The sequence below is a fragment of the Anopheles merus genome, chromosome 3R, assembly GCF_017562075.2.
Source record: "Anopheles merus strain MAF chromosome 3R, AmerM5.1, whole genome shotgun sequence".
Taxonomy (NCBI): Eukaryota; Metazoa; Arthropoda; class Insecta; order Diptera; family Culicidae; genus Anopheles; species Anopheles merus.
In genome coordinates, this window is record NC_054084.1 from 36,765,510 (window position 1) to 36,971,752 (window position 206,243).

Below are 206,243 nucleotides of genomic sequence, written 5' to 3' on the forward strand. Positions count from 1 at the left end.
CATGTTGCACACAGGGCATGCGTTGACAGCAGATTTGATTCGATCATGCATCTTTGGGAAAAAGTATGACCTCTTCATCTGATTTTCAATTTCGTGTATACCTCGGTGAGCTCTCTCGTGTTCTCTTGTTATTAGCTGGTTTTGCTCTTCAACGGATACCACATCTTTGACTTGGGAGTGTGTCATAACGATGTAACCGCTGCAGCTAAAATGATTTTTATAAGAGTTTTGTATTATTTGTATTAGGTTTTGTGAAGCAAGAATGGCCGTTTGTTTCCCGTTATGGAATTTACGTAATATGTCTGTTATCTTTGATTCATCGTAGTCGGTTCTACGTATAATGGTTCTTTTGTAATTTGGAAATGGTATTTCTATTAAATCTTCATGTTCAGCAGCTAATTCAAAAACTATTTGATTGCGGTAGTAATTTAATGGCCTTTCGCTAGATTTAATATAAAAGTCGTCTGACGTACTTCCTGAATGATTTGTAGCTAAAATTGTTGTATTGGTTGAATTAATTTCGTTAGTATTTTCAGTTTTTCTGCTAAGGGCATCTGCTACAACATTAGCTCTTCCCTCTTTGTATTCTACAGAATATTGATAGTTTTCTAATTCTAGTCTCCAATTTAAGATTCTATTATTTTTGATAGAGGTTTTAATAAACGTTAGAGGTTTATGATCAGTGAAAAGTTTGAACTCATTTCCATAAAGATAAGCTTTGTATTTGCGGATTGCCCAAATTATTGCTAGTGCCTCCTTTTCTATAGTAGAGTAATTAATTTCTGCCTTATTTAATGTCCTACTGGCAAAGGCAATGGGCCTTTCAACTTTGTTTTGTATTTGCGAAAGTACCGCACCAACAGCAAAATCACTTGCGTCGGTGGTAAGAACGAAAGGTAAATTGAAATCCGGATATGCCAGTATTTGGTCTGATGCTATTGTTTCTTTTAATTTAGAAAATGAATCGATATACTCCGGGTCATTGATATTAATAGTCTGATCTTTTTTTAAGTATTTAGTTAAATGCTTAGTAATTTTTGAATAATCTTTGATGAAACGACGATAATATCCTGATAATCCAAGAAATTGTCGGATTTGTTTTTCATTGGAAGGTATAGGCCAGTCCAATATTTTTTTCACTTTTTCGGGGTTTGGTCTTATACCATCAGGAGATATTATATGACCAAGAAATTCGGTCTCCCTTTTTAGGAATTCGCATTTGTCTAGCTGTATTTTTAAATTAAATTGTGCTAATCTTCCGAGTACTGTTGAGACGTTTTTCAAGTGATCTTCTAAATTTGTTCCTACAATTACGATATCGTCCAAGTAAACATAACAGATTTTGCCAATAAGCTCAGCTAAAATGTTATTCATGGCACGTTGAAATGTAGCTGGCGCATTTTTCAGCCCAAATGGCATTCTAGTAAATTCAAAATGGCCATGGCTTGTCGAGAAAGCAGTTTTTTCTTGATACTCAGGGTGCATCTCAATCTGGTGAAACCCAGATTTCAGATCTAATATCGTGAAGTATTGTGATTTACCTAAGCTATCAAGAATATCTTCAATTTCTGGCATTGGAAACTTATCGTTTATCGTTTTGTCATTTAATTTCCTGTAGTCTATGACAACCCGTACTTTCTTTTTCCCAGATGCATCCATTTTCTTTTGCACCACCCAAATTGGCGATGAATAAGGACTTGTCGAAGGTTGAATAATGCCAGAGTCGAGCATATCCCTGATTTGGGTTTCAACATCTTGCTTATAGACATGTGGGTAGCGGTATGTTTTAGTATAAACAGGCAAGTCATCGGTAGTGTTTATTTTATGTTTAATTATTGTAGTACTAGTTAGTTTTTCATTTAATTTCAAAAGGACGTTATGGTTTTTGATGACAGTTTCGAACAATTTCGATTTCTCGTAAAATGATAGATGATCTGTTCTTATTAATGTTTCGATTATTTTTTTAGTTGGAATGTCATTACAAGCCGATGGAATAGGTGTTAATGTTTCGAAATTATTTACAGTCAAGTTCAATTTAGGTATGTGGGGAGTTGTTTTACTGGTAGATAATACTTTAACGAAAGTTTTATTATCTATAGAAGAATATAACCCAGGTTCTATAATTATATTTTCTGATAAATTTTCAAAAGTTGGAACACACCAATCACCATTTTGATCGGTTTCAATTGATATTGTGTGGTGGTAAAATTTTTTTGAGGAAAATAATTTTTCGAACCAAATTTTTGTTTCGTTGATAACTACGACATTGTTTTTGAAATCTATGACGGTGTTTGTTTGACTCAAAAATTCAGTACCTATTATGCCGTCAAAAAAATCGTGAAATTCCATAATGTAATAAGTTTGTGCTGGTATGTTTGGGCCTAAAAGCTTACAAATAGCTTTTTCTTGAATAATTTTAGTACCAAAAATATTTTTAATACTCACTTGTTCTGTTTTAATTGTTTTTTTGATAATACCAGGTCTTATAATATTTTTATTTGCTCCTGTATCTATGAGCATACGGATTTGCCTGTTGGTTTTGCTGTCCTTCACTTTTATGTAAGGTAAAAAATTAGAACAGTATTTTATGTTATGCTGGTTGATGGCGAATCCAAGTGAAAATTTTGTTCACAATTTGCAGAGTTATCATCTTGTGAAGCAACCTCAAAATTATTAATCGTTCTTTTATTCAATGTGAGTCTGCTTCGCATTGAATTATCCACTTCCATAGGTTGTGGATAAGGTTCCCTATTGATGTTTTGATTTTGAGCAAAATGGCTTTTTTGAGTGGTAGCTGTTCTATTATTTTGAAAGAAACTATTTTTTTGTTGGTTGGGTGGTTTCTGGATCATGCAGTCTGCTGTTATTTCGTGTGATTTAAATTTACAAAGAAAAGCATAAGCCTCTTCAATGTCTTTGGGGCGGGCTGCCTGTATATGGCCAAAATACATTCCTTTCAATCCTGAGATAAAAGCAGCTAATCCATCTTCGTCAATAAATTGATTAATTACAGCCCAGTTATCTTTATAAGCTTGGGTCTGCTTAGCAATAGTTTTAATGCATTGAATTATTTCTTTTGTTTTTTGGTAGTACTTATGTATTGTCATTCCGTCGACCATTTTGTTTTGCCACAATTTACATTTATAAGTCGACAATTCCTGCCGATCCCCAAATGCATCAAAAAGAATTTCTTTTAATGATTCAAAATCGTTGATACTTCCGGCTAAACAAAGAATATCCCTAGCTTTACCTTCGATTTTATTTATTACTGCCGTTAAGTACATCTTAAAAACCTCACCAGTAACCCTACCATTGAAAAGGTTAAGTGTTTCTTCTGTAGTGGTGAGCCATGTGGATAATTGTTTGCGATTCCCGTCAAATGATGGCAATGATTTTATAGGGTCGGGGATGCGAAAAAAACTGGCTACATCGATAGATGGTTGGCTTTGCTGGATTGTCAAAACTGCAATTTTTTCTTGCAAATCTGCTATCGTTTGGTTCATAATTTTAAGCTGCTCTGTTGGTTCCATTTCTATAGTGTTAATATTTAGTTGGTCTAAATTAGGAAGTGAACTGTCTTGTAAAGGTATATTCGAATATTCTCCGGATAATTCCGAATCTGAACTCTCTTCTGAAGCCGATAGATTTTTGAACAAAACGCTAAGCTCGATTCGAGGCTTTACGTTAGCTGAACTGTTCACATGCATGCGTGTCGATACAATTGTTATAAGCAGCGGCAACCGATGCCTCGTGTTCTTGCTATTCGCACAATACACACAACGCACACTACTAACAATAAGTTCACTCGCGGACAACACGAGGATGATTCTTCTTCGATAATCTGTTGACCTATCTGGTAGTATCAATACAGATAGTTTACGACGATAAATAAAAAATCGATCGCAAACTCACATGGACACAAATACACTGTAGTTATTTCAAGCCTATCTGGTAGTGCTTGAAACTAACCGAATACACATTCACTATGAAAAGATGAAACGTACTCACGTGCTTTGGATATAAAAAAAAATCCGATGGTCCGGTACCAGGTGTGTGCCGGGGGGCCCTCAAATCGAACAGCGGATGTAATCCTATAGCTGTTGATGCTGAATGCGGGAACCACTTACGTAACGAGGATTAATTCGTTATTTGCCACTATTTTTGCACTCTGGATTGTCTACAGCGCCAATTAAGTTTTTATTTACAAAAAAAATAAACTAACTTATTCTAACATAACCTAAATCCTAACTCCTAACTATAAAAAAATAAGAAAAAAACCTATCTCGTCCTAGACGTCTGTACTGCTCGGGAGATAACGGAAAAAGAGAGTTATCAGATCGTCTCTCGATCGAATGTCACCGTCACAAAGCTGCCACTACAGCCACGCGTATCACCGTTATACCAGTACCAAGGTTAATAATGGTTATACCACATAATTATATATCTCACACCTAATCCCTAAATTAATCCTTGCAACAGCTGCCTTGATATGATTGATAGATTATAATCAAAGTAATTATACCTCATATAATACACCTAAAATAAAACTCACTACTATTACTTATTTCGCAACAATCGAACAATAAAAGGTGAAAGAAAAAAGACAATAACTGCCACTTACTAAAAAATATAAATTCAAAAGGAGGAGTGTTGAAGTTGGGAGTTATAAATACAGAGTTTTTCAGTGGTTCTCATAGTTGTGGATCACTTTATTGACTCTTTCGTACGGAAATGAATTATTATGAGAAGAGAATTGTCCTATTTTGGACAAATCTAATAGTAATATCCATAAAGTTTGTTAAAAAAGTATGTTATTTAGTCCGATTCCCATATTATAAAGGTAACTTTAAATCAAAAACATCGTCAAAAAGATTCCCCAATGAAGTGTTCCCTCAACTCTGAGGACCCATGAAAACCCCTGTCAAAGAATCAGTGCATTTAGATTTAAATTTAAATTCAAGATTTCACTAAATGGTTCGATTTCAACAGTGACTATTATTTATTAACATTATTATACCATGATTCATTTAACCACAACGGGTTGCGATCAACGCACTTCGAATTAGTAATATTCTTTATCATATTGCTACTAAACCTGCTAAACCTACTACTAAACCAAATTAAATCGATAATATGTGATAGAACATCGTACGTTTAATTATTGTAGCTAGATTGGTTCTAATTCCATGGTAAAGAAAGCAACTTCGATGGCATTTTCCTGCAACCTCTCAACCACCTCTTCACCATGCCGTTTAATTTGAAGAAGAATGCGCTCTCAACCCCCATCACACCCATTTTCCTGAAATGAAAGTATAACTTTCCCGTAAGAGCATTTTGCGCAATACACACGCATTCGTTCGGTCCGGGGGGAACCCAACTATGGCCACCGTGTAGTTTAGAAACGCGTTCTAAAATATACTGGCCAACGAACAAAACCCCATTTTAGGGGATTTGTTCCCAAAAAAGGGGGTTTGTTGTACGAGAGACGCAGCACACCATTCTGTATGCCACTGGGCCAGTCGTTCTGATGCTTGAAACCATCCAAGTCACTCAGCCCCCCCCCCCCCTCCACATCCACTCTTCCCACACCACCTAAAAGATCCACCTCCATCCCCAACGTGCGCAGAGGAATGCTTGACACGTGTTCTGCACCACAACCGAAAGCGAAAAGGCCAATGACCCTCGACGCGCGCGATGATACCGTACCGGATACCGAACCTCCTCAAGACAGCACGAAACACGATGGGTTGAGGCCCCAGCGAATCAATCGCCAGTTATGCTGGGCTAGCTCGGGATCTTTCGGTCGGTCGGTCCCCAACATAAAACTCGGTATAATGCGCACGGATCCACGGATTTGCGGCGGACGGAGTGGTGTGGACCCGGAACAACAGCTAGAACAACATCCCGAAACGCACTCAAATGGACTCGAGTTGTGGTGGTGGCGAGCAGTGGATGTGTGAAGGGGACACTGTTTTTTGTGCTATGTTGCTTTGCCCACTCTTTCCACCCGCCTTCTCCACCCAGGAGTCGGTTATTTACCACCTCACCGGACGACAATGCATCTCGCTTCGGTTATATGCGTACCACACCACGACGCACACAGTTGCCTTTCCCGACCCACCGGGGGGAGTTTATGTTTTCGGGCGTTGGTTTCAGTTTCGGTTCGGCTTTTCCGGAATTGGGTCAATTGAAAACAACGAAACCCTCCCCCCGGGTACAGCATAAGGCACTGCAAGGGAGAAGAGGGAAACCCCGCCAACAGCGATGATGATGATGATGTTGATGGTTCTAGTGTGCCGAAGACATCGCAAATAAAACATCGAACCGAGCGGTCGGGTCTGTTGGGCCTGACATGGAAGGTGCTGCTGCGGAGGGGTTTGTTCGACGACGACGGGCACTCGGTTTTATTGGTCGACGCTGGGACGCGTGGGAAATCAAAACTGCTTCTGCGCATGTTCGTGGACTTTTCCTGACTACCAGGTGGAAATCACGTAGCAAATTTTCTTCGTCCGGATGTTGTGTCCGTTTTTGCTTGAGTTTTACACCACAACCGGGTCAACCGGGACATTCCTTGGGAAGCATGCAAATCTTTCAAATTAGCAAACGGCATCGTTTCATGTTAAGGCATTTTAGGAGTGTGTAATGGAATTCAAACCAGATTTGATTTAGCTGTGGAATCGATGACTATATAAGCTGACAGTCCCTTTTTTAACGAAAAGTTAATGTTCCGTCGTTTATGTTAAAAACTGTTTTGTCCCGGTTTTTGATGTACTAATCTATTGTATTGGTTGGCCCATTGGTTGGCATCTATTGGTTGGCCCATAAGTAGGACTAAATATCCTCCAATAAGTATTCAATAAGTTACTAGAAGTCAAACTAATCCCAAATTACTGTTATCGAGGATAGAAATCAAGGTTTTTGTTTCAGTTGCAGTTACAGTTGGGTTGACACGGGTTTTAGGAAAACGAAAGCAAGTCAGTAGTGAACTACCGTTATGCTTCAAATTCCGGACATTCGGCATGTTTTTATTGAATATCTTCATATTCAGTCACTGGCCATACCGCTTTTTATTTTTTAATATTTGCCATGACTTACTAGAATCTATTAACAACGTGTCTGACTCCTAGTAGGCCCTGATGCCACAGTAAAAAAACATTTTTTGTCGGTCAGTTCACCACCAAGGGCATTCTTAGCAGTTTTGTGCCAGTGTCATTTATTCGATAATTCCTATTAGTTGCGTCTAAATTGAATTGAAATTCAATTGCATTGAAATACTTCGGAATCCAATGTAGAAGAAGTTATCAACGCGATAACAACAGTGTTTTAACATATTGTGCACTGAATTTCATTACAACACGTATTTAATTCTGTCGGGAAAACGAAGCAACATTGTTTATCCTGTTTTAATTCCGGACAGCTGAAGCAAATTGTGATTTATTGCATAAAAATATATTTTTTACATTTTTTCAATTCTATGCTTCTACGATTACAAGAGAAAAACATTCATTGTTGTATAAGCCATTGTTATTCATTGTTTGCTGATGAGTTTCAGTGTATAAGCGATACAACGTTCCTATGGTACAATCGTCCACTCGTACGACTTAACAACATGCACGTTGTTAGTTCAACCGTCTTCTCGTATCAAAAACTGAATATCCGGCAGCGTGGTACTAAATAAGTCTCTAAAGCTTTTATAGGCATGTCCACGTTGGGATGTTGCGCTAAAACGAGATTTTTTATTAAATTTTTTTTTTTAATATTTTTGGTTTGCTTTTGTTTATTCTTAAGATTGAATTAACAAAAGAACAGAAAATAGTTATCAATATTGATGATTTAGCCTTGTAATAATTTTTTAAATGATTCGTTAAATACTCTATAACACAGATCTCGTTCTAAAAATCAGTTTTATTAAACAATTGAATTCAGTTTTACTGGATTTTTCTCAAATTTCATTAACTAAAATAAACATAAGGTATTTTATATGCATGGCTCTTGCCCTGATTGCATGTGTATTTGTGTTATTTTTTATTTGTTGAATAAAACATACAATTTCTAATCTATGTCTCACACCTAACAAATCACATCCTGCCCTGGTAAGCGTTTAATTAATCAAACCAAACCCGTACCACTGTCACTCAAATGCGGCTGATAGAGAAGATGACTACAATCCAAAATATGTCAATCATAAAACTCTACCCGTGTTGACCTCGCGGTAATCTCACTACTAACCCTACCGGCTGTGCCTCGATAGTTCGAAAAGGCGCGTTTCTCCATTGAGCACAAGCATGGAAAACCCATTTTCAGAACCATTTCAAACACGTCCCGCCTAGCGTAGAAGACGTATATACTTTTTTTTTGTCACCGTTTATCAACCGATTGATAATGTCGGCATACGCTGTGACGAGTAAATCAAAGTTCTAAATTACCGATTAGAAACACTTATAGCGATGAAAACATATCACGTCAGTCACTGGGAGTTTTTGTTTAACTGGGGTTTTTTTTGTTTCAATTCGTATAAAAATAGGCTTACGTCGCTATGGCATGTCGTAAGCTTAGCAGAACCAATGGAATTGGTTTTAGATAGATAAGAAATAGTAGACCGCAACATAATGTATACAAACATAAATAGACAGTTCAAGGCAGTGGGAAGGGAAGGGACCAAAGGTTGGTGAGGAATATAATGGTTCAATCGCTGTAATGATCCACTAGAAACCCGTAAGTGAACCGTTTATGTGATGAAACGAACAAATGATTAACAAGAAATGTTTACATAATAATAACAACATAATAATCTTATCAACATCACAGCAAGGCAATACCTGGCGCCCTAAAGTTGTCAACTGTATTCGCATAGTTTTAATAAAACTGAACCATTCTGAGCCCAAAGCTTGAAGATAGATAGCCTTAGTCCATTAGAATGGCTCAGGAAGGTCAAGAATTAGTCACGATTATTATTGTAATTAGAAAGAAGAGAAATAACAAATCTGTCAACCATCGATCATTTGAGATTGTCCATAAAGGACAAAATAATTCAAAACATAGAGTCCCTCCCCACTCTTAGGCCCTGTGTTTGTCCAAGACTGCCAGGCCACAACGAAATTAAAGATAATTCTGTAAAGAAAAATCTACCAAAGACTAACTCTTCACCATGTGGCAGATCTTGGCAGAGAAGATGGCAGAAAACAGGCATATCCTGATAAGACTAGTTCGAATGATTATGACCAACGTCACTTGCCAGGGTAAGGATAATGGATATACTCTCAGAACATTTTGCTACCACCAAGAGTCTGCGCCAGGGGAACGGGATTGCGTGCCTGTTTCCAACTTGGTGCTAGAGAGGGTCATCCGAGAAGGGTACCAAGGGATCGAGCAGGCGGCAGGGAACCTTAGATTGTAGATTAACGAGGCAAATACCAAACTGATGTTGGCATCAACAGCAGCCCTAGTAACGAATGCAAAATTACGCAGAGGTGACGTACAGATAGGTGAATGCACTTTTGAAGTCCAGAATTCACCCATCTCGGGTCAAACTTCTGAACTGAGTTATGGGCAAGGATGCTGACTGCCAAACGGTGAGTCCTTATCCTGAGAAAACAGTTCACCTCAAAATAACTTTCAGTAGTATTTTTATTTTCTCTTGGTTCAGTTCTTAAGCATTACAGGGCTATCCTAGGGTTCTTAGTTTTTTCCCGAAAATGTTTGATTGCTTCCCCCTGATGTGCTCCCACGAGTTTTTGGGCGCTTTCCATAATTGTTTGGTTCGATTGTATTGATGCCCAATCGAAGAACACCAATAAATCGTGGAAGCAAGCCAACAATCTTTGGGATACAGTTAATTAATCGACCCAACCAATCAACCCAGTCATGCTTAGCCATTGAAATGAGCTCCGAAAGATTCCAATGAAACAGCAAATTAAAGCTCATATGTCTAATAAACACCCATTTCCACTTAATTAACGATCTCAAATTCGCCGTTTTATGCACACAAGAAACGTTCACCGCAATCGAGCAGACACACGCGTCCGAAATTTGTTATAATTACACTTTAGTTAACTGTCCCATGCCGTCTAGTAATAGTAGCGAATAAAAAATGAATACAATTATCACTGATGCTAATGTGCAAAAAGACCAAAGCCTCGAATCGAATCCTGCCGCAATGGCTCATTAAGGGGCCCATTGCGGTCGTTAAATGTTTCATAATATTTCCATTAGTACTACTACGGATGGATTGAATTCGTAAACAAACATTGGCTGGCCAACAATGCAGCTCCCCAGGCTCCTTAAAAGAGCCGCTGATAACGAACGATTGATTGGCCATCACGGCGGCCGTTGAAAAGATGTACGAGCGCCACTGTGCCGCATGGGCCCGGGTTGTGAAGTTTTTCCTTTTTGGGTTGAGCGGTTTGAATTTTTGGTGTTTGCGTTGATCAGACCACTTCTCAGAAATGATACGCTCATTAAGGAAGGTTGTTGTGTCTATGCAATTTATTTGCAGAAAAAAAACAGGATCAATGGAATGATAAGCCTCTGTCACTGCGCGTGTTTTGCGATAATGAAAGTATACTTTGTAGTCATGTTAGTGCTACAGCTTAATAAATCAATCAGCAGGATGATAGAGAACAGGATTGTTCTTGTTGTTGCTTTAGCTGCACGTGTGATCCGGAAGCAATGGGATCAGTTAGTTTTGTTTTACTTTTGCAGCATGTTTAACAAATGTAATGTTTTTGATTTTTGCCCCGTTCGCACCATTCAGCTCGTATTTGAATAAATTGTGAATAGTATTACGCGATCAGTAGAAAATAAGACCATGACATCATCTGTAAATGAAGTCAGATTACGAAGGAATTGTTTTGGCTTTAGATGGTGTGAATGAAACGCATCATTATTTAATTCGTTAAGGTTTTTATTTTGATTGTAAAAATTTTATTTTTCTCTTTAATGGGAAAGGTTGTTATTTATTTTCATAGAGAATAGGAGCCTTCAAGCCGAGCTGATAGCATGTTAATTTATTGTGTCGTATATTCGGCTAGTTTATTTGCTATTTCATTTTTGCGAATACACGTGTGTCCAGGAAGCAGAAGGTTGTTGTACATTTCACGCTCGGTAATCCGCACGCTCGATAATTCGCACCTCGAAAATCAGCACTCTGGACAACCAATTTCATGATATTAAACAGAGTTCGGTCAAAAGAAGTGAAATTTTATTCAAAAGATAATTTCCTTTCTATTTTTTTTAATATCGGTTTTCTTTGTACAACATGACAATGTATGGCATCTAATAAATAATTCATGGACAGAGACAAAAATAAGAAGTGTATTACAAAAAAACAGATCAAAACGTCATTCGATAATCCGCACTCGATCAAGTGTACTGTACTGTACTTGCGTTCAATAAACTACGGTGTACAGCTCACGCTCGGTCAAGGGATACACTGTTAAGGTGCTTTCATCTAGCTTCGTAGCAAGTTCTGTGCTGAAGCTAAACTAATTTGAAGCAAACAGCACGTAAAAATGACTGGATGACGTATTGAGAAAAGATCAGGCAGTAGATTCCTTTGTTGGAGTGGTATTGTAATATTCACAGAATATTAAAAAAAAAGATTATGAATGGGCTTGGTTTTTAGCAACGTATTGATTACTCATAATGGATTATATTGATTATTATATTGACTACCTATATTGATTAAGTCTAATAAGTTGATGACTATACCACGAGAAAACCAATTTAATGAACCTCAATTTAATGAAATACCCAATATTCACCTGTATATTTTGGCTGAAAAGCGTGAAATAAACCTACTTGGATGTCTGAGGAACGCTGCGGATATGTGGAATTAATTGCAAAGTAATTTATTAGATAAATTCACACAACAGCATTCACATTTTTTAAGCCAACGAACGAAAAATACATTGACAAATAATAAAAATACCCATAATAAATAGACCCATAGTATAGACCGTGCTCCCAATCGTAGGACTGACTATCCTGCTATGATAACAATACTGTAGGGTTTTCCAAGCCACTTTCGAATGTAAACATTGTTATTCATCGCGTGCAACATGTTAATCCACATCAATCTGATATTTCATTTCTTCTTCTTCTTTTGGCTCAACAACCGTTGCCGATCAAGGCCTGCCTGTACCACACTGCTTGTGGGTTTGGCTTTCAGTGACTTATTGATCCCCCCATAGCAGGATAGTCAGTCCTACGTATGGCGGCACGGTCCATTTGGGACTTGAACCCATGACGGGCATGTTGTTAAGTCGTACGAGTTGACGACTGTACTACGAGACCGATATTTCATTTACATCATAATAATTTTTAATTTCTTCAGCATGATTTTCAACACGACTCAAGCTAGATTGATGTGTTAAAAATCATGTGTTGAAACTGAAATTTCATTTTACAGCAAATACACCATTTGACGGCTGTTGAAAAACATCTTAGAGGTGGTGAATAATGATGTGCACATGGCTTGGAAAACACTGTAAGGCACTGACAATTTACAGTGGATACAGGCAGTCCGACAACAACAACGGTTGTTGTTGCAAAAGAAGAAGAATAACGATTGACAGAAGGATTTTGAATATCTATAAATAGGGATCCTTGCAGTAACTCTGTCTGTGGCAGTTTTGTTTCAGTTGTCATATTGTTCCAAAAAGATATGCCACGCACTTTTTTGTGTTGTCTGTAGCAGTATACTTGGGGATGTTTTTTTTTAAAGCCATTGCATAATCCTCCAGAGAGCCATTGCAATCTCGTAAAACCTTTCATCGGGGTGGTGTTTTTATGGTGAAAGGATTAACTGTGGACAGGACCGGATACAGACGGAAACACTTTAAAAAAAATGTAAAGAAAGTTGTAAATCCGTGAGTTTTGTGTTATCGAATACTTAGTAAACAGATTAACAGTTGAGGTGATCGGTCCTTTTCAGATTGGCTCGCTAATGAGCCAAAGAAACTTCTATAAATAATAGTGATTAAATACTTTTACAGATTGATTGTGATGCTCAATGATTAATACCAATGCAATCGAAGAATAATAAATGGAATCAAAAAGAAAAAAAAATCAATACATGAAAAACAAAAAAATGAGCAATTGATTAATTAACTAATTATTAAAAATATTCATAATGTATAACTGAACAAGCATCTAACAGCTACATGCATTTGTTATTGGAACTGTCAGAAGCTTAAATCATATACAAAAACATTCTACTGAAACAAATGTGTTTGGAATTACACAAAAAACTTATTTATGCCTGCTTTATCTTATTTCGAGAGTTTTGAAAAATTATGTTATGTTTATGTTTAGTATCATCTAATTGTCCGCTCAACAATCTAAACAAGTTGTTCTTAAAGCCTATATCTATATCATCCTATCCTATCCTAACCTAACTTAATGCAAAGTCCACCCATTAATACGATTACGGGAAATAACATTCTAAAGACAATTTCACTATAAGGATAACAGACGCAAGGATTATTACTGATTAAAGGTGTTAAGACATTTACAAAACTTAACAGAGGAACAGAGGAACGAAATCGAACATGGGGGGAATCTACATTCAAATCGCTGATTGCTCTTACAAGCGGATCATTCTGCCCGTATCGATTACTAAGAATTGGAACATACAAGGGAGGGCGAATACGTTATCAGTGATAGAACATAAGCATTTAGACTTTTCAACAAATAACGAGAATCAAACAGCCAAGAATCTTAGCAATGAATAAAGTGTGATTCCAGCATTTCCAATTGCAAGATCTGACCGCGTGTATATTCTTATATTCTGGAACAGGTGAATTTGATGCACTGAATACTTTGTTGAGTGCAATTAGAATTAATCCTTTGTGTACTTTTTTATATACTCTCCATGTCTGTGACACCAGCAGGGGCCCATATTATGCAAGCGCACCCAATAATCTGTAAAACCTAACAGCAGTACAGAGCCCTTAAACATCCAGGATCATCAAAATCAGGGGATAAACGAAACGCTATACCAATTTTGATGTAGTTTTGATATACCTCGTAAGCGTTAAATAATGCTGTTAAAACTGAAATAGGATAGCAGTGGAATAATAAACAATTAAATACATCAAATGGAAGACATACATGTGTTGAACATTACACAATAAGATTTCGAGTAAGTTTTGGGAGGATTATTAGTTTATGAATACTTATTTTGATTGCATTGGTCTCATACAAATGATCATACAATTGATCATAAAAAAGGTTCAAGTCTGCACGTGAGCTGCAATGAACATGATCACTGTATGATCACAGCTTTTTTTTGTACAAGGCGTCGCCTGCCCCGTAGCATTCTTTGATCCTTTTCTCTGTAAATTCAGTTTAGTTCAGTGAACTCTCGCATTGTGTGACCCGTTCCCTCAACCTACGCGATGAATGGGATTAGATAGCGGTACTTTAGTGAGATACTGAAGGTAAGATTCGAATTAGAAAGGATGCACTTTCTTTCTTTCTTTTGTTTGAAATAGCATCGTTTTGTTCTCATAGGTCCTAAAACATAGGCTCTTTACGCGCTTCGGCCATTCACCCCGTCTCCGTTTTGATTATACGGCCGCTTTCATAACAATGTGGTAAGTGGGATATTATTATCCTTTTGCCAGCCTGCATATGATTGATCTGCCGCAGCCAGGTAGCCGCCAGAAACGGGAAGACCTTGTCCCGCCGTTAGCCCGATCTGATCGTAGGCGATCAGCGGTGTTTACGAATGGGAAAGTTGTCTCACTTGCAATGAGACGGGATGCAGCAAGTTCCATCTAGTCCTCCTCCAAGTTTAACGACCTCAGCTGCATTCACTCTGTTCGGCATCAGCTGCACCCAATAAAACTCCCTCCCGCTTTTGGTGAAATGCTGATGCAATTGCATAACCCGCATGCTCATTCCGTCGGGCCATCATTTTGATCGGTTGTGATTTTGGCTTTGGGACACAGCACCCACTCGACTTGCAATGAGCAAATCTCGTGCCGAGAATATGCACCGGTGCAGCAAGTGAGTGTCGTACAGTGCAGGGGGCAAACGGGCGTCATTCTGCGTTTCCTTTCGGTGGTACGCAGAGTATTACCTCACCGGAGGGCAGTGGAATGGATCGTAAAATGCGCAACACTTTTACCGAAATGACAACAATTCTCAAACCCCCGTTCGGGCGTCTTTCCCGGCAGATCGATGCCGGAGGACGGATGGATTTCTTGTCTTTGTTTTTTTATATTATTATTATCTTGCTCCCACAGACGCAACCTTTCATTTCTTGCGTTCGATTGGCATAGGTTTGGTTTGGGGTTCCCCTGAGGCGTTCGATCTGCCCTTCACTTGCCGTTTTGGCGATCGGGTTCGGATTTGCGAATCCCGTCCCGGCGGATCCACATTGCCGGGGTATTCTCGTACGTGTAATGCAAGTTTGGCCATAACGCAACGGGCCACATATATTCGAGCGCGTACGACGGTGGTGGTGCTGCACTGATGTTGTTTGAGGTCAGTCACAAAATTTCGAACCTTTCTACTTTGGATTTTACGCGACACGGGCGAAAGCATTTTGATCGAAGCGTAGTTGTAATGTAGTATAAGATAAGGTGTTTAACTCTGCGTGTATTGTTTCGTTGGTACAATTTGTTTTGATGGGTTGAATTGTACAATTTAGCTACTTGTTTTCATTGCCAAACGTTTAGCTTGCCACGAAAGGTATCATGTAGACAATGTTAAATTTCTTAATTATTTTACCTTCTATTGAAGGTGTCTTAAAGTTTTTTTTTTTTAATAATATTTAAAGCCAATGATTTTTAAGGTATGGCGATATTTTAAAAAAATGCTTTATGTTAATCGAACTGTATGTTTGTCAGGAAAATTATATTAACGATATTTGATCCGCCTTAGTATTTAGCTTGCTTTAAGTTGAATTATTTTTTTTATATTCAGGAGTAACGGTCCAAAAAGGCCGTATTTTTAAGTTGAATTATACAGCCATTACATTTTTGGACAATGACAAAATTACAAATTTTAACAATATATTATCGGTTGGAGTTATACGATCGATGAAAACTTTACTCCTCTTCAATCGATCCAGCAAAATGTTGCATGTGTTATCTTGTCTAAAGTTTATAGTCTGGAACTCGTACTAACCATACATTTGTGTGAAACCTTTACATTATTATTTTAATGTAAAAACACATAGTATATTGGCGCGCATTTGTTTGTTTGTTTGTTTGTTTGTTTTTTTCCTTGTCTTGAATTATATACTCCGGAAATAGTATTAAAATGATAAGCCACAATTTAACGTGAATTTTGGAAATTATTTTGGTGTATGTACTTACAAACTTTGATTTCTTTTGCGTGAGAATGCACGAACAATGAGTAATACCATACAAAATGATTAAAGCATCCATTAATTCTATTTATTTTACCAGAGAAGAATAACTGATTCTAGATTAAAGTAAAAAACAAATTAGAAACTTGAATCCGATCGTGTTAAAGTCGTGATAGTCTTTTGCTCGATTTTAGTTCTAAACTGTAATGATAGGTTAAACATAGTATAGCCACCTACGTCCTGGACTTCTATTTCACTAGGAAGCTTTAACTCAGAATCAAATAAACTCACACTTTACAAAAGATCCGAATTATTTTTAATTCAACACTTTTACATGAAAAATGAAAATGAAAGTATAACTTGCCAAAATTTCTTAGGAATAACATTTTGACAAACAAAATTCATCGAAAATTGTTGTTAATTTAGGTGACAGCAATATGTATGTCAACCGCTCTGGTGGTACAGTCGTCAACTCGTACCACTTAACAACGGTGTCCCCATACGTAGGACTGTGACTATCCTGCTATGTGTAATAAATAAGTCACTGAAAGCCAAGTCCACTAGTGGTGTACAGACAGGCCTTGTTGTGCCAAAGAAGAGGAAGAAGAAGAAGAATATGTATGTAAATCCTTTGTTAGGCTTAGTTAAACAACTTTAAAGGTATCTACAAAATCGAGCTATCCTTAGGTAGACTGATTGGGTTATTACAATAAGAATTTACCACAAATCTGGCAGGGCAAAATTATCGAACCGTTAATAGTTCAATGGCATAGGCTGCCAGTCGATTATCCTGGAAGGATACTGGACGTCTAATAATATTTTGCTGAACTAAGAAGAGTTAATAGCATGTGAAAAGTTGTACTATAGTCGAATTGGTTCATTCTTCTTGTATTGGTGCAGTCTCTTTCTTAGTTAAACTATTATTGAGACCCTTTCCGTTTTAAGGTCATAGACTGAAATGACTTCAGCCTGTCAGCTGTTTGCATTGTATAGCAGTTTTCGAGCAGCAGAAATTCAAACTCTCACTCTCACTCTTTTGTCATCAAATTCCATTTAATATGAAAAATATGCGGACATCTTTTGAATGAATGGAAGATAACATATAAGCCCATATCAGGCGGATGCAAAATGTCTCACAGCAAGCCAGACGAAACGGAATTAGCTAAGCGAAAAAAACATCTGCTTAGCTCAGCTTGCTGTTTGTTGTCTGGGGTTGTTTGCAATATGCTGATAAGGCTGGTAAATTTGACTTCAACACAGCAAAGTAGATGTTATTGACCCGGTCTATACTATGTAAAAACTACGGGTAATCCCAAATGGTAATCCATAACGTTTACTAAGAATTTTGTAATGCTTTTGATTCGGATTAATCGAACGTGCTGTGGTGGATTTAATGAATTTCTTGGAACAGTCATGAGTTAACTTGAAATTATTGTCATTTGTACGTATTAAATGATTGCAACGCGAATTTTATCTTCTGAATTGTTGGCAATCGTATTTGTACATGAAATAGATCCTGTACTCAATGGAATGTCTCAGCTAGTATTAAATACAATACATTTTTGTAAAATAAATCTTCGTAATCTACACTTAAACTATCTACAAAGACTACATGTATATCTATGTTCAATATTATATATCTATCACATCATCTTTAATATGATCTATCATGAATATATGTAGATTGTAATGATCGTACCCAAAGTCTATAATAATACAGTTCCATACATAGCAATTATGTTGCATGCTCCGATTACCGCCATACACCAACAGTGAAGCTCGTTGGGCGGTCAGTTTCATTTGGCTACACATACTGTTCGGTTGTTGTGCTGACCTTTTTAATGCCATCAGTGACACAAAAAAGGAAGATGAAGACAATGATTAATTTGCTGTTATTGCGTTATCAGAAGCGCACTGCAGGCCAAAAGGGACGGAAACACTTCAACACTATCACACGCACGCCATGTACAATTTAAACAAAAATAATATTATAATTTAGCAAATGATAAGCGAGCTCAGTGTTGCCTAATCTTGTTGTGTTTTGTGCTTTTTATTTTGCTTCAACTACAAATAGTATTTAGGATGTCCCCATCAATTGTACATGACCATTTGCTTATGTACCAGGATGCTATTGTTATATTTGTTGTACAAATAAAAACCAGCAGTCATTCATTTATATGGCATTTTTGTATTATGAATTGGTTATGATTAAGAAGTATTTAAAAAGTAATAGTTGTTTTTTTTATATTTGTTTGATTTTCGATAAATGGATTTGAAAAAAATATTAAAAGTTAAAAAAAATGATAGAAATGTAATCTGTTACAAGCATTAAAACTAAACTTATCTTAACATTACGCTTAAGCGTGCAAGAGTGAATCATTTCAAATAACTGTAATAATTGTTACTATGTTCCCAGTTCGCATGTCAACTGCTTTATGAAATCTTTAAATTTAATATAAAATAAATTTGAAATAATTAGAAGATCATTGTATTTACACGGGATTACTCGAACTCGTACGGTTTTAATGTCTATCTTACAGGATAGAAATTTAATCAAATCCGCGTTCCCCGAGATTTATGATTATGATATGAATCCTTTTGTCTAAATCATTTCATGCAATAAGAAATGAATGCAGTGACGAAATCTAAAATTCTGACCGAACAGAATGGCCAAAAACAGATTAAGGGAGTCGTTATACACGGGTGGTAACTTTTCGTTTACAGTTGGCACATTGTATTCGATTGCATACACATATAACCTGGTGTATGAGTATCTACAAATATGATGCTAGAAAAAACAAGAAGTTGTCAAGAAATAAGGAAAAAGAAATAAGTTTATAACAAAAAATTGGTCTCACTGGTTCTTTAAATAGGTTGTTCCAATTCATAAAAAGGATACACTTAAGCTCAAAAACTCGAAAACTGAATTTGCGCACAAAAAAAACCTAAGGAAAATGAAGGTAAACTGATGGCCTTTCATTTGCTTGTTCTAAAAGCAAAAAAAGTAAAAAAAAGTTAATACTACCAATTCAATTAAGATTAAGAATTTAGATTAAGATAAAGAAAATATTTATGTTTTTTTTTTAAATTTTGTAATTTTTCTATAATATTTGTATTTGTATAAAGCAGCCCCTGTTACGCTTACTGGACCATTCAAAACGGATCGAACCTGCAATATCGATATTTTGAATACTCCAAGACTATCCGACTGCTACGAAATATTAGACCATTCGAGAACGACTAGGATTAGATAATATCGGCACTGTACGAGTACATCCGGGATAAGGTGTCCCTTCATGATTGCGATAAGGAAATGTCTCGCAACCATTTGAATTTTATTATTATACTCTATGTTTAAGTGGTACGGTCGAAACCGTTCCCACTGAATAAAAAAAGCGCTCATACACACTAAAATACCGTACACATGAAACAAAGAAACAGTAGATGGTTAAAAACACAAGGTGGACGAAAACTGTAACAACCTCCGCTGTTTATTTATGTATAAAAAAATGCAAAAAAAGGAAAAGATATTGAAATAGGGTAACCGTACCTATAGTGGTGCTAGTACCAATAGTGGTGGTATTTCACTAAAATGGGTCTCATACGATAAATTAACAGTAGTTAAGTTATCTACGATAGTGTGAAATGTTCTTAGCCTTTTACAAAGGTTTTAAAAATGAAATGGGGCCATTCTGTTTCTTAGTGACCGAAAAATCCATTATTTTATAAAAGGTATCAACATTTTTCCAAAATCCTTAGGATTTCATAACGATACTCATATTTTTGTTAACGTTCTAAATGACCACATAACAACGCAGTTATTAGTTTTTTAACATAATTGTTATCAAATGATATTGTTTTATTCTAATTCTTTGGCTTTTGACCATATTTACGTATTTCTAATTGTTTTTTACGATAGTGCCATTATAGGTACACCAAACAGACATGTTCCTATAGTGGTCCTAGTTCTAAAATCAATAAAAACAGGTAATTTTAGATTTTTTTCGACGACATTTTTGATATGTCGTACTGTTTTCATTACAATAAGCAATAAAAATGAGTTTTATGTAGGTAATTTACCAAACAAAGGCCAAAATTCGCTTATTTGGCTGAGTGAAAAATCGACTTCAAATCAAGCAAACTCTTCTGGGTATGGGTTGACGACAGGTGTTATTCAGTACTTTAGTCAATATTGTCATCAACCAAATTCATACATTTTTTACGATCAAATCACGAAAGATATCATTATTATCGCAGTAATCCTTGCTATTCACACGAAAACAGCTTCAAAACTAAGTTATATTGATATTATACACTGTTTTTAAGGCATCTTTGTTTACCACCACTATAGGAACACAATACGACGACTATAGGAACCATACCACCATTATAGGTACAACGAAGCAGTCATAAAAATACGTATTTTTTCGTAAAATGTATGTGTTTCATGGTTAAAATGGTTGTGATTGCGAAGATAAAACATATTCCACCTGTTAGGTGTTAAAATATTCAGAAATTGTCCTTCCTGACACTTTAAATCCATTAAAATACATCTGTACCACCACAAATTGCACCACTATTGGTACATTTACCCTAAGTAATCCAAAAGATTACCTATCCGATTATTGTTATTGTTTAGACATATTTAGATTAAAAAATCTAGTAACTGAAAGCTTATTTTTATTTTCAGCTAGCATTTTCATCCCCCAACCGTCAATGCATTGTGGTCCCCCAGTTCGTTCACATATTTGTCTGCATTCAACTGCTAGTAGCATATAGTGCACGATGCACTCGATCGTCCCAGTTGCAGCGCCGAGTGCAGCGTGATCAGTGCACGGTGGACACGAGCTCTGTGCTGGGTGGGGCTCGGTCTCTCGGACCATTTCGGATGCATTTCGTGGCCACTTTCGCTCGTGCCCGCGCGTTCGGGCTTCGGAGAGTGCAATGGCGGAGAAAAATGCTCCCCGAAGCACGAACCCGAATTCGACACTGGAGTGTGTGGCGTTTGTAGACAACGCTGGCGACAACGATGCATGTTGCCGTGTGCATCGGCACGGCTTGCATGCACGGTCCCTTTTCACCCTAGGAATGCTGTCCCTTCCCATCACCCAATGGGAGGTACGGCACAACACGCCCGTCCACGATGACCGGCACGTGCAAGCGGTTTCGAACGTCGAGCCAGCGCGGAATGGGTTCACTGACACACTCTTTTATTATACTCTCGTTAATCTCCCTCGTCGCTAGCAGATAGTGGGCGGGTAGGCAAAGAGCGCATGGAAGATGCGGCAGGGGATGGCCATACAAATAGAACGCGGTTGGTTTGGTAGCGAGTCATCACGGGTCTCGGGACGGGGGTCTGGGGACTGCTATCGTTGGGGTGGGCGTTCATCGGTGCATCAAGACCTACCCTTTCGTTCTTGGTTTGTCCGAACGACGGGCACGGTCGATGCTGTACAGACTCGGTCATCTTCTTTTTGTGTGCTGCTCCTGCACGGCGCGGTTACAGTTTGTGTCGCCGGTTTGTTTTGCTTGCTTTGTTGTGCAGCGGCGCTGAATGTTTGAATGTTTTGAGACAACCGGCACTGTAGGTTACAGCGAGTCGTTTGCGTGTTTGGAAATACGTAACAAAAGGAGATTGTTCACTCAATTTAATATTGCAGTTTAAATTTGACTTCATTTGTGTGTTTTTTTTTTTGTTTGGTTTTTAATTAACATTTTGATTGAGTATGATTTTCTAGACAGTCTCTACTGTTTATAAAGGGAAATCCACAGCAATAGTAGGGAATAAAGCTCGTTCTATATTTGTTGATTGCCGTACCAAAAAGATTCTTACTTGTGAAACGAAAATATTGTAATCCGAAGCATGTCACGATGATGTGTACTTCAAATTTAAATATTAAAGGGTTTCCCAAGTCAGCTTCTATCGTAAACGGTGTTATTCACCGCGTGCAAGATGGTGAATTCACATCAATCTGATGTTTCATTTTCATCACAATAATTTTAATTTCTTCAGTATGATTTTCATCACTTCAACGGCATATTTCAATCTTTTGTTCCGCCAGGGTATTGAAGCTGCGTCCCAATAAGATTTGTACAATATTTTCAAACCTAATATTTAATTATTATTTATCATGTCAGCAACATTTTCATTGCTTGCGAGATGTTGTTCAACAGATGTCAAATGTTGTAGTTGCATCATACACATTTTTTAGTCCTTTCGCATGATTTTCAACATGTCACAAGCTGGACTGAGTTTTACAGTTCTTTGTGATGTGTTTAAAAGCATGTGCAAGAATTAAAATTTTATTGTGATGCAATTAAAACACGTGACAGCTGTTGAAAAACATTTTGCAAGCAGTAAATAATGCTGTGCGCGAGTTTCAAGAGTTTCAACACATCACAAAGAATTGTAAAACTCAATCAAGCTTGAGACGCGCTGAAAATCATGTGGAGGAACTGATTATTTATTGTAAAGCAAATACAACATATGACAGCTGTAGGAAAACTTCTCGAAAGCAATGAAAAATGTTGTTGACATTTTAAATTGACTCAAATTGACTCCTGTGTTTACAATAGTATTTTTTTTTATAATATTGTACAAATCTTGATGGAATGCGAATTTCAAACCAATGTGAAAAAAAACGATGGCAATAGACCATTGAAGTGATGAATGGACCATATAACATATAGATCATACCGAAGGAATTAAAATCATAATGATGGAAATGAAATATCATAATGATTAGGATTGACCTGTATTCACGCAGTGAATAATAATATTTACATTGTTTACGAAAGTTTACTTCGAAAACCCTGTCTTAAGATGGAATTTAGTTCACTATTTTCTTTGCCCAAAAAAAATCAACCATGTATTTTATGGGTTTTTAAAGACATTGCCCGTAAATTACGAGAACAGACAAAAACAAATTGTAGTGAAGCTCACTTATCGCTTGAACCTTCCCCACATGATTAAACATTAGAAGGAAGCGAGCAACGAAAAACAGGACTGTGTTAACCCCACAACCGAGAACAGCGCGAATCGGGTCATGACTGTATACATTTCTACTTCGTTCTAAAGAATCGGCTGATAACAATGGGCTGAAGAATGAATACAAAAAAGTATTTTTTTCTTACCAGCTGGGGTGTAACATGTTTCTAATTACCCGAGATTATGAAGAGTGTGAATATTTAAATTGAACATCGAATAGTTCTTGCTGGAGTAAAATAAGTAAACTACTGATAGTGAGAAATTATCATTTTCTTAGCTTTGAATGTAATCGTATGTTTGTAAAGAATTCTTTAAGAATTTTTCTTTTTTTGTGCAATCCTAGTTTCGATCTTTTTTCCCTGTTCCATTATCAAAACAACCGACTCAAGCTAGTTTTATCGACTCGTAAATCGTGTGTCAATCTCTTTATCTCGGATCGAATTGGAGCGTTGTCAACACTATCAATTCTTTTAATTATAAGCGTCCAGGGAGAACGATCAAAGCCACAGGCACATTATATGTTGGTCAAAGTGGACAAAGTTGACGGGAATCAAGGATTAGAAGAACGGTACATGTATGAGCACGATCACATGGGGACACACGGTTTGTTGCTGACGCCGCGCAGAGGTACGGTTGACAGATCAACACCCATCAGGCGGTCCCCATGGCGGTTTGAGCTTAGAACCGGTCTAAGCTCGGCTAACATGACATGTATGGGAATATTTGTTCTTTTTTTTCTATTGCAAACTTTACGCTATCTACAATGTTGCGAAGCGGAACTGCATGTGAGGGGCAAAACCGATTCCATATCGATCGTTGTCGATCAGTGTCATTCTGTTAATTGTTGCCCAGCCAAGCGTCGCATTTTCATTGGGAAGATTTAATTCAACAGCCAAATTAATCGAATATTCTGTTTGAAAGTCCTAACTTGTTTTTAACATTATGCAAAGCTCAGCAGATGGTTCTTTTTGATTTTTTATCTCCCCTATCCGTGTATAAGAAAAAGAAATTATAAAAAGCAAAAAAGACAGCTACACGCAATAAACATCATTATTAAATAACACAACATCATTTTATTTTTTTCCGCTTCTATTTTATTGCATAAATGTTGACAATGTTTTTGTGGATACGGTTTACTATCTACATAGGGGATTGTCATAATGTAACCCACGAGTTCATTTGGTCGATTTTTTTTTTCATTAAAATCCGCGAAACACACAAATTGTAGAATGTGAGGAGAACTTTTTTTTTCCCAGACCAATTAAACTCAAGCTCCTTAAAGAAGTGGATTATATCGTTGATCGTCGTTTGTTTTTTCTTCTTCTTGGCATAATGACCTAAAACGGTCACGTTGGTCAATAAAAGCTTCCTAGATGTATTAGCATCACCCCAGCTGGGTGATCAGTCAGTAATGTGGGGGAATGGAACCACGCCAGGTTTTGCTTGCCGATGCCGAAGAAAGAGACCAATTTTGGGTTTATATTTATTTATGTTAAATAGCATCATACCATAAATTACTGAATTAGATTGCTAAAGAATAACTGGAAAAGGGATGACCATAATTATAAGATCAGCTCATGCACTCTATGCGATTTATTTTTGCCGAACTTTACTTTGGGAACAAACAATGTGGATTAGGACATTAATTGTCATCGGCTGGGTTTCACATACGATCTTCTTTTATTATAGTATTGACTAGTGTTCAAAAACTAATGCTCACAAACAAGCAATAACATTACCAAAATTAAACAGTTTATTTGCAAAACAAGTGCAAAAAACGGTCAGAACAAAGTTCTCAGGTTCCAGGTGTATATTTCCAAACCGTCCCTATTTTTGGAAAGTTTTCCGATCGTACACAACGCATCCCGCATACCCGGTAGCATTGTTAACAATAAAAACAACAGTAAGACAAATACAAATCGGTAACTATCGGTGCTATCGTTTCATCTACTGTGGCATGTACATTTGCCATATTATTGCAATGTTGCGATAAATGACCTTACTTTGGTGTAAGCCTGTACCTGTAGCAATTTATGAATGTTTACTGAAGTCGAAAAGTGGCTAGAAAATCTGGATGAAATGCGAAATGTCTTTTATAGTTGTTTATAGTCTTCATACAATTCCTCTCATCAAATGAGTTAAGTAGCACATTTCTAAAATCAAATCGTTTTTATTTGATTTTTTGAAATACCAAACAATTTCATCCCCAAAAATGATTTTTGTTGATTTTTTGTTAGAATATTTTTGCGCCCATTTTTTTTGTACTAACGATCGCTACTCAATCAAACCAATCAAAAACGAGCCACCTTCACAAATATGTTTGTACATATCCCCACGGAGGGGGGGAATAGCCACAAAAAGTGACCGTCATTTTGTGGTTGATTTTGTTAGTTTTTGACATTTCGTCTACAAATCGGGTACAATCCGCACAAACCTCCCAAGGCCGTACAATTCACACATTTTATTTTTGCCGCTCCATATGCGTAGCCCAAAAGGGGCGCACGCTCCCGTGCCTCGGCTTCTAAGCCGTAGCCGACCAATCTGCAGGCCGAAGGAGGAAAGGCTAACGCAAAACAACGCGCCGGCTGCCCGCCAGCAGCCCAGATAGATACACGCGTCCACGGTGCGCCCGAAGGCAGTGTGAGCGTGTAACCTTCGCGATCGGCCACGCGCTTCGATCGTTCGCCGACCAATCCATCACCGAATGGGCCGCGCGCCGTCCGCAGCTAACGCCACGTGCCGTGCTTGCGATTAATTGACATCCGTTGGCCCATCGTATCTAACCTCTTGCAGGTGGAGGAGGAGGGCTTGCTTGGGCGGTGGGGGACAGCGTCTCGACAGGCCTAACCGGTTTCAGCTGGTCAAAGGGAGAGCACAGCTTGCGCAGCTCGGCCGACCTCGGCGGGAATGGTCGGTAGCGGTGGCGAATGGCCGCCTCCCTCTACTATGCTTCGATGAAGTGTTTTGCGATCGCTATCAATTAGCCTACTTAGGCAAGTGCTAAGTGCCAAGAACACAGGGGCGGGGCGACGTAGTGCAAGATCCTGCTGTGGATAAAATCTCGGACAACTTTCGATTGTACCCGGGTTTGCATGCAAGGATATATACAATACATACAGAGGCGGAACAATGGCGGAACAATGGACGGTGCATTCGATCGCAGCATGAGTTGTTTTGATGTTTTGTGTGATGGCAAATTCGTTCTGTGTTCTGTGGCAAATGTTTTTGCTGGAGGGCAATCAATATAGCCATTTTGATTAGACATATTTTATGAGTTCAAAAACATATGCTTCTGTATCTTTGAAAAATAATAATATTGGAATTATAGAATAGAATAAAACTGATCAAATCATTAAACAAGTGTACGAATATCTTTAACAAATCACACATATGCTGATACTAAATACTAAGTTTTTTTTAATAGCATACCTGTATCAAGTTCAAGTGATATAAGCTTAAGGTAAGGTTTACATTTAGAGCTCGCATTTTATTCGACAGCACTGCCGTATGAATAATTTCTTAAACATACCGGCCTATTCAATTCTAGCAATCGAGATGTCTCGACACCAAGTTGATTATTTCTAAGGAAATCAGGTCTACTATGCAACTAAACTAGCTGCTTTCAATAGCGGATTCGAGGTTTAGCGAGCTTAAACCATCAAGGCTCCTACGTGTTTTTCGTTTCGAGAGTCAATTCAAGCCAGTAGTTCTCGATATCAAAAACCTTGCGGGAAAATGGATCGAAAACGATGTTTTGCCAGTTTTGAAGTATTCCTGTTCCCTACTATGAAAATTTAAGTACGGATATGTGTTAGAGTTGATTAAAGAAAATTATTTAAACGCCATTGATATGAATTGTAATGCACCAAAAGGCACAAAAAGGGAAAGTTCATTGGAATTACACAAAAAAAGATGATTTCTTTTGATTATCTATTAGGAAATTCCTTAGTTTTTAGCTTACATTCAAATTCTGTTCACGTATTTTAAATGCATCTCCGAGAGTTCGTCTGACGATGCCACGCCTATTACGATGTCACGCGATTTCGGATGCCCGTCTCGATGGATGGTCCCTAACAAACTCCTATAACAAGCATGCAAGCATGCAAAAAGCAATCGAAAGAAGTTCAAATCAAGAAAAAGTCTCATAGATATCGCTGTCGACCATATCCTGTCTGTCCTGATAGTAGGTGTAATTATTATACGTTAACCTGAAGAGTTTTGGATATTGATTGTCGAATTAGATGTAAAAAGAATAAATTAAAACTCATATAATAAATATGATATGTTTAACTGGCCAATATAGGGCTCAGAAAAGGATTTCTATTTGCAAGTGATCGAACAACTGGATAGTTAATCCGAGAAGGAAGGATGAGGTAGAGGAGTCAGGATTGAGCCAACATTAGAATTTCTGGCATGATTTCTGCTGTGCTAGGATTTCCGTTCAGTTTTTCATTTTTGGTCTTATTTGTGTTATAAGTTGTATTAAAAACACTGAAACAAAGTGCAGGATCATTCAAGATTTTTTTAGCAAGGGTAGTTCTCAATCGGTAGAAATAATTTAGAATCAATTTTAAATCTCTTCAGAATTTTGTTTATAGTTTCTCGATTATTCCACACAAAACAAAAATAGGAAAACATGAAGAAAACAGATACAATATATTAAAAGAGTTTAATTTTAACTTCGAAATCTTAATTAGCCATTGAGAATCAATAAGATTTCTAATCGTTAAATCTATCGTTACACAGAATATAACGCATCATCTTCTATTTGTCGTAATGACCTAAGTGGTCCCATAGAGCCTTTCGAGACTAATTTATAATTGGCCACGCAGTCGGCTCTGAGGCTCCATTCCACGGCGGCCATGTTGACCACTGTACGATGGGACCGCTTAACAGTTTAACGCATCAAATGTTATATTTTTGCTTGTTTCTATTAAGATGTATTAAAGATCAAATCATTCAATACATATTTGAAGAGATAGTTCCATTGTTGAAATAGCCTAAATTGTAGGTATGTCTTTATTAATAAATATATAACATGTAATAAAAACAAACATACATAAAATTAAAAAAAAATGTTCTACCTGCTCGACGTTTTAGAGCACTTGAAGATATACAAAATGCAATAAATTTTAAGCATACAACACAATTATATCAATTATTTATTAAGTAATTATCAACATATTATGATTAAAATAAACAAAACCATTTCAAATATTATTTTTGCGAGTTCTAAGACAATTTGTTCCATTCCATAAAAATCGTCAAACATCGCTCAAACTCGGCCTCCATGTTTAACGATCGTTTCGGCTCGAATGGTTTAATTAAACAAGAGCTGGAAGAAAAAAAAGGAGCAACTGACCCCCCCCCCCCTCCTACTCAACGCTGTTCAGTTTTTGGTTACTTTCTTTCTCTTTTCAAATACTTATCTCCCCGCTTCCCGGGGCAGACCTTGCCGGGCAGTAGCCGTGGCAGTAGGATCGCGATCGTGCCACCTCGGCCAAAAGGTTTATCAGCCACGCGCCATGCAGAGAACAAAACACAAAAAAAACGAAACAGCCAGAGAGCTACTGTGTCTGGCTGGTCATTCAGATTGGCACTAGGCAAAAAGCTGTTCCAATATTGAAAAGGAACAAAACAAATTAAGACCACACGAACGCATTCGCCCCACTGCTCGAAGCCGTTTGTGCACCTGATGCCTTGAATCGGATTGCACCGAGGATTGCTTGTGGATTGTGCAAAAAAAAAAACCGGTCGGATTATCTGCATGTACCCGTACAGGACGCCCCTTCATGTCGCTGGTGTCGTTTTTTGGAAGGGATTATGATGAATGGTGTGGAGAGTGGGTAAAGATTGGCCACTTACGGTGCCGGCCGTACACATCAACTTGGCAGGTTTTGTGTTTGGCACACTCTCTCTGTGATTTGTTCGATCGCTTTTGTGGTTTAGAATGGGGAGCTGGAATTGCTTAGGAAAGGGGTTTGTTCGCAAACATTGCCATTGCGTCCAACAGAGTAGAAAACGGTCGGCCGTTTCTATATGCGCCGCTCGAAATCAAGTGCAATGCGTCTTGACACGCTGCTTCCAAAACCGTTGCCGTATCAGACAGGAAACCCGTGCCTTCAAATGAGCCACCGAAGGGAGTGAAAACAAACGCGCACTATCTGCAGGCGTAACTCGACCGTTCAGATACGCTCCCCGTGCCCCTACGGCTGCGTTGTGCGATTGCGGAAGTTCCGGGCTAACGATGGTGCGTGTGTGTGTTGGGGCCGCCAAGGCGAACGGACTAATCACCGTCTCCGGCGGCAATGTCTGTTTTTTTTCTTCTCATAATAACGGCGTCGTTTTGCTGGCGACGATCGGCGATGCTACAGGGTCCGAGACGCCGCGGACTTCTTGAGAGGGGGGTGCTTAAGGTTACCAAAATGAAGTAATTTGGCGATTAGGTCGTGCCCGTGCGCTAGCCGAAGGCTTCGGGGCACCGGAATTCTCGCCACGCGCGAGCCATCCTCGACACTTGGCGATCTTTTATTTTGTTTCACTTTTTATTTTTTTGTTTCTACTATTTCGTTTTCTTCGCTCCGCGAGCATTGTTGCGCTGGGTTTTGTGTGGTTTGCCCGTGCGTCTGCCCGCGGATGCCCAAAGGCACATCATTGACCCATCACCCCAGACATGCTAATTTTGCCAAAACTGCACAAAAGTTTAAAAGTTGTCGTTGTCGTTTTGTGCGATATAGGTGTACTGTGGGGCTTTCTGGGAGGTAATCGCTTGACCCGAGGCTTTCCTATTTGTTTTACTTTATTTTATTGTTGATTGTATAAACTTCTAGAGCTATTATCATCTTATTTTCGCCTTAAGCAATACGGCCTTTTTGGACCGTTCCTCCTGAATTAAAAAAAAAAACACCTTATTTTCGCAAGTTACGGTCGGGCTGAATTGCTATTGATTGTGAAGAAATAACCCAAACAATTACTTAAGTACAAAACCTATAAATCATTCGCGTCCTATGACCCAACGCTCAGCAGCAGCCATTAAATTATCAAATTTATTTTATTTTCACCACGTTGCCAGGTAACCAAGTGTGTTCTTGGAATCGGCAATAGGATGTAAAACGTACCTAACCGGTACGCTTGTTACCTACCCAAACCACACTGTAGGTGCTAGAGAGCTCGCAAGATCAATGAATATACTAGATCAGTCGTCGGCAAAGTCCGGCCCGCGAAAAGATTAGCCTGATTTTGAAAAATGTGAAGAATCTATTCGTATACAAATTACTGAAGATATTTTAGTATGTAATTTTATACCATTGTATTAAACTATAATTATAGTAATATGGAATGACGGACCAATCAGTATGTTCGAACTCTAAGTCAGTATCCCCATGTGTAATATAATCGGACGACCCAGCCCGTACAGTCTTTTTAGGCCGTCCACAAGGACAGAGGAGGCGTGGTAGGCCTGAGGCAACTAAGGTGGCAAGATGGCGTGGAGGCGTCCACCATTAAGGCCAGGATAACGGACTAGCAGACAAAGGCGCGAGAACGTGAGCGGCTTTGGACATTCCTGAGGCAGGCCAAGACCGCAATGCGGCTGTAGTGACGGATAAGTAAGTAAGTAAGTAAGTAATATAATCATTGTTTCAACAAGACAATAAGTCTTTCGGAATGGAGGAAGTTGCATACGAAATTATTTATAGAGAAGATACACTAAAGTCTGGTTGCAGTAACTGTATTATGTATCATTAAGGTTATGCATGCACGAGAGAGATTTCTAGTTCCCCTTCCGCCAATGCAATACATTCGATACAAAGTTTTAATTTCATTTATTTTTTGTTCAGTAGGGACGGCCAGATCTTACAGCTAGATACGATAGTATGTTTTAGATGTACTGAAAGAGTGGCATGAATCTTTCTCGCGATAATATTTTTTCCTGCTATTACTTCGTCGTAATTTCACAAAAATTAGTTGGTTTCATTAAAAAAACAAAAACGATATCCTGTTATTTTTACGAGTACGACGATTCCACCCGGTTGCAATTTACGAGAACAACGATTATCAAAGTGTTTTTTTTTTCATAAGGAATCAGTTATCAATTGATCTGACATGGTACTACTTGTTCCTATAGCATTGTGATACTTACTTAAAACACGTTTGTCTCAATATTTTTTTATCCGTAAAGGCTCTTATATTATTCCCAGAATATCCTAAATAATTATTGTAGCGTGGGAGGATGGATCATCAAGAATAGATATTGCTCTTCCTTTGTTATTTTTGACTGATAATGATTTGTCTCTCTGTTGCCGATGCTTAAATGATTAAACGTTACAAATAGTTTTTAAAATAGGTATCAACAATATTGAACCATGATCGGATAGAAATACAACAATATCACTAATAGCATTGCTTGATATCATTAACCAATAATTTTGTTTCTAAAATTTTATAATGTAACAATTGAATCCGAAAAAAGCCCGAATTCTACTAGCCCTCGATCATTTATTGAATTTTGCCCTTTACCTCAAAAGTTTGCCGACCGCTGTACTAGATGGTGTTAGGTGACGGTAATAGATAAGACAATTTTCAAAAGAAAAATAACTTTTCAAATATTTTAATGTTGTATTGTTGCAGTCCACTGTATTTGTGGATGCTTTAAACTACTGTCCATTTTTTGTTGAAGCTACAATCCAGCGGCAACTCCGGAGATTGTGCTGTAAAGTTGGGTAATTTTTAGACTTAAGAGCGTTTCCCCTATGCGACCAAATGTTTAGTGAATAGAACACGTTAAACCCATCCAGCTTTATGCCTGCGTAGTCTTGAAGGTTACGGCACACATAATCTTTTACACTTTTGTATGAATTATGAGTCTGGAAACTCCTTGTTATGCACCCAGTAGCTGAATTGAAGAACTCTTCAAACATTTTATAAAAAAATTCCATTTTGCAAATCAAATGAAATGAAAGTGCATATGATCGCATGATTGTTGATCATGACGATTCAAAGCAGGATGTCCGCAACAAGGATCATACATTGACTAAAAAGGATTAGTTTTGAAATAATATTATTTCAGGTATATAAGATGCCCTTTGATGGTTTCGTGAAGGAATGTTTCCAGGCAATATGGATTTGATAATCATACCAATCCAGTATTAATGTACAATCATTTAAATCTAAGCCTAAACTAGAGTGTGAATGATTAATCTATTAACGATTGCATACAAAATGACATCATATAACATAATAATTAGATAGTAGATAATAATAGATTAGATAGATTTGCGAATCTGGCCTAAACACCGACGTATGTTATGAAATGCATCTAATATCTATGCTAGATGACTCACTTGGAAGCATGAACTCTCGCTCCATTCCATTTTCAGTACACAAGCATCTATTTTACAGTAATTTATACCATTTGCCTTGATCTTTTGTACCGTACTTAGCTCAGATTTATTACTAGCTGATAAGGCGCATCTTCAATGGCCTAATTTTATGGCATTGATTCTGTTTTGCTTACGCCATCTCAATTAATAGCTGCACCGAACATAAAACCTAGTGCTAAGAGCTTCGTCATACTGGGAAGGCTACATAACAACAAAGAAATGCTACGACAATCATTAAACTGCTGTTGTTTTCAAGGTTTCATCTTTGCCGAGAGCACAAATGTTATTAGGTCCAGTGTCTGAGGGTTTAAAAACGAGGATGAGTAGTAGTAGAGTACGAAAAAATGTATAACTTTGTAGATCGATAGACATTTGCTCAAAAGTACTCTGTGCCGATCTACAGTGTAATATAGTTTAATGGTTAATATCATATTGGTGTAGGGTTTTCTTTGCCCATGTATAGTGCCCTAAAAAACTTATGTAGCAGTAACAAGGCGTGCTGTCTGGAGTTTGACGAGCAAGTGATTGTATGATTGTTTGTATGGTTCATACTGCTCCTTCATATGCCCTTACACCTATACAGGGCCAAACGTTATTTCAAGTGTCATTGGTCAAGGGTCGGTAACTCAGTGTCCCACATGAATACTGGAACTACTTCGAAACAGTTCTACAGTTCGACTGTCACGAAGACTTTATTGAGTGTTTCCTCAGGTTATATAGTGACCTTTCGTTGTTGTCAGTGCTGACTTCTACGATCACTTTGCCGAACAAAATCCCTACGTACTCTGGGTTTTTTTTTCAAGGTTGCTGATTATGTCTACAGCTGTTTCATATTTGTACCTCTTTTATGCGTAATTGAATGTTTTTTGCCTCACAAATCCAACTTCCTTCGTAAGCTTCCACAACATGATGTATACATCATCTGCAGGTCAATCATGCCCATGTGATCATTCGAGTCTTTCAATAACTTTTTTGATATCCTTTCAGATCTTTATCCTTTGATAGATTGTAGTATCTATTAATGTTGTGCTCTATGGAGCACACCCACGAGTCCGATCTGACTCCGACTATTGTTAGTCTGATTTCGACTCCGACAAAATGGGAATCACTAGCTCCGCCCGAAGTTGTAGTCGTCCGAGTCGTTCGGAGTCGCCCGGAGTCGGAGACTCCGAATAATGCTGGACGGACGTATCAACCAGGGTCGGTTCCAAAATTATTGGAGTCGGTTCCGAGTCGACATTCTTTATGTTATTTTTTATATGATATTTATTGTAATCTTTGCAATGGAATTCTTTGTTTAACACTAGGTTTACGGAGTCCGTCAATGCGATGAATTTAAACTTTGAAGTGAAATGCTAAAAATACATTTTTTTAAATCTTGATTATTACTTTTCGTAAATTTGTAACAACATACTTTGAATTTGTAGCATAAGTATTATTTTTATAACTTTCATCGATTTTCAGATACATATGTGGTATACCTATCCCTACGGAACCCAGCAAATTGACGGGTGGATTGATTACATTTCGTTTTATTTGTTAAGTTTTAAGTTTTAACATTTTTCATAAAAATTAATTATAGGAATGAAATTGCACTATAAATCACTTATTATCATAAAACAAATCTTGATACATCATTTAAATAAAGTGGCCTCAAACGGAATTGCTGATCAACTTATTCCTTGCGTTTTTTCGAAACTCCCGCGGACTCCGATCAAAATGTGCCATCGAAAAGATATCGGATATCAAAACACGTTAAACGATTTGTATCAAAATTGTATTAAAAATAGGTTTTTTTTCATGATTTCAACCAATATTCGTATTTTTATTAACCCGTAATGGTAAATGGTAAATGTGAACTGCATTTTCAAAATAACCCTGTCGGAGTCTACTTTGTGGTCAATTGATAAAGACAGAATTTAAACCGATCTTAACAGGTGACGATCAATTAGCAACCTTTTTTCCCAGACATGGGATTTTCATGTTTTGCCGCTGATGCTGTTGCTGTGGTCGGCATGCCAAAAAACCCGAACCTACCCCTCTCGAACGAACAGCGCCCGATTGGCTTTGGTTCGGGTTCGACGAATTCTCCCCACCCGCGGCAGCAAACCGAACGACCGACCGACCGAACGAACGAACGAACGAACGAACCATCCCCGAAGCATAACATTCCTCGCCCCTAGAGCGCCCGCGTGACGTCAGAGCCCGCGCGCTTCTCGGTACGGCTTTCCTTTGCGCTACCCTACCCGCCCGTCACCGCCCGCTCACCCCCCCCCCGGCAACCCTACGAGCCGCGCGCAACACGATCCGGCCGAAATGTTGTGCCGTACCTCCACGTGCCCTAGAAATTGGTGCGGTTGCCAGCACTTGGCCTGCGTGTATGTGTGTGTGCGCATGTTTCTGTGAGTATGCAGGCATCGTTCGCGCCGGGCATCGTTCGCTTCCCGCGGCCTTTCCTGCTCGCCCTTTTTTGGCAGGCGTTTTTTCCCTCCTGCTGCTGCTGCTGCACACAAGCATAAGCACCGTGTCAGTTTGTATGGGCGAGCACAAACACACGGCCACACATGATGGGCCTGCATGGTGGTGTAATGGGGAAATCTGATGGCAAAAGGGGTTTGATGATGAAGCGATGGCTGGGCAGTGGGGTCGCCTTTACTTGCACTGTATGAAGGGTTTCAGTGTTCCGCACCACCATCACCACCACCACCACCACCACCAACCGTTCAACCTGTGACGGGGCAGGTTTCGTTCCGTTTCATGGCAGAAAATACGTCTCATATCACGACTACACGGGCACGGGCAAAGACTACAACTACAACGACGACAACGAACGACATTATAACGGCCCGATCAATGTTTGGGGCACAATCTTAGAGCATGTGCAGAGGGAGCAAAGCCCCCCTTACACCCTGTTTTGCCTTTTTTGTTTGTCTGTGATTTTCAGAAACTCATCTCTATCCCCCCAATTGCGTGTGTCGCCACCCGCGCAGCAGCTTCTCCTTCTAAACATCTATCGCCAAGGTTTGTTCGCTCTCTCGCTCTCTATCTCTCTCTCTCTCTCGCTCTCTCTCAGAGCTTGCACGACCGTGTGGGGCGTTCGTAGAGTAGGCACAGGGCGTCGCTTACAACAAAGCCAACTTGGCCCCGCTGCTAACTCGCGCGATATTTCCGTAAATGACGTGCCTCGGTGCGGTAGGCAGGAAGTAGGCCTCGGACAAAATGGTTCGGTGTGCGTAAGGTTGTCGAAAAAGGTTTCGATCGAAAAAAAAAGAAAGAAAAAAACAGTTGTTGGGAAGGAAAGGAAACGCAGAAGCTGCTCGAACCGGAACAGTACGCCATGCTTTCGTGTTTGTGTCCGTGTGTGTGTGCGTCGTGATGAGGATGCCTTTACCTGTGCCCGTGCATCCCTCTCGCAGTGTGTGCAAAGAATAATTTGCAACCCCATTCAAAAGCGCGTTTCTAACACACAGCAGTGAGTAAGCCGTTCCGCGCAACACATTCGCAGCAGGGTGGAGTAGAACGCGTGAGCAAACGGGCGGCACAGCCGTGTATTGTACCGCACAGTTGGTGCCAGGCCAGGGCAGTTTCGATTCAGTTTTTTGGACGAACGGATGCGGCACACAACAGGCACGGGTTCAGTCAGGCCGCTTCAGTTTCATCTCGTCCCTTTGCTCGGTCCCACCGATTGAAGGCGAAACGCCGCGTACCAGTGTGCTCCAAAATTGCGCAGGCAGACGAGCAAGCAAGCAAGCGAACCAGAGAGAGAGAGAGAGAGTGAGAGAGCGACGGCTCAAAATTCGCGCATTCTTCCGAAAACCAGCAACACTAGCAGCACGCCGTCGTTCACAAGCGCCGTGTTGTGATACGTACCGCAGAGATTCGTCGGGGTAGAAAGCAGCAAGTCCAGTGACCAGTGTAGGGCAGAAGAATGAAGTGATCCAAGTGAGCCGAGTGCGTGTCAATCCAGTGCAGAACCGCCAGTGAAGTGATTCATAGTGGTGAATAGAGCGCTTTTTCTCGAAAACTCAACCCCAAAACCGGGTGCCGGTTAATATTTTCTCGCCCACAAGTGATAACCCCCCCCTGATCGGTGACGGCAGCGGTGGTGGTGGTGGTGGTGAAGTAATATCTGCGCCTATAAACACTGCCCGCTAATCTGACCGTTAGGAAAAAGCCTAGGTCAATAGCGAATCTAGTGTGGATGTGCGGCGGCAACGACGACGACGACGGTTAGTGTGGTTGGGCAGTTTTTTTACGCCGTTGGCTCGATTTAATCACGTTACGATGGCCAGTGGCATGTGTGCGTGTGTGCGAGATCTTTATTGGTGACGATTCACAAACCCCCCCCCCCTCGCCCCATACTTGTAACATCATCACACACTTATACACACTCGAGCGGGTGAGAAGCTGCTAATCAATCGTGCACCGGCCTATTGCGATTCGTGTGTGTGTGTGTGTGTGTGTGTGTATGCGTGTTGATTAGGTGTTGTCGTCGCGTCGTGCGGCACTCGTCCGAGCAGCACTCGTTTGTGATGCATTCGGCATGCACCGTCACACAAGCGCTTGAGCAGCATCACGGCAGCGTGCAGAGCAGGTGAATTGTGAAGGTTGTGTGTGGCAAACGGTGTAGTGCAGTTCAAATTTGTGACCGCTAAGCCAACTAATCAAAGAACCCAACACAGAACCCCTTAGCTGTGTAGTTAAATTGTTAAAAAGTGAATGTGTGAGTGTGTCTGTGTTCTGTCACCGGAACAATTGAAGGAAGCAAAGCACAAGGACGCTAGGTGAAATGTGGCACGTTACGGAAGCGTTACCGTGGTAGCGTTACAGTTTGGTAGCGTTTGCTTGTGTTGCCAGTGATGCAAAACGGGCCCCAAACAGCAATCAAAGTGAAGCAAATGAATGGGCACTCTGTGTTGGCACAGTGTTGGAGGTAAAACTATCGTTTTCCATCGTTGAAACAATGTGCTGGCTGGCGGCCGTTTAAATAGGGAGAAAAGGAGGTGGTGAAAGACCAGGCGCCATCCATTTACCTTATACCAAAGTGAAGAAAGTAAATACCGAAAACATCACACACACCAATTCGCCATCACCATCCAAGGAGCGCGTCGGACGCATAAGGTGAGTTTCGAATAAATTTGTTTAAAAAAAGTGAATTAAATCGCCATTTTCGGTTCGAGCCTGCAAGAGCGATTCTAACGTTTTGATGAAGAAAGATATAATTGAACATTCAAGTGATATAGAAAAAAAAAGCACTTCTCAACAAAGATAGTCCGAGAAAACTCTCTCTCTCTCTCTCTCTCTCTCTCTCTCTCTCTCTCTCTCTCTCTCTCTCTCTCTCTCTTTATCGTTCTCTCTCCCTCAATTTTTCTCTTCGCCACCCTTCCCCAACCCCCCCCCCCCTTCATCATCTTTCCTTTTATCGTTCCATCTCTGTCTGGCCCTTGGTGGCCCTGTTTGCATCTCTTTCGCCGTTTGCAATTTTCGGCCTCGTTTTCCCTGCAGTCGGTGTCTTCTTCGCTTTAACCTTGAAAATGGTTATGCGTACACGGCCGCACAGCACACACACACACATGTACACACATACACACAGGGTGGCTCAGAGCGTCTCGATGGCCGCACTGTCAACATGCGACGTACGGCGTTAGAAAATCATTCGTGCTCGTGGCGATGTTACGTTAGGTTCAGGAAGCTTTTGCACAGTCCCCATTTTGTCAATGTAAAGTTGTTGGAAAGTTTTGAGGAACGATTCTGTGTGCACTCAGTTTGTGTGTGTAGTATGCATTTGTAGCCCGCAAGCCTTTTTGGGTGAGTATTTATGGCGATTTTCAAGGCAGTTTGTTTGCCAAAGTATGAATTGCAAGTGATACAACGTGTTCTGCTGGATTTGCAGTGCATTTTTTGTAATTTTTGTGTTTATCATCCTAAAATAAATAAAAAAAAGAACTATACATTCTCTAAATTTGTTTAAAAAATGCGCAAATAAATAGTTTTTCAGTCGCACTGTTCGAAATAATTGCGCTTTCGCTCTCGTTCATCATTCTAATGCGTTGTGTGATGCGATAACTCCTTACTGAGTGTGTATGTGAGTCAGAGAGAAAGAGAACGAGTGCGAGAGCGAGCGAGAAAGAGATGCAGTGAGAGTGTGTGCACAAGAGATAGCAAATGGCCACCACAGAATCACAGAGTTAGCATAAACTCCATCATCATCATCAGCAGCAGCAGCATCATCTACCATCTCCTCCGCCCGGCTTGCGCAAATCATTTTTTGTTGTTGCTATTGCCTTTGTTGTTCTATCTCACTTTTCTCCTCCTGATTCTCTAGGCTCCGATTTGTGCACGGCCTACCGTGACCTATCCTCTAGGGGTGAACGGAAAGATGGGAACCGCCGGAGAGAAAGCTTTCATCGAGATTGCAGTTTTTGTTGTTGTTACTTTACCGTTAAATTGCACTTGTCATGCTCGTAATTATGCATTGAAAAAATTGCTTTAAAAAAACAAGACAAACTGATTTGTTTTGTATGATTTTAGCACTCATGAAACCGTTAAACGACTTCCTTTTTCCCGGCGCAGTTGCATTGAAATCACTTGTGCTTGTGTACGGTTTGCATAAAAAAGTTGCATTCGTTGCAGGACTGCAAGGTGCAACGAGGGGGTTGGTAGTGGTGGTGGTGCTGCTGCTGCTTTATGCTGCGCAGTCGCTTCTCGCCAGTTGCATCCCTATGCAACATCGTGTTCGGCGAATGAAAGGAGCCGACCCGAATGGGCGAATTAGCGAGCGAGCCAATGCCTGTACCCGTCTGTATGTGCATGTGTGTGCATGTGTGTGTGAAGCTGGGGGTGGGGACGGGGTTCTTGGTGCATTCTTATCCAGTAGTAGTGCAGCTGCAACGGCAAAATCCATCACTACAGAGGCCGTGCCAACAGCGGCACTAAGATGGTGCGGCGAGTCGGTGCCGCTTTTGTGAGTCGTGCCATTGCACACCTTTGATGCAGCCACTGCACATGCACATTTGAATGCGCCTGCTCAAGAAATGGGGATGGGAGGGTTTTTAGTGTACATCGTGTTTTTTGCTTTCTTTTTGCTGCCAACCCTGGTTCTTCATTGGCTAGCTCAGTGTCCTTTGTTAGAAAGCCCTGCGCCCTGGGCTTCTTTGCTATCGATTCTTGGCAACTGAAGTATTTTCCAAACATTTTATCGATATGTTTAGACAAAACTTTAAAATTGCGAAGAAAGAATGGTCCTTCAAAACTAACAATCTCTTTATGCTAATGCAAGTTTGACATAATTGCATCAGAAAAATTAACTTCAACGTTAGAATGAAACTGGTACGCTGGAAACGACAGCAGCCGCCTCTCACTGGGGCTCAATTTTCATGGTCAACGCATTGGGAGAGACGGTGAAAAGACGGCACAAGATTGAAGCTCATCGATCGATAAGGAGCCGCGTGTCTCTTTCGCCCCCATCTAACGCACGTTACTGTGTTACATGCTCCTTTGTGTTGCCATAACAAGTCCTATCAAACTTCTTCACCGTTGCCGTTCTTTCACTCCATTGATGTGGGTATCGACCAGACTCCAGCACGCTTTCTCTCTCCTGCTCTCTCTCTGGGTCTTGCACTGAATGCAAGAGCAACTTTTTGCACACCATTACTTCCCATCCTAATGCCATCTCCCTAGGCGGCATCCTTTCTTTCGGGTGCTGGAGCAGCCGCACACGTACGCAGCCCGAAAACGCCTGACTCGGCTGCGTACTGCCTTTAGGCCTCTCGGAGGCCCATCAGGAGATCGTTTCCTTTTACAACGCGTTCGCTGTTGTGTGTGGTTGTGGTTTATCGCACACACCGGAGGGCAGACGGGGCCCGTTGTGTCCGTGGCTCTGCTCTTTTCTCCTTATCCCTCATTTCCCTTTGGATTCGCTCGAGCAGCGCCCGTGTGTATGTGTGTGTACGTTTTTGCGCTTTGCCTTCCGGGAGGTCATTTGGCAAAGGGCAGTAAATGTGTGTATGTGTGTGTGTAAGCGTTGTGTGTCCACCACCCTCTTGGGTCCCCCCTTGGGTGGTTCATTTCTGAACATTTTCTCTCCAATGCGTGTTGGAAAGTTCGTTACAGCGAAAGAGAGAAAAAGGGAAAAACAACAACGGTGCGTGCATGAGTGAGACAGAAGAAATTTGAAGCCAAAAAACGTGGGTCCATGTGGAGGGGGGTACTTTCTGGGTGGCGGCAGTTTGGCAGTTTTCGGCTGAATTCCGACCTGCCGTTCCTGACCTGCCCTTTCCGCGATGGGTAAAGCCGTGGCATTTACATCGCTTGTGAGTGTGTGCGTATTTTTGTTACTTCAAATTTTTGGGGAGGCCTTCACACACAGAATGCTCCAACATGTTTTTCATGCGATGTTTGGGACAGGGTCGAGAGAGACAGGGTCGGGTGGAAGTTGTTGGGTTGTGTTTCTTTCTTTCTTTCTTTTTTGCGATATCTTTTCTGTGTGGCAAAATACATGGTGGGGCAACATGGAACAAAAAACCCTTTGCCCGCCCCATTCCGTATCGTTCCCTGCTATTCTCGCCCTATCTCTCTTTCTTACACGTAGCGCAGCAGTAGGCCGTCAACACCGCGATGGTTGTTTGTAGCGCACAACGAGTTTCGGCAAGCGTTTGCACGCCTAAGTCACCCGCCCTAAGCATGGTAGGCTTAGGAAAGGTTGTGTATTTTTGGCAACCGTTCGTTTGCGTATGTGTGTGTGTGTGCGTTTGTACGCGATGAGTACCATCTTTACCACGACGTCTGGTTCACTTTTTGCATGTGTTTTATCGCTTCCGCCATACTTTTTTCCTCTTCTTTTTTTTCGTGCAAACTGCGTTCATGTATGCGTGTCTTTGCCGTTTAACGATGGCAGGCGTTTTGGCTGGCGAGAATATCAAAATTTGTTTGCTTTAGAGAGAATCAGGGGGATGTGTTTGGTGGAAGGGGTGATACTTTCCGCCATGTTGGATGCTCGTCTTGGAGCATTTCAGCAGAGGCGTAAGAGGATGGACCGCTCCGACGACCACTCGCGCTTGGCCCCACACGCAAACATTGATGGTTGGGAGTTTTTTCTTTGGTTTAAAGTAGCTGTTAGTGGTCTCTCACACGTTGGAGTGGTCAGTGTTTGGATGATGTATTGTTATTATGTGGCTGTATATGTTTGACGTTTGACAAGTTTATTATTGTTGATCCGCGTTGGTGTTTTATATTTAATGTCCAGCAATTATGTTAATTATAACATTGTTCTATAATTTTTGGTAATTCTAGAACATAGAATTTGATAAAACCGATGTTATTAAAGTTTTTACAATGTTTAAAAAAATCATAAACTTTTTAAGATTAGAACTCTGGACTTGTATTGCAACAGACCTACAGTATTGTCAATGGACCATTCGACTGCCAATCAGAATGCTTAAATTTTAACAAGATACATTTCCAATTCAGAATCTTGTCACACTACACTGAAACTGGAAGGTAAGATTATGTTTATACAGTCAAATTGATAGGCGGTTCGTAACAGAACGATGTTTCATGTTTCTCCTTCCCCGACTGTTCGCCTGCTGTCGTGTCACGATTGCTGCGAGCGGCACAGGGCATTATGCGTCGCCGTTGGAAATGGTTCAGTTTCCAAATGAGTTCGATAACCTTTCCGATTAACCTACCGCTGGTTTGGTATGGTTAATTTTCTTGCCCACTTGCCTTCTTGCTCTCGGTGTTGAGTAGTTTTGTCAAACTCTCTGTCCGATTGCCCGTGGCTGTGTGGTGCTTTCGTTCGGGCCTGACATTGTTCTCGAACGGACTGCTGGCGCCTACTGTGGTGCCCTCGTGGCATAATGTCATGGGTTACGAGATTTTGATTGTTTCCCTATGGGGCCACTTGGACAGTAGGCATACCCCGTAATGGAAAACATTGGAAGAGAAAGAAAAACAAAACAAAAAATGCTATTAGAACCTTAGCTTGATGAGAAGCCAATTGGAATTATGATAAGCCATTTTTCAGGGCCAGCCCGCGTCTGCTGCTGTCCCAAAAACGTTAACATGCGTTAATCGAGGAAGGCCTAAAGGAAGGCTAAAATAATGTGCTATTCATTCGCTTTGCTCTGTGTAATAGTGGACGAGTGCTTGATGGGAAATGATGGTGCACACAAAATGGATGCAAAATTTCTTCCCCGAGCCTGCATTAAACCTGTAAATGCAAGTGCTGCTGCAGTTAACAAAAGCAAAAAAAAGACAAGAAACGCAAATTATGCCCCGTCAACATCAGCAAAACATCATCAGCAGCAGCAAAAACCGGTGTATCATCATCTTGCTGCCCTCCTGCCAGGGTTAATAAAAACACAAAAAAAACATCAGATGGACCCATACACAGACACACAGTGAGCCGAACAAATATATTGCGGTAGTAGGCCGTGTAAAAAGACATCCACACCGCGAGTTAACTTGACGAGGTCGAGGTATTTTCGGCTGAAGCCGGCCGCCGCCTGCCCGTCATTGCCTGCGCCTATCGCGCGGTCCGCGTTTTTTTCTCTCCTCTGTTGCTCTAAACGCGCGCGCGAGCATATTATTCCTGTTTTTTGTACAGGGGACGCATTTGAAGAAGGGAACGAGAAAGAGAGTGAGAGAGGGAAGGAGGAGAAGAGCGATTGAAAAAAGAGATGTAAGGGGTGTGTGCGCGCGCTGACGAAGGGAGTGGAGTGGAGTGTGGAGCGTCGTCATCGGAAACACACGCATACTGCTTGCTCTCGCTCTCGCACTCGCTCACACGCTCGCTCGATTCTGCTCGTTTCGGTTCGGTTCACAAAACTTCGCACCGTCCATTCCACCCCATCCGCAACCCCTGCCTCCCGCCCCCGGGCGCTCTCTGTCCACTGAGGGGTGTCTCACCCTCTCAGCAGAATGGTGGGGGATGGGTGGGTTGGTTGGGTGGAAGTGCGCGCGCGTTTGCTTCGAAACAGAGTTTCATTCGCACGTGGAGGTACGGCACAACATTGCTCGAACGCGCGCGCGAGAGTCTTCTTTCGTCCGCAGCCGCTGCCGCCCGGGGCCCGCTGCGTGTGCATCTTCGTCGCGCGCAAGCCATTTTCTGTCCAGGCGGGCCGGCGGCGGTGCGGCACAACATTTCGGCAGCATTTGGTGGCGCGTGAATATTCTTTTTTATTCTGTTTTTTTTTTTTTGTTACTTTTCTGTTGTTGTTGCTGTGTGTGGAAACGAAGTGTTTTTTTTTTTTTGGGTTGCTCGTATCTTTGCACACTTTTTTGCCTTGTTTTTCTGACCTCTCTCTCTCTTTCTCTCTGTCTGTGTTGGTAGAATTCCTTTTACCAATCCGTTTAACGTTTTTCCTGTACTTGTTCGCTTCTTTTTCCTGTTGTTCTACACTGGATCTGCACCACCGAATTCACCTTGCAAGCGAAAAGAGGGATTTTGGGGTGGTTTTCGTACTGTTGGCTTTTTGTTTGCACATTTTCCTCTATTTTATGTGTTGCACTTTTTGACGGTACAAATTAAAACACAATCATATCGCTGGCCGGGACCGGACCTGCTCGCTGCCTCTACCTTTCCGATCTGAAATATCCGCCCGTCGACATGAAGGTTACGCAAAACCATTTATTGCACACTTCCTTGCCTTCTTCCTGCTGGTGCTGTTGGGTGTACAATTTGCACCACTAATAAGACGAAGCTTTGATAGTTTTAAGAACTTTGTACTGCAGCTCCCGGACACACTACACAGCATGGCGGTACAAGACCGGGTGTCTGGCGGTGCAATGGCGGCGATCTTGAGGTGTTTTTTCTTGTTCATTCTCCTTCCCAAATGGGGCCCGGTTTCGAGAGTGCTTTGGGCACGAAATGAAAGGTGTTTCGCACTCGCAATGCGCTATGCTTTGACTTCCTTTTTCGGGTGGAAGAAGTTTTGCTTGTTTGATTAGCAAAAAAAAAAACAAAAAAAATAGATCGAAACAGAAACACAGCAAGAAAGGAGGAGGGGGCTCTTTGTGCAATGTTCGTTTGATCCCTAGTCAAGAAGAAAGAAAAGGTGATAACGTGGCCATTTTCAAAGCAGCACTAACTCTCTGCTTCGGCTGCCAGATAATGCTAATTGGAGCAAAAAAAAAAAAAAAATTCCAAGCAGAAGCAGAAAACAAACGACCCACGAGCAGCGACGACCCGCCCGCCCAAATAAGCGAACAAAGAAGCAGTAGCAGAAAACATTCCAGAACAGTGGTGGGAAGTACTTTAAGCTTTAACCCAGGCCCAGAGGAGGACAGTGGTCGATTCGATAGTTGTCGCCCCGCGTGTGTGTCTGTCGCTTTGGTTTTCGAATGGAGCCGTTTGTCCAATTTGGTCCAAAAAGCGTTGGGAGTAGGAAACCCCCCAAAAAAACCGGCTGAATTTATGAATCTATAAGCAATGATAATGTCATATCGCAATGAGCGATTAGTCAGCGAATAACAACTGGCACAATAAGCGTCACAAAACCGCGCACATCTTTCGCACGTGGCGCAGGTCTTATTAATATTTATGTAACACGGATCGTGATGGTTCGCGATGTTTGCAGTCATCGAGGGAGAGAGGGAGAGAGAGATAGAGCATCGGATGGTTTGGGTGGACGCCGGTACACCTTTTCAACCCTATAAGGACACGATAAGGGAACGGAAATAGCATTAGGACAAATTGTGTTGTTAAGTAATCCAGGGGCTGATGATGACTTGTGGCCTTTTTCCCTCCCTGAAAGGCTTATCAATCGGCAAAGGCTGCCAAAATCAGCTGGTGCGGACACCGCAGCGAGTGATAACAAATCGAGTATTTCCCCCCGTCCTCCTTGGTACACCTTTCCCCCTTGCTCCAAAGTATTTATTGCGTATCGGGCAGCACCGGCGCGTGTGTCCATGACCAACGCATTGTACTACCGGTTGGGTGGCTGTTTTTTTTTGTTTTATTATATTTCGCGGCCTCTCCCTCTCTCTCTCTCTCTCTCTCTCTAACACGCCTTCGGTAACCTTGTTATCACTTGCCGGCAATCACCAACCTCGACACGCTTTGCTGCGACTCTTCCTTTATTGGCGCGGCGCGTGTGCGTTGCAGTGTTATAAATAACAAAAAAATGATGGACGCCAAATTGGAGCCAAATTTTAAGAACTCCAACGCTAGGAAAGTCCCACCGGCCGCTGGCTTCGCGGTATCAGTGACGGCCTTCCACATACTCCACACCCCAGGACAGTACACGCTCAATCTGAAGTGGATCAGCGGGCTGTTTTTTATGCTTCAACCATCCGGATAAAATGGACAAAACCGTTGAGCCAAAATTCGCCCAAATTTGCACGGATTGGCCTCGACGATTCGGTTCCCTGCCCGTCCCAATCCCAGAACCGGTTCGTCGATGTAAGGTGTCCACTATCGCCACACGTATCCTGGCCAACACGCGTTTGGGGCTTTGCGACATCTCCGCGACACCGTAACAAGCGAAAGAGAAGGCGCGGTGGGACTGCCAATCGTTTGCAAACAATCTAGCAGGACCGGGGAGAAGGACCGTTTGGCTGTTTGACTTAAGCGCAAACTGGTCGTGAAAAAGGGAGGGAGCGGTTTAAAAAAGAAGGCGGAGAGTTTATGGCCCAACGGTGTGTGGGCAAAAGGAGCAAGCAGTGAAGAAAAAGTACACGCGTTGTGTTCGCTTGTTTTTGCACTTCATTTGTATTTTATGGCTTTTGCATTGAGTTGTTCTGGTGTGATTTTCGCCAAGCGACGAACCGCCCAAACGGTCGGGATTTTGGGAGAACTCTTCTTTTACAACTCTGATCCAGCCTGCGAACACTTCCTGTGGTAGGCCCCATTGAAGGCGATCGTCTTTCGAGCTTTGTGCGCACTAACTGTGCCTGTGTGCTAGGAAGATTGCCTTTCATCTTTAGCCGCTTGGGCACTTCTTCCTCACAATTTTTTTTTGCAGTTTTCAATGCCACACACACGCGCGCCTCTGATTGTGAACGCTGGCCGCAAGGGTGAACGTTTGGAGTGTTGCGTCCGTCCGCTAGATAGCCGTTGGGTCCTGATCTTGACGCCGCCTGTGAACGATGGTGTGAAAATCTCAAATTGGGCGCGAGATAAGTAAGTGTGTTGTGCCACGTTCCCTCCAAATGGACCGACACATTTTGGGGTGATTTATTAGTCGCAGTTTAATTAGTCGCAGCCACAAGGCACTTCTAACATTCTAACGGCTTCGCGAGACTCGTCAATCAGGCAGGGGTGAAGTGTTTGGCGTTCATCATTCGAACTAACGACCCTTCGGCGTGTGCGCAGTTCCGATAAGAATGATCCTCGATCTGGCCTCCGGGGATGAGCTTGTTGGGTGTTGGCTAGGTGGTGATCGCGATCTTCTTCTTTGGTGGTCGCGGAACAAACAGCGAATCCGGCACTGTACTGTGTTGATTGTGGCGCTAATTAGAGCTTGGTCGTAAGACAAACAACTCATAAACTAATTTGGTCGTGAGACGCGGATCTTGGGAATTGCTTGGATTCTGGGTGTCTTCATTGGAATAGGGGGAAAATGGGCGGGATTCTAAGAAGAGTCTAAGCTACTATTAAACCTCGACTTCGTTGGAATATTTCATTTTTATGTCGTTGGGCTTTTGGAGAAATTGTTAAATATTTACTCGGATCAGCAATAATTTTCCTATGGAAATTGATCATTCCTATAGAAACACAACATTGTTGGTGCAATATTCCGCCTCACCTGTCCGACATGACCTATGGTAAAGAGGGAAAAAATTGAGGCACCCGATGAGGATTGATGCTGCGGCCTCCTAAAAAAGCCTACAAGATACTCTAATCAAACAGCTATAAATCCCCTTTACGGACAAGTTGCACCCCTCTGTCGTAAAATTTAAGGGGAATTCAAGCCGTAGCAGGGGTGAAAAAAGGTAAAAATCCCGAACCACCAAAAAATCGCCCGAAAAGCATGCGGCACGAAAACAGCCGAAACGCCCGAACGAACGAAACGTCCCGAACTCGACACGAACGCGACCGAGCCGACGATGCGATGTTTTCCGAACCAATGTATGTATGTACGCCGAAGCTGCAGGCCGCGGGCGACCTGCTGCAACAACTGGCCAAGACGACCAGGAGGGGAACTCGCGTCGAGCCGAAGCCGTTGCTGTTCGGGCGGTTTTTGTCTCTGTTCTGCTGCCCGTCCGGTAAAGGCAAGAAAAGCGATCCCGAACCGATGCAATGGGGGGGAGGGGTAAGAAAACATGTTCGAAGTGCAGAGACCGAGTGGCAAGTGCGGTACAGGCAGCCTGGTGGAAACTCGGGCTCGCTGGTCGCGTTCATTCAAAGAAGAAATCTTCGCGGTCACACTTCGGCTCGGGAACGTGCGCGCGTGTCGACCACAAACGAGCTGGCACAAGAAACAGAGCAAAAAAAAAAAGGAAAACGCAACGGTTTAACAGCGTAGCAGCATGCAGATTGTGGCTGTTTGCTTGCAAGAAGGACTTCAATCGCCTGCAAGCAACGAACGCGCACCGGGATTCGTAACGGTTTGCGTGTGGGGATGAAATGGATGGGAAAGTAGAAAGAATTCTTTCTACTGCAGTGGTAAATGCAAGTGTTGGTATTGTCCCTAGTGCATAAGCAGAGCAACTAAGAGGGCGAAGAAGATGGTGGTATACCAGTGCTCGGAACAGTGAAATTTCAAACTTAACCGGTGAAGAAAAGTTACTACCTTCCTGCTACATTGTGCCTGATTGGTTGGTTGATGATAAATGCTATAATAAATGCGTAGCTAGGTATTTTTCAAGTGATTTCTGCCAGTACAAACGGGTAAATAGTGTGTCAAATCCAGCCAGAAGAAATAGTTCCATATACAAAGTGTGCAAAGTGTGCCGATCGTATCGATCGAGTAAATTGTTCGGTTGCATTTAAACGGCCACCATGAAGAAAGGTGTGGAAACAGCAGCAACGAAAGCGGTGGCTGCAGCAGCCGCCGCCGCAGCCGCAGCCAGTTTGGCGGAGAACGTCGATCTCTGGGCGCAGCAGGATTGGATCAAAACGATTCTATCCAAATCTGGGACGGAGATGAAGGAAGTGCCGGCAGAAGGTAATTGGTTCGGATTGGAGCGAAGCGGATGTGGGAACAGAACTCCAAGAACTGGGTGAAAATGTATACAAATCCAAATACGGCCAGTGCAGTTATGGAGCATTTTTGTTCTTTAGAAAATCTTTGCCTCAGTGGTGCCGTTTTATGTTTCAAAAAGTAGCTCACTTTTTTGTAAGGAGCAAAACATGTGTAACAGTGCACCTAAAATCCATGCGGCGCAAAAGATATGCCAACAGTCTGAGTGGGAATCGTTCCTCGACCGGTTTAGTGGGAGCTGGCGCGTTGAACAATTTGACCAAACATGATTTGTGTAAAGATGCGCTTTGTATCAAATTTTTGGAGCAACTGGGTTACATGTTGTTCTTAAGTAACGTTGTTGAGGGCCTTTTACCACGTTATTTTTAGCAAACGGGTGAATGTTGAAATCTTGTTTTAATGCAAAAATAAAAGCTGAACATGTCAAATTTTTTCTGATATTGTAAAGACTATTAATATTTGACAAAAATATCCAACATTATATAGGGTGTTAAAGACGGAATCAAATGTTAACATACCAGGTTCAGTAGCTCAAGATTTATTATAACTGTCAAACATAAAGTTAATAGTTTACTTGTGTACCATATCATTAAATTTTTATATAATACAGTGAAATCTCTCTAAGGCGAATCTTCAAGGGACCGTCAATTTAGAGAGATATTCATGTTGAGGAAAACTAATGAAGTTGTTGCTATGAAGTGTCGAAAAAACCTGGCATCCTTGGCAAAGAAAAAACCCAACAATCTGAGTTCCTTCTTCTAAGGACTCTTTTTGATTCAAATAGTAGTTCATAATTATGTTTTTTCGTTAGGTGAAGCTAGATCAAATAAAAAAACGGCAACAGCCCTACATTGTTAAAACCTAAATGAAAAAAGTTAAACTGTCTCTTGATAAATTTGAACTTGGCGATGACAAGCGATGACGCTAAATCTCGCAATCTCTTATTTTTTAATTATAGAAAATATTCAAAATAAACAAATTTAATAATAACCTGACATTTTTGGACCAATATTTTTGTGAACTGTCGTTAAAAAATTTATCTCAGAGAATTTCTGCTGCCAAATCGCATATGCATCTTATAGAATATTCACCTTCATCTTCATCTTTAAGAGACATAAAATGAATGGAATATGAAGGGACCGTCAAAATATTCATCTTAAAGGAACAATTCATCTTGAAGAGGCTACATCTTAGAGAGATTGCAGTGTAATTATTTTTAGTGAATATAATTCTAAGGTGCATTGTTTCAATTCAACTCTCCCAAAAAGCATAATTTGAATATGCTAACAAAAAAACGATACATATGAGACAATGAGACTGCAAGACAATTATGAGCGTCTGAAAAATCATATTCAAGTCGTGAAATACTGTTGGTGCAGTGAAGCTACAGCGTTAAGCTTAACAATATTGAGATACGGAAAATGGTTTGTTAGCACATCATATTGACTTGTACAACTATGTACATGATTAATTTTAATCCTTAAAAAGTAATTCGTCCTGGAGGGCCTAAGTTTGTAGTTCGCTGCTTCAAAATGAAAGATCTCTTTAGTAGCTTTGTCAGATACTCGATGATTAATTTGTGTAAATATTTTGACATGTTCTAGGTTTCACATAAATGTCAAAACACCTCATACTCAGTGCTTATTTCACACAATGTGGAACTGTTCATGTTTTGTGGTAGTTTTTTGCTTCTTCTAATGCTACCCAAACATCTAACCATAGAACCACAATAATTGGCTTAGCTCGGTCTATCTCTTTAATTGGCAGGCTAATAACCGTAACCTACTACTTCATACGTAAAAAAACCTAAAGCAGTATTCGACACCAACACCCCGTTACAACAAGCAAGTTTTGAGGTTTTCCATACCTCTGTGCTAATCCTTTGACAAACCTTTGTAAATCTCAAACAACAACGAGAAACATCGCTTTGTATGCTTCGCTACGTAAATGTTACACTTTACCTCAGTTGATTGGTTTCCGCGTGATACGACAAATAAAAAAAATAAAAAAAAAACAGTTCCACCTTCTTGGTATCGCGACTCGCAAACGTACGATCGCTGACCTAGCCAAACTAGTCCAGCATGTTCCCAATTGTTGGGCAGAGTGTCATGTTACGTAGCTGTGTAATGGTCAAGCGCATGCAGATGTTGGCTTTGTGCGGGCGGGTAGGGGAGGGTGGAGCAAGTGAACGAACACCCCAAAACAATGATTTTATCTCAACGATCGTATTAGATTTCACGGTGTGCCAAGGGTAATCAAACGCGCTTGACATCAGCCATCACCTTTGGTGCGTGTGCGTGCGTGGTTTCGATTGTTTGTGGAAAATTGGCATTAGTGTGTTGGTCGGTTGTTGTTTGCTGTTGACGATTAAGTGGTTTGACGTGTACGCATACGCATGAGATTGAATCGCCCATTTGCTGGATATAAGACGCGTCCACTCGCTTAGCTTATCCTTCGTCTGGCAAGTGAGCTTGTTGTCGCACGCTCTGGTGTGTCGTGTGCCGCCTTAGATAGCGCCGGCAAGGTTAGATGTCTGAGCAGACAAAGCGAATCCACACCGCAGAAAGGGGAGGGATTAAGCTATAACGATCACGGTGTTTGGAGACCCACTTTTGTCAACCAATGCGTATGCGCTGGGGTGCACCTTGCAAAGGCTGCCAGCGACGGTGATAACATATTGTAATGCGATACTTTGTTACTTCCGGATCGAGAACAAGCAGCTCTTTACAGGAATAGAATGGTGCTGGTTTTGTTTTTTTTTGGCCCAAATCTCTAAATTTCATTTTTTTTGTTGAATGTTTAAATTGAACCGTTGTGACCTATACAACGAATCTCAGTGTCATTTCCTCTTTGTCATTTGACATGCACGAACTGAAGCCAGATTTCCGATCGGGGACAGCATTTTATATAGGTCTCATCATCATCGTCAAAATTCTTGATTGCAAGTATGATTAATAACCCAAAAAAAAAAAGAAAGAAACCAATAAAGGAAGACTCGTCACCACGATGGCCGATAAGCAGTTGCGAAGTCACTTTAAGTCCGATGACATGTTACACAAATGTTACGCGGGGTCAAAAAGAAAACAGAGATGATTAGAAATTACCGATTATGACCTTATAAAAGCGTAATTTAAACAACAGAAGAAGAAAAGTAATTAAAAAAAAAACAGAACACCACACAGAGATTACCAAACACTAACCTTACCTCCGGGATTGGCGAGAACTTTGCCAGTGTTCGGGGAGCTTGGGCTGCTTTTGAGGCTGCAGAGTGGACGATCCAGAGCAGATGATTGACAGCGGATGAGACAACGGACACAGAGTGGAGAAGAGTCTTGCGAAAGGCGCGAATCACCGCGCACACGCGCTTCTGCTGCTTGATAATGTGGATGTGGTGTTTGTGCTTTCATTTTTCGCTGCCAGTCCCAGATTGTGTTAAGTATGCAGGCAAGAACAGAGCAGAGCAAAAGCAAAAAAAAAAAAAACAGAATAACAAATATATCAATATTAATTCGTAACCGTCCGTGTTCGGATCCACGTGCCGCTAACGATGCACGATCGCGGCTGGATGTCGATCAGCTTCTTCCCCAACTGCGCCCACCGCTTAATCGCTTACAAGCGGGGCGACGGGGCCGGTCGTTCGAATGATCGTCGTTCGGGGGTCTTCTTTTCCGGGGGATGAGGCGATTGCGCCCGAGCGGAACGACCTTTGTTAGAGTGTGCTGGTGCTGCTGTGTTGAAGCTAAAAAACCCGTGCCCTCACCCGAAGACCATGCCCACGCTCGGCCGTCTTTGAATTGTGCCATAACGCAGAGAGCACGCGCGCGCGTGTTGATATTCTGTCGCCGGGAATTTATGTATTATGGCTAGACGTTAGTGTTTTCCTGCTTTTTTTGTTTGGTGATAAGATATTCTCTTCATGATAGCCAAACTTGACGGCCCATCCGAGGGGAAAAAAAGCAAACTACAAAACATGGGTGGAAGTGAAGTTTTTGTACAATTTTGCGATATTTTTGCACATTCCACGGAAGCGACATTACTGGAGCAGGACGGCGGCGCAGTGGAGCTGCTTGTTGCGTGTGCGGAACTCGTGCTTGATAATTGATTGGAGGAGATTGATGCTAGTTGTGCGGCGATGATGGTGGTAGGTCTGGGCAGTTTCTGGGCGAATTTCGTACATGTCAAAGAAACATATGTTTTGTACAATGAGCGGAGGCTACACACACACACACACACACACACACACACACACACACCCACGATAAGGCAATCGCAACGTTCGAGACGATCGTGTGAGTCCGTGTTTCGTTGCAAAAAGTTTCGACTGTCTGAGGCACGCTGCGAGACGACGACAGACGACAATAATTAATTGGAGCAGTTACAGCACAGTTAAATAAACAAAAATACTTTCTTGTTCCGTTTTTTCCCAGTTCAGAATAATCAAAATCTTTATTGCTAATTAATAATAATTATTATTTATTAATCATAATAAAACAAATGATAAAGCGGCAAGTGATTTGAGCGGTGTCGAGTTGACAAATGTGGAACTTGTCACTTGCACTTTCTTTTATTTAATGAGAGGTAGACAATCAAAGCTGTCAATAAATATAATTGTTTATTATTGCTTGCTAATGAACTGCTGCAATATAATACAATTAACAGTTCTGCTGTCGTAAGATTACTGTAGCGAGTGTCGTCACGTCAAAAGCTTAGCCTTTTCTGTAGGATATTCTTAGGAGGTTTTTTTAAACATATTTTCTCTTTTATTTCCACTTTCACGTGATAGAATAAAGGTTCCAAGCACTGTTAAGTATTGCGAAAGAGTTATTATGCTATCTCGTTGAATGTAAAAACACTTACGAACGGTTGATGTGTTTATGGAAATGTACACAGTATGAAATGTTGCTCAACCAAATCAACAATTCGCAATAAATGATTCATGTAATCTGTGGAGTATCTAATCTAAGGTCAACAAATAGAGAGTGAAATATTTTAAGGATCTTCATTAGAGATCTAACAGGGTTTTCCAAATCACATGTGCACATCATTATTCACCACCATTAAGTTGTTTTTCAACAGCTGTCAAATGGTGCATTTGCATCATAAAGTTCGGGATACATTGTTCGTACTCGCTAGTGTAATTTTGATTTTTACTAGCGCATCTGGTGGCGGCTGGTGAATGTTTTGAGTTTTACAATCGAGGGAATGGTCGTGCTGTATCTCAAATTTAAGTAGGTATTTCACCGTTTTTTAATGCAAAAAAGGGCTTGAATAATTACACAACATATTTATCTATCAATCACACAGCTTTTGCCAGTCCAGTTTAAGTAAAAAACATGGAAAAAGAACATATTTTCTGAAGCGGCTCCAAATTGTGTGACAAAATGCTTTGGCCAGCCGCCGCCAGATGCGCTAGTGAAAATCGAAATTAGACTAGCGAGTACGGACAATGTACCCCGGCCTTAAAATTTTAGTTGATGCATTGTAATGATGAAAAAAAAATACACTTTGTCTGATGTTTCAAATTTAAATCATTTATCAATATAGAAGACAAACGCGACTTTTAGTATAACAATGAAAACAACTATGTTAAAGAAATATGTTACTTATCATTGGTTTTCGTCTACTTTCCTTTCAGATTTATGCAAAATGGTGTATTATTCTGGCCTTCCGTTGCTTATGACGCAACAACAGCAGCAGCAACAACAACACGGTCCAGACGGGACGATACTACAGTTAAGCTACAACGATGCAAACAGTACCGAACAGTACGTGGTGGCAGGGCAACCGTCTCGCCTCGGTGTCTCCCACCCTTATCAGCAGCAGCAGCAGCAGCCCCAACATCACACGATCAGCCTCACGAACGGGCTTACGATCAGCAATGGACCGCAGAGCTGTAGCAGCAGCAGCAGCAGTAGTAGCGGCAGTAGTTCCAGCAATGGCCAGCTGACGATTGTGTTAAATCCACCGGCGGCGGGTCAGCTCGTGAGCTTGGGCGGCTCCGCACTGTCCGGCACCTACACCGGTCCGATCTCACCGGCGGGAGACAGGGGCGCTTCTTCCTCACCGGAACAGTCCACGTACCATCCGGTGCAGAGTGGCGGTGGTAGCGCCAGTGCTACGCCAGTCGGTTCCAAATTTCGCTGCGACCAGTGCAACATTAGCTTCGGTAGCAAGAGCGCCCACACCAGCCATATGAAATCTCATGCCAAACAGCAGCAGGCGAGCGAAAAGCTCACCACCGCTGCCAAGCTGGGAGAAACCACCATCACTGCGAGTGGGGGCAGTGGTGGTGGTGGTACCGGCTCGCCGGCCGGCCCACAGCCCGACCCGTACCAGTGCGACGTGTGCAAGAAGACGTTCGCGGTGCCGGCACGGTTGGTGCGGCACTACCGCACGCACACCGGCGAGCGACCGTTCGAGTGCGAGTTCTGCCATAAGATGTTCAGCGTGAAGGAGAATCTGCAGGTGCACCGGCGGATCCACACGAAGGAGCGCCCGTACAAGTGTGAGATCTGTGGCCGAGCGTTCGAGCACAGCGGCAAGCTGCACCGGCACATGCGCATCCATACGGGCGAGCGGCCCCACAAGTGCAACGTGTGCGGGAAAACGTTCATCCAGTCCGGCCAGCTCGTCATACACATGCGAACACATACCGGTAAGTGGTCGTGATGTTAAAAAAGATGAGATTTTTTTTATTTAATTTAAATGTAGTAAACCCCTAAAGCAAATATCGATGGAGACGCCTGGTCGTTTTCAATTGCGATGGAGACGCCTAGTAGCTCGCCGGTCGCTATGGAGACGCTTGGTGCTTTGTGTGTAGCTAGTTGGCTGCGTACTGCGCTGCATACCAGCAAGGTAAAAAATGGCTGCGTGTACTGATCGTGTTCGCTTTTCTCGCTCCTCCGCATGCTTACAGGTGAGAAGCCATACAAATGCCCGGTGGAGGGTTGCGGCAAGGGTTTTACGTGCAGCAAGCAGCTGAAGGTGCACTCCCGGACGCACACGGGCGAAAAGCCATACCATTGTGATATCTGCTTCCGGGACTTCGGCTACAACCACGTGCTGAAGCTGCACCGCGTGCAGCACTACGGGGCCAAGTGCTACAAGTGCACGATCTGCGACGAAACGTTCAAGAGCAAGAAGGAGATGGAGGCCCACATCAAGGGGCACGCGAACGAGCTGCCAGACGATGAGGAGGCAGCGGCGGCGGCGGTGGCGGCATCGGAGGCTGGAGGCGCCTGCAAGCTGGAGGACGTGTCCACCTCGGGCACGGAAGGTTCGATCAAGTTGTCGTCGCCAGCGCTGGAGGGTGGTGGTAGCGGTAGCAATAGCAACAGCAGTAGCTCCTTCGACTATTCGTCCAGCATGAGCCACACCGAGGGAACGGAGCAGAGCGGCGGTCCGTCAAGCGACGAACCTTCGGGTCACTTTGCGATTAGGAAATCGGGTTCGTCTTCTCCATCCTTCGCTGTGGGATCGAACGAAGCAGTTCAACAGGCGGGTGCTGACGAGGAGGAGGAAGAGGAGGAAGAGAACGATGAAGAAGAAGACGAAACGACAGACGATGGTGATCGCAAACAAATGCCACGCTATGAGAGTATGGCACCGTCGTCGTTCGATCAATCGTTACAGCGCGCCTATGGTGGCGGTGTCGCACCGGCACTGCTTGCGGCGGCCTCCATTGCGGCAGCGGTGGAGAATGGCTGCACGGAGGTGAAGTACTGTCCGGAGCTGAAGCAGCAGCGCTCGATCTCCCCTGTGCAACCGTCGGCCCTGTCGATCACGCGCAACACTCCACCACCGTCCTCGGGTTCGTCGTCATCCTCATCGTCCTCTTCAACGTCCTCCGTTCTGTCGATGGCACCGTCCAGGGGTACTTCCTCCACGCTGCACGAACAGACCGGGTCCAGTGCACCATCCGAGCCCAGTGCGGGACAGTTTGTGTACGAGCCGATGGCGATCATGAAGCACCACGGATACTTTGCACCGGCATCGCAGATTACCGAGTTCCGGTAAGTGGTTTTCACAGGGGATTGATGTATTGCCCCCGAATAAAGTGAAATTCTAATTAAACTTTCCTACCATTCCAGCTCATCCAGTGACATTGTCCGGCAGGTGGAGGCGGCCATTGCGGGCACGGAGAACCTTCTCACACCGCCCCGCTCCTCGCCGGAGTCGCCCGATCGTTCCTCCTCGCCGGAATCCGATTCAGTATTAATGGCCGATCGGGACAACAACACGCTGCCGCCGCGCAAGCGGAAGCTCTACTTCAAGGACAGCCAGCATACGGTGTCCACCGGTCCAAAGATGGCGTCGCTGGAAGTTACTGCACCCCAGCATTATGGTGTTACGGTAGTGCAGCAGCAGCCGACGCCGCAGCACCATCAGCAACAACAACCTCCTCTCGATGCTCATTCCGGTCATCAACAGCTGTTCCATCCCCATCAGCAGCAGCAGCAGGCACGGCAGCTGCACTATCAGCAGCAGCAACGACCAGAGGATGAACGCTCCATGAAGCTGGAAGTCCTGCAGCACGTGTCCCCATGCCAGCGGCAACCATCGCCAACACTGCAAGCACCAGCACTACCACAACAACCGCAACAAACGTCAGCACCGTCCGTCATACGGATGAGCTCCGTCATTCAGTACGCAAACAAGTCCTCGTAGTGCGGCACTCATTGAGATGGTTAGCAGTAGTAGTTCGAGTGGTAGTAGTAGTAGTAGTAGTAGTAGTAGTAGTAGTACTATTTATATTGTAGTTTGTCGCAAAATCGCCAACCGACCCGGATCGGTGTGAGAGCCGTAGTTATAGGTCAGCAACCAATAACCTCACGCGAATAGGCTAAGAAGAAACTGTGAATTCACATACACAACCTATATACACTTACACACACATATACATCCATAAATCCAGTGTTTGAACTGCAAACTCATCTTTAGTCGTACCGTACATATATATACAAACGTATGTAAGGGGATACTTTCGTTGTATGGCCCCCGCTCGCCGCACCCATCAATGACATGGGAAGGTGGCAGCAAGAAGAAGAAGAAAAAGAAAAAAAAGAAAACATAACAAGACTGTCTCAGGTTTAGAATGGGGTGGGAGGGAGGGAGGTGGGAATGGGGAGGGTCCCAAAAAACCCTCCCAACTGGGGAAGGTTAATTTATAACAGCGGTTACAAAATAATGCATCATTTTATGTGTAGTAATTTCATCATTCACTGTAATCACTAATCACCAGGCAATAACAGCACAGTATCAGGAGTTGGTTGGGAGTTATTTTTTATTTTTATCTAGAGGGCGGAGAGTAAGCGTATCCAATTGGAAAAATGAAACCCAGTGAAGATAGATAGTCCCATTGGAAAAAGACGGCAAGAACAGTGGGCAAAGGAAGTTTGAAGGAATCGTTAAAGACTGTTGATCATTGTCAAATGTGTGTGTGTGTGTGTGTGTGTGTGAGAGAGTTTTTGTTTTGGAAAGGAAATTAGCGAGCGATCTTGTAGTTTTTTGGTTGTTGTAAAGACTGGGCGTGTAATAACGCTGTGTGTTGGTGTGTGTAATAAGCGAAAGACTAACGATGCGAATCATCAGCCTGACTAAAAGAAAAAAAAAGAAAATAGAACAACAACCCAACAACGCCGTTCTTGTGCGGTTTAGATAAATATACTACCACCACCACCACCACCATCAGCAGCATCATCAGCATACACAATTATACAATTCCTTCTCCCTACAAGTGTAAGCACATCCTTCCTACGCTATGGTAAATGTTACGCGTATATGTATATTCCGCTTCGAAAACGGTGGCCATTTCTGAGACGAAAGACGAAAAGACTAGCCAGCAGAGAGAGAGGGAGAGAGAGAGAGAGCGAAGGAGAGAGGTAGTAATAGTAAGGTGCAGCGCTTAGTTACGAACGGTTCGAGTGCGTGTGCGTGTTTGTATGTACGAGTTACGAGTGTGTTTGGGATGGGATTGAGTGAAGTGCGCGCGCGTACTGAGGGGGGTAGCATACACTAGGATAGGAATTAATGAAAGTAAAACCCGTAAACAGAATAGACTGGATGATTTCCCAAATTTGAAGCAACCGTTAAATCTTTTAGAACTCGTAAGAAGGGGCAAAGAGTAAGGGGGGGGCGGGGGGGGGAGGTTGTAAACGAATACGCAGAAGGAGAGAGAGAGAGAGCGTGTGAAACGGAACTGAAAATGGAAGGAACCAATGCTTGGAGGAAGAAAAAGGAAAACAGCAAAAAAAAAAAAACGATCACTCTAAAATTAAGCGCCGATGGGAGAATGGAGTGTTGCATTTACTTTTGAGCCAAAACCCCTCGCCAGTGATGAGAAACAAAAGGGGAGGAGCGGGGGGGAGGAGCTTCATTGCCTTTTTGTTTGAGGGATCTCTCTAGCCAAGCACTGTGCTTCTTCTTCCTCAAAAGTTATCTTTAAGCTTACGCCAATCTTTAAGTACGCCAAACGTTCTTGAGCAGTAGTAGAAGGAAAGCAAACAACATCACGATATCTTTGGAGTTGATACAATATACAATACAAAACCACAACAAATACCTCGAATTCCTTTTTTGTTTGTTTTTGTTTTGTTTTTTTTTTAGCTGTTCCTTGTTTAATGTCCCCACTTTTCTACTATTAAAGCTTGCTGCTCCTGCACACTCTTCCCATGATTTTGTCAGTGTAGTAATAGAGCGTTGTTATTTGTTTGGCTGCTTTTTATTACCACCTCTCGCCACTGATCCGTTGCAGTACTTGGTTTTGGCTTTATTAAAAACAAACGAAATGTTCATCAATCAGTTCCTTAGCATGCAAAAAAAAAACACATAAAAGAACGAGTTGTTAATAATGATGCATGCATGCTTGTTTTTAGGTTGGTTTTTGTTGCTGTACATGTTTTGCGCTCCACTGCTCGCCCCCTTCGTCACTGTTTAGTCATGTGTTTTTTTTTTAATATTACAGGGTTTCCCACGATTTATTGGTCGGTTCCCATCAATTTTTGGTGGGTTCCCATATTTTGTTGATGCGTTCCCACGATTTTTTGGTCGTTTCCCAGAATTTTTTGGTCCAATTGTATTGATATCCAATCGGAAAATACCAATAAATTATGGGAACGAACCAAAAATCTATGGGATACGACCAAAAAATCGTGGGAACGCACCAAAAAATCATGGGAACTGACCAATAAATCGTGGGAAACCCTGTATCGTTGTTCCGGCCATTCCGGCTGCGAAACACTTCCCTGTGACCAAAATTATGTTTTTTATTTGCATTTTATGAAATAATTTTAATAAATAAAAACAATCTAAACATACAAAACGAACAACAGAAACGACTCCTCCAATGTACTGAACTCGTGAAAAAAAAAAAACTGAGAGGACACACGCATACATAGGCATACACACCTGCCTATGCAAACACAAAACACATTCTCAATTACGTTAAATGATTTGGGGAGGGGTGATAGATGCTTCTTCATATGTTCATATATGCTTCGATTGTTCGGGAAGAAATGAGTGCTTAATGATGAAAATGAAAACGTTCACTGTGTTTGGAAAAATGATTGAAAAAAAGAAGCATACAGCGCATGATGTTGAATTATTTAATTATTTGTGCTTTTAATGAAACTATCTAGCTAAATTGAAGAAAACAAAACAAACAATTGCGTTACTCTATAAGCCACACAGAATAGGAGAAAACAGTGAAGATATGACAAAGCTAGCTCACCTCAGTGTGACAGTTAGGTGGAGTGTGAACAGCAAAGAGCAAAAACATGAAACGAAATAGTTGATATTCCCTGTAGCACAGAATAGCCAGAACATTCTCAAGTACGCACGCACACATGCACACAGACATATGCACACAAGCGTATGAAAGAAATAGAAAGGAAGAAAAAACAACAATTCCTCTTCTGCGGCGTGTGACACACGCACGAACGCTAGCGCAATAGGAACACCACACTCAGGAAATGCAAATAGGAGCGAATCTTGGCTTTAACAAAATAAGAAATTCTACCTACACTGCAGTGTGTGCTTTGTGTGCGTGAGTATGCTTGTGAGTATGAATGTTGCTTGAATTTCGTCCTGGAGGCGGCCCCCGTTTTTTCATGTCCTAGAATAAAATGCTTAATCGCAAAGAGCGTATGCCATTTGGAACGTTTTGTCACCAGTGCATTAAAATAACTCCCTTGTGTGTATGTGTAATTTTATTTTTTTGTTTCGTTCAATATTGGTGGTAAGTATGGCGAAAGAAATAATAAAAAATAAAAAATGAATAAAAATTAGTCCTGCGCCGACTAATATTCATTTGAAGGTGCGAAACGAAAGTCCTTTTTATCTGCGCATGGTAAACGCAGCGTAGTTTAGTAAGCTGGGGTTGGTACATCAGACCACCCCCAATTGGAAAACAAAGCAGTCTGTTTCTAATAGCCGGCCTCAGCACAATTTTTCGATCGAAAAAATTCGATCGATCCGACTGTCATTTTGGTGTCATTTGACACTCATTTCGCCGCCAAGGTGTTCATTTTACTGGTCTTTTTGAAAACTGGTATACCATGACACTCACGAGCAAAATGAACTATGCTACAAAAATTCGATCGTTCTGCTTTGTATGGCGAAAAATCCGCAACTCATTGAGCTGCGGAAATTTTCGAATATCAGAAAAATGCCATAAATCAAGGTTAATGGTTTTGAAAAACGTTATGTAAAAGCAAGTTGGTAATTGTTTTGATTCTTTTTCAATATTTTGGGTGATAAAAATTATTTGTTGAATATTTTTAAAAATGGTTAGCCTACACTAAATACTGAACTCGACGGGAATCGACTTCATGTAGGAGTATGAAAGAAATAGTTATACTGTCAGTTTTACGTGAGCGCCTATCGATTTTTTTCGATCGAAAAATGGTGCTGTGGCCGAGCGTGTCACATAAAATACTCATCAGGCAAAAGTGCAACTGGAATTGAATGGTTGATCGCTTTCTAGGTTGGATTGTTTATGAGAATATGTCACTGTATGCATTTCGGCTGTATTTCGTCAAAGGAAGACGATAGCGGAGTAGACAATTCAGTTGATCGGTTAGCAAAATTCTAATGTAGTCCAATGCTGTATGCCCAGTTCGTAACTGAACTAGAACAAAAAAATAACATCAAATAAAAATAAACGTTTTATCGCTGTTTGAATTATTTGAGATGTTTTATCACTCGATTAAGCCGAAACATTCACGATTAGAAAATAAAAATTGATCTGTTTTTATAAAGAATGAAAAAAGGAATTTTGAGTTTATAAAACGTTATTTAGAATTTCAAGATGGTTCAAGCTAAGACATGAGAAACCAACAAAAGGAGTCGTTTTCTGGTTATCCTTATCATTTCGACAATCCAGCGCATGGTTATGCAGCGATCGGCAAAGTGCGGCACATGCGAGTCTTAGCTACCTAGATGGCGGCTCTTTGCCGTTCGTATGTTTTATAAAACTTTAAAAAGAAAAAAAAATACCATTCAGTTATCTAATTGGCTCTTGACGTCGAACTTTACGAACATTTTTGTAGAGTTTGGCTCTTCTGGTCCAAAAGTTTGCCGGCCCCTGGTCTACCCTTATGTTGAGCACGTTCTGTTGGCATAACCAGGAGAGCATTTTCAAGAAAATTCCAAAGCTACAACAGCAACGAAGATTGAGCGAAGCGACTCCTTCCCGTTGGAGCGGTGAGTTCGGATCAGGATGGTTTATGTTTTTACACCTATCGGAGATGCTGCATTGAGTCACTTACGTTTATATGTTTAATATGTCGAGGTACATCGCGCGTACAGCTTGTCGGTATATCGGCTCATCCATTGTTCTTTCACGCATATGGGGCCAAAAATCCTTAGGATCAACTGCTTCTTGAACGAAGCCAAGAGGGTTTCGTAAGGTTTGATAATTATAAAAATTTAATGTGTTTTTTTTTATATCCTACTCCTCAAATTCTATCCACTTTGCTAAGATATCTGTTTCCACATCACTGCAAAACCGATAGCAAAGATTCTTGTTAAGAAAATGCAGCTAGATCCGATTAGAATTTTGTAAACGTAAAATACTCTTCCGACTAAGCACAGCTAGAATTGAATGGTAGATCGCTTTCTAGTTTGATTGTATAATATGTATACAGTGACCTACTAAATGTATGGTACACAGGACCTTTTCATAGTTACATTTTTTCACGGATTTTTAGGTGCTTCTTGAAATTTTGAGAAACAACTCTCAATTTAGCGATTTTTTTCGTATTATTTGTTAAAAAAATGCTGTGACGACGACTTAAATAAAGCGAATTACAAATCTGTGAAATACGATTGATACATTTGGCCCGGCCACGAACGAAACTTGCCAACAGATTGAAGCTAGCAAATATATTCTAGTATACAGTGGAACCCCTCATAACGAATTTAATCCGTTCCAATGACTCACTCGTTATACGGAAGACTCTTTTGTATGAAAAGTGAAACCATTGGTCAAAAAAAGTGCATTTATATAGGGATTATATGCATACACCACCAAGTGACAACAGTAATGCAATGATGAATGCTCATTATCGAGATGTTCGCCTTCACGAGCAAGTAGATCAAGCATGCATAAAATACACCAAACACTTCTGAAACACACGCTTACTAGTGAGAACAATAAAAAACTAAAATGCACATTATGCCACAAAATGCAAGCCAAACTCTCGAAATGATAACGAGTTCTTTACTGTACAGTAGTGTTGGAAGAATCAGGATTCGGAAGATTCGAAGATTCAATCCCCAGAAAGATTCGATCGGATCCCGTTTGTAGGATTTAAATCCCTAAAATATTCCATTGCGATTGGGATTTGATTTAGTGATGGGAAAAATGAATCTCAGACAGGATTCGAATCTTCAAGTCCCAATCCTGATTGGGATTCGAGTCTTTGAATCCCAATCCCATTGTGGTGTTGCGTTTTTTTGTAGTTTGCAGCGGAGGGGTTGTATAGGGGGATTAGTTGAAGCTGGAATAAGAGGTTATTCAGTTTTACTCTTAATTATTTAATATTTAAGTACTTACATCATAACATTACACAGACATTTGCTATATTTTGACTGAAAACTGCGTGATTCGACTTGGGAAATTAGAGATACGTGATGACCCCCAATACAGGGTTTCCCACGATTTATTGGTCAGTTTCCATGATTTTTTGGCGCGTTCCCACGATTTATTGATCGTATCCCATAGATTTTTTGTTCGTTTCCATAATTTATTGGTATTTTCCGATTGGATATCAATACAATTGCACCAAAAAGTTCTGGGAAACGACCAAAAAATCGTGGGAACGCACCAAACAAATATGGGAACCCACCGAAAATTGATGAGAACCGACCAATAAATCGTGGGAAACCCTGTAATAGCGTATCTCGGGGACAGCCTCTTATTACAATCGCAATCCCAATCGCAATTGCAATCTGAATCCCAATCTCAATCCCAATCAGATTCCCAATTGCAATCTGAATCTGAATCGAATCCCAAACGAGTCCCGATCCCAATCCAAATCAGAATTCCAATCGAATCCCAAACAAATCCCAATCCCAATCGAATTGCAGACGAATCCCAATCCCAATCGAATCGCAATGTAATTCCAATCGTAAAGGAATCTTTTAGGGATTCAAATCCTACAAACGGGATCCGATCCGATCGTGTCTTTCTAGGGATTGAATCTTCCAATCATCTGATTCTGGGATTCTGAATGCAATTTCGATTGGCATTGGGATTGCGATTCGAACTGGGATTCTGATTCTGATTCTGATTGCGATTGCTATTGGGATTGAGATTGAGACTGGGATTGAAACTAGTACAGCCTGTCCCCGAGATACGCAATATACGCTGGGGGTCGAGAGAAATCGCGTACCTAATTTCCCAAGTCGAATCACACAGTTTTCAGTCAAAATATAGCAAATGTTCGTTTAATGTAGCATTTAATGTGAAGTTATAGTCACTAACTTAATCATTTGATTTGATATTGAATAAAGGTCCGCGTTTCTCGGGGACCACCTGTGCTAATTATGATGTAAGTACTGAAATGTAAAATAATTAGGAGTAAAACAGAATGACCTCTTATTCCAGCTTTAACTATTACCCCCCTCCCCCCCTCCGCAACAAACTAGAATAAAACGCTTTACCACATTGGGATTGGCATTGGTATTCAAAGATTCGAATCCCCACAAGGATTGGGATTTGAAGATTCGAATCTCTTCAGAGATTCATGTTTTCCCATCACTACTGTACAGTAGCGGTGGGACATACTATTCATTTCACGACCCGACCCGGAGTCGGGTGCGAACCAGTCGGAATCGATTCCGATTCGTGGGTGCAGCGGGTGCGCTAGGTTAGAGTCGAAATCAAATTCGACACGCGGGTGCAACGAGTTCGGGTTGACCCGAATGATGAGTAGGTGCAAGAAAGTATAAGCGACTCCGATCCGTCGATATAGCAAGTCGTTGTACGTACTGAACCAACTTGTATCTTTCGGGTCGACCCGAACAACTCCGGGTCGCTTACGGAAGGTTTCGGGTACGACCCGCCGATAGGTTCGGGTCGACCCGCCCATCACTACTGTACAGTGGAGTATCACAGTAGTGGTGGGAGCTCGGAATCGAATCTACCCAATTCCGATTCCGTGTTCGAAATCAATTCCGGAGCCGATTCCGATGCTGGAATCGTTTCGGATGCCGGAGTCGATTCCGAAACCGATTCAGGAGTTGGTTTCGGAGCCGATTCCGGAGTTGAATCCGGAGCCGATTCCGGAGCCGACACCGGAATCGATTCCGAAGTCGACTCCGGAATCGATTCCAGGATCGGAATCGGCTCCGGAGTTGACCCCGGAATCTATTCCAGGATCGGAATCGGCTCCGGAATCAGAAATTGACTCCAGAAAAAGAATGGTTTGAATTGAAATAAGAAGTGTGGGAAGCGAAATAAGTCCGCGAATCTCCATGTGAATAGATCATTTACAAGTAAATTTTGATTCTTTGTCGCTATCAACACATAGCATCATTGGACCCAAACGCCTATTCCTATGAAGATGCCCAAACCGACTCCGTTTCGAAGCCGATTCTGATTTCGGAGTCAATTCCGAAGTCGGAATCGATTTTGATTCCGGAGCCAATTCCGGAGTCGATTCCGGAACTGATTCCGGAGCCGATTCCGGAACTAGTTCCGGAGCCGATTCCGGAGTTGGTTCCGGAGACGATTCCGAAATTGGTTCCGGAGCCGATTCCAAACTTGGTTCCGGAATTGATTCTGGAAAATGATTCCGGACCTACTATCCGGACTCGATTCCAGAAGCTTTCGGAGCTAGCCGGAATCGATTCCGACGAAATCTTCATTTTCCATATCACTATATCACAGCAATTTGGTTAAAACTTCAAACAGTAGATTTGAATATTTATTTATGTAAAGAGTTTGAGCCTAATGGTTTCATTCTCCTCAAAAATGGTGGGATATGATGTCAAGAACCAAAATTAGCTTAATTTTCCGCTGCTAAAACTATTGTAGATAATTTATCAACCAATTTAGTTTTTTCATGGTGTTTTAGTTTCTGCGCAAGAATTTTTAGTTGCTTCTAACTATTTTTAAATCGTCTCACGATATTTTGTTTTCTGTATTTTATAAATTCTAGCGTTTGCCTCTCCTTGCACTGCATGTAATTGTGGGTTTCCCGTTACACATTTATTTACCGTGTAAGTTACGTTCTTTTATCAATTAAGTGAGCTACTCTGTAATGTAAAAATGTACATTCAGAATACCAACAGGCACGAGGTGCGATACTTTTCTTAATAAAACCATGCAAAAAATGAAACAAAGCCATGCTATTTTACAGCATTCTTTTTTATTATTCAACCCAACCTATACTCTTTCTCTCGCAGGAATTTTTATCGATTTACTAGGTGTTGGAAGAGACAGGAGCAGAGTAAAAAAGAACTGTTAGAATATAGCAGAACGTAGTTTCGATCTACGGACCTCTGGGTTATGGGCCCAGCACGCTTCCACTGCGCCACTCTGCTTGGTTGGGGAAGGGTGGTACAGTTATGTACAGGTAAGATATCGCAGTGATTCCAAATCTAACACCACCTGGAAGAAGTTACGTCATGCGTGACGCTATACTTCCTTTCATTTTTTCTCTCCAAAAGCTTAGTGAATAAGATAAATCGCTTAACTAAAGAAAAGAAGGTAAAATAAGCTTTTCATGGACACGTTTCAACAATGCTAATATAGCATTTATTTGTTGTGAATATCATTCGCTACTTTTCGAGGAAGAGGTGTTTTGCTTTGATTATTTATGCTGAAAGTTATCGAGTCGAGTCGCTTCTCTTCGGAGGTTGCTTACAGACTGAGTTTATTCTACCAAAAATATCCATTACATATGTGTTTCACGCATACTTCTAATTAGATCTAACACTATCAACGCAATACTACTTAACGCTATATCTAATAACCTATACAAATACTAATAAGATATTTACAACGTGGTAACTGCCCCATCCTTCTAGTGTTGATTCTCCTGAATCAACTTTAGAGCCAAAAAAAAAATCGGTATATAGTTATTTGGAGATGATTAAGTTTTTGACATTTGTTTTGTGTATTTTAAAGTTATTTTCATTTTGAACAGTGACACGTTTGTCATCTTGCACGAAATTCCTCTTAAATATGGGCTTTTCTTTCCCCTTGAAGACTTTATCTTTTACAAAGATTTCTTGCCCTACTTCTAACTGCGGAGGTACTTGCCTTAGTTTATTATGAGTTTTTTGTTGCTTGCTTTGAGCTTGTTTCAATTGTACAATTACCTCATCATAAATCCTATTTCTAACTTCGTCAATTTCTTCAACGGATGCTGGATTTTGAGAAATACCTAAAAGGATTTCTTTTGGAGTTTTCTTAGTTACACTATGTATAGTGTCGTTGTATTTTCCTACTACTATCGCCATACGCCTTTTAGTTGAGTAGTTAGGTTGCAGACGTTTTTGTATGCGATACATTTCGGTAATCGTAGAATGGAAGCGTTCTACTTGACCATTAACCTCAGATTTATTGCTTGGTGTGATGTAAGCTGTTATATTAAGGTCTAGCATTATCCCTCGAATTTCTGCTGATAGAAAAGATTTCTCGTTATCCGTTACTACAATAGATGGAATTATATATGATGTAATTGTTTGTTCGAAAGCTTTTCTAATATGAATCGTTTGTTTTGATTTAATGGGGATCATTCTTCCAAATTTCGAAAATTTATCAACACTTGAAAGAAAGCTTTCCCCGTCTATCTGGTATATGTCCAAGTGCAAAATCTCAAAAGGATGGTTTGGTATAGGTGTTTCCTGCAATTGTACTTTCAATGGTCGCCTATCATATTTGCATGTATTGCACGCATCGCAAACTTTAATGAAATTTCTAATTTTTTGTGTCATTTTGGGAAAATAAAATTTCCTCAAAATTTTACGTTTGTTTTCCTCTATGCCTCGATGGGCCCTTTCGTGTTCAACTTGTATAATGTTTTCTTGTTCTTCTGTGTTCGTAATATCCTTCAAAATATTTTGCGTGAAACGTATCTTATACATTCTTGTGCTTGAATATTCTTTGAAGATATTTTGAAATTTTCCTAGGATTTCTTCTGAACAATTCAAACCGGTTAATTTATTAGGAATGAAGTATTTCTTAATAATATCCGTAAGAGACTGTTCTGTAAAATTGTGCATTCTAATTATTACTTTTTTGAACCCGGGAAAAGGATAGGAAACTAGAATATCCTCATTAGCATCCTTCTCTAACACTATTTGAAGCTTGAAAGCGTTAAGAGGAGCTTCTGTACATTCAATCATGTCTGAGCTGTCTTCTTCAGCAGAATGCTGAGTTGACGTTAGGCTAAATATCTGAACGCGACTGAGCGCGTCGGCAACCACGTTATTTTTACCAGGTGTATACACCATTTCGTAGTCGTGTTCCTCTAAGTAAGATTTCCAGCGCTTTAGTTTGGTATTGACGTTTTTTGACGATAGTGAAAATGTTAGAGGCTGATGGTCTGTTATGATTTTAAACTTTTGACCGTAGATGTAGTTTCGAAAAACTTTCAGCGACCAATAAATTGCTAACATCTCTTTTTCAGTCGCTGAAAAATTTTCTTCTCTTTTGTTAAGCGTTCGCGAGGCAAAATGTATTGGTTTATCCTTCCCCACTTCACCTTGACTGAGCACGGCGCCTATGGCGTAGTTAGAGGCATCAGTTGTTATCAGAAAGGGTTTGTCGAAGTCTGGGTACGTAAGAATATCGTTTCCCGATATTACCTGTTTCATACTTTCGAAACATTTTAACTCTTCTGATGTAAGTTCGATTGGTGAAGAATCAGAATTATTTTTTCCTCGTAAATGGTTAGACAAGGGTTTAGTTAGATCAGCATACCCTTTGATAAACCGTCGATAGTAGCCGACCATGCCTAAAAAACTTCTTAATTCCTTTGTGTTAGTTGGTTTTGGCCAGTTTTTTATGGTCAATATCTTAGCTTGGTTAGGTCTTATTCCATCCAACGTAATTATATAACCGAGATATTCCACACTTTGACAAAGAAATTTCGATTTTTGTAGCTGAACTTTAAGATTCGCTTCTTCCAAAGTGGACAAAATTACTTTTAAGTTGTGGATATGTTCGGTTAAATTGCGTCCAAAAACCACAAGATCGTCTATGTAGACATAGCAAATTTTTCCTATGTGTTCACGAAACACATCGTCTATTGCACGTTGGAAAATGGCTGGCGCATTTTTCAAGCCAAATGGCATTCGTAAAAACTCATACTTTCCGCTATTAACAGAGAATGCTGTTTTTTCTATGTCGAGATCATTGACCTTAATTTGATGGAAACTAGAAGCAAGGTCGAGTGTAGTGAAATATTTATTCCCACCTAACTGGTCAAGAATATTTTGTATGTCTGGGATAGGGTATTTTTCAGAGATGGTTTTCTGATTAAGACGCCTATAATCGATCACTAATCGTAACTTTTTCTCTCCGTCAGAACATTCACTGTTTCCCTTTTTTTGAACGACCCAAAGTGGCGAGTTCCAGGCGGATCGTGAAGGACGAATAATACCGTCCGCTAACATCTTTGAAATTTGCTGTTCCACTTCGTTTTTATAAGCGACGGGGTAGGGATAGCTTTTTTGGTACACCGGTGCATCATCTGTGGTTCTTATTCGACATTCGACATTAGTGGTACACGTCAGCTTTGAGTCTGTATCGTGAAAAGCATGACTGTGTTGGTTAAGAACTGTAACGAGAGATTCTCGCTCTTCTCTTGTTAGGTGTGCGATGTGTGTGTTAGATTCTACGTCAAGTATCTGATCGATTGTCACACTACTATACTCACGACACATTTTTTTCGGATAATAGAAATGCAGTGGTATTTTATACTTGCTATTGTCCGGCTTTGTGAGTTCGATCTCTCGGGCACGTGTAATTAAATTGATATTGTGTGCAAATACTATTTCAGTCCCAATTATGCCATCAAAAAAGTCGTGAAAGTTGTACACCACAAATTTATATTTTGTTTCTAGCACTGGAGAGAAAATATCAAGAAAAACTACTTGCGAAGCACTTCCTATCCCGGCAACACTTTTAAACTGTTTTGTTTCACTTCTAACTGTTTCACTCCCTATCACATTTGCCCACTTCTCCGAAATAATGTTTATATTTGCACCACTATCGACTAGGAGTTTAATAAAACCATGTTCTGTAGGCACTTTAATAAACGGCAACACTAACCCAGTGTTTTTTACCTTGACAGGCTGTTGGTATTGGAGCCTGTCCCAAAAAAAGTTGGGCTACACTGAGCTGCCGTGCTATCATTCTCTTGGTGAGCGTAAGCTTGAGCCGGCCGGTTTTGATAATGCAAATGTGTACGCATGGTACGATCTACTTCCATCGGCTCTTGACGCGTGTGCGTTTCGCTCGGTATTGGTGCGTGCGGTTTTTGTTTCGGAGGGAACTTTTGTGTTGGTAGGAAACCTTGTGCCGATGTACCTTTTCGTAATTTTTCGAGCTCTACACAAAGTTCATATGCCTTATTCAAGCTGTCTGGCGCAGCTGTTTTAACTAATATTCCTAAGTCACTATTTAATCCCCTTATAAAACTATCTACGGCTTTATCTTTAAAATAATCTAAAAACGCATGGTTAGGAGAATTATACTTAACATTATTTTGAATGTGGTTTGTAATAAATGTAAGAAGTTCGTTCACTCTACCGAAGTATAATTCGATATTTTCATAGTTCTTACGCTTAATTGTAGTAAGTTCGTAATCTAAACTCATCAAATCACGACGATCACTGAACTTCTTCACCAACACTTCTTTGATTGCTGACCAATCAAATCCTACATTACTGGCATGTAAAGCGTCCGATGCCGCACCAATTATTTTTCTACGCACTGTACGTTCTATTATTCCAAATTGCGTCGGGCAATTTGCAAATGCGGAATAGTAGTTGTATATTCCGTCGACATCCTCAACCCAGGTGTTGAGATGTTTCGGGTTACCGTCAAATTCCGGCAACATTTTAAGGATGTCAGGGACCTGTCCCATTTGTATGAAGAATTTCATTTCTTCTTGGCGTTGTTCCATTTTTTTTTCTAACTAGATTCTAACTAGGTAGACGTAGATTACAAAAAAAAATGATCGAACGGTCTTTCACGATGAATAAATTAGTGCACCTATTCGCGCTACAACACCGCAAATCACCAGTTGGAAGGCAATAGCTCTAAGGCTGGGTGTCGTATTCTCTGGTTGAACAAAGACAGCTATAGGTAGCTTCACTCCAGTACTAGGAGCTTATACGTTTACTAATTTTTTTTCTTTTAATTCGGGCGCCAGTTATCGAGTCGAGTCGCTTCTCTTCGGAGGTTGCTTACAGACTGAGTTTATTCTACCAAAAATATCCATTACATATGTGTTTCACGCATACTTCTAATTAGATCTAACACTATCAACGCAATACTACTTAACGCTATATCTAATAACCTATACAAATACTAATAAGATATTTACAACGTGGTAACTTGAATAAGTATAAATAAATAGCAAATGCAAAATGTTTGTATGTTACTTGCAGTATTTAAGCCGTTGATAGTAAGCATAGTAAGGGAATCTTCAAAAAACACACCTTCGTCGCTGATTCATTACAATATTAATGTTTATATCTGATTGGTCTTCATAGAACTCGAATCAAAAGAACAGCTATAGCAATACATAATCCACACAGCCCAAAAACAATTTAAAATGATTGTGTCATTTAATTAATTGCTGAATAAAATGTAGCCCAACAGGCAAATAAGAATGATTCATTACCGATTAGACATCAACGCAAACAGGACACGAACCTTCCAACATTTTCTTTCTTTGAATATGAAGTTAGTTTATTTGTCAGACAAATTCATAGATTAAAGCGACAACAGCACTGCATTGTAATGTTTTGTAGTTCTTCAATGTTATTTAATTTTTTTAGCATAAGAAAAACTAAAATCACTGGCATTTATGACAAAAAAGTACATATACGACATCGAAACATGACCTGACAATTATTGACTTTGATGTGAATAAACGTGTCACACTAAAAACTCAAACAACTGGATATTTAATATGCTTCATGAGCCTCGTGCTGTAGCGGATGTAAAGATTATTATGAAAACAGTTTTCTGCATGTGTGTATGAGAGAGAGAGAGAGAGAGAGAGAGAGAGAGAGAGAGAGAGAGAGAGAGAGAGACAGACAGAGACAGAGAGCTGGGTGAAATCATCATTGAAAGCGGATGTAAAGGAACTATCAGCCAACTATCGAGTATGATCTAATGAGGGAAAAAGTTCAATATTCTTGGGAAACCATGTCATAATAAATTTTATCATCATTGATTCTCTAGACCACGGAAAATCGTTTTTGAAGTATTTATGATAAAAATATTTCTCCCCGATAAGGTACAGATGATGAATAATTTTAAAAATTATTTTTCAAACAATTCGCAATTGTGCATAATTACAGGGTTTGCCAGCGATTCTGATAAGCGATTAAAGTACTTTTTGAACTCTTTTCTGACAGAGAGCGACAATTTTGGTGCAATGCTAATCAATGTTATGGTTATGTGAATGTCATCAAATAACACCTGTATCGTTAAACACGCGAATGAGGCCAATCGGCTCAAAGTCTCTATAAACAATTAACATAAAAAATCACCAATCAAAATGCAAATGAATGAAAGTGAAAAATCAACGTAAATCATGTAACAGAATTGCATTGTTTTTAAATTTAAGTGATTTGAGATATATGAAAATTTATTTCGATTGACAGTCTAGACGTTCCATCAATCGTTTTGGTACGATGGATTTTGTTCTCTCTTTTTTTTGTACTTCGCTTCGGCATGACCAGGAGAAAAATATACACTTAAAATAATTACATGTGCTGATGTGATCAGCATGCATAATTGCTTCTACGGTTCAAGTGACCAAAGAAAAGCATTGGAAATGCTCAGCATGTGGCATGAGGTTTATGCAGGCTTTAAAGAGTGTCATAAGGTACTCAGGCGACTTTGAAAGCATAAGATGATCTTGTGAAAAAAGATCCATACATCGCAGCGGACGGCAAATATTTGAGCATGGCCTTAAAAATTATGAAAAAATTATTCGACAATCATTGTAACAAAGGGGTTTTCAAGTCAGTTTCGAATGTAAATACAGGCAGTCCCCAAGATACACCGGCCGCAAAATAATGCAAAATAATGTCCCCAAAACGGCCGCAAAATAATGCGTGAAATGGATTTTAACACTCGATCGAAAGGGACATTATTTGGCATTTTACAATTGATTTGTCAAATTAGTACAATTTGCTCAAAGAACTGTCAAATTTAGAAAACCCCGTGTCTCCACCGTGTTTCTCTGGGACTATCTGTATTGTGTTATTCATCGTGCAAAAACCGTGTGTAAAATGTTTTCCCACATCGATCGGACATTTCATACCCATCACAATAATGTTTAATTTCTTCAGCATAATTTTCAACACATAAACTGCTTGAGACGTGTTAAACATAATTCTGAAGAAATGAAACATTTTGATGATGGAAATTAAATATCAGAATTGATGAAAGATCAGATCTTGTACGCGGTCCATAACAACATTTACATTTGAAACTGCCTTGGAAAACCCTTTAATAATTTTTAATTTCTTCAGCACGATTTTCAACACTCATCACCCGTCGATAGGTGAAATGTTGAAAATCATGCTGAAGAAATTAAACAAAATATAAAGATGAAAATGAAAAATCTGAGTGATGCGGAATAACTTCTTGCACGACTTGGAAAAGCCTGTACAATGAAGCAAAAATGATTTCACAAAAAAATAAAAATAAATGAATAAAAAACACTGCATATGACAATATCAACTTCGATTTATCTTTATTTGGTGAGTCTTCAAATGAAATGTATATATATATGTATATATATAGATTTTTGTTTTTCATATATACACTATGTCCGGTCAAAGCTAGTTACAAGTTTTGTTTCTAGATTTTGTTTTTCATGTCTCTTAATATTCAGTTTGTTCTACTCTCTATCACCTGTGGTAATAATCTTCTTCACAGCTTTACACACCTCTCTTAATGTAGTTGCACTTTTCATTGTGATCACTGCTGCTGCTGCTGCTGCTGCTGCTGCTTTGCACTTATGCACTTTGTTGTTTTGCATTTTGTATCATTTTCCCCCCTTTTCTTTCTTCAATCCATTCCGTTTACAGCGAAATGTATCCTACTGACACACAGTCACACAGAACGAGCTTGCAATTTGCAAATTTCGATCAGATGATTTTTGTTTTTTTTTTAGAATAAATGTATCATTTTATGCGCTTTTGTGCCTGGATGTTTGTATATAATAATCTATTTGGTTTCTTGTTGGGGGCATTCTACACTTACACAGCATTCATATTAAACGCGTTACACCGTCAGTTGAATAAGTGTTTCTCGCACGTTCAAATTTCGATTCGTTTTTTTTTGTTTGTTATAGAACAACTTCCTTTCGCTTCTTTTCCTTTGGAATGTGACTTTACACGGTTTATAATGCCATTCTCGTATTGTTTAAATATAGTGTTTCATTTGTTAACATCAACATCATCTGCAGCCCAGCGTTTAAGAGGGAGTTTCTTTCCCTTTACTCATTTTTATTTGTAGCATTTAGTAATTTGTCCCAACGTCAGTGATCCTTTGTTTTTTGTTTTAGTTTTGTACACAATTGTAGTGGGAACAGCAAAAGGAGGAAAAATTACTTCATTCATGTTTGCACAAAACAAAGGCAAAACTGTTAAATAAGACACACCTGTTGTTGTTGTTGTTTGCTGCTGCAGTACCACCATCACCGGCTTAGCTTTCGCCTGTGTTTTATCTTTCTTTCTCTCTCATTCGCTGTTTTAAAGTGAGGTGTTGAAGGAAAGGGGGTCCTCCTTTGCCTACATTTTGTCACACCTTGCACAGGGTGTGGTGTATGATTTTACATGCTTTCGTATACTCTGATTACGGTTATATCTCATGTTTTACAGCTTGAAAGTACTAGTCCAGTAGTAGTTGTAAGAGTAGCTCGATTTAAGTACTATTTACACACATACATACACATCCAAACAAGCCAAACAACTGTCAAAAAACGCTCCCCAGCGAGCTTGTACACCCCGTAGGGTTTTCAGCAATTTCGATGTCCCACTTCTCTCACACTACTTGCCCCCGCGCGCTGCCAGTACCGGTAGTGGCATCTATTTACAATTTTTTTTAGAAATTAAATAAATTTAAAACATAATTTAAAAACCGTTTTACTGTTTATCGTACGCATGCTAACTTTCTGCTGATGTAAATTTCAACTAACACCCCGGTTTTTTTTTTGTTCCATTTGCTCTACAAATATTACTTAATACGAAATACGTACATACACACACACTCGTATCATCTTTATCGACCACAAAACTGTTACAGTTTTAAATGTCTTTCTTCCGAATTTTCCAATAAATTGCTACATTTTTTTTTCAATGCACCGCAAACGCGTACACACAAACACTAGCGCTTGCATCAGTCCCAGGGTAATGATCTACGAATGTTTCGAGCGCTACACCAAAGTGTTGCTTAATTTTGCTACTACACCAAACGTTCATCGTCGGTCGAATTTTATCTAATACTTTCCTACATTTCGCTTTCTGTTTTTTTTGTGTTATGTTTTGTGAATTGCACTTGATTCGTTTTTGTTGTTCTCGTTCGGTATGGTTTTTTGTTGTTGTTTATATAAATGTTTCCCTCCGTTCAGTCAAAAATGGTTCACCATCACACACCATATCACCCCATACAAACATAGCGCCGGGGGCGTTTTGGGTACAAAACGATCGTTTCGGGTTTGGAGTCTTTGTTCGTATGTTTTTGTTGCTGTTGTTGCAGTCTATTGAACCCTTTTGTTGATCAACTAACTGTGAGCAAAGCAAAAACCCGGCAAATGTGCCTATTTTTCAATGAACAGTGTCGCAGTTTTAGAATAATAATTCGTTTTATGTTTTCCTTTCGAGTAGATAACATCGTACAAAATATGCTGCACCAAAGAAGTTTTGATTTTGAAACGGTGTTTTTTGAATTCTTTTCACCTTTTCTCTACAATTTCGGTTCAGTCGCTGCGTAACAAACAAGGACACTTTCCTTAACAAGGAGTGAAAATAAAAGTGTCAACAAAAACCTTGCCAATTGAAAATCAAAAATCAAATTTAAAAAAAAATGCCATCGCTTTTCAATCTGTACAAAAATCGTATTGTTGGTCCATTGGAAGTGTTTTTGCTGCCTTTTAAATATGATTCTATAATAATGGTTTGCATAGGATTCCATTTCGAGATTGTTTCGTGGCTATCGTCGCAAATCTGTTGTAGGACTGCTTCAAAAATATAATTGAAGTTTATTCTCTATAGTTTTCTTGACAACTCAAAAAGTCAAATATAATAAGTTGAAGCATTTTAGCAAGTGCCAAACAAATATTTGTAACAAAAAACGAGCAAAAAAAAAAATTGTCCCAGCTTGTTCATACAATGTCATTATGATCGTCAGATCATAACAATGTCAATACAATGTGAAGATATATCATCAAGTGATTAATTAAATGTTGAATGATTACATCAACTAATCAGCATGTATTTGATATTTCTTTTAAAAAACAGGACATTAAAATATCAGTTAACACTCAACATATTTGATTCAAGCCAGCACGATTATGTTGAAAATTTTGTTTACAGCTTAATGGAGTGATTTTAAAGTGTGTTTATGTAAGATTGCTATTGAAACTTGTAATTAATCTGATACGAATAACCTTATGTTCCAGTATTATGTTTAATAAAGCATGTATCAAAAAGTAAAATCATATTACCTATAATTCAGAATTTAAAATATAATAAAAATATAACCGAATCCCGAAGGAAACCCGAAATTATTAATAGAATGCAATAAATTAAATGACATCAAATTTTAAATTTCAAGAAAAATGAAATAAATTTAAAAAAATATTAAAACCTAAATAAAGGCAACAAAATCTGAAAATTGCCAAGAAAAAATGACAATACATTGTAAAATTATAGAAACTTTTGAAGAAATAATGGGAAAATTTCAACAAAATAAGCAAGTAAAATAGAAAGAAAAAAATAAAACAATGAAGAGACGATAATTAAAAAAAGGAGACAAAATTAGATCGAAAGTAGTTGTTAGAGCAATGAAATCTATGTAAATAGTGAAAAAGAAAAGACGGGCGAAAATCCCTGTATTAAATTGTGCTTTCTACACAGTTCAAGCGATGATGGGGTTTGTACTTCGCGAAAGGACTTGCTTTCTTTCAATGTACACTAATCAAAATGTACTGTCTCGTTGGTATAAACCATTACGCAACAAATCATATAAAAACAGAAACATATTTTTAAAAAATAACCCGAACCCTTCACTACAAGCTTTGCTCTGTATCAGGTATTGGTGGTACAGCATTATAACAATGGGCTATAGTAGTAATTATATATTAGCAAGTTTTACAACTCTTTGCATCTTTCTCGCTTTGTTCTTTTTTGCATAGATCCTGCTAGATACTTGCTATTCACTTAGCCAGAATGGTATAAATAGGTTGAGTTGTTTTAATTTTCGCTGTGCTTGTGCCGTCACACAAATGTAGAAGAGGAAACATTGAATATACATACATACATCTTTGCTTTTTTATACACTGATTTGGTAACTAGAGTAAATAGATGTATATATATGCTTGTATAGAGTTTTGTTAGTTTTGTAGTGTTTTGTCCATCTTCTTTGTTCATTTTTTTCCTTCATTTTGTCTGTTAGTTGTTTGTCTGTTGTTGTTTGTTATTTTGTTTCTTTCTGTTTCTTCTCTTTTTTGTATTTGTTCGATATTTTTATCTATTGTATCTTCTGTTTTATCATTTTCTGTTCTTTTCTGCCCAGCTGGTTGTGTGTGTGCGCGTCGAGAGAGAAAAAAGGTGATTTGCAGTCACTGTTTTCCATCTTAACTTTTGATCTGTTTTTACATTTAACAATAAGCGTGTTTGTATATTTCTTTTTTGACAGCGAGGAAAATAACAATTGTGACAGTAATGCCGATTTGCACATTGTTTGTACATTGTTTTATTTGTAGTTTTTTTGTCTTCTCTGTGTTGGAAAAGTTTACACTTTGCCGCTTCGTTAAGCATGTATTCCGCGGAGACATTTTAGATTTTGAAGCCACGTTCTGTTCCTTTTTCTGTCAAGAATTTCTATTGAATGTTACACTTGTAACTTTGAAATAATCAAAATCAACTACAAAATAAGTCCGATTGATGGACAATGCAATTCTGCATTGGTGTGGGATCGTTTTGCAATTAAACAAAATCGTAACAGCAATAAAAGTTTTTTTTCATTTATTTTATTTTGCCATGTTTCGCATGTTGATTACTTTACTTTTAGCTCCGGCTAAGGAACGACGGGCAGTGTTTTGTATTGTATTACGTTTTATTTCTTACGATCCCTGCCTGTTCGGAGGTAATCGGACACTATTTCATCTTCATTTACTGCTATGGTGAGGTGTTTTTTTTTCTCCTCGTTATGCGCGGATGAATGCTTTATTTGTTTACAAAGTGCTATGAGAATGTATGCTGGTTTGGCGTAGAAGAAACCAGCGAGATACCTAGTTAATATTTGGTTCCCTCTACCTTTAAACGCTATTTCCTAACGGTACTGTTACGAGTGAAGTAGTTGTTTAGTTATGTTGCCGTTGTGTTGCACGTGACACGAGCTTCGAAACCACCATCATTACAAACCACCACCACCAAATGTACTGGTACTGCACTGCTATCATAAGCTTACGTATTTGTATGTTTTTGTTTGGTTCGTTTTTTGTTCCAGCTATTGCTACTTGTTTTTGCTGCAAATTCGTACTACAATGATTAGTCATTAATTAATGCGCTTCGCAGGGGCTTTTGCGGAAAACGATCCGAGTGTCGGAGTTTTGTCTCCAGAAGGCAGAAAGAGAAAAAGCAAACGACGATGCTGGATGTAGTGTTCAGCGCTCCTGTGCAAATCAGCCGACTCTGAGGTTACCGTCGGGGAAGAGTCGGATTAGCCAAGGTTAACACTAATACCATTAGAACGTGTACGCGTTCAGTTCAAATTACAGTAATGCACTTTGTTCATGTACTATGGGTTTTGTGTTGCTGATATTTTACGTCGCATTGTTACTTTGCTTTCCATTTTCTTACTTCACTTTTATGTCATACTGTGTTTGTGTGTGAGTGCAGCGCAGAAATGAATTGATTAATCAATGTGAGTTAAAGTTAATGTTAAAGAAAAAAAACAAATACCATACAATTTTCATTGTAAAATATTTGCAATCATAACGAACCAAAGCTATAATACAATAAGACGAAAAGAAATTAAAGATGAATTGTTACAGGACGTAAAAAAATCGATAAACAGTCCCACTCATTCCATCACCAAATGTGATAAAAACAAAAGAAAAAAGAAAGAAAAAAGTACAATGTTTTTTTGATTTTATTTTTCAATAATTAATAACAAATAATATATTCTCCTTCGACATTTCTCTGTTTTCTCCGGGCGCGTTATTGTTTCTTGAGTTTTGTGTTCATGTCGTGTTTAGCTTGGTTTTGTTTTACTTTCCACTTTAATTTAGCATGTTTGATATATCATTGTTCTGATGAAATTTCCGAATGCTATTAACTTCTTTTTGTTTGTTTGTTTCACAACTTGCTAAATTTATTTGCCGTATATTTGTTTTTGTTTTTTTTTCTGCGATCCTTTCCCTGCTTTTCAATAACTTATCGCTTCAGAACGCACAACAACTGAACTTCCCTCTCTCTGTTTTCGTTCCATCATTCTTGGACAAAACGTTCATTCCCGTTCATCCTTTTCATAAAACACAAATAATAGTAAAACTAAACCTCAACGTGTGAATCGTATAATTGAATAGCAATAATAATAATAATAATATTAATAATAATAATAATAATAATCATAATTATTACAGTTTATTTCAATAGAAAATAATATTATTAATAGTAATAAAGACAATAATAATAATAATAATAATAATAATAATAATTACAGCTCTAGTGACAATAGTAAACGTAATTGTGTAATAATCCAGATTGGCTTTTTAATCGATCTCTCTGCGCACTTCTTTCGGTATATAGGGCGTGTCTTTGCGAAAACATAAACTGTAAGAGTGTGTGTGTGTGTTATGATGAAGCTATTCAGCAACAAGGAATGAAGAATATTGAACAGAATGAAACTGAATTAAAACTTTGGACTTGCTAATCGTTGTACACGCCCGGGGGCTACTAGCAATTAATGTGGAATCACAAATAAAAACAAAAGAAAACAATATTTACAACATAAAAACAGTGAAAACAAAAAGAAACAGAACACATAAACACAAAGCACATTTACCGGTATTATCACGAAGTGTAAGAGATGCAGACTGTTTGTAAGGGACTTGTTGTTGTTAAAATATCAATACCTGGATTGGATTTGTATGGACCACCGAAACAAGAAACGTGAACCGTGTCAACACAAACAAATTAGTATAAAATAACAAAATATAAAATGGAACAGGTTCAGCATACACACACAGACATACAGACTTTAGTAAGAACAAGAATATACATTGAGCTTAGAAATGTGTGTATCTTGCATAAGCGTGTTGCTGCTGTAAGTGGTTTTGTTTTCTTTGTTGTTGATTTAACTTTCCTAACCCTATAGCATGTTAAGCTTTGCCAATTCCAAACCCGAGCTATATAACGAACAAAAAGGAGCCATCAGGAAGAGGATTCCCTAGTTTTGTCCTGATGATCATTAACCTTAAACAATAAAAAAAAAACTGACGGAGTAAAAACTTGTACAACTTTTACACAACTCATCTCTGTACGCTCTTGTATTTACACCTAACGGATCACTTTGCGCAAACTTTGCTCCCTCTTTCAGCGAAGTTACGTTCTTTGCAAGCTTTTCTGATGCTTTTGCAAATTGTGACTTATGCCCCAAAACAATCCATATGACATTTCAACGGGAACAAGCAATGAACATGATGCCCTCTTGGGAAACAAGCAAAACAATTTCGCAAATATCCATAATCCTCCGTAGCGATCGACACAGACACACACACTAATGCCGAACGCGAGTGGAGGCGTAAAAGGCTTTAAAAATGGCAAACAATCTATTGTTTAGCATATTTAATCCTGTTTGGTGTGATTGTATTCGTTTTACAACCAATTCCACACAACATAAAAACAAAGCAACAGCACGGTGAAGCATACTTATAGAAGCACAACACATACCGGGGCGCGCCCGCGGGATAGTGTGGCCCAGCTAACACCAACAAATGCCAAACACAGGGAAGGGGATGAAGTTACTTTCGTAAAAAAGGGTATACACACACACACAGCCTCGCGTAATTGGTTGGTATAGAATTAAAAACAAACAATAATGCATGCATGTATTACTTGCTCTGTTTCTTATCGCAGCACACCACACCACGGTACCGGGAAGGGTTCGTGGTATCGAAAAAATAGTAGAAATTATCACAGTTCACGAACGTTTGTTTCTTCACCGACCGGGCTAGGCGGTGTGTGTGTGTGTGTTTGCCTGGGGGGCTAAAGTGTGTATTTTCAGAGGATGTTTTGTTGCTGCATTATATCATCCTTCCTTTCAATTGCCTCCTTTTTTACAATATTTGGTCATCTTCTTCCTCTCTTTCTGTGTGTTGGTGTGTTTTTTGTATCTGTTTTCCGAGGTCCGATGATCACTATTGCCAGCTCATCCCTCGTCGTTCCATCCCGAAACCGATTAATGGGTATGCCGCGGAGAAATGGATTCTCTATGTATGTCTTTGTATCTGTGCTAGAGGTTTTGCGCTTTGTTAATTGTAATCTTCATGCTTTTGCCTTCCTGTTGCTCTAATAACACTGCAAACTGTGGTTTACTTCAATGTTTTGGTTTCGATTATGTTCTGCTCCTGTTTCCGCGGCGCACTGCTGAGAGGTTTATTTGCCCGTAGGTTTCTATCGTTTAGTGACACCCACCATGCGCGTTAGTGCTGTGTTGTTTGTTGTTTGCAAAACATTTTCCTAATCCTTTTTGTTTGTTTTTTTTTTACATGTAGGGGTGTTACATTAAGTTCAAGGGTGTTTACTGTTTTTTTTTTGTATGCACGTTGCTTTCCATGCTGTAGTAAGCTTCTTTATGTGTTGCAACTTTTACTTTGAACTAAAGTTAGAGGTATTTCTATTTCCATTCATTATTTTTTGTTTTCCGTCCTTCCCCTCGGGCGCGCGATCTTCTTCGCTGTGTTTCCCCGGTTTAGCCGAGCGGTTTAGCTTAGAGCACGGTCCACATTCGGCCAATGTTATGCGCTCTGGTATGCTATATGTTGTACGCCAATACGCAACACACGCATCTGTGCTACAAAACAATAACCTTTTTTTATCTTTCCTTTTTTACATGTGACTTAGCTTACTGTTTGTTTGTGTAACATACATATGTGTATATATAATAGATACGGGTTATTATGTACACTTTAACGCTAGAATACGATAGCAATTACTCGTAACGTGTTCTTTTCTTCTGCGCTTTTTCGCGCAACTGCGCCTACCGACTATCCCTTTTCCCATTGTTTCCATGTTATTTTGTTACTACTTTGTATGCTTTTATTTTTTACATGCACATATATCACCTGCATGTTGTTTTTTCGTGTTTCGCTAACGTTCTCAATTTTATACACGAGGTGTGTGAGGGCGCACACACGCACACTCTCTATAAGTTTAATTTTATTTTTGTTTTCAACATCAAATCACAAATCGGTTGTATCATTTGTTGCTTATGCTCGTCCGGTGTTGCGCCCGCGGCAAATGCGCCTCACATGCGCGTAATCGCCAACTTCTGTGCCTCATCACCGTCATTACAGCACACAGAATCCACCACCGGAGAGGAGCCGTTTTTTTTCAGTACACTTGCAAGGTAAGTTTTCTATGGAGCACATACGCTGGAGGAGGTTGGAGGGTTTTTTTTAACTGCCCGCTACCAACTCCACCAATGCACGATTCTCGGTGAAGGGGAGCAGAACGCGAGAGGACGACCTAGTCGCCCCGGTCGGCGGTGTTCGCACAACAAGAGCTTTGTCTTTTTGTTTCGCTCCTGCAACTTTACAGCATAAAACACTTTTATGCACCCTTTTGCCTCCGCTAGCTTATAGCTAGGTCGCCGTGTTTTGCTATGCCGCAACAATGAGCGGAAGGAGGTGATCGCTGTTTTTGCTGCTAGAGTTCGGTGCCACCGCCGTCGCCGCTACCACCGCCGTCAGCTCACTTTAGTCCGATAGAAGCTTTTGCAGAAGAAGGGATGAATTTCTCGGGTCACCGACTCGTGTTTCCTCCGAAAAACTCTGCACCGACCATACACCGAGGGGAGACGCGTCGTGGACAAGAAGTAGTGAGAAAAATCGAAGAGAAAGAGAGAGAGAAAAAAATGCAAATAAAATACGAACAATTAGTAACGAGATTTGTTTGACTGGTAGAATTTACAATTTTTTTGTACATATTGATGAAAGGTTTTCGTATTTATTTAATTCTTGTTGGACGGTGATGAAGGTTGCAAAAGATGAACATGAGAGCATGATGTTAGCGGTGTATCGGTATGTCGTTGCTGAAATAGCGGCTAACTATGGTTGCCATTTAACACACAAAAAGCAATATTCACTGTTGAGCGGCTGGTATGAAGAACAGGGTCGAAGGGGCTACAGCAAAAAACAAATGAAGCAAAAATGGCGATCCTTCACGATCCTCCAATTCCCCTTTCGATCGTAAGGACCGGTGCATTATATGGGGGAAGTGATTGCTCAAACCATGCCATTCAATAAGCGCGCTGAAGTCTACATTCCTATTAGGTGCTCGTGGTGTACTTGTTGCTGGTTGCACGTGTACTTGTGCATCATCGGGTGATCGACGAGTGAGCTCATCATCGAAAGTAAAAAAAAAAATGCGAAGAAAGATTTCTTCGCGGTGCTCGCAACGCTACACAGATGTGTTTTGTAAGGTACAAAATGGGCTTGTCACTGCTTACCACCGCCACCATCGTACAGGATGATGATGATTGGTCAGTACCATCCTCGGTCGACAGTAGCTTCTCGTTCCGTTCAACGGACGCTAGCAGACTAGCAATGGAGGAATCGTCAGTCTCCTCACGATCGAGAACGGATCCGTCGGTCGAATCGGTGGAAGTTTGGTCAGCGGTAAGTGTGCTACACTTTACCCGACATTTAGGCACTTCGTTTGGCAACAAATTGGAAGCCGCGGACCGAAAGCATTTACCATCCGATGGAGGAAAAAGATAAAAAGGGACACACACAATTAACGCGACAATGGTTGCAGCGTCCACCGGAACGGACTTCCCGCTTCCCTTCTGTACAACACACACATACATACACACTGTACATGTATACACAGCCCGAAGCAAACGACGACGATGTGCTCCCGCGGGACCTGTCACACTAACCTTTCTGGGTGAGATGGAAATTGTACAGCATCGATGAATCGAGCCCCGCGGTCGAGCCACCGCTGTGAAGCATCGCCCCGGACGTGCCAGCGTCCGTCATGGATGTTCGTGCGGTTCCTCCACCCCCATTACTACCGCCGCCACCGCCAACACCACCACCACCGATACCGCCGAGCATAGCCGAGGACGCGTTGGAAAGCGAACCACCGCAAGTGCCGTTGCTGCTGCCGACGGTGCTGGTGGCGTTGGAGCCGGTAAGGTTTGCACCATTACTACTACCACCGCCCTCACCGGGGCCACAGCCGTGCAGGGACATGGCACCGAGGGGCGACAGGCCCATGTGCGGGCTGTGCGACGGTGGCCGGTGCGCCCGGCCACTCACAATGGCCCGCAGCTCCTGCCGCACCAGTTCCGAATGGTTTAGGCCGGTGTTGGGTGCGTTCGTACCATTGCTAAGACCGGGTCCGTTTCCTCCTCCTCCTCCGCCTCCGCCGTTGCCGCCGCCGCCGCCTCCTCCACCAATACTATTGCCACCACCACCACCGATATTATGACCACCGTTGAGACCTGGGGAATAGAATGTGCGCGTTTATTATAGCGACGAGTGGTCTCGATTTAATCTCTCCCTCTCTATCTCTCCACATACAAACACACATACGGGAAAGAGTTCCCCATTCTGCACACGATTGGCGTGACCCGGGGACAGGAAAAGCAGTGGAATGGAAGGAGAGGTACGTTCCAAACATATACATTGCGCGAGCGTGAACCACTCGTGCAGCGGAAAATAGTATGGACATATACACGGCAAATGGACGACGTACGAGTGACGCATGTGACATGAACGGAACAGCGATGGAACACGTTCGGGTGGTGTTAAGACGAAATCGGGTGCAAATTTATATACATTCACGAACAAACATGATGGTGGTCCTGACGGGTGGGTACAGTAGGTTGGTGGTGGTATAACAGGTGGTTTTAATGACAACAGGATGATCTTTCATAAAAATCAATACACCATTTCATATGTACATCGGACAGAATCACACGTAGTGTAATTAAAAAAGAACATAATTGCTGAATAGGTAATATGTACAACAATGTCATGATTTAACGCTGTGAAGCGACCGTCTGTTTTAATAATTGTGAAATGTAGACTTCAGTCATGGCACACGAATCATATGATTTGGTAGCACGACACACACACACACTTCCCCGTCTGTTAATAACATTTTCTTGTTCCGTTCCTTATCCTTTTCTACAGTATTAGTCACGTGGTACGGCACATCAACATGTAGCTTACACCCCCCGCGACCCAGTGAAGAGAACATGAAGCGAAGAGAGCATGAAGAGGATCCGACGGGTAAAGTATGAGGTGATTAAACACATGGTTAGTGTGGATAGATGAGAGAAAAAGGTGTGTTTTTCCGTAACGCTTTTTGTACACCGCATTTACGCGCCAATTTCCCACAACAAGCACACCAAAGTAAATACACCGGAAACAAATACACATATACACCAAACACAGCAGTGAAGGGCCCAACGTAGCGTTTCGGAAATTACAATACACACAAACACTTTCCCCTTAGCAGTTCGGTATGAATGAAAATATGGCAAAGCGGATATTACCAACGGGGCCGGCTAATCGATAGATGAGACACAAACAGAGAACAGAGAACAGGAAACATTTAGAAACACAACAGAGAACACAACAGAGCGGAGATGAGAAGGATGATGAGAGCACGCGGGACGCGATAGGAATATGAGGTGAGGGAGAGGTACACACATGCACACATCCACCAAACGCAGCAAACACACGCACTCGCACTGCGCGCGTTAAACAAGAAGTAGGACGAGGTTGCTGGAACAGAATCTTCCTTTGGTTTTGAGGTTTTTATAATGCTAGCGAGTATGTTACCATACAGATGCGATGATGAATCGGGTGTGAGGAAGGGTAGCGTGCACAACACACAGTGATCCCTGTAATGGGTGATGGATATGCTCACAATAGGCTTGCGCATGATCTATGATCCTCCAGGCGCATCATCGGCCCGAGTAAGAGAGAGGAAGGTGAGAGCGCGAGCGAGTTGTATGACAGTTGCATGTGGTGGATGATGTGTGCGGCGTGCGTGTGGACATGTTGGTGCGGTTGATGGGAAGGTAGGGAATGGGTGCGGTAGGGGAGAGTGGGTGGTGTTGTGGGTACAATTGCGTCTCTTACCAGTTTGACTGCGATTGAAGAAATCGCCTGGTGAGGTCGCCGCGTGCTGCTGCATTGCTGCCGCATTGCCGAACATCATACCGTAACCGGTGGCGTCCGGACCGGGCCCATGTCCACCGTACGCGGAACGGGGCGATCCTGCGAAAACAGCTAATCTTTAGCATGGTTGTTGTGGTGCTCTGGGCGGTTGCTCCGTTTCATTTGCATGCATCGAAAAACGATAAACACACTTGTGCGCTTTCGACGCCTGAACCGGGCGCTGTCAGTTTTACGAAGTTAACGGCCAATTTAAATGGTTAAATGTTGCACACTGAGCGCTTTGCAATTGCAAGACCCCCCCAATTTGGGGGAAAACCCGTGTTCCCCCCGAACGGAACCCGCGCGTGTGAAAGATTTGGAAAAGTAAGAAGCCTTATAGGTCAAACGCGCGCGGAAACGCGCCATACGAACGCACGCGATTGACGGTCCGCTTACCTGGCAAGTGCTGGGTGGACTGCGGTGGCACGCTGCCCTGCCGCTGGAGCCTCATCTGCTGGTTGGCATAGACGGGATTGGCAAAGTTCGGTGCGGACACGCCGACTGGCGAGGGACTCGGTGGCCCGGGGAATCCACCCCCGTCGACCATGGTTCCGCCGAACGCGTTCTGCTGCTGCCGGGGCGTGCCGGGACTGTTGAGCGTACCGCGCTGCCGCTGGGGCGGACCGACGAACTGTCGGTTCGCGGCAGGGTTGAATCCGCCCACGGACTGCAAAAAAAAACGAGCACAATTGAACGTTATTCAGAAAGAATTCTAGTGATGAATGCCCGCGAAGGAGTCAAACACTTACCGAAAGCTGAGCATTCAGCATCGGATTTTGCTGCTGGATAGAGAGCCTTGCGTTCGCATTCTGTTGCCACTGCTGTTGCTGCTGCTGTTGTTGTTGCTGTTGTTGTTGCTGCTGCTGTTGCTGTTGTGGCGATTGTCCCGGAACGACGACATTCGGTTGGTTGACCGCTGGGCCACCGACTCCGCCACCGAACGGTGGCTGGCGCGGTGATAGCTGCTGGTTGACGTTGCCACCTGCGTTGCCAAACCCGGACACCATCTGTTGCAGCTGGGGAGATAACCGATGGCCTGGGTTGTTGTTGAACGGGTTGCCTTGGAATCCTGCGACATGCAGAAAGGTACAAAATGATTGTCATATGCATTGGCAGAGAAGAAAATGGCTTCGCGTTTCGTTCGATCGCTGACGCACACCAACGCACCTGCTTGTTGCGGACTAAGTTGCGTCCTTTGACTTGGACTGAGCTGTTGCTGCATCAGGCTCGGTGAGAAGCCGGGACTGAGCTGCGAATCCGGCACGTTATTTGCGCGGGTCAGTGTAACGTTCGGAGCTGCAAACGTTCAGAAAGATAAGGTAAGTGGACCGTTTTTCCCCTCCCACCCAGACAATGCCACACACACAGCACGCAAAAACTTACGTCCAAGGTCTGAGTTCGCGGCCGAGTTGACCGTAACGACCATCTGCTGCTTTTGCTGCTGCTGCAGTAACCGCGTTCGCTGCTGCTCCTGCAAAATCCGATCACGGCTCTGATGCTGCAGCTTCTGCATTGCAAGCAAATTTTGCGGCACACCCGGATTGTTGCCCCCGCCCAGCTGCCCCTGCGGTATTCGCATCCGCTGCGTGTACACTGGTGGAGGGGTAAAGTTTTGATTTGGCCCCGCCTGTGACGATTGCATGCCGCTGCTGCCAGAGTTCAAGCCCGGACCGCCCGTACTGCCGGAGCTGCCGGGACCGCTGCCGGTAGGACCTACGCTGCTCATACCACCACCACCACCGCCACTGCCGCCACCGCCACCGCCACTGCTACCAGCACTGGCGCCGCTGCTGTTCGCTCCGCCCGCCATCGAGTGCATCGGGTACGCCGGTGGGCTGCCGCTGAACTGGGGCTGGGGCTGCGGTTGCAATGGTGAGCTAACGTTTTCATACTGCATCAACGACTTCTGGATCGCGTTGATCGCCAGCTTTTCGTGTATGTCTGGTTGGGTGGACGACTGTGACGGTACAACCGACGATGTGGATGATTCAATTGGACTTAAGCCTAAAACAACGAAAAACACAAAAATTAGCAACCATCTTCACCCGCGCTCTTGCACCACGGCAAAACCTTACCTAAGATACTGTTGAGTTCACTTTCGGCAAAGTCGCCTTCCGGTGCAATCTCGATCACGTGATTAAGTATTTCGTTGAGCTCCGGGTCCCACTCGGAGACGAGCTGTGTGGAGGTAGCGGGTGTCGTCGTGGCAAACGAACCGCCCCCGGCCGATCCAATGCCGGCGTCCTGGATGGCGGGCGAGAAGTTCTGCTGCCGCTGGGCGGCCAACATCTGCTGCTGCTGCAGCATCGACGCTTGCGCATGATGCTGCTGCGGATGCTGTTGCGCATGATGCTGCTGCAGGTGTTGCGGGTGCGTCTGGGGGTGTTGCTGATGATGGTGCTGCTGCTGCTGCTGCTGCTGCTGCTGATGGTTGAGGTAGATATCGGAGGATGTTGGAGGCTGCTGTGATTGAGAAGGCATAGCTGATTTGCGCATCTGTTGCTGCTGTTGTTGCTGCTGCTGCTGTAGGCGCATTTGGTTCAGCTGTTGTACTTGTTTTAGATTATTGTTGCTAGTTGTAAGATTGTTGTTGTTCAGCGTCTGATTCGGCGCCGTCGAGCTCGACACGTTCGCGAGCTGGCGGGCTAGCCCCGAGTTCGGTATGTCCGGGATGATGCGATTGAACGGCATTGCGGTTTGCATCGGCATTGGCGCTTTGGCCGGGTTGGCCAGTAGCGAGGCCAGCATCTTGTTGCGCTCGCGCAACTTCGACGGCCTGTTGTCCGTGCGCTTGACCGCAGCGCCCTCGTCCGGCTCGGTCGATGGCCGTTTGCGATCGTTGCTTTGTACCCGTAGCATCTGGATGAGTTCTTCGTTGTTCAATGGCGGCGGATTGTGCTCCTTCGGCTCATCCTAGGTGGGTGGGTAGAGAACGGAATGGGGTGCGTGTTAAAAAAAAATTCGTACACAACATTTGCGCATTGGATCTGTAGAAGCAGCAGTAACCGAATCCTATAGATTTAAACATACTTATTTATGAAGGAAATACTTAAACGTTTCCTCGTGCTTAAATATATAATACAAAAACAAAACGGCTTGACTCGTACACTAGCAATAAGGAGTGTGTTCCTAACGTATCTTGGATAACTTAAAAACGAACGCATAGCTGCATCCATCTATGGGATGAAGGATCGTGAAGTGCGGTTGATGCTTGCCATTCAGCGGTATGCAAACGCTTGCGCGAAAAAAACGTCGACAGAGTCGGAACCCACAAGTGGAGCTGTGGGCGTTAGTGCCAACCAGGGCTTTACACTTACTTTAACCTTTTGCAGCTGCTTTAGAAGTTCGCTCGGACCTTGTCGGTTGCGGGCGTCACTTTCGTCATCATCACTTTTGTCGTTGAGCAGCTGGAATATTATGGTTGGAGTGTGGAGAAGGTTCAACATGAGTATCATGTTTATCGCTTTGGAATTTCTAGTGACTAAAAACCATCGTGCCAATTCAATTGTTAGAAGAGAGGGGGTGTATCTGCGTGTGAGTGTGTATGGATGTGTATTAGAACGGTTAGCAGCAAACAATAATTCAAAATTAAGGTATGTTAGTAACCAAAGCATCTCATCATACGTATAATAGGACACCTGTTAGCAAACTATTCGATTTAAAAACGATAACGAGTGGCAGTTGTTAGGTGCGTTAAAATGAGTCTATCATACGGTGTGTGTTTGTGTGTGTGTGGGGTGGGCATTCGCGCACAACCCATAAGAATAATATTTTAAACGGGCAAACAAGTTTAAACGTCATACAGTGAACAAAAACACACATTTATTTCGCAAAACGATGCTATAAACGTTGCTCTCTAAGTGATGCGAGTTTTATAAAACAGCTCATCTAACGTGCTCATCCAAAGTGTAGGTGAACTTTGTGAAACAAAACAAAGCATAGAGAGAGAGAGAGAGAGAAAGGGATCTTACAAATAAGCAAACGGTTGTGCAAAGTCATTCAAATCACAATTATTTGCAACTAGTAAAACGATCGTAACGAGCAGGAAAACGTAACAATGCTGATGAAGTAATAGACGTAGCAATGGGACGGGGAAGGATTCGTACCTGCAATAGCATATTATTGCTACCGGATTTATTGGTTTCATTTCCTGCGCGGGTTGCTAATCCCAGCCCACTAACACCACCACCACCACCACCGTTATTACTACCCTGCGTTGAAGCTCTAACTGACTGAGGTATACGTTGTGAAAGAGATGCGGTACTTAATTTATTGCCATTAGTATCCTTATCTTCTTCCGAATTTAGCAAGCCCTACGAAAAGTGAAACCACAAAAATTATACGGAGAGAGAAATAGATAAGAGAAGAGGAAGAGAGAAGAAGAGAAAGGCATACAGTAAGAGTGAAACGGATGATCGGCATCATGAAGAGGAGAGAGCGATGAGTCTTGCGTGTATGTAAGGAGTGAAGGGTCCGTACTGGAATGGGACTCTAACAACCATTTAAAGGAAATTCAAAGATTAAAAGGAACTGAAAATGTACTAGTTAGGAAGTACAAGACAATTAAAAATAAACTTAACAGAAAAATAATCATAACTATTTTTAGATGGAGGAACAGTTTTAACGAAAACTGACGAAATTGATTTAAGAGGATGAGATCGACATATAACAAACTATTCAAAATCGTTTAGATCAAAAGAACATAGTTTCGTCTCGTGTAATAAACCAGAACAACATAAGAGAGAAAATAAGAAAATGTGAAACAGTAGCTACATGGGAAGTTCAGAACGTAGAGATGATATAAAATCTAATTATCAAACATAGAAAAATATGTTTTTTCTTGTAAACAATTTTATATGATACACACACTTTGCGCAATCAACAGCGAAGGAGTTAGGTTTACTATACGGATAATTGCTCATACCCATGCACATATTGAAGGGATTAGATCACAAACCACAAAATAGGAAGGTCATTCCCATTCGAAGCACTATAGCTCAATGTTATACGGTGAACGGTGAAAGATTAGAGCTCTACTATGAATGTATTTTTTTTTTCTCAAAAACTTAACTTAATCGTATAGAATTAATCACTACCTGTACTTAGAGCTACTTGTTAGCGCTACCAAACACCGACAGTAGTCAACAGATGTAAGAATATAACAATACAGCCTAATGGCAATTGAAATGTTCGCGAATGGCATCATACATACCTTTAGAATTCGATTCGGATTCCGATGGTCATGGTCCATATCCAAACCGGATGAGGATGAGGCATTTGAGTGAGGTCGTTTGGTTGTAAGCAGATTCCGCAACCGCTCCGAATCGTGCGTATTCGACGGTGGCTGACTTTGCTGCTGCAGATGTTGCTGTAGGTGCTGCTGCTGCTGCTGCTGCTGCTGTTGCTGCTGTTGGTGATGTTGCTGTCGTTGTACCATCTGCTGCTGCTGCGCCGACATCGCTGACTGATGCTGTTGCATTGGCGACATATGGGGATGGTGGTGTTGCTGCTGTTGTTGCTGCTGTTGTTGCTGCTGTTGCTGTTGCAAATCCTGCAGCTTTTCCTTGCTGTCCTCAAACGGGAACTGAAACGCGTTCGTTCCGAACGGCGTCCCCGTATTGTTATTATTCGTGTTGTTATTGTTGTTGTTTAAGGAAAGGCTTGGATTCATGAGCCCACCGCCACTGCTGCCACTGCTGCCACCACCGCCACTCCCCGGCACACCGTTGTTGTTGTTCGAGGGCGAGGGCATTCCGCCCATCGTGCTGCCGGAATAGTACGGCGTCATCGGTGACGCACACATCGGGGCAGCGGCCGGGCTGTACGCACTAACCGACGGCGGCCGCGGAGTGCTGACCGGCGTGACGCTGGTGCGCGAGTCGGGCCGAGAGTCCCACCCGACCCCGACCGCCTCCATGTCGAACGTGGAATGTGGAAAGTCGAGCTCGAACTCCGTATTGAAGAAGTTGCTGCTGTCGGAGTTGGGGCCGCACAGCAGCGAGGACGAGTTGGGATTGCTGCGCGGCGATACGATCGAGCCCATCGAGCCGGCGGACGGGCCCATGCCGCCAGCCCCTGCACCCATACCACCGCCAGCACCCAGTCCGGAGCCACCCGCCGACCCGGGTGTGGTACCGCCCGGGCCGGCCATACCGCCACCGGCCACACTCATGCTGCCACCGGTCATGCCGCCACCGCCGAGCATGCCGGACGCGTTCGATCCCGTACCAACAGTACCGCCGCCGCCCCCGTTCAGCACACTCGACATCAGCGGACCGCCCATGTTGCTGACGCCCTGCGTGATTTGGGCCATATGGCGGGCGACGACATCGTTCGAACCGTTCAGGCCACCGCCCGTCACAGCGCCGCTCGTGCTAGGCATCAGCAGACCGAGGGATGAGGAGGATGAGGTAGGATTGCTGCTACTGCTGCTGTTGCCATTGTTATTGTTAATGTTACTGCCGCTCATTGCCGCACTAAGGCCACCACTGCTGCTACCGCTGCCGCCGACACCCATCACCATCGCGCCACTGTCCGCCGAGAGCATGGCGACCTCGTTCTCCGTCAGCACGGTACAGATGGCCATGATGAAGTCCGTCTCGTTTGGTTTGGTGCAGCGGAACAGCTTGGACTGCGTTTTCACGTGCACGTACACGTCCGGGCCGCCGAGGCGCAACCGGTAGGTCAGCTCGTGCGGCGTACCGTTCGACGACCGGACATTGCCCAGGTGCTCGTTCAGCCGCGGTCGGTCCTGATAGTGGCAGAGGTCGTAGATGGACCGTATGCTTTCTTTGGTAAGATTTCCTGCAAACTGTTTTCTTAGCGTCGATGAGTTATAATCTAAAAGGAAAGTCACATACACAGTTAGTACACAGTAGCGAAAACGGGTTTGGGAAGGGGCTAGCGCGTCATCGTACCTATAATGTTACCGCTAGTGTCCAGCTTCAGTGTTAGCTGCTCGTCTAGCGTTTGTGGCATGGTGGTGGTTTCTATGGTTGCCTGGTCGTCCTCGGGTAGTGTAATTAGACAGAGCACCGAGGACGATTCCTCCGTATCATCCTTTACAGGAGCAGAGATGATTAGCAGATCCTTGTACTTTTCCAAGCGCTGCTGCTTTTGCTCGATCGTTTCGTTTGCTCCTTCGGGCGCCCTCAGTAACCAACGGATTTTAGTACGAATGGTACGCTTTGGCGTCTGATAGAACATCTGGTAACGAGGGGGGAGATATGATGAAGGAAACAGTTATAGAGGCGGTACCGTACAACTAGAGCAGGATGGCTGCTAATGGATACTCACTTCATTTTGATCCCAGTTTAGCTCAAACGAATTCTTATTTAAAATAGGACTCAGCTTTGAATGATCACCAGTATGCAGGTACGAATATATAGACTGTCCGTGGAGCTCCGTGCGCGAGTAGTGCAGTACGTCGCGGACGTTCTCCGTGGCACATTCGATCACACCCTCCGAGTTGATCTCGAGCAGGGCCCAGCCGACGTTCGAGATGTAGTGTTGCACCGCCTCGAAGTAGGCCGACTTTTCCGGCGAGTGGCCGTTTACCGACGGTTCCGGTAGTGGCGGTTCAGTGGATGACACCTCGCCCTGTTGCACCGGGTGCAGTTTGCAGGAGGCGGAGCAATCCGGCGAGCATTTGGAACACCGCGAACCAGTGAGATTCGGGTTTCCTTGCTCTAGCATATGACGAAACTGCAAAGAGATGGAGCCCATGATAAGTTGTGTGAATGCATGTGTGTGTGTGTGTGTGTGTGTGTGTGTGTGTGGGGGGGGGGGGGGTTGAGTTGATAATTAGAAATGGAAACGAACGCAAGAACAGACTGTCTGCTTGGCGCAGCTCACATAACGTATGATTAATATAGCGAACAACAAACAAAATCGCTTATCAAGCGAATATTCGATAATGTTTTATTTTTACGTTCGTTTAAAGTGCCTAAGATGAATCGAAATAAAAACAAATTCCAATAGAGCGTAAAATGTAGCAAAACAAAGGCTAAAAATAAACTCCAACACTAAGCAGCAGGGGGATAAGCTTTTGATTTGATTATGTTGGCGCCACATCATGAATGCAGCGAGTTTTGTTTTGTTTGCACGCGTTTCGTAGCATTCAAAACAAACCAATAATAGGATTACATGACACAAACATTGCAAAATTATCATTCATATTCTTTTTCGTGAGGGAAACTGAGTTACTGACGACGGGATGGACTGAAAACTTACCGTTCGTACAACTTCACTTAGTATTGCCGCTTTGTCTGGTTTGCAGGCGGTCATATCCCGCTTGATCTGCAGGAACTCGCCAAGTTGTTCAATATATTCATTTTCAAGCTCTCGGCGACGTTTCTCGTTGTTGCACTTGTTGATCTGTGACTGTGGCTGCTGCACACGTGAAAACAAAGCCGGAAAAGAGCAGAAAAGGAAAGTGTTGATAGTGTATCCGCACATAGAAGGAATATTCGAACTATTCATCGGTTCTTCCCCTCGCGTCCTTACCTTCGCGTCTGGTTTGCGGCGAATCTTTTTCGATGCGGTAGGCGGACAGGCCACGGATGGTACGACGACATTCATTATTTTTGACTGACTCTGCAGTTGTGATGCTGGAGCTGCTCCCGGTGTAACTGCGCCGGCAGTGATTTGGTTTTGCAACTGAGATGGCAGCGACGGGGGCTGCTGCTGCTGTTGGTGATTCTGCTGGTGCTGCTGGTTACTGCTACTGGAGGAATGTTGCTGTATCGGCAGTGTTGCGGCTGTTGACAGTCCACCGAGTCCACCCAAACTTTGGCCACCGGATTGCGACGCGGCGTAGAACGATGCTTGAGACGATTGCGTTGACTGCGACAGTTGTGTATGCACAAGCCACTGGTCCGGCAGTGGTAGTTCACATGGGCCAAGCCTGGGCAAGACATGAGAAGAAAAATAAACGAACAAAAACATACAATTAAATATAATATTAAAATGTGTGTTAAAGCATTGAGAAGTTTCAAAGTTTCAGGAAAACATTTCATGATTTCGCTGGACACGCCACGGGCCGGCTTCGTATTTCCGACACCGCCAGCAGGAGCTATCGGAGAGTCAACTTCGACGTCGGTCACCGCCGTATCTCGCCGTATAATCGTAACTTGCGCAATCAGCAGTTATCAGCAGAGTGGTCCACCGAGACTCAACCACCACAACCACCTTCCCGAGCGCGTTTAAGATTATGGGCTCTGTTTCTTTTCTCTGCCCCTGTGAGCGTGTTCCAGTGTCGTGTGAATTAGATGATTTCTTTGTCAAACAGCACCAACCACACATCAACTTGGGGGGTTTAGATGCACACTAGCACACGCTTTGTAGATGTCCGACAATCAATTTGCACACCACATCCAGGTTTGGTAGTAAAAAATGGATGAATGGTGTATTTTGTTAAGTCTCTACTACCACCGCTACCGTGTTATCTGCAGTCTGCGGGTGTAACACGGGGCTGTTACAAACTTTTGCCATCAGAGTGTCCGATCACTATTATCGGTTGGGGTTCGGAGAGCAGTATAGAATCAAAGCCCGAACACCTGGCAGATTGCGGTGTGATGTAGATTGTCCTCGGTAGGGGAGCAGGTAACCAGTACCGCGCACCTGCGACGTGACTGGTGCAAAAATTGAATTTCTCTAATTATGTCTGCTTGGAGCTGATTGGAGAAAGCCGTTACGCATGGGTTCAAGCTCTAGATTCATGCCACAAAATTAGCCAATGTCAGCTAAAATACTCTCTAACAAATTCACAAACCTATATTTCACCGGAACCGTCGCCACACTGGCGATCCTGCACGGACGACTCATCTTTTCAGGGTTGAATGTTTTTTTTTTGTTTTGGTTTATTATACTTCTGGGAGGTGTTCAAAGTGTGTATCGTCCCACATCACCATTAAAACACTTTGTTTGCACACACAAAATTGAATCAATTCATCAACCACATCACACAAAACAAATCCCTGCACGGGAAAAAACGCGGACGCGGATCTTGAGCCTGATACTGCCACAACGGGCACAACATACAGCGGACAGCGTGGACACACACGGGTCCACCCACGGCAAACAACTGAGCTCGTGGACCGTGCGGTTTATTCGATTTATTTATTACACCCTAAGGTATGTTATCAGTTTACGGCGGTTCAAGTTTCCACCTTGCGTCTCCGCTTCTCAGCTTGACCGACCGCTCGCATGCTCTTGCCACAATGTAGGCCCACGGCAGTAGAGTAGGAGGAAAGAGCATTTCGCTCCCGAACACTGTCGGTGAATGGTGCTGTCCGCTCCTCACTGGAGCTAATGATACGGGGATTACCTATGTCAAGAATAGGTGTAAAAGCAGCAGCATGGACCGTGGCAAATGAGGAATGAAATGAAGTATCGTTTTCGGCAGAGCTGTCTAATTTTGGTTTTGCTGAGTTTGTCGAATTATCGTTTGACTGTAGAATGAAATAAACGTTGTTGTGTGTTGTGTATACGTATGAATATGTGGGTAATTGAATTATTTGTCAACAAAGATGAAAAAACACAGCATTTTCTGTAGTTTCACAGAGCTATTAAAAACAAAACAGCGCAGTAGGATCAGCAAATAGTTTACAAGACACGATCTTCACGACAATTCACTATTCTACAACGTGTGTGGTCATAACATTCCTTCCCTCGTATCTCATCTTCCGAACATCATTTGCGCAGAGAGTGCTCTTTGTCTACAGGAAGTTAAACACTACACGGTCGAAGCTGCCTTAAAGTGTACACAATTATTCTTGTGAGGCATCATACCACAAAATGCACAACAATTGTCCAATTGTCCCCACAAGCAACTTGCATCACTTGGCGGGGTGCAGCCTCCACAGGACTTATTACAATGGCTGCGAGAAAACAGCACAACACAACAACAAAGCATCTGCACTGAGGCACGAACGAAATGCCCCAAACATGGAGTTGATCGTTGATCGTCAAGGGAACCAACTGTGAGATCTAGGAAAGGAATGACGCTTAAGCTCGCCGAGTCATCGCCGAGAACCCTAACCTTGTGCTTGCTTGGCTTAGCCGGTCGTGTGTGATTCATCGCGGAAATTTGAGATCAGGTAGGAGGATGTAACGCCACATGTGCTGTCCGGGCAAAAAGTATGCAACAGGAAGTTTTTTTTTTTTAATTTAAGTGGAAATAGGACTTTGAACTAAATAATAATGACGATGCAACAATTGGTACGATATTTCAGATTCTAGATCTGTTTTTGGAAAAAAGAAATATAATTTTTAACAATGTAAACAATAAATTCCTAGGCTTAAGTAATTCCCGTTTGCTGTTGCTTGCCACAGACATTACTATTGTGATTACTTTCAAATAATTATTCTACTTCAAACAAAATAATACTAATTTCTTCAACTCACCACTTAACCATGTCTATTTGTTTCGATTGATATTACATCAACTAAATTAACTCGACTCGCTCTTGCACAGGGTGTAACAAACACAAAAATAAACTACAAATCCTCTCCACACCGATATCCGATCGTTACTGCGCGCGAACTAGTGGTTCGTAGTCATTATAAAGCAAGCAACGTATGCCTCCTGCATGATGCATTATGCGACACACAGCATGATGATGTAGCATTACTCATCATGGTGAAATTCGGATGTAACTCCAATTGGAGATGATAAAAAGTAAAAAGATCACTTTTTTAAGTTTGTCAAAATGGAAAAAAGGAAACAATCCAGAGAAAACTTGTCACAGGAAGAACCCCTGAATAGGACGGGAACTCATCGAGGAACTCAGTCGTAGTAACTGCGATCCCCAAATGTGGTGCAGGATAACCTTCGTAAAACATTGCTACACGAAATATACATGGCATTGCAGTAACAGAAAGCGAACAGCGCAAAAAAAACGTCGAATTCAACAATTATGCCTCCACGCAAAGGAAGTGGGTCAAGTTCGGGCCGCGAATTCCAACTCCAACGGCACAGATACCTATACGAACATACACACACACAGCGCGGTCGTCGCTGCAGATTGGCGTGCAAAAGACATTCGCTTACGTCACTATATTATTGTTGGGGGTCTTTTCGATGGCAGCTTACCAATACACAAGTCGATGTGCATTGTTGGTGGTGTGGTGTGTAGCAGCAGTTACTAAATGCGTTTCCATCTAGGCTCGAGTTAGGCAGATCGAGTTAGCAGGTGTGTGCGCAACAACGAGCGATTGGGCATGTTCCGTGTCGACTCTCCGAATGAATGGTTGGCGATTATTTTAAGAGGGTTTTAAGCGTTATAAAAGCTTTGACAATGAGCGTGAGAGATACAGATGCTTCAGTTATTACATCATATCATTTTGCTAGCTACTTTAGACAATGGAGAGGTTTCTTATAGAGCAATTTTAGCGACATGAATCACGACGGCTCTTGGACTGTAACTTCACTGTTCTAGGATGCAAAACTAGCCATTTGTCTGACTAGCATCGTTTGTCAGAAGCAAAGCAAAACGTTCACTAAATCATTCCGTGTTTCTGTTCTGCCCCTTTGTGGTGCTCTTCTAGGTCATCACAACCGCCGTCAGCAAGCAAAGATAGCGCATTATTTGTGTCGGCGATTCTTCAAGACAATTGTTTACCCTGAGCAGCGCACCGACAACAGCTACCTGTAACTGCAAGACGATACTTTGTCTTGTCGGTGCTCTTGAATGTGTGGCTGCTTTGGTTGTACATTTGTAATGACACACAGAAGGGGGGGGGGCACACAGAAACGACCATTGATCGTCATCGCGATGGTCGCTGACGTCATCGTTAGATTCTACATCTTCGCCTGCATCTTGTCAGTGGTCGTCAATTGATCACATCTCTCTCTCTCTCTTTCTCTTTCCGATCGTTTCGATTGATCAAAGGACAGTTGTCTTGAGCGACCGCTACCCTCTTTGCCAGACCGTTTGCAACCCCACAACCCTATTTCGCGATCTCTTGCCAATTCTCGCATCACTCTCAACACTCTCCTCTCGGTGTTAGTATACGGGCGCAAAGACTTTACCAGTCTCTCGCCCTCTCTCCATAGTGCGTTTATGGTTTACTCGGTGGGCCCCAATACGGAGGAGGAGCGGTGGCGGTTCTTCTTGTGGGGATGCACAAAATCGGTGTCAGTGGGTCACAGTCAAATCGTGTGACCGTCGACGTAGTAGCAGCAGCCGCCCGCGGCCGTCCCACAAGCTTGCCTGGGTCCAAAAACAGACCGGTGAGAGTCGCGATGGTGTGTTGGTGAGTTCGGTTCGGTTGGTGTAATGGTTTCAAAGGTTTTGGGTGAGGGTACTACAATACCAATGCAATCAGTGGCTGTCGATATATGCACAGGCTATTGCAGGAATCTGTCGATCATTTTATGACGTATGTAATAGGCACATTAAAGAATTCGCAAGAAAAGAATATGACTTTAAGCTGCCCCATTTCGCCGAAGATAAAGGAGACCGAGAAGAGAGCAGTGTAAGGATTGAAAAAGTACAATTTGCAATATTTTGTCATCGCTTAGGCGTACATTTGTGTACACCAACCGATAGCTTTTACAGTGGTTTCTACACTCAATCCGAGAGCTTTTTTTCCAATTTACCCCTTTTAGCGTAACTGGCGCGGCGACGGGTTTTTTTGTGGTAGTGCAGCATTCCCAGCACAAAGCATCGATTAAATGCTGGTACAAAACCGTGTGCCCCGTGGGTTTGTTATGCAAATCCGGTGGCGATGGCAACCTCCGAAGCGGAAGCGACCTCTACCGGTTTTTCGTGTTTCGGCAGTGGAACGAAGCGAGCAAGGTGGATGTTTCGTTTTTACTAAAACGCTAGCTCATACGAAAGGGGGGGGGGAAAGAAATGGTATACCCAATTATGATGATGATTGGGGTGTTTGTGTGTAGGCGAACGTGTGAATGTGTGAAATGTGGTGGTGTTTTATCTAGGTCCATTATTCCCTGCCACTGGATACACCAGTAAGAGAAAACTGCTAACTACTCCATGTATTGCTTTGGTGTAGTGTAAAAGCTTGTTTTTTTTTATTCGACAAAAATGGTGCTTAACACCAACACAACATTTATTGCTCTTTGTGTGACACACTGTGTCTGTTCAAATAGTTCATGTAATGTCATTTATTGTAATAGTCGTGGTAATGATTCCGAATGAGGTGAGGTTCAAATGGGCCGTTTAACACTAAGCTCTGTTTCAGTTAAAGTTCCCTTTTCAATGCTGGGAAATACAACACCATGGCATAAGCAATTAAGCCTGTTTGCGATGAATAAGAAAGCATTGCATAATAAACTGTGATTTCCACACGTTAGACACAGCAATCAGTGTCTGATTCATACCTTTAATTATACCTTGAAAAATGAAGGATTCAATTCAACAGGATTCGAGGAAGATATACATAAGAAAGGTAAAAAGAAACCAAAAAGTAACATTTGTAAAACGAGCAAAATTTGATTTGTACCAAGCAGTGTATTATTTCAAATTACACGAAGACAGATCAACAGAGCGTGAACATTTGTGTAACCCATTGCCGGGCCCGGGACTTGTTTGTTTGTGAGTGTGTCAATAAATTAAAGAGAGGGAAATAAAACGCCCCAAACTTACCCCACCACTCCACAGGTTCTGGTGGCGAAACACTTAAACGGAATAATTCATCTGAACCTTCAGCGGGGGCTGAGTAGTGCTGGTTGATGCGTTTGCTCAAAATGGTGTAGTACAATAAAATGTTAGCATGAAGAGGTTTGTGGTAGCTGAATCGATCATAAATCTCTAACTCTTGAACAAGAAATTTGGTGAGAAAAAAAGGGAAGCAAAGCGCGATCTTGCACTTCTCAGGCTAGTACAACAGCAGGCTCAAAGGAACAAACTATCTGTTTGTGTGTGTATCAAGTGGTTTATGAACAAAACACTACTTCAAATGAAAACTTAATGAAGCAATACCGGCGACGGTGCTCTGTTATTGCCCCGTCCAAATTGCGGATTAACGCAACTAATGTTTTGTCAATTTGAAAGTTCCGCTCACACAGCAGCAGGGCAGGCAAGCAACGGGGGTTGGTATGGTGAAATACCATCGCTCTGTAAATCTGTAAACTGAATTGTTACTAAGTCACCAGTCTCTAAGCCGGAGAGATCGGTGGTAGCGGATGCCGTAATCGTGACACAGGCTATTACACAGGCACCGATGAGGAGATGGGATGGGTCTTTCCGCTTCGGAACGGGAAAAAGTGAAAACACAAAAAAAAAACTTCGCCGAAAGGTAAAGCGAATCAACGGAGTTATGCTTCTATTTTTTTATATCGCACCGCGTGATGCGCATCGAGTGATTACAACTCCTCACACACCGGCAGTTTTGCGTTGCGTAAGACCCGGAATTTGAAAGTTTTCACCTCCGGGAAATGGTAATGAGACAAAAATGGATGGAGCGACCGGTGGGGTGATGTTTGCTACAAAAAGAATAGCTGCTTCCATAATCATCCCCCTACCTCCCCTAAAGCCACACAAATTCTGCAAACGTGTTTCGGAAGCGTAAGCGCGATAAAACAAAAACGCGCCGAGATTTATTGTAAATTTAAATTTAAAGCTTTTTTTCTGCACCCCAAACAGCTGTGAGAGGGCTGCGGGAAGGGGAGTGGGTACATGCGGTAACGAAAGCGAGTTTTTCTTTGGTAAAGTGTTGTACCACTCCAAAGAAGCGAAAGCGAACTAGTAGAGCAGTTAGCTGGGGCTGTTGAGTGTCGCTGTGATGTAGTATTTCGGCTACCGTTCGGCCTAGCCCAGGGAAGGGCACAGCAGCACAATGAAAGGGCTGCTTGGCGATGATTGGTAAACAAGTGCGTCAGATGTCTTCGTAACTAGCTCATTGCCATTGTTACGGCGTCAAGATCATCCATTCCCAAAGCGTTTCGCCGCTGCCACCAATACTACCAGTCGCAATTTACGCGTTCCGTGTCGGTCGGTACGGTATGCGCAGTCGCGTACAGATACAGCACACGCTACCCCCCATTTGCACACTATCGACAAAAATTGTAAATGGTTTCTCTCGCTCTCTCCTTCTCTCTCTCTCTCTCTGTCGAGCGCTTTGTTTCTCGCTGAGTTTCTCTCAATTCCATTTTTTTGTTTTGTTTGTAAAGCTGTGTGTACTTCCCAAAAGAGTGGCCGGAACCAAAACTTTGAATCGACGCAAAAATTAACTCCCTCCATTTTTTCTCCTCCCGCTAGGCGGTGGGGGGGATGGATGGTAGTTGTGTTTCGCAGACCGTACTCTCACACGGAACGACATTTTAGAGGCCATCAACGGATTCGGATTTGTCACCCGATCTTCCCGTGCGCGCTAGCGGGCGTCCTTTCCTCTTTCCATTTTCCATTACCTTCCACCAAGTAACACTTTCTCCTCCTCGCGCGTTGGTGATGCGTTCGTCCCTCCCTCTTACTCTCTCTTTGCCCAATGCGGGGGAGGGGGGGGGGAGGTTATAATGGTACATTCCCGAAAGACACAGACGCGAGATCAGGGCCTATATAAATAGGATCGTTTTCTCGGGCGACTGAAACGGAAAGTGAAACTCGATCATTACGTGGCTTCCTCACCCGCTCACACAAACACACATACACCTTGTGATTGTCTGGTACAAGCACGACGAGAGAGAGATAGCGAGAGAACAGCAGTGATGATCGCGATTCGCGCAGCACGGCGCGATATTATTCGATCTGGTTTGACACAGAGAGCTGTTGCTGCGGATTGTCAAACGCTTTCACTCACCACCAGGTGTAGAGCTCATGAAACTTTTCCACAAACCCTCTAACACACACAGGGGAGTGAAATTATTTGAACTGTTACGGAAGATGAGAAAGCGAATAAAGATTTCAGCATATTATGTTGATGCAACGAGCTTTAAATAGTATTGAAGATACAAAACACAAAATGTCTCCAAATATTCGGGGCCAATTGCCATATCCGTTCCTTACCTAACCCATCCCTCTCTCCTCTTCATTCAGCACACCCCGTTCACCGTGTAGTTTCTTTCTTTTCTCTTTCATTTTGCGTGATTTCATCGAGCTTCACACGCACAGATGATGATGACCCACTTTGGGTTGCCTTCATCATTGACCCGATTATATTCATACGTATACAGCACAACCCGTCGTGTTGTGGTTTTGTTTTTGTTGCTGATCATTTTTCTACTTGCAGCTCATTTCACCGGTAATGTGTGTTGTTCCTCAGTGCGCTGTTGCTGCTACTACTACTGCTGGTGGTGCTCATGTAAACGTGAACAATGTGAATATTCAGCCATACTTGCGATGTATGATGATGCATCGCAGCAGCGTGCAAAGGGATGTAGAGGTTTTAACAACACAATACGCATTGTAGCTTAATATTGGAGCGTTGTAAACGTGTTGTTGTCCTAGGGCATGGTTGCAAACGACTTGGTATTACGGTTTATTTTATTTTTTTTTATTTTGTAATCAATTGTGAGGTGACGAGATATAAATGTTACAATATTCCTACGGATTCTACACAAAAGCAAGCTACATGGATATCTCATAAATACATTGAAAAAATAAAGTAATTACTAATTGATTTTAATTTATAACTTGGAATAGCAGGAGCATTCAGTAGAAGTCATTGAAGAGAACAAAATGACTCAATAGTTGGCTACAATCTTGATGATAGCATAATGTTTGCTATAATCATGATGATAATGAAGATTGTGAAGTAACAAGTTTCGCATCGTCACATATTACGATGTACGTGTGCAGCTAAAAAGAGCCGCAGAAAAACGAATCTGAACACATATAATGCATACTTTTCCCCATATTATTTAGAAATGAAATTGTAACATTATTATTCAATCAAAAGGGACTGAATCCGTATAACCTAACAATAGCGGTCCACATCCTAAAATTTCAGCTACATTTTTGGGTGTGTGTATTACCCCAATTGCGTAAAAATCACATGTTGTTTCACGGTCAATCGTTTGTACCTTCACCTTCGCCTATAGAGCAGTGTGTTGTCTACTGCTAGAGTAATCGAGGGTTCGTGCGCAAAGCTTCCCAAAATAGGCCTCTAGAAAAGCTCTCATTTGCTTTAGTCATGCTTCGATGTATGAGGGCTGTAAGCATTTTCTGGCTGCCGTACTGCTGATCTAAGTTTTGGGGAAATTAATTAAATACAAGGTTGGGGAAAACCACATCTTTCCTGCCCTTTGCTCTAAGCCCCCCCCCCCTCCCCCAAGGTGACAACACAGCAAAGAGGTCTGCTCTGTAAAATTATTTACAACACCACGCGCAATTGTCATAAACCATCGGTAAGCTATTCGGTAAAGGGTTTCTACGTTTGAAAAATACTGGGGGGAATCTATTATACAACTTTTAACCAACCACACGAACATAACTATTTGCATTTTTTATTGTTTCCAGCGCTATTATTTCCTTGTTACCCCCGGCAGATGGTGGTTGTTGAATATGAAAAAGGGTTTCCTCCACAAGCTCTGTAATATTATAGAAAACACAGTGCGAGTTAGTTTTACATAACTACTTTTACGCATTTCAAACGCGAGAATAATAGTGTTGAAGCTTGGGAGCGATTGTTGCAGAGTATTTTGAAACAAAATTTGCAAACATGCTATTCACCGCAAATTTCAATCATCTTACGGCATACTGTAGAATTTATACGAATTATTTACTTTATCCGTCAAATCAAATAGTCGCTCTTAAATGAAATGATTCGACAAAACGCTATTGTTTCGACAGTTGTCGCCTTACCGCACAGAGTTTAGCACGTAACTGCCCGCCGCACGGCAACGACCTTGACCACTGTTTTGAAATGCGCGCCTTTCGCGCACAGATTCCAATCAAAATCACCAACTACATTGTATCCTCTCACCTTCAGCACGATTCGGGTAGGAACACTACAACCACCAGGTAAAGTCCCGCTCTCCACCCGGGCAGATAGTTACCCCTTGTCCACACTATGCTTCGTCACGAAATTATGCTTCTCTCGTTGATTGCCAAGGCCTTGGTTCCAACAGGTTCACGCACGAAACAAGCGTCCCCCAGCCTTAGCAGATTTATGATTAATTTATCTTTTCAATCGATTTGAATGTTCAAGCCGGAATTAACCATGCTGTGTGTGTGTGCGTGTGATGGTGGCAGGGAGTACAAACCTGACAGCACGGCATTTTAGAATGTACTTGTTTATCTCATCGTAAAACATGACTTTAAACTCATTACGAATAGCATATATTTTATCAACAAATGGTAAAGCCACGTGTGCCAATGATTGTTCGCTAGAAAAGAATAGCAGCAAAAGAGGCACCACAAATCCAACCAAAACCACAGTGGCATAGAGCGAGCGTACGAATTGAAAATACGTCGTATAGCAAAGCCATTTAAGTGGCCGCTAATTAAGTTGTTAAACTATGGCCGACGGGGCCGACAACGGGGGCGGCAACATGCTTCAAGTTCAGGTTCAAACTAGGTTCGTAGCGGCTAGAGCCGCCGGCTATTAGCCGACGGGGGAAGACTAGATATGGCAGAGATCGCTATCTTCGCAGGCAAACACAATCGCACCGAACTTCAACCGACACATTCACACACACACACTGACCCGCACCAATCCCTTTTTTAATACCACCGGCTCGTCCTCGGCTATGCGCTTGTATGTGTTCGAAATTGAAACACAAAAAAGGTAGATTGAAAATTGTTTTTAAAAAATTACAACCCATTTGCTTCAGCAAAAACATCGCCTCGGACGATGGAGTTTCGGTTCTGTGACATACCTAACAAGCGTGTATGATTTATGCACATTCCACCTATTCTGTAAAACTCTGATTTTGGAGTCACGGTTCGGTAGACGGGCTCGACGGGAATGAGCTAAAAGTGGGGGGGGGGGGACCAAAACAAGCCAAACAACCAAATCCGCTCTGTACGGCTCTAGTACATTATAGTTGGACCGATTAGCACTATAGGACAGCCATCTACCGGAGTTACTGCGCGGCTTGAAACCTTTGGATCGTTCGTTAAAAATAGGTAGCCACAGAGAAGGCGGGGGGAAACAACACGTGTAGTTCGCACTACCGAACATGAACAAGGAGAATCAAAAAGAAGAGCTATAATGAATCATTTTATTGGCATAGTGCCAAAGATATCATGGTCTTTTGCTGGAAATGTACCATTGAAAATACATAGTTAATAGTTGGTCTTATTTAATTAAAAAAGTTGTTGATTTTTATAATTCAGGAATCGAAAATACAGTCTGTGTAGCTTTGAAAACCAAGTATTTGTATCTTATACAGCTAATTATACAGTTGATATTATACAGTTTCAAGAACTTCAATCAAAATCAGGGGTGAAAATCGAGGATAGTTTAACAAAAGCAACCAACTTGAAGTAGTCTGTATGGAATCGAAACCCTAATATTATATCACATTGAAAGTCAACTTGTCCCATCTTTAAGCCCCCTAACAACTCTCAATTTGTCCAACTTTACCACTAAAATGTAATGTATTCCAAATTAATGAACAATTAAAAAGAAGCGTGATGGAATTACGGGGCAAATAGTTTTTGTTCCAGGGATTTCTGGGCTACGTCTAGACGGGACACAGGGTAACATGCAAAAGGCAAGGTCTTTTAGTAAGGAGATTGCGTCTTCTGGCAGGCAAAACGTGTTCGGAAGCTCGTCTGAATTACATTACGGTGTACAATGTCGTTGCCGGCACGGTAAGCCAACGATGTTAATCCCATATTGGAGTATCAGAAAACTTCTTCGTACTGCGGCCATTGCTCAGATGTTAACATACGAGGGTTATAGAGGCAACACTGTTGCATATTTTATTGTTGAATTGCTAAAGTTTGGCACATTGGTTTAGTCCTTTCAGTTGAGAAATAACGAATTAGCATTTAACTGGATATAGACACGGATAGCTTTATGAAGCTTTTTAGAATGAATTTTGCTAATCTCCAACTCCAAAAATTTCAAACATTCTTAAACGTCTATGTACCAAAAGTAAAAACAGTTAATTTGTCCCATTATTTTGCTATTAAATTATTATTTATATTTAATACACAATCTCACAGAGCGCGATTAAAGTAAAGCCTTTGAACAAACTCCCACAACCCACCCAACATTGGCCATGAAGTACCTCTGTTAAATTAATTTATCCAACGGTGCTGAAAAGTACGCCACACGAACATTGAAATTGTTGAAACCCAAAAATGCTGTGCGTGTTAACGTGCCTACGAAGCAATTACATTAATGAAGTGTAGTTGAAGATCAAAGAACGGCTCCGAACGGCTGCAAAATATATTCCAAGCACAGCGCAAGCGGAGAGAAAATACTTTGCCCTGCCGGTATTGGAAACACGAGGCCCATCTTCAGAGCTTGACGGGGTTGTGTTCTGTGCGCGGCTAATAGAGAAAGTCGAATTTAACTTTCAGTGTAACTAAAGGGAATTATTTTTGTTTTGCTGCTCAAGAAGAATTTCTACAACGTGTTATAGTGATTAAGCATAAATTGAAGTTTTACCTCAGTTTAAGAGTTTCATAGAGGTTAGTTGAAATAATTAACCAAAGAGGCTATAGGCTACATTTTAAGACATACGAAACTTTCTATTATTAATTTTATACACCAATATCATCAATAACTCCACATTCCTCGGTCGCGTCGCTAATTCCCTCACACACTTTGCATCGATTTCATGTTGTACCGGTAACACACCAGTAGTAGGCACCAGCAGCCAGCCAGTGTAGTGTGGTGCTGCTGGTGATGACATTGATTGGAGGTAATTTCCAATCACATTATTTCGTCTAGGGCTGTAAGGCCAACACAGCAACATCATCATCATGCCAACCCGATGACAGGACATTAGAATTCCAAGCAGCTAATTCAAGCCTCGCGAAGAAACAACCGTTTCTTTTTATGTACATCCGTCTAGCGGGGACGGGATGGTGTGTGCCGTCGCCTGCCACCACCGCGAAGACCCAATTTGCGTCCGGGCGATGACGGGCGCACTCAAAGCGTAGTACCACCCTCACACCGAGCAGTCACACAAACGGTGCGTAAAGATTGAACAGTTTCTGTCGTAAAGAATAATTGTGTACAGACCGGCGGGTACTGCGAACGAAGCCGAACGATTTGGACGGACTTCATCGGGAAATAAATAAGAATAATAAGAATCCAATTAACGACCAGTTGTCGAGCAGGGATGGAATGTGAAGTTTGTTGAAGTAGCATTAGGAAAGTTTGCTACCGTGGCAAGGTTTTTAGAGTTTGGGCGCAAATGTAAGCCATTTTATGTTACACTGTAGTGTATTAGATTTGGGTTTAGAGGCTTTTTCAGCTTCTTCAGTTTTTTTTACCAATCTTCTTACTTATGACTGAAATAACCAAAAACTTTTGAAAACTTTTGAAAACTAAGTACAGCTAGATATTGTAAAAAATGCGTGAGTAAGAGCAACAAACTTGAACGAACGTGGGTAGAGGTAGGTGCATGATTCACAATTCTTTCCATCGTTAAGTAATTTTTAACAAAATGTACCTCGTACATCATCCTTCAACCACCATCCACCCGCTTGGCACACATGGTAATGAACACGAACAATCGAGTAAGGTGTAACAATTCGAGTGTGGGTGTGGTATTGCTGCACTAAGGGGACAGGAAAAAAACAGTAAAACCAACTTGAATACAATTACTTTAAAGCCATCTGTTCCTAGGGGTAGAAACAGCACGCCACCCGCCAGCACAAAAGACACACATACACACTCACACACATGCTGAAAACTAATAATTATGCTATTGCGCAGTTTGTCAGATCAGAATTCCAATGTACCTATGGCCAAGAAACAAACGCAGACCCACACCTCTTGAATCGCATTTCGTTGAACCGTGCTCAAAAGGCGAAACTCTTATCAAAGTCGGTCTAAGACAGCCTGTAACATGAGTTGTTTTGTATGTGAGTGTGTGTGTGTGCAGGAAGAGAACATAGGAAAGACACATGAATATGTGTTTAAGAATGCATAATTTAGCATAGACACTGAATCGTTTAGCGACACCTAGCGTACGTGGTACGGAAAACGGTTTTAATTCTAAATTTGATACATTTTGGGTGGCCACATTTGAAAGAGTAACGTCCAAATGCTTAATTGAAATGAGATTGTTCGTGAATTTTAATGATAAATATTAGATGAAAAGTAATTTTAAAGTAGCTCGTTTGGTTCCGCAATACTGTTTTCTTTCATTTATGATTTCTGTTCTCAGTAATTTACCACACAATCTTCTATTGAGTTGTTCCTTTAAACTTATATTAAACTACTAGTTATCCGCTCACAACATTTGACAAAAGCTTGCACGATAATGAACACAACATTCTAACTCTGACTCATCGTGCTTTAAAGAATTCGTCACCAAACACACACACGATTCAACGAGAATGCTTGTGTTTCCGCTGATAAATTCATTTGCCATACTTATCGCCTGTGTCACCTTTTTTGTTAAAGTTAGGGTAAAAGCGCATCACATTTTGCTGAACTGAACGTTGCTTGCTCAACCCGAGATGCGGACCAGATTTACATACGAATTTGTCTTGGGTCGTTCGAAATTGCGGCACTGTCAGTATGCGAGTGAACGAATTCCAAACATTTTTTGCTAAAATGTGTCCCATTTGAATCCCCTTCACTAACTTTGAATTGGTGGCTGTAAAAACTGAGTTAAAATTTGAGTCGAACAAAACTGCACCCTGATCATACTATTCCTGATCATACTGACACACGCGATTCACTTTCACCAGTATGATGCAGCGATGCAACGGGGGACAAAGAGAACTGATTGCAAACAAAGCAAAAAAAGGAAGCTAAATCTAGTTTCACACTTTTACTATTGTTTTATTGCCGTTTTATACAAATGTTCTAACATCTCGCATGCACTTGCCCATGCACACACGCAGAATAAGAAAAGCTGCCCGCCGCAACGCAATAGAGCTTAGGAGCACCGAGAGCGTATTAAAGTTGGGACGACACTTTGTTCCGGGTGTGGTGGTTATGCGCAGAAGAACATCCGAACTGGATTCTCCTTGGCATAGGTCACGGGGAGCAACCGAAGGGTACCGCCACCAAGCAGGATCCAATCTAAGCGAACTAAACGAGTCTTTGTCTGCTGGTACGTGCATACCATCAATCAGATTCTCCTGCAGTTTAGTAGCGCAAAACCGTCGCGTTTCGAAGGGGAAAAACGGTCGTTAAAAACAAAGCGTAACATCGATAACCATCTCTGCATGAAATCACAGTGTGGGGATAGTAATTTATAGATGTTTTAAAATTGCATGATAGATGGTGATATATTTTCTCACGAACAATAAACCAGTGAGTGGGAGCTGATCGAAATCGTGGTGGGTTTATTCTAAACATTATTCTTTTGCTTCCATTTTTGATGACGTGAAATGATCAAGTTTAGATTACGTTACGAAATAATTTGTTACATTCCAAACTACGTGTCTTACAAATCCCATAACATAGATTGGAGGACGGACAGATTCATTCAAATAGTCGATCTCCCCAAAAGTTTGTGGTCCCTTTCCGTGGGTGAACAAAGAACACGATGCAGACATACGAGCCTTGCACCACCGACTAGAACGTCAACTTTATTTGTGAAACGATTATAAATTAACTTGATAGTTTTCACCACCAGTATAACCCGGGAATTGAATGTGTTCCATTGACGACAGCCCGGGAGTGTGTGTGGAAACTTTTGTGATTGCAAACGAACGCACCTCCCCGAATGCCCGACGCACTCGAACGTCGCGTCACCCCGCAGAGCTCGTTTCGCGTCCAGAACATGCAAAGAAAACATGCGACAGCATAATGGAGGTGAAACTTCATTTAGAAAAGCTGCCGCTTCATCCGTCGAGGTGACTAACTTCGAAGATGAATGGTGTTTTGAAGCAACGACATATATTCCGTGCGATAGGATAAGAACCAGGCCACCGTGCTACACGATCGCTCGCACACGGTAAGGACACACACAAAGCTGCTGTTGCTGGTCCTTCGTTTCGGGCTTCGGTTACGCCAAGTGAGTCCTTTTAACCACAACCTTTTCCACCCCCCCTTTCTTCTCGCTAGCAACGGTAGTGCGCGGCAACAAACAATCCTGGGAAGATTTATTTGCAAGATTTATTGGAACTTAAAAACATTGGCAATAAATTAAACACCACGAGGAAAGGACGACGCGCGCTCGGTTCCAAAATGAGGGCACGACGCCACCAAACCTTTGGGGTGCAACCTTTGGGTTTGGGGTGGTTGGGGGACACGCACGCAAACACAGTGCTGCTCACGCACACTGCTAGGGGCGCACAGGGGTAGTTAGTGTGTGTATGTGTGTGTTAGTTGGACCAGTTTCCAATTAGATGTGAAGCAGATAATGAGTAATTGGACAAGTAGCTATTGATTGAGCATTGATATTTACTATTGCTTGTGTTGCTCGCTCTACACCAACGGAAGCAGAGTACAATAGGGAGGAACATGCTTTGATTAAAGTGATATAATGTTTGTTTCTTACTTAAGCTTGTGCAATATTAGTGTCCTCTGCGAAAACCTTCCTCTTTATGATGCAAACCAGCTCCTCTCTCAGCGTTCTTATTTCAATTTTCCACCATTGTCACTATGGCCCAGCGTGGTAGTAGTGGTAAGCAATAGTACCGCGCCCAACAGTGTCGATACAAAGCGAATCAATTTCGAAACATCCTTGTGCTTTCTCGAGGTGTGTGTTTGTGTGTGTGTGTGTGTGTGTGCGTGTTTGTACGTGGCCCTCCAGGGAACAAGGACATAATCACATAAAGAAGCATTACCGGTACTCCCTGCCCACCCCCCCATCCCCCCTAGCTTCCTGTGTGAAGGGGCAAATGCTTGGCAGCTGTTTTTCTTTCCCTCCTTGTTGTACGCGCGATATCGAATGACATAAAATGCCACCGTAATACTATTGTTGTGCAGCCACCACCACCACAAAGGGGCGGCGGGGGCATGGTGTTTCGTTTTTACAAAAGAATTAAGATTTGCTTTACCCTCTCTACCCTCCTCTTGGGACTGCGGGGCTTTCTCTCGGCGCTGCAAATGGAAAAAGCATGATTCTATGCTCCTGCTGCTGCTGCTGCACATGCTTCACCATTTTCTCGGTCCTCGTCTTTTGTGCATATACGTCACACTGTTTGTCCCCGAAGCACTCGGCACACTGCGCGAGGGGATCAAATTTCCTCCGTGGAAGCATTCATAACGACCATCGCTACGAGATCGTTCCGCCTCCAAGACGATGGGCGATGATAATGAAGGATTCTGTTTGGCTTTATGCGTGTGTGTGTGTGTGTGTAGCAAAAAAACGCTGAATAAACCTTGTCCTGCTGTTGTGTTGATGGTTTCATTTTTATATCTTCTCATAGATACGATACAATTTATGGCGAACAAAAACCGAACCGAGGAAATCGAGCGCGCGGCGTTCCAAGACGCGCTCACATTATACCGGAAGCCAACGGCGCAGATTGATATGAAATTCTAGTCTTTCGAGGCTTCTACCATTCGGGTGCGCATTTGCTTTGGCTGCAATGCAAAAAGTTAGCCGTAAAGCGGCTACGAGATAGCAAAATCTGATTGTGCGAAAATCGACAGAGAAACTAACAGCCGGGGAGAAACTGCTGCTCGCTAAAACTGAAGAACAATAAAATTTATTGGTCTACCCCCTTCTTGCTGTGCCGGACAGCTCAGCTCGAGCGCAGCATCGTTTCGTGCTAATGATGGAAAAATAACATTACACACCCAGCTCCTAGAGACCCCCCGTTCATATAGGCAACCTCCGGAATGTGCCATTAGAAGGCAATTTGAACAATACTTTGGAACAAAAGCAACACAGATACACATACAAAAAAGAGAAGCGAATGCTTTTTAGAAGAAGCAAAACGAAAAATAAACCTCACAAGCTCTGCTACACCGTTCTCTGCAGCGACGATATAGGGTGGGGGGGAGGGGGGGGGGGTCTATGGGAGCAGTATTTATGGCCGAACGAGAAGAATTAAAACTCCAATCGCACTAATAATAACAGTACTGTATCAAAACTGCACTCTCTACTGGAGAGGGCTCCGCACGGCCAATCCGCTCGTCGACAGTTGAAGGTTACCGGAATAAAAAAAATGGATGGCCAGCGGCCAAATTGCTTGTCCGGTTTTATGGCCTTTCGAAACGCATCCGCAAGCAACGCAAGACACATTTGGTCGAGCGTACGAGACAGATGCAAAAGGGTGGCTAAATCTACTTCGATTTAGTTGTTTAGTGCTTTTAAGCTCACAGACAAGTTAAGTATTCTATTGAGTTAAGATTAGTCTATCTCTTAAAAAAGAGATTTACTACACACAAATTTTGTTCGAACATTTTGTTCAACAACATTTCAAACATCAGCATTACAAAACGAAAAAAGACGTGTTTACTTGCTACTGATGCTACTGCTGCCTAGATTTCTTCGCTGTTTGTAATCAATCACACAAAAGGAGGCTTACAAACACAGTCGTCGCTGTCACTCAGACCTGCTGCCATACCATAATTCGAGACGAGCAAAACGGGCAGAAATGAATGAGCTGCGAGATGAACTAGTGACAAACCAACTCTATCGCAAATTCTGACAGTTATGGATGGTAAATCCGGCACCGGGTCATTGTGCAACCTCATCTCGGGTTTGCTCTTCCTACGACGGACTCCGGGCATGGTTTCATACCTCCATCCCTGAAACCCCTTTACAAACTATGTCAGTAACCGCAAAGTGATGAGCATGAAAGCGTCATTCACCACATTTCAGTGCATTCTCGTCGGAGGGAAGCAACAATAGGGTTGTATTATGTGATAGAGTGGAGAGTTATTCTTGGTGATAATGTTGGGTCTTGCTTTAAAGATTCCCTTTTTTTACTGATTTTTATAATCATTCGATATTGATTTTTTGCTGCTGAAGAATGTATAATCTAAAGGAACTATCAAAACGGTTGTCGAAAACGATACTCAAAAATTGTATTATTCAATGGAAGAATTATCGTTCCATGGGTAGAAAACAAAACATCCCTGGCCTACACTTGAAGACAACGAATTGTGCGTTTTTGTCTTCTTAAATTAATTTTCATGCTTCCTTCATTACCGAAAGTGGGTCGTGTGTTGATTTTTGGGTGAGTAATTTCCTTCATTTGCCCAGTATCGGCCTGGGGCAGTACACCTGAAGTCGTAAATCGATAAGTCCCTTTACTTAACGACGCTCTCTACCTACACTGTCAAGCACCGGCCAAACGACAGCAGCACCATGATAAGCAGGAAAAAACGCCCTCTAAAATGCCGCCTGCTCTAGGATATAAACGTATCCCCTCCTCGACGCGAGTCGCCCAAACGCATACCGCCGTTCCCCGAAATAAGTCATATTCAAGTGGCTATAAAGCTGATAAATATCAATTTTATTGGTGTTCGTACTGTTGCCTTCTAGGCCGCATACCGAGCTACGTGGCTAAATGCCCTTTGGAGGCCCTGGCCCCCTACACCAATGTATTCATCGCGAAGTAGATCAATGTTGGCATTCGTTTTCGGCATAGAATTGTGTAAAAAGCCAATAACAAATGCGTGTAGATTATGAAGGTATGCACTTACGTATGGGGGATAATCGATAGCTGTTCAATTCAATCTTGAAATGATTCTTTTGCCCATCACCAGTCTTGGATGCTTACCTAAAATGAAAGAAAATGAGGAAGAAAATAATGAATATGTTACGAGCTGTTATTTTTTTCATGAAATGGATGCTATGGTTTACAAAATAATACAAAGGTCAACAATGTATCAAAGTAATATACTGAAAAAATACAATCCGTAAAAATGAGCAACATTAATTATTCGATTCAGTTCAATGTGGTAAATTCCTTTTAGTTATTCAACAATCATGGTATTTGATAATTGGTAAACAATATTTTTGGTTTTGACTATTTGACGGTTCAAAGATAGCTTCACGTCCGTTTTACACAAAAAAATCGTAAAATGTATGTATATCAATAAAACATATATGACACATTTATACTGCTCATTAATTATTCGAAGTCAATGAACTGAAATCGAAGGAACCATAAGTAAAAGTAATAGAAATATGCTTCATCTTGCAGTACTTTACTTTAAAATTACATATAAAAGCATATTATGAAGCTAACTTGCCGATACATCTCGTAAATAAAGCATTATGTGCTACCTGTTTTAGCAATTAAAATTCGCTTCCTTTTGAACAAAACGGTGGTAAATAGCACCAAAGCAAAACAATAAACAATCGCCCTAAGCATCACAAAAGGATGTTGCAGGGTTGAAACTAGGAGCCAGAAGCAAGACACACAGTCTTCCAGGGAGGGTTTAGATAGCGAAGAAACGAATAAAAAAAAAACTCCACCAAAACACAAATTCGCCGCAAAACCCATCGACCGAGCGACCGACAGAGTGGCTACGGAAGAACGAGTTCATTGCTCCTACTCTCGGTTCTTATGTACGTGCACGCCTGCTTGCCTCGCTGGTACCAATACATAACAAAACCGGGCAAAATGTTCGCACACTGGGACAGACAGCGTTACGTGGATGCACACACTGTTCCAGCAGAGGAGGGCAGAGACAAGATGCGAAACAACAATCCGGCTGAGAAGGTGAACCTGTCCTTCGTTGGAGTAGAGGGCCAGAGGGAGCGAAGACGGGAAGGACGCGGAGGAACATGGAGCACATGTTTTGTGCCAAGATGCCGACACAACACCGAGAACGGGAGAGAGCAACCTTTAGCAAGAAGGGAAGAAAATATAGAACCACGCGCACAAAAGGAAGATGCAGACACAAAAGGCAATTGGAAATCACTTTAAAACTTACAAGTTTTAGAGAATAATATAAGATTTTTTTTTACAAGAAGTTTAGCTAAAGAGGTTTAAGCGATCAAATATTACATTGAAATAAGAAGGTTGAAGTAGGAATGAAATTTGCCTTTAGAATTATTAAAATATGTCTAAAAAACGTTTAAAATAAGCGTCTAAAAATAAAAAACTAAAGGAAAACAATAAAAAAACGCACGTTTAAACCATAAATTCGGATGAATTTAAAATTTCAGACAATTACTAAAAATCCACAAAATAAATCAACACTGTTTAATTCTTTCCAAAACACATTCTAAAACGAACGATGAGTTCGCGAAACACGAACTCACTGTTGGGCGAGTGCATTGGCATGTGCCACTCACGGCAGCAGTTTGGCGACGACTTCCTGCTGCACCCGTCTCCTCCTCCTCCCCCCCCCCCCTTCTTGACGGTGTTTAAAATAGAGAGCGAAAGGGAGGGCACGATTGATCCACGCTCGGAAGGCAAACACTGTTACATGATTCAAGTGGATGAGGGAGCCATGTGGGGATCTTGTAAGGGCACACAGCATCACAGCGAAGGGCCAGGAGGCCAGCAAGCGAACTTTCGCTCTCGACGAAGGAAAACAGTGTTTATGTGTATGTGCATGTGTGTGTGTGTGTGTGCTTGTGTTCTTCCTTGCTCCTTTGATTTGGGAAATTACGCCGCAAGCATCCCGTTGGCTCCGGGGAATGATGACTGTGGCAAGGAAATAAGATGGATGGCACCTCATATTCGGACCGCTTTGCTCCAGAGAGTGACAGCAGCACGGTGTCATTCGCTTTTTCGTTTAATTTCAATTTTCCTTTCGCTGCCCGGGGAAATCCAAAAATGCATCCCACTGGCTCGTGCGATCACGCACACCACAGACGGTTTTTGATATGATTAATTCCCTCAAATGTAAGGGATTAGTTTTCGCGATACATCTTCTTTCCCGAATGGCATGGATGGGGGAGACCGAAGAGAGTAAATAAGAAAAAAAAACTAGAATGACAATTATATGCTCCTTGGAAAGCATAATGGCAACGGCACACGATTCGTGACAATTCTATTGTGCGCGACAGCTGTCCTGCGTGGTTTGCGTTAGCGTCAGGCGCGGAAGGACACGTACCAAGCGTGCTCCAACCAAAAGAGACATATACACGCTCGCTGCTGTTCCTAATCGCGTTTTCATATCGTTAAGATGATGGATCGCATCCCGGCATTCCCGGTAATCCCTTTGTGGCATGATAGCGAATGGGAAACACTTATATTATAACGAAATCATGATAACAAAAATACTGGTAACGCTTGTCGCGCTTTATCCCGGCACGCCAGGAAGCAGCGCAAGCGAGGCGAGGGCTAGAATTCACGATGAGACATCCTATCGGGCTGGATAATGTTGTATTGTCCACAGATGAATTGAATTTTCACATCCAGTTGACGGTAATAATCCCAATCCCATCGTAAGGATGATTTATATCTTCGTTTGCAAATAGCGAGTCAGGCGTGAGGATTGCAAACGGTGTATGGGGCACGTTTTATTACGCAAAATGTGCGTAAGTGAACGAAAAAGCATTTTATGATAGTACAAGCAAAAAAAAAGGATTTAAATTCAAACATTTTTTTCTTCATCACGCACATATGTACATGTGCGAATCTAATGAAATGATTCAACATTCACTTTAGCTTGCATAATCTTCATGCATGCTTGCAACCCAAAATAAAGCCGATTAACTAACAAGCGTATATAACGAGTACAAGTCTTTAAAAACCGCGATGACGACCAAAAAAAAACAGCACTTGCGTTTGTGATAACATGCGGCTAAAATTGGTTGGGTTTTTATTTGTGATAAGCCACACCACGACCGTGCAAACATAGAAGAGTTGGCGCGCGCGTGTAAGGAGTTTTTCTTCTATGCAAGTTACAGAAAGGAGGAAAAAGAAACCCCGCTCTAACATCAAAAACCATGCACGGGTACCGCGGTTCACTTGGCAAACCCGAGATAACCGTTCAACACAAGAAGCAACAACACAACAACAAAAAAACCGCACGCCGCAACACAGTGTGTGTGAGTGTGTGTTTGTGTACACGAAGGGCACAAACAAAACACAAACTTCCTTCACCGACCAACGACAACAAAACGCGCTATGTTTTGCGTGACTACGTGCCCGCCGCGACCACCGCACCCGGCCGAATGTGCCACCCCACGACGACGACAACTGTGGTTCTTATGGAAACGCGCCTGGCGTCGATAACGCTGCCATCGCGGGCATTGAGTGATTTGGCGCTCCCTTGATCCAGCGAGTAACGAGACGGTGAGAAGCGGTGGTCTAAACACATCACAAGTACTGCTAACCTCACCGGAACAAAGTGAAAACATACAATAAGTGAGGAATAATGTTACAACACTTTTAGTGAACGCGTTCTTCGTCTCTCTCCCATCAAAACTCTCATCGTGTCTCAGATTCGTAGCTCGCCGCCAGCAAGGACTGAGTGCGCGAGTCGGTTCCATGTTCTTGTGCAATAGAGAAAATGCGTTTTCGCGAACCCACCACCGAGTGAGAGTGAGAGAGAATGGCGCGAGTGAGCACATCTACATGGTGCAAAAAAGCAAAACCTCGCGGAGCGTCCCCGTTCACTCGGGTAAGGTTAAAGTTGATTGACCGTCACACATATTTTCTTCCCCGTTTGCCAACGCACACACAACACAACAACAACCGGCCGCCTTAAACACACAGCGAGACGCGAGTGACGCGCAACGCAGAAACCGCAGCCCAATGGGAATGGGATGGAACGAAAACCGGACGTACGGAGGGAAGAGATCCGAAGGGAAGACAGAACGGCCAAAGTCAACGCATACAAATATTTTTGCAACGGGCCGTAGAATTACAAACCCCCCCGCAACCCAAGCACTCATACACAGACAGACGCGCGAAGCAAACCCTGGCAAAAAAGCCAACAGGCGCAACAACACCAACACATACGTCCCAACACAGCGGGAAGAATGCGTCGATCGCTAGAACCTACCCAGCCAGACACAGACAAGGGCCACCATCACGGTCAAACTGTTTGCCGGGTGATGCGATTCTACTGTATAACTTTACTGCCGGCAGAGTTGCAACGCGCAATAGAACGTAATACAGTGTTGAGTGTGTGTGTGTGTACGTGATAGGCGAACCTTGCCGATCCGAAATCTTGATCGAGAAGGGAATGCACAGGGAATCTGTCAAGCGTGGGGTAGTTTCGAACGAAAATAAAAACACCACACACACATGAGTGGCACAAGAAACAGCAAATGCAGCAAAACGCAACCTTCCCCCTTGTGAGCGCAGCAGCGAGCGAAAAGTGAGAGAGTTTTATTTTCGCTCCTGTACAACAACCCCTTTTTTCTTGTTGTTTGCAGCCGCATCAGAACGCACGAAACACACATACCCCCGCCGTGGTTGTGTGTACGTTGCCGCCTATGTGGGGAGAATGTGGGAGCTCGTGCGCCTCTGTGTATGTGTGTTATGCCGGCCGGCTTCGATAGAAGCTGATGGCGGATGTGGCCCCGAAACGGGAAGATGGAGGTGCAGGAGGAGGAGGGTTGGTTTTCGGTTTCTCTGCGGACGCCGCACTCCCATGGGAGCGATGATGTTGGGAGCGCCAGCCGCAGGACTTAGTTCGCCCGTGAGTTCCCGTGAGTTCCTGTGTCCGACGGAAGTCGCCAACGGGGTGAGACTACCAAGGGGTGGAACCGATTACAGCAGCTCGTTTCGATCTTCGTCGACGATGAGATGCTGTGCGCATCATGTAGCGACAGGACGGAATACGAACACCAACACACAAACAAGACTCCGCGAGTAACATGTGTTCTTGCTCGGGGGATGAAGATGCAAATATCTGTGGTTGCAAGGGGCAGTTGTCTTGTTGTCTGATCTTCAATAGACACAGACGATGCTATTGCAACGAGTGTAAGTAACGAGCATGGGTATGAGGGTGAAATGCGGTATTTCCCAGTGGAAGATCACGTAATTCATATAAAATAACATGGTCTTAGCGTGATTACTGATTATTTATCTTTTGAATCCATGAAAAACATAATAAATAATTAGTAACCGCGAAGATATCCACAAGGTCCAATAGTACACGAACTTACGAACTTACGAAGCATTAGTGGTGGAGTTTAGGATACTGCCTCGACTAGTGTTCTGCTTGATGAGTTTTTTTGTAAAGATTCATTTATAACAATGATTGAAAGTTTTATGTTTCCCCAAACACCGATGAATTTCTCACAATGCTTGAATATGTGACCTTCACGAGTGTATAAATATTCTTCAATCTTTCAATAGTTATGATTATGTTTAATATCAAAATAATTTGATAGGGTTATAATATTTGCATTAACTATCGCCCGTGTAGATGTGATCCTCGAATGATTAAAAGATTTCAAGCTCTTGAAGTACAGTGATGAGGCAAAAAGGAAGCAAAATCTTAAACGAGTTCCATTCCTTAGAAATTATCCTCCATAAATTAACAAGAATCTTAATTCTTTACTTTTTTTTAAATTTATTAACAAATTCAAAAATCTTTGATATATTAGGCTAATTTGATAATTAAAAATCTTTCCACTCATAAATCTTTCGATATGGAAATTGAATAACAAATTAAGTAGAATAAAAAACACTGTCAACTAGAAGTTGATGATAAAAGAGCTCAGAACAGTATCACGAACAAACTGAACTATGGACAGGATAATCCACCGACCTAATTTAACAACAACACAAGTTCCAAAATTATTATCCATATCCATTTTAACATTCTATAGATACAAGAAATGACTAGACAAACTTTACAAACCCGACGAAGCAATAAATTCTACAAAAAGATGCAAACGATCCGGCTGCCAGTGCGCAGAGGACGCATAGAATGCCTATCCTCTCGATTCCGACCGGCGTTCTCCTAACGACGTGCACCTCCTAAAACGTAACCCTTCCCACCCTCTAAAATGGTTTCTTCTTAAACTTTTCGCGGTTTCATGTCGAATGTGTTTTCAATTTCCTGTCAAAAAAAAAGGAAAGCTCCATCGCGATGGGAATCAATAAATAGCTTGCGCTTGTGCACGGGACGAACGCAACAAAGCGCACGCGGAGCTCGATCTACGATCTTTGGCAGAATTATTGCAGAAGGTTCGATGAGCGGAAGTCTAAATTTTCGAACAAATGTGTGCGCGAGTGTTCTGCTACTGTGCCCTGTTGCTGCTGCTGTTGCGTGGCTCTAACTCCACTGGCTGGTTTCGGTTAACGAAATGTGCTGTTGTTAAAAGCGCGCCGGCACAGTGCCCCACGCCATTGCTGCCTCTTCTTAGGCCATATTCTTTGGCAGGCAGGAACCGGGACTGGCACAAGAAGTTCCGAGAAATTGCCCCAGCAAGAAGAAAAAAAGTAAGGAATGGCTCCATGCGTGGTGGCGTGGTGGTTGGTTGGTTAAGGATTGATTCGCATTCGCTCAAACTCAACTCATCACTGTGCTCGACGTAATATTATCTTCTGCTATCTCTTTAATGGGATCCCCTGTCTGAATTTTGATGATCGTTTCGGCGGATTAGCATTAGATTTTTTTTTGCTAGTTGCTGTCGTCGCTGCGGCGAGCGGAAACCCATGGCCCGCAGTCCTGAGGGACGCATTAGATGAGCGTAAAATCAGACCAAACAGAAAGAAAGGAAAATCAAAATGTCTTGCAGGTTCGAGGGTCAACACTGGGGTGTGCATGCATCTTAGGCGGGAGGGTCGCGAAGACCGACGTTAGCCGACAACGGAATGCAGAGGGAACACACGCCCGAAAGAAAGATACGATATATTTTGCAATGTTTCCTACACACACGCGATTACGTCCGGTGGAATAGAGAATTTCGAAAACGAACGCACGTCGTCAGCTGACGAATGGATCAGAAGAGTAAATTAGGTAGAAATAATCGGGAAATAACAAAAAAAAAACAAGTTCTTCTGTTTCGCAGTCACGTATTTCATCTAACTCAAATCCACAAGCTGCACAGCGTTTTTGCAAAGTAGCTTGATCGTAAGAGGGTTGGCAAGACAAACGGAAAGGAAAGAGAGGAGCGATTTTGACGATTCAACTCCTCCTTTTACGGATCGGATCACATATGGCAGGCTGCAGTTTGTTTATTGCAATGCATACATGTTTCAATCTTCGTTTTAGACCCTCTACCGCCGGTTAGAGAGCTTGCCGCACAAGAAAAGCACGTCAACTGTCACACAAAACGTTAGGCATAGCCAAACGTTCAACCGGCGATTACACGCGTACGTGTAACTTGATGTAAAAGTTTCCAATCGCTACAGCCCTGCACGCTAGTGGAAGCACAACTCGATCAAAGATCAGATTACATCAAATGATTTGTTATGTAAATGAAATACTGTTACAACGAACGAACGGGTTTTTTTACTTGCCTTCTTACGTGGCCGTGCGCGCGCGCGCTCGGTTGTGTGTTTCCACTATTGCTTTCATTTTGCCGCCGCGTATTAAAATCAGAACATACCGAAAGTTCGAAGAGCGTGAGCCAGAGCAGAGCCTCAATATTGCTAAAGCGTGCATTCCCTCAGACGCCGCGCACTTCGAGATCCTATAAACCTGAGATCATCGTGCGCCTTGGATCGCTTGCCCAATAACTTCCTTCCTTCGGGGGTTTTCGGGGGTAAGAAGCTTCTGCTGCTGCTGGCGGTACAACAGTTTAATCCCTCTCACGTTGATTTACAGCCGGGGACGGGAAACAGCACAGCAACGAATCGGTAGCCCTTATTTCCAATTCCGGTCACGTTCCGGAGCCGGTTGAACGTTTGGTTTGTTTTTCTGCCCGGGGGCCTTTTGTTGAAAACATCTCCGGGCGGGCAGTAGGAGGGCCGCAGACGCACGTACACATAAGAACACGCATAACTCAAACATGTTTCAACGCGCCATTCACCGGCACAGGTAGTCCTTCTACATGGAGGAGCGCGGCGTAATGGGCACGCATTGGGACGCATTTGTATGGACGCGTTTAATTGATCGTTTTCTATCGCTTGTGACCGGATTAGGATTAGCTATTTTGGAGGGTATTTAGTTGCACTGTTTCTGGGTTACATTTTGTGGGAAAGAAACAACCTGCACCAAGAATGACAGCTCTTCAATTTCTGAGGTGAATTCAAGAACTTGATCAATTTATCACTTGAAAATCATTACAAGTTGGCTAGAAAACCAAACAAACATATTTACTGCAGTAATGAAGGGCCCATTATAACTTCCAAATCAAATTATTATACTTCAATACACAAACCGAAGCATGCATTCTTCACCCCGAGCATACAGATTGAGGAAAAACTTCAATAACAAGATTGAGTTCTTCACTGTCCCGTGCTTAGAGTACACGGAAGCGTCAATGTCGAGTGGAATTAGGTGCATAAGGGCAGCAGGGTATACGTATTGTCAAGTTGCCTAGGTCAGGGACAACTCGGTGAACTCCGCTGAAGTTCATCATCTTCATCGTCATCGTCACCACCATCGTTGGGGATCCCCGGGAGCCCCAGCACCAGCAGCATTTGGTTGATGCTGCACCGATGTTGATTGTAATGGACTTGTGATTGGAAAACGGTAGATCTGACCGAGCCAGAGCGGATGCACAATATTTGCGTGGTTTTAACGAGCCCAGCGTCCAGCCCCGGGAGTGCGTTGGCCGTGGTGGTACTCTCGTGGGGGCCACCTCCGGGAGCTTTGTTGCGTGCAATTGAGCGCATACTTTGTTGCAGAATGTACACGCTCTGCAGGGGGTGGTATCAAGTTTGATCCTCTCGGAACGTGACAATCCGCCGGGGGTCGGTACACTCTTGCCCGCGCACTAACTCTGATGAGAATAATCGTGCAATCGAATGTCTCCCCTGTCCTTGTTGCTAGTGACGGACGAACGTTGCATAAATGATGCCGGAATGATGGTGCATATCTCGTTATGCAACAGACAGGAGCAATAACACCTTTACGTTCTGGAAGTGATTTTATTGCATTGCTGTCATACATATTTGTGTATGCAGTGAATAATGAGGGATATATTTTATCGGTAAAACTGTTTTAAGGTTGGTACATAATAATAGGTACTAATGTTTTCTTGGGTTTTAAAGAAACCCTTTCAACATTAGGAAATATAAAGCTGTCCATAATATTAGACAATTGATAGAACTAAGAGACAAACCATCTGAAACATGCCATTGTCGTAAAGATTATCGTAATGGATTGCTGCAAACAAACTCGACCGATTCATACTAGTAGCATGCAAGTAATGACTAACAGTTCCTTTGTATTTATGTTGCACTTCAAATATTTATCAATGAATAGCAGTTACGTTAGAGGCATTCTGTGATATTCTAATTATGTTCTGACACATAACAAATACTTTTCTAATTGAACCATAAAAAAACTCTTATCGGTTGTTGGGCTTCCAAGGCAAGTCTGTTGTCCTTATCTACCAAAACGTTCAGCACACAATAGGAAAAAAGAAAATAAAGCAAATGCCATTTTGCTGAACCAATATCTTACACCAAACAGCGACCACACCTGTGGGTTGCGCGTTTAAGTGTAGGAGTGCGTGCATGTGTGTTAGCAAATTGCCTTAAGAAGACCGTTCAAACAGTAATATATCTTATCACTGGCGTTCAGCTCAGCAAGTATGTTTTCATCATGACAATGCGCACTCCGCTTTTAATGTGTGTACGCCTTCAAGTGGGGATTTTGATGGACCTTGACAAGGGTCAATGAAACGCACAACCGCACACGGTTCGCCTTTGCCTCTCCCAGAGGAGAGCACATAAAAATATAACACACAAGTAGCACACTTGCGTAAATGCGACTACGTTACAGCATCAGTTGGGTGAATGGTGAATAACAGTGAAATCTCCGCTGGCCAAATTGTTACGTACATTACATTGGTACGTATCCTCAAACACATCTAACACACTCACGCGCTCCCAGTAACTATTATTTTTACTACCCACATTATGAGCCGGCAGAAGAAACTTTTAATGTTATCGGGTGAGCAGCTGAGGTACCACAAAAATTCTTGCCAGCACACTACTCCCAACGCAGCACGGCGCAAAAAGGTCGCTGACTTACGCGCGACTTCGGCCCAGTTCGGTGTTTAGTGTGTGCCTTCCTGTGCCGTCGCTGTGAGCCTCCTGTGTAATTGGTCCATGCCGTCTCCTCGTATATCAAATCGCTCGTATCGATTATGGATGCGTCAGCAGCCAATCCAACCAAGAAGGGCATTGATCGGGGCATTGCGAGTTCAAGGCTGGACGGCCTAACGCGTCCAAGTATCGGGAGAAGAGATCCTACTACTTCTTCCCAGGCCCCTTGCCAGACGGGGGCTGGTTAAGGAGCGAAAATGCAAATGTTTCGGCCCACCTTACAGGACACACCGGGAGGTTTGTGGTAAGCGTTTTTATCAGTCTGCCCCCGTTGCTGTTGGTGCAAATTATTCATTCCCAACAACACCAACCTTCCAACGGGACAAAACAGTTTGCACATTCAAGTGAGCCAGCTTTAGTAGAATTTGCAGGAATTAGGGATTAGGTAGAATATCACAACATAAGGGCACAATGAAACAAACAGATATTTTGAAAAGGTTGATATATTCAGAATTTCATACAGAATAAGAAGCGCCAGGTAACGAAAGAACTTACGCTGATCAAACTTTGTTTTTCTAAATTCCAAATTTAATTTTTTATCTTATCCGTTACACCAACCCACGATTAAATAGCTTTTCTTTACTTTCAATATAGATAAACGATCCTATTCATAGTACAATTTCAATAAAGGTCCGACATTCATTTGCATTCTCATACACGTTAGGCGAGAAATACCAATGATATCACATGACATAAACGAAAGGCAATGGGTTACGCGTGACTTTGGGAAACCCCGACGAACAAAGCCTATCATCAGAGTGCACAAGGAAGTAATGTTGCTGTCACTTTTAAAATTTGTAGACAAAAAGATTCTCAATTGAAAAAAAAACCCTCAAGCAATAGTGTGAAAAGGTAAAGCCATATTAACAACAAAAATATGAGCGCTACCTTCGATTGCTCCTGCTGATTGAGTAACAATCTTTTCGATGTGAAATTTAATTCACTCTCTTATATTGGCACGCTTCTGCAGGGTGGTAAAACTTTGTTCGCTTGAATTTCTCACTTCTGCTTTGGTAAACTCATGTTTATGTATGCCAGCCAATTTGTAATTTATAGGCCTCGTCGCGTAGTTTGTCGCAGCGCGCTTGTTTACGTGCCACCCGTTGAGGTTTGCCACACAATTTAAGGATGACGCGAAGACGGATACACCTCAGCGCCGGGGATGGCAGACAGTGCGTTACACTACACAACACACAACAGGCACGCCTTCTCGTGCTGTGTGGCTGTTACCGTGCGGATAGAAAATGGTACTAGACGCGATACTTCTTCTAGTGCCGGCGCAATCAGTATGCATGAATTTCTTTTAGAAGGAGAGTTCGGTCCGGTTCGCTACCGGGCTTTTGCATTTCATTCTTTTCCATCGATCACAAGAAGACGGTCGAGAATGTCTGTTTCGCATCAGAATGAAGCGCAGGTAGAGCAACCTTTTTTTTGCAGCATGTGGGCCGTTTTCTACTGCTTGCATGGCCGACGGTAAATCCACAGCTGATGTGTTCATGTTTTCCATTAAAACTTTTCATATCAGAATCCAGAGAACTGCTTAAAAGTAATCCATATTAAAGTGAAGTAAGCATGAATTTAAAAAAGAGATCAAAGTTTGAAATGTAACGAGCGGGTTTCATAAAAAAACCAGACTTATTTCTGAGTATTTTGACATTTACAACATCCATTTAAAAAATATTAAGCAATGAAGTAGCGGGCACGTTGGTAAGAAAAAAAATTAAAAAGATCACATCCAACGAATTCAAATGCCAATACAATTCAGTTTTGACTACAGCACAATATAAAGAGAAGAAAACCACTGGCTTGTTCATTTGGGCCGTTTGTGTTTGTCTCTCACGCTTAAATTGCTCAATTTCCGCTCGTTAATTAATTTCAGATTTTGTTCTCGTACTATATATCGAGACATAACACACAGCTGACTATTGGATTTCAAATGAAATAGTACTTGCTGATTGGGCATTTCCTTATTTTATGTTATGGCAGGTTTCATTCGTGTTAACAAGCATTTTATTAAATGTGTGAACTCTTATAAGTATTCAGGGATGGATATTAATAATGAAATTGTCGTAAGTAAACTTCACCTGCTTTATTCAAATGGAACTATTCAAATACAACCCTTTTCATTCGCGGTCAGCAACGAACCATCATTCCGTTTCAATCACGTGCAAAGCACCGTAAGATGAAATCAATAATGACAGCTAAGGGGATACTTTCCTGCCTCTTTTTCCCCACAGCCGGCATACGATTATGCTCGGACGATGATAAGATGGAAATGCCATAAAATCCTAAGACTGTCTTTATTTTCTGCAATGGCTTTGTGCCGCACAAACAGACAATGAGCATGCACAGGGGCAAAGAGGGTAGCGGCGAATTCAAGGAGAATTGATGGAGCAATTTATTGTTGTCAGTTCGGTTGTACCCGGGCCGAGGCGAAAGAGCCTCCCAGTGTATGGCTACACAAATACGCTGTGAATAAATCCATGTGCCCATAACCGTTTGTTTCATGCTTTGCTCCCGGATTAATCTTAAACGCTAGACAATAGCCGGCTATTAGCAGACGGTCCCGGTACGTTCCCCGGTCGAGAGCGATCAGCGTGCGATGAAGTAACTAAGCGGAACGATAATCGTATGTAGATTGGTTTTCACACAGTTTTATTGACTACACACTACACACCAGCGGCGGCATGCATGGACTGGTACTTCAAGAGCATCGGGCTAATCCGGTTTTTTATAGCACTTGTCAGCGGTTGAATTGGTTGTGTTCAATGGACTTCATAGTTCTCCCTGGCGTGCATTGGTACACCCTCCTTCCATTTCAGCTTATGGTGAAATTAAAAATTGAATTCATAAACTGCTTTCCTTCCCTTCCATATTCGCATACAGCGCAACAAATCTAGCAACAACAACAAAAAGCATAGAAACAGAATGTCTCCCAAAGCGTGATTTAGGTAGGAAAAATTTAACTCCTTTCTTTGTGGATTTATTCAGTTTTAATGAGATGCTTAACGGCATTTTAATCATTTTACGTCACAATTGAGAACTAATGATGTTGAGCTATGCTTTCTTATCAAATCCATCGTAATTCATGGAAAGGAAAGTTAATTCATACACTAAAAATGGTGCTTTAGAGAGATATTTGGTACAATTGCAAGGGATAACTCTATTAATTTAATAGAAAATGAAAAAAAAAAAATTACGCTATTAAACTATTATACCAAGAACGTTTAAAAAATGGATATAGGATGTCACAGAGTTACAGCTTTATTCTCAGAGATTGAAATGTAAAGCACGCGAATAGAGTTCTCCACCATCTTTCTCCATTCGCATATCCCATTGCTTACATCATTTGACCGCGTCTTTTCACTCTCATGTCTGCACCGTACTATAAAGCGAACCCATCGTGTGTCAATGTGTCGCTGTGCTATGTGTTGTGTCATCTATCGATCTGTACACGAAACGGAACGCACGGAACGAAGAAAAAGCATGTCTCTCAACTGTCTGGCATTTGTTTTCTCGCTTGCACACCGTCCAACAGTTGCTTTTTGTTTCCTTGCATTGTTACAGCACCGGATTAAAATGCTTAGGTTTACATCCGACGCTTCCAACACGCTCGACAAACGGATGTCCGTACTTTTATCAGCTTTAAGGTCGATGATTCAATTCAATCCAGAGCTTCAAAGAGACTGTTCTGTTCAACATACGTCATCGATAAACAACCAGTTTTTAGACAACCATTCCGATTGAGAAGAGAGAGAGAGAGATCGGGAAAGTGCACAAGAAGAGAGACTGGGGAGCCAAAGAGATAAAGAGAATATTAAAGTTATAACACAACTGTCACATTGACAGGGACGAAACTTCAATAAATTATGCTTCTGAAGCTTTATCAGCAAACTTCCATTCGGGGGGAAGTTCAACAACCTCAGCGATACTACTCTCAGCATTGAGAGATGTGCAAAATGTCCCCTCTTTTTTTGAGAGATTTATTGGCACTGTGCAGTATTCAAGAAAATAGGAAAATTTAAAATACTCGTCATTAAATAAAATGCGCAGCCACATGTACATAAATACACTCTTCATAGGAAAAGAAAGAAAAGCAGGATGTCTGTCAAAATAGACACTGTGCTGGCAAACGCTTATCAGTGAGGTTTGGCTGTTTTTAGCTGCAAATGCGATCAATAAAAAACTACAACAGACGCGGTGCTTATTTCGTGCGCTCTTGCTCGTATCCTAGCGCGTCGAAAAATGCTTCGACAGTATTTCATGCCGTCTAGAATGTTCAGTCTCTCTCTCTCCACAGCCACGCGACAACCAGGCGTCTCCATGAGCAGCGTGCTTCGTGCTGTGTTTCCTTCTCTTTCGTACACTATTTCTGCTAGCCACAGGATTTCACCCATTCTACAGAACACCCAAATATCTCACTTTTCTGTTTGCATGTTGAAGCTCTCTCTGTATCCGTGTGAGTGTGTGTCTCTCTCTCCCTTTCTTCTTTGTATCACTCGATAGCACGTTCTTTTTTCCCTGTTTTGTGTTAAATCTAAAATATGTCCCATACTTTTCCATTTCTCCCACATCCACCCACAGACGACTGACTCTGCCTCTCCAACCGCCGCTTCCTTGCTATCGTGGCGCAGATTGTTGCGGCAAAAGTTTAATGAAACAGGAAAATGGTGTTTGTGTGATGCTTCGTGCTCTTACCGACGGCAGCCTGTGCTCGCCTTATTACATATATTGATCCTTGCGTGTTGGTGCATGATCATGACCTAGGTCAACACCACATCGGCGTTGGCAACATTGATTTCGTTCGCGGTTGTCGACAACGCAAATCATTTATTTTTGGCAGACGCGTGTTTTGTCCATTGAATGAACAGCCGCAAATATAAGTTTTTTTTTCGTTTTTAGTACAAATGGAAAGTTGCTGTAGGAATAGGTTCGAGCAAAACCACATTTATATGTGGCAGATTCAATACTTGCAAAAAATAGTCAACAAATAACAATAAGATTGTTTACACTTACTTGTTACTAACAGATAGAAGTAGTTATGAAATTACATACCTGTAAAGAGAAATAAGTAAACAATCAATGAATGGTGATAGAAGAGTGAATATTTTATTTATTTATTTTAATTATTTACTATGATCTTAACCATAAACCAATAAGTTGTTGTGATAGGCAATGAATAATTTGAACATGTTTTTTAGGTACAGTCAATTGTGAATGATTCGTAGCGCTCAAGGAAACTACAGCGTTCAAGAATGAAATAATAACAAACTAGACCAAAAATTTCAGTAGTACATAATGTCACTCACACTGCTACACGCTAACCATGCAGGAGAGAGCGTGAGCGACGAGAGAAGTTCCTTATTGATTTTTTAATGTTTCTCCTCTTCATTCCATTCCAACCCCAAAAAAAAACCCCGCTTTTTTTCACACTTTGAAGGAAACGTCAAGGTTTGCCTTGTTGCATGTCTTGCTTCATAGTTTGGATCCCGAGCAACCGGCCAACCGACCGACCCAGCAACCGACCGACCGACTGGCTGGCTAGGCGAGTTGGTTCACTCCGGTTTTGTTGGTCGCCGCCGGAAAGTGATGTAGCTTTTACCCGACTCCTCGCCGTCTACTTCGCCACCCACGCTTCGCCTCAGAAAGTGTGTTCTATGCAGCAAAAGATTGTGAATACACAGCTGAAATATGATAAAGTTTCTCTGTGAAACTTTATGTTATGTTTTGCCTGCTCGGAGTGGTTTATTATTTGACGTTTTATGTGTTCTGTGAAATGTGCGCAATACCTTCATGAGCACTTTTTTCTATTATTTAAGCAGATAAATAATTCAAAACAGCCAACTATGTGCAATACATAGATTTATAGTCTGTTCTTAATTATATTCGTAATTGATGGGGTTTGAATGATTACAATTTGACTTTCATAATGAAATGTGTTTATAAAAAATGGTTCAATGGTTGAAATTACAGTGGGTGTACAACCAACTCCGGCTATTTTTACCATGTAAGGCAGGCAAAAAAGCACGACAAGCAATCTCTGCAAACCTCGTGCTGTAGCTTTTATCGGAGTACGTAGTAGATTGGATATCACTTCTGCCGGAATGGACAGCAAATAAATCCCACAACGGGGCGAAACAGGAAAGGAAGTTGTCGCTATTTACGGTTCATATTTGTAGTGACGTACGATCGTGTACAGTCAAACCTACGTGCTGGATGGCTTTGCAGTTCACCTGCACAGCAGCAAAGAGAGTACAGCTATCGGTACAAAATGAGACACACACACATACACTACACAACCGAGATAAGCTGTTCGAGAGGGCTCTGGCTTGAGTGGGAAGCATACAAAAGATCAATAGAAACAGAAACCCTCCGTACGAAAAACCTTACCGGTGTTAGGCGAGTCTATAATTAAAAGTTAATCATCAGCTTTTTGATGTTGAATTTTGCTGTTGCTTTTAGTGTTGCGCACCTACGGTACATCTTGCGGAGTGGTGGTGCTGATGGCGGCACAGAGGAAACGACAAAGCGGAATGGATGATTAGAGATAGAAAAGGATCGATATAGATATGAAAAGCAACAGCGCAAAGAAGACAAAGCAGCGTTGGTGATGGGATGGCCGCCGATGCGTTAGCCACCGCTTCATGCATTTCAATTCAAAATCGAACAACATTCTTCATCACCCGCCACCCGTGAAACAATGGCAAACCGGCCATATAGGCAAACAGTTTCCCCGGGCCATCTTGACACAACGCACCAAGCGCGAATCACTGCCCAACGTGTGCCTTCGCACTCATACACTGATAAAACTCACGGGGCGAGCCAAGTCGCCACTTCACGGTGGCGTTGATGACGTTGTTGTCGACGGTGGTGCTTTGCTTGTGGTGGTCGTAGTGGGGATGTGGTCAGCACAAATAATGTTGGAAACAGAAAGTGCAAATCATCCGCAGCAATTAGACGTTCGGAAGAGAACATAATGTTGCCTTTTTTCCCTACCTTTTACACGGTATTCATTCTTCCTTAAGCCCACTCCCCCCGACGGGTTTCATCGCACTGTTTGCCACCAAGCGCAGCCAAACCTTCAATTGTTCCAATCGCGGGCCCGCTGTAGGATTCGGCCACAAGGTCTCTCTCTCTCTCTCGCTCTCTCTCTCTCTCGCTCTCTCTCTCTCTCTCTCTCTCTCTCTCTCTCTCTCTTTCTCTTTCTCTCTTTTGTTCCATCTTCGCAGCGCGCTCCCGTTACACTGTCTCGTTTCTTCCCTCTTGCTTATCGATCTTGGCGCCACAAGCACACAGAAGGTACTCTTCTACCTCCCTCCCAATCGCCCACCTTCCCTCCAATCTGTTCGGAAGTTGGTGGATTTCGGTCAGCGCGGAGTATACGCGGCTTCGAATTCGGTCGATCGGCCGTCGGACCGAGCCGACCGAACGCACCGCACACAGCCACAGCCAGCATTGCGGACACGTTCCAATCTTCGATAATCCATTCGGGTAGCACAAGCAACAACTACACCTTTCAACAATCAGCAATCAAAAACAAAACATCAAGCTTTGGTGTAGGCTTTACTGTGAAGAGTGCCTTTGCTGGATGGATGGGTATATTGATGTTGATGGTGGGTTGGGCAGGGCGACAAAATCAAACTCACCGCGTAGTGTTAAATGAGACCACAGTAAGTTATTCCATAATCTCTTGATGGGAGGGACAAGGGCTTTTGTTCGCAAACTTAATGCAACTTGTGAATTTTTCTTGGACCATGGGCCATTGTAGCAGCTTTAGATATCTACAAAAGGAGTAATTTTGTGCAACTGGATTGGATTCCATTTTAAATTAATCTTCATTTGAATGTTCTCTAAATTGCATATCAAAACCAAGGTTAGGATGGATTTAATGTTGTATGTTTTACATCAGCGATCAAATATGATCTGTATAAGTCTTGTTAGTCTTTGGTACTGTTAATTATTGTTTCCAACGCGCCAATTTATTCAGGACTTTGTCTTAAGTGGGCAAATTTAGGCTCTAGTAGCAATCATTACTCTGTCAACAGATACGGTGAAGTAACATCAAAGGTAACGATAGAGAGCAAATATCATTTTCCTTAGAAAGTAACCCATTTATTCTATTGGCTTGTTATAGTAATACACACAGGAAACTATTACGCTACAAGAACAGGAAACAGCTCTTCTTTCATTTCAAAAACCCTTTGCTCGTGGTTGTTTAACACTAAATCAAATATGCCCTTAATATTTCGGGTTGCCATTCTACAAGTATGTCTCAGTTTTAAAATATTGGTAAATTATAAAGATGAATATTCTTCCCATAAAATGCATTTAAGAATACAACCATACACCGGTTATTATTTACATTAATGTAACAACACACATCAACAACAGAATGGAAATGTTATGTCAACTATTAAGCGTACGATTGAACAGTGAAAAGTGTCTCACGAAACAGTGCATGACTAGTAAACAATCCATTTATTGTCGCCGAAAATGAACTAACTGCTAGTTTGTAGCTGCTCCGCACATCGTTACCGACAAACGTGACAAACGACATCGTGTGGATGTAGCAGGAATGGGACACGTCGAAAACCCACCATCCTATAGCAGCAAGCAGCAGCAGCAGCAGCAGCAGCAACAGCAAAGCCAGAAGGGTACATTAAAAATTCGTCCAATGGAAATTAAATGTCTTCCCCCTGCAGACCTGTGTCGCGTCAAACAAGCACACATAAATTCTTGCTGGACGCAATTATTTATGTTTAATGGCCCATTCAACAGTTCCCGTCGAAATATGGCGACGCTGGAGGGTGGGAGACCACCACCCCATCCATCGTTGCCCGCCAATCTCTCCCACAAGTGCCGTTAGCTTAGGATAGTTGGGTTCGGGTTACATTTCTAATTAATTGCGAAATTGGCATCGCTTCGCTTCGGGTGCGGGTGTGCTTTTGTGGCTCGAGTGCACTTTCGCTCAGCTGATGATGGGCTGATGGGATGGTAGTTACTACAGAAAGGATCATGCATAAGCAAAATAAATCACACCAGCAAAGAAAGCTTTTGTATTTCATCATCGACCGTGCGCTATTACATTATAGAGGAGGTTTTGCACGATTTAGTGAGATTAATTTATTTTATTTTATTTTTTCATTTTCTAAACCACGATTTGCATTCCAGTGGTGGTTGAATGGTGCACTCGAAACGTGAGCAAATTAAATGGATAATAAATTATGGTACAGCAAGTACAGGTTTAATTTCATAAAAACGAAACCCCAACAAACTGTTCCCAAATACCACAGCAGTACAAACGAACCATTTGCTTCTTTGCCCTCTATTGAAAGATGTAACATAGTAACCGCAATAGGACCAAGAGCCAACAAGACCGTATGCCAACCAACTGTGGTGAACAAAAATGCATAGCTCTTAGCACACGGTGCCCATAAATCAAACAGTCGTTTAGTTGAGAAGCAATTAATTACGATAAAATCTTAACCAAAATTGATTATGCGCGTAACCAATAAAGATACATCATGCAAGTATAAGCAACGATACACATTTTACAAACTCATTGTTCAACATAATTTAACTTATTGTATATTTATCAAGTTTATCAAGGCTGGTGGACCAATCCCATCGAACAGTGAAAAACACCGTCTGCTTTATTTCCCATAATGCAACACCCAATAGCAATGATTGATGGAGGAAACAAAACAAAGAAGAATACACTTTAATAATAAAAAAAATGGCGCTTCAAGAACCGTCCACATCAAGCAGCAGCAGCACCAACCCGAACGATGAGCAGTGCGCGGCAAAGGCTGGCGCTGCGCACATAAATTTCGTTTTCGTTCAATGTTACAACATTGACCTGATTAACCAATCGCTCGAATCGGATCCATGGCTCGAATGCTGCTGGTCGTGCGAGAGCTGGCTCAAAGAGGAGGGGAAAAAGCAAAATAAACCTTTCGCGTACAATGCGCACGCGGCGCGCGGTGAGTCCGAGTGCGCGCCGCCGCCAATGCAGCTTCTTCTGCGCTGCTGCACCGGTGATGCATGCTGGGGCGAAACCTTTGGTGGACACCACCACACGCGCACCGGTAGCGATGTTGTGTTGGGCGCTGCTGCTGTAAGTAGTAGTAAGTTTAAGCATTCCTCCATGCCATATTATGATTTTATGGTTCAAAATGCATTATTTGCTGAGCTGCGGGAGCATTCATTGTACAGATTGCTGCTGAAGTGAGAAGCATCAGAATAGAAACGTTTTATTTGCCATTAGTTCCTCTCTTCGCGATCTTCATCGAGGTTCGACACTTTTCAACGCAACACACACACACTCGGTAAATGCTACGTAAATTACCAACGCCACCCAAACGTAACAATTACGCTGCCGCACACACAACTACACCGACCAGTCTCATCTTATAATGCTGCCGCTCAACAACATCTCACCACACCAAAGCGATGCTCCGCTGGTTCTCTCGCATAAGAATCGTGAAGGTACGCGTGCGCGCGCGGATCGTGGTGCTCGCAATTCGCGGGCGCAAACGCGTGTGTTGGTGAACGAACCAGTGTGCCACTCATCTAACGCGACAGCGCAGGTACACACAGCATACAGCAGCGCTATTTCAGTGCGATGGATGAGAGATGAGTGTGGATTGATTGCTCGCGACGGCAACGCACAGTTTGCGCGATTGCGCGTATCGTATCGCGCGCGTTGTTGGCCCTCAGAGTACGGGAGAAGGCCAGCGCAATTCAGCGCACACCAAAAGCGGTACCACACGATCGCGCACGTCGCTGTTCACGTGATGCTGCTCTAAGTGGTGCGCGTACTTAGTGCGATTTGCCACACTATCTATTATCCAGAGCGCATTGGTTTCGGCCGCATGCTGACGGTCAGAATTGTGTGGTGTGTTTTGTAATACAGCAGGAACCAGCAGCTTCTATTCTTAGCAGCCCGTCGTCTACACACGTGTAAAGGGCGCGATCGGTTCCGCGAGCGGTACACTGCAAGGTATTATAACCGCATAATGCGACTGTTTGCGTGTTGAATGTAAGGGCCCAGTGTGGAGCGTGCAAGTGCAAAGGCGGCATTGTTAAATAAGCTTAGAACTGCACAAGGATTTGAGCCATCGCGATAACTTATCAGTTCGCTTTCTTCTAGTAGCCTTCGGGAGAAGAGAGAACGCAACCGGAAAGAAACGACGTCTAATCAAAACCACAGGAGGGAAATTGATAATAGTCACAATCATTTATGGTTAGTGTCGTACACGAGCTCGATAGGCAACGTGGTACAAATTGGTAGGAAATAAAATTAATGCAAAATTCGCACAACCTCAGAATACATCAAATACGTAACTAAATGAAACTAGGAGCAAGTCATGTTTTTTTTTTATTGGACGTATTGGACGGACCATTCCTACGATAACAACAATTAAACAAAATTAATTGAAATTAATTATTAATTATTAAAATATATTTTAAAAAAATCAATTCCTCAATCAATTAACACGTCACATCCTGGATTGAGTTTGACAGCGTTGTTACTAGCGTTGGGTTGCATTAATCTTTCGTTGAGATTCATTCATATGAATCTTCAGCGATGAGTGATTCGAATTGCGAATCGAATCTCTAAACAATTATGAACCTCTAAAGATATTTTGAATCTCTAAAAATTCGTGAATCTAAAATCGTCAAGGATTCATGAATCTCTAAAGATTCACGATTCTCTCCAAGGTTTCTCCCCATAGGAAAGCAAACTATCCGGCTACGTCCTACTTGCCAAGAAGTCTCCTCAGAAGGACTGTAGAAGAATAATAATAAGAATCTTTGGAGATTTAGGAATCCCTTTAGATTCGTGAATCTTTCGAGACTCGTGAATTTATCGAGGTTCATCAATCTTTTGAGATTCATGGATCTTTGAAATTGATGTATCTTTCCTACCGAGATTCAGATTGATTGATTAAATTCAAATATTCGTTTAGATTCATAAATCTGAATCAGATTTACCCAACACTAGTTGTTACACGACAGCATTCGTGTTTGGTAAAATGACAAAGATCTATGTATTTAAAAGGCGATTATTTTAGTTTATTTACGCGCTAAATATAATCATGTTCCACAAACAAAAGTAGCTTAACACAAATGTTCAAATTTCAATCGAGTGTAAACAAAATTGATCACTGCTTACTAGATCATCCTGTCACTTTTGTATTGGGATTAAAATTAAGTTCCAGTTTACACCTTTCACATATTTTTCAACACATCACAACAAAGAACTGTCAGAATCCAACTTGAGACATGCCGAAAGTCATTTGGAAGAACTGAAAAACCACTCACAATTCATTATGCAAAATGCTGTGCCCTGCAACGTAAAATGAAGTTATGTATTCTCCGTGACGCAAATTAAAAGTTATAACAAAAATTAAAACTTATGAGCAAAGTCGTCGCGTCCCTCTCGCTCACTAAAATTAGACGCACGCGTGCGCAAAACGCAAAAAACCAATCATTTACAATTTTGATTTTAATGAAACTGTGGTTAGCCTAGTACTGCGAAAGCCCTATCCCTCTCCCGGGGGCTCAACCAATGGCCGTGTCGAATATAATGCCAACATTCCAGACATTACTGCTTCCTCGTTTGACAAGATAAGCCACACGAGTTGTTTTTTCTTTATTAGTTGTCATTGTCGTTATGCATTGCAACCCGGAAGTTGGCGACAGTGGCGCCATACAGGCATGTTGCTATGTCATCTTCCCGTAGTGGGGGACCACCATAAACAAGGGGGAGGGGAAGCATTAAAAAGCCAACAGCAAGACGTTTTGAGGAGATGGACTGTGCAGCATTACCACGCGCATACGACGAATACACACGCATACGCACTAGAACGCATTGACGTGGATACACATAGCCACACATAAGAGCACATACACACACAAACACAAAATGTGCCTATCCGCGCGCCCTTGGCCAGATGGCAGGGAAAATAAACACATCCCTCCAGCGCTGGAACGTTTAAAAGCACATAAAAATGTCAGCATACCACATCATAAAACACAATTATAATTAGTTAAAGTCAGTCATTCGTTTCAATTTTCGTTTCATGTTTCACGGCCTCATCCTGCGCCGGGTATAGCACACAGCCCACACTCGGTTTGCTGCGCCTCTACCAACCAACAAACTCGCTACATTTCGCTACTCGTGCTGCAACGACGGTGCGGCGCTGCGTATGCTCGCGGTGCGGTGTGTGTCTGTGCGTTTTGAGACGTTATTCTTCTCCGGATCCGGTAAAGTTTATGCGCTGCTTTCGCAAAGGCACCTACAACGGACCGACGCCCCAACAAGACAAGGTTTTTATTTTATGTTTTACCACAAGCTTTGCGGTGGCGTTCGTTGCTTGTTGCCGGCTGTCTTCGAGCTGTTTTATCACTTTCATCACTTGCTTGGCATTTACCGCTCGCTCGGTCGAGTTCTGAGACCCTTCACAGTCACACGGGCGTGGATTTTTTCGTCTGCGTGCGAACGATAACGTACGAGGGATGGTGGTGGTGATGCTTTTTATTGTACCAAGCATAATAAATCAATACAAAATGCATACAAATCGCAAACCATGCCTCATCAATTTATTGCGCTTTTTAATTGCCTGAAGCAATGCACTTGGGAGGTGCTGGCTAATTTTATGATTCCCTTTTCTTCCTTTTACGGCTGGCACTGTTTGACACGCCTTAATGCTTAAAAGAAGGATAATTGAGCTACAGTTACAGCTGATGGGAATGGCAGAAATAAGAAATATCCTCATCGAATTTGACGGAAAAGGTTTAACTTCTGCATTGATCAATATTCGGAAAGCCAGGAATTTGCATCATAGCTTGGGTGTGTATTTACTGTGATCCGGAGACAAACCACCCCTGATGGAAAGCTCTAGAAAGCGCTAACGGCGAAATGAGAGAACCGAAACGCCTTGGGTTTCGAATGGGATGCGCGCGTGTACGTGTACGTGGGTAGGGGGAAGGGACGAGAAATTTCATTAAATGCAACAGAAGGCAAAAAAACGAACCAACACACACGTCTTTCCCGTAGTGAAAGCGAAATCAATTTGCCTGAGAAGACCCTTCAAAACCAGCCCGACCAACTGTCATCTATTGAAGTCATTTTCCCTTCCAGTTTTCGCAGACTTTTTTTTTCTCGTTCTCTCTACTTCACTCTCTATTTCTTATCACATGCGTGTGAGTGTGTGTGCATGAAAATTCATGTAGGAAAATTCATTCCAGTGTCGGGAAAAGTGCTTCAGCTCAATCACGTACACGCACCCACCTGCCGTACACCTTACAGTAAATCGGAAGCGGGCAGAACAGGTTGTTACCGCTGTTGTCATATTTCACATTTCAATCACTCAAACAAGATTTCAGCCGTTTGTTGGTGGAGGTGAACGGAGCGAAACAGTTCGAGCAGGAAAGGTGAAAAACGTCCACTATTCATGGAGGGAGAAAAACCCCATCCATACCAGCGAAGATGAAGCTGTACGAATGTTTCGTTACATTATTCAATTAGGAGAATTTACACTGGGGCAGGTGAAATGTATTTGCGCGAATGTTTGTGAGCTTTATATCTGCAACATAGTACCCGAGTTGAATCTGATGGTTGGGGTAGTTTTGGTTCAATTTGCAAAAGCATTATCTGGAAAGCTTTGATAATCTGACAGTTTGTAGCAATCTGACCTTTTCTCAATCATATCATTGATGTGTTCACACCCAGTTAATGCTGCTTTTCTAACAAACGACGACGCTCTGAATCACTATCGCAGTTTAAATTAAGTTTAGAATGAATGCGAACCCCAGAGCTTGTCGCTGCCCGTGTGCCCTTAAAGGAGGGGATGGCCCCCAAAAAGCCCATTAATATACAGGGACATAAATTTTAATTACTGATAATTGACGCCCAGCTAATGATGCGTATTAACACGTGGCTTATTTACGACCATCTGGTGAGCACCTTTTTTTCTCTCTCTCTCCGTCTTCTCCCTTCTCTCGACTAAAAGAGAAAGCACACCAACAATGGTTGGCACATTCTCAGGCCCTTCAGCCGCTACTAAGCGCCGCTCGATCGGGCGAAAATCGGGGAAATTGAATGGAAAATGTGTGTGTGTGTGTGTGTGTGTGTGTGTGTGTGTGTGTGTGTGTGTGTGTGTGTGTGTGTGTGTGTGTGTGTGTGTGTGTGTGTGTGTGGCACCAAAGCCCGGTCACCCTGGTGAACACGCATCCTACACGGCACAGTGTGTACGGCCTATGGAAACCTAGCAGCAACAGAGGAGAGCTAACGGTACACCACATCCACCGCCACACGTTCCATGGCGCACGCTGTAGCCAGCAGAAGGGTAATTTTTACTGCACATGAGCAGCATTATCGCCTCGGGGAGTCCTCCAACTTGGAGCCAGTAGATTGGGGCGCTTGACGCAGTTGACGTACACAACAGCAGCAGCAGCAGCCGCCATGTCTTCATTACATTTTCGGCACAAAAACCTCGAAGATGACTAACGAGCAACTGGCTGCTGGCATGCTTGCTGGATTTGTTCTCGCATCTTCTTCGTGGCTCTGCGCCGTCTTGCCAAATAATGAGGAACGGGTGTATGTGTGATGGTGAAATTTTGATACCTTCTCCAGGGTGAGAGACGAGAAAAGCAAAAAGAAAAACAAGATCAAACTCAAACACTAGACGGCGTAAGGCAGTTTGTGATTAGAAACAGTAACAACAACAACAACCCTTAGAAAAAGTTGGCAGCAAAGCGGAGCGGAAAGCAAACTGCGCACGATTAAAAGCGCTAACAATAATTTCATAATTAGCGATGGGGTTTGAAAAAGTCAATACCGCAAAAGCGAAGGCAAACAAACGCACAGCACAACGAGGCAAATTATCATCCTGACAGCTGTGCGGGGTGCGATGTTTGTGCGTATGAGTAAAGACAGTGGTCGGGGAGTATGGGACTCTGCCGATTGCACAAAACCAGAATGGTCATATACTGTCATGTTCAATTGTACATTAATTTAAAGTTAGCCTGCTTATGTTTTCTCCCTCCCATACATTTTTGTATGACTGGCATGAAAGAAACGAACCTGAAAAGTTTTACCTTCAAGCAGATATCGAAAGTTTGACAAGACTGGTAGGAGAAGGCACGACCGAAAGTACACGTTTCAAATGAGGGGATATTGTGCCATCTCACTTAAACCGTTCTGCCAAGCGTGCAAGACAGTGTAGTGAGGTATGCGTGAGTATGTACCGAGCCGTCTTCCGAACAGCCTTAGACACGGCACGGACGAGCGGGAGAGGAAAGCAAATGCTGCCGAGTGGCTGTTGCTGGGGAATTCAAGCATACACAGCCAACCAGATCAATTAGCGATGATGATCGCAAGCTGGTAAACACAAATAACAGTAATCTGTAAAACGAAACAATCCGCAACAAACACTCACCATCATCACCACCAAAGCGAAAAAAGCAAACAATAACAGAGCCAGTAACGGTAAGTGGTAACATGACGCGAATCATAAGAGAAGGTGGAGAAATTCAAAAACCAGCATGTTATGCGAATCGATAAACGTTGCAAATTGTGCCAATATATGAAAAGGGAATATAGATGGTAGCCATTTTTGTACAACATGTAATATAACCCAAAAGCTGCAATAGCTATATTGTTTGCAGGCAATCAAATCACATGCTCAATAATGACGATGACTGAATCGGAAGAAAGAAACACAATTATCAAGGTAATATTTCAATCAACACGACAAAATGCGCCGAGGGAGTTTTCGTTCCCAAAACATAGCTAGACGTTCCACGCCAACCGGCTAAAATCAATAACCCAAAGCAGCTTAAATGAGTCTCTGGCAGACTGCGACACACCGCGACCGGGGAGAATTGGATTTGAAGAGCGGGAAAGGTTTTGTTGAAATTGCATCGATCCAATGCATTAGTAAACGCGAGCCGGTTGCTTTTATAATGCTACCACGCATACCATCACCATCATCATCAGCTTTACGCGGTAGTTGTAGTGCGCTCTCGCCCATCAGCTTGCCATCCTCTCCGTGCCATTTTTTTAAACGTTTGCCATTTTCAGCTGATGAAAGTCGAAATTGCTCGAGTGCTAGAGCGAAATTCACTGTAAAATCAATACCATTAGCTCCTATCAACCAACCATCAGTTTCATTGGAATGCGAGCCTCACATTCTAGTGATTATTTTTGTTTAATTTAATAGCACATTAAACACAAAACACAGTTGCAGGGAGGAGTGAAATGTTAATTTCTTCCCTTTCTTGGCTGTTTGGATTCAGAAAGAAAAGTGAATGGTTTTCACAGCGTTTGCAGAATAAACACACTAGCAGTGCATTGCATTAAAAACTTTGGATTGTTTTCCGCCGCTGGCCAAGGATTTCCGTTGCCAACGTGCGCTTCTTCTTCGAGTAAACTTGCATTCGTCATCGAAACGGTGAAATTCCGAAACAACGGCATCGGGTGCAAAGAAGAGCCAGAGGCAACACGTCGCTGATGTTAGGCATTTTTTCATTTGTTTTTCAAACACAACCCCCTACTACTTCCCTGTAGTCTGTTGCATGCAATAGTTCTTCTGACGTATCCGTTTTGTTAGTGGGAACTGGTCTCACAAAACGCGCCCAGAAAAGCTGACGAAAATAATAATACTTTTCTGCTATCGCTGCAATGGTAACAGCGGTTCCCCCACTTGCCACTCGCTAGTGGTCACGTGTTTGCGTTCGTGCTTAGCCGGAGCTTATGATTCACTTTTTAGGAATTTACTTACAGAAAAGTTTGTTCAGTGTTAAGCCGGTGCTTCGTTCATGGTTTCTTAGTTGTAATGAAACTCAAAAATGAGCATGTGATTTTTTAATTAATCTTCCTTTCATTTAAATATCTTTCTCATTTGTACTATAAATCTACTATGATAGGAATTCTGAAATCGGATTTACATTGTAACATAAGCAAGAATCAGAAATTAATTGCTTAATGATTTGCCAACTTTGAAGACTGCTGCTCAAACAACTAAGCCACCCGTAGCATAATGTGATATAGGTGGCATTCGTAACGCATACGATGGACATGACAAATCATCACACATCAAAGCATCGCATGTCGTGGTCGACGACGTTAATCGCGATGAACTTTGGTACGAACCTGTCTGCGGTTTAATCAAGCCCAATGACAGAATAATTGCTTCACTTGCCACACCACGGCAGACACCTTCTCCAGCCCGACAGCTAGAGATTGTGCTGTGACGTGTAACGTATCATTCGAGCAGTTCTTTCGACAGATATTGCTGGTATCTTGCACCTTTTTTTGCTTTCCTTTCATTACAATAAAATGTTCAAGTACGCGCCTCAGCGGAATGGAAAGAACACGGTGTGCCTTCTTAATACCTTAGAATGATAATGATTGTGTGTGCATGCGTGTGTGGTGTGCCATCGTCGTACAGGGACACACGAGAGACGCGCCAGAACACACGCACAGCACACCACCATATCTTCATCGGTCATTTACGACATGATTGCATGTAATTAAACATTAATCCTCATTCAGTCTGTGCAGGCCATTTCCAGATCGACACACGACGCGCTGCAAGATGTAGATTAAATTGTGCTCAACCTTAAGCACAACGCAGTGTCAAAGATCATCTTTGTTCTCGCTCGCAGGGAAGGACGTGTACGTGTTTACGAGGTTATGAAATTGTGGAAAGCAAACGAAACCAAAACGAAAAAAAAAATCCTTCATTTTCTATGTTTCGCAGTGCTGGATTGATATTGATGCGATCTTAATCTCAACTATCTGAATCTGATTATTCTATTTCCTATCGTGAGGAATTTCATTTCCGTTGCTCATGAATAGCAGAGCCTTTAGTAACTCAATACAACGCACTGTGAGATGGCGTGTTGGTGTAGGAATTTATAAGCCTATTAAATGCTGAAACATTAATTCAGATAAAAACGATGCTTGTGAGCTTTATCGATGAGACGAGAGCGTGACCCCACGCAATCCAAAGCATAAAGAGAGGCGCAGAAAAACTATCGCATCACTCCAGTCGTGATTGGAGATAGGCTTCATTTCCGGGCGACAAAACCGATACGCTCGTTACTTGATATCGCCTCTTCTCTTCTGCCTCTAGTATGGCGACATCTCTCGAAGTAAGACACAAATTAAGAACTGCGATAGTTCCGCGTAGCAAAGTCTGTTGTGTGACAAGCGAGATATGAAATAAAGAACTCTTTATTTGCTTTCCTCCAACCTGCTTCATATCGCACTGGAATAGATCTTTAGGCATAAAACCAAGAGATACTTTACAAAAATCAATTTATTGCATCGAGTTAAACCCGCACACTCTATGTTATCTTGAATATGAAAATGGCCCACGTGCCACATGGATGAAATGAAGCACACTTGCGCCAACAGATTCAGTAAAGGGAGACACACAACACCACCTTGGAAGTTTCTTTTTTTGGGGAAACGTAATTTAGTCCAACAGTTGGGAAAACACGCGATCTTATTTGTGTCCCGCACAGGTTACCATCGTGCGCCACGTACTAGCGACGATTTGTTCCCGAAACAGAACAGCAAACACCGCTTGTGGGCGCGCTAGGCAGAAGATTTGGAGAGCTCAATTCCAGCTGTGTGTACTTTGCCTGCTGGATGAAAAGTTTCGTACGACAGGTTAGACGTAAACGCCACAAACTTTGTCGTAAATAAGAGCGGACAAGTTTGTTCCAAATACGAATGTTGGGAGTTGCTTGAATCATGGCGAGAGATGCTACAAATTTCATGTTTCATACTAAACAGTATTTACCAAAAGCTATTATAGGATGCAACAACTATCTCGGTTATGTAGGATCTTATTAGCTTACATTGCATAGAAACGTTTACGTTAGGAAGTGATTAATCTTTCAAAACTCGTACCAATGTCTTATAGCCCATCTTAGAGATATTCTAACCACCGCAACCAGGCAAACTCTCTCTCTCTCTCTCTCTCTAAAGACTCTAACGATTTGCTGGACCAATTCAATATCGCAATCCGTAGCAGCATTGTATGATCATGTAACCAAACGCTACCCTACGATACCTTGTGCTTGTGAGGGCATCTATATGTATGGGTCCTTGCTAACAATAAATGCTAACAAATCAATTTATTTTGAGGATGACCTGCCTCAACTCAATTATCGTTCGCCTGGAGCGCTCTGCACAACTGCAAGGCACAAAATGGAATCAAAACGCTTTGCACATGCCCGTGAGTGTGTGTGTATCTTCTTTGCACCGTCACCATTATCGTCCGATGCAAACGATGCACAATGCACTGGACTGCTGGACACACACACGGCATGCAAGGGCTGGTGGGCTCGGACCCGGTGGATGACTAAAGCAACGATAATGAACGACGAGCTTATGGCGGGAGATTCGTCCGTTTCATTGATCGTGCGATGATTATTGTGACTGTGTGCGAGATGCTGCACAACCCCGTCCGAAAGACGCTAAATTTGTGTCAACAATCGATGTGCAGGTCTGCGCACAAATGTCTTTTCATCTGCCGGAGACAAATGGATCCACATCACATCAGGAGCTTCGTTGGGCCTCGCCAGCACAGAAGCTCTTAATGGTGTGCTCACATGTTGGCAATTGTCGATTGGCATATGTCGATCGGAGAGCATTCGGAAGGAGTGCAGCAAATGAGATGTGCATTATTGGAGCAATTCAATTGGTTTCATTGGGAAATAGAATCATCATCTCGCTGCTGTTCGATCACGACACGAGAAAACGACGCTCGGGTTGGAAATTAAACCATCTGCCCCCTCCCGAACCAGTGTTGATGGTAAAAGACATGACAGAAACATTTACAAATCGTTCCTTTGGCTTAAACAACGGCTCTTCGCTGCACGTTTGCTCACTCACGGCCGCTGGCGATATGCACAACCACACACACACACCACCACTTCGATAAACATTCATTTTCAGATTGTCCATAGAGTCACAAAGGGCGGACAGTGAATGCGAATAGTAAACGTTAATAGCTGGCTCGCCGTACTTCTGTGTGTCAGCCTTTGCATGTGCAAGCAATTCTTCTCGACTATCACTGCAACAGAAACTGCAGCGTCGCGTTTGCTATGAAAAGCTGATGCCCCAAGCAGGGAAGGATGTCCGGAACCCAGATTTGATGGTGCTTCTCTATTCGTTCTCTCCCTCTCTCTCGCTTCTCTGTGAGTCTTAAACTCGACAATTTGCAACTCACTCGGTTCGAAAGCCTCGCGCTACGGCAAACTGATTTAGTTTACATAGCACCAGCAATGCCCCGCGTTTCACAACGACCCGCCGCCGACTGTGCACAATTTCGTACATAAATCGATATACGCTCGGCCCCATTTCCTCATCCTCCTCCCCCTTCTGGTGTGCATGCCCGTGCGTCCATATGCAGCGGAGAGACGCGTTCTCGCGCCAAAACGATTTAATCTAATCGGTTCGCTTGGAATCTAATCCGCGAAAACAAAACACTGGCGCGTCTTGGCGTTTGCGATGAAGCTGGAATTGAATACAACCGCTGGGAGAGGGGTGTTAAGGAGAATGGAGCGGCAATGCAGTGTCATGCACCCGTCGATGCATCTCTTCTTGGCATCAGGAGCGCATGGTTTTGGTATCCTTTGTAGCACCACGAACAACACACCATACCCACACACACATTGTGTTGCGTCGTTCCCATCGATGGAGTGTTTATGCGGAAGAAGAAGAGGAAAAAAACATGGATACAGGACGGAACGAACGTTTCTAGCTGAAAACAGCTACACGATGATGCAATCCCCGGCCGCTGTATCAATGCCCCGGGAGGATTGGGTTTATCTGACGATGCCCATTCACTGTATCTCACCTACAATACCCTGCCCAACGGTGCCGTTTGATCAATAGAGTGCCACCGAGTGCACGAGGAGTGCAATTTCAATTTCAAATCAAACGATCAAAAGCAATCAAACGTCCAACCAACAAACCAGCCAACCAAAGGCCGTGAGGGAAGACTTGGTTTGCTACACTGTTGTTAGTAGTGTCGAGTAATGTTCACAAAACAGCACCACAAACACAAGTAGCATGAACAGCTAATGCCCCAAAGGAGGGGGGAGGGGGTCGTAGAGAAAATTAGAGAGCAAAAACGCATGGTTCAATGCGTTGTGTATTGTTTTTTTTTCTCTCTCTATTATCATCAAAACAGCTTTACAAATAAAAACCGTCACTTACCCTGCATTTTCAGCCGCAGCAATTGACATGTGAGACTCATCTAAGAGCTGAAGGGGCGAAGGGCCCTGTGGAGGCGCGGGGGGAGCTGTAAGTCGCTCCGTGGTCGCTGATACGCCAGCCACCTGGAAGGAGTGTTGGAAAAATAGTGACAGTGAGAACACACGGTTGCAATTACAAAGCACAGCAACATGGCGGACGACCCCGCGCCAACAGTAGGGAAGCGGCAAGACAATTCACACAAACACAAGCACCCAACGGGACCAAGAAAAAGAAGGAAGCAATTTTCACATTCGATCAAGAGCAAACATGTGAGAGGATACGACGATACGGAGGAGAAATGGGCGAGTCGCTGCTGCTTCCGTTTGCCTCGTCTGCTCTCCAATGCTCGCCCTATTCCCCGAGAGCTAGCTGCATTTGCAACCGTTATTGGATCAGCAAAGGCAAAGCGCGAGAGCAGCAAGAGCCGAAAAGGGTTGTTGCTTCCCAGCGCTAGAAGACAAACTCTCCTCTGACGGTGAGTGCTAAGCGCGCGCGCAACTAAGACTCCGGCGCTTGTGTTTTGCTGCTACCGGGAAGAAAAGAGGTGTGAAAAAGATACCCCCCATCGCGATTGCTGCTACTGCTGCTGCAGTCAGCATATTAATTCCGGCGTGCCGGCAGGCAATGCGCACACAATTGTTAGGTTAGCTACGCTACTGTGCTAGAAGGTTGGAAATAGTATGACTGGTTTTCTCTCCGCAGTTTCCCTAGATCTCTATGCACGTTAGCAGTATGACATCGAGAGATTAATTGTGACAAGGACCCAGTTTCCCCTTTGCCAACCAAGGAAGGGAGAGAGAAATAGATGAATTGTACACTGTTTGAAGGGAACGCTAAAACGTGCATCTCCCGCATGGGTGCATAATTGCACACGGCGATGCAACTAGTTGCGGGATTAGGGCTGCGAGGGTTCACAGTGTGCAAATTCCAAGTTCCACACACGTGATTGGGTCACATTCGTAGCTTTTTCTGTGGTCCTAAGACACACATACATACCCCCGTCTCTTGTGCTAATTTGTGCGCTAACGGGTTGCACAAAGAGAAAAGCAAATGCTCACACACCACACGATGGAATTGCAGGAAAGCATCGTACGCAAAACGGTTAAATTATGTAAAGGGTAAACAAGACCTGGACAAACATGATTTCAGCCACACTTGACTTCTATACCTTTGGCATGGGTAATATATTGTATAATCACTCGTTCGGTAACTGCACATGAAATGAGGAAAGTGTTCCAATACTTCAAGGGGAATGAAGCGAAACTCGAAGATAAATATTATTCAAATACCAGAACCTTTTGATAATGAAAATCACAACAACAAAATACATGCAAAATTGCATAAGATAATAGTACAACTGTCAAGGAAGTTTTTTGTAGTTGTTGAGAATGTTCAACAAAACATTAATAAGGTGTTAAAACATTAAAAAGTTAAAACATGTTTGCTAATAAATTCCACATCGATATAATCGAAGCATGATGTAGGTTCTAAATCAATTTTTGAAACCAATTCATTCATTTCGTTTGACACTAAAATGTACAAACCTTTTAATCAGGAAAATATTGAAACCTAATCCATGAATGAATGAATCTTCTGATTTTATAAAATCATATTTTTTCGACAATATTTCGTTCCCCTACGACATCTACACAGGCAGCATTATTTAATGGAATCTCTATAGTTCTCGAGAGGCCCTTCTCGTTCTGTGCCGGATTTCGCACAACTAACCTACTATGCCAATCTTTGGAAGAAAATTAAGTTAAGATGCAACAGCAAAAATGCTCCTCCAACAGAGAGCACAACGCAGCAAATATTTTGCGCATGATTCAATCCGGGATGTACTCTCCCATTTCCCATTTGTGCCGATGTTTGGGCTGCGCAAAAATAAACAAATCATCTCGGATCTCGTTTTCTATTTCGATGCCACGCAGAACACTAATTGTGTATTCGCCGGCTCTCTTCATCCACAGAGATGTTGGTTGTGCACAGCACTAGTTCGTACGTCAGCTGGGAGATGATTTCGAGAAAGTTTTCCCCCTTCTAATGGTGTTAGTTAAAACATCTAGCTCAGCGAAACCGTCACACTCCCACGAATTAGCGTAGAAAACAACACCAGGAAAAAAAATACCGGCCAAAGTAAATAAATCGACTTTGCCACTACACACACACACCCTTGTACACATGGTGGAGGAGTTCGAGGTGTGCAAAATGATCAGAAAAATCACGCTTCACTGTTCAAGGTAACCTTTGCCTTCGAAATGGCGAGCGAAAAAGTGAAACAAGCGAGCACGAGACCACCACCATCCCCACCAAGCCTCCCAACATTCGCACCATCAAAAGACGCATACACACACGAGCACGAACAAAGGTGTAGTGTGCGCTCCATGTGGCATGAAGCTTAATTTGCTCGCCCTCACCCGCACTCCCTTTGGGAGCGAATGTGGGGTTGGTTGGTGGGGCTCTGCTACGACAGAGCCTGGCACACGCCATTTGCCGGTTGCGATGGAGTCGGAGCATCATAACCGAACCTGGCCCGCGCCTTCAGGCTGGAAGCGATCGTGAGATCAAGAAAATCCAAAACCTTCCAAACCAATCATGTGCACAGCGAACTGGAACAGCGAGCAATTATAAGAAGAAAAAACCACTCTGCTGTTGTATGGAGGTTTCTGTCTTATTTGTGTTTTTTACTCTTTTCTTTGATAGGTTTTAGGCTGTCGTTTGCACACACAAACACACATGTATAAAGTTTGCAAAAATTGAAGAACAACACACCAAAAAGCTACCGATGCACTCGTGTGTGACGTGTTTGGAGGTGAATAATTGACGAAACACTTAATAGCCTTTTAATGGCAACGAAATTAATCCCAGCCCAGCTCCAGTAGAAACAGGCAAGGAACATTGCTATTTGCTATTTTAATAGGTTAATTATCGCACTTAGGAATCTTCAAGAAACGGTGAACATTAGATTTGGCAATAGAATGTAAGAACTTTGATTGAGATGCGTATTCATATTCCAAGTTTCAATGAATTCAAAACCAAAATACATAAATATGATTAAATTATTATTATGACTCATTTCAAACAGAAAAATGCAAAACAAAACGATTTTGACATGCATCTCTCCCAGGTGACATTTGTTCGAAATTGTGTTTTTCTTCCATTTCTGCTCGACTAGAATTGGATACGCCTGAAATTGTGAATTTACATGTGATTAACTGTTCTGAAAGCGCCTAGATGTTGTTTATTCGTAAATAGGACTTTCGTCTATCGATGGCGTTTAGCCCATTTAACAATCATAGCTTAAATTATAGATGAATAACGCAAGCAAAATGAATGCGACGTTATTTTGTGAACATTGGGCATTTTAAAAGTATAAAATGGCTACATCACCAATTATATCGATAGGAAAAGTTATATGCCGGCAAAACCAGAAGAAAGAAATAAAAAAAATCGCATCACAGTTGATTTCAAGAGGCTTTTTGTAAAAACCCTTATACTGGTGCAGTTCAAGGGAAGTTGCTCAAATTCTCGAAAATCTATGGTCGAAAACGTCGATTGGGCTGTTTAACACAATTGTCAAGATTCAATATTCAAATACAACTGTCACTTGGGTATGAAAAATGGAAATTGCGCAACCCGGATAATGCAACGTGTTCCACTGACAAACTCAAATTTCTACTTTGCAACCTAAATCATAGAAGAGTGACCATCACATAAGTATGAAGATCAGTTTTCCGTAGAAAGATATGATGATCCGTTACATTAATTGTAATCCAAATTGATTGTTTATTGTACATGCGTGATTTATGGGCATCCAAAACCCTAAATTCTGAACTGGATCACCATTTGCTTATGGTCTATGCTCTTCTGGTTTCCAGACATCCAATGCTACACTCGAAACGAGGATGCATTTCGTGTTTTGTACATTTTACCCTTCCAAAAAACGATCTCCACCTATGAGAAACATTGTAAATCCTCACAAACAAGGAAAAGGAAAGGACAAACGTAAGAAACGACACAGATAATTGGGCTCGTCGCTTGCATGGCAAAGGAAGGATATCGAGCTTTATTCCTTCGAGCGAACAAACACAAACATTGCGCTCGCGTAAACACTCGCTTACAGAGAGAGATAAACAAATCCAAACACGATAGGCCCAGGAACGTCGTCAAATGCACAGAAAGGATGAGGAGAAGAAAAAAAAGAACGGAACACAAAGATTGTCGCCTGATAGACGATTACATGATGTGGTGCATGCTGTGTGTGCGTGTGTGCATTGCTATCCCATTTCCCATCCCACCTTCGGGCTAAAAAGCCTAACCCAAAAAAAACCCGTCAGCAAACTCGACAGAGAAAGGGACAGAAATCGAAAGTTAGATTTAATAATAACACACAAGGACAGGGCGGTGTGCACACGGGCACAGGCATTCATATATACCCACCAGGTCTAACGAGTAATCCCAAATTTTGAAGCACTAAAATAAACAATTCACCAGCGAAGAATTTTCCCGCACACACGCTGGGTTGTAGCGCGCGCTCGGCGTTGTCGTCGGCTTGCAGCACACTTGGGTTAGAAAACCAAACAATTTTAACAACAACAACAACAACAAATGCGACACACCGACGCACCAAATCTCACGACGCGAAAGGACACGACCGGAAGGGAAGGAAGAAATGCAACACACGGACAAACGCGGCAAGAACGGCGTTGCACACACACACAGGATCGCGCGATCGTTGTGCTGTTACACCCTCCACTCTGCCCTGCGTCTACCGGATAAGGGGAAACACACCGTATGTGCGTGCGTGTGTATGTGTGGGGGGGGGGTTAATTATTTAATCACTCGCTTCTTCCTCGTCGCACTGCACTTCTAGAAATAGACACTGAGACGGATCGCCTCCTCAGGCGAGCAGGACGCGCTTGCGCACTCGCCAAGGATCACATACGCGTGCACAGACACACAAACACATACGTATACCAGCCCACAAACACATTGGCGCACACAAGCACTCACCTACGGACACACACACACACAAACACTCTTTATTTCTCGCACCAGTAAATGATAAAGTAAACGATTACGCGGTGTAAACGTGACGATCCTCCGATAACGACCCTTTCGCCGCTAGAGCGCTAGGCTCAAGGATACCGGGCATCGGGCATGCGAGAACTCGCACTAATGCCACACATTTACAAACACACACGCACACACACACCTACACAAATCACACTCACTGTAATATATATATTTTTTATCTTTCAATTTCCATTAGAAATCACGCGCTTACTCGCGCTTGCTAAGCATCATTTCATCACACAAACTTTGGAGACACCTTTCCTTTTCGCACACACTTATTTACCACACACAAGTAGCACACGGAGTCAAGCACACGAGATACAACGCCGCCCTTGGCTGTGGGAAAAAAAGGACAACAAAATACAGTAATCACCCCACTCGAAATAGCGCCTCCCGCATAGGCACGATGCGGTAGAGTTTAAAAATAATGCAAACACAACAAGCAGGGCCCATACCATGCTCCGCTAGACCAGGTTTAGATGCTTGCTGTGGTGAAGATCACCCGAGTGAATCACACCTGCACCACACATCACCTCATCGCTTTTTGTCTATCAATCTCACTAGATTGCATCGTTCAAAACCTAATCAAAATATTGTTAATTTTGCTGCACAGATTGTCAATTAAGATATGGATGTGTGCTGGTCGGCGCGAATGGGCGAAGAATGTGTTTGCGTTTGCCGTGCGGCCATTTTCAACAGTTTCTACCCCAACTGGTCCATCATATTATTAGCGAACCGAGCAGCATCAGCACAATTTAGCGACAGGTTAGAAGATGCTCGTCATAGTCTACCGTAAACTATAATGCTGCCCTCGATCGGCACAAAACACAACACACAGAACAACTAACCCAGCGGAAGCCTCTGTACGCGAAGAAAAACAACATACCATATAGGAACAATAGCTCGCGAGAAGGGTGGAGGGAAGCGAAGGATCAAGCGAAAAGGGGCAGTTTTGCGAAGAATCTCCACCCAGCACTGATCAATGCGGGGAGAGAATTGCAGAGGCAGGGGGACAGGGACAAGAAGAAACAACAAAACACAAACGCCACGAAGACACGGCGCGGATCGCGATCGTCGTCGTTGCGATCGAAAAGCGGGTCTACTCCACTCTGCCACTCCAACCCAATTCCCCCTGTCAGCACAACAAAATTCCTTCAACCCCCTGAAGAGTTTCGATCGAGAACCAACCCCCTTCGTTTGCGTTTTTAGCCTTTGCAAGTGTGTGTTGCACATCTCTCACTAAATCGCGCGCTCTCTCTCTCCCTCTCTGTCACTTGCTTTTCTAGATTCTGATTTCATCTTGGCCCTTTTTTTTTGCTCCCGCTCGGCGTATTTGTGCTGCCTCTTCCGTTCGCGATTGCGTTGAAAAAGCTCCGCGCGCACGCAGCGTTGCGCGGCGCTGAGAGTCTTGATATCCCTCTCTTTCGCTCGCTCTACTTAAACCTTAAACGCTGCTTTTCTTTTCCATCTTCCGCTATTTTTGCCTTGGCACGCATACAAACAAACACACACACACACCACCCTGTGCCGGAGGGGCGCTGCTTTGCGTAGTTTATAACGCACTGCGAAGGTTTTTGTCTGTTTTGAGAGATGTTGATCTGGTTGATTTTCTTTGGGCTGCTGCTACTGGCAGCTCTGCTGCAGTTTCTTGCAGAAGAGGCGTTCTCCGGGTTCGCCTAGCGCTACTACCTGGTTGTGCAACACAGGCCAGGAAGTGATGATGTGTGGTGCTGCATCGCGCGATCTGGCGTTTTGAATCAGAAAACAACATTTTTGTATGTTATTATTTGTATTATTATGACGAAATTATATTCCGTCTTGGTGGCACAGGACCATTTGTTGCGTATTTAAAAAAGGAGCAGTTTACCGTTCAACAGCAATGAGCTAACAAAGGAGGGAAATGGTCACTATCTTCCTCTTTCTTACCTATTTCTTCCACTTTCTATCTCTTGGGGGTCTGTTTGTTTGTTTGTTTTTATATAATTTTAATGAGTTATGACACACACGGCGGCGTTTTCCTTTTTCTTTAATTTTCATTCCACCTGCTACAGCATAGCATGTGCCCACAGGTTGAAGCTTAAATTGCAAAACATTCAGCTTAATGTTTTCCCGAAAAAGCATGTGTGTGCACTTGATTGTTTTTAAAAGTGGAGAAAACCACAGTTAAGCTAACGGTGGCAGTAACACGTTTCGTGTTTCTTGATTTGTTGTTGTTGTTGCTGTTACTCTCGGCGCTGCATCATCGTATATGCACGCCACACACCACGATAACACACATGTGTTGGAAGCATATTCGCTTCGCCTAAGTAAGGGGTTGCCGTTTTATCGTGGTCTGATGAGAGAGGCAGAGAGACCAATTCACTCATGCACGAACACATACGAACACTGTAGCCTTACCGAAAACGACAGTAAAGCACGCAACACGAAGGGGGTTGGTTTGCCAGCTCTTGCTCGGTGGTTTCTTTATCAACTTTCCTCCACAATCTGTTTGACGTGCGCTCGAGCAAAGTAGTTGAAAGGGTAAAGAAAAAAAATGAATACAAAATTTATACACCGATGTGTCACACGCCCACATATCTTTGGCGACACCTGTGTGCAAAACCAACACTTACACAAACATGTTAGACTTTTTTTTTAACTATAATAAGTAGGGGACACTAGAGAGTAAGTGAGGGTAACAATGATGTCAATCTCTCACAATCCCGCACTAAAACACAACGATTAACACACCGTGCACTATTGATCGATTTAAACAGGAATCGATATCGTTCGGACTTGTAAGAGACGGCATGCTTCTCGATTCGACTATCCGAACGCTCCAGTAAAACCGGTTTCTAATGCACTATATCAAGCTACACATTTCAAACTGAGCTGTACAGCAGTTTTCATGTTCCCAACAATCTTACTGAGTATCTGTGCGTGTTTTTCTTTTACAGCGTATTCTTTGTTCCGACTTTTTATTTTATCACTAACGTGTGTATCTTCTTATCTTGAAGCTGAGTGTTGGGGAAGTATTTTAACGATCCACTGACTCGCGACACAGCACCACGACCAACCAAAATCTATACTACTTACAACGAGAAAAGTGATTTTTTTTTATTCAATTTCATTTCATTAGGAACCATTTTCACAAATTTAGAGACCAGTGAAATGCGGCTCATTTGGTTCGATTGTAGGTGACAATTAATTATTTCATTTTCATCCACATAAAACCCTCCTCATCACACCACCACATCCCTAACCAGTAGTAGTAGGTATTATTTGTACGAACTCGTAACTGATAGTCTTTGCTGCCTTTTTTGCTCGATCATTAATCACATCACAAATGTTTCACATTCTAGCAAACCCGATCTCGCCTAATCATAATCGCAGCACAAGCAAGACGACAAATGAAGAAACATAGACACACAAAGAGCCGAAGGAGAGAATGGACAGAGATATGAAGAGCTTCATGTTATCAGTTAGCACCGACCGGATGGACACAGACACGCACACACACACGACCCAGCCGCTAGTGCAATAAGGGTGGAACAGGCAACGTTTGTCAATCGGAAACCGCTTGGACGGTTAGGTTTTCGCACAGAGTTTTGCCCAATGTCTGCAGTTAGCAGTGGTCAGGCGAACCCCCTTCTCAAGCACTGTTTCACTTGAATTACGCAATAAATATGGGAAACTGTAAGCGATCGATGCGTTCCGTCATCAAGCAGCACCAATCCCGATTTTGCTGGTGGCCTAGCTGGCTCAGGCTAGCTCACACACCAAAAACGACCAACAACACAAATCTTCAACATTTCTGCCTGTTTCTGACTTCCCCCGGTCCGATTGTTGATGGTGTGTGTATGTGCGCGCTGCGCAATACTGTTATATTTATGCACGACGGGTGCATTTTTGCATGTACTAACTTTCACAGCAGCGTGAAGAAACGGAAGTTTTACGTTTGCAAACAACACCGGGACCATTCGGGCAAACGGGAACAGCCCGTATAAACTGTTGAGGTTTCGCTATGACGCACAGCAGCAACACAACATCACACACAGACGCACCAGACAAGCACACACAAATACGTATATCGACACTATGTAGAATATAATGACAACAGGCTGGAAATTGGCCGTCGAAACTCTACCCCTCTTGGAGGTCACACGACGCAGTGGTTTTACAACAAAATGCGTGTGGTTTTTGTGTGTAGCTGGGTACACACCAATCCACTGATGGTAGTAAAAGCAGATCGATAGTTGCATGCCGTTCCTTATAATACTACACTTCTTCCACGCCGTCAGCAGAACGGATCTAACACAGCTAGGAAGTACGGAAAATCATCTCAACACCACAATTCCAAGAATAAAACCGTCACTAGTCGATGCCTTACATTTCTTACACCACCGAAGCTTTTACTCTTGATTCAACTCTGACTCTGTACGTTGCATTTAAGGAGCACGTAGTAGTGGAAGTTTCGCGAAACGCACGCACGTACGGAAATTGTGACCGCCCCTCACGAAATGCGAACTCAAAATGAGCGTTAATTTCCGACTGAGCGGCCGACTTCCTGTACGTCCGCGAAAGGCACTCACTCGCCGCTCGTACACTCATCAGTGCACTGCCAGCTCACGCGCGTAGCGGTATGTGTGTGAGTGTGTCACTCATAAAAGCTGCTGAGTTCTTGGAATTGCTCTCCGAAAAAGCTCTCCAAGCTTTCCACCAGCCCACCCCAAACCCACATTCGAGTGTGCGAGCGTCCTCGCAATCCACTCGCAACAGGACGGAGCGCAACTTGCTCAGGGTGGAGAGCTTTTTGCTGTGTTGCGTACTGACCCTGTGCCCGTTTCCGACGCTGCTGCTGTAGTCTTTTCTATTCGGAGTCTTGCGGATGACTTGCATACACATACACCCGATTCTCGTCCGATTAGGAGGAGCCCGCACGGGGGTAGTGGGACACCGAAACATATGCGGGGCGGCGGCTCCCAAACGGAAACTTGCCGAGCCGAAAAACCATTAGAACTCCGAAGGTAACCAGTTTTGGTTTCGGGGAGTGATACATTAACTACACACAACTATGTTGGTTTGCGTCAGGCGCGATGGGATTCGGTGCGGCTGTGTGTGTGAGATAGCTGTGGCGCTGGAAACCTCTCTGGGTTGGAGGTTTGCCCCTGAAGTGACTTGGGTTGCTCGGCTACGCGGAACAGAGGGCCACGTTCCGAACGAAAAACCACTGGAGGGGGAGGGGTAGAGGTTGGTGGTGCTTCCGCGGAAACATGTTTTTTTTTTGGGAGAATGAGAGTTTGAAGTAATTGGCATTAGATGTTTCCATTAGATTACACGATTAAACGATGTTTATAGCAATGTGAAGAGCATATGGCGTTTTTGCGATGTTTTTTTTAAATAATATTTATAACTGCAACGCTGATGTAAATGTGTTGTTGGCAAATCGGTTTTTTTTTGTTGTGTGTTAAATACACAATTCTATAAGCTTAAAAGGGTAGTTCGAGTTCGACGAAAGATTAGCATCTTCAACACTATGACCATCGAAGGGATCATATTATGTTTTTTATGAGCAAAAAACTTGGCGCTTGTAAAACATATTCTCCCTTAAACACTCTTTGGGATAAATTGTTATAATTAGTCGTAAAATATCAATTAATCTGTGTCCGAACCTGGCGATATCAGAACATATTCCAAAACATAGATTTTCTCGCTGGTTCAAAAGTTGCAAAAAAGTCATATCTTCAAAATCAAATCGTTCAGTTGCTGAAAGATGCTTCAAAAACAATGCCGTGATAAAAGTAAATAAAAGCCACATTTAAAAATGATTGTAATGAGCATGACTTACGCAAGTTCCTTTGATCACGTGTTTGGAAAATGATGTAGAATGATGACATACCTAAAAGAGAACAAACAAAATAATTCTGTTAGTACATTAGATGATTAATGTTATTCCAGCTGAAAAAGAAACACTTTCATTGCGGTTCCCATCGACTGTATTGCATCAGTGTGTGCGTTAACCCATACTGCACAGCGGTCATTAGCCGGGATGAATTATCAAATATAAAAATCCTTGTTTTGTCAAATTTATTTCATGTTAACCCCAAGTTAATTTGAAAAAAATCCAATATTTACCTAATCTATCTAAGGTTATAGACAATAAGGGTGGGCCGTAATAATTGAACAAATAAATAAATAAAACATCTAAGATAACAGAATTCCACCAGCGCCAGCTTTCAAAATTACAATAATACCAATCAAAAAGATTTTTTTTATTCACAAAGAACAGCTTCGGTTTCGGCATTGCTTATAAACAAATTGATTGAACTTTGACAAAACTGGCGCGTTTACGCCATTTCATATTTCTTATGTCTAGGAGTATTATGCCAGCAATTGTTCCCAACTGCCCACTGTGCATTGGCGACATGATGGATTACACTTATTCTATTAGCAATTACCAAGAACACTAGCTTGCAAAAAGGTCATTTACGCGCGGTTCATGATAATTTACGGCATAATTTTCCATCCGATTGGGCGACGACGGATGAGGCCGCTCGAGACGGAATCGAGAACTGCACACATCATGCAGCAGGCGCTCAACACAATACGCACTTCTGTTGCCATTGCAGCACTAAGTGTCACTTTTCTACGAAACCAATGATTTCTCGTCTCGTACACTGAGTGGCGCCTCCATCACAAAGCCAAAGCGCGAACGAGAGAGTTGCTATGTGTATGTGTGTGTGTGTGTATGACGCGGATCGGATTGCATCATTTCACTGGCCTGAGTGGCCATCACCACTCTCGCCGTCCGATGGCGAGTTTCTATTGCTCCTCTCGCGTCGTCCAATTGGCCAAAGCGAGTGTACAGCAAACGCGACCAGAATGGATCTTCGGATGGAGTTGATGGAGGCCTGGTAAAACAGCAAAAAAAATAAAAAATCCTCCCAAACTCCTGATCTCACACACCGGGTAGGCTGTCGTCCCCCCTCGTGTGCAAGGTACATCTTGACAGCCCAAACAACGGCCCAAACCATACGCCAAAGCTAGCGAGAGAGTGCTCCAACCGACGAAACTGGTTTCTTCTACGCCATTGGCAAACGGTACAACGCGGGTAGCGGTGGCAACTCTCGCAACGGTCCCACCACACAACAGAGTGTGTGGGACCTGAAATATGAGCAATCGTTTTGACTGTGGCAGGAGCCGTACTGTGCTGCGGGCCGCGCGAGTGATGATCACGCTGGTTCCCAGTGTGCGGTTGTCTATGCAGGGAGTGCGCGCGCGTCGTGTCCGTGCCGTTTGCTAATGATAATGAAGATCACATCAGTGATAATGGTAATGGCCCGGTAGCGGCCGACATGCCACGGGCCATCCCTACCACCATTATCTCCTCCTGCTGCTACACGGTCGGAGAGGATCTCTTCCTCGAGCGGGCTGCTGCTGCCATCGTGGACATCTTTCGCGTGGCATTGCAGGCTTCGTTTATGCACCACGGGATGCAGCGACGGAGGAGGCGGCGAATGAAGCGCATCATCGTCACATTACAATCACCAGCAGTACGCCGGACATGCACATCGGACGCAAAACACGAAATGCAAATTGCTTCGACAAACGGCGACAATAACCTCTCTTTCACTCTGTTCAGATTGCGAGCTGTGCCAGAAAGATGGGGATGGGGAAAAATAAGGAATGAGAAAAAAAAGACAGTGTAATGTAGTACTGCATCCGCACGCGTCGGTATGCACACTTTTGTCCGAGAATTCGATTTCCTACGGAGTGAAACAGGGTGAAATCATGTGAATTTAAAAACCATAAAGATTATCACTATACAATAACATGTCTTTACGAAAACATTGTACTTCAGCTGCTTTTTAACATTGTTCAACTATCAGTAACCATTTGACGTCTAACTGAAATACTGGTGCCTTTCTGAACATTTTTTAATCCCAACTAAACATTTTCTTTCCCCAATATTAACGATTGTTTATATTACCCGGGTTCGCTTGTGCTATGATCATTTTGTAGCAATTAAATTTTTGGAGCTTTATTTTATTTGATTTTGTACTAATTTAATAGTCAATTATTAGTTTTGATGATATCGGGATAGCCGGTCTCATGGTACAGTCCATGAGGACTCGTACGACTTAACAACATGCCCGTCATGGGTTCAAGCCCCAAATAGACCGTGCCGCCATACGTAGGACTGACTATCCTGCTATGGGGGAAATCAATAAGTCACTGAAAGCCAACCCCACAAGTGTGTTGGCAGGCCTTGACCGGCATCGGTTGTTGAGCCAAAGAAGAAGAAGATATCGGGATCAATCATTGAAAAATAAATACAAACTATTTTTGCAAATAAAAAGTCGCGAACAAAAGTCTAAACTCCATACAGAAAACGGATAAAGGGGTCCTTTCAGTTTTAAGTTGATAGGCTGAAATTTCAGCCTGTCAGGTGTTGGCATTGTATAGCAGTTTTCGAGCAGCTATCTAACTCGATATAATATACAGGTGGGATTATCCCAAGCTGTATGAATTTAGAAGGATGGTTTTTATCGCTTCTGTTTCTGAATGAAGATTTTAAGAGTGTTTTGTGTATTCTTCAAGCTTCCAGAAAGCTTGTTTGAACAAAAATTTCCATCCTGTAAAAAAGTGATATTTAAATTTGGTTCTTAAACAAACGCTATGAGGCCACCTGGACTACATAGACTTTGAATCTGGTTTCCATCACCTGATCTCTTTAATGCACCTTGGGATAAACACCACCTTGATTTGCCATTTTTTTAACAGGTACACGAATTTAATTCTAGCTTTGAGGCTAAAATAATCTAGACTGAAAATTGCAGGCAAGTTTTGTGCGTGCTTTTGTATGGAGTGTTTACATGATTTCAGCCTCCAGCTGTCAAACTCCATACAAAAAACTGACTAGGATCGTGAAGGGCCCCAATGTTAGGGGTATCGATTGGACGAAGTTCAGATAGGCATCAGTATTTCAGTTAGACGTCCAATGTTTACTTATAGTTGAACAATGTTAAAAAGTAGCTGTAATATGATGCATCTAATGATAGGTAATTTAATTATCCAATGGTAAAACATGATTCCAAGTCCAAGATTATACTTTTGCAGGACACTTCGTTATTACATATTGTCATGTAAATTATTGGGAAATTACAAAAAAAAACAAAGTTTAATAAAAAAGTTAAATTAGATTGGGTATTAAATCTATTCTATGAAATAATCTATAAAATTATCTTTCATTTGGTTTTAAATTCATAATGTGTATTTAAAAAAAAATACAATCTTTTTTCATACCTTAAAACAACAACATTTTAACAAAAAAAAGAGAGAAAAAACAACATTTTAACCTAGAAAGAAAGCGGTAACGACTGCAAGAGGAACATCACCTGTAGATCAAACGCCTTTCGTACCTAACTTGCGCGGAAAGTCAGGGCAAGTTGACCGTACAACACAAGTCCTCCTACCCGATGCGTTGTGTGCCTGGTGTGCGGGCTGGTGCGCTTAGCTCGCCTGTTACACCTTTGCCAATTCCTTTAATTAATTGGTTTTAATATATGCGCATTATTAAATCGCTCCAAGAGCGGCGTGCACGAGGGCACGCGCGTACACAGCAAAGAACACAGATAATCCAATCATCATTGCTCCCCTCTCTCTCCCACACACGCAAAAGAACGCACAACAATCGTCGCTGTGCACACTGCAACGATCGTCGCTTTTCCGTCCCACTTGCTGCTCCCCGCTCCAAGGGAATGATGCTGTTGCATCGTGCTGCTGGCGCACAATAATAATATTCACACCCAATCGAACCCGCGCACTGTAATGCACTTGCCGCAGCGCCCACAAAGGTGGATTGATGAAAATTAAAACATAACCGTTCGGGGCGTGTTTGTTGTATTTTTTCTCGTTACGTTTCTTTTTACTTCCTTTGGAAGAGAATACGCACTATTCTCAGCACTCTCGCTCTATGTGTGTGAGCGATTTTCTTTATCTTTCTTGCTCCCCCTCCTTCCCCATGAATTATGTTTCTATTTTAATTCATTCCTTTCTTCCATTAATGCAAACATACGCGCATCATCATCATCATGTGTGGATGAGGCTTTCCGATGCGCCCATTATTTAAAATGCCGACGGAACGTGTGTGTGTGGTTGCTTGCACACGACGATGTGGTATTTTGCTGCAGCATCAAGGCTAACGGTACACACATCGCAGCCGGAGAATATGCATTAAGGATTATTATTTTGGGGGAGAAGAAATTAAACAACATTAGCTTCACGAAACGATAATGGGATGCAAATCATACGCAATTTGCTTCCGAGAACAGTTGAACCGATGCGATGAAGGAATGGAACAAATCTTACGAACTATTTATAAGAAACTGTTGCAGGTAAAGAACGTATACAAACCACGTTCGAGCGAAAGGAAGAAATGCACTTTCGTGTTTCCAGGAATTTGTTTTGGATGTAGGTAGCACACAGCAGTATAAGATGCCCATGATTTACCAAAAAATATATTTGAGTGTATCACACAAAAGTGAAGCAAGTTCTAAACAAATTCATAAACATCATATCATAAAAGATGAAACAGACGGATGAGAATATTAAATAAATAAGGTAAATCTGCAGTAAATCATCGTCAACAAACAAACGCTAATAAATTCGATACTTGTTTGTCTCAAGTGAAAAGAGGAAAATCACAGAAGAAGGAAAAAGTTCCAACCTAATGCAAAACACATGCAACAGCAGTAGTTAGCAATTGTCTGAAAAGTACACACACACACACATTCGTTACGTTTGTATATGAAGTAGACGGAAGATGCAAGAAAGGTTTCGCTGGTTTTATTAGCATTTTTCTCATGGCGCACACGTACACGGGGATGCGGCAGAGGTTCTGCCGGTTCGGCCATATAAAATAACGGATTCCTGTGCTTCTCCCATCCTTTTCTCTTGCGGCACTCCCGCACCAACACCGTCTGCCGTACACACCAGAACATTAACATATTTCCTCCGATGGCTTACTTCTCTCCGCGGTGGCGCACTTGCTGCTGGTTGGTGGCGCGGTGCGGTGCGCGCGATTGTTGGCAAATTAAAAAATTTTAATTCACAGCATGCTCACCACGCTTGCTCGTACGACAAGACGGCAGAAGCGCGCGACGATGCATAGTATGCTTTTTTATTATTATTTGAGCACATCATCACCCCACAGCCCTCCCCCTTCGATTTGATCGCACGTGTGCGTAAATCTCTCTAGTTGACTGGAGAAACGACGGCCAACCAACACACGCCATCGCGACGCGAATATGGGCCAACCAGCCAAGTGAAGCAGCAGTGGGAAAACGAGCGAAAGATTTGTCTTCCCGTACTTGTTGAGGGAGAGTAAGCAAGGTGTACGGGGTTTCTCCAATAAGGGAGCGAAAAGAGCAGTCGATTCAAGAGATTAGACTGTAAAAAACATAGTTATTCATATCTCGTATTGCAGTTACGCGAATTGATGCCGAAACTTGTCAGACGAACAAATAAACGACCGTATCCGCGGGCTGGACCGTTCGGCGTACAGGTTAGGTTTTCATTGCGCATTCAACACGAAAGATGGTGCGCGACGGTCACAGCTACGGCCAGTCGCCGGCAAGAAATCATCCGAATGCAATGAAATCTTAATTAAATGAAGTCTTGACCAGTGGCGGGATGCTTGGAATGGGAAAACATCCTCCTACGGGATTAAAAATATTAGTTGGCGCTCATTTAAGCGCTAACAGCTTTCAACCAGCAGGAATGAGGAGTTCTCATATACTATTAGGGCGCACTTTGGGTGTGGGCTACACGTGTCAGAGAAATGTACGAGGTCGTACCAATGCTCAATTATCTCTTGTTTTAGCATTATACGTGTGTGTTGGGGCGTCCAGTTCCTTATCGCCAGAGGAAAAACGCTTGCCTTAGTTGTAACGGTTTCCCAAAACCGAGTGCGACAGTTTATCAACAACCGTGTGACCACAGCTGTGGAGCTTACGAATGGAAAACAAAACATTGCTACCATAATAATGGCAGAGCAACATCGTTGTAGAAATAGTCGTTTCAGCATGTTTGCAATCTTGCGTTAACTTTTTTTTGTATAACTTAACGTAAAATGTCGCGTATCGTCTTTGGTCAAAGAAACACTGTGTACCGTAAAACCAAGCAACCAATAGAATTATAGCTCACAAAAAAGTATAGTTTTTTTAGGAGATCTTTTACGGAAGTTAGGCGATTTTGAGGATATGATTATATGCCCTATTCGTAACAACGTTCATGGTAGCTAAAGAGTTTACCGTTGTGAAGCGTTTGTCTGGAAATTGAAAAACTGTAGCAACACGTGCATGATAATTTGATATCACTGGATAGGGTTCGAAGAAAATTACCCAATGCCCTCTTTTCTGTGCTCGAAGGCTGATTTTAAAAACGAACTAAGATGTTGGTCCTTTTTTAACATAAGGATTAGTTACGTCGTACCAGTATATCGATTATAAATAATATCACAGCAGAGAAATTAAGCCAAATTTTGAGGCCATCATGCTTTGAATGTTCAGAATGTTCTTTTTTTCACTCCCCTACTTATAGCTTTTATAGTCTTTGAACTTACTACGTTAACTATTCTATAGGAAATAAATAAAATTGCAATAAAGTAAATGTCCGCAATGCCCACCACTATCGCATCCTACTGGTTTACAGACACAGTAAAAACCATGGCCACGGACTTGACGTTGAAGAGCTACCTCACCTCCTCGAAATAGGATCAAAAGTGAAAACAAATAAAAACGGAATACTTGATCAGCAAAGTGTGTGATCACTTCCGACAGGAATGGCTGCGACTCTTGCGCGCGGAATGCAAGCGGAATGCAACCAAAGAAAGAGGGTGTGCGTTTTGGAGATAAAGTGCTATTTTTACAAACATCCCCCACTAGCACTAGGCACGGCCGACTATCGGTGTCTCGTTTAGCCTCTCGGATGTCCCGCGATTCTTTGCTAAAAAGTAAGACGAAACGACACTGCTAATGCAAGACAGCAGACAGTGCCGACCCGACAACTAGAGCTGAGAGAATGTGGGAAGTTGAGTGTAAAAAAGCAAACCAAGAAGGTACCACGATCGCTCGTAATCGTTAGTTGCACGTTAAGTATTTCCTTAATGAAATAAAGTATTTCCTGTGTCATTCCAATGGCGATACATACGGCGGATTCTACTTAATAAAGAGAAAAAAATATACACCAACATTATAAGAGGCGAAAGAACTACGCAAGAGCCAAAGCCTCTCTAAACAATACTAACAACAACAACACCAACATTATAACCAATCAATTTGTAAGACAGCTCAATAAAGAGTAAAATCTTACAACCCAACAAACACCCAAGTGTAGAAAAATACAAAAATATTTATATTATTAATCAAACCAGACGAAAATTGAAACTGTTATCATACTGTAGACATCTTTTACACAACACTGGGACCGGGACGGCTCATCTCTAACGACATTTGGTCTGTCGATCGGTGTGAGATAGGCTCACGATTCGTCCATTTTCCCTTAATTTCCTCAGCCACCGGGGCTGGGCTGCGAGACACAACAGAGACCGATCGATAAATGGCGATGCCTTGGGAAGACAGTCCGAAGGGCAGGCAGGATTCGCACAGAAACATGCACGAAACATGGTGCAGCAACAATGTCTGCAACCGAATTGAATCTCAGCGAGACGGAATTGGCTGTATGCGTTCGTCTGAGGCGGATCATCATCTTTCTTATTCGTTTTTTGTTTTATTCTGCGCAATCTTTTCCACTGCTCCCCGTTAGGAAATGTCTGTTGAGAAGAGGGGAGCACTATCGAACGAATTTGGTGCATTCTTTCGCCAACCATCTGTCGTTTGGCAAAGGGACAACAAGACAGTGGTAAGAGACAGAGCAAGAGAGAGAGATAGAAAGAGGAGAACTATGCTACTGTTGAGTCTCTGAAGTGTTGATAGGCTGCCAGAATTTGAGGCCCAACTAGACGAGGCTCAATACGTCACCGATGAGAAATTCGATAACACGGGCACACACCCAGTACCTTCAACGAGGACAGGAAACACAAAACCCAGACAAAACCGGAAGGAAAGTGGATTTGATAACGTAAAACAAGAAATATCGATTAGATGCCGCGCACCGTTCCAAGACAAATAGAAAGGTAGACTAATAGAAAATTGAAACACTTTTTTTAGAGCCGTACTTGTGTTTCTAATACATGTAAGTGCTTAAGCTCAAAATTGCACTTTAGTTATATTGCAATTTACTGAGCGAATATGCAGCAGATTGCCATAAAGATATCCTCCACCCGATAATGGACCGAGCGGAATTCATTAAAACCTCATCACTCATTTTAAACACCTTGCAAATACGTTTGCTCAGAGCTCCACTGATTAGGCAGAGCAGGAAGGGGAAAGAAGGGGTGAAGAAAAGGCTCATAAAATAGCCAAATGATCGTGTGCATATTCTCGACAAACTGGTACTAAATACTATATGCACACAAGAGCGACGGATTGCCTGGTTCCCCCGCTGTGGTGGTGGTCGCACACTGCAGCAGCAGCAGCAGCAGTAGTGCGCCGACGGTGGAGCGTTTGCAGCATTTAAAAGCAGTAAAATGCGTCCGAAAGAGCACATTTAGAAATCGACTCCGGGTGAAGCAAAAAGTAGAAAAAAAAAGCCACGAACACAGAGTCGTTGCGGGCGCGCACACGCTTGTACACAATTTCCACACACTTGTACCACCACCAGCAGCTCCGCCACAGAGAAGCCATAAAAATAATGGGTTTCACGAGTGCGATCGTAAAAAAAAAACAAGAGGCGAAGTAAATATACGCAAACCAACCGCGTACAGAACAGCGAGCGAGTTGCACGTTGAGGACGGGACTAAGGGGAAAAATCCAAAACCATTAGATGCTTCACAGCCTGCAGAGGATCCATCGTCATAGGCAGCTTCAGGCGGAAGCAACAGCAGCGCAACGTTGACGAGAAACCGGTGGTTTGTCACAAGGTAACTCAAGAAGACATCGATCGTTTGATGGATGTGTATTGTGGTCTTAACCATCGACTGGAGATGCATTTAGCACTGCAACCGATGACTCATGAAAAGGATTGCGTTTCCGCACTGTGAGTCAATCTGCAGGGTAATTAGTAAATTGTAGTCTTTTTGTAAAAAAATAAATAAGTAAATCTTGTAGTCATTTCTAACAGACACTTAGGCACTATGTGCTCAATTGCTTTCAAGTTTGTTCTCTTCGGCAATTGTGTGCGCTGCTGTTAGTCGATCGAAACCATTTCAGCTGGAAGGATTCGCACAATTTGCGCAACACAATCACTTCTGCTAAGATCAATCGACCATTTACAGTGTTGCGGGTGGTGGGGAAGAGGGGGCACCGAATAGCGAGATTGGTTCCAGATTGGTGTCTTAGGAGTTTTGCCCCATTACCGGACACGCCGCCATCGGTATTTCACCTAATTAGAAATTACTGCTCAACTCGTCGAACCAAATACCGGCGGTGCCGTGCGCTAAAGTTCTCTTTCTGCTCCCCACAACCTCCCCGCCAGCTGCAGCAGCAGCAGAATGGCAACACAAAAGTGCCGCGTCACGGTTGGCAATTAATTTCTTCTGCTTCGGTAGCGCAAGCAAAGACGAATTGCACCCCGATTACATCCGCGATTTGAGAAGGGGGTTGGTGGGAGGATTCGCCATATTTTTCGCTCTTCCTTTGCTTGGAGGTTGCTGCTGTCAATATACTGTGCGAAGGATTTCAACACCTCAGGCACACAACTGAGCGACGCTTTGACTAGTTCCGAAAGTGTGTGGAAAAGATATATGGATTTATTCAATTTTAATCGGACCTACCCGACCCCGTGTTCGGAATCAATTCCGAAACCGACTCGTCTTCGAATCCGGAATTCATGCATGAATCGGAATCGACTCCGGAATCGGAATCGATCTGGGAATCGTTGTTTGCTCCAGCATCGGACTCAGAATTGATTCAAGAATTGGAATTAGCTACAGAATGGGAATCAGCATCATTGGTATGGTATGGAATGGTATATTGGAATGGTAGCATCATTGGACCCAAACGCCTATTCTTATGGAGATGCCGAAACTGACTCCGATTTCGAACCCGATTTTGATTTCGGAGCCAATTTCGATCCCAGAGCGCAATTCGATTCCGGATCCGATTTCGATTTCGAAAGCGATTCTTATTCCGGAGCCGATACTGGTCCCAAGTTCCGGAAACAATTCCAGAAAACTCCGGAACTACCCAATTCCGACGAAAAATTCATTTTTTTCTATCACTAATACTAATATTAAATAGTTCAATGAAAACTCTTCAATGCAACGCTAAAGCAAACTATCTGTCTCCAAGGTATACATAGGACCAGAAAATATTCCCGCAGTGTGAAAACAAAGCTTTCTTATTGGAGTAGAACAATTGGATCTGACAGTGGAGCAAAAAGAGTGCTTTCGTAAAACGTCCGACCGTCAGCAACAATCTGTTAGTGGATTTTGCTTAACCAACCAACACTAATCAGGTTCCCAAGCTGAGGATGCAGCAGTGCTTGGTGCTTTTTTCTCTACTACGACGTACGGAGGAGGTATTATTATGAAAACGCCACGGTAACGAACAAAACAGCACAAAAACCCACCTCGACATAATGCATCTTGCAACTGTGCGTTTCCTTGTTGTGCCTGTCTCCCGCCCGGGAAAACTGTAATGTGCCACAGCTAACTATTGCCTGCTTGTTATTGTTTCTGTTCGATTGTTGTGGTCAACAGCAATTAGACAACGAGCCAATTATCTCACCGAGCCATCCCGCGCGCGCACCGTGGTGTGTATGCAGGTTGTTGCTGTGGTGCAGCACCACACTGTCAACAGACAACTGTCAACTGAAGGTCCCCTCTCTCCAGGCGTGAAACCAAGCTGTGTAGCTTACGGTACTGCTGTAGGCCCTTTGCTGCAGCCAGCCACAAACTAAATCGTTCTCTTTGCGACCTTCAGACTTGTTTTTTTTTTTGCAAAGCAATGTCTTGGGAAAAGCAGCTCAAATCATAGGAAACTGTCGCTTAACGTTAGCCAGCACTTACTTCCGCCGTGAGTCATTCGTGTTTCGGTGCAACTTATGCAACTTGAGGGGTGTAAGAATAGGAATAAAAGAAGTGGTTGTTCTGCAAGACGTTACACATTTGAACGTACTTATTAGCTATACACTCATAGGATGAATAAAAAAAACGTATGTTTTATCTATCTGCAGGCAAAATTTGCTGGCCCCGGCGGAACTGTTCCAGCAGCACGGAAATGTTCATTACGAAAATAGACGCATTTCCTACGCTCGACCGGGTGGTTTTCTTCAGCCTCGTCAGAGTTTTGCGCTGTAGGACGACGATCAGCGCTAATTGAAGGTGTTGGTTCGTTCGTTCGTCGGGTTGGGCTTCTCCTCAGCCCGCTCCGATGCACACATCTTTTTTAGTCTCGGGCTAGATTCCCCTTTGCCCACCTTTCTTCAGCATCAAGATGCAAAAGCGCGTCATCGCAAAACCAACGATCATCATTTGCCATGCATCTTGCCAATTGGTTCCGTTTGCGAACGTTGTCAGCGTTGTAGCCGTCCGTCTTCATGTGCTGTTCTCGCATTCGGCGGTTGGCGTGCTGCTGCTGCTGCTCCGGCATCTCGGCATTGTCAGGCTCCAGAACGAATCAAGGGAACGGATTGTTTTCAAGGCACAGCAATCCAACCAGCAATGACACAGCGAGTGCAAAGAAAAGGACGATTGTTAGGGGAGAGTAGGGCGGGTACTACTTGTGGCCATGTGAATATGGATGCATTTGGATGCATTCCGGATGACGACGGGGTGCAAACTCTCCGCCTCCAATGATGGCGAAGACGCCAAGCGCGGACCGACATGCAGCAGCAGCAGCAGCAGTGTTTAGGGATGGGAAATGCTCAAGGTATAGTAATTAAGCGATACCTAGGCAAACAGTGTTTAATTGGCGTCACAAATTGAAAAGTACCAGCCCTGCCTGCGTTGGGGAAAGGGCGATAGTTGTTTTGTTTTTCGGAACCTCTTTTGCTTTGCTCGTTCTTAGAGATATCAAATGCAAATGGCTTTCTGCTCATAATTTTACAACACCGATTGCTCTTTTTTCTTCTCAATCACAATACAACTTTGCTGCGATTTTGATAAAAAGTTCTTAAGTTTTAGAGTATTTCAATCAGAAAATCAATGCTGAATATTATATAAAGGTATAGTATATTTGTTAACTTATTTATTTAAGATTTTTATTATAATTTTAATCTAGAATTTTGTTGTTTTAATACTCTTTGCTTATTCATGTTCTTTTGATTCTATTTATTTACATTTTTTGTTTTCTTATCTCTTTAGTAGCTTATTTATTTTGTGTATTTAATTTATTCGACTATATATTTCCTTACTCTAAGATGTATTTGTTATTATTTATTATTATTATTTTAATAAGCAAACAAATACTAAATGTTACTTGAGTAGTAAATGTTTGTACAAAAAAAAAAAAACATAAAGTAAAAATACTTATTTGCAACATCCGAACATGAGTCGAACCCCTTTATTATTTTATACAGTTTTTGGTTTCGTTACCATCCAAAAAATTCTGTTTAAAATGTCTGTATTACCTACACATATGCAACAGTAAACACTTTCCCTGCTTTGCTGTAGCTGTATTTTGTTTCGCTTTTGTTCATTTCCAATCGTTCGTGCACTCTCCGCTCACCGATCAGAGCGTAATACAGATGCTAACAGATGCGCAAAAATCTAACCTATATGATATGAACAGACTACCGTTAGCCGCCGAGCTGTGTGCTGCGGCCGGGTGGTGGTGCACGCATTTCGCGGCACAGGTGTGTTTCTTCTTTGCTTTTTTATCACTCTTGTACTGTCTTTACACTTGTCTACACACACATACACTACCCAGGCTAAGGTGCATCTTCGTCACAAACGCAGAGAAAGAGAAGCAACACACATTCCCATATGGTCATCAGCAACCACCAGTGCTACCACACACCTCGGAAGATCGGTCGACTAACAAGTGTACATAAAAAGCGCACACACAACACAAAAACGGCAATACGAATAAGGCGGGCGCGCGCGCACGCTCGTACAAGGCAGAAAATAAAAATGTATGTCAAGGAGACGCAACGCGTGTGTAGACCGAGGCAGCAACGCCATGCTGCGGGGGGGATTTGTGCAAAGTTGCGATACTATGCTGTCCCGCTGGTGTGTTAGTGCGCAGCGTTTAGCGGCCAGAGTAGTGTGCAGGAAGTGGGGGTGGTCGTGTGCGTTTGTTTGAAAACGCCACCAAACGTTCAAGCGCAGCTAGAAGCGCATTGTTCGCGACGCAAGTTAGGGGTAGAATGCAGATTTTGTGTCGAATTATTCATCTAGGAATAATCCAAAAATACGAAAACAAAATAATCCAAATGAAAGGATTCTGCTTACAAGCTTACACCTTTCGCCAATCTACGTATACCTGGGATATATTCAATTATTAGACAAAAAATTACATAACCATTGTAATATGATTATTAGTTGTGCAAAGTTTGCGATATCCAAACAACAATCTTAAAAAGGTACACTCAATTCATTGCAGTGCTTCTTCAACATCAATCCTAAGGAGCGAACTGATAGCGACATCTAGCGTTAAAGGGTTATAGCAGTGATACATAAGAAGATGTTTACTGTAGTGGGAGGTAAGGGGGATTGTGGTGAAATTACTTTAACACTAATACAGCTCATTTTGTTTTAAATGTTCGCTCGAATATACAATTAAGATCATACTTTAATCCAATCTCAGCAGGAATTATGTGTATTGTTCAGACGTGGCATTACTTTTATTATTTGTTACTAGATGGCGCTTATATATACAATTTAATTCGTCTGATAACATTGTCATTTTGAATATATTTAAGCTGGTACCAGAGTAGACCGTTTATTAAAGAAAGTTAAGGAAACATGATTTCTGCAATAGCATTTATACTTGTTAGTTGAGTTTTATGGTAACTGCACGCTCTAGTTCTGCAACTGAATGAGTAGACAGATTATCAGTTGGCAAAGTTTGTAAAATACTAATTTTTTAGTCGCAGGGACGTAAAACGATCCACAACTTCACAAAATAAAAGTATCAGTGTAGATCCAACGTAAGATAGAATCTTGAATAACGTATGCACTAGTAGTAGCCATGCATCATCAGCATCGTTTAAATTAAATATGAAAGTACATAAAGAATTAATAAATCAATATTCAATTATTTTATCTTGTTTCTTTCAATTGTCACTATTCTAAGAAATCAAACTCCATTATCATCGATACCATTTTAACGAATCAAAATCATGAGTTGATATCCTACCTGCATATTGAAAACTGCACATGCAGCAACCCTGTCTGTATAAGTTCCTGATTTCATAGAGCACAGCTACAACAACCTGTCGTACCGATATCGCCACCATTGCCATCGTCGTAGTTGAATTGATAAGGAGCCGACGTTGTGATGACGCTTGGATGATGATGACGATGCACCCGTTGCCCTGTCAACAGACGACCTTCAGCCCCCGACTGATAAGCAACCCTTAGGCAAAAAAGCACACTACCCAGTCACCCTGCACCCTGTACAGTTGACGCGGGTATAATATTATCCATTTCGCGATATTACCTGAACACGGCCGACAACTACGCGACAGCCCACGGTACACTCCTGCGTACATCCTCCCTTAGCTGGTGTGGTCTTGGAACCATAACCTATTTTCGGTATCTTTCGACAGGAGCCCGTCGTTGTAAAAATAGGTCACAAATTGGCACACAGTCGAAACGGACACAAACACAACCATCTCCGCAGCCGTGAAAGGTTTACTTAAAACCCTTAGATACAGCAAAGAATGGCTAGTGCAACTTCCAGCGTCATCTATCTGATGAGGACGGTGCAACGTAGTGAGTATATAAAAGGCTGTTTAATGATTCTGGGCTTTTTACCTTTTTCAGACAAGGCACGGACATCAGTTTTGCGAACCAGACATTGCGAATGAGCAGTGCGGTCCAGACAAAGTAAAGCCTTGATGATATGTGCCTTTGATTTAATGACGCATAGTCACGATGTCGCTTGATGTCGCCGCAATGTTAGGGGAGAACTCGCAATTCTGGCGAGAAGGAATTGGATGGGTAGCGCGAGAGTGGCAGTAACAAGAAACCACATGCTTCACATATTTATTGCTAAACACACAAGGTCAAGGCTCACAGACAGTGCTACAACGAAGCATTTCCGGCAGGTAGCTCGACGATGACGATCTATGATGCAGAGAATTAGATAAGGAGTATGGCCTGCATTCTTCTGCAATAGATCATCACTCGTGCACGTATTATATTTAATGCTAAAATTCAACCCATCTTGAATCATTCAAAACATGAAAATTCAGGAAAAAATGTATTCAAAAGCAGACTTGTAACAATAGAAAGGCAGAGTAAATGATTGCCCCAGCAAACGAGTTAGTACTGTGTTAGCCTGCCGTTTCATAATTATATATAATTCCAAACTATGAGCTCGCTGTAGGGACAGCATTTTCGCTAACCTCAAACGGGCTCCGTTCGGCTACGCTTTAATCTTCTGTACTACCCGCCATCTCTGGAGCGAAATTTAATTACGGAAAATAATAGAATCGAAATTGCATTAAGCCCCTCTGCATGCTATGGGTGGCAGTGTTCATTTTAACTCCATTGTTACATATAGATGCTGTGCCCATGCTGCTTCTACTGCTGCTGCTCCCAAAAGGGTTGAGTCTCGAAAGGGTTTCGCTTCTGTCACGCCTCTGAGAGCCCTCTGTGATTCCGGTTCGACACATAATAGCTGCGGGAATTTTGCGTGCACTTTTGCAAAAATCAGATACCCATTTTGTCTCATCTTGAAGCATACCGAGGCACGCAACATTACACAGTGGAAAAATTTCACCAAGCAAAGCGTCCACAAAGATCGGGTAGAGGTAAACAACACCATCACACAATTAGCCGACGTGTGGGTTGCCTTTGCCGCTTATTAAACTCTTCAAAGACCTTTCTGGCAAACACGTGGGCAAAGAGCTTTGTAAATAGGATAATTTTTGGCCCTATAATAAATATTTCAGCTATAACATTCCCTACACCCAGCTTTGCAATCTTCGGTACATATGTTCCCGTACAATGAATCATGTAAGTTTGACAACATATTCAAATTCGAAACGGCTGCAGAACATGTTAAATCAGGCTTGTTTACGAGGTAAACGAAGGATCACCGTGGGAAATAACCTACATCTTTTGCAAACACCAACGCATAGGTCTCCAGGGATGATGCGCTTGCAACTTTATCATACCAACCATATATCCTTGGTTTTTTTTTCTAATCCTACTCCCGAAATGCTCGTCATAACATTTTAGAACACAACAACCTTTAATATTTTTTTTTTCATGTCGCACACAAGTTCAATAAAAACGATTTTTTAATTACACTCACATTAAAACATTTGCCATAGTATAAATAATTAAAAACAGTAACAGTTATAAAAGGATGTACAGAAATACATGTTTGAATACCTTGCACAATTGTTTAGTAAAATGTTGTTAAGTGATGTATAACAGCGTTAGAAGTAACATACCTGAAAGAAAAATTTAGAATGTTATTAGAATATAGCACGTAAGAGAATAAATAATTAAAACGTATCATATTGGTAAGTGTTCTTGTAGAAATTATACTTTAAGTAATTTGCTTTGTCTACGATATTCGTATTACAAACAAATGAACAAAGAAAATGAGTGTATCGTCTATTTCCATCGTTACATGCAAAGGACACATAGCAGTGTACCGGGAGACCCTGGCCTAGTAGCCTTCCACTATAGATTGGGTCGCACACCAACAGGCGCTTGCTGTTGCCAGGACCGTGCTACAGAGCCTAAAAGACAGTTTTCTTCGGCCGGCACAGTGCTGCCTGCTCCCGCTGTGGAAAGGATCCCCCCCTGCTGCTGCCAGGTTACAACAACCACCACCACAACTACCACACACTGCCCAGAGGCCGGCATGGCAGGGAGGGTAAAACCGAACACACTTTGCCACTGGCGGCCGCTGTTCGGTTGATTGATTTCGTTTCGCCACAACACCGAACGCTGCAGCAGCTCGGGGGGGCCGCCATGGCAAGCCGTCCTGAGGCAGAGAGTACCGAGGATTGGCTGTCGTTAGCCAAGTGACCGATGGTCGACAAGATGGTCGATGGTCGACCGAGCCATGAAAGCACACACGTACGGGAGGCCAGAGCACAGCACCCAATCACGTCACGCTGCTGATGTTGTTGACGCTGATTGGGATTGTCAGTGGGAGCCACTTCGGCCGGGCCACCCCAGTGTGCGATAACGAAACATTTGCATTAGCGCAAAGTCGACAGGATACGGAAGCTGGCCAAAGTCCTTTTCGCACATTGGAGCCGGTTGGAGCAAACGCAACAACAGTAGACGGGAGAGAGGGGATAAAGCTTCTAGAATAGTTGGAAGCATTCCGTATCATGAGAATGTAATTGCTTTGTAAAGTACAGCAGCACACGTGCCGTTAAATTTACCGTGCGAAGCCGCTAGAGGGCAATGAAATTGCTTTCAAATTTGTTCATACAGAGCGATAGATGACATGTAAATAAATGCATTAATGTTTGAAGGTTTTATTTTGATAACATGTGCATACACATTGCGTGTGAATCTAAATGCAATTCACCAGAATACCACGCGGAAGTTAATAATTAATGTAACTTTTCTTACTTCCTTAAGAGGTAAGATTTTGGATTGTAAATTTAAAGTAAGATTAGTACAGGTAGTCCCCGAGATACACGGTACCTCTTATACGCGGATTCGGAGCTACGCGGTTTTCTAAATTTGATCTCTTAAAATAATTTCTCTTCTGGTCGCATTTTATAATTCTTTCCAAAAGGTTTAAAGTTGTAATATACAGTCTGAGTTACACCAAACAATTGAATTATTGGCTAAAGCCTATCACGTCAAGCAAAATTACGCGAAAATGTTTGATATTTTAGCTGGAAACAGTCGAACAGCTGGAACAGTGAAATTTTAGCTGGAACAGTGAAATTCGACTAACGCTAAAATTCAAGATACGTGGTATTTTGCGCCCGTTTACGGTCCCCATTAATAATGCATCTCGGAGATCCCGGGGATGTATAAGCCCGCTGCGCAAAGCGATCGAAAACTTGTCAGGCACTCGCTCAATGAAGCTAGAGAGCAAAAACCAATAACGATAAAGCGAGGTGAAAGGGAAAAGAGGGGAGAAAGAAAACGTGGGTGTGAAACATTTCTCGGCCATTATCATTTTTGCGCCATCACGGTCGTGTACCGGAGCTTTTTTGTCAAAAAGAGACAAACACATACAGCGCGCTCTCTCGAAATACCGTAAACGCTTCAATCGATCAAGAGCTTCGATCGGTTCTTCGGACGTTTCTGCTCGCTTTCTCGATCGGTTTCGGCGGAAAGCGAGCTAGAAAGCGAGCTCAAAAACTGCTAGATTTTGTTGTGCGGGAGCCCTTAGTCTACGAAGCGTTTCATCGCTGACCTTAAACGCTTCCGGCTCAGCTTGATGACGCTTCAGCTTTAAAGAATGTAATTTAATTTTGCGTTTTAAACGTTGTGAACCACTGTGATGTTGTTACAGGACTTTTCAGTCCAATAAAACACTGCGTAGTGATTGTTGCAGTATTAACAAAATATATGTAAAAATTGTCTGGAATGTATGGTTTATACTGCATCTGGTTTGAATAAAAGTTATGTGTATGAATATGTTTTGTTTTTGCATAATTTGGCTAAACAAAACAAGCCGTGCCGAATCTGACAGCTGTGCAATCGAAGGCGAAAATTATGTTATTAAATTATACAAAGTAGCTTACGCCATCTGATGTGTGAGAAAGTGGTATATACCGGTGTCTATTCAATACGATTATTGTTATAAAAAAGGGGGCAGTTGTTTATTGGACTGGTAGACCCTGTATGGTGGTTACTTAAAGTCGTGTGAGACCCATCAAACCGTCATTTCATGCTAAAATCATTTTATTTTATACCAAAGAAATGAAAACGCTTGAAGCCTAAGGACCTCAACGGCTAAAGACCTAGCTATGGGGCGCCTCTCGAGCGCAAATTCCGACTGTAAATCGATTTTTCTTTAACATTTATTTTCTACGAATTCATTAATTCACAGTCAAATATTGGTGACTTTCACAATTAAAATATTTTCACAATTTGCTCAGTTTGCAAAGTGCAATAAATTGCAAGCTATAGCTTGTCATGCCATTAGAACAGAACTAGACGACACGGATTACAAACCGTGAGCTGTTTTGACCACTCCAGGAAAATCTTTACATACCTTCAACGCAATGAATTATACATTTCTTCTATGAACATCTAATCTGAAGTGAGGTGTGGTGGTTCTAAGTGGTTCCACTCATACAATCGCTTATATTTGATAGTAGCAGTAACTGTAGTAAATGAATGTAAGTCTCGTTAAATGTTAACCATCACTTGAATCGTTTTAGATGTATCCTAAAACACATCACCAACGTGGAACACATCTGAGAACGCCTCTAGCAGTCGCTCAAGAGCCACGCTGGTGTTGCCTTAGAATGACCAGTAGTCTTTTACATTCATCCACCGCCTAAATGTCCCAAATGACATTGAGGTACGCAAAACGTATGATCGGGCCAGTCCTACCATTTCTGCCGTGGCGTAGCTTTTGAGGGCGAGGAAGTTAGATACACACTACATGACATCATGGCGTGCGCTACTACTACAACAAACGCAACGCAGGCAACAATACTCTCTCTCTCTCTCTCGCTCTGTCATGCCTTCATACCAACTACTCCAACCGCGCACACGCCCTGATGAATGTCGAATTTGAAACGTTTCGGAACGGGGAGGACTGGATATGCTACGTGGCCGCCCAGTACGAATACCGAATGACATGCTAAACAGCCCAATTCCAAAGCCTCTCTAAGCGGCATACACACCTTATTACGATCGAGGCGGCGGCACCGGCACTGCACACACCACGGCTGCACGGCGAAAAGCATTACATTCATGCTGGCCCGGTGGAGTTTGGTGTTTAGCTGTTCCTACCAAACCCACTCAATTCGGAAACCAATTTCGGCGGCCAAAATTCGCATACAAAAAAGGTGCCAGCAGTAGGCACTCAGTAGGCGTTAACGGAACTATCCAAATGGCTGTCATTAAAAAGGGGCAGAAGCAACAGCAGCCGCACCAGCCAAAGGGGCATTCTCGTCGTTGCTTTACCAATCGTTTTCCGTCGTTTTTCGGCAATTTGTTACACTTCGCATTGCAAAAGGTGTTGAGATTCGGTGCCGAATGAATGTAACACCGCGCTTGAAAATGCGTTCTCCGTGGCGTTGTCGACGGTTGAAAGCGCGATTTGCCATTGAAATTGATGACGTAGATGAGATGTTTGAAAGCGATACTTCGACTCCAGCATTGCATTACGAGGCACAATAATGTGTGATAAACGTTTACAGATTTAGCAACGGCTTCACTGTGACTAATCCATTTCGATACAGGACCACCAAAGGAACATCTAGAAGCGTTATAAACAAACACACAAAAAGAAAAACGAGATCCACGGGTATTTTAAATACTCGTACATATATCGGAGGCATACTGATGCTCGATCGTGGAAGTGCATTTTAAATGAATTTATTAGGATTCTAAAATCTTACATTGCACAATAACTGTCAATAGTGAACAATCTCCAAAGGTTCAGGGATCTTCAGGCATGGTTTTACTTTCACATCATGAGTATTGTGATTAATGAATTGTGGATGTTTCATGTTGCTTTTTAGATTCAAAATTTATAGGATTTATTACGTGTTTTTGTGTAGAGTGAGTTTTATATGACGCGAATTGAACTTTACAGCAACCTTTTTTGACAAGCCCATTGGAAATTCTCATTGAATTATAAAATCTTCGAAAGCTTGAAGAGCAATGGTGATGAATAAAGGATAATTTAATGCTAGTTTCCACTGTGTTTAAACTATCCGTAAAGGTTTTATTTTAGCTTTGTTTGTTTTATTTTAGTTGAATTATGTTTATGTATCCAACGGTTCGAGATTTGTTCAATAATGACAGTTCAACTCAAGACAACTTCGCAAGACATTTCCTTAGTTGAAAGCCCGCAGAAATTAAAATTGATCTCATCTCAGTGCATTTGATAATTATTTTCAACCAACTTGTGACTAAAAACTCACAAGACGAATAGTGAAACAAAGATAAAAATAAAGCTCCAAGCAAAGGGACACTGCAGTGAACACTCTCGTACAGATGCTTACAATATGCAATACAATAATTGAAGACACACAATCTGTTCATTAGCAATTGGCCTAAAAAGTTCGCTTTCAATTTTAAACCCACCACTCGTCCACGGAACAGACTACCAAAAAAAAAACATCCGGCCAACTAAGAGTGGACCGACCGGCGCGTTGTACTCTTTTGCATGATTTCTGCCATTTTTTGTACGTGCGATTTTTTTTTTTGCCACAAAAACCACCGCTCCTCTTCATCGCAGGACATTCTTCGGCGGCTAAGCCGCGATACACAAAAGCGAGAGCGCGCGCACCTGTCTCCTCCGAACGGCGACGTCACGAATTCGGGTTGCATGTACCAGCAGGACCGCGCGGCGATACTACGCTGCGCGCCGCTGGAATAATGAACTAAATTACGGGATCCTCAGCAAACCCACTCGAGAACATTCAACGAGCAGCATAAGTACAGTTCACGTACGTACAGCCCCGATATCATATCCCATTGGGCCCGTTACTTGCTTTCCCGATGCTGCGTCCCCTGCACTCACTCAAGCGAAGCACAACGTCGAGAAAACCTGACACTCTTCCGCTCCTCTGCGTCACCGTGGAAACAACGGCCATGCAGGAGTATTTTTCGGTGTCCCTTCCCAGCCACATCCACATCCACATCCACACCTGATTATGATGATGATGGACTTCTTATGTAACTCTTCTCAAACCCTCACCTTCTCTCCCCATCACTTAACCGCCGCTGCATGACATAGCAGCAGCAGGCTCTATCCTTCTCAAGTTTCCCCAACGCGGGTTGGGCCGAATGTTGTTTTCATCCTCCTTTCGATACGTTCGGACCGGATGAAGAGTAGCCAGCGCGCAAAAGCAGCACTCTACCCCCGCTAACCCAAACCCAAGCATCATTCATCCAAGCCTCATCCAGATTTCTGCCTACAAGAAGGCTACAGCAACAGGAAAGAATACACAACACATGAAGAATGCGCTGCTTGACGCTGCTGCACGTGCACACGAATTTTGTGCAACTTCAAAGCGAAACGAAGAATAATCGCTCATTTTCTTCCTTCTCTGCTGTCCTTTCTACCGGTAGGACTTCCCTCATCTGACACACACACACACATACATCAATGTAATCGCACACATTTTTGCATTTGTGTAATTCATTTCAATCCATAAGCTCAATGGACTGTTTCGTCCATCCCGGTTCGTCTCTTAATATATATTTTTTATTTTATGGTTCTTTTGGATTGTTAAAAAGATCTTTTAATAGATCAAATAGAAACCCCTTGTACATTGACAGTATCGAACATTATGTAAAAAAATCATACATGTATTGAATAGAGTAGCTGCAATTGTAGATAACTGGATTATTTTACAAAACATGGTAAAAAGTGAAAAAACGATTGGTGGACCCGTCTTCTCCGTCGTATCAGTATCAAGTTAGCAACTAATTATCAACACCACAGCGCCACGCTACTCATTCCACTAAGCGAAAACACTAAGTACACAACCAACAACCCAGGCTAGGGCTCTGGTGAGTGTAAATGCTTCAGCCAAGCAAAAGCACAGCAAAAAAAAAGAAAGATGAAAACAGCGCGTAAAACAATACCATAAAATTGAGCTTTATGAGCATTCAATGAGCGCAATTAATTTGCAAAGATGCGAGAGCTTCTTTGTTTTTGTTTTGTTTTTGCTTCATCTGCAGCATGACGGTGTGCTTCCTTTCACTGAAACATGCACACCTAAGCGCACAAGCACCATCACTGCGCTTTGAATGCACATTTCACATCTTTGCCAGCCGCCAGCGGGTTTTCACTATCTTTGGCAAGTACAGTCATTTTTTTTAAATGGTGAACAACACAGCTCCATAACACACTAGCCGGCGTTGGAAGTACTTTTGATATCTAAACTTTCCAATCGAAACGAGCGCAAGTGAAATTAAAAGCAATTTTCCTCTCGCTGCGCAAGATTTGCATTCAACCGGTAACCGGACAACTCCGCTTCTGCACCCGCTGGACGAAAACCGAAGGAGAACAGTTTCTAATCTACGGCTAAAGAAATGAATTGTTTTACTCGGTAAAGGATACAAAAATGCAAAGAAAGTGACAGTGAGATTCATTTCTAAGCGGCAGAACCAAAACGTTAACACTAAAGCAATAGAATTTCGAATGGAAAATAGATTGCAATCAAACGAGGTAAAACTGTGAGAAATTGAACTGATTTACCTTTAAAATTGAGCAAAATTTGAATCACGAGTAGAATCATGGAAATAATCTGGAAAATACATACTCAGCTCCAAGTGTTTGGTGGTCAATTACAAACTAATGATTTGCAACTTTGGAAATTAAAGCACGTTACAATTGCAACTCAGAGATTCCAAAATAATTTGCCATCATTTTCCAACGACGTCAATTTCTATTAATGTCTACTGCTTCAATCATGGGGTGGCACGATGATTGTGTAAGAAAATTGAAACCAATTTCCAACCGCTTTTTCCTAGCACAAAACATCCGCCAGAGAAAGAAAGACCAAAGACCATTGCATCGGATATCTCGGTGACAGCAGCACTGCACGTTTGAAGTTTCAGCAAACCAGTTACTAGTCGGCAATGGGTACAGCATAATTTTTGCGCAAACATGTTGCTAACTGTCCTTGCCTCAAACCCGTGCCGTAAAATATTAATCTCCCGACTGCAAGTGAATCTATTTTTGCAACCGTACCAGAGGTTAAAAGTTCATCGGTTAAATGATAAAAATTAATAAATAAAGGAACAGGGAGGTGGAGTACAGAAGTTCACGCCTTAAATGCCACTGACCTACCAGAGCACAAATCAATACTCAATTGGAAAAGCATTTGCATGCGATTGAACGAGACCATCAACCCGAAACACAACAGTGCCATTGCAGCAGCATGCAACCGAACACAACAATTTGCAACAAGTTCCATTCATTACATGAAAGCAACGTAATGAACCGCTGACATTCGCCAGGAAACGTGCTAAATCTGCGTGCTTGATAGCTTTCACACGGATCATGCGTAATGATCTGTGTAATGCGGTAGGACTGATTGGAAAAATTAAGTGCACGCACTAGTTGGCAATTATTGGTGGTAGAAATAACCACCCAAGAATAACAGCAACATGATGGCAAGTTTGTATCGAACTCGCGTCACAGTAGTAGGCTATTGGCCTCATATTTTGTAGCGATTGCACTGCATTTATTTAATGGAAAAATGTAATTAAATGTAACGAAGCACTAAGACCTTCCTCGATTTTTATCAACTCCTCTTCAGTTTTCGTGAAAAAAATTGTTGCAGTAGAGGTTTAGCATCATACAGGGTTTACCTAGCCAATCCGGCATCGTCAAAGCGTTATCGGCCGCCGTAAATACTTTTTCGGGCGACGTAAACCCTCAATTGGGCACTGTCATTTCTATTCGGGCCTTGTGAAGTATGAATCGGGCAAAGTACAGAATGAAAGCGTCCTACTCTTGAAGGTGTCAAATCGGTCGATCCGGTGTGTTTGATCCATCAAGTTGTTTAAAAATACGTATTTTGCACGTTGTTTAACTTATTATGTATTATTTTAAAATGTTCACCTAATTAAATCACCAAACATATTATATTTAAAAAAAATATATAAAACCAAATTGCATTGTGCGGGTTTGATTAAAAATTTTAAAAAAGGAATTTGAATAATTTTTTATGTAATTAAACTTCAAAATAGTGAATTTTCTTACATATCAGTTAAACTACTCGCAAAAAAGTATTATTTTACAGCTAGCAGCAACATATAAAGTAGGCCCAATTCATTCTGTACTTTGCCCGTTTCATACTTCACAAGGCCCGAATAGAAATGACAGTGCCCAATTGAGGGTTTACGTCGCCCGAAAAAGTATTTACGGCGACCGATAACGCTTTGACGATGCCGGATTGGCTAGGTAAACCCTGTATTGTTATAGAAAAAATCGATGGGACGCAGCTGGAAGATGTTAAACCGGTTCACGTACTAGGGTGTCATATCGAAATTCAACCGAAATTCTGCTAATATAGACGCATTCAGTTTTGGCGTCATTGCTTGCCACTGCGGAGCCAATTGCCTGCGAATTCTGCTTCCTGATAAGTTGGTTCATGTTTCCCAGGAACTATTTAACTGTTTGGCCGGTTGCATCGATATCCAGGCCAAGCTAACGCACCAATGCACATTGGGCAAACGCCTGTATAAAAATCGAAAAACCATCTTTGTCGCAGATTAACACCATAAACATTTTCTTAAAATAGATACTTAAACTTAGTTGAAACCAAAATATTTTACGTTTTTATCTTAAACTTACTGTGCTATAGGCCATCAAACTACAAACTTTGTGTTTTTTGTCCCAAATTTGAGCTATTTTTCGATTGAACATAAACCATAATATTTTAGTACATGATTGTTAGATTTTGATAATTAATGTGTTGTTGGAAAGGTTTTTTGTCATACTTTGATGTTATGTATGAATATTTGGCAAAAACTTGTTTTTCAAGTTCATAAATGATTGAAAACCAAACATCTTTGCTGAATTTTTGGATATTTTCATTTTGGAGAGTGATTTTTTTTTTTATGATTCGACTCGATTTCACTCGCGAGTCGTATATCATAAGAAAGATCCACATTTTTCCTAAGTTTTGTCGTTAAAATTAGCTGCGACCATCTGCGACCCCAAAAATTATTAAACTTTATCTTGAAAATAGCGCGAGCGATTTTGACGTGTTGTTGTATGAGCCATACACCACCAGTATCCAACTACCTGTCATAAACGGGCATTTGAAACAAACAGGCAAAAACAAAGCTGAGGAGAGTAAAAACAGTTCAAAAAAGGTCGCAAGATAGGAATCAGCTTTTTTCAAACCCAACCATGAAAAACACAAATTTTCTAGTGCCTAATACTTTAAAAATTCATTTTCAGTAAGAAAATTATTCCGCCTTCGTATTAATTCCTAACAATTGTTGTTAATGCTGTTGACTACTACGCATTAGTACAATGTTGTGAGCGATAATTATTATTTCTTATTCGCTGTCTTGACGATTTTAGTATACGACTGCCCTGTATAGTAAGAGCAATTGTATAGAATGACGAAAAACTGCAATAGCACGAGAAATTGATTTTTATCCCGGCGTTTGTATGGCCGTTGCCCACTGTGCAATGTAGCCACAATTCCCTCGGTCTTCATTTTCAGCTTCAAGTCGCTGAGGGTCGTCGGCTATTAGGAACGGCGTTCCTTCGATGTTCTGATTGTTGTGTAATAGTGTCAAGACTACGGGATGGCGTTTTCAGTCTAGATTATTTTAGCCTCAAAACAAGAATTAGATTCGAGTACCTGCTCGAAAAGATGGAAACAAGGTGGTGTTTTCATTTATCCCAAGGTGCATTAAAGATATCAGGTGGCGGAATCTAGTATCAAAATGTATGTAGACCAAGGTGTCTCATAGCATATTTTTATAACCCAATTTGAACGCCACTTTTTGACAGGACGGGTAAAAACTTTGGCTCAAACAGGCTTTCTGGTAGCTTGAAGAATACACAAAACATTCTTACAATCTTCATTCAGAAGCAGAAGCAATAAAAATAAGCCTTTTAAATACTTACACCTTGGGATAAGCCCACCTGTATATTATAACCACTTTGATAACTGCTTGAAAACTGCTATAAAATGCAAACAGCTGACAGGCTGAAATTTCAGCCTACGAACTTAAAACGAAAAGGGGCCCACGGTTAGAATTTGACTGATAGAGGTGTCAAATTTTGTCTGCTGACTCATGGGATACTATTATTCACAGTGCAATTTACGGTTCGTCAGTGCAGGTTAAGATAAAACCATGAAAAAACGACAATTGGTGTCCATTGTTTATAATGCAAACGATATGAAAAACGCAAATAGATCTAAAGAAAACTCATCATCTTGATATATAGTTCATAGTTCAAATTAACGTTCCCAAATCATTCATACTCCTCAACGATACAAGAGTGGTTTTCCCGAAACGTAGTTGAACGCAATTTGCATCAACTTACAAGCAGCACGAATAATGAACTTTCCTCCTTTGCAACCGCCAATGAGATGCAACGTCTTCAGCTTCAGTTTTCAAAGATCAATAAACCTTCCCTTACTGCACACAACCTACGAATTTGTGTGTGAATTCTAGCGCATGGGTGCAACAAGACTCCGAAAAAAAGCCACAAGAGACTGCATTCAAACATCTTACCATCTTGCAGCGTGCGCTCATTAGTGGTAGAAAACAAATATTAGCACGTCAAAGACAAGCGCTGGGTGGAGGATTATTTGCACCTAATTTGCAACCGAATCCTCTCCATCGTCGCTTTACACACATCGCTCATACCAGGGGGAGGGTAAATACGCTGAAGCGTTCTGGCAAACACACAGATCATACAGATTACTGATATGTGAAGGCAAATACGCAGCAGTAGCAGCAGCAGCATACACCCATACCCGGTCGGGAGTTGCTTGCCTAATCATGGTAGGTAAACCACGAGGGAGTAATATTGGTGAAAAAAAACCCTCCGATCACCACAAGGGTTGAAACGTGATGCAAAAATGCATTACATTACCCAACCCCGCGTTTGATGCACTATACAGTGTTTGTATCTGTGGGAAGAGGCATGCGATTAGGAAGATACCAGCGCGATTGCGAGAGCATCAACTCGGTTGCTGATGAGTTGTGGTTTCGTTCTCCGATTCTCACACACGAGAAGGCTGCATATATGCGTGTGCCACGATTGCCAAGAGATCATATAGTTTCCAGCATGGCTCTTATTAAAATATGCACACACGGCACGGCCAAGGCACAGGGCGGAGGTTCCGTTCCTGGAAACTGCGAACGCTTGAAAAAGGAGGAAACTAATTTCCCAACGCAGCAGCAGCAGCAGCAGCACAGCACCCAGAACACACCATAGCCAATGTGCATATTGTGCAATTTTGTGCAACTGCATCACGCCGCTGCGGTTAAGGTGTTATTGCGCCGGGTTGCATTATATGGACCTCTTCTGCTCCCGCGGTTTCCTCGTTCCTTCGCACATACACAAACACGCACAAAGCTTCTACACCATCAACCCGGCAGTCGTTCTTATCCAAACGGTGCCTCCTCCTCATATCTGGGCGCCGAACGGAACCATGATACACGATACACAAAATGTGCGGTAGCGAGCGCTGGGCGATGCTTTAGGACAGAACAAAATAAACACAAAACATAATCACAGCCGCGTGGCGCGTTATTAGAGGACTGGTGGAGGATATTATGTGCGAGCATTCCAGCAAGATGATACAAACGCTACCTAAGACATCGGGGTTGGCAAAGGCAACGTGAAGGCGTACGATAAGAGGAAAAGCTTTCTTCCAACACGAACACAACAGAGCATCGAACAAAAGGCCAAAACAAGAAAGAAAAGGAAAGGAAAACCACTCTGCATACACTTTTTGATGAAGGGAACATCTGGAGAAGAGTTTTTTTTGTTCGCAACAGATTAGCGTCTTGTTAGTAGGATGTTTTATGGGGAAATAGTAGAAACAACAACAACGTCATGCCTTTATTATACGTGACACAAGCGTTGAGCTTGTGCAATTAAAGCTAAATTAATTTCATTTTCATGTTCAGACGTTTCGATGAAATTGTAAAAAAAAAGAAAACACGTGTAGATCAAGTTGATCCAATTTGTTTAAGTATTAGCAGCAAACGAAGAACAATGTTGAGTATAATTTTCGCTAGCCTAAGCATAGATTATTCCACGCTTATAACGCAAATCAAGCGAATTAAAAACCATTCCATCCAATAGCTATCAAACTCAAACGCTCAAACTCAACGCTCTTCCAGCTCCTGTCCATGTGGTTACGTCCGCTTTGACGGCTGGCTGTGTGTGCGGCGTTGTTGCCCACGTAGATCATTTGGGGTTGAAGCTGGGGAGCGCTTCAAATCTTGTTCCCATCGCTCTTCCCCCGAACGCTCACCCTCGACCAGGCGAAGAAGCCAATCATCCACAGCGCAAAAGGTAGCATTAAAACCGTGTCTTTCGCAGCGGCCCTACCAACACGCACACACAACTACCGCCCATGGTGTAGACAAACTACTACACCGCTAGTCGCGCCGCGCTACACACTCATGACGATTACTACCACTATTCTAGCAGTCGAGCTATCGCGTATGCGTGTATACACGGGCCGCGAGAATCGCAGCCACCGCGTGAACTAACCACGGACACACACCGGTAGTCGCACACAGCCTGCCGCAGCAACAAACTTGCGCTGGCCGCGCGCGCTCGCTTGCAAGAGTGTGTGAGTGTGTGCGTCAGACTACATCACCGTACACTACATCAGCGGCAGCCCCAACCTAAACCATCGACCTTGCGGCACAGGTCCTTAACACGGTTTTGTGCTCCGAAGTTTCTCCCTGCCGACACAGCGGAACAACAACGGAACGGAACACAACGTCGCATCATCAGATACAAGAGACGAGGTACCAAAACACACCTCTCTATTGCGTCTTGCGGGAAGATTCTCTCTTTCTCTCTCGCGTTCGTTCGGTCGTTCTTTCTTGCCTCGCATCATATGGCCCCACCGTGTCAGTCAAGGTGGGCCAAACCAGCGCTCGAGCAGGCAACGAGAGAACCAGTCCGCTGGGTCGGCCTCAAATTGCTGTACGGCAGAGTTGTCAAAACACGGTTTCTAACAGCATGGAATATAGCATAAATCATCGTTCCTAGTCGTAAATTGGTAACTGACTACCCAATACAAGGTTTTTCATATCATCTGATAAGGTAGTCATACTTTCTGGACTCTGTGTGACATTAGCTATACATACGTGCCTTTTTCGTGATTTAACATGAAGACATAACGGTGACAAGCTGTCCAGAAAGTGTGCTATAACAATATGCACCGCTAAACACCCATGTATAATCGATATAATATCATTACAACTGATGTTTGAAATTGGGCAAAATGTAAAGACTTTTTACTAATCGTGAAAACTATTTGTTTGATTTCTTGTAAAAAGTGACTTTGGAGCTCAAACAACTACCTAAAGAAGGTAATAAATTAGGTTAAAACATTATCTTGGTGTCAAGCATATGGTTTAATAACATCGAACTATTATAACCAGCAATTGCTTTATAGTAGAGATGTACGCAATGAGTAAAATTATAGGGCCAACTATATGACTCGAGTATTAGAGTAAAAGTGTCTAAAATGCTGGTTTTATATTATGATCCGCGTTAGATAACTCGATTTGTGTCTGGCATGTCATATTTAACTGAACGAAGAACATTTGCATTACCTAACTGAAACGGAGACCGCTTGTTGCCAAACAGCTTTCCGTCAGGTAAAAGCTACGGAGAGCGTTTTGTTTTACGGTTTCGTTTCCGTTCGTGTAGGGTGGGTTTTGTTTGACACTTTTATGTTTGAATGAGATAATCGGCCCTTATATGTGTGAGTTGAATCTAAAGAATGTATGGATTCAACTCAGCATCAAGAATGAACACGAATCATTTACTTTTTTAACTTTTTTGTAAGACTCAAGCTTAATTTGAAAATGAATGAGTTAAATTCCCGAACGAGTCGATCTCTAGTAGACCCTCAGAGCAAGCAGTGAACCCGAAGAACGATCACAGTTATGTAACGTTGAGAAAAATATTGATGATGAAAATACTAAATATCTACATATTGATGAGATTACACATTATTACAAATATATTCAAATTATCGTTTTATACAACACCAAATTAGACATAGTCATCAGACATACTTAAAATTGCCTGTGTAATACAAACAACAGTCAGTAATTTTGGCAACTGGTCGTTCTAAGGGCGAAAAACATTAGTGTTTGAAGTTTCCTAGTTAACTTTGTCGTTATCTAACAAGTTACAACTAGGATAAAAGCTACATAATGTTTCCACGCAGTCAACATCAAACAAATCTTTACCGACAGCTCTGCTGTGTTTGACATCCCTGGCGGCCAGCGTTTTTGGTGTCTCGTCGATTTCCTGCTTGCTCTGTTCGATCGCAGTTCGTTCAGATTTCTTACGCGAATAGGTGGCCTAATCGCGCAAGGCTCTTTTTGTATTCTAAGCTTGGCATATTTTTGCCCTCTTCTTTCGTGCCACATCTCACATCTCAAAAACGATTCTAGAGACAAGAGGCAAGCGTTAAAAAAATAAAGCTGATGATGAGCGATGACCAAAATGGAACGAAAACCATTGTACCGCAAAATGGTCGTACAGTTTGTGAGTGGGAATTTGATGTTCTCGGTTCTCGGGCGATTTTTTCTCGTCTTTTTTGCCATTGACATGCGGTCACCACCACTTTGCCACAAGCCTTTTAGCAGAGCAGAGCCTCGGGAAAAGATCGCTAAAGTGAAATAGAAATACAGCAGCAGGCTGTAAACACACAGGCACCACAACACGGACAGAAAGCAGACCCGGGAGGAGTCCTATGCTGGGTGGAATTTCAGGCCGAGCAGCAGAACACACTGCCGTAATAACATACAGCGTGGATTGGACACGTAAGTAAATAAATACTGGCAAAACTTCCACCACACACGGGAAGAGCCGCTGCTACACACAGACACGACCATTCGTTCGCTTTGCAGCATTGCTTTTCGCTTCATTTCGCATCCAGAGGGCACACACCAAGCAGCTCACGGTGTCTTCCTCCCCCGTCTTGGCCTATCTGCGCGCACACACATGTTTCGTTATTGCCCGTCGTCTCCCATGTGCTTTGGTGTCTAATCGCGTGTGTAGCGCGTAAGGTGCAACTAAGCAGCACAGCGTTACTTACACTGACGGACAGCAAACATACACAACACACACACACACACACACGGGTCGGTTCGGGCACGGCCGCCAAAGATTAGAAGGGCATGTTTCAGCGATTTCAGCGGGGCCAAACTGTATCGATGTGTTGGTGGTGCATGCTACCTTTCGGCCAATTTCCCATATGCTGCTGCTGCGTGTTCTTGACGTTGGCTTTGACCCTGTGTCTGCCACCCAAGGTTTTGGGAAATGGATCGTTTAACATTTAGAACCATTGTGTGCGCTTGCACCGGGGGCGCTGCTGCAACGTTCAAGGCGCCTTTTGGCCATCATAGCCCCGCCGCCTGGCCGTCGTTTAAGTGCGATTGATAATTTTTATTGCAAACTTTTAAATAATCAGCAAATTATAGTATTCTCAATCTTTGTATCATTTGAGATTTCTGCGTGATTTGCAATTTGCTGGATTTTTTGAATATGGTAATTGCAGACTGGTGACCGTGATCCTAGCTTATTTTTATCACTCTCTTCTGTTTACAGGATTTTTCACATCGTCCAATTAAATTATCATACTTTCTGAACTCTGTGTGACATTAAATAGTGAATCGAAGTTGACAGATATAACGTCTCAAGTTGATCAGAAAGTGTTCTAAACGTACAAGAACCTCTACAATCCTCCAGAAATTTGACATTTTCCACTTCTGAGCCAAAAGATTAAATCAAATAGGAAACTGATATTTAATCAAGATACGAATTCTCATAATTGGAATACACCCACAAAGTGTCAAAACAAATCAATCAATCGGAAGGATTGTATAAAGGATTTAATCTTTGGTTATTTATAATTCAGTAATTATTGCACAAAGATAACTGAAAACATAAAAATCGGATTTAGAAGCTATCGGCATAAGTGTAGTTAAATAAATGATTATTAAAGCCAGTACGTTAATAAATTTTCCAAAAATGGACAAAGACAACTGAAACAAAGTGCAAAAGCTTTCATGAAGGAACTCTTTTGACAACAATAGTTAAATAAACGGGTATGAAGATAACTACAATTATAGATTTTACAACTGTTGCTTAAAACTTACTTAGTGATCAAATCTAAAACAAGAAACGAAAAGATAAAGAGGCTACATTTATCTATATATAACATCTCAAATGTTTAATAAAAAAGGGATTGATTGAATTTAAAGCAAAACAATAATGCATAGAAGAAAAACGAGCAATTATAAAACAACAAAAAATCGGCAGCAAAATAAAAAGTTTTCCTTTAATACAAATTAAATACACATTGACAGACATTAGAAAAATCATACAGAAACAAAAGTGAGTCAATAAAGAACCGCAGCCATTTTGTGCAATACCATCATCGGCAAAAAAAAACCCATCCAACATCCAAATATTCAAACCCATCTCAAACATCATTCCGTGACAACAACGGAAAAATAATTAAGACCATAAAACAATCGCCTGACGGGGGATGGGTTCAAAATGGCAGCAGCAACAACAACAAAAAACCGCGTAGAACATTCAGTTAGGGATTTTTATTCCACGAATTCGCGGTGCAAACTGAAGGCATTTGTGTTATATTCCCAAATTGCCGAGATCCACCCTAAACACAACAACAAAGCATCAAACACTGACGCTGCTGCACCCAGGAGAGGATCCGGCAAACAGAGATGCAAACAAAAAAAAAGTTTAGTAGCACAAAAAATTGCTTAGCAATAAAGAATAACAAAAAACAAAAAAAATACGTTGCCCGAAACACACACACACTTACAGGGACGATCTGCCACAGTCCCTGACGACAGGTCGCGAAGTGGTGTGTGGCGGCGTGCAGCGCTGCCGGAATCCGGCGTGAATCGAATGCGCATGTTAATATTATTTATGGTGGCAGTTTTGAAAGCGGGCAAATAAAACAACGGCCAAAAAGCCACACAGAGTGAATCATGGCAACGCATGGGAGGGAGCAAGAGTTATATGGGGGTGTAAGATAGGGAACCCCCAGCCCCACCAGGGCCGGGAATGATATTCGCTCCAACGCAGAGCAGAGCGCAGCTACGGAAAGGAGGAGGAGGCGAAATTGAACCGAATAGATGTGAATTGCTGCGCTCCAGGCCTGGAAGAAAACGGCTCATCAAACCGTGCGAGAGCATGCGATGCTTTGCCGCAGCAACACCGTGCAACGATCGATCCACGTTGCAGTGCAAGGGAGGAGGAGGTTAGATGAAATTGAAATAGAAAGAGGGGAAGAGAAGAGATCTGCAAGGGTGGGAGGATAAAGGTGAAAAAATAAAACCATACTCTCCGTTGGCCAGCGTGAAGAAGCGATCGCGCTACAGAACAAAAACAACGATCCAAAAAAACGCAGCTGCTAGACTTTGGGAACTGAGCAAGAAGCCAAACCGCGAAAAGATCATAGCAACAGAAGAGGAATAGAACTACTCCAATGGGATGGATGGGGAATGCGAAGCATTAAAGGTGAGTTCCGAAGAGGGTTCCTGCGATCGAATGGGTTGAAGAAAATGATTTATTCTTATTAGATTGCAGTTTTATTGTATTATTTCCTTAATTATTTAATTATAAATTCGGTTCTTTTTCGGGGAGGTGGTCCTACCCCCACAGCGCCCGAAAACACCACAGAGAGAGAGAAAGAAGGAAGACTGAGAAACCAATAACGGAAAACGAAACCAAGCAATGCCAAACAGCGGAAGTGTGGGCTGGAAAAGCAAGCCGCGGACTGACTTGCACCACAACTGTAAAGGTGTTTTTAACAAATCAATACGCGCCAGAGCCTAAAGCACCGCACCAAATCGATCAAGACAGAGACCGGGGTTGGCAGCAAGCTTTGAAATTAACGTCAATATGCAACACATTTTACGTGTTGAGAAATTTTGGTTATAATGTAATATAATAATACACGTTTCGATCTAAGCTCGATCTAACCTCGTGCTTCGTCAGATATTAGTGTAGTTCTTGTATCCACGGCAGCAGCGCACCGGCCCAATAAAAGATTACCATAATTAAAAAGTTCACCAGAGTTGCCGTAGGAGGAGAGTTGGCAAATTAAATCACCACAAATAATCCAGCGATAAAACAAAAACTGAATCGAGCGAAGACAAAAAAAAAACAACCGAAGACGGATCTCTCCCTCACCGGAGTCGATGATGATCGATAGTCTCCCGTCTTGCGTCTTCTGTTTCTTTCGCGGCGTTTTTTTTTCTCTCTTTTGTGATTCGGCTCCCCTCTGATCGCCATATTTAGAAGCGGGATATAAAAATTGCCCAAATTGAATTTACGACACACACCACATCGGCCATCAAACGCTCTCCGGACACACGAAATAATAAATGAACCGACTGACTGACTGAGCCCCGGGTCGTTCGTCGCGTCATTTGTGCACGCATGACGACGGTGGTCTGTTTCCTGTTTCGAGCACCCGTCTGGGAGAAGACGCAAAGCAGGAACCCACTTTTGACCCGGTAGCAAATGCTGACGACGACGGTGATCATGATGATGAAGTTATACCGAACATCTATTTCATTCCGGTCGGGAGGGATTGGTTTAATATTATGCATAATACCATACCTGCTCTGGAGCAGGTGAACGTTGCCAGTACGGGAGCCGGCTACCCTCAGTAGTTCTGTGTCTTCTTGCCCTACACACAGGAAAGCTGGTTTACGAAAATGTAAGCCGCATTATTTCAAGCTCAAATCATTTGTCCAACATTCCTCAAGTGCTGGAATGATCCATGAATGGAAGATGAACTAAAGCAGCGAACGCCCTTCACACACAAAATAACAATTGTACAACCTGTTACTCACCTTCGCTGCCAGCCACGGAGCATACACGATTGCTGCTCGATGCTGGCTACCAGCAGCAGCACCAGCAGCGGCAGCATAATTTGAGCCATTTCGGAGGTTGTTAGGAAAAACCCTTACCGTACACACGCCCAACAACCAAGCCCCAGTAGTCTACAACAATCAAACGCGCTAGGCAGTAACTTCTCATCACATTGACCCAAATAAAGAAATAGTGTTTGTGTGTGTATGTTGTTTAGCCAGCTGCTGGAATATCAATGAGGCCTGGTGTGTCTGGGATCGTGTAGCAGGAAAGTGGAAGTGGAGCTCTTCGCCGGGTAAACGGTCATTTGGAACACTTGGAACAAGCTTTAACAACGTACATGAAAAGCTGAAGCTATTTCTAAAAACTTTGAACTATAATCTAATTCTTCGTGAGAAATGAACAGATCTTGGCTATATTTTGTATTGAGTGGAGCAGTTTGAATTGATTTGATTCAATTTGAAGTGTATGGATATAAAATTTAGTTATTTATTGTGTGTGTTTTTAATTCTTAATTGATAAAAGTTGAAGTGTAAGAGTACATCTCTTAAAACAAATCACCTTGAAATGTGGTTTGTTTAGACGGAATCAAGAAAATTAAATGAACTAGTAATACATTAATACAGGATTTTCCAAGTCACTTTCGAATGTGCACATAATTGTTCACCACCTCCAAGATGTTTTTCAACAGCTGTCAGATGGTGTATTTGCTCCATAATGAAATTTCTGTTCTTACACATGATTGAAAAGAACTGTCAAACTCAATCCAGCTTGAGACGTCAATGATGCATACATGTCAATGAATCATGTCAATGATGCATACAAAACCACACGCATAACTACGCCTCAGATTGTCAGCTTAGATTATTTCAGTGTGAAAAAAATGTGGACGGTCTGAAACTTCTTGGTTTAAAATAGAATACTGGTTTGGGTTCTTTTACGATACTAGTCAGCTGTTTTACATGGAGTTTGACACTTGGCGGCTGAAATCATGTCAATACTCCATACAAAACTAAAAGTAAAACTAGCTTCAGTATACTGATGGGTAAAGTTGGCAAAAATCCGTAGTCGACTCCGATCCGTCTCCGGATTCCTAATTTCGGAATCGACTCCAGCAGGTAATTCCGCTCTGGATTATCCGGAGTCGCTCGGAATAGTCTGAAGCCGTCCGTAATCGCTCAAAATCGACCAGAGTCGCCCAGAGTCGCTTGGAGTCGGAGTCGTTCAGAGCCATCCGGAGTCGTCTGGAGTCGCCCGAAGTCAGTCTTAGAAACGAAGGTCTGTATACGACTCTGGACGACTCTGGACGACTCTGGACGACTCTGGACGACTCCGAATGACTGTGAATGACTCTGGACGACGCCAGACGACTCCGACTACGGACAGAATTAGTGGTTCAAAATTTGTCGGAGTCCGAATCCGAAACTAACAATGGCCGAATTCGGATCAGAGTCGCTACAGAGAGCTTCAGTACTTCAGTATTTTAGCCTAAATTTATTCAGCCTGAAAAATATGTACACAAACGGCGATTCGTAGCGGGTGCGAACAGGTTAGCTCATGAACGATTGAAAGGAAAAAGAAAAGGCCTGATTATAGGAAAACGATCCTTCCTTACAAGTTACTCTTTTTAAATGTGCATCATGTAGTTCCTGAGTCTAAAATCAGGCCTTATATATATAAATAAACAATTCCAATTAAAATATCTATTTAGATTCAATGATGACGAATCCTGGGAATGCCCCACGACTCATGTGTCAAAATTTAAAAGATGTCGCCCTTCAAAATGCATTGAACCAGCAGCAATAAAAACAAAACAGCCTCTCAGAAATGTTAACCAACCGTGCGAATTCTGAATCAGAGTACAGCGCAACCATGGAGCATCTACCTTTCCATACCCTTTCCCCACGTGCACAGAACAAACACACCTAATACACATCGCCCTTCTCCCCCATTAGCTAATTAATCATATTAATTAGCATAAAGCATTTTGGGTCTCATGAGGGCGGGGAGTAGGTTGCAGGGTGCACAAAAACCAACACATACTTTTCAACGCGCTGTTGTTGTAGTTGCTGGGCGTGTGGGGCGTTCCTGGTCACCTGGAAAAAAACAGTGCCAATGCCAGCCGTCGGTGTTGCGCCCGACCCCAAATGTGCAGTGATGCCCAACACGCTTTGTGGTGGGAGGAACGGTGAGAAAAGTGAAACAAACCCCCCAGAGACTGTTTGGAGAGAAAACTGAAAAGAAGGCAACAGTGATTTCGATGCATGTGTGTGTGTGTGTCAGTGAGCTAAATTTGGACCTTCCGGAAAAGTGCGAAAAACAGCTGAATGCGTGCTGAAGATGTCTCGCGGTGTATTTTTGGGAAGCAAGGAAGCAGAGGAAAAAAGAGCCGTTATTTGAGAGGGTTGAGAAGGGGACGAGGGAGGGGCGCGGACAAAAACAATCACACGCACCAAAAAGATGTGTTGTGCGGAAGTCAGCCCGACGGTGGAAAGTGAAAATTCCACCTTGAGGCTGAAAACAGCTGACACGAAGGAAAAATCTGTTGCTGACCAACGGGTGCTGGGGGTGTTGGGGCGATTGTTGCAATGCCATCGGGTGCGCGTAGATGTGGGCGGCATAGGTGTGCGTGTGTGCTAGAAGGTTCTTTATTTATTTATGTTCGCGCTTCGAAAACTTTAAACACACACGCATGTGCGTCTTTGAAAATGCAACCTATTTTTAAACCCCGTTTTTGTCACACTACCACCTAAACATGCACATCCAATATCTTTCACTCTAAATGTGCCGGGCGTGTTGCGGGGGGAAGATAGGTTGCGGGCCGCTACTTTCGTGTATGGCCTTCACCGATGTAATTGAGACAGTTGTGTGAGAGCGTACAAAAATTTACTTTAAAAACAATATAGATTTTCTCCTCCGGCAGCAACCGGCAACAGACCTCACGATCGCGACAATCAAACCGTAATCGATGGATCGACGGCGGCTCGGTGTGTAGCGCGCGTGTACTTGTTGTTCCAAGCCAGCATAAACCCGTGAGTGGCGCGATGAGTGCTGCACTCATCCCGCTTTCAGCTGCTCACCGGATGGGGACACTCACCGCCGGTCGAGTGAGCGAGAGAAGCAGCTCCGTCGAGCAGCAGGCGAGTAATAGAGCAAGCAACACACACACACGTGCATGTAGTAGTGTTAGGGGTTGTTGCAAGAGGGGTTGCGCGCTGCAGAATTCGACCACATCACATATTGCATACCAGCAGCGGCAGAGAGCTCACCGAAAAAGCATCGGGCAAAATAATACATGCCAACGCGCAACCGGTTCTGTGTTGGTATGTTGCTAGGTAAATTACGTAATTCTTTTTTAGTTGTTCCCCGTACAATTTTTCATCCCCACACACAAGTTATACGCACACACACGAATATACGTAATGGAAGAAGACTCTTTAGACCCTCCTCCCGTTGACGGTATCACCACTTCTCCACAACTCAGTAGAATGATAAGCAAAAAAAGTTTACAAAACAATGTTTAGGAAAGTAAGCGTAGTGCCAAGTGCCAAGATTTGCCCGAAGAAAGAAGAACCGGCTGACCATTATCAATCAGAGAGCGAACGGAGGGCGCTTTAATAACGATCAAACAGTATTTTGGCCACCAATTTAAATTAATAGCAAATTCAAGCTTTCTTTTCATAATAATGATGCAAGCTTGAGATCAAACACTCTTTTTACTAATAATAAAAATAATTAACAGCAGGTAAAAAAGAGACTTGGGAAACAAATACACTCCAAATGATGTATTTGCTTCTTCACAGTTTATGCACATTTATGCTTTCTGTACGTTAAGATGATCTGTACTGCATTAAGGGGGTGAAAAATATACTTATTCTTTTGAGCCGCACCAATTAATAAATGCACTTTTATTTTAATTCCTGTTGCCAAAAAATAAGCTTCTCGAGAGAGAAAGAGAGAGGAGCACTCAGGCAATAAAAATCACGACCTACACACACGACCGGCGGGCGACGGCGGCAACCATTCCCCCTGCCTGTTTGGGTATTCTCATCGGTCCTTCGCAAACAATCTCGCGCAAAGCGCGAGGAGGGGGAAAAACTGCTCGAAAATGCGCACACCGCGGAGGCCAGAGCTGGCAGTGAGCGAAAGAGACGGCCCTTGTTGTAGTGCTCGAAACGAAAAATTGTATAACCTGAGCGGCGCTCACCCACCGCCGCCGCCACCGCCAGCGTACTTTACCAAAACTCAGCATAAAAGCAAACACACAAAATTGAAACTTCCCAACTAATACACACACACACGGAGACAAGGGCTCACGCGATATCACGGCGCACACTGTACAACGCGACGCAAAAGGGAAAATGGGAGGAAAAGTTGTGTGGTGGAAAAATAAACAGACACACACACACAAACCGTCCAAATACATCACCATCGGGCACACAAATCGATCGACGGAGCAGTTGTTAGCCGTGAAATGCCGCCATACCTATGTATATGTCGGTGTGTGCAGTGGTGTTAGGGCAGGTAAGCATGTGTGGAGGAAAAACCTGCGTCACCCGATCGACGATCGACTTTAAGGGCTGGTGGCGGCGGCGGCGGCGCGTGAGGAGAGAAAGTTTTTCCCACTACCACTGTTGCGCGCCGCCCTCCTCCCCTTCTGTGCTTTAATTAAAAGCCAGCCCCCAGCCGCCTGCTTTGGTGTTGGAAAATTAATTACTGTCAACACACAAACACACACGCACACAGATGATTCGTCGCAAATCTATCACCAGTGTGCTGGCGATACTTTCCTCCACTCCTCCTCCCCTCCCCAATCCATCACGGACTAACTGGATTAGGGGGTTGCAGGGACGACATACTATACTTTTGAGGGAGAAGGGGTCTGTTGGTAGTGGTGTGCGTGAGAGACTAGCGACAAAAATAATAACACACGAAAAATAATAAACCAACGTCACTGAAAATAGACTGTTTTGGTGTGTGCGCGCGATGCGGATCCTTGAAAATCAAGATTCACGCACAAATGGGGGAATGTTTGAAGTTCTAAAAACACAAGTTTAGCAATGTTTTTTCCTAATTCATTTATGTGCTTATTTCCACTTACCTTTACGATCTATTTGCATGCTATTCCACAGGAAAAAGGGGGATAGGAGATGGTTTTGATCTCCTTTCTTGAGCCTACACACGTGCGAGCAGCTGCGTTATGTGTTTAATCGTTTAATCGTGATTGTTACACACACACTCACTTCACGCACGCAAACAAACGAATGTACAAATTATGTCTTACAAAAACAATATCAGGCACACACTGCACGGGTTTTTTTTTGGCGATCGTAAAGTACCACAATCTGCACAAGAGGATACGCACTTTGTTATCCGTTTGTTTTTGTTTGTTTGCGGAAGACTTTTTACATACACATAAACACACGTACACGTATACTGACGCGCACCACGCAGTAAACACAAATAAAGGTTCCACACACCAGAAACACACACACGCACGCAGAGAGTAATTAGAGTAATTTCTTGTAAAAACAGGTTTAAACTTATCACTGTTTTCGTTGTTTTTTTTTTTGCACTTTTGCTTTTTTGCTTTTGCCCCTCCTTTAGTTGTGTTTTAATTCTTGACGGCCCTGCACACCGTACTACGTAGGACAAATACACCTACAACGCCTTCAATTTCGAACGACGCACGCACGCGGCACAATGCATCTATCTAGTCGTCACGGATAAAACGTACACTAATGCGCACTCACACATACGAACACTCGTGCAGCATTTTCACGCACGGGATGCAAGTGAAAACATAAATATTATCGGCGACGATATACACTCATACACAGACACACACACACGTTTTCCGGCCGTGCAAATGTTAGTGCGCGGAACAGTGGGGACACAATAATTAAAAAAAAACACACGATCACTCTTCTTTTTCCACTCTTGTGTCACCTGTTTTCTTTTTACTTCTGCACGCACTTTCAGGCCTCAACCCGCTACCTGCTTCTAAACATACGCACTGTTTCGTATCACGGCAACACACACACGTAGAAAATTCACGATCACGTCACGATCAATAGAAGGGAACGTTTTTCATCTTTTCATTTGTATCCTTCTGTTTCGCCCAACGAGGCACGGCTTTTGTTTGGAAAAGGGAACAACCCCCGAATCGCTGCTTAGTTTGAGTATGTGTGTGTACGTTCGTTCCAGCATAAAGGTTGTTCCAGAGCTCTACCACCACCCTACCGCGGCAGCCTTGTCGTCGCGATTGTCGCCCCGCAGCTTCCACTGCTCGTCGTAGCGGCGTCCTGCCCCGAGCGTCATTTCCATCATTATCATGCGCGTCGAGCAGCACATTTTCGCCTGGCGTGTGATCACATGTGATCACATGCGCCACCGCCCGCCCGCCCGCCCGCCCGGACAAATGTGTGTTTTCACCACCACCTTCCCTTCACGGCAGCGCCAGCGTCGCACGGGCTTAGGGGCGCAACAAACATAACGCAATGGTGAACAGGCTCACGCACACACACGCACACGCAGTCTGCTCGCTTCGCTGTGTGCGTGCCGTTGGCTGGCTATGCTATGGGCTATGTAAGGCCGGGAGGGGGCAGGGCTATATCGGATAAATAATTACACACTCAGCCTACTTTGTTTCACCTGCAGTACTACCTGCTGGGCTGGGCGTTGGGACACACACTTTCGTGGGAAGTAGGCGGAGGAGCGGAGGGTGCAATTAAATGGATACACTAAAAAGCTTCTCTCGCTCGAGGGACACTGCCTCCCAACCGTCTTCTCGTAGGTAGTTCGTAGTATTTTGTTCGTCGTCGCACTCAGAGGGTTTGTTTGTGGTTCACCAACGCATCCATGAAACGCACGTAGAGGAGCTAGCACACTCCGACAAACAAAAACACACACTCACACACACCGATCACTCTCTGTCGCTACTTGCGCAATTTGTGCTCCATGGAGAAGGGGGAAGGGGGTGCAAAACGCAGAGAATGTGCGTGCACCACACACCACCAACACACTGCGGTCCACGCGCACACACACGCACAAACACAAACACACGTTGAGGATGAGGTAATGAGATGAGCGAAGCAGCGCAAGGATATTTTCTTTCTCGCACTACCACCACCACTAGCCCGCCACTGCTATCCCCGCTGTCGGTCAGCCCCAGGGGTCCGGAGGGGCGAGTTTTGCTGTTGTTTTGGTAATAAAAATCAGCAACCTTCCGTTTCAGGGCAGCATCTATCTCACTGCTGCGTGTTTTTCCTTCTCTCTCTCTGTCGTTGGTCCAACTGTCCACAGTGGGAGGGGGTGTGTTTTGCAAAACTCACACAACCCACAGCCGTGTCCAAGGCAAAGCTTCGATGGATGCAAATCCTACTGTCGGAGGGAGAGAGGGGGAGGATGGCTGCTGTCCGGGACAATGCAGTGCGTCACAGAACTGCGAAGAAATTCCGACCCGTCAGCGAAACGCGTAGAATAAAAGTGTATTTTTCTCCTTTGCTGCGTTCGCTTTGCTCTGCACCACCACTGCTGCTGCTGCTTCTTGCTTCGTTCGATTCCACACACACACAACTCTCAACACACCGAAAATGTTCGCACTGTTTTCTGGTCGAGTTTCTGCTGCTGCTGCCAAGTGCACTGCACGCACGGGACGGGTAAACAGTTCGCATGTAAAACGCACCACTTTTTTATGTTGAAAATTAACTATTTGTCCCAGCAATAATGCACAACTCTACGCGGAGCACAAATACGACGACGGCGACGACGACGACGACGACGAAATCAAAACGAATATGGCCGATAATGAGCAGTACGGTAAAGTCGAGCTTTCGTGCACGATTAGATCGAGCAGCGTTTGACGTTTCGTGGCCGTGTCGAGCAGCTGACAGGAGTGCGGGCGCACAGTGGGAGCGATTGTTTCGAGCAGTAATTTTTAAAATTAGGGAGTTGATTTTAATTTTTAAGGACTTTTTCCGCAGGTTTTGTTTATCACTTCGTTTAGGAATTGGTATCCTAATATAATTTATAATGAGGCATATCGCATGCGATGCAAATTATCGTAATTAATACATACATAAAAAGGATAAAAATTTGTCTAGGGCTCGATTGTATTTTACTTTTGGGTGGTTTCTTTTTCATTTCAAACAATATTAATAGTGATAGTGATATGATATTTTAAAATGTTATTCTGCCACTCAACAACTTCCGTGGGCATTTGCTTCAAATGCACCGCTTGGCTATGCGTTTATTTTGTAGGAGGGATTTGTAAAGTTAGAGCAATGAGCAGATATTTCGCGCTTTATGCTGAACATCGCACATGGCGTGGCTTGCGGTTGCCTGCACAGAGGAGAAGGTGCCAGCCGCCAACCAGACAACCAGTCGACACACGCAGAGCAAACGAAACAATCGGTAGGAATCGGTCTGCCGTTCCTTCGCTTCCAGCGACAGGGCGCTACCGCCGGCGTTCGCCCTTGACGGTTTTGCGCTTTTCCTTTTTCTCCTCGCGCAGCTGGCGCTGCTTCTCCCGGTCCTGTTTGTCCTTCTCCTTTTTCAACTGACTTTCTAGCTTCGCCTGTTCCCGCTTTTCCCGGGCCAGTGCCTGCACGTCGGCAAAGTTTGTATTTTTCACCAGCTTCGGATCGGAACTGGTCGCCCCTTCCTCGTCCTCTTCGTCTGGTTCACTTTCTGAGAGCTGCAAACAAAAGGGCGGAAAATGTTGGTAATATTTTCACCGTTCCAAGATGCTTCAAATGAGCCTTCCTACCTGACTGTATTGCATAAGTATCTGTTCCTTGATCCGACGTTCCTCCTCGGTGTACTCTCGTTCGACTTTAGTGGCTAGCTTTTGTCCCTCCAATAGCTTGGCTAATTGAACCTCCACGTCTAGTTTGGGTTTCGACGCGCCGGCCGACTCTTGGCTGTGGCAAATGTTCCACTTGTCCAGGATTTCGTTGATGAACGGTTCCAGATCTGTTTCCTAATTCGTGCACAGTGAGACATTCGCCAGCAGCATCAGCAGCATTGGGATGACATGGGACAGAAATAGCCGATGCGTTAGTTGTTTTGCTAAATTTATACCGAATCACACGATCGCTCTGACATGCACGCGACATGGACCGTCCAGTTCCTGAGGCCACACACTCAGGACACACCCGCTCCCTCCGCACGACACCGCGGCATGCAGTAAGTACACTTCAATCGGGTAATCGCAAACGTACAATGATAGCGCCCAGGATGCCTTCGAGAGCTTCCACCTTTTCCTCGTTGTTCTCGTCCCCTTCCAGGATGCCGGTAATGTAGGAACCGAATACGCTCACGTCCGCCTTCGATGCTCGCAGCTTCGAGCTAAGCCAACTATTGAACTCGTCCACCGCAGCCATTTCGTCGGCAGGATTGCACATAAACTATTTCAGGATATCCGCTGATTTTCTTTTTTCAATTCAATGTCCTGCAAGATATTTTGTGAAAACTTGTGTGAACTTCTGTTCGGCTCACACACACATTGTCTTTGTTGACATCGATGACAGTTTGCTGGCGTGTACACAGAGTGACCAGAAATACCGATTTATCTGTATTCCTACCGATTTTTTGTATGCCCAAGCGAATTTTTCGGGGATAATGAACACAAACTCATGCCATCTCTTTCTATTCATCAGCCCTACTCTCTCACACGCATCGATGAACTTTTACACATCTCTTTGTTCATTGTACTATATTTGAAGGGTTTAAAAGTGATAGATAACAATTCATGTTCATGAAGTAGTTATGGTCAAATGTTAATGGTGTAATGTTTGTACCATGGTCGACCTGAGTTCAATTCCATTTTTATTAATTTTTTGATGATTTAATGTTTTATTTAATTTTTAAAACATCCAGCTCCAATAACTTCAAACCTCTTTACTCATTGTTAGAAATGCGTGTTTAATAGTTAATCTGTTATTTTTATTGTTTTATTTATTTCTTTTAATTCATTTAGTATCAGTAAACCTTCATACAACCAAACCAGTAAATAGCACGATAATGAATAATAATATGATGGCGCAACTGGCAAAATGATTCGAAGTAGAACCACCGACAAACCGACGTGACACTTCGAACAAAATGAGCTTCAAAAGTTGTCTCCTTATTTCAAATGAAAATACGTTAAACACTAGCGCCATCTCTATAACGATTCGCTTACTACACTGACACAGAGAAGAAACTGCTAAACCCCCTTTTTGTTTTTCTTCGCAAATTCCAATGCGTATTGTTTTATGTACTTCTCACATCTTTTGCATTGATTTGGAAACTTATAAAATGATTTTCCTGGGTGTTTTGTCCAATAATTCTCACAAAATCTTGCCTCACACTTCCTTCGCCATTTGTATTTAGAAAAGTTGTTTACATCGAAGCAGCAGGGAACAGAGCTTACTTTGACAGAAGTGTTCGCCTCACTGGTAAATGACAGTACTTTCGTGTGGGACACTTTTGTAACGCCAGTGTCATGTCGGTTTGTCGGTGGTGGAACTAGCGATGTGGTTGGTAGCATCAAGGATGA

At 42.5% G+C, this 206,243-nt stretch overlaps 3 protein-coding genes and 1 non-coding gene across 14 annotated transcripts; 1 reads left to right on the forward strand and 3 right to left on the reverse strand.

The window, feature by feature from the left end:
* The first annotated feature begins 35,830 nt into the window (after positions 1 to 35,830).
* Positions 35,831 to 59,076, forward strand: LOC121595631 (Krueppel homolog 1-like). 3 transcript variants are annotated; one of them, XM_041919734.1, is made up of 4 exons: positions 35,831 to 37,810; positions 54,470 to 55,489; positions 55,751 to 56,846; positions 56,925 to 59,076. In XM_041919734.1, the coding sequence occupies exons 2-4, from the start codon at positions 54,481 to 54,483 to the stop codon at positions 57,499 to 57,501; spliced, it is 2,682 nt and encodes an 893-aa protein (XP_041775668.1). In that variant the 5' UTR covers positions 35,831 to 37,810; positions 54,470 to 54,480; the 3' UTR covers positions 57,502 to 59,076. The 3 variants fall into 3 exon arrangements, with proteins under 3 accessions (XP_041775668.1, XP_041775669.1, XP_041775667.1); XM_041919735.1 differs by lacking the exon at positions 35,831 to 37,810 and adding an exon at positions 38,257 to 38,497; XM_041919733.1 differs by lacking the exon at positions 35,831 to 37,810 and adding an exon at positions 48,022 to 48,798.
* A 7,734-nt stretch (positions 59,077 to 66,810) lies between these two features.
* Positions 66,811 to 66,882, reverse strand: Trnam-cau. Its single transcript has one exon. It is a non-coding gene; the product is annotated as a tRNA-Met (tRNA).
* Positions 66,883 to 79,900: 13,018 nt separating this feature from the next.
* Positions 79,901 to 203,532, reverse strand: LOC121596807 (neurogenic protein mastermind). Of its 9 annotated transcripts, XM_041922065.1 has the most exons (18): positions 158,065 to 158,212; positions 153,060 to 154,031; positions 148,581 to 148,702; positions 95,733 to 96,132; positions 95,460 to 95,618; positions 94,524 to 94,931; positions 94,145 to 94,433; positions 92,440 to 94,067; positions 91,334 to 91,540; positions 90,545 to 90,634; positions 89,303 to 90,140; positions 88,611 to 89,231; positions 88,395 to 88,523; positions 87,977 to 88,296; positions 87,624 to 87,894; positions 87,150 to 87,287; positions 84,932 to 85,498; positions 79,901 to 83,822 (listed from the first exon to the last, which is right to left on the reverse strand). In XM_041922065.1, exons 3-18 carry the CDS (start codon positions 148,607 to 148,609, stop codon positions 83,794 to 83,796), a joined length of 6,123 nt encoding a protein of 2,040 aa, XP_041777999.1. In that variant the 5' UTR covers positions 148,610 to 148,702; positions 153,060 to 154,031; positions 158,065 to 158,212; the 3' UTR covers positions 79,901 to 83,793. The 9 variants fall into 9 exon arrangements, with proteins under 9 accessions (XP_041777999.1, XP_041778000.1, XP_041778001.1 ...); XM_041922066.1 differs by lacking the exons at positions 153,060 to 154,031; positions 158,065 to 158,212 and adding an exon at positions 200,802 to 203,532; XM_041922067.1 differs by lacking the exon at positions 153,060 to 154,031.
* Positions 203,533 to 203,909: 377 nt separating this feature from the next.
* LOC121596220 (coiled-coil domain-containing protein 43) lies at positions 203,910 to 205,221 on the reverse strand. The gene is made up of 3 exons (XM_041920983.1): positions 204,925 to 205,221; positions 204,471 to 204,683; positions 203,910 to 204,398 (listed from the first exon to the last, which is right to left on the reverse strand). The coding sequence occupies exons 1-3, from the start codon at positions 205,105 to 205,107 to the stop codon at positions 204,159 to 204,161; spliced, it is 636 nt and encodes a 211-aa protein (XP_041776917.1). The 5' UTR covers positions 205,108 to 205,221; the 3' UTR covers positions 203,910 to 204,158.
* Positions 205,222 to 206,243: the final 1,022 nt, after the last annotated feature.

Excerpts from the sequence above, each read along its gene's own strand:
- LOC121596807 (XM_041922064.1), bottom strand. The coding sequence starts at position 97,052 with ATGAGTCGTCCGTGCAGGATCGCCAGTGTGGCGACGGTTCCGGTGAAA. Across the intron at positions 94,068-94,144 it reads CACTAGCGGTAACATTATAG|ATTATAACTCATCGACGCTA; the intron begins GTACGATGACGC and ends CTTTCCTTTTAG. Across the intron at positions 88,297-88,394 it reads ACTTAGTCCGCAACAAGCAG|GATTCCAAGGCAACCCGTTC; the intron begins GTGCGTTGGTGT and ends TGCATGTCGCAG.
- LOC121596220 (XM_041920983.1), bottom strand. The coding sequence starts at position 205,107 with ATGTGCAATCCTGCCGACGAAATGGCTGCGGTGGACGAGTTCAATAGT. Across the intron at positions 204,684-204,924 it reads GCATCCTGGGCGCTATCATT|GAAACAGATCTGGAACCGTT; the intron begins GTACGTTTGCGA and ends TGCACGAATTAG. Across the intron at positions 204,399-204,470 it reads TACTTATGCAATACAGTCAG|CTCTCAGAAAGTGAACCAGA; the intron begins GTAGGAAGGCTC and ends TTTTGTTTGCAG.
- LOC121595631 (XM_041919733.1), top strand. The coding sequence starts at position 48,633 with ATGAAGAAAGGTGTGGAAACAGCAGCAACGAAAGCGGTGGCTGCAGCA. Across the intron at positions 55,490-55,750 it reads ACACATGCGAACACATACCG|GTGAGAAGCCATACAAATGC; the intron begins GTAAGTGGTCGT and ends GCATGCTTACAG. Across the intron at positions 56,847-56,924 it reads TCGCAGATTACCGAGTTCCG|CTCATCCAGTGACATTGTCC; the intron begins GTAAGTGGTTTT and ends CTACCATTCCAG.